At 38.0% G+C, this 256,328-nt stretch overlaps 1 protein-coding gene across 3 annotated transcripts; it reads right to left on the bottom strand.

Annotated features, from left to right (window-relative positions):
* Positions 1 to 30,039: 30,039 nt before the first annotated feature.
* Positions 30,040 to 238,294, bottom strand: CSRNP3 (cysteine and serine rich nuclear protein 3). Of its 3 annotated transcripts, XM_046019869.1 has the most exons (7): positions 238,236 to 238,294; positions 212,363 to 212,533; positions 186,861 to 186,949; positions 110,887 to 111,057; positions 57,776 to 58,035; positions 42,816 to 43,112; positions 30,040 to 40,759 (listed from the first exon to the last, which is right to left on the bottom strand). In XM_046019869.1, the coding sequence occupies exons 3-7, from the start codon at positions 186,871 to 186,873 to the stop codon at positions 39,644 to 39,646; spliced, it is 1,857 nt and encodes a 618-aa protein (XP_045875825.1). In that variant the 5' UTR covers positions 186,874 to 186,949; positions 212,363 to 212,533; positions 238,236 to 238,294; the 3' UTR covers positions 30,040 to 39,643. The 3 variants fall into 3 exon arrangements, with proteins under 3 accessions (XP_045875825.1, XP_045875826.1, XP_045875827.1); XM_046019870.1 differs by lacking the exons at positions 186,861 to 186,949; positions 212,363 to 212,533; positions 238,236 to 238,294 and adding an exon at positions 129,104 to 129,187; XM_046019871.1 differs by lacking the exons at positions 186,861 to 186,949; positions 212,363 to 212,533; positions 238,236 to 238,294 and adding an exon at positions 127,235 to 127,352.
* Positions 238,295 to 256,328: the final 18,034 nt, after the last annotated feature.

The following is a 256,328-nucleotide window of genomic DNA, read 5'->3' as shown; positions in this document are numbered from 1 at the left end:
AGTTGCTATCTACCTGAGAGATCTGAATACACGCAAGTGTGAAATTGTGGAGCTCTTGCTCAATTTCAAGGGACCATAGCAAATGGTCTAATTGCTTCACAAGACCTGACATGTTGCCTTCATTCCAGAGGACTCAATCTGAGAACTCTAGATTGGTAAATTACGCTGCCAAACCTGCTAGGGTTAACCTGATGGGTGGGCTCGCTTAGAACTGGATGTGACTAGCCACAAGAGAAAATAAGCAATATACTAAAATGGCCTATTCTTACAACCAATAATGACGAACTATTAAGTCCCTATATTGCCAGGTAATCGGCCTTCCTGTTAGACAATTTAATTAAATACTACGTAAGCCATCAAAATATAAATGCAAAATTACAAGGAGTTGTTATTTCTGAGAAAACAGGTTGGATGCTTTGGGACAACAACAGATGTCAAATTATTTTTTAAAAAATGCTAAGTTATGTGTGGATGAGAACTTTAAAAGAAAAAAAGAAAAATATCTCAGAAGATTCTGCACTCAAATTGCTTCCAGTTTACTTTTTAAAAAAGCAAAACAGGGGCACCTGGGTGGCTCAGTGGGTTAAGCCGTTGCCTTCGGCTCAGGTCATGATCTCAGGGTCTTGGAATCGAGTCCCGCATCGGGCTCTCTGCTCGGCGGGGAGCCTGCTTCCCTCTCTCTGTCTGTCTGCCTCTCTATCTACTTGTGATCTCTCTCTGTCAAATAAATACATAAAATCTTAAAAAAAAACAAAGGAAAACAAAGGATCTTCAGACAACGCATTTTTTTTTTAAGATTTTATGTATTTATTTGACAGAGAGAGATCATAAGTAGGCAGAGAGGCAGGCAGAGAGAGTGAGAGGGAAGCAGGCTCCCCGCCGAGCAGAGAGCCCGATGTGGGACTCGATCCCAGGACCCTGAGATCATGACCTGAGCCCAAGGCAGTGGCTTAAACCACTGAGCCACCCAGGCGCCCAGACAACGCATTTTTACTGTGGTTTGTGGAGGAAAGAAGTTGCATAATTCTCATAAACTGATTCATACTCAAAAGGTCTTGGCCTTTCAATAGAATGTTTGTGAAGAAATCAATATACATACAAGTGTAGGAATGAATGTGTGTGCTTTAAGTTGAAAGTATTTGGTACATATCTTCTTATGGCTTTCTATTTTAACTATATTTTTCAAATTACTAGTCATTTATCAGTCTGACTGCATTGGAGGGGAGCTTTTTCTGCACACGTGTAGTCACAATTGCTGTTCAATATTGGGAAATATCATTGGTGTTTTTGTGACTGTAGTAGGCATCAGAGACTAATGATACACAAAATGGTCCTTATCTTTAAGAAGTTTGCAGTCTAGTAATGATTGACATCATATTTGGAAAGAAACACCTTCAGCCTACAGTGAGTCCATTGCCAGGAATGAGAAGAGAAAAAACAGTGCCTTGTATTTTAGAGGTAAATAGCTAGAGAAATGCTTCTCAAACTTTATTGTGCACACTGGTCTTATTAAAATGCAGATTCTGATTCATTACATCTGGGTAGAACCTAGGATTCTGTACTTCTTTCTTCTCTTTCTTTTTTTAAAATTCTGTGTTTCTAATAAGCTCTTAGATGAGGCAGAGGCTGCTGGTCGTGAAACCACACTTTGAGTAGAAAGACTGCTCAGAGAACCAGCCTGGGATCTTTGAGACTACCACAGTGACTTCCGTTATGCTTTACATCCTGTTTATTTCAGGCATCACCGTAAAACAGTGCTCTCTGTTGTCCTCTGTTGCCATTATGGTTCTCTGGCAATTCCCACATCTTGTGTATTTCCCTAGCTTGGTCAACTCCCCACCTTGTCTATTGCCTTTACTCTGCCAGCTTCTACTGGGGCTTTTTTGATCAGAAAACGCCCTAGTGTAAACAGCCTCATCTCTGAAAGTTCTATTCTTTGTCTTGCCTTAACTTAAGCTGGACATCTATGGATACTTCTTCTTATTCCTATCTAAGGGCTGTTGTTTTTTGTTTTCTAACGTTCCTCTTGGGCTTTAAACTGAGGATTTGAAGTAGGTGTGTCCTTTCTACAAAAATGCCCTGTGAAGACCATGTCGCGTGGATATATTATCCTCCGTCTTTTCTAGCTATTGTCAGTTGTAAATCTATAGGTTATTTCTTTATTCTACCCTCATATTTAATAGGGTGCCAGAGGATAGATTTCTTGATTGGAAATCATTAATTGATAGTTTGAAAGTATTGTTCCATTTTTTTCTAAATTCCCGTACTGAAAAACCCAATGCATTTTTGACGTTTGATCCTTTGTTAGTAATCTTATTTTTTTCTCTCTGAAAACCCATAGGTCTTCTATTTGCCTCAATGTTTTGAAACTTCAGAGTGAGTGTTACATTGATTTAAATATTGCTGTGTTCCTTACATACTTATGCCTTTCAATTCTGAGAAATTTTCTAAATGTTTCTTAATTTTATCTTTTTCTATTTCTTAGTTTCTGGAAATCTTATTATATCAGACCTCTAATATATATTGATCTTCTAATATATTTGGAAGGGCACTTTGCTCACTTCATCCCATGTCTTTGCCTATTCTATTTTCTAGGAGCTATTCTTGATGTATTATTCTAAGCCTTCTCCTAAGTTTTTAAATTTCTACCATTTATAATTCTCATGAGCACGTTCTAACTCTCTGAAGGCGTCTTGCATAAGATTTTGTTATACTACATGAATGCAACTTTTTTCCTTCATCTTTGTAGGAATATTAATGATAAATTTTTTAAAATTTTATCTATTTGCATCTAATTTATCATCTATTTGCATGGACTGTTCCCTCTGACCTGTTTTACTCTCTGCGTTTCCCAATAGGTACTTTCCTCAAATGTCTGGTGATTCTTGCCTGCCTAACAGAGGAGTATTGAATGCTTATCAGAAATTTCTGTAGTGTGGGGAAGACTTGTTGACTGTGGTCTGTCTTTTAGGGTGACCTGATGCACCCCTTATACTGGGAAACAAAACAACTTGTTAAATCCACAGAGAAGAATCTTCCAGTCACTTTTCTGGAGGATATAAACCTAACTGCCTTTGGGAAAGGCTTTCAATATAAGACTCCTGTCCTCAACTGTGCTAGATATTCCCTGTTCTAGAGACCCTCTTGTTTTATACTCTCCAGTGAATGACTCTCTAGGTTTCTTCTTGGGTATCAGACTGGTAGAATGGTAACTAGTCCTCCTCTCCCAACTCCATTTTCTCCTTCACTTCCAGAGGCACCTGTTTCCACCAGTTCTTGATCTTTTTAATGGTCTTGCAGTGCAAAATGGATTGATTACTGCCCTGCTTGCTCCACTACTAGCTTCGGATAAACCTTTCTTCATTCTGTTGACATTCACTACTGAGTTTGTTTCTCAAACTCCAAACTCCAAAATGTTATTGAACTGCTCCTGTCCTTTCTCCCTATGAATTTGTAAATTTTTGTTTTATTTCTATTATCATTTTCATGGAATTTTGGAAGAGACCAGAAGAAAATGAGTGTTGAATCTGGCATTCTGAATAAAAACAAAAACAAAAACAAAAACAGAGCCCTCCATTCATTCTTCAATGACCTCTAATCTATCTTCTGTCACTAACAACTTCCAAGTTGTCAAATCCAATATTCCTTTTTCTGTCCTCAAATATCTAAGCTCTGCAGCATTTCAAATGATTGACTGCAATCTCATTTTTGAAGTTTTTGAAACTCTCTCCTCCCTGGGCTTCTGTGGCACCACAAGCTCCTATCTCCAGTCAGGCTCTTCTCCAAACCATCATATCTCACATGGACCAAGATGGTCTCTTAACTAATTTCCCCTGCCTTTTTTTTTTCCATTTCATTAGCTGATTTTTTGCCCCCACAGAAACTGAAGTTTGCTCTTTAAATAAAAGACACAATGCCTCCTTGCCATTGTAATCTTCCAAGAGCTTCCTTGGAAGATCGTTCTTAGATCTTCCTAGGAAGCTCTTCCTTGGAAGACCGTGTTCCTGGCTTTCAGCTGCAAAACCCTGGATGACCCATTCCTTGCCTATTTCTCCTGCCTCATCTATGATAACTTTTTCTCTGGCTCACTGTGCTCCAGACATAGCATTTATCTCTTCTATTCATCTCATATGTCAAGTTTGTTCTTGCTTCAGAGTCTATGTCTTCTTTGGATGCTCTTCCTCCCAGTATTTTTATGTTTCGGGTTTCAGCTCAATGACATTCTCAAAAGGGACCACTCTTTACAATGAAACTGAATCATTACTGCACTACCCCATGCATTTCCTTTATTAAATTTACCATACCTAAAATGATTGTCTTATTTTATGTGTGAACTTGTCTTTTGTCTCCACTAAAATGGAAGCAGCGATATTCATGTCACATTAAAATTTAGGTAATTCAGTATACTTGTACATGAAACAACTCTGTATTTTTCAAGAATGCTTGAATGCAGAATGTGTAGCAGTGGGGAAAGTCTATGAGCACAGGAATGGAAGGTGAACAGGGAAAATGGGGGACAAAAGAGAGAACAACATAAAAATGGGATTTTGCTTTGACTGATGAAGAGAGATCCAAGTTAAAAAATATTAATGGAATAAATTCTCTGAGTTTATGTATTATTTCTTCAAAAGCGTTTTACAGAGTCGCAGATTTATTTACAAAATTCTGTAGTATAAGAGTAATAAAACCAAAACATAGAAGTACTGATTCACATAGCAAAGAGTGACTCCACAAAACTCTTTACCTAGAGAGTTATGTAGGTGGAAATTTTGAGTAGATATGAAGTATACTCAGTAAATTGATGGCTGATAAATTCACAATTAATAAGGAAAGGAAGGATGCTTAGCATGTCTCAAAGCTCTTAGAGTGACACAGAGGACAACAGGATCCTCCCAAACATATCTCTTGAGTACTACAGCACAGACAGAATACTCCCTTGAATGTTAGCTACGTGAGTATTTGTTTTTACTTAACAACTTTTTTTAACTTTAAGGTTTTGTTTTAGAATCTCAGTCATCCACTATGTAAATTATTGTGGGAATAGTCTAGTTTTTGCCAGGGATATTTTGAAAATGTCTCCTCTTTTAAAGCATAACATTAACTGTGAAAAATACTTTGGAAGCATGAATTGAACTCAGGATGTTAAATTGTTGAAATAACTTAAAAAATTGTTTTTAAAGACCAAACAACTTCTACTTATTTGTAAAATCTCTGGTAACTGGAAGGAGCATGATTTCTGTTGTTATTCTATATTAGAGTGTTTTTATTATTTTTCCAACAGAGTCCTATCGCCAGCAATAAAAATTAACTCTGAATGATTTCGGTGAAAAGGGAATTTTTTGAAAGGGTATTGAATAGATTATAGAATCATCTGGAACACTGGATAAAAGGCTAGAAAAATGGCCAGGAGGAAGCAGAGCACACAGTTCTGAAGTGATCCTTAAGCAGTAGAACTCATCTGGTGAGAACTCTGCTCCTGCCTTCACCAAACACCAGATGAATGGTTTGCACCTAATTTCCTCTGACGGTGGCATTGCCCACTGCCGACATTGGCTACAGGATGCCCCTCCTGCTGCTGGAGCTATGAGCGTACCCTCCAAGCTGCTGCCCCTGCCACTGCCAGAATGAATTCCCACAGCCCGCTTCTCTTCTCAACAGCTCCCAAATCAATCTCCAGCTGGGTGCAGACAGACTGAGCCTCTTCATTTGCCCTCTCCTCCAAGCACCAGAGCCTCTGAAGGCCAGGAGCCAGCTTTGGGGCTCTGCAGTAGAGGATAGACATTTCACAGACTTAGGAGAAGAGTTCAGATGCCAGGAAGCTTAAAAAAATGCAAATGACTTTAGTACAAATCCTAGGATTTGTAAACTATAACATGATTTGCATTCTTTCCTTACTATCTTTTGCTTTAAAGTGTAAAACACATTTAAATGGCTATGCATAGAGTATATATGAACATGCTTCCACTTAATCCATTATATTGTGAATGTTCTCACTGTTTTTTGCCTCTCAATTAGGTCGAAGTATTTTAAATTTCTGTACTGCAGAGTTAGATATCATATTCATGTTTTCTTGCAGCAATAGGTTTTAATTTGTTTTAGAAAATTAACTTTATCAAGATGTAATTAATAGACAATACATGACACAAATCTTAAGGGTTTGGTTTGATGAGTTTTGGCTTACAGACGTACTTGTAACCACCACCCAAAAGTAGATATGAAATATTTCCATCACACCAGAAAGTGCCCTTGTGTCTCCTTCCACTCAAACTTTCAACCCAGGAAACGACCACTTTCTGATTTCTAGCTGCATTAATTCATTTTGATTTTTTCCACTTTATATAAATGAGATCATACATTATATATCCTTTTGTATCCGTTTCTTGTTCATCACACTATTTTTGAGGTCCATCCATGAAGTTTTGTGTATCTATTCATTGCTGTGTAATATTCCATGTATGGATATACCACAATTTGTTCATCTTTCACTGATGGACATTTGAGTTCCAAGTTTTGAGCTCCTTTGAATAAGAGTGCTATAACATTTAAGTTAAGTCTTTTGGGGGGAGTGGGGTTTACCTATTTATTTATCAGAGAGAAAGAGGCAGTGAACACTCAGGGCGAGCAGCAGACAGAGGGAGAAGCAGGCTCCCCTCTGGGCAGGGAACCCGATGTGGGACTCGATCCCAGTACCCTGAGATCAGGACATGAGCCGAAGACAGCTGCTTACCTGACTGAGCCACCCAGGCATCCCAAGTATAAGTCTTTCTGTAAAGGTATTGTTTTACTTCTCTTAAATTGAAACCTAGGAATGGGTTTATAGAATTGATGAGTGTTTGAAATACACTGCCCAATGTGTTGCTGTTTTTTTTAAATTGTTGTAGTAGTTTATATTTCCACCAGCAGCCCATGAGAGTTCCCAGTGGCTCTGCAGCCTTACCATTTGCTATTTTCAGTCTCTGATTTTAGGCATTCTAGTGAGTATAGAATGGTATCTTATGGTGGTTTTTGTTCTTCTTTCTCTGATGAGTAATGAACATCTTTTCATGTCCCTATTGGACAGTCACATGTCTTTTTTATAAAGCGCTTTAAGTTTCTGAGCATTTTATTGGGTAGATTTCTGTATTACTGATTTGTAGAAGATCTTTATATATTATGAATACAAGCCCTTTGTTAGACATATGTAACTATTTTCTTCCAGTCTGAAGTATGACTGTTTATTTTCTCAATGATGTATTTTAATGTGTAGAACTCCTAATTTTTAACGAAGTGTAATTTGTCACATTTTATTTTATGTTTAGTGATTTTTACATACTGAGAAATCTTTGCCTGCTCTAAGGATGTGAAGCTATATTTCTATATGTCTTCCAAATGCTCTTCTAGATTTTATTTTGGGTGAATCTTGAAATAATTCTTATCTTGCAGTAATGTTTGGAGTGACATGGAGGTCGAGACTTATTTAATTTTCCATAAAGATATTTAGTTGTTCTGATACCATTTGTGATCTTTCTTTCCCAAAAGAACTGCACTGGTGTCCTTGTTGAAAATGAATGGATGCTGTATGTGTGTCTCTTTCTAGACTCTATTTTATTGGTCTACGTGCCTTTCTTGGTAATACAACACTGTGCTGATTATTGTAGTTTTGTAGCACATTTGGAAATCCTGTGGAATAAGTTGCTCAACTTCATTATTTTTTTCAAGAGTGTTTTGACTATCCTAGTTTCTTTGCATTTGCTTTTGTATCTTGTATTTGCATTTGTATTACCTTGTATCCTACATACTTGCTGGACTTGTTTATTAGTTCTATTTTGAAAGATTAAACTGGCCAATACTTTGTTGGGGATTTTGTTTCTGTGTTCAGGAAAGATATTGGTTCGGAATTTTCTTGTAATGGCTTTATCTGGGCGTTATTTCATGCTAATCTCATGAAACTGGGAGGTTATTTTCTCCTCCTTTATTTTGTGAAAGACATATTAAGGACTAATCCCAGATCATTCATTGCATTTAGTTCTCATATTTCTTTAGTCTCCTTTAAAACTGGAGCGTCTCCATGGTCTTTCCCTGACTTTCATGTAGTTCCAGTTTTAGAGTATAAAGAATCTCAATCAACATAAGGCCTTGTGATATTTCCAAATGGCCAGGCTCAGTCCATTCATTCTTAACAGGAAGAGCACAGAGATGATTTTGTCCTTACAGTACTATATCAAGAGTCCTTCCATGTAGATCCTTCCTACCACTGGAGATTTTAACCTTGATAACCCATTCGAGTTGGCAACTTCCAGATTCCTAAGCCATAAGGTCATGATTTTCCCCTTTGTGGGTGGGCTTTGTTAAGAGAAACTCGAAGACTATGCAAAGGTATAATTTTTCATGAAGCTACTACCAATTGGCCTTAGCATTCCCTGATGACTCCACTGTGGCAAGTGTCATCATTCCTTCTCCACACATTGGCTGGCATTATACTAAAAGAAAAAGCCCTCCTTTCTAACCCATTCTTTCCTTCTGGCCTAATGGATTTTTGCTTTATTCAATGGATTATAATCTAATGACTAGCATTATTTATTCTGATGCTCTGATTGTCCCAAATTTGGCTATTGAAGCCTCTTCAAGCTAACTCCTGTGATGTCTTTTAGCATGTTCCTGTCATTGTTTGAGAATTTCTGTGCTGTCTGACTCATTTTGTATTTTCTCTGTCCTAGCCTTGGAATTGACCATTTCTCCATGAAACTTGGTTCCTTTTTTGTTGAGCCATGTAGAAATCAGTATCTGAGCACTCAGTGTGTTCATTACTGGTAGGGTATTATTACTTCTTGCTCTCTTGGCAGACAGAGGTATGTTTATATATCTATGTTATTTAATTGTGTATCTGTACATATTTTTTTATTTATTACCATATATGTATCTCTCAGCTGCAGTCCAATACCTTAGCCTTCCCCATTTCCATTTTTATAAATCCCTTCTATGACCATGAGAAACCTGGCTCCCATTATCTTCAATGTATTTACTTATTAGCTCAATCTCCCTGCAGGTGGGCAGCCTCCTGACTATGCCATGACCCTTCTTGGTTGCCATTCCCACCATCATCTCCTCAGCCCCTAGCAATGCCATTTCCTCCTTGCCCTTCTAACTTCCTCAGCCCCCAGCCACCTCCATAAGAAGGGAAAGGAAAAAGAGAGGATAAACACTTCTCAAAACAGAAAAAATATATATATTTATATATTTATATATTAATATATATCAGTATATATTATATTTATAAATATATAAATTTATATATTTATAAATATTAATATATTTATATATATAAATATATATTTGAGGCCAAACTAGACCACTTGCATTTTTTATCAGATTTTATTGTTTCACTGTAATTGAGAATAGAAGGAACATAGTGAAGACATTTTTAAAAACACAGTTTGACAGCTTTGTAAAGAGTCTGTGTATAAAAAATTGGGAAAACATTTGCAACGTGTGTATCCGTTTCCTATTGCTGCTGTAACAAATTACCAGACACTTGGTGATTTAAAACAACACAGATTTATTACCTTGCAGTTCAAGAGATCAGAAATCTGAAATGGGTCTCACCCGGCCAAAAATAAGCTGCTGCTTGGGCTATGTTTCTTCTGGAAGCTCTGGGAAAGAATCTAGTTCCTTGCCTTTTCCAGCCTCTAGAGGCCACCCACATTCTTTGTTTCTGGCTCATCAAAGGCAACAATGTAGCATCTTTAAATCTCTCAGACTCTGTTCCTGCCTTTGTCACTCTCTTCCACTTCCACAACCCCTTGTGATTACATTATGGTTCACTGGATAATCCAGGATAATCTCCCTGTTTTAAGGTCAGTTGATTAGCAAATGTAGTTCCACCAACAACTTTAATTCCTTTTTTGACATATAACACAACATATTCAGAGGTTCAAGGATACTAGGAGGTGAAGATTTGGGGGAGGCTATTATTCTGCCTACCACAGTGTAAGATGGACAAAAGGTTGACATCTTTATATAAGTAAATCTTAGAAATCAATAAGAATAATGTTCTATCAGAAAAATTAGCAAAAAATATTCACAAGTAGTTAATAAAGGAAAAAAGTAGAAATGACTCAAAACTCAAAACAAAACTTATGTTTGATTACACCAGTAATTAGTGAGGAGAGAGAGAGAAGGACACTCATGCATTCCTGGTGAGCATTCAAATTGGCAAAACCTTCTGGATGGCAGTTCAGCAATATATATAAATGACCTTATAATTATGCAAACCATTTGACTCAACAATTTCATTTCTAGAAATAAATAAATCTAGGATAACTATAAAAGTATTTGTAATATGGTTTACTGTAAGAATATTCATCAGTTTTGTTTAGTGAAAGATTGGAAAAATATAAATGCTTACTGGAAGGAGGTTGCTTGAATGAATTTGGATGTATTCTATATTATAAAATAAATAATATAGATGGTAAAATTCATGTCTTTAAAATTGTGGCTAGAATCTTCTCAAGTCCGATCCCCTTTCAATAAAACACCCAATTTGGGGGCACCTGGGTGGCTCAGTGGGTTAACGCCTGTGCCTTCGGCTCAGGTCATGATCCCAGGGTCCTGGGATTGAGCCCTGTGTCCTGCTCTCTGCTCAGCAGGGAGCCTGCTTCCTCCTCTCTCTGCCTGCCTCTCTGCCTACTTGTGATCTCTGTCAAATAAATAAATAAAATCTTTAAAAAAAGTTTTAAAAAAACCACCCAATTTTCTGAATTTTGTGTTCATTTTCCCTTGTCTTTTATTATTTTATATATACATGTATAGATTCATATACAGACATTAAATATTACTGCTTTAGAAGTACATTTATTGAGATGAGAAGAAACCGAGGGTATACTGAATGAAAAAAATCAGGTTGAAAAACAGCATAATCAGGATTATCTAAATTTTTTTGTGGAAAAAAGATATATTAAATCCGGAAAGACATATGGCAATGTAACATGGTTAATTCTGGGTGATAGGCAGTATCTGATAATCTGGATGTTTTCTTTTTACTAATTTTTTAAGGCTTAGTTAATAAAGATACTTCATCATTGAAAGCTATAGTTAGAAAAGCTTATTTAAAAGGTAGTAGCATTCTTAATATTTTGTTCATCTACTGTTCAACCTCTAAATTATGAAAGTAAAACAACTTCTAGCTGTGGTATTAAAAAGTAGGAGGAGATGAGAAAATCAAATTTTAATTTATTTAGTACTTAATTACACATGTGTTTGGTTTTAGGGATACATCAAGGTGAAAAATATTTTTTTTAAGATTTTTTATTTATTTATTTGACAGACAGATATCACGAGTAGGCAGAGAAGCAGGCAGAGAGACAGGGAAGTGGGCTCCCTGCTGAGCAGAGAGCCCGATATGGGGCTCGATCCCAGGACTCTGGGATCATGACCTGAGCTGAAGGCAGAGGCTTTAACCCACTGAGCCACCCAGGCACCCCTGAAAAATATTTTTTAACACCTTTATTTCACATGTATCACTGTGGAAAGGTCTCATTACCTGTCCAAGTGACCCAGTCACGGGAGTATCTTGCCTGAGATGTGACATGCCCGAAGCCAAGAGAAGGCAAGGAGAAATCACCATGGGGACTTCAGGGAAACTTTAGTGGAAGACATGACTGTGAGCTGTACTTGGAAGGACAACTTAGACATGGTCAGACTGACTGCCTTTCAGCTTCCCAACGGTGATCTGGAGTTTATTCTTTGGATGGGACAAAAGAGGGTGATCTTTCACTTCCTCTTGAGGGCAGGGAGTGGGCCATGGTGAACAAAGAAGCAGAGAAAACAGCTGCCCTCTTGTCCCGGCCTATCACCACCAGACCTCCAACTCCAGACTCACCCCTAGATGCCCTAACCTTGGCAGTCCCACTTTGCCAGTCTATTTCCTTCTGCTTCCGTATCAATGACTCCCAGGGAAACAGAAGCCATGCTAGGATGGAGAGCCCTTTGTCACCATATTTTCTGCCAGGAGACGTCTTCTATCAGTGGCAATATTGATTTCTTTTTTCTAACACAGATGGGCCTGTGACTGTTACTGTTTTAACACTAAATGATGTATTGTTAGAGAGAAAGAATAGCAAAAGTCCAAACTGATGCAAAAGTCAGTGGTTAACACAAAAGCTGGGATTGTGGTTACCCTGGAATGTGGAAGGGCCGGGATGTGGTTGGGAAGAGACCCGCAAGGAATGTCTTAGGCACATTCCGTTTCTTAAGGTGGGTGCACAGGTGCTCATCTTACTATTATTCTTGGAAATGAAGATTTATATTTTATATGGTCTTAGGTGTACACGAAGCATTTCATAATTAAAAGAAAAAAGGTGGGGCGTCTGGGTGGCTCAGTGGGTTAAAGCCTCTGCTTTCCGCTCAGGTCATGATCCCAGAGTCCTGGGATCGAGCCCCATATCGGGCTCTCTGCTGAGCGGGGAGCCTGCTTCCCTCTCTCTCTCTGCCTACCTCTCTGCCTACTTGTGATCCCTGTTTGTCAAATAAATAAATAAAATCTTAAAAAAAATAAAAATAAAAGTAAATAAATAAATAAATAAAAGTAAAAAGGTTAGGTGAAAAAAGCTGGGGCTTGAAGATGGTGAGGGGGGAAAGGGGGTATGTGGAGGAGGTATACCCATCACTCACCAGGATGGTTTGCTTTGCTGACCATTATTTGATCCTTATTCTCTCTAAAATGGCCTCGTCTCTAATTTATCACGGAGTATTAATTATAAATATTCGTTTATCTGTAGAAGAGCTTTTGCTAAGGAAAATGCTTTATGAATTAGATCTGGAACTTACAGTACTTTAGAAGAGCTCCCCGAATTCGACGGCTGAAAAGCCAAAGCAATGAGCATTGAACAAATGCAGCATAAAAGGATTTGCATCGTGTTGCCAGCAGAGAGCAAGTGCATTTACTGGGGTTATAAGGCAGTCATGGGAATTGTGTGTTTAGATAGCGTTCAAAGCGAGCTCTCACCGGGTCAGGGAAGAAAGGTTCTGTTGCGGGGGCGGGATGGCTGGAGCCAGCTGATAGAAGCAGGAGAGTTTGAACTGGAGGGAAGAAAATGTTTCAGGCTTTGAATTATTTGTGGTCCTGTTGCTCTTTGGACTCATACGGAGCGGGAGCCGCCGGCCTGGTGATCACCCGGGCCTGGCGCGGATTGTCCAGGAATGCTCCGCGGCGGCCGCCCCCTCTTCTCTGGCAGCCCTTTTCCCAAACCACAAAACCCAAATGAATGTGTTTTTCTTCTAAACGGGCATGGCTTTGAATGTGAAACCAAAATTTCTGGTTTGAGAAGAGTCAACATTTTGATGGCATTTATATTTCTGGTCTCTATTTTTCAAGCCTCGCAGCAAAGATAAACTGTCCTCCCCCATCTGTGCTTAACATCTTTTTATAGTTCACTGCAAAGTGGACCCCACAGTGCTCATCGTGGTCGTCACTTGTTCGTGTCTGCTCGTTACTTATTTTTAGATCCGTTTCTCTCAACAATAGAAGCCTGCCTGCCCCTCGGCATTGCTATTCACTTTGTGATAGGAGAAGAGAAAAAGTTAGGGAAGGCCTGATGAGTCAGGGTCCAGGAAAAATGACTTCAGCCTCATGTCCCCAGCTCTGCTTCCTGCTTCCTCATCTATGCTCTTGTCCTTTTTCATTGTCCTTCCTCTCCCCCACCCCCACCCTGCCACGTCCCAAGCTCCTCTTGTTCTTCCTCCCTCCCTCTAGCCAAAGGTTCCACATTTGGAAAGGCTCTGAGAAGTTCCTCACTCCCACCCTGTTGCTTATTACAGAACAGTTTTGCCTGCACCATCCACAGCATGAAGGATGTAATTAGAAAGAAAAGTTTAAACCATTGTTTAAAATTGGCTGCAATAAAGGAGTCATTCATATTTTATTTTTATTTTTTAAGATTTTATTTATTTATTTTATCAGAGAGAGAGAGAGAAAGAAAGCACAAGCAGGGGGAACAAGCAGAGAGAGAAGGAGAAGCACAGCTCCTGCTGAGCTGGGAGCCCACTGTGGGACTCCATCCCGGGACCCTGAGATCATGACCTGAGCCAAAGACAGATGCTTAACTGACTGAGCCACCCAAGTGTTGCTCAACTTATTTATTTTTTATAGAAATTTTATCTAATCATGGTAGAATTAAGAGGGAATTATCATTTTTTAAAATTTTATTTATTTATTTATTTGAGAGAGGCTGTGTGGGGTGGGGGAGGGCAGAAAGAAGGGGAAAGAATGTCAAGCAGACTCCCCACTGAGCACTCAGCCCCATGCAGGGCTCCACCTCCCAGTGAGATCGTGACTTGAGCCAAAACCAAGAGTCAGTCACCTAACCGACTGAGCCACCCAGGTGCCCCAAGAGGGAATTATTTTTGTATTCTCTATGTAGAAAATGACATTACAAAATCATATGAAGAGAGCATGCAGCCAAAAAAATGCAGGAGAAATATCATAACAGCATGTTAATTAATAAATCTAATCTGTTATTTCTATTGATTTTGTGATATTTCTGCTATTTGTCGGCCCTTCAAAATCTGCTTATTTGTTGAGGTTTAAATTGTCTCTGTAGAGGGGCACTTGGGTGGCTCAGTGGGTTAAAGCCTCTGCCTTCGGCTCAGGTCATGATCTCAGGGTCCTGGGATCGAGCCCCACGTCAGGCTCTCTGCTCGGCAGGAAGCCTGCTTCCCCCTTTCTCTCTGCCTGACTCCCTGCCTACTTGTGATCTCTGTCTGTGAAATAAATAAAATCTTAAAAAAAGATTCTCTCTACAGATATATTTACCTTGGGACTCTATGTGCATAATCTTATGTTTATTTTCATAATAAGAAACCCCTGAACTGTATAAAAACATCAGCAGCCACAACACTTAGCTCTGCCCTTGGTGCTCAAGAGAATGAGCAATTGCCAATATGAAAGGCCCACAATCAATGAAGGAAGATTCTTTCCACATCAACACAGGAAGATACGCAGCTTCTCTGATGCTATCCTTCTGATGTTTCTGGTTCTGATTTATAACGTATCTTTTTCTACTTCCAGCCATTGTGTCGAACCGTTTTTCCAAACAGTCAAGAACCTGTTACACACTTACTCTTCCCAGAGCATCAGTTCCCAATTCAGAACTGTGCTTTTTGATTTACTGGAAACCTGCCCAGTGGGCATTGCCCTTGTGTACCCATTTGATATAGTGCTTCCACGAACTGATGTTTAGTAAATATTTAATAGGTTGTGTTCAGCTGAATTAGGTCAGCAGCTAAGGTGGGAGGGGAACAGTATTTTTTTTTTTAATACTGGAATAGCTTTGGAGGTCGAAAAGCATTAGAAAGCAGAGGGCCTGACAGGAAAGACAATAGTTACTGCCCTCTTTTTCTCAAGAGGCTCCAGAAGCTGCTCCAAATTTCCCGAGAGGATGTTCCAGTCAATAGATGCTTGGGTCTAATGTTGATCTGAAAGTCTTGGGAGAAAGGCATTCTAACACTCCTTTCTGTGTGCCTCAGAGGGTATGGAGATTCACTGGGCAAGCACAGAGGGTCCAAATCACTGTAGAACACTGAAGGATTTAGCGGTGAAAGGACATCATTTCTGCAACGAAACGCCAAACTTTTGGGAGGTGCAGGGTGGGGAGTGTCTGAGAGATAGAGCAAAGACAGTAAAATTTAACATCTGGGTACAAGGAATATGGAAGTTTTTGGTCACACTCTTGAAACTTTTCTATAATGTGGAATTATGTAACAATTAAAAATTAAAAGAAAACTGCTACAACATCCTAAAAAGAGGACACAATGAAAAAAGAACAGTGAATCTCCATTTTGACTCTACTTTTCTGCTTAGCATGATGAAAACATTGTGACACAAAAAATTTAAGTCAAAGATCATCTCCATGTCTCTTTACCTGGTGTATTATGAAAAGCTGGGTGGGACACCTGCGTGGTGCATGAGTTAAGGGTTAAGGGTCTGATTCGTGGTTTCTGCTTAGGCTGTGATCTCTGGGTTGTGATGTTGGGATTCTGGAATGGAGCCCCGCATGGGCTCTGCCCTCAATGGTGGTTCTGCTTGAGATTCCCTCCCTCTGCCCTTCTCCCTCTGGCTCGTGCACTCTCTCTTAAATAAATAAATTATATACATATGAAGAAAAGCTGAGTGTTACTGAGATTTTGGTAACTTAATTATATTAAGTGCCACCTGTTTTTAAAGAAAATTGGGTCTATCCGTGAATGAAAGAAATTTGAGCCTTTTAAGACTCCATAGACAATTTCACATTTCGAACAGCACAGATACTACAAGCGGTGGTACCCCTCAAGTTTTTTTGAAAACTGGGTTAACACTAGGGGCCCTTGCACTCCTGCCAATGGCCTAACTTTGGTGCTGTTATTGCTGTTGTTCTTCACTCTTTTGTGCCACCTACCGTTCCCTGAGTTATGTATATTATATCTGTCTTGGACGACAGCCTCCATAAAACGTGGTAGGTTCCACGGCAATGGTGAAAGGATAATGTATGAGATCAAGATTTTCCTGCTGAGCTGAACTGGGACTTCTGCATGTGCTGGAGGTCCAGGGTGTGTGTTTGCTAAGTAGAGGGGAACCTTGACTGGGTTAGGGTTGGCCTTCTTGCGGTAGAACTCTGAGGACACTGCAGACCAGCGGGGAGTGGGGGAGAACATCAGTGAAAGAGGAAAACACATTGTTATGGCAAACCCCACATTCAGATAAAAAGAGGAAACACACTTTGCCTTTGTTTCCCCTTTTCTCACCTCTTTGTGTTTGCTACATTCTCTCCGTGGCCTTCTATTTCCAGAACTTAAGATAGGTCTATTTGAACTGTTCTGCTATGTTATTTCAAATAGATATTTAATATGCTACAGAAATCTAAAAGTATATTAGCCATTTGCACCAATTACTATAGCTCTTAAAAGATATTTATGTAGTTCTAAGCAACTAGTCTAGAGCTAACTTTGGGAACAAAGATGTAAACTAAGAAATGTGTTATGCATTTTTACTTTTGAATTAAAATAACTTTCTGTTTTGCACAAACTCATTTAGGTACAGCTACAGAAGAGGAAAACCGATCTTGGCTGGGCATTGGGAGGCTTGAATTTCATGTCCCATAGGCAATAGCATTTGATTGTGTCCCCAGCAAATCTTTGCCTTCCCCGTGCTTGATACAATAGGTCATTAGCAGCCCATTCTTACAGTCCTGACAAAAGTCTCTGTTAAATTATTTAGCATCATTACTATCACAGTACTTAAGCCAACTGCAATCTGGCTATTTTTAATGTTCAACTTTGAGCTTTGTTAGCTTTTCTGGGAAAGAAATAAAAGATATAGCATCAGTTTTCTTTTATTTTTTAAAGGTTTATTATTCGAGAGAGACAGGTACAGGAGCAGGAGACGTGGGAAAGGAAGAGAATCTCAAGCAGACTCCACACTGAGCACGGAGCCAGACTTGGGGCTCGATCTCAGGACCCTCAGATCACATCCTGAGCTGAAAGCAAGAGTTGGATGCTTAACTGACTGAGCCACCTAGGTGACACAGTTGGCTATCTTAGCCAATCACTAGGATCCTTGGGGAGCTTGTTAACACAGAGATCATTGGGTTCCTACCTGAAGGTCTGGAGTGGACCTTCATTAACTGGTATCCAAATCCATGATGAACCTTACTTGGTTTTGCCCTAATGTCCTTTCTTTTTAATCTTTTACCTGATTTCTCTCTCTCCCACCCACCATAACAAAGCTGTAGATGAAACAAACATTTAAAGAGAGGAAAGCAGCTAACATTTACTGATCACCTATTGTAAGAAATGCAGTATTAGATACAATACTCTTTTCAATCCTAAAACTCTTCAATAAGATTGTATTTTTTTTTAAAGATTTATTTATTTATTTATTTGACAGACAGAGATCACAAGTAGGCAGAGAGGCAGGCAGAGAGAGAGAGGAGGAAGCAGGCTCCCCGCTGAGCAGAGAGCCCCACGTGGGGCTCAATCCCAGGATCCTGGGATCATGACCTGAGCCGAAGGCAGAGGCTTTAACATACTGAACCACCCAGGTGCCCCAATAAGATTGTATTATTATCCCCATTTTCCCAAAGATGGGAGAGGGACTAAGGTAAGTTTATCATTTTGCCGAGGTTCTACTGAGATGAGTGGCAGAGCTTGGATTTGAATTTAGATGTATGAGACTACTGATAAATGCTGCTAAAATGCTGTTTTCTGGGGAGCAATGTACATTCAGACCCTCTTTTCTCTCTGTTGTAGCAATAAAATAAGCACATATGACAAACTTGAAATTACGCAAGAACTGAGCATGGAATATTCACTATGCTCTTTTACCAGGACAGGAAGAATGAAGGCACTTAATTTTTTTTTTTTTTTTCTGATTTAACCTTAAGCTAGCTTACCACATTCATTGAGTTAGTTTCTAGAATGTGAATTACTTCTGATCATTTCTATTGAATATGAGTACATTTGTGGTTTGCCAGATTTTCTTAAAAACAGGAAACAGAATCAAGAGGCTATCCAGGGGTTCTGATACTAGACAATCTAACAATCCCTCTGGAAAGTTCTTAGGTAGTTTTTTTTCATATTTCACAAAAAATGTGAAACAAAGTAATGTAAGTAGAAAGTGAATGGTGTGGATTGGAGGGTCAAACAAAGACTCTCAGAGATCTGAGTGGCAAGAAGAAGGCCACCATTCAACCATCCTCCAAACTACTTTGAAGCTGTGGTTTCTCCACTCATTTCTTGGTCCTAAGCTTGGTTGCTATGAGGGAGGAGACACTGTAGTGGGACTGATGACCTAAAGTACACAAATGAATCTATGAAAAGGAGAAAAATGCTGGTTAATGCCTGGGAGGTGTACTCCAAATTCTGGACCCTTACATTAATCTAAGAGACTGTTCTCTACAATAAAAAAGACAACCCAACTAAAAAACAGGCAAAAATTTGAATAGACATTTCTTTAAAGATGAACAAATTGTCAATAAAGCGCAAGAAGAGGCTCAGCATCATTGTCTACTAGGGAAATGCAAATCTAAACCATAATGAGACACCACTGCATACCCACTAGAAAGGCTATAATTAAAATAAAAAAGGAAAATAACAAGTGTTGACAAAGATATGGAGAAATTGAAATCCGTGTATATTTCTGGTGGGAATGTAAAATGACATAGTCACCAAAATAATGAAAAACAGTTTGATCATACCTCAAAAAGCTATGTATAGGTTTTTGTAAGCTCCAACAATTTCACTCCTAGGTATATACCAAACAGAATTGCAAACATATTTTCACACACCCAAAAAAACTGGTGCACAAATGTTTATAGCAGCATTATTCATATTACCTAATAAGTGGAAACTACCCAAATAATTGTCACCTGATGAGTGGATTAAAAAAATGTGGTATATCCATTTAGGAGTATATTATTCAATCATAACAAAAAATGAGATTCTGATACATTTATGGATGAACTTTAAAAACATTAAGCTTAGTAAAACAAGACAGCCACAAAGACCTCTTACTGAATGACTTAATTTACAGGGAACAGACAAGTCCATAGAGAGATAAATTTGATTAGTGGTTGTCAGGGGCTGGGGTGGGGCTGGGAAGCAGGGAGAATAGGGAGGGTCTGTTAATGGTTCAAGGATTTTTTGGGAGGTAATGAAAATGTCCTGGAAAGAGTGGTGATGGTTGCACAACTCTGTAAATGTATTAAAAACAACTTTAACATGGTGAATTTTATGGTTTGTGGATTATGTCTCAACAGAGAATATGTGTCAAAAAGTCTGTTACTCCACTGAGATGGAAATATCAAGGTTACCATCTATAAATCAAGTAACTGTGTTTTTGCTGTTGTTGTTGTTTTGTTTTTAGAGAGAGGAAGATGGAGCGTGGAGGGGCAGAGGGAGAAGAGAGAGAATCCCAAGCAAGCTCTGTGCCCAGGGCAGAGGCCAACAAGGGGCTCGATCTTACAACCCTGAGATCATGACCTGAGCTGAAACCAGGAGTCTAATGCTTAACCAACTGAGGCCCCCAGGTACCCCAAGAATTTCATTGTTGAACAAGAAAGATATCTATTTATACTAACAACAAAAGTAATTCAAATTTATTATTTAAAAGTTGTTAAAATAAGTCAAAGATAATTCATAAAGATGTAGAACTTAAAAATCGAGGCACTTGACTTGGATTCAAGTTCTTTAGTCATCCATTCCTGCCTCACTGTTACTTTAGGGAAAACCGGCAAGCCCAGAGTCAACCAGATTATCACACTGAGGAATTAATAGATTTGCTGGGGATTCAACCTGATCTCTAAAAAGCAGTTGCACCAACACCCAAGAGGTCAGAAGTCAGTGTTCCTCTGATGCAGAATAGCTTGGGGAGAGGCAGGACTGACCCTGAAGTAACCTCATCGCTCAAGAATGCAAGGACTTGAGGAGTGGAAGTATGTATACCAAGGTAGTGAAATGCATATTACGTGGCTTATTCAGGGGGGGAAATGTATCTACTAGTTGGCTTTGTCCATAGGAACAAGGCTAGAGGAAGAAGAGGAACTTGCAGGAGAGGCTGGGCTAGATCCAAAAGGACAACTTGAATGCCATGATAGAGTAGAACCACAAGAACCACTTTTATCCTGGACTTTCTCCAAGTCTGAGTGAAGCTGGATAATTTCCTTCACCCTTCCTGTTCTAGGTTCCTGTTCATTATAGAAAAAGAGGCATTGAACTTGATTTTTATAACAAGTGCCTTATCTGGGTTAATGTTGTATTTCCTGGATCACTGTATAAGTTTCCTATTACTGCTGTAACAAATGATTACAAATTTAGGAGCTTAAAACAATATAAATTTATTATTTTTACAGTTCTAGAGCTCAGAAGTCTAAAATCAAGAAATGCTAGCAAAACAACATTTCTTCTAGAGGCTTCAGGAGACGATCTGAGAATCTGTCTCCTTGCCTTTTTCAGCTTCTAGAGACTATCTATATTCTTTGGCTCATGGCTCCTTCCTCCACCATCAGAGTATAGCACTGCCTCCACTGGTCCCGATGTGACATTGCCTTTTTTTGACTTTGACCCTCCTGTTCCCTTGGGATCACTGGGTCACAGAGATAACCAGGATAATCTTCCCATCTCAAAATCCTTAATTTCATGACGTCTGCAAAGATCCATTTGCCATTTAAGCCAATTTATTCACATGTTCTGAAGGTTAGAGTAGGGATATCTTTAGAGGACCACTATTGAGCCTGCCACAAGCACCTATCAGAGTTTACTGGAATCCCTAAAATACAGATTTCAAATGAGTCCCTTTCTAGACCTCCAGGAGTGGGATCCAGGAATATGCATTTTAGTATTTTTAAAATTTAATTTAATTTAATTTATTTGTCAGAGAGAGAGAACACACAAGCACAAGCAAGGAGAGAGGCAGGCAGAGAGAGATGCACGATTCCTGCTGAGCAAGGAGCCAGATGAGGGACTCGATCCCAAGACCCTGGGATCAGGACGTGAGCTGAAGGCAGATGCTGAACAGACTGAGCCACTCAGGCATCTCAGGAATGCACATTTTATTTATTATTTACTTATTTATAAATAAAGATTTTATTTATTTATTTGACAGAGAGAGAGATCACAAGTAGGGAGAGAGACAGGCAGAGAGAAAGGGAGAAGCAGGCTCCCCACTGAGCAGAGAGCCCGATGCGGGACTCTATCCCAGGACCCTGAGATGATGACCTGAGCTGAAGGCAGAGGCTTAACCCACTGAGCCACCTGGGGACCCCAGGAATGCGCATTTTCAACAAGACCCTCCAACTTTGTGAATTGCTGCTGTTGAGAAAGGCATTGTCACTTAAGATTTTTGAGGATGAGTAGAGGAGTGAAATTAGTAAAACAGTATATTCACATAAACTTTGAGCTCTTTAAAATCATGTGAGAGTTAAGCTGTGTTGAGGGCTACTGAATACTTGATGTATCATTGCTTTTTTTTTTTGGTAAGAACTTTGCTTAGAACTTGGATCAAAGAAAAACAAAAGGCAGTTGGTTTAGGTATGAGAGTATGGGCAAGCCTGCTTTTCTAGTCTACGAACCACCTTACTTATGAAATTCCTTTGCTCTTTGGGAGAATCCTGCTTCAGAATACCGGCATTCCTATGGCATTACCTGCCAGCTGGGAAGCCTTTTAAACCCTGAAGCGATGGGAACGTAGACATGCATCACTACAGCACCCATGCACATGGAGAGGAATTAAGAACCAAGCTGGCATGTCCTTCCTTCTCCCATCAGATAATTACGCTCTTTGCACTACTTTCCTTCTGGTTTTGCATTTGACAAAAGCTTCTGAGCCTAGAGGCTTCAAATGGAAAATTCCTCTGGCTCCATGATTAGTCAGTAGTCAGAAGAAGCTTGTGTGAGATAGCTTTCCCATCTTAACTTGAGAGTTTCTTCCAGCATGTGTCCACAAATGAAACACACTAAGATACCAAAGGACTAGGGCACCTGGGCAGCTCAGTTAAGGTTAAGTGTCTACCTTCGTCTCAAGTCATGATCCCGTGTCCTGGGATCGAGCCCCACATCAGGGTGCCTGCTCAGTGGGATACCTGCTTCTCCCCCTCCTTTCTGCTCCTGCTCTTTCTCACTATCTCTGTCTCTCTCAAATAATTGAATAAAATATTTTAAAAAAATAAACCACAGATTTGCTCACTTTAAAAAAAAAAAAAAGATACCAAAGGGCTTTCTCCTGGAAGCAGGCCCACGAAGATCTAGTAGGTGGCTCAGAAGAGCCAGGTTTCTGCCACTAGGTTTCCATAACATGAGTGTACACTGGAATCACTTGAGGGCCTTTTAGAAAAAAAAAAAAAAAAAAAAAAAAGATTTTATTTATTTATTTCAGACAGCAAGCATGAGTGCAAGCATGAGCAGGGGTGGTGGGGGCAGAGCAAGGGGAGAAGTAGACTGTCCACCAAGCAGGGCGCCCCATGTGGGACTCAGTCCCAAGACCCTATGATTATGACCTGAGCTGAAGGCAGGTGCTTAACCGACTGAGCCACCCAGGGGCCCCTTACTTGAGGGTTTTAAAACAGATTATCCTTGGGACGTATTCCTCCTGGAAATTCTGATTTTATTGGTTTCGAGAAGGATCCCTGGCATTAGAATTTTTAAAAACTCTCCAAATAATTTTAATGTGAAGCCAGGGTTCAATATCCCCGAATTAGGGCACCACAGATGGTGCAGGTTAAGAAGTTGCCGAGAGTTACAGTCATTATTATGTTTTTAAAAATGGAGTACAGTCAAGAATTGTACAGTTAGATGTTTGCAAAGTTCATTCAATATGTTAAATTTGGCCCTCACTTCAGGGATGAGAATTCTGAGTGATGTCAGACCTGGTCTAATGAGATTCTGTAGGCACAGCTTGGCCTTTGGAGACAGACTCAGGGTTGAATGACTTTTGGTTCTTCCAGTTACTACTGGGAAGTGTTGACCCCTCACCCCTCCTAAACTTCAGTTTCCACCTCTGTGGAATGTACATTACAATCCCTACTTTACGAATTTGTTAAAAGGAATAAATGAGACTTCAAGTCTCTGTCTGTCATATTAGTAAACACATGGTGAATATTATTGTCTCCCTTTGCACACAGAAAACAATTTTTAGCCCCAAAAAACCCCTCTGCTGTGTGTCTTTTCTAAGTAACACCGTGAACTAGCATAAAATCCGGGACTAGAACTGATGAGTTCTGGTTAGGGTCTGGTTCTTTTGCAGAATCGCAGCAATGTTGCTAATATATTATTTAGAAACAGTAACATCTTACCCCTTAAGGGTTGCTTCTAGGTGATTATTACCTGTAATGACCCAAATCATCACGTCTCCTTCTCCTCATCTTTCTTTAGCTGCATAATTAAATTTACAAGAGGCGGTTAGCACAGGCCAAGGCATACCTTATGTGGCAATAACAATAATATGCTTTAGAGCAGATAGTAAACACACTGCTTCAAGGGCGAGGACGCTGCTCAGGATGGTTCTTCCCTGACCAGCTGTAGGCGGCGCAACTCGCGGGGCTGAAATACGATTCTAGACCTGTGCTGTTCAGTTCGATAGTCCTAGTCTAACTAACATGCAGCTATTTCAATTAAAATTAAAAGGAATTAGGGGCGCCTGGGTGGCTCAGTGGGTTAAAGCCTCTGCCTTCAGCTCAGGTCATGATCCTAAGGTCCTGGGATGGAGCCCGCATCTGGCTCTCTGCTCAGCGGGGAGCCTGCTTCCTCCTCTCTCTCTGCCTGCTTCTGCCTACTTGTGATCTCTGTCTGTCAAATAAATAAAATCTTTAAAAGGAATTAAATGAAAGAAATTTAAAAATTTACTCAGTTGTACCATCTAGGCTGTAAGTGCTAAGTAGTCCTATGTGACCAGAGTCTGCTGCATTGAACAGCACGGACTTGGAACATTTCCATCATCACAGAAAGTTCTATGGGTCAGTGCCGTGTGACAGGCTCTATTTGTTTCTTTGGATTTTTCTATTGTATCTAAATCTGTGAATTGCTCTATTAATAACTGTTACTGACATAACAATAATGTGAGGGAAAAAAATGACGGGGTGTGATATGAAAATAAGCTGAGAGGAAGAGGACAGGAAGAAAGAGAAAATAGACTGTCTTTCTAAATTGACATCTGGGGAGTGACCGTTCAAACAAGAATAGACTGTCCCCTAGGTTAGTGAGCAGAAACACCCTGGCTGCTGAGTTCATTATGCTGATTCTGGAAGGCTGGGGGTAGTACCCTGTCTGATACAAAGGTCTGGCCGCCAGTGTGCCTGCTGGGCTCCCAGTGGGTTCCCGGGGCAGCTGTCACCATGGCAACGCTCAAGCTTGAGGTGGGAGCCGTGACAGCAGCCGCTCTCACGCAGCTCCGCTCTCCTCCCAGCCATCCAGAGCGGCCCTACCCACAGTCTCATTAATCACTGTGAAATCCCCAGAGAGCTCTAGTTAAGCGCAATTTATTGCAGTAAAAAGTAGGACCTGGAAAGAAATTCAGATGTTAAAACCTAATCAGCAAATGCAATGTTTGGCCTCTTGCTGTTAACAGAAAAGAAAATCAAAGTATACATTTTAAATCGTACTAGATTCTGTTGCTGTGTTTGATTCCCAGCTAAGAAGCACTGTCCCCTTTCTCTGCGTCGAGAGAAAGTTCTTCATTTCTTGAATGCTATTGGTGGTTGCGGGTGCCCGTCACCAGTTTCCGTTCTTCCAAGCACCTAGTAGGAGACATTACTCAGCCCCTCCCTTTTTTAACAATCCAAGTACCTTTGTTGGGAATCAGGTAAGACGATAGGAAGTAAAATGCAATTCTCTTTCTGTCCGTGTGATTTATTTTGAGCAATGCACGGGCAGGGAAGTGGTAGTATGTGTTACTTCTAGCTAGAAACCTTAAAGAAGCAGTGCACGATAAGCCACATTCCCTCCCGCAGGCGGCGACGATTCTAAGGGTGGAGCCTTCCCCAGATCTGAGACACCCTCAGGTCAGCTTCGCGCCAGTGCCTCACCCATTTAAGATAAACCGTGGAGATTTAAGAGGCTCCTTTGCCTCTAAACATAGCATATGTTAGAATCTTTTAACTAATACAGAGGTATGCTAAAATAAACGTAAATAAAAATAAAATCGAAAGAGTGGGAATGTGTTAATTTCAAGAATATCCTATCTATTGTAGGATCAGCCTAGATAAAATGATCAGTTAAAGGTTTGTTCCCCCCCATCCCAGCCGGTATCTTTTGTCTTGTAAGCAAGATTTGTTAATCTTGGCTTAGATCAAAGCAAAAAATTAGCCCTGTACTAGAGACCGTATTAGTCTTCTTAGATCTCTTGATGACAAAAGTACATAAAAAAATTTGATGATACCTATATATAAAATTGTTTTTAAAAATTTTAAGAGAATATACCAGTTTTTATATCCAAATAAATAGCCACATACAAAAACTATGGGAAAGTGGCTGACATACACTTAGTACAGTTATCTGACATTTTTAATATCATTTTGTGGGGGAATCCTGGGTGAAAATTTGGAAGATATGTATCTTGTTATTATTTTATTTTATTTCAGTAGGTTCCACACCCAGCACAGAGCCATTGTGGGGCTTGAACTCACAACCCTGAGATCAAGACATGACCTGAGATCAAGAGTCAGACGCTTAACTGGCTGAGCCACGAGGCACCCCTATTTTTATTATTTTAGATAAATGGTTTAACTTTACTAGTTCACCCGTAGTTCCACAAAATTGATTCTGAATGACATGGATATTTTAAAAAGCCAAATAAATTTCTGAAGTATTAAGAGTTGTCACAATTAAAGCTATATTCCAAGCAATTTTTAAAATGAAATTCAAGATAGCTTTGAACAATAGCAGCCTCCCTACTGTGTCTCCTTAAAAAAAAGGCAGCTTATTTAGATATAATCCTAATGTGTGTGTGTGTGTGTGTGTGTGTGTGTGTGTACCCCCTGTGTATCTCATCTACCACCTCAAACCCTTAGATATGCTATAAAAGTTTAAAAAATGGAAAGATTTAAAGCAGTCATTATTTTATAATCACAAATCCTTACACGGAGCCCTTTAAACATCCACTGAAGATAAAGAAACAGAGAAATCAGAAAATAATTCCGCTGGATTTTATAAATTCTATGACTGAGATTTCCCTTCGTTTACACTGATACTCAGAAAATAAAATCTACTTTAGCACTTTTTTTTTTTTTCTTTTTTAAGTGCAGAGAACTTAGAAGTTCCATAGGTGCCTCAGGGGGGATGTCCTCCCACGCATATTCAGGATCTAAGACGTTCTGCCAGTTGGCCAGCAAGGGGAGCCATCCCAAAGTAATTACAGACACATGCCGACCATTTCTCCAAGAATTCAAGTTTGTGAGGGGTTTTCTGATGCGTATCTTGCTCTTCAGTGATTTTTCTAGGTCATCGCTGACCGTGTGGTGGAAACGGCAGGCCATCAGATAGTCAATGCTGCGGAGACCTCAGACGCAGTGCTGTTTCTTTGGAATCTCTCTTCCCCGCGTCCCACGCTGCTAGAGAAAGCTTCTATTCCACAGGAGCCAGGCCAAAGGCTGTGATCTGAGTCCTGCTGTTGCTCTAATGTCTGCCCCTACTCAGGTCTCTTTATGAATTCTTATCACCCCTCCAATAATAAATGGAAATTACATGTTCCTTTCAAGTCCACCTACCCACTCCTTTCAGGAAAGGCCATTTGTTCAAATGCACCTGGAGCTAATTCTCACTTCCTGAATCTTAGCCACCGGGCCTGCCCCCTGCCCTGCCGCCTCCTCCCAGACCCCCCTAGATGCCATTTTACTTCTTCTGGAGGTCTGAGCTGGTGTGTTTTGGGGCTGGCCCCAAATGAAAGACTCCAAGCGTTGAGTATTTCCAGGTATGGTATTACTGTGTGTTGTTTCATGAGGGCGAGCGTTTGTGTGGCACCTAGCCAAGCATAGTTGTTTCAAGAAAAGTCAATAATGCATATTACAAACATGTTTTGGTGACCAAACACAGCCTCCCAGCTATAGGTCTCCCCTAGAAAAGTGAGGCAATTATCTCAATCAGTCAAGTGAAAAGGTCTATTTATGCTTCAATTCTCTGGCTAATTCAGGCAAAAGTAAAATTTTCATCTGAATGATCTCAGTAATTGGCTTGCTGCTTTGCTTTACCAGTGAAAACTTGACAAAGAAGCGGAGGCTGTTCCATCCTGACAGGGTGGTGGTAATCATAGGGGGCTTGTGCATGGAAATCATCTAGGAGATGATTTAGCGGAGACTTTGTTGAGAGATTCCAACGAAGAGAATTCCTAACCATAGTACTGGTAAATATATGTATTCATTTCCCCCCCCCCCTCAATCTAAGTTCAAAACTTTACGTTGATCTCTTAACTGTTACATGTCTTTATTTCTTCTTTTGATGTGATTGACGTGGAGCTGTACCACCCAAGTTCATCTCATTCACCTCTCCTTTGGGGATGGCCTCAGCTGCAGAGAGATGTCTTGCTCAAAAGCATGACCTACGTGGGATATTCACACCCAGTGACTCATCACGGTGGGGACCTAACGATCTGACATTTTTGGCTCACTAGGGGACAACTCCAGTGGGCCATATTGGCTCTGGGGCTCCCTGTGAGTTGGCCTGAGGCCTTGTCAGATCTGCATCACAGTTCAAAGGCGCCCCTCTTGTAGTTACCGTTAATCTCTCACGCCTCAGTAGAGCTTCCAATAACTGACATTTTCTTTGCCATAATCACCCAGACCCCTATCCTGGCTGGTTTGGGGGGGACCGGCCCATCTTGTGCACCACTGCCCTCTCATTGTCTAGTACAGTGTTCTAAACAGTAGGCTCTCTGCAATTATTCCTTTATTATTATTTTTTATTATTATTTTGAAAGAATAGTGATTGCAATAGCTACAGTGAAGATTTTTACTGTGGCATTCTCGTCTTGCCAAACCATCTGTATACTGCAACTACTCTGATTCATGATGTCTTTGGGATTTCCCTATTTCCCTAAGGGTACAAGTCAGATTCTTTGGACTAGTTCTCAGAGCTTTGCAGTATCTGAATTGATTCTCGGCTGACTGCTCATTTGTTCCAAAGGTAAATCATCCGCTCTTATCAACGTCCCTCTGCCCTGCGCGGAATGGGGTGACTTGGTTCTGACTCAGACTCCTCGAGCTCATCCATAAAGTGGAATATGGAATTGTCCCCTACCAGGTGAAATTCTCTCTCCCCTTGAATCTGACTCCTTCTCCTCCTTTTCAGCCAGCCATCTTTCCCTCATCTGGACTCCTGTAAATGTACCCTTCCTTCTTGTACCACAAATATATCAGCCAACATTTTGTGTGTGTGCTCTGTTCCAGGCACTAAATGGATGGATGCCAAGAATACGGAGAGTAGAGACACATTTTCTGTTCTCAGGGAGTCCTGTAGAGGGAGTAAGTATCTAAATAAGTGCATGCAGCGGAAAGTGAAGGGAAATGTCCTGACTGGGTATAGAATAGCAGGTAATCCAGTTTTAGGAGAATCAGAAAGGCAACATAAAGGAAGACACATTTGAGTTTTCTCTTGAAAAACGAGCAGACGGTCCTTAGAGTTGTGCCGCTAGAACAGGGTTGTGAGGTGTGTGTTCTGAATGGGGCATGCCGAACAGAGGCCGTGAAAAATGGAATAGCGGGCAAGGTCTAAGCAGTCTGTCTTGAGGGCAAAGGAGGACGTGCGAAACAAAGACACAGCTTGATGAGCACAAAGGCTGGAAATGTTTGCTGTGCCCAGATCGTGGGCCATCTCGTGGGGCATCTCAGAGTTTGGATTTTATCTTGTTGTCAGTGAGGAAGGACTATCAGAGGAGAGAGCAACATGATCAAACTGGAGTTGTAGGGTGTTCACACAATCACGTATTATGACTGCACTGACAAAGATAGAAATCTAGCGTTCCAAGAGTAGGAAAACAAGTTGTTTGAGGACAGTGACTTGTATATAATAGGAGATGAGGAAGGATCCATTTTCTCTTTGTTCTATCGCCAATAAAAGGTTACCTTAATTCAGCATTACCAGACAGGTAAGCTTTTATCTGTGCTCTGTGTACGCACGTATTCTAAGCACCAAATCACACAGAGTCTGTGTTAAGCAGAGCAAACCAAAAATACTACTAGTCAGGTGTATTACAGGATACCATTCACAAGAGATTGGATCTGTCTTTTTCAAAATATCCTCCCAAATTCATTTGAATAGGGAGTTCCTCTCCGGCCCTCATATTTGTTCACACATCATTACTTGGTGAAGGAGTTGAACAGTTGAGGAAGGGAAATGTTAACAGCGTCTCCACTCAGGGATCAATCATAATAAAGTTAACACGTCTTTGAGATGATAATGTAATAAGTCATTCACAGGAGCTGGTTTCACACACTGTTTCAAGACTCTATCTGTTACACAGAGGGAGGGAGGTATTCCCGCCTGTTTTGTGACAGCTCGGTATGTGAGAACAAAAGAGTCATACAAAATACAAAAGAAGGCAACAGTAGATACAACTTAGAAACCGGTTTTACTCTGCTGCAAACAAATGGACAAGATATCGTACAATATATAATAAAAAGTACAGCATAATACAAGTGCCACTAATAAAAGAAACTTAAGGATAAGACTTAAAAATGCTTATTTGTGATTTATATATATACACACTGCAATAAAAAGCCACAATAAATACACGAATTTCCATGTCATTCATAATAAATACTGAAAATATAAATACAGAAGACTACATCTAATATGAATAAATTATTACAACATAAGATCCAGGTTAAGTTCTGTTGAATATTATTGTAGCTTATTTTATATACCCTTTGGCATCTTCGATGTCATAACTTATACACAAGAGAAATCAATCTAGAAACTGTGTGACATACAATAAGACGTTTTAGTGTAAAGCGATCGTATGTATGAACTGTTGCTTTTCTTCCCTTTCCACTCTTTCCGAGTGATTATATTGAACATAACTGTAAGAAAATGTCTACTGAAATACTGTTGAAATTGAGTAAAAAGTAGTAACAGAAATCAACTAAGAGATAAAACCAAGCACAGTGTCAAAAAAATGTTACAGTGAGTTCATCTCACTGGGTTTTTAAATTACCTTTTTTGTCAGCAAAAAACAAACCACAAAATCCAACCGAAACAAAACAAAAGAACACTCTCAAAAGACTTCCCTTGTGTAAAGACCATTCCCAGTGTCCGAATGGTTCAACATAGACTGAAGGATAACACTCAAGTCCTTTGGATTCTTTGATCTACCATTACATTCAGCTCACTTGATTTCACCAGAATTTGCAAATGTTCCGAATTTTATGGCAGCTGGAGAGTGGAGACACAGTTGACATCTAAGACTATGATCAAGATAAAGATACTGCAAAAGGTGCCATTTGTCTATGCAACCAATTATACATACATATTTTAAATGGGGAAAATGCATTTTTGACCAGTGTCAAATGACCTTTTCCTATCAAATTGATATACCCTGTGACATTGAGGGAAACACATTGAAATAACAAAGTGCCATTTTCTGCATTAACAGGCATTAACCAGTACATATGTATTAATAGTTCTATCTTAAGAGGCTATTACACCAGAAATGCAATAAACTAAAATGAAAGCAGATCAACTTTACTAAGACACAATAAAGGCTGAGGTTCTTAGGAACAGAGTTGTAATCTACAGGTTTTTAATTTTTTTAACTATGTCTGTACTGTAAATGTCTAGCATTTATTTTACATCAAACACTTTTGAAACATGTTTCACAAACTACGCCTCAGACTTATTTCCATAGAGGTGTCTAGAGTCAATTAAAACATGGGCCAAATTATTCAACATTCTTTACATAAACATTCTATAGCTTTTTTTTTTTTTTTAAAGCAAAAAGGGTTATTTCCCCCAGTGTTATTTGTGGGGAACAACCACACTGATGTGGTGTCGTTTCACCAAGAGCATCTGAGTTGGGGAGATAAGCAGCTGTATCTAGATTGGGAAAAACTCCCATGGAGAAAGGAAACCTTGATTTTAGGAGGGCTCCTCATCTTCCGGTTAGTTCTGACTCAGAGCTGGAAGCAACTCTGAGCAAACAGAAAATGCTGTGAAAGCTGCAGGGGGTGCTTAGGTCAAGTGATGGAATGGGGGGGGGGCGGTCACCATCCTCCCAGACTCCTCCCTTCGATTTCAGGCCTTGTCAAGATGACAAATTTTTAAATCATTCTGCTGATCCCTGAGAAGGCAGGCAGCCATTGTTTAAATAACATGGGGACAAAGGCTGGGAAGGAATGGCGGCTGACTAATTCTCTGGAGTTGTTTTATTCCACAGCAGACGCTCCAAAACTAGTCACATCTTCCCCAGAAGGAGTGGAAAAGCTTGAGATTCTCATTTGTCATTTTAGGGTAAAGAAAGATTAACGAGAAGGTACTTATTTAGAAGCAAGAAGTTAGAAAATGCTCACTTTATGTCATTGTCACTTCTCAGAAAATTGAGCAAGTCAAGTCACTTGATCCTAACTCTGATGCCTGTCACTGGGGATCTGAAAGAGTCACCTTTCTTGACATGACCTCTTGATATTACAGCATTGGTGAACACACACGAAAAAATAAAAATTTTTAAAAAACTACCTTCATAGTTGTTGAAAGCAGGTTGTGTTATTGAACATGGTCTCAACACTCACATCTTTATTTTTTAAGAATCTAATTTCTTAGGAGACCTATGGAGTCATCAAATACAATAATCATCAAAGTAAGAGGGAACCCAGTGTCTTTTGAGTCTGCCAGGACAATGGCCCAAATCACCACAACTGTTGCCAGGTGCCTAGCCCACAAAGCCTGGCCAAGATATTTTCTTATTGGGAGAAAAACCCAAGAGAACTGGATTGTGTTGCCAAGGAAACCACATTCCCTAGAGATGTTAAGAATAGATGGGTATCTCTCCTGTTGGGCATCCCTGAATGACAGTCCTCCCTGGAGATAGATGGATGAGGCCGATGACCTCTGGAGATCTCTTCTAGTCTCAGGACTATAAAATTTGAAGAATACACAAGAATCTCAAACTTTTCATTATTCACACACAGTTGGCCATTCTGAGAATCCGTGAAAAGATTAAACTAGTCTAAGATACACGTTTGGGATGACTAGCGCCTAATGAATCAAGATTCAGAGCGTAACCTTTGGCAGGGGACCCTATTTAATTATGGTACAAAGGAAATGACTGTGCCAGCTACTAAAATTTACAGTCTATCAAGTTCAGATATTATTTGGATATCATTAAAGCATCCAAGGAACAACACTTAATTAAAAAAAAAACAATAACCTCAGGCAATTTATTTCTTAGGCTTAGATATTTAGGTTTTTCCTCTTTGGGAGAATTCAGATTTTGATTTTATTTCCTTCCTTCCTTTTTTAAAAAAATATTGAAATAGAATTTCTAAAAATAAATAAGTAAAATTTCAAATTCCTTTGAATTTGTTTTTAAGATGGGTGGCTTTCTTTATGGCTAAGGGAAAAAACTTGCTGACCAAGATAAAAAAGGAGAAGTAAACCAAAATTGGATAAATTAAGTTACAAAGTTTAAAATTCACATCTAATTTTGAATAGGCTTCCTATGTAGAGACAACAGCAAAACCATATTGGGAGGGCACATTCCTGACGTAGGGTTTCTGGTCTTATATAGCATGGCAGTAAGACCTGCTAAAGTTCTCTGGTGATAGAGGAGCTTAGTTAAGTTTTAAAGAGATATTTTCTAAATCAATGTCTTCCCAAATACTCACAAGTACGTAACTTTTAAGATACCCCCAAGCAAGATAAAAATATTAGGGAAAAGCCAAAATAGAAAGAAAGGCATACCTAGCAAAACAGTTATTTCAAAATCGCCACTAAAACCATTCAATCAGGCCACATAAATTCACTTAGACCAAGGCAAGGCTAATTTCTACCATTAATTTGTCTTTTCCTAAATCCTTTGAATCAATATACATCATCTTAAAATACTGAAATGGCCTCATACAAGTCACTAACATGAGAGTTACCGAACTGATTTGATGATCACCATGGTAATAAGTAATGCGAAGAAAGGAATGTCATCATTAGCACATTAAATGCAAATGTTGTCCAAAATAAATTCTATCATATTCTCTTGAAACTTGAGTTCTGCCAGCAACTTATGAGATGAAATAAAATGACACACTAGAGCTGACTTTACTTGAATTGTAAGCAGGTATAAAGTAGCAACTAAGAAACAATTACCCTGTAGAGTGATATATTTATCACGAGTGAAAGAAAGTAGTCAACAATATGACTTAAATCTTTGAAATTACTTCATTTTCCACAAATGTAACATGTACCTGTATTTACTAAAATTCCAGGCTATCTGTTAATTAGATTACAGTAGCTGCATATAAAGAATGAGCTGGTTTAGGCTTTGAATCTGGTTATATTCACCTTCCTGCTTCTAATTATTCTGTCTGAATTACTACTGTCAAAGATCAAAAACCCAAGGCGTTCTGTCTATTCTCCAGACAGCCCAAAGTTAGACCAACTGCAGGACCACTGACCAGGTAAAACCCAGGTCGTATCAAGCTTTGAGTCTGAATTTCTGATAGGAAAGAAAATAAACAAAAACCCCACCAGCACTGGTTGGTTGGAAGGGGGTCTCATGGTCTAGCTGAAAAGCTGAAAGGAGTTGAAGTAAAACTTAGAAGTGACTATTTTCAAAAGTCACATTAAATATGCAGATTTGACAGGTAAAATATTAAAGAGCTCTTTTATTCCCATATTCATCACTTTTGACAATAGTCTGTCAGTCACTTTAATATGAAATGTGTCTAAATCTTAAAAATAGTCTCTTTAATGTGTTGGAGCTCGGTGTTTTTTTTTATTTTTCAAAGCAAGCATCAGATGATTTTTAGAGAGTAAGACGTAATTGATGTGGACGGTGGGCAGCACATGGGAACACCGAAGTGGCTCTGGGCTTCAGCTTTGTCACTGCCCCTTCTGGTTTCGGGCCGCCCCTTGTAGATCTAGTTTTTCCGGTGAGCATTCTAGCTGTTCAGCTCTGCCGAGACGTTCCGGTTCCCCAGGAGACACTACCACTTATTACGCTTAGATTCTGTCCTCGACCCACCCTGACACCTCCGTAATTTTAGTGGGTTTTTCAATTGCGGATATTCAGTTAAATTAAGTCAATTAAATTCCTTAATGCGACAGAAAACATCTGTTGAGCTGTGCTATTTGTGCGAAGCTGTGGCAAGTGGCTTCGACATTTAAGTTACTTGAGCACGAATTAGCAGATCTCAGAATAATATCATCAGAAGTTGCGAATTTGTGTTAGAACGGAGAGGGATTAAGGCTTTAAGCTTTCCATGTTAGTTGTGGTAAAGATACACAGAGAGTTCTGGTTTCAAATTACACCCAAGTCTTGTCTTTGAAAGAAAGAAGGTACTTCCACTTAAGGGTGGTATTTTATACACTGGTTAGGGTAATGATGCTCTAAACTCTGTGAGAGAATAAGGAGCAGATGCCATTTTTAAAGAGGAAGGTGAAGTCATGTTTGGAGAGGTGGAAGGCTTCTTGGCACCTTAAAAAAAAGTCTCTGTCTAACTTCTGAGAATGTCCATTTTCCACCTGCTCATTTGATGGTTTTGTAACACCAGGGAAAAGTGAGGTGGCCTGAAGGACCTGTTTTCTACAGGCTACAGGGCAATAATGCCTTTGGAACTTGGAATTATGGTTTCGCTAATTTTTTATGCTGTTTGTTTATAAATAGAAGTAAGAGGGATTATGTTCCATATCATTGTTTCAAAGTTTTCCTGAAATGTTTCCTGGTTTATACATGAGGCAACCAGCTTTGGAAACTCTCTGGTAGGAGTTTGCTAGTATAAATTTAGCATTACTTATATAGATCTAACACTGAAGAAGCAATTAGCTGAAAATCTCTTCATTCGATTCAGTTCCTCTAGCTGAGTCTAGATTTAATTCAGAAATTTTGATAGGAGAGAGGAGAAAAAGAGCATCCAGTGAATTTCATTAATTTAGAGAAAAGAAATATCCTTTTCATTACAGTTTGCATGTAATTAGACAAGGATTGATGTCACTTTTTCTAATTCATGGTATAAAATCACCAGTTAGAATTACAGTGAGGCTTGACTATTTCACGCCACTCTTCATCATCACAATCCCTTAGAATGCATAGTGTTTACCTCCTCTTTTTATTACTTAGAACACTTCCTTGAAAAGAGTAGGTGTTCTATAAATAGTTGTTGATAGAGTTGATATTTAGCAAATTCTAAATATCAAGACCAAAGAATTAAAAACTTATACAGTATCAGAAGTTTAATCAGAGAAGCAGTGACATGTCATTTTATAGCAAATAAATCATATCTATTTCCCTGTTTAATGATAACCAAACCAGAATTTTGCCGAGACATCATCTGTTAGAGTGTGAAAATTTAAAGAACATAATCACTTATAATCTCTTTTTTTTCTTGATTATTTTGTGGCCAGTGTTTCTGTAATTCACAGCCCCCCCCCGGCCCCCCAGGGGGCGGGGACGTGGGAGTGGCTATTGCTGGGCCATAGATGATTATTAAGATTTTATGACTCAATATTATTTTCACATTTTACATGTGGCTGGGACACTGGGGAAAACATAGTTTTATCACCAATAAAAGGTTGACTTTTTAAAGTAACTATTATTCAGCTAACAAAAGACATGAGTGGAACAAGTTTTCCTTATGTCTTAATAATTGGTGATTAAACGATGGGGGGGGGTACTTAAGTAAATCTCTTTCGTTGACTTCTTTCTCCCAAAGGAAACCTAGAATGACAAAGGAAATGCAAGCTGCTTCAGCCACTTGACTTGCAAATCAAATCTGGTGTGGATTCTAACTGGGAATTAACGTCCCAGTAAAAAGTATAGGGCCGGTGTTAAAACAACAGGGACCAAAGCACGAAGCTCTGCCACAGGCAGTGAATGACTACAAAGCTGTGTGTCAGAAAAAACAAACAAACAGTAATTTGGTTAGATATACCATGGGGGCAACACTGCAGCTGCAGGTTGGGTGTCGCTGTGTCTCAGCATAAAGATTTTAACTACCCCAACAGACTGCATCCAGCTTGATCCCCATTTTAAAAAGCTTAGATAAACTGTGGAGCTCTCCTGGTATGTGGACAGTTTTTGTTGAATAGAAGGGCTATTAAGGGGGGAAAAATTGTCAGATGGAACACTGTGCTCTCTTCAGCGTTTCTGGGAAAGGAAGTAACACAGAAATGAATCCATCATTAATATTATTTGCAACTTTGACCCAACATTTTCAGACTATAGCTTTACAAATTATCCTCTTTTCTAGACCTTATTATTATTTTTTTATCATAAAACCCAATCAAATTCTAGGGTGGGGAAAAATACAGTATTTATTATTGGCCGTTGCCGAAAATCTGTCATTCTCCAGGGTGTGGTATACATCGTGTGTGTGTGTGTGTGTGTGTGTGTGTGTGTGTGTGTGTGTGTGTGTCTGTGTCTGTGTGTGTGTGTATTATGGGAGTATTTTAATAGGTAATTTGTGTATGTAGTTTGTGGGAGATGTTTAGGGGTTAGGTTATATATATGAAAATTTGGAATGGAAATCATGTTTGGAAGGTTAATCCTTCTGTGCACAGCGACTTTCAACCCCAATCGGACAGATAGGGGAAAGAGCTCTGGTTTTTTTGTTTGCCTGTTTCTAGGTTAAGCATCCTTTTGGAAATGAAACTACAAAATAGAGACCTAGCCAAACAAACAAGCAGGCATCAACCTTCTTGAGAATACAAAGCTGAACCAAATTAAGTATCTATCCTTGCAGAAACTGGACTGACATTCTACCCTTCAACTTTGCCCCAGCCAGGGTCACTTCTCCCCCTGCCCTACCACTGCCACAGTCTGTGTTCCAAGAATATGCTGACTGCTTCACGAGTAAATACTTCAAGGGCTTGCAACAGTTCCGCAAATAGGGCACGTGTGATTTTTTCCATGCCTAAATGAAGGAACAGTAGCCTCTTGTCATTTTTCTTTGGGCCTGTGCTCTTTAGATTGTATTGATAAGGGAAGCAATTTTGGAAATCAAGCACTAAAATGTGTAACTTTGTAGACAACATGAAATATACTACGGAGATTTGAGCAAAACCCTAATCTGATTAACCCGAAGGGCTTATCATTCAAAAGTCACATCCCTGCCCTCATTACTGCTACTTCCATAAGGACAAACCCAAAGCTCCTTTAATGTTAACACTAATGGTTATAAATTTGGCCCCCTGGAGGGGTAGAGACAGGGCAGGAACCAAATGCACAGTGGAAGAGCTGCCGAGGAAACATGTTTTCCCCAAATCAAGTTTTAGTAGAAACGTTTCCATTGGAGGACTTTCTCGAGATCATTTTTAAGTTCAATGAAATAAAATAGTATTTTTTAAGGAATTGAGATCTACAATATATTTATATTCATATTTCTAAACACCTAAGTCTAAAAGACATAAAAATTAGCGATGCAGTCACTGAATAGCAAGGCATGTCCACATTTCAAAGAGGCATAAAATGTGAAATGATAGAACAACAGAAGGTCGAAAATAGGAAACAGACTTAGCATAGTCATATTGCGTTGGGGGGAAAAAAAGGTTGAACACACTACTTAGGTAAATTAATGTACAGGAAAACGGGATCTTAGAAGTCCTCCGACGAACCAAGTGCAGATAATCTAAAGGTGGGGAGTGCATGTTTTTCATTTCTATCTGTCCCCTCTAATAAGAGAACATGAGGTAATTAGAAAGTATTCAATGCATTCTGGACTGTTCTGCTAATTGTCCCAGGCAAGAGAAATCAAAACGCTTCAGAAAAGTAAGGCCTAGTTGAATATTTGGGTAGAGGCCCCCCCTTCAATCAGCTAGTCACTACAAGGAAATCTCCTTATATATTCATTTTGTAGAGATGGATTGATCACGCTGTAGAAAAGGCTGGTCGCTGAGGATGTGTCTCTTCGAGGTTTCCTCTGCCTCCTCTGCTTTTACCGAGTTAGGTCTTCAGAGTGGCGAAGGAAAATAGGTCATTTTTCCTTCATAAAGTATCATTGGATGATTCCTCTATATTAATTATATGAACCTTATACTAGTTACAGATTTAAAAAAAAATTTTTTTTTAAATTTTTTCATCTCAAAGGGTTCTCAGTCCCCACCCCTCACAAGGTACCATGAAGGGGCACTAAAGTGCATTTGGATGTAGGGGAGTAGAGTTTAAAGGTGCTGTCCAAGCTAAGAACCAAGATGATGCCGTTTAAAAAAGAAAGGCAATTCCTTCTACCTCCATCTCTGGAGTCAGCGGAGGGAGGGCAATGACTGGACCCTCACCAGAGGATTGTCCTAACTCTTAACTTTAGAGAAAACTGTGTAAGGACCTGCACATATAGACTCATTTATTTGTCCAAAATAGCAAAAATAGGCCTATTTCACCCTTAAGAAAGTATTTGCAAATCTGATCAGTCATGATCATAAAAACGTGAATGGATTCCAGAGGCAATCCATGTGGGCATGCTCGGTGGTACTATGTGTCTTCAGCTTAAAAGAACATGCTGCTGTTCATTTTCATCAAAACGTGACTTCTAACTACCATAAATAAAATACACATGGAATGGTTAAATCTTTTTCTTACAATAATTACTTTTACATTAAAAAGTCACCGTCATCTTCAGATTTATCGAAAATTAGGACTCTAAATCTTACTCTTTCCCAGTCTTAGTTAACAATCTTGCACAGGCCCGATAATCCAAAACTTGGAGCTCTGATCTACACAGCTTGACAGGTTTCACACAGTTTGACAGGTAGGCAACTGCGAGATAGGCTTTTTTTAAAATTAGCATTTTTCTATCAAAACAGTCGGAAATCTTTTAAAATCCTCATAGAGACTGTATTTGTGCAATGCCACAGTCACGCAGCTAGAAAGGAGAAAACAAAATACAGTCAGGAAGATTCACCACTGTCCGGGATTTTCTTGGTCCTCAGTTTAAACCACCACAGGGCCCAGGAAATCCAATGAAATACAGGGCTTTCCATGAGAGAAGAGGCGGTCCGAGAAGCATTTAGGCTACTACACAGGGACCGTCTCAACCACGGGTGATTTGATGCACTCTTCGTGCAATCTGCTCTTTTCTGCCAGACTCAAAGAATTTTCCGCAGGGTGCTCTGAAATGCGACTGTCACCATTCAACGTGGAGACAAACCCTTCCTGGGAGGGGCCTTTCAAGTAGGAGTGGAATTCCACTTGAGGGTGGTTGGACCTGTGCTCGGGGTATAAGCTACTGCAGGGGACGCCGCTGTCGCTTTCTGCCGAGGAGCAGCAGACGATGACAGAGGGGTTGGCAGCCGGGTAGTGGGAGGCGCCGTAGGCCTCCTCAGCTTGGCGGGCGTAGTCCACGAACTGCTCCGGGGTCATGGTGTAAGGCACCAGCGAGAGGGTACCGCTCTTCACAGGATCTCTCTCGGAGTAGCTCTCGGAGATCTGGCTAGGCGTTCCCGGAAGGTGGCTATCGATTTGGTAATACAGAGTCGAAGAGTTGGCGTAAAAAGAAGCATTCTTCGCGTGGCTCTCGTGGACGGCCGTGCCGTCGGAATAACAGAGGACGGAAGGCAGAGGGACGACCTCCGCATGGGGACCCAAACCTTCCACGAAGCTGTCCCCCTTCTCGTCGTCCTCGTCGTCGTCCTCCTCCTCCTCCTCTTCCTCCTCCTCCTCTTCCTCCTCCTCGTCTGACTCGCTGGGCGCCAGGCTCTGCGTGCTGGAATCCGTGACCCCGCTGCAGAAGCTGCTGCCGTCCTCCTCCTCCTCCTCCTCCTCCTCCTCCTCCTCCTCCTCCTCCTCCTCCTCCTCCTCCTCCTCCTCCTCCTCCTCTCCTTGGCAATCTAACTCCTCGGCCGACTGCAGGTGCAGCACCGCCGCCTGGGGCTCCGTTTCGATCTCGAAATTGTCTGCGATGGAGTATTCCACGGAGTGCGCCACGGGGCCCATGGAGCTGCTGTGAGCGCTTATCTCACCGTGGCAGCCGTTCAGCGTGGGGATCTGCTGCTCCCGGTTTTTCTCCAGTTCAAGTTTCATTATTGTGTGCAAAAAGTGAGTCCGGACACGGATCGGATTAAATTCAATTCTACCTGCTGTGTTACTACATCCTTCTTTAGTGCAGCCGCAAGGGAAAGACATTCGATCCACCTTGGAAGGAAGAACACAGATTAGCGCCGTGGAACTCTCACCGACCACGGAAAACGCCAGTACCTCTCCGCAACCCCTCTGAATCCGGGATGACTTAATCCCACTTGCGCCAGAGCAAATGACAAGCAGGTTGCAGAGAAACCAAGAGGGGAAATGAAGACTTCAACCGGGGTTTAAAACCTGTATTCAAATTAAAAATGAGTTCCGGCTCTAAGTGTGGAGTTTTAGTTCACTGACCCCCTTCCTGTGCTTTCTTCTTTCTCCTTTCTACCCTCCCCGCTGTCTTTGGCTCCCATCATTTCAAAGTCTCTCCTTTCCCCAGGCTCCCTTCACTTCCACTGCAGAGGGCTCACACGACCAATTTTAAACGACACCAACTTACTGCCCCCATCCCTCTGCCTGCTATGTTTGAGCTAAATTAGATGACATTTTCCATACTGGTCAACCTCCTCTTCTTGGCTTATTATAAAATGAACCTTTTGCCTGACATGGCCAGATTGACACCCCTTGGTCTCATGAAGCCTAGTAGTTTGTCCACATGTTGGTTTTCCTTCCATTTGTTTGGATGCCTGGTCCACGGTGCATGTATGTGTCCTGCAGGGCTGGAACAGCTGTGCCCATTTATGACTCTGCTTGGTGGACCCATGCATTTATGTCCTGGCTCTCCCCTTTCTCCTCCTCACTCCAGAAGACTACAAGCTTTTTGAGGGAAAGGGATGTTCATGTCACCATACCCCAGAATTAGAGCAACTGGGCTCCGTCAGCAGAGTGTTTGGGTTCACCATGTGTCACGGGACTGAACTCGTCACTCAGGTGGTAATAGGTGTAATTCTCAGCAATCCAAGAGCCCTCCGAAGACATTTGCTAATTGCTCCCAATTCAGCTGTATGCAGACCAGAGCACGGGCACCCAGAAAGAACTGGCTCTGCTTGCCGCCTTATCCAGGTGCAGGGACTTTCCTCTGCCACAAAGGAGAAGGCACACTCCAGCCCCGTCTTCTGGTTTCAGTAAAAAGTACAGGCAGAGGGCAGAGCCAGAATCTACAGCTGCTTTCTGACTCATTAATCCCTTTTCTATTAATCCACTTTAAGCAACTGTTTAACAGATGAGAACTATCCTCTTTTTTGGCCTGCCTGAGTGGCTGTCTTTGTAAAAAAGGGCAAGTTTCCTCATAAAATAATGACACTTCACTAATCTTAGAGCATAAATCATATAGATGAATGGGGACTTGAAGATCATCTAGTCCAAGAGTTGGTAAACTCTTCCTTGCCTTCTTTTTCCTGTTTTGTTTTGTTTTGTTTTATTTCGGGTAAAGGGCCAGAAAAGAAATATTTTAGTCTTTGTTGGCCCTACAGTGTCCCTGGCAACTACTCATTGCTGCCGTAACATCATGACAGCAGCCACGGATGACACCAAAGCAGACAAAGAGACGCAAAATGACTGAGCTTCACTAAACTGTTATTTACAGGGACAGGTGGCAGGCCAGATTTGTCCTGTGAACCACAGTTTGCCAACCGCCGATCCAGCCCAGCCCTTTCATTTCTGAGATAAGGAAACTGAGCCCAGAAAGCTTACCTGACTTGCCAATTTCCCACAGCTGGCAGAAAGCAGAGCCAGGAGTAGAATTCCATTTTCTTAAGGCCCAGTCCTGTCATTTTCACACCCGTGTGTGCCACCTCTAACCTGTCATTTCATACCCCAAAGATGGATCAGAAAACACGAACTCCCATGTCAGAGATGTGACGATCTCTCTGAGTGCTTGTAAAAATCCACAACAAGCTGGTACAATACATGAATCCAAGAGGACGTGATTCTGACGGACTAAGCTACAGCTAGGGCTTCCTCTCCCACGTATCATACATGTGTCAGCGTATTATGTACGCCCAGAAGTGTCCCTGACTTAGTATCTCTCTCTTCTTGAACCATAGGTCTTGTCTTGCTGCAAAGCTTCTTCCTGTAGGAGAGAAACTTCATTCTCTGCCGCATGGAGGGGTGGGGGGCGCAGGGAGTGTGTATGAGGTCTCCTCTTTGGAGTCCTTGAAACCCAGATCCTTACCTGACACTTAATGCCTGCCAGGCTGCAGGTACATGTTTCTGGATCACAGAACACTCGGCAGTCACAGCCACAGTCCTCTCTCGACAGGCGGATGGCGCGTAGCTCATGCTTTTCTTCCACATCAATCTTTTTCACCCCTGAGGCCCGCAGCAGTGCTCTCCTTTTCTTCGTCGGCAGGGGTTGTAGAAAGAAGTACTCGTCTACCTCCGTGTTGTCTAAATCAATATCGTCATCCGAAATGTCATCCACGGTAAGAGTGCTAGCTTCTTCAGATTCCACTGTGCCGTTCTTGGTCATCTAGAAACACAAAGCAGCAAACAGACTTAGCATCGGCAGGGTCTCGAATCCCCACTTTGACACTTAAAACTATTATAAAACATCATGTCCCATAATCCGGAGTGTTTGTGGGTCCTATTATTTCCGTTTATTTTTCTCTTTGGAGAAGTCGCAGGAAAGAAAAAGGAAGGCATCAAAATGATACGCTTTTACATGCACTGGTAACTGAAGACTTAATTGGAACTCTTAACCCCCTAATGTAAGGAGTTAGAGTTTTTCTCCAGTGCGATGCGAAAAAGGCCAAAGGTGACACATGCCCTTCATTGAAAGCTGTCTTTAGACTCAGCTCGTGATGGGCAGCTCTGATGCTGGAATAAATGTGTCCTTGTTCAGAGGTGACAGCATCTTAGCAGAAGCCACTGCCGCGTAAATCAGCAAACATGTCCTTGAAATAACCACTCCGTCTTTTGGGACGCCGGCAAAACCATGAACTAGGAAATAACATCGTGCTGCACTGTGCTGTTGGGACTGCAAACATGGTTACCCTACAGAACATTCCAAGAATGAGGGCTGGATATGAAGTAATCAGTCAGGTCAGTGTGCTGTCAGAAAGACGGGGAGCAGAGGGCAGCGCCCGCAGGCTCTCGCCAACGGGCAGCCAAACAATAAACCCAGCCCTCAGAGGACTTCACCTGAACCTGTGCCCCAAGCAATAGCACCTGCGTCATAGCTCCCGTGGACAGCTACGTCTCATCTCCTTACGACTATGTGCTTCTATTTATATTTCTTTCTAAATTAATTTCATCCATCAGTAAACCCTGAGTCAGTAGCTCACTTCTTACTGTCACACCAGCACATGTTATGTTTCCTTCATAAAAAAGCAGTGAGAGGCGTTTTCTCTGAGTATGAGCGAGGAACCCATCCTGAGGAAGCAGCACAGGAATAAGTGTAGAACCTCCGCAAGGGCTTGCTCTAAATATAGATGCCGTTTTGATTCTTTAATTTGTAAAGTTGTTACTTCATAAACTTCATTAATTGTAATTATTACCAGGCTATTTTAAAAAAATTATTTACTTGATAGAAGAGAGCCGGGTGGGGGGAAAGTGGGGGGGGTGGCGGCAAAGGGAGAAGCAGACTCTACACTGAGCAGGGAGCCCAATGTGGGGCTCGATCCCAGGACCCGGAGATAAGACCTGAGCTGAAGGCAGATGCTTAACCAGTGGAGCCACCCAGGCACCCCCGTGCTATTTTTTCATCTTAATAACAGTTCAGTTACTACACAATTAAAATACTCAGACATCAGACTTCATTCTTTGATCTTCATAGAAGAAAGTCCAACATTTAGATAAAAGTATTTATTACTGACCAAAAACCTCAAATGGAAAACTCTGAATACATTGGAAAACAAATAGAAGACTGGTCTTCACTCTCAAGAAAAGGAAACAATACAGTAGGAAGTGTACGTTAAAATGTATTACAGAGGGCCTCTGAACTGCATTTTCAAGAGCCACTAAATTATATTTTTTTAATAATTCAGAGTGTTAAGTCTGTGCTCTTGCAACAATGGGCCTTCCCCTTTATGAGGTTTTGCTTCTCAGTGGGATCTGCAATGCATTTCCTTTGTTGGCATTTCTTTATGCCGTATTGGCTAACCTGTTTCCATGTTTCTGTGATGTCCATTACTAGGCTGTTATTTTGATTGATTGTTGTTATCATTTTTGTTAATTCTCATTTGCTCATGTGAAGATCTGATTTTCTAAGAAATTCAGGTGTGTAATTACCTAGCACATACTCAATCCTCTGTGATAGATAAAGCTGCATTAACAAATAGGAAGCATTACCTTTCCCACCTTGTCACCTTTGTGGCGTTTAGATTTGTTTTCATTAATTCTTGGCCTGTCTATGTGAGCTGTGTCAAGGTCTGACTCCACAGCTCACACAGAACAGCCAGGACTTGGAGAGCATGGTTCATTTTTATATTTCTTTCCTACATAATCTCTGTGTTCTATATTTACACTCCCTTGAGCAACTGGCAATATCACAAAACAAAGAAAAACCCTCCATTTTATATCAACAGGGCTTGATTTAAAAAATAAATAAATAAAAGGCTACTCACATATTAGTGAAAATTGTTAGGGGAATATGAATTACCAATTGGCATCTAAAAACTTAAAAAAAAAGCTACCTCAAATAAATTAGAGATGATGCTTATTCCAAATATAAGTGCTCTTAGAAATACAATCTGTGCCTCTTATTCCCACATATTTAAATTACGATAAACAATTTCATTTCAAGATAAAAATTCAATGAAGAATCTAAAAACTCTTCACACAGAGCTCCAAACTGTTTTCATTCTTGTTTTAGGAATCCGCCGGGAGCCTAATCTAGATTGCAAAATCTCACATTAACATTGAGGTGATCTGGCAAGGTTTCCTCCTCACCTCCCCACTAACATTTTTACAATCTTTTTTTAAGTTTTATTTATTTATTTTATTTGAGGAAGAGTGCAAGCAGAGGGAGGGGCAGAGGGAGAGAGAGAATCCCAAGCAGACTCCCTGCTGAGGGCCGTGTCCCATGTGGGGCTCGATCTCAGAACCCTGAGATCATGACCTGAGCCAAAATCAAGAGTCAGATGCTTAACTGACAAGCCACTCAGGCACCCCTCATCTCTGCCATTTCTTTCTTTCTTTCTTTCTTTCTTAAAGGATTTTATTTATTTATTTGACAGAGATCACAGGTAGGCAGAGAGGCAGGCAGAGAGAGAGAGAGGAGGAAGCAGGCTCCCTGCTAAGCAGAGAGCCTGATGCGGGGCTAGATCCCAGGACCCTGGGATCATGACCCGAGCCGAAGGCAGAGGCTTTAACCCACTGAGCCACCCAAGCGCCCCATCTCTGCCATTTCTAATGAAGACTGGAAATATCTGAGTTCATCCTAGTCAGTTGCCTTTTCTCCCCTTCCTCACAGTTTCTGGTGTGGGAGCCATTGAGAGAGATTCTTTACCTCCCCAACCCCCCCTGTGGTCTGTGCCCATTTGTTCCTTTAAAACCCAGGCCAAACCTACTAACTTTAAATGCTATTTAAAATTGGGGCATTACATAGATTATTTTCAAAAGCATCTTCTCATATTAGGGCAATAGGGAAAAAAGTCAGTGAGCTCCCTATTTGGGGGCATAAATCCTGTCCATCATGCTCCCGAGATCTGGTGCAAAGAAGCCAGAAAGTCTTCAAGACTGCCTCACCTACTTCTACTGACTTCTTTACTCTACTACCCATTTTCACAAGAAATCCATTTTCTACATTTCTTTCTCTCCCCCCCCCAATTTTATTGAAACTTAATTGACATATGACATTGTGTAAGCTTAAGTTGTATGTGTCGCTTTAATACACTTACATACTGGATAATGATTACCACTGTAGCATTAGCTGTTCTTGCCATCGTATCACATAATGACCACTTCTTTTTTGTGACGGCACCATTTCAGATGCACTCTCTTGACAACTTTCCAGTGTGTAACATAGTATTGTTAGCCACAATCACCATGCTGTACATGAGCTCTCCAGAACGTGTTCATCTTGTAACTGGAAGTTTATAGCCTTTGACCAACATCTCCCCATTTCCCTTACTTTCCAGCTCCTGGCAACCACTATTCTACTCTCTATTTCTAGGAGTTCTGCTTTTTTAGGTTCCACATATCAGTGCTATTAGACTACATTTGTCTTTCTCTGTCTGAGTTACTTCACCTAGCACAATGCCTTCAAGGTCCATCCGTTTTTCGCAAATGGCAGGCTATCTCATGGCTGGATAAGATTCCATAAGATCCATATATAACATTTATCTCTCCATCAACATGAATGCTACCTTTAAATGTCTTTTCTTTATCTCAAAATAGATCCATTGAATTTTCAGGCTTTAGTTCATCAGATGCACCGTCCTTATTTTATACAGTAATGAGGCCCAGATTAATTGTGTGATCTCTCCAAAACACGCTTTAGTACCTGATTCCCTGACCCCTATTTAATATGTTTTTCCCTGTACTTCTAGATTCCTGGTTTCTGATGGTAGACAAGGCTGTGCTAGAACTCATACATGGAATTAAACACAATATATCCAAAAACCTATCCTCTTATATAAAAAAAATGCATACAGATTAACAAGCACATTCAAAGGAATGCTCTTTTTTGAGATAGATACCTTAGAAGACAGTCTGGGATGTGGACCATTTCTAGTTCAGTAACTCTTTCCCCAAAGTAATGTTGGGAACAAGAGCTAAAAAAAACCTTGCCAAAGTGTGGTTTAATTACACTGTGGTTAACTACCAAATAATGCTGGTCCTCAAACCTGCTTTTGTTTCTGTGTGCATGTGTGTGTAAAAGGACAGAGAGAGAGCTTGAGCTGAGGATGAAAGGGAGGTGGGAGAGAGATGGGATGAGAGCAACAATATTAATAAGAGCAGTTTTTGACTCGGAGTGCCTGGTGTTGCTCTAAGCACTTTACCTGCACGAACTCATTTAGCATCACAAAAATCTCATTAGGTAGATATTATTGTACTCATTTAGCTGATGAGGAAACTGAGGCACAGGGTGCTAAATAACTTGTTCAAGGTTACAAGAAATAGGGTGGGCAGCAAGTCACAAACTTAGATATTTGACTCCACAGCTTGCGCTCTTAATTGCCACGATATTACATATATACACTTACATATAATATACACTATATATATACTTTTATATATTAAAGTATATTGAATAGTCTTTGTGCTTACTTAATGTATAAGCATTAGCTATGTCAGAGCACAAAATGCAGGTGTTGATCTCAATGGGTTGGAGGAAAGAGATGAGGAATCTGGTAATTTTAATCCAGTTCATAGGAATTTTCTAGCTGAGAGTGAACACAGAGCACCTAGTGAGGGGCTGGCGGCGGGGTGAGAAGGGAAGACTTCCACCTCTAAGCTTAACTCTGAAGATGGAGTAGTAGTGAGATGACCAACTGGAGACAGAAGGCATTCCACACTCAGCAAGAATATAGTTTCAAAGGTCTAAGATGGAACAAAGCATGGTGTTTTTAATGGCCTACTAATTATTCAGATGACTGGATTTGCACAGGACCACTTCCTGTCTTGGTCCATAAGCAAAGAACAAAAAGTAAATAAATTATAGCCCTCTAGAGAGTAGCTCCTCTGTACCCCTGCTTTAGTCACGTTAGAGGTGATAAGTAATGACCTAACTCATGATTTGAATTTTGATCTTTAGATTTATCCTATATGTGTGTGCATTTATTTATATATATTAGAACGATATCAAGGTCAAAGACTCTAGAGTGTGTGTGTGTGTGTACTTGCTTTGTTCCAGAATGATAATTAAGATAAGACTTAATTCTTGAGTCACTTTATAAACTTGCCCAGACTCATTCTATAATTGAAAGGACTATAACTTTCTTTATAGAATTCAAACATCTTAATTTTGTAAATCTATTTGATTTGTACCAAAAAGTATGAACAAATATTTCATAAGCCCAATAGAGTAAAACCTTTGCCCAGCTAAATACACTTGAAGGATGGGATATATTACTGTCAGGAGCAGTGGAATGATTCTCAGACTGCTTTAGGTCAAGTACAAAGCAAGAGGGGCTCAAATTTGAAAGTCAGCATTCACTCACCTGCCTCTTTTTTTTTTTTTCCATGTCATGTAGAAATGAATTCCACCATAAATTCCAAAGAAATGAAAATTTGGATGAATTAATTACTTGAAAGACCTATTTCATTGCAAAATGATTATGGAGAGGGAAACACTACTGAAAATGTGGATTGACTAAAACGCTAAAAACAAGAAAATAAAACCCACAAAAATAAAAACACTCCCTTTCAGCAGTTAAAAGGTATTCTTAGTAATAAAGTCTCCTGGTTATTAAAGAGTTATTAGCACATGTAAAAATGACAGTGGAAAGAAATAAGAATGTGAAAATAGTTCAATTCCACAAACACAGATTACTGCCTATTACAGTGATGATAATGATGTTGAGAATGACCCAAGCTACCATATATTGAAAACCAGTAACTAGGCTCTATGATTTATATAAATTATCTCATCTAATTTGTACAACAACCTTATGAAAAAAATTTTTTAATAGTTGAGAAAACAGGAGCCTGGAGAAGATAATTTGCCAAAGTCTCGCTAGTGATTGTACGGAGAATCAAACTCAGGTCTATTTGAACTCAGAGCTAAAGTCAGGCTCTTGAGAGGAGTTTAGAGTAAGAATTCTTAGGGGAACAGTAGAACTCTATACAGGAGGAAAAAAGGTTATGGCTGCAGCCACATTCCAAGCATTGATCCCAGCGCTATGGTGTAGCAGACAAAAGAGCAGTATAAGCGTTCTTGGACTTAGCTCATTCGGAAATGAAAAATATGATGCAGACACAGAGGAATAGAGCTCAGAACAGAAGATGAGAGGAAGCAAGCTGAAGATTAATGACATTTCTCTGGGCACCCATTTTGTGAGCATGTGATGGAGGACTTTTTAATGGAGATGGGAGCAGAAGAAGCTGGTCCAAGTGATAGCTACTACTGTTGAACTTTCCCGGCCAACTTCCAACTCATGTTCCCTGGCCTGCAATTAATTAGCCCAGTATGCTGTCTAATTTTGTAATAATATAATATTTTTGGTGATTAGCTTCACGTATATTTCCCTCAACATAATGTGCATGCATTGAGAACAGAGACTAAGTCTGATACTGTGTCCCCAGCACTTTGTTAACTGCAGGCCGACAGTAATTGATTAATACATATTTTTGAACAAATGAGTGAGTGGATGAATGAATGCATGCTTAATCAACATACTGCCGCCATTGTACCAAGTGTCAGAATTTACAAATCTATGACAGTTCTGGCATCTAAAGGGCTTCCAGCCTGGTGGAGAGATAACCACGCAATAAATGTGATATAGTGTGGGAAGAGCAACGAAACATGTATGCAAGTTATAGAGGCAGCAGGGAGGAGGAAATGATAGACAAGTGAAATGGAAGGCTAGAGACAAAGACAGGAAGAAGAGTTATTTAGTTCCTCTTCTGTTTCCACAGGCTCTCTCAAGGAGAAAACCTTCAAACCAGAAACAGGAGAAAAGATATGTTAGTAAGGATTTAACATATAAAAAAGAGGTGGGGAGACAGTGAGATTGTTCTCAGCTGCTTTCTGTAAGAATCCCCAGGTCCAGGCCATTCATGCTCTCGAGCAATGAAAAAGCTTGAAGCTATGGTTGGTCAGTCTAATATGTATGAAGTGCTAAGGGGAAAGGAATCAAAAGATGATCAAAATGGGAGTGAATGGGACACCTGTGTGGCTTCGTCGGTTGGGCGTCTGCCTTCAGCTTGGGTCATGATCCCAGAGTACTGGGATCGGGCCCCATGTCGGTCTCCCTGCTCAGCAGGAAGCCTGCTTCTCCCTCTCCCACTCACTCTGCTTGTGTTCCCTCTCTCATTCTTTGTCAAATAAATAAATAAAATCTTAAAAAAAAAAGTTTCAAAAAATGGGAGTGAATTGTTTGAAAAGAAAAACTAATTCTAGGTAATACTCTAGAACTATTTAAACAGATGGTCTCTGTACATTTGAAGAAAGAGAGCAGTGACTACTGGAGTTATGTCTGAGTTCACTAAAGCGAAAATGTCCATTTGTCAAATTAAGCTCCACGCAGAACCTCAAACTATACAATAGATGAAAGCAGGAATAAGGTATAGAGCCCTGACCTCATGGAACGTAACTAGAAAACCACTGGTCTAATCCTGTGATTCTCAGGCAAAATTTTTCATGCTCTTTACATAAAAGGGGAAAATGCAAACTGATTAATAAGTATGATTGGATACTTGAATGTTTAGTTATTTGAAGAGTTGAAAATATCTCTAATAATCTCCAGGGAATAACAGGAATGCTCAGTTCTTTTTCACCACTGGTGAGACTGGGAAGTAGGGTGTGGCACATAGACCAACAAGTCTCACGGGAGGTCATGCATGGTGGGATGATGAAGGGGAGAGTCCTCTTTTCCTCTTGAGGATCACTGCTCTGAGAAGATACCCTGAACTTGACCTCGTCTTGTTAAATATAATTTTTAATCTTGGATGAAGACTAAGGGGTGGGCTTATCATATCTGAGGATGACAAGATCAGGTTTATTCAAATTAAAGAACAGATTTAATTGATCACTCTCCATGGGTCCTGTCTAGCACTAAACAGGATTCTTGCCTGGAGATGTATAAAGATTTAACATGTATGTTGATGCTGACCCGATTCACCTGGACTTTGTTTGTGTTTTTTTTTTTTTTTTTTTTTTTTAAGATTTTATTTATTTATTTGGCATAGAGAGAGATTACAAGTAAGCAGAGAGGCAGGCAGACAGAGAGGGAAGCAGGCTCCCTGCCAAGCAGAGAGCCCGACATGGGGCTCAGTCCCAGGACTCTGGGATCACGACCTGAGCGGAAGGCAGAGTCTTAATCCACTGAGCCACCCAGGTGCCCCCGTTTGCTTGCTCTTTGTTGTTGCACTTCTACTTACTTTTACTTAGTTAATATGAACACACAAAATGATCAAGGTCCAAAAAGCTACTATATCATTAGTGTATAGTCAGGGAAAGAGCATCCACAACCTGGGAGGGGATAATGTAACACATACCTATATACCGGAAAGGTCCCATCTGGAGTACAATGTCCAGATCAAGTACCACATTTTGAGGTAGACATCAACAAACAGCACTATATCCAGGGGAATGTAACGGGAGTGAAAAATGTCAGAAAACCAGGCCTTAGGAGGATTAATGGGAAGAACTGAGGATGTACAATCCTGCAGAAAGAAACATATGAGCCCACATAACCCACTTGTCAAATATTGGCATAGCCATCACCATTGCTTTCAAACACTTGGGAGTTTGGAGAACAGGGGCCGGTTTTATTCTGTGTGCCTAGAGGGCAGAATTAGGGTTAAAAGAGAGAAATAGATGGCAACATTCTGGTCAATGTAAAGAAGAAATTTCTAACAATTAGACCTGGCTAAATAGAATTGGCTCTCTCAAAAAAGCAATGTGCTCTGGGTCATCAAAGATGTGCAGTAAATGGCTTTGTACTGGACATGGTTTTGTGCTATGAGTTGGATAGACAATCTAGTCACTAATTCTCTGGCAAAATCAAGAAAAATATTCATATTCTTTTGCTATTCTGTCAAATCTTATGGTATCACTTTCTCTTCATTAGCTGTTAATTGCAGATGGCAAATTGGAACCAGTTTAATTATACCCTCCAAGAACCAGGCAGATTTGCTTGTTTTGTCAACCTATAAGAATTTTAACAACCTGAATTTATAATGTGTCTGTGGCTTGCATACCACCACCAAAGTCACCAGAAAGGATGAGAATATCAATATATAAGACATAAACTTTCATATATTCTGTTATCCTCCCTCTGGTTTAGACCAGCACTGCTTCTTTTATTGGTGGTTGTTAAGCCAAATGAATCCAACAATGTGCTGGTAAATATTTAACAATGGTGTCTCTGAAAAAAAAAAAAAAGGGAAGTTCTAATCTGTTGTGTTTGTCAAGTTCCATGGTGTAAATAGTTTCATCACGGCTGATTTCAAGCTACCATTGAGAAGATACACGTGCAATATACCTTAGTGAGCAACTTTTGTAAGTTGATTCACTCTCTAGTTTAATCAGGAGAATCAGTTCAATCAACTTCTCTGAAACCAGAGGATCAAAGTATATTGCATAGGGAGAATGTAAATATTTGGTTACACATGTTTAATTGGTCCATTACAATTAAAATACCAGCAGTATTTTGAAAGAACATATTCTTAACTGTATTGCATTTGCCCTAGGGCTAAAGCACGGTCTCTTAGTCTCCATCACTACAGTTAGGTGTCTTTTTTCTATGCTTGTCAAAATGGGTCGTGCAGATGTCATCACAAGTATTTGGCAAATATCAAAATTTTTCATTTGGCTTTGGAGCAGGATTCCATTTAGGGATACTTTCCAGAAGCACTTGCACTCACCATGCTTTTGAGCAATCTCTCCAGAGTCTAACAGAAAAGTTCTGTAGGGATAAATGGGGTTAAAAAAAATACCATGACTCCCAGACTCTGACCCATCTAATAAAGAACTATAGTGTGACAAAATAGTTAAAAGACACATTCCAAAATTTTCGAAACCATAGATTTGAGATAACAGCCTGTGTCAACCATCTCTCACAAACCCTCAATCTTGTATATCTTCTAGAGCATTTGCGATAGTCACCTAGAGGTTAGTAAATCACAAGACTGTTGGAGGGATATAAGGAGATATAAGGAACAGGGCGGGAGGTGAAGGTGGAGACTTACGTCACATGGGTGAGTCACTAAGTGAATAAAGCATGACCATAAACATAAGATTTCAGGCGAAGAAAATTTAGATAGAGATTTTTTAAAAGGTTGATCATTAAAGGAAGAGTTACCACCTGGCAACTCTTGTTTTATGAGGACAGAGAGCAAACAACCAAGCATCACTCAAGAAACACAGTCATGACTGAAAAATTGGGAAAACTATATAAGTCTGGGAAGTAATTGTAAATAGTGCCAGAGTGGAGACAGACCCTTGATCTCAGAAAGAAGAAAAAGAACAATCAAGGTTGAAAAAACGTTGAGATGGAGAGCCAGTCAAAGCTGTGAAAGCTAAATTCAATTTCCTAGAACAAGGTAGGAGAAGCCAGTGAGATATAACCCAGAGGCAACTGAAATGCCAAGGCTCTTTCGAACATAAATGGCTGCCTAATGCGTTTTACAGATATATGTGAAATGGGAATAAGGGCTAATGTAATTGTTCAACAATGTGGTGCAGATGATGAAATCTAAGCACTTAATTTGGAAAAGAGTATAGTATTAAGATGACTGCCTTGATTACTGTGAAGAGTATGACATGTTTGAATGGGCTTGACAGGGAAAACGGACTATTCTCTGTAATTCAGAAATCTAAAGCTAGTTATTTCTTCTAGGAACAGACATTTTGTTCATTTAGCTTTCTCTATTGATTTTTTTTTTGACAAAGTCTGGAACACCAACACCACCAACAAAAAAGACACCTGAACCCCCAAATAGAATTGGACTTCTTCTACACATCTAATTGCATATATTGCTTTCCAATGTGTCTAACTCATAATTCGATTAAGAGGCAGATTACTCAATAAGAAGCAATTTTACAATGAGAAACTAAATTCCTATTCTTTTTTGTTTCCAAAATATTTATCGTAAGGGAACATCAAGAAGAGCGTAGTGTATGTTTGTTTACTAATCTTTCACTAGGAAGGCCCCATCAGAAAGGGTGCCATTGCGTAAGCGAGTTCTCTATTTGGAACCTAGAGAAACACCCTGGAACGACTTGGAGATGCAGTGGAAATAGAAACTTCTAGGCTACTTGTTCTCAAATAAGGAAAAAGGAAACTACTAAGTTCCCTGTCCAATGACTTTCCTGTGGTGTTGTACATGATATCCATGGGGAGGGCTTTGGAAAGTGTCTTGACAGATGCTACCTTCTCTCTTCTTACTCAGTCGATAGTTCACTGCCACTCACAGAGGACCTCCTCCAGTCAAAGCCAAAATGAAGTTTGTAACACTCCTTGTTTTCCTCTTTTGACCCCTCTCTGTGCCAGAGACCCTCCTATGGCCCCAGTCAAAATAATGGAATCAATTTAACTACATTTATTTTATTACTTACTCCAGAGATATTAATATTTCAAGACAAATATTACATTAAAAGTGAAATTTCAAGTATGCGAGTGATTATTTTTGGATAGCTAATGTTTCTGGATAGCTAATTTCAGATTTTTGGATAGCTAAACCTTAGACAAGTATAGCCAATGATATTTTAAAAATCAAAAAAGTTAATATACTAGAGGAATTATAATTAAAATATATAACTGTTTCTTCATTCGGTCTTCTCAGATTTTTTTTAGCAAACTGGTCCACATTGCTATGATTCTTTAATTAGGTCCGTGTGACATATTTCTGAGTTTCTAAATATTTTCAGTACAGAGAGGCTAAGATCAGATCACCTTAGAATCCCATTATGTTTTTGCTTGGTATTCATTTGAAAGGAGCAATGATATCCAAATGTCTTCTGTTTATATCTTCACCAAAAGGGAAAGTTGCATGTTTTCACTTATCAATGACAAACCAAGCCATGACACCCACTCGAATGACTGCCTCTCCAACTTCCAACACTAAGCACAATAAAAAAAAAAAAAAAAGGATGAATCAATAGGAGAATGCTTTCTTTTTTTTTTTTTGCTTCTTCTTTTCTTCTTCAGCTTATTAAAGAAAAAACGTAAAAGTAGCCGAATAAAAATTACAGTATCAGAATATATTACGGCCTCATATAGAAGGTTCCTGTAGGTGTGCGGCTGTTCCTAACATTCATCACATATATAATGTGTCTCAAAGTTCACCACAATAAATCTTCTGGTTCTCAGATAGAATTATAGTCTCCCAGCTGTTAAAAACCATTGCACACAGTACCAAACCCCAGAAAGGTACGACTCCCTATAGGTACAGAGATTGTCTTTCCCAGTGCCTAGGAGGGATAATCAATTAATTTTAGAATAGGAAGTAACAGGATAATATAATCAGTTTTCTATTGAGGGAGTCAGTGTTTAACATCACTGTGCTTCTTTTTCTTCAGCACACATGGTCTCATAATTTACCTATCCCACTGGGTCTTTGTTAAGAATAAATTGAATAAAGTTTACAGAATGCCTGGTAAATAAAAATCACTTAATGAATGGCAGCCCTTACTATTGTTTTGCCAATATTGAGTTTGGTGTGTGACTTTGTTCTTGGAGTGGGCATAGAATTGTTTTACAGTGGGTTAGAAAGGCAGAGGGTGGATTTCAGAAGCAAATCTAAGAATTATTATTAAATCAAGCGACAGGCAAAGCAATCATGAAACACAACAATAATAGTGGATTGCTACCAAAAAAATCTTAGGAGACTTCCAATGAAATTTGCCAAAAATATCACCAAAGGAAATATGAGACATGTTCTAGGCTAGGTTGTTCCCAGCTTAATTTAAGCAACTGCCTTCTTACATAGTCGGGAAAAAGGCAGATACGTAAATTGCAAAATACATAAAAACAAGGTGCTTTAAGACACACAGCACACCTCCGCTGCCTGACTTTGTACTGGGAACTGAAGTTACAGGTAACACAAGCTTATTGGTGCTTCAGCTATTTAATAAGAGGCTCCTCATGTTCAGTATCCTGGACAACCTAAAAAACATTTCCTTTGTCATTAGCTAATGAGAGAGCGTTTCCTATATACGGAGAGGTCGATGGATCAGTACATATTTAAAGATCTCTTTGCTGGATAAAAGACATTCTGAGCTGTGTTTCTCTCCACTTAATCTCTAATGTGGCCTGGACACCTCCTCCGCATCTCTTTAGTAAGTCAAAATCCTCTCCCAATCAGTGATGTCCAAAAATAATCTCATTAGCTATCCCTTCCCTTCCAGTCCCAGCCCTAACCCACTCCTCTTCCTGGATTCCTTGCCATATCCTCCTCATAGAGAAACTATGAGGACTATTACCCACATATTACCCACTATTACCCACAACCTGTTCAGTTTTGTAAACCAGAAATTTAGGGCTCATTCTTAACCAGACCCTTCCTTTCCTTCCAAATCCAGCCTGTCATCAGGAACTATTTAATTTTACCTCCCACACTTCTCCCTCTGTCCATTTCTCTTCATCTCCCCTACCACAGGTCTGTCTAACTTCCCATCATCTCTCTCCTGGACTCCTGTGATAGCTTCTTAACTGGTCTGACCTTGTATGTCTCCCACCAGCATGGCAGCCCTTACCCCCAAATTATCCTCACATCATAGCATGAACCCGATCATGTTATTCTACCACCCTGACCCCATGCTCAAAACTCTTGGATGACTTTTGATGCTCTGAGGATGAAGAGGGAAAAAAACGCCTTAACATGATCTATAAAGCCCCATCCTGCCTCCTTCATGTATAATCTATTTTATGAGTAGCCTATTCTTTCTGTCCCTGTTCCAGCCCCCCTAGACTTTGTGTGCTCACTGTGCTTCCTACAGCACAAAGCAGTCTGGCTCTTGCTGCTGCCCGAGCCCCTCTGGCCAACCCTTTGGCCTAGTTAGTTGTTCAGATTTCAGTTCAGTTGTCTCTTCCTTAAGGAAACCCGCCTTGACCTCTGGACCATACCAATTCTTGGTTACATACTTTCATAACCCCTTGCAACTCTCCTTTATAGCACTTAATGAAGCTATGATTTGATTTTGTCTACATGACTGATATTTTTCTTCCCTACCACTAAGAAAGTTCCAGGAGAGAAGGGACCGCACCTATTTTTGATTCCAGTTAGCTTAGCCCAAGCATAGGGTCTACAATGTGATAGTACTTAATAACAAATATTAATGGAATGAATAAATAAATGGTGTCGGGTTTTCCACATTGCTTTCAGTGAAGACACTTTGCTATCTTTGCTTAAAAGAAAAAAAAAAAAAGAAAGCCTCAGCAGGTGGTCTGTTGTGTAAAATGTCCAGTTTGGTCTATGAATACAAGTATGAAAATGGTTAATTCAACCAAATCAAGGTAAGGATACGAGGTTTTGAAAACAAAACAAAACAAAACAAAAACAAAAACAAAAACTTTTTTTTACCTTTAGTTTTAAAGAGTTCAGCTTTTCCTCCCTGAGGTGTTCTCTCAGCATCTCCCGGTGGAGCCTCTCTTGTTCTCTTGCAAATTCACCAAGAGTGTACTGGCGCACGCTGTTATGGCGGCTGGACATGCCCAAGGTGCTGCCCCCCTGACTGGGCACGCTCGTGAAGCCTTGCCTCCTGGTGAAGTAGTACACGGTGACACAACTAAAATGCACATTCTTAGTCCTTAGCCGCTTCTCTCTTTTGAGGATGGAGGAAGCTGAAAGGGAAAGGAACAATTCAGTGAACACCCATGGCAGCATTTTTCAGATGAGGTGGAGAATTAGAAAGTACCATTTGATGATATTGAATCTATGGTCAACCCTTTTTGGCTAGCAGACACTAAAAATGTTATCTCTGAGAGCAGGAGCCGATTTCTATTTCCTTTCTTAAATTTCCTTCTAGCTGTAGTGGAGCAGACTTCTAAGTCTTCTATAATGGTTATCTAAGCAAACTTTCAGGAAAGTTGCCAGTAGTCTATGAATCAGTGGCAGAATTTAATTTTATTTCCCTTAACATCTTAAGGTTTGGTTTTACGGTTTTCACATGAGTTGCATCACACTCTAGTCAAAAAAGACGCACTACAGACCCTTACGTTCTGGATCTTATTTTTATATTGAGGGCACTTGGCATAGAAAAGTGTCTATTTACAAATTTTAGAAAATTTCAAAAAAGCAATACAAACTTACAAAAAAGGCTCAGTGGCCCTATTAAGATATTTTTACAACCTAAATCTAACAAAGCTTTCATTTGATAAGAACCACACTTAAATAGCATTACAGACAGCGAGATTTTATTATGACTATACACTGAGACAATTGAAGATGATCATGAAATATATCAGAAACTTTATTAGTTACAGGGACACTAAGATGCATTGAACATTATGGAAGTCTGATATATACACTGTAGTTGAGGAAAAGAGAGACACACATTATAAACATGACCTTTTTGGAGTTGGAAGGCATGCTAGACATCATCTAATGCCGTCCTTCTATTTTATGAAGTAGGCCAGACTTGCAGAATTTGAGCGAGTTTTTGCAACGCAGATACTGAGTGACAAAGTTCAACTTAATCCTAAAAGCCCACAATGTGGTGCCCTATTATATGATGCTTCTCCACTGGGGAAGGAAAAGTTCACTGAATTGAGGAGTAAAATACAGAACTATGCTCTTATATATGTCATTCCCCCCCTGCTCCCCACTCCACCAATATGTTGAAGTTCTAACCTTCAATACCGCAGGATGTAACCTTATTAGGGAATGAGGTCCTTATATAAGTGATCATTAGGGTGGGTGTTAGTCCAGTACAACTGGTGTCCATATAAAAAGGGAAAATGTAAACACACATGCATGGAGGGATGATATAAAGAGACAAAGGGAGAAGTCCATGTGAAGACAGACACAGAGATTGGGAGTGTGCTGCCAAAAGTTAAGGGATGCCTGGGGCTGGAAATGCCAGGAAAGCTACAGCTTTCTGAGAGAGCATGTTTCTGCTAACATGTTGATCTCAATCTAGTCTCTAGAACAGTGGGACAAGAAATTTCTGTTGTGCTAAGCCACTGAGTTATTGTTACTTTGTTTCTAAACTAATATGCATGTTCAAGTAGAAAATTAGACAGAAACAATAAATTGAGGAAAAATCCTTGGACAGCAACAAGTAATTATAAGCTAACATTTATGGAGTGCTTCCCAAGTGCTATACCATGCAAAGAATTTTACATGAATTATCTCATTTTATCCTTACATCTCCTTGGGTTGGTATTACCCATGTCTCCATTTGAGGAAACCAAGTCACTAAAGGTTAAATGACATTGTTAAAGTCATGAAACCAGTAGTGAAGCTAGGATTCATCATTCCAGGGTCCAGGTTCTTAACCACCATGTCACACAGACAGCTGAAGCCACCCTAAGGGAGTTGAACGAGGCTGAGACTTGGTGTCATACTGCTTCTGGTAGATGTCAGCTGCTGCTGCCTTCAAAGAGGATTTTGATTTAGAAGGCTGTATATGGCTGTATGAGCATTGAGAGTAGAGGGACTACAGCATCACTTTGAATTTATATAAGACTCTTCTTCCAAAGAGGTTCAAGTTCCTTTGTCTCATATGCCACCTGCCCCACCTCACAAAGCCTTTCAACCAAAAACAGAGAGGCTGTTATGATTCATCTCATTGCATGAACTGGTTAATTCAATAACTATAAACCAAGGGCCTACCATGTGCCAAGCACCTCCCAGATGATTGGATATATCGGTGAAAAAAGCAGACGGGGATTCCTGCCCCCATGGAGCCTCCATTTCCAGTAATGAGAAATGCAGGCAGAATGAACAGACTCAGAAGTTTACAGAGTTAAGCGAAATATGACATTTGGGCAAGAATTTCATTTTCCCAACTTCTTCTCTTCTCTACTGTTTCACTTCTCCAGAGGAGATTGCCAGAAAGCAAAGGCTTTCAAACGCGTACACAATTTTCCCATTTTATTTATGTATATGTTCACTGCACATACTTGTACTCCTGGCAGCAGAGACAATTTTCAACTTTGATTTAAAAGCTCTGAACTGCTTCATAATGGTATGTTTAAATCATCTCAAAACAGGAAGAATTTGTCAAAATGTAAAAGATTACCGTCGAAGGAAAAATTCAACAACCTGCCTAGTAATCTGCCATCCTATCTGACAGTCTCATCGGCCACCACCTTACGGCAGGCGAGAGTCTCTGGTTTTGGGGTGATAACCTTCAACCTTTTCCACTGTTGATATCATAGAATGGAGCCCTTAAGACACTACCTTTCAAGGCCATGACTTTACAGATGAAAAAAAAAAAGATTTTAATGAACTCATTTAAAATAATTATTATAAAAATCTCTCATGAATGACCTTATTACTTATTTTTTAGGTAATTCATGGTAGTCTAGACAAATTTTCTCTTTAACATTTACTTAGATTTGTACTCGTACTTTCAGATTACAAGAACTCTTCAATCTTCTGGTTGAATCTATTGTGATATGAATCTACCACTTCCCAAAAAGCCAGATTACCTTTTCCCAAAAAGACAGAGTTTAGAGACAGTTTTCTAAGACTTTGAGGATAACGATAGTGGCAGACTGTCGAGTCCCTTCCCCTGGGCTCTTGGCATTGCTAACATGGTCAAAGTGTGTTAGGGTTGGATTGATGTCAGCTCCTATCCACCAAGGTTTATACTTTGTGCTTATCCTTGTCCTAGAATTTGCATATTATAAATAGCGCCGTAAAAACAATGACCGAAATGCCTATGGAATATATTTAAAAGGAAAGCTTTGAAATACTATAAGATCAGCCTTGTGGGAGATATTTTAAATGTGGCTTTTCTGAATATAGGAGCCACCCACGACTCTCTTCTGATGATTGAATTGGAGAACTAGAATGGGCCTTTATGGGCCATCTCCTGCCTCCAGGCCACAATTTGACTAACATCACAAAATGAAGTCATAAAAAAGAGTCTGTGTTCCTCAAGCCTGGGAAAAACGGGCCAGATTCACTCAGCACATCTGCCTCAGGGAATCTGAAACCTCCCTCGTATGCCTACGTTGTAATTTGTGCCATTTGCAGAGGGATTGAACTCTACTTTGTGTCTCTACAGAGTTCAGAAGTTACTTTACCACTGTGAGGTCAAGAGCAAGTAGAAAAGGGGTGAAGGTGTCTTTCACTACTTCTTTGAAAAATAATTAGTCTGTTTTCATACATGATACTGGATTTTTTTTCGTGTCTTTCATCCCAATTTCTTTTATGCCATTCACAGTTACCACTCCGAAGCAGAAGTGTCTAAATGCCACGGCACTACGTATACTGCCCAGGACACAGCTCCTGAGAACACCATTCTGGTTCCCACCAGGGTACCCTGGTGCTACTGTAAAACGATCACATATTATGGTGACAAAATTGATCTTGGTAAACTAAAGGAATAAAGAGCACGGAGTGACTGATGTTAGTTATCTGCAGAATATAGCCTTCCTAAAATAATGCTTTAGAAGTGAATGGGGAAGAGAACTGAGAAATTGCCTAATTCACAATGCCAGGATAAGAACGTAAGTGGATAAAATAAAATAATCTGTGCCATAAATTACATCAAGAGTTCACAAACAGAGTGGATTAGAAATGGAAGCCAAAACTCAAAGTTGGGCACATGTTTCCAAGACCATCCTGGGAAGCCAATGCTTTGATGGGACAATCAAATTAAGCTCTAAGAAAATTCATCTGACTCTGCTCCACTTCCACACTCATCAACCAACCTGTTCATACAAAACTGGAATATATCCTCAGATCAGCAAGACTATTCAGTTGACTCATTAATTTTATCTCTTGCTGAAAATAATCAGATTTGCTTCAGATGTATAAGTCAGTCATTTCTGAATGTGGTTAGTATGTGTAGCTCCATCTGAGACTGCCTACTCTGCAGGCAAGAGACCATCCTGTCTCTGGGCCCGTAAAATTGAAGACCAGATCTTAGACCATTGATGCCACCATAGTGCAGCACTCGGAGCTAATAATGCTTGAGTAGCAAGCCAGTGACCCTCTCAAGGCACTTGTTCTTTTTAGTGTCAACAACTATCAGCAAAGCACTGGCATAGCCTGACAGGCAGAAAGCAGTAAACAGAGCTATATTTTTGGGCACTAAATTTGGTACATGGTGGTTGAGATTTTGTGGTCCAGTCTGATGTCAAACAGGGGGCAAATTATGGACAGTATTAATTCTACCATGGGGTCTCAAGTCAATAATAAACTTCTCTCTCCTATGTACTGTGCTCAAAAGGAAGATGCCAGATGATTTGTAAGTCCAAATTTTGAGTTTATTTGTCATTTATTTGGGGGAGATTTGGTCTAAGCAAAATGAAATTACTGAAATTAACCTGTTTATCTGGTAAATCCTGGGCAATAAAAACTCTTGTTTTTTTAGAACAGACACACCAAATTAATCAGGGACTCTGGAAGTGTGCATGCTGTTTCTTACCTTGTGAAGAACAAATAAAGATCAAATCAGTTATGAAGTCATGAAGCCTAGCTTACAAACAGAAAATCCAGTTTTACCAGAAAATATTTTGTATAAAAATAAGCCTCATAGCTCAAGTATCACATCAATTTCTAATGGTTAAAGTTACTAGGATTAATACAAAATATGCCCTAGTCTTTGCAAATGGCCTGTGGTCATAGTCTCATGTCCTTTCCAGCTTGCTATGATTGTCCAGGTTGGCCCCTCTTGATCAGGGGTCAACAACAGGTCTCAAATCTTAACCACAGGAGTGAAAAATGGATCCAGCATCCAAGAAATACAGGAGGAGTTTCCTTGAAAATGAAGCTTATTAAAAGCAATCCTTCCTCGTTCTAATTCTCCCCTTTTATTCTTTTAAGTTACATCCTCAGGTTTCCTGAACATACTGGCTGCAGTCACGTCTTTCATTATTTTGCTCAAGTAAGGTATTTAGGGCAGCAGTAAATCATTCAAGTGGGACAAACTCCACAAGATTGATAATAAGGAACTATCTTGGGGCATAAGTGAATGAGAGGCAAGACAAAAGTAAAGGCTAATTGGGGATATTTTCTTTCTGACCACGAACAAAATCCAAATTACCTTAAGTGTCGAATGTAAAGCCATCTATTATCTATGACTAAATCGATGTTACATTATTGTGTACTCAGTATGTTATTTTACACTCAATTATGAAGGGTATAAAATGCATACATACAGTCACAAACAAAAGGAAGAGGATCTCTCCCAAGTGACTAGGCAGGCAATACTAGGGTCTACCCAATATTTTAGAATCAGAGTGCTTTGCATTTCCAAAAAAGTAATCAGAATTGAGACAGAACCAATAAATGCAAGAAAATGTTAGAATCCTCCAAATAGATGGCAAATGAGGGTTTTTTTTCCCCTCCCCTTGTATTACTGCCCTTTTACTCTGAAATAGCACTCAAAAACAAAAACCAAGGAAAAATAGCTCCCATTTACAGGGATGTTCGTGATGGTAAATCCAAGTTTGTATTTGGCTCCCTACAGTGTGAATGATAGCTCCAAATGCTTTTAAAATTGTAGCACATCTCTCTCCCAAGGCTTTAAATGTCACTCTTCCCCCGTCTTCAACCAACCAAACAACTCGTGTGCTGGTGAAGGGGCAAACAGACTTGCACCATATAAAATATGATAAACATACATAAGAACCAGCCATCCTTCTGATTTCAGTCCTTCTGTAGAGGAAGCATAGTTTTATAATTTTTAGGCAAGATTAGGTCCTTTAATCATTTAGCTACACGTATTTTCCATTCTAATATTAAGTTGAAAATATTCACAACGGATTGCCCTCAAGACTAATCAACGTCTTTTGTGAACTGCAGCTTCTAAGTGAAAAAAATTCAAGATGACACCCTTTTGTTTAAATCACCAGTTTGCAAAACCAAACCAAAACAAAACAAAAACCTTCTCATCTAAGACTGTGCGCAGTAAGTATTCTATCAAGATACGTCCAAATACTGCACATGCAATTAAACAAAACAAAAAAAAAATCAGCAAAAATAGAAATAGTATAAAAAGATGACCCTTGAGGCTGGATGACTAGAGCTTTGTTTTGGATCATGAACATGCATGTCACGTCGTCATCCATTCAGTCTGTCGGCTTCGTCCACACAAGCAAGCGAGAGAAATGCACAGAGGGGACGAGCTCTCTCCTGAGCCTCTCCAGACAGCTCCAGCCCATGCTGTTCCAATACTGCAAGCTGGATTCGACAGTATAGGGGTGCCTTATTGGCATAATCATCTATTTGCAATTCTCAGCTTAAAACAAAAATAAGATTTACCACCCAAGATTTTAATGTGAATTCAGAAAGTTGCATACAAAAATTAAGTCTAGGTATAAACTTTGACCTCCCAGCTTCGATGTCATAAATAATTAAAATGATTAATTCACAAAGAATGATCATTTTTTAGAACTAGCTATTTTTCATGTACACATTTCTATGTTATTATAGATGTTCCCTGCACTTTCCCTTAATTCTTTGTAATAAAAAAAGGGGGGATAGGGAGGAATCATTTGTTCTCATATGTATTGGGATAGAAGAAATAAATACTATATTTTAAATTCATCAAATTGAAATTGAAAAATTGAAGGGTCAAAATTTTAAAAAGAAATCTTGTTCTCTTTTATGTAGAAAATCTTAATATAAAATTGACTTAACATCGACCCTCATCCCTCTTGCATTAATTTGACGTTATACTGCAAATGTGCTATGACCGCAGAGTGCACTAGCCATCACCAGTAAATGTGACTCATATTGGGAATGGTGAACTGCCAAACTAAAACAGATTTAGATCAGATGATACATGGAATATACCACTAACTGAATGATCTACTGATTTTCATTCTAATTTTCCTTTTCTATCAATTCACCCATAAATTTACAGTGACTAGTATCATGAATTTTGTTGTTTGGTGTGCAGTCTTCCTTCTGGTTCCATTTTGTCTTTACGTAAGACATCACTTAAATAAAATTTATAAGTTCAAACTCCTTGCTAAAATATTTGAAACACAATGTTCCAGGATAGCGTTTTGCTAAATCTAGGTCCCATATTCCGCTCACTTTTGCCGAGAGCAGACTGGAAATGGGGAACTTTTCTCCCCTGATCCATATGCTCATTTAGGCATTTGACATTGTTACCAGTAAGAGCTATTTTTACAGAATTTGGACCAGATCATCTCTTCTCTCTTTTCACACTACATACATTTCTTTAGATAATATTAACATTTTTCAAGGGATCTTGAAGATCTCTACAGTCGATGTTAACATTTACACATGGAATATATGGACCATCGTTAGGGAGGTCTTTGTCTTCACATTTTTAAGGATATTTCTTGAGGGCAAGCATGTCCTATTACTAATGAGTTAGAGAAAACATTATCCTGTCCTGGGACGTGGAAAATAATAAATTGTTAAATAATATAATCAATTAAAAATATGAATTCTAATAATCGCTAAGATCCATTGTATAGATTACATCCGTGAGCATCTGCATGTCTCAGTTCTTCCATTAATATTTTCAGAATTATGTTTATCTACCTCCAAGGAATATTACCAGGAATAATTACCTTTGTTAAAAGCCTTAAGAATCACAGATGGAAAGCATTATATATGCAAAGTACTATCTTGGTGATGCTGTTAAACCAAATAAAAAGAGTATCCCTTTATTATCAGTGAGAAAATAAGGACCACCTACTCCCCAGTTTGTTTCCTTAATTTCTCATCTGTGCAATTAAACCTTAAAACGTCGTACTTAGGAAACACATTTCACTACTACTAGAGTAACAGCCATTTCCAAAATATATAAACTTATACTCTCATTTTATTAAAATCTCAACACGGATACCATCTTAAGACCATACTGTTTCTTACTGGGGAAAAGGTAGTCATTACTCCACATAAATAACCATAGCTCTGGCTGCAGTCCAAGATGTGAGCACTTTCCTTTGCTGTCTCAGCAATTCTCCTGATGTCAAAGACACATTAAAATAAATGGGAACCATATGGCTCCGCAGCAGAATACCCGTACTCTTACAACCGAGAGGGCAATGCAATTCATTACCACCATCGGAGAAATATTTGGGGGACATGGAATATCTCAATGCAGAATAAAGCTGCATGAGGCAGGCCATTTGATTATAAAATTTGCACACAATGACAGAGGAGACGTTCGCTGTTCTCCGGCTCTTTGCGAACCTGTTTTGCTGCTTTTTACATTTTCTCAGTACCACCACGAGCCTTTCCTGTTGGAAAAATTAAACAGCACTTTCCACCTGCTCAATGACTTTCCCACACAGTATCTCATCTGTTCCAACAATACAGCCCCATCAAGCCTAATATATCATGATAATACAGGTCAGAACATCACTGAACAATAATGAAAACCAAAATAAAACCAAACCTTCAGACACAAGACGACAAAACTTTTCTAAGATCCAGTCATTCAGGAAAGCAACACTGGATGAAAGATTATATGCTGAACTTTGACCTTTGCCAGGAAGGATGAAATCTGGAAACATTTTTTTTTAATATGTTAGACTAAACAGACTTTACTATATTTAGCCCAAATAGAAATCCAAACCACTGAGAAACACAGAAGGAAGAAACTCATCAATGCTGTATTCCTGGTTGCATATGTCAGAAATCTAGGTTTAAAAAAGAGATGCAGGGCTGCAAAGTTGGAAGGAAAGATGAGGCTGCGGTTATTGAGCTGCTATTTCCTGGCTGTCAATGAGTGACTGGAGAGGACTGTAAACATTAAAAAAAAAAAAAGAAAAAAGAAAAAAGGGGGAAACTTTTAACTTGATTTTTTTTTCTATAAATGTACATATAAATGTACATATTGAGCATATGCTTCAGGTTTTTAATATTGCCCTTGTTGTCTGCTTTAAATATTTTTTAAAGCTATGAATTGCTTCAGCATAATGTCTGGCATAGAATTATCATCCAGTATCTACTAGAAAAATAAAATTAAGACTCATCTCAAATGTCAACTCCAGAAAGCCTTTCATGGACCCCCCTAAGAAAGAGGTGAGTGCTCTTTCTACACATTTTCAGGTCATTTCTGCCTTGATACTGATAATATGAGTGTTTCTACTCTACTACCAGCTTTGGACGAGGCGTACAAGGACCATACCTCACTTCCTGGGGACCTCTCAGGATACAACACACCAACACACTGCTGGGCACCTAGGACTTCCTTGATTAGTGTTTGTTTAACTAAATTAGATGAATGAATAACTGAACTCTGGGCCAAGCACATATTTACATTTCCTAAATATGTTTTCCTTAATTTTAAATGGTAAGGTGACATTTAACAGCTTTCCCCTGAAGCTCCAGCCAGGGTCAACCTGCCTGCCTGCCTGCCAGCCTTCCTTCCTTCTTTCTAGTCACTTTATATTTTTTCGGTGCAAAAATGTATATTGGAGAGAGGACACATCACCCTCATGACTCGAGGGTACACATAACTTTTGTATTAGAAACCATTTGAAATACACTACATTTTACATATCAGAAGATCTAACATAATAAACCAACTCTGGCATCATAATAAACCTCTAAACAATCCATCAATAATGAGCTTGTAAATCTGACTCTACAAAGCAAAAAGTTGGTAGGGAGAAGAGTTACCTGAGTATTGTAATATGATTTTGAAAGAGAAATCCTGCTGATAAAATATCGACTAATTAACATTGACCTCCAGCAAAAACATGACCGAAATTCCTGCCTTTAGCAGTCCCTTAGCGGTAGATCTACAAAATGATTCTCTTAGAATTTAAATTGCCATCTCTGCCTCAGAGCAGTACTGTCCTGTAAAAATAAAATCATCTTGCTCAAAATTTATTAATTTCCTATGAAATTTTATAATATATGCCATGTTGTAAGACAGATCATTTTTCCCTTTTTGGTGGGAGTGGCAATGAGACATAAGTGAAAGGCCCAGATGGCTTCCTGAGACAAGGAGCAGAAATAAGCAAGCAGAATTCTAAATTTTTATTAAAATAATAGAAACAAGGGAGAACCAAAACAATATAGGCTAGAATAGAAGCGGAATGAGGGCAGAAATCTGTCATGTGTGGGACTGATTTTTACCCTAAAGCTAAAGAGCTATCCTGTTGATTTTCATGGATGGGAGTAAAGACAGGAGACTCCTGGGTCCAAAACAAACTTTACTGTTCATAGCACAGTAGATAGCACGAGCATCATGTCTCTATTGGTATTTCCTTGTCCTCAGATTGTCCACAGAGGCAATATGGAGGGACCAGAGAAATGCTATACATAGTAGGTGTGCACTGTACCAAAGGCCTAACGAGCTTGAGAACTCACTGGTTTTTAGCCTGCAATAAGCAGTCCTTTTCTTTGTCCCAGGAGGAGACGTAACGTCATCCCTCAAGTTTGCTTCCTACAAACCCAACAATGAGAAATGGCCCTAGGAAAGGGGGGTCAAGGCAGCACATCCTTGACATCTTCAGAAAGACACAAAGGAATGCAAAAACCTATGGAGGAGTGTTTCCCAACACAATTTTTGTTGATTTTGTTCATTCATATATCCCAAGCACCTGGAAAAGGGCCTGGCATACAGTAGATACTCAGTACCTAGCTGTTTAATGGATGAATTGGATTTATTGATAGGCTTCTACTCTTATTAAACACTGTAATTCTTGTGAAATGATCATTTCACAGGCATGCATATTGTTACTACCACTTAGTATGCAAAAGCAATGTTCATAACACACAAAGAAACAATCTTTCCTGCAAAGTGTCTATGAACTAAACAGTTTCTTGAAGAAGGCTTAGGGAGGTGTTTTTATTCCTATTAAGTAGAGCATTTTTTCCCTAGGTCCCTTCATAGCTCAGGTTTACTTCCCTTCGTGAATATCTTGCCGAAGGAGAAAATCAGTCCAAATATCTTTAGAACTATCTATATCTATATCTATATCTATCTATCTATCTATCTATCTATATTCTTAGGTATCTCCTACGTGCATAGCAATCCCAAAGGATCCATGTTTGCCCTTTTTTATTCTACTCTTATGACATGTGGTTATTTGTTACAAGAAATATATTTTGTTTTTCCAAAGCCAAATGCAATCTCAGGTTTGGACTATATAAGGAAGGAGGGAAAGAAAAATGAGGTTTGTTTTCCTTCTACATTTTAAGAGTTTATATCTCTAGGGATGGAAGTAAAAACTCTGCAGAGTACTGAGTATACTGCATTTTACAAAAGCAGGTTCGACCTCTTCTACCTTTAAAGAGCATCACTTCTCAATGACTTCAGTTTTGTCGTCTGGACAAAACTCAAATTCCAAAACCTTGTTCTCAGCATTCTCCACCGACCAGTTCCTCTGACTTCGTTCTCACATAGATATGGTCTTCAGTGTCTCTGAGTTCAGTTTTTAAGTGATTTACACCACCGAAATATTTATCATTGACCTCGCCAGAGGCCATGGCAAAAACCAAAGGGGCTCTTGGAATTTTGAGTTGGAGAACGAAAAGTGAGAAGCAGAATCAGTTTAAGGGCGACCCTGTCTTGGCCCCCAGACTTCTGGTCTTTGGTGAAGGATTCAGTAAGGATAACACGGGATGTTTTTTGAGTGTGTGACTAATCTTGGGAGGGTCGAGGGACTACTACTATTCCCAGATGACAATGGATATAATTACTTTCCTTCAAGAGCTACTCCTTTTCTCTTTAGTAAGTGGGAACTGAGAAAGACTGGAGGAGGCTGGAGGTAGCTTTGAACAAAGAATTCTTTGGGGAAGGGAGGAGCAACAATCCAAGGGTGCCCCAGGGCAGCTTGCGGATACTGGGGAAAGATGAAAGAACGTGTGGTCTAGTTTAAAATGGCAGGAAATCCATTACTACAGCAATAAAATTTCCATAACTTATACATAAAATAAGGATGTTGGTATACATGCCAATTGTACTGACGGAGGTGTGACCACAAAAATTTGGGAAACTACCAGTACACAAGACACTAAACTGTCTAAAAGGCAAAACTGGACACTTTGAAGGTATTGCATCCATCAGTGAAATTTTATTTGTATGTTTAGCATGTGCCAAAGACTTTTCTCATTGCTTTATAGGTATTCATTCACTGAATCCCCAAATCAATGCATTCATGGTTTGAATGGGTAGAACTCTATCACTTTTATAAATGAAGGTGAGGTCCAGACAGGTGAAGGAATTGACGGAAACTTCACAGCTAGTAGCAGAGCAGCCTGATTTGAATGCAAACAGTGTCTTGATTAAGCTGTTAATCTTGACAATACACTGCCTCCCTTTCTTAGTTCTAGAATAGGCTAATACTCTTTCTTACATTCCATGAACACCTGCTCCCAGGACCTCAAAAATCCAGAATTATGGCAATGATAATCTAACTGTGTTATTAAGAAAAGAGAAAGATGGGGCACCTGGGTGGCTCAGTGGGTTAAACCCCTGCCTTCGGTTCAGGTCATGATCTCAGGGTGCTGGGATGAAGCCTACACCGGGCTCTCTGCTCATCGGGGAGCCTGCTTCCCCCTCTTTCTCTCTGCCTGCCTCTCTGCCTACTTGTGATCTCTCTCTCTGTCAAATAAATAAATAAAATCTTTTTAAAAATTTTTGAAAAATAAAAGAAAAGAGAAAGAGAGAAAGCAAGTTGCCTGGGCCTTAGAAGCAGTTAGAAGCAGCATTAGTAGGAAACCATTGTGAACCTCTGGTGTTTTATTGCCAGACAGCTAGTGGCCTGGAGCCATAAATCCTAGGCAGAGGCTTTGGAATCAGACACACCAGTAGGTTCATTGCCACCTTGGGTCAGTGGCTTAACCCGTTTCCTTGTCTGGAATATCCTAGGGCTATGGCGAAGAAGTAGAGGTTATAAACATGAACTCTGCAGCCAAAGCACTTAGTTCAAATCCAGGGACTGCCATTTACTTGCTGTATGACCTTGGGCAAGCTACTTACTCTTTCTACACCTCATGTCACAAAATGGTTATAATAATAATGCCTACTGCATAGTGTTGTTACAAGGACTGTAAATTAATATTTATGAAGTGTTAAACAATGCTTGGTGCACAGTGCTATATAAGTGTTTGTTAAATAAAAATAAAGAAATCAATAAATCATTCATATAATTTGGATTCACATAAATCATTTATATAAGGCAGTAGAGTGTCTGAAACAGAATGATCAATGTGTGTAAACTATTTATTGACAGGGACTGGTCCCACATGACTAGGGCTTTACAACACAAGTGTTTTATTCAGTATTTTATTTATTTTTTTATAAAGTCTTTTAAAAAAAAAAAAAAAGATTTATTTATTTATTTATTTGGCCGAGAGAGATCACAACTAGGCAGAGTGGCAGGCAGAGAGAGAGGATGCACGCTCTCCGCGGAGCAGAGAGCCCGATGCGGGGCTCGATCCCAGGACCCTGGGATCATGACCAGAGCCGAAGGCAGAGGCTTTAACCCACGGACCCACTCAGGTGCCCCTTATTCAGTATTTTAAATCTACAACATTCTGTACTTTAAAAACTTTTTTAGGGAGGCTTTTGCATTCATTTGGGTACATTTTGGCATTGAGTATCTGACAGATACACCTGACAGATAATTAATGTGTGTGTATACTGCAAGTGTGTGTGTGTGTGTGTGTGTGTGTGTGTGTGTGTGTGTAATTTTGCAAAATCCTAGGGTTGTAGCTGTGAAAAAGAGATAAAATATACCCTTAGGAGACATTTAATCTAAGGAGGATATATTAATATTGATTTTGTGGAGAAGAAAATGGAGGCTCAGAGTGGGTTCTCACCAAGGTCCAAACCTCACATTCCGACACTGCCTTCAGGTGGGAGCCTTTTGCATTTCCCTGTGGGCTGTTTCTCTCCAGGTGTCAGCATGTTGACTTTGCCAGTCTCAGTTTCGCACTTTCCCTGCTGTGGGTATGGCAATTCCTGTCTATATTTCAAAATGATGGGACTTGAAGGACACTTATTTTTACTCATTCCCTTTAAAATGAACTGATTTGCACTCATCTGTCCATTCATTCATTTCTTTACTTGTCCATATTCTTCACCATTCACCTGTAGCCAGACTGCTAAGATAGGGAGATACAGTCAATCCTCATTATTCATGGATTCTGTGTTTATAAATTTGCCTACTTGCTAAAACTTATCTGTAACCCCCAAATCAATATTCGCAGCACTTTCATGGTCATTCACGGACAGGCCCAGAGCACTGAAAAACTCAACTAGCCTCACATTCCCAGCTGAGGTCAAACAAGGTGACTGCCTGCCTTCTTGTTTCAGCTCTTCTAGTGTAAAACGCATCCTGTAGGTGGTATGGTTAGTGCCACATTATTTGCACTTTTGGGCTTTCTCTTGGTCATTTTGCTGTTTAAAATGGCCCCACAGTGTAGTGTTAAAATGCTGCCTTGTGTTCCCAAGCGTGAGAAGACTGTGATGTGTCTTCTTGAGAAAATGGATGTGTTAGATAAGCTTTGTTCAAGCGTGAGTCACAATGCTGTTGGCCACGAGTACAACATTAATCAATCAACAATATGTTTTAAATAAGGTGTCTTCAAGACAGAAATACACTCAACAAGGTATGTATTGATCAGTGGATGAAAACATGACCAGAAGCTCCCAGAAACCTAACTCTGTATTTCCCCTAAGATAGCAGTGGTTCAGTACTTGCTAATTTAGTGTTCACTGTAACCTTAAAGAACATAACCACCATGAGAATGAGAATCAACTGTATGTACTCTTCCTCTCTGTGGGTCATTTTTCTAACAATTGATTGAAAGTGAAGTTAATAGAAAGGTGACATAAAATGATATTCAAATGTTTAAAACATATAAAGTGTTCAACCTCACTAATAAATAAATAAAAATCAAGACAATAATAAAGTTCAAGATTCTCCCATCTACTTAGTAAATAATAAGGAATTAGAACAATTTTAAATTGTGGCAACAGTACAAAGAAACGAGTACTTTTCTATACGACTAAACAACATTTTCAGAAAGCAATTTCTCAGTTTTGCCAAGAACCTAAGAAAATCTTCATCTTTTTTGAATTAAAACAATTTTGAATCTAGGAATAAGACTTAAGGATATAATCAGAGCTTTAGAAAATTATTTATCTCCAAGCATGTCCATCGTTAACTTATGCATAATACTTACAAATCTAAAACCACCTAAATGCTCGAGACTATAGAAATGGTTGAGTAAGATGAGGTTCTATCTATATGAAGAGATATTATTGTAGCCAATAAAATTAAGAGTTTTGCAGATTTTTAACAAAATACTAGATATTGCCTGCTATAGCATCCAGTGGAAAAAATAGCAGATTAGAAAAAAATTGCTGAACAACATTTAGCAACTATCTAATACACAAAGAAAATATTACGACAGTACACTAAAATGCTAATATTGGTTGTTTCAGAGTGATAGGGTTATATATGTATTTTTAAATCTGCTTCTTTACACTGTTATGAATTTTCCAACTTTTATACAATTATCATCACAAAGAGTTGAAAGTTTTCAGACTTTAAGCTCTCCATTTTAAAGATTTTATTTTATTTATTTGACAGATAGAGATCACAAGTAGGGAGAGAGGCAGGCAGAGAGAGAGGGAGGAGGAAGCAGGCTCCCTGCCAAGCAGAGTAAGCTCTCCATTTTATATTTTAAGAAACACTTCTATAGCTTTCTGAACATAAGACAATAAAATTGTTTAATACATTCATGAAGTGGCATTACTATAAGTAGGTCATCTTATACCCTGGCACTTATAGCCATATGTTTCCCATTTTCAAAATTCCATTAAATATGGGTACAAGCACTGATATATAGAATTCTATAAGTATGTTCAAGAGCCTAAACCAGCCCGTAATGGCTATGAATGTGTCATTCCTTGCCTGTCCTATCATGACCAACAGTAAGTACTAATGTGAGCCAATGAGAAAGAGCCTGGAAATATATTAATACTCCATCTCCATTACTAAGCCAGGTAGACAGCCCATTCTTTTTCTCAGGGCACACTCACATCCACTGCATAGTAGTATTTCTGCTTACTCTGTATATAAAAACCCAGACAGTTTGAAGAAGGTAAGTGTGCTAGTCTCTTTTACTCCTTTCATCCTACTTAGGACTTGGTCTTGTTCCTCTAATTCCAAGCTAATATATGAGTTCCTGCTATTGCTTTGTCAAATCATCCTAAAATCACAGCTTTGTGGCCTGCCTATTTCTTTCACCAAGCCATACTTTCTGCCATACTTCTCTCCACCACGTAAGACATTTTACCTAAACAAACAAACAAACAAACAAACCCCCCCCCAAAACAAACAAACCCTAGAAAATTGTCTTAGATCAGAACCCAGTGTGCCATAACACCTGCAGCATTGTGAGTAGGATTGCTTGCTGTCTTCCATGGGGGTAAATCCTACTGCCCAGTAATTGCCCTCAGTCCCAATTCACCCAAATCTGTGTGCTCTGTTCCAGCATAGATAAAAGCCCCCCCGAAGCATTTTAGGCTAATGAGTAGCTAATGCTTAATACCCTAATCTTTAAAAAACTAGGAAAAAAAATGTAGCACTATTAGCATGACGGGATTTTGGAAAGGGTGGGAGACTATCCATAAAATCTAAGTTTTCTAAAATTTAAATATACATGTGACTTACATATAGAGATATCACATATTTATATTATACAGTCATATGCCCATTTATAATAAGTATAACTGGTTGATTTTCTAATTTGGTTCTCTTGAAGCCAAAGTTATACATGGTGAAAGCACATCAATGCTATTAGTTATGAGAACTTGATGGGAGAGAGGTATCTGAATAACATAAAAACATCAATGTTCCTGGGAAAACATCATAAGACACGTCTTATCGATGGAATTAGAAAAATTGTCCTCATACACAGATCCTAAAAACACACAGATTATCTTCCTATGCTACTCACTCTTTCAAAGAGCTCTTCACCTACACACTCCTAATTTATGCATCTGATTATGAATGTATGATTCATATTTATTCACTCACTGAGTAAATATCTATTAAGCATCTATAACCCAGCAATTTCTAGGTGGCTTCTGCATAAACTGTCAATCTGCTTACATATGAGTTTGTCACTGGCCACAGCTGATAAGAACAAGTAAGTTCATTTGACCCAACAGAAGACACTATTGTTCTTAATGCTAATAGGAATACTATTAAAGCAATGTCATGTGTTTACATAGATTCAGGAAACAGAGTTACAGTGAAAAATCAGGGGTTTTTTTTGTTTGTTTGTTTATTTGTTTGGTTTTTTTTACCCCGAGTCTGCTATTCCCCATGTTGTGTCTGGGTATGTGAGTTTGGGAGCAGAAGCTAGAGGGAGCAAAAGGGCTCTGCATAATGGAAGGAAGTGACTTGCAGCTCTCAGGGCAGCAGTTCGGGAGGGAAGAGAGCAGCTGTAAGTGAGGAAGAGGAGAGTCACGGAGCGGGAGGAAGGTTGTATGTTTTACTATGGAATGATTACCCATGACTCTGAAATCAATTTTCAGTCCTACAGAATCGTGTAATTCTGGTTTGCAATCCTGGTGAGCTGCACTGGGCCATGGCCACAACACTTAGATGACTACTATCGTCTAACACAAAATGTAGACCAGCCTAGATCATCATACCATTCAGTAAGAGACTGTGTGTAAACAAGACAGTATTGTCTCCTATGTCAATCATATATGAATAAGATTAGGGATGTAAAATAGGCCTTTGTCCTGTGTGTACGAATATTCTATGATGCCATGCTCTTACCTGAGCACAAATTACTCATTGCCCTTCCTCACTTGCTCTCTTTCTTTCTGCCTCACCCAATACCAGTCCCCTTATTAAAGCAGCTGATTATCCCTGAGAGTCAAGTCTCAAAATGTGTCTCTGAGAATGAGTTTCTGAAGACTTTGGAATTTACAATTGCCACTCAAAATTCCCTCTTTCCTTGGGAGGAAAACAGAGGCAGGCTTTTGTTAACCAAGATGAATTAAAATGTCCTGGGTGGCGCTGGGGTCCATGTTTGACATACACGGAGAGAAGAGAATGAGTTTCCGCAGGGTCTGCCCACTCATCTCCACTATGATCACAGCAAGCTTTTCAAGCAGAAGAGGATGACCTCACGGGCACCCCAGGGGCCCGGGCCAGCAGCACTGCTTTGGCAACTCTCCCACTGATTAGCTGTGCCGCCACCGGGCTTCTCAGTGTGTACAGTGATTCACAGGGGGGGAACCATTCAGCTCCCTCTGTTGAGAACACCAAGACAGGAGGGCCAGGCCGCCCCTCCCCCAGGGCCAGCTTAAGTGCTGGGATGGCTCTCCTCAGGATGCAGGGGCTGAATCCAACAGCCTGCTGGGCCTAGCACACAGGGGGACTGTAAGCATCCTGGGACATATCACGACAAGCAGCACAAGGCTTTGGATGAGATTACAATAAAGAACACAGAAGCACATAAAATAGCAAGACCATCATAACAGCGTTAGAATGGCTTTCCTTCCCAGGCTGGTTAGTGTTCTTTCCACATCCTAGAATGCAATCATTTTCACCTAACAAGTAGGTCTCTTCACGACGTTGTGACCAAGGAAAAGGTGTCACTGGTCACTATATCTTTGGCCCCTAGCACAAGACCTAGCTACTTCCTCACGCAATCAATGTTTTTACTCACAGAGGCCATCGCCAACTTCCCTGCGGGGGGAAGCCACCTGCCCATCCTTTCCCTCTTCTATTTTTTGTCAGAGTCCCTATCCCTGCCTGATATTATGTATCAGTCTATTATCCACCTTGACCATCAGTATATAGGCTTTGTGAGAACGGGGCCTTTCTCAATCTGACTCACCACTGTACCATTGGTGGGTGCTTGCCAAGAACAGTCTGTTTCACTTCACTTACTAGTTCAATTAACAGATATTTACTGAGCACCTCCTATGCGTCAGGCACTATTCTCAGCACTGAGGAAATGAACAAGGGCATAAGACACAAGACCTGGTATTCAAGAGGAAATGGGTAAACAGGCTAGTACAGATCTAAGTTTAAATCTTGCAATCGGGAGGCTGGATTTTATTCTGTACCCTGTGGGGAGTCTCAGGAAGCTAGTGAGTTGGGGGATTGGAGTTATTACGTGGAAAACAAAGAAAGGCATTAGAATGTTGAATAAAGCAAGACCCAGGAAGCTGCAAATCTCCGAAGGGATTGCTTTCTTTTTTTTTTTTTTTCCCTTTTTATTAATTTTTTCAGCGTAACAGTATTCATTCTTTTTGCACAACACCCAGTGCTCCATGCAAAACGTGCCCTCCCCATCACCCACCACCTGTTCCCCCAACCTCCCACCCCTGACCCTTCAAAACCCTCAGGTTGTTTTTCAGAGTCCATAGTCTCTTATGGTTCGCCTCCCCTCCCCAATGTCCATAGCCCGCTCCCCTCTCCCAATCCCACCTCCCCCCAGCAACCCCCAGTTTGTTTTGTGAGATTAAGAGTCATTTATGGTTTGTCTCCCTCCCAATCCCATCTTGTTTCATTTATTCTTTTTTTAATTAAAAAAGTATCTGAACATTTCCCATGCAGGTTCATAGGAAATTCTGGAAAAAATAACAAGATCAAAATATTATTAATGGCAGAGTTTGAGGCTTCGTGATAAGCCGGTACATTCCTTCTTGAAGACAGAGACTCAAAACCTGGCTGGCGGGAGGTTAATGCTCCTAGTCCAACAGTTGTGGGTGATTTAAATGATAGAAAGAAACAGTGAAGGACAATCCTGACTGCCTTCCTTTGCACAATATTATTGCATTATCAGTCCTCTGGAGTAGGCCATCGCTAAGTTTAAATCACTTGATGGTATTACCTGGTAATGACTAGGATGAATGCTTTAAGGGACATTAAATAAGCTTAACCCTGTAATCAATGTCTGGTTCACTCAGGTGGTCCTTCTCCTAAGTTTAAGGTGACAGGAACATTTGTGTTAAATATGACATAAAGTTGTTCAAATATTACAGAATACATCAGAAAAGGGAAGGGAGCTAACATTTTCACATGTCTACGAGAATGCAAAGCATTTTTCAAGTTTGTTTCATTAATTCTTGGCACAACCCTACAAATAAGATCAAGGATTTGTCTTTTGCAGAAGCTGGTAAGCTGCTTAGTTTAGTTGTTGTTCAACCAATCTTGAGAGTGCAAAGTTCTGATAAAAACAGGAGCAAAATAAAGATGTGGGTGAACCATGGGGTAGACCATAAGTATACTTGTTGGAAGTATCCCATGAAAGAATATTCATTTAATCCAAGATTTTTCTTTATGCATCAAAACGAGAGAGTCTGGTGAAAAACTTACTAAAATATAAAAGATGTATATTTATTGATTTCTAGATATAGATTTAAGAAGTGTAGATCTTAGAGTAGGCTCTAAGATCCCAATGCAGGGATAGACTATTAATGAAGAGAGAGGCAACAACATTTGATTTATCTCACTTTTTTTTTCTTAAAAAGATGACAGCTTTGCGACATTGATAAGAAAATAAAGAGTATTTCCTTACTAAATTCAGAATCAATACCCAGGTTGTATTCTAAGCACTCATGAGCTGTTTAATGGTTTCCTATGATCATTAGTATATGAGGGTCATATTTCATTTTGTTTCTAGGCCTGGCCTCGCAGCACAGAAACTGTGGAAGCACTACAAGCAAGTCCTGAGGGGATGTTTTAAATGCCAGCAGTATTTGAACCCAGCCCTTTGAAACAGGTTCATACATATTTGATTGCAGAGGTCAACCCACTTTGTCTCTAAAGGGCCAGATGGTAAGCATTTTGGTTTTGTGGGTCCTTCCGTCTCTCCCAGCGCTTGGGCCCCGCCATTCTAGTGTAAGGGCAGCCACGGTCCGTATGAGCAATACGCCAACGAATGAGAGCAGTTGCATTCTAATAAAACTTTACTTACAAAACAGGATGTCAGGACGGGTTTGGCCTGCGAGGGCTGGAGTTTTGCTGAAAGCTCTAAAACAGATTGTTGCTATAAAAATAGAATCCAAACACCGGGACATATTCTGGTTGTCTAATTACTGATTTGCGTAATTTATACCTTTCCTTGTCTGCTCGTCTGAGGTCTTTTGGGGCAGGGAGTGCATCTTGCTTTTCTTTTCTCTCTCTAATCCATTAGGTGCAGGCTCACTGGGCAGTGGTAAAGGGCGTCTATACCGGGCATCCTTCATAGGTTACGGAAATATCACCGGAATAAATAAAAGATACGTGCCAGTAAACCTGGATTTCCCCAGAAAACTGGCAACGTATAAATTGGTCTTGTTGCCACCAAAGTTAACAGCTCCCAGGAGTGAGAATATAAAAAGCCTTCACTGGCATCACTCATCTCTGTTGCGGATGCACATGGCGGGCACCGCTCGCCCCTCCCTGCAGCGACAGCAGGAACCACCGCGTTTCCACACGCAGGCTGTCCCTGGCCTGAGTCCGCCACCTCAGGTCGCCATCCCTGGCAGCTGAAATTCTCACAGGGCACGACGCAGGGCGTAACTGCTGCTTACGGGGAGCGTGTGATTTATTTCATCATTTCAATTTAAAACCCTCTTCTATGCCTCCTCAGAAGTTATCTGGTTCAGAAAATTGCAATAGCGAGGCAATTACAATTAAGTCATAATGTTACATAATGTTTAGTGTAGGTGATAAATCTCTCATTTTGAACATAATGAAAAAGGTACACAAATAATTGAAAACCCTGGCCCTAATAAGAAAACGTTGAACAAATAATTAGCCTCCCTGGGGCATTCACATGTCCTGGGTAGGCTTTTAATAAATGTGTGTTGAGTGAATGAGGGCAATGGGCCTTGGCTCCACCAGCTCGGAAGAATTGGAGGGCTGACTTGGAACATGTGGAATATAAGCAATTTTATGATATGAGAAATGAAAGAATGTCTGATAAAATTCCCACGAGGAGAGCTAAACAAGCTCAATATTTCCTCAAGTGGTGTTAAAGTTTACTATGGTGAGAGACAGATTCGTGTACAGAGTAAACATAAAGTGTCTATTTTATGTCTGGGAGAGAAGGAGATACAATGAGAGACCCTGGAGCCCCAGGCCAGAGAGCTGTTGGCATCCAGCTGAAGGGGCAGAGCTTCGAGACAGGCTCCCATGGGTACCCAAAAGATACCCACGGCTCACTGGAGTTAACGCCCTTTAGGCACCAGAAGGGTGGGGGAACAGAGAGCAGGAAATATGGTGTACGTCATTACGGAGAAAGCAGGATGAATAAACCATTGGAGGAAGGCAGTCAGATTATGTGTAGAAGAAATAAAAATCACAATTATAAATGCTGTCTTAGAAAAATGAAAAGACCAATTCAAAATGCATATGCATGCTTTTAGGATTAATACATTGTTCACTAAGAATACTAGAATTTAATTTTTCAGGCAAAAGAGGAGACAAAAAGGAGCTTTTTTTTATTTCTTCAAAAATCAAAGAACAGGCACCCTTGGGTGGTGTGCCCTAGGTCTTATTTTAGTCTATGTACAGAAATGATGATTAAGCTTTTGTAGAGTCTTTTGAGACTCTTTGAAAGCAAGCTTGTTTTAAACAATCAAATTCACCTGACTACAAAAGGAAAAGCTGCAACCTTTCTTTTAAGTGGTTGAGAACTGAACCGCAGGAAATCAGCGTGGGGTCCTCTAGACCTGAGAGAAGGAATGGTGTACTGAATGCTGCAGGCAGGGCATCCAGGGATAAAAGAGGAAATCAATGAAAGGTAGAATGCAAAATGAAGATAAATAAAGACGAGAACATTTAAAGGGGAGAGAAGAGGGTGATCGAATAGGATTAAGGCTGGGCCACTGCTTCGGGTTTTCACAAACAGTAATTTGATGGTACTGGAGTTTCATATTTACTGATCAGAAACGAACACATCTAGACATATCTTTATTTGTCACTTGGCTGGATATTTCATGAGCGATGCTGAAGGGAGAAGCTGACCCTCCGCCTCAGATTACGCCTTCTCACCTGACTTGACGAGTCACCAAAAGACCTTGGACAAGTCACCTATCTGTGGTGTTTCAGCAGCTTCATGGAGATAGAGCATACGAGCCCTCCAGAATTCAAAGTGTTTTGAAAATCCTGGGAGCTTTCGTTTTCTGTGTGAATGAGGGGCAAGAACAGAAAGTAATTGATAAGTGGTGGCACATTGAGAAGCCAAGAGGGCAAGAGAAGTAGAATAGGGGTAAAGGGCCGAATGCGGTGTCTTGAGAATAAAGTAGACCAGAAAGAAGACTGTTTGTGGTTAGGGGTAGGGACATGTCTGGAGCACATCCCCCAGGGCTGAATGGTAATGGGAGTCAACTAAACAAGAAGAGGGGTAATCCCACCCCCCCGGAAATTGAAGGGTAAGGCTTACAAATAAAATGATACCAGAGTAGAGCAGCAGGAAACATTTTGAAGTAATTGCATGGAATAGGTTGAGGCTTAGAACTACCAAGCTCTTTAGGTATCCAACAACCGCCCCAAGAGAACCTGTTGGTTTGCTAGTTGATTTCAGTAAGCATTGTAAGGCATCGACAGTTCCGGTGCAATTTGCTGGGACATGTGTCATGGTGTGCTGGAGAGGGAGGTCTACAGAAGGCAGGGTCCAAGTGGCAGCTGTTTATTGGCTGTGTACTTGGGGGACGCTGTGGAATTGCACAACCACTCAGATCATAGTTTTTTATCCATGGAAGAACAAGTGTCATACCCTGACCATGTCCCTGGGTGATGAGGATAAAATAAAGGTATTTATTCGATTGTATTTACTCATGGGTGGGGCAATATGTATGAAAATTAAGCCAGGTCATATGACAAGAGCAAAAAAAGTGTTACTTACTGGAATGTTTTCTTTTAGATAGAAAGTGCTTATAACTAATAAAGGAGGGCACCAAAAATATCGTTTGGTGTGGTTCAAGTAAACATTGCAATGTGAAGGGAAAAGTGGGGTTTCACAGGAGAGAGACTATCAGTGCATTCTTTTTTAAAAGAGATAGAGAGAGCTATTTCAAACAGACTGGCACAAATCACTTCTCAGTAAATCTAGGCTATGCCTACTTCAAGGGTCCAGAGTGAAAAAGGACAGAGCTCAGAAGAGCTACTTGTGGCCATAAGGGAAAAGGCAGCTAGTGCAAAAGGGCTTGCAGGGAAAACGGCAAAGGATTTCAGGTAGTAGAAATCCAAACAAACCAGCTCAGTAGACACAATGGGGAAATCAAGACAATGAAAGGAAAATTATTACATCCGCTGAAGACAGGCAATTGGTAGACTTGTGTCACAGGTAAAGGTCTTCTCAGCCTTGGAGTGGAAGGAGAATATCGAGGGGGAACATCAAGCCCAGTTCAATGGTTCCCACAATATCTCGGGTGGTCAAATACTGGGCAGGAAGAAGAATCATTAAGAGAAGAGCCGGGGTAACCAGCAGGGGCTGGAAGAGAACAGTGACATGGAGGTGAAGGAGTTCAAAGCACGCCCTGAAGAAATAACCTTCTCTAAAGCATAAAGCCACAAAACACCCCTGTATCACATGGGGAAGAAGGAGGCGGGCGACAGGCCTGCACGTTGGTGAAGGAAGTGTGGCTAGAAAAGGGAAAAAACATCTGTTCATTGTGTTTGTGGGGGAAATGGGATGTAATTGAGGGCGTGGAGCAGGCATTTTCTCAGGCGTGAGACTAATAGAAGTAACTCTATGTTAAAAAGCCTGGAAGCAGCAAACATTTTCACCTGCGGGAGAGATTGCTCCACACTGCGGTGAAGCCACTTGGTCACTGGGTACAAAGAGGAGAGCCCAGCAGGATGGAAGGCAGCAGAATGCAAGCGGCAGCAGCAGCCCCTCTGGGCTGACTTGTTTGGGGGCTGGTGACTGTTCCTGCATGTCAGAGCAATGAGGCAAAACAGTAGGTTTTTAGGTGTGTTCAGTGCTCAAATATGCTTTGGATAAGGAAATACTAAGCGTTAGCAATACATGGAAACTTTGAAGGGAGAAAGAAGACATTAATGCACCTGAAATATATCAATTTATAGATACTGTAAAGATTAACTTAATTGTCAACAAGCTTTTGAGTTAGTTACTATTAAATTCGGCCCTGAGGTTTTTGCACTATTCCTATTGCCTAGAATATTCTTATCCCTATTTCATGTGGTTCCCCCCTAAGTTTACTTACCTCACATCCCTTCCTAAGTTTCCCCTTCGTGGAAAAGCCTTTCCTTACCCTTTCTTTCCTTGTCTTATTTTTCTTTAGAGCCCTTACAACTATATGATATGTGTACTTACTCTATGTCTTCCCACTAACACCTTGGTTTTTTGAGAATAGAAGCGTTAGTCTTACCCACTACCATCCTCTAAATGCCCAGAACAGCGGCTGGCACAAAAGAGGTGCTCAGTAAATATTTATTGGACAAAAGAATGGATTACTAGTCCCATTTTGCAAGTGAGGAAATGAACTCAGATGTGTAGTGATTTGCCTAGGATACAATCAAATGATGGAATCGGGATTTGAAATCGGATCTTTTGGACGGTCCCATTGTTTCAATTATGCTGCATGACCTCTCTGAAAACATGACGTGACAAATATGTCCGAAGGGCAGGGTGACATAGTGTTGGCTCCAGGGTCACAGTGGGATTTCCATCCTGGCTCAGCCACTATTTAGTTTCCCACCTTCTTGAGACTTTGTAACCTCTCGATGCCTGTTTCCTCTTTGTAACATGAGAATATCTCCCCCACGGGGTTGTGGAGATTAACAAGTATAACATCTGGCACCTAAGTGAATCCTAGTGAATGGCAGGTGACACCCCCGGAGTGGACAGAATAAATAAAGGAATAAGGTGTTAGGAAAAAGGAGGAAATATGGAGAGGCAGGGGAAGGAAAGGTGAGAACGTTGGCTTTCCAAAATATATTTGGCTTTCCTCGAGGGCTGTGGGATGAACAGAAGGCTTCTTAGTTAAGAGAACAAAACCCAGGCAGCTTTTGTGAAGGGAAAGGAGCTCGAAGGGGAAATTTATGAGGCGCCAGTTTAATAATGGACGAGAGCAACTGGCCAGCAAGGGACTCTGCAGGGACCATGGTACCTCAAAATGGATGAACCCTTAAAAGTTGTAGTTATGTAGGATGAAAAAGTCTAGGGAGATAATGTGCAGCATGACAACTCTTGTCATACTGTAATACTACTAATAATATTGTGCCATAAACTGGAAATTTACTAAGAAGACTAGATTTCAGGTGCTCTCACCACCACCCTTCAACTCACATACACAACACACACACACAAATGGTAATGATGTGGAGATGGGTGTTTGGATTGACTGTAGTAATCATTACATGCCTTAAATGTGTACATTTTTGTTAAAAAATAATAATGAAACATGTGTCTTGACATAATAAATGAAGAAAATCAAGGTTAATTTAAAAAATATATTCTTTGAAATATATATATGTAATTACACATTTCAATGTTAATTTTATGTGAATTTCACCTCAAAGAAAAAAATTCAAGGAGAAAAAAATGGTTGAAACTACAGAACATTGGTAGTAATTTAAATCCCTGAAAGTGAGGAAATTGTAAGCTTACATCAAAGGAAAAAAAAAAAAAAAAAAGACTGACTTTGGAGGAGGTTTTAGGAAGAAAAAAGGACCAGCCTGATGGAAGCTCTCTGTGGCGATTCTATAGAACAGGCCCTGGAGCTTTTGTTCCTTCCCCCAGGAGGCCCCAAGGAACCAGGGTAGGGCGTACATATTCAGAGTCCAAACCTGGACCTGTGTTTTGATAAGGATTATTTTACCCTTTAGCTTCCAATATATACGGAAAAGCTTAAAAAATAAAAAATAATAAAATTCCTTTATTAAAAATTCAAAGTCATGTAAATTAAGGGCTAATTTCCTTCTTTCCCCCCAACATTCCAGGATAGTTTTCCTGAATCTTGTTTATCATCCAGAATGAAAGAAAACAACAAGGTAACTGAGCAGGACTGAGTGCACAGGGTAGCTGGGACTCTTGTTGGTGTATGTAGGGATTGGGATGGCAAGAGGAAAATCCAGAGAAGAATGGAAAAATGAAGGTGACAGACCTCCCATGCCGCTGGGAGAAGAGGAGCCAGAGGAAGCCAGACAAGGAGACAGCTGTCTTTGTGGAGAGAAGGAAACATGCAAGAGTCACCCAGCTTGAGGGTCCTAGAAAAGGGAAGAGAAGAGCATTAGAAAAATAGTGGCAAAAAGATAAACTCGAAATGAATAAAAGACCTCAACGTGAGGCAGGAATCCATCAGAATCCTAGAGGAGAACACAGGCAGTAACCTCTTCGACGTCAGCCACAGCAACTTCTTTTAAGACATGTCTCTAAAGACAAAGGAAACAAAAGCGAAAATGAACTTTTGGGACTTCATCAAGATCAAAAGCTTCTGCACAGCAAAGGAAACAGTCAACAAAACAAAGAGGTAACCCACGGAATGGGAGAAGATACTCGCAAATGACACTACAGACAAAGGGCTGATATCCAAGATCTATAAAGAACTCCTTAAACTCAACACACACAAAAGAGATAATCACGTCAAAAAATGGGCAGAAGACATGAACAGACACCTCTCCAAAGAAGACATCCAAATGGCTAACAGACATATGAAAAATGTTCGTCATCATTAGCAATCAGAGAGATTCTAATCGTAACCACATTGAGATACCACCTTACACCAGTTACAATGGCCAAAATTAACAAGACAGTAAACAAATGTTGGAGAGGATGTGGAGAAAGGGGAACCCTCTTATTACACTGTTGGTGGGAATGCAAGTTGGTGCGGCCACTTCAGAGAACAGTGTGGAGATTCCTTAAGAAATTTAAAATAGAGCTACCCTATGACCCTGCAATTGTATTACTGGGTATTTACCCCAAAGATACAAATGTAGTGGAAAAAAGGGCCATATGTACCCCAATGTTCATAGCAGCAATGGCCACAGTCGCCAAACTGGGGAAAGAGCTGAGATGCCCTTCGACAGATGAATGGATAAAGAAGATATGGTCCATATATACAATGGAATATTATGCCTCCACCAGAAAGGATGAATACCACTTTTGTATCAACATGGACAGGACTGGAGGAGATTATGCTGAGTGAAATAAGTCAAGTAGAGAGAGTCAAGTATCATATGGTTTCACTTACTTGTGGAGCATAAGGAATAACACAGAAGACATTGGGAGATGGAGCAGAGAAGTGAGTTGGGTGAAATCGGAGGGGGAGACAAACCGTCAGAGACTGTGGACTCTGAGAAACAGAGGGTTTTGGAGGGATGGGAGGATGGGTGAGCCTGGTGGTGGGTATTAAGGAGGGCATGTACTGCATGGAGCACTGGGTGTGGTGCATAAACAATGAATCTTGGAACACTGAAAAAATAAAATTAAATAAAGGAAAGAAAAAGTAGTGGCGGGGGACAATAAGCTTAGACAACAGCCAGAGAGAAGTAGAATCCAAGTCTCAGAAGGGGGAATTCAGGAGGAAGGGTAAGAGCCCATTTGTGACTGCACACCCAGAAAATATTGGAGGGCTGAAGACATTGCTGTATAGGGACATCCAAGAACCAATAAATGTAAATGTAGCACAAGAGCCTATTGTATCAAAAGGCACAAAGACTCTTCAGAAAGGCTGAGTACCAACGGATTTAAAGACTCAAGGTTTGAGTTGGAAAGGAAGGTAAAATGTACGAGTGTACATTGGCATAGAGACTGGTAGTTTCTTTTCCCCCAACATCTTGACTTCTTCTCTAGTCATACCATTTTAAGCTAGTTAAGTGGGGTCATGAAGTGACAAGATTCTGACTAATATGTATGAGTAAAAAACAGTGTGTGCAACTTCTGGATCTTATTTTTAAAGGAAGTGTCTCCCCCCACACCCCCGCCTTTTTTTTTTTTCCTTATTCTCTCTTCACTGGCCAGAATGTGAATATGGTGGTGGGGGACCAAACAGCAATCTTAAATATAACACGGAAACTGCATTAAGCATGGTAGATCAAGAAGATGGAAGAAACCTGAGTTCCTAAAACCAGGAAGCTGCCATATGGCAGTGGGCTGTTTATGAGTAGACCCTTGTGCTTAGAAAGAAGTAAAGCCTCCATTTTGTTAAACTACATAATACACTTGAGTATAAGCTATATCCTACAATGTAACTAAAACTACTATTATTTTGTTACAGCAGCCAAACTAATACACAGATACCAAAGAAAAAGTGATTTAAATATATGCCTCTCTTTACTACATTATTTCTTTAAAGTACTTATTTTTACTCTTACAAAAAAGTACAGATCCAGACCTAATCTGTCAAGAGATCTATAAGTCCAAATGAGAATTAGGGAGGCTTTGCTGGATAGTAATACGGTGGGAAAATACACATATGAAAGAAGGGAAATGGGCTGCTAGACTTTAAAATACTTATTTGCAAGGAAGAAGAACTTTTCAAATTCAGTTCGAGAATTTTTTTTAAAATTCAGTTCGAGAATTTCTGACTGCTACCGTAACTCAAAAAACATTTTTTCATGTGGAAAATACAGCAGAAATAGAGCAAGAGTTGAATTAGAAAAGAGACATTTCAAAGTAGAATTGAAAGACCAGCACAAGGAGGAAAGTTCTGCCTGGTTTTGAGAGTTGTAAGAGTGGGGAGACATGTTAAATGAGCCGAAGAAAATCCTGCAAGTAGTAAAACTGAAGGTTCTGAAGGACAAACGAAGCATTCTTATCTGTAGAAACATTCAATATCACACATAGGTAGAAATATCAAGTGGGAAGGCAAAATGTAAAGTAGGAAGGCGAGGAAAAATGAGGCCAAAAGAGGGGAGGCAAGACCAAGTGTGTGTGAGGTGTCTGTGAGATGCATACACAGATAAGAAGACAAAATGTGGAGAGACTTTTTAAAGTAGGTTGATTTCTTTTTCAATGATATAAACTGTATTAGGACCAAGAAAAGATAGAGAAGAGCAATGACGAGACCTTCACTCTAAATTCACTTTAACACAGAAATGATATGATTTGCCATTAAAGAACACAAAAAGGTTCAAATATCCCCTCATCTGTAAGACTTCTTCCATCCATCACCCTCTTAAATAGTAACACACTCTGTTTCTGTGCTGTTTCACAGATTTTCCCTTGTTTTTACCGACTCATTTTCTGCTCTGCTGAAAACTGTTTGCATCTTCTTTTCCCGTCAGTGAAACTGGGAGTTCTGCAAGGGCTTGGCCACATTTTATTTCTTTGTGTCTTCCATTCTTAGTATATCAAATGGAAGAATACTTGAGGAAAATTGTGCCTGCTGGAAGGAAAGTGAGATGAAAATCCAGAAAAGAGAGCTGGAGTTGGCGTCAATGGTATTTCAAAAAAAGGACTGAAGGGGGTGCCTGGGTGGCTCAGTGGGTTAAGGCCTCTGCTTTCGGCTCAGGTCATGATCCCAGGGTCCTGGGATCAAGCCCCGCATCAGGCTCTCTGCTCTGCCTGCCTCTCTGCCTACTCGTGATCTTTGTCTGTTGAATTAATAAATAAGATCTTTAAAAAAAAAAAAAAAAAGGACTGAAGGAGGCAAGCAGAACACAAATAATAATATTTTGGTAGGGTGCTGGCAGTGAAAGCTGCCAAGAACAGCTGTGGTCAGACAAGACTCAGCATAACACCCAGGACTACAATGGTCCAAGACTGCTTACCAAGAACTGCTATTTCTTTAGTTTGCCTTCTGGTTTCCAGCTTAAAGTGTATCATACTGTGACTGTACCTTTATGTTCTTTTACAGTGAGGACAGAAATTACAATAATGGTAAGAAAGTGAGGTTACTATGTGCTGGTCATTTCTCTTAAGTGTAAATATGAAGAAAAGCAGAGTAGGAAGTGGTCAGTTAAAGAACTGATCATTTTATATATCTAATATATATACATATATATGATGTTTATTATATTATGTATATTTATCATAATGAATTTTATGCATTTAATATTATCTGTAATCATATCTCACATACACACACATGAAAGGATGAAATTAGGGGATGGTAAACAAAATTTGAGGCCATTTAATCCATAGGCAACATTGACATTTTGGTTGTAGAGAAGAATTATAGTGTAATATCCTTCAGATAAGCTCCTTCTATGAGTCTATGTGAGCAGCCATTGAATAAGGAGGCACCTTATAAAAACCAAGTTTAAGATTTCAGCCACTGCAATTACGGGATACCAATACTAACAGTATCCACTGTGGGCTAACATTACAGAATATAATAGGAAGGCAGTCATAAATTATGAAGGGCATGTTTACAATACTTCACAAATTCTATGGTAATATTTAAAAACTTTTCTGCTTTATTAGCCTACACAATTCTTAAATATTTATGTAGTGTTAATTTAGACAAAGTAATCTTCAGGAAGTGATAGAGATATCTATGAGAAACTACTAAGTGTTGAATGGTCTACCTTATGAACCCCCCTTGGACATATCCTTATTTCTGATTAAATCCTATTTTAATATATACAGCAATGGTTTTTCCAAAGTTTTCAAGACTGAGCTCCCTTTTACTATCACAATTACCATTTCCCAGTATTATCTTTTATTTTTATTTTTTAAAGATTCTATTATTTATTTATCATTTATTCCTTTCATTTATATATTTATTATATATTTATGTATTATTATATTATATATTTATTATTTATCATTTATTATTAAGTAATAAATATTTATTATTTATTTATTTATCAGAGAGAGAGAACACAAGCAGAGGGAGTGGCAGGTAGATGGAGAAGCAGGCTCCCTAATGAGCGGAGAAACTAATGCAGGACCCGATCTCAGGACCCTGGGATCATGACCTGAGCTGAAGGCAGAGGTTTAACCCACTAAGCCACCCAGGCATCTCCCACATTACTTAAAAAAAAACAAAAAACAAAACACAATATTTTATTTATTTATTTGAGAGAGAGAGAGAGAGAGTGAGTGAGAGCATGAGAGGGGAGAAGGTCAGCGGGAGAAGCAGACTCTCCATGGAGCTGGGAGCCTGATGTGAGACTTGATCCCAGAGCTTCGGGATCATGATCTGAGCCAAAGGCAGTCACTTAACCAACTGAACCACCCAGGCATCCACCCCACATTACCTTTGAATTGAAAAATATATGAAAAGAAAAGCTAATTTGGACTTGTAATTACTTTAACTGAATATGTTTTATTTAACTACATATAATAGCATTTGCATAGATTTTCCCCCAAATTAGAAAATTACAAATATTTATTCACTTTGCAGATAATTTTTTTTTTCCTTTTTTTGAACAGTAGATGATCAGATACCTTATATAATTTTTGGAAGGTTTATACAGGCATAAACTCTGGCTGGATCAAATTGATCAAAAGGAAAAACTGTAAAACTTTAAATTGCTTATATGGTTTATCTGGTAACATTTACAGAAAACCATATTACCAGTAATTATTAACTTCAGAGTTGCCTATAATTCAACTTTTTAAAAAGTTTTGAAATAAAATATTTCTGTTCATGTGATTTATAGTTGACCTTTAAACAACACAGTTTTGAACTGCACACATCATGGGTTTTTCTTATAAATACAGTACAGTTCTGCAAATATATCTCCTCTTCCTTCTTTTCTCTAGTTTATTATAATAATACAGTATGTAATACATATGACATACAAAATATGTGCTAATCAACTGTATGTTATCAGTAAAGCTTCTGGTCAATGGTAGGCTATTAGTAATTAAGTTTTTGGGGAGTCAACAGTCATATGTGGAATTTCAACTGACAGAGGGTCAGTACCCTAACCTTCACACTGTTCAAGGGTCCACTGTATAAAATCCCAAGAAATAAGAGAAGAAAAAAGGTGTATTTCCTTTGGGTGCCCACTTCAGATATATGTCCTTCATTTGAGAATTTCTTTGATTTCCAGTCCTTACCCTTAGGAAGAGGCTATTCTTCCAACCGAAGTAAAAAGCTTAGCTTAATTGGTAATTAAATGAATGACTTCACTGTTAAATTTTAAAGAACTCTTTAAACTCGTTATCCTTGAATTTCTAAGTCTCCTTGACTTCCATGGCTGTATAGCAATTCAGTAACTTTCTCAGATTGATCTAGCAGGGAAATACCCTAGATCAAAATGACCTAGAGGGGTGCTGGGTGGCTCAGTCAGTTAAGAGCCTGCCTTCGGTTCAGGTCATGATCCCAGGGTCCTGGGATGGAGCCCACATTGGGCTCCCTGATCAGTGGAGAACCTGCTTCTCATTCTTCCTCTGCCTGCTGCTCTGCCTACTCTCTCTCTCTCTCAAATAAATAAATTAAGGGGCGCCTGGGTGGTTCAGTGGGTTAAGCCGCTGCCTTTGGCTCGGGTCATGATCTCAGGGTCCTGGGATCGAGTCCCGCATCGGGCTCTCTGCTCGGCAGGGAGCCTGCTTCCCTCTCTCTCTCTCTGCCTGCCTCTCTGCCTACTTGTGATCTCTCTCTCTCTCTCTCTCTCTCTCGCTGTCAAATAAATAAATAAAATCTTTAACAAAAAAAAAAATAAATAAATAAATTAAATCTTTAAAAACAAAACAAAACAAACAAACAAACAAAAATGACCTAGAGTAGGATCTGTCAGCAAATAAATTCTAGGATACAAGGCAAGAATTTCTGAGCTTCCAACTCTTCTTTTTGATAATGCTCTACACATTGTATTTGCAGAACTTAATAATTCATTTAAAAAGACATGTTCTCTCTCTCTCTGACATGTTCTCTCTTGATATTTCTGTCACTTTCTTGATTTTGCCATCAGCTATGATATACAATATGGGTGTGTAGATGGGGGTGATTGCATGTGGCTATCAACAACTCAACTCACCACAAAGCACTGGTTGCTCCCTAGGCTCATTACTAATGTAATGAAATTATTGGGGTAGCCAAGAGTCAATGGGATCTGCAGATTACAATTTGAGTCAAAAAAACCCTTAGATCAGAAGAAAAAAATACCATGTGATTTTTAAAAAATATTTTATTTATTTGACAGACAGAGATCCAAGTAGGCAGAGAGTAAGGCAGAGAGAGAGAGAGAGAGAGGGGAGGAAGCAGGTTCCCTCTGAGCAGAGAGCTGGATGCGGGGCTCAATCCCAGGACCCTGAGATCATGACCTGAGCCAAAGGCAGAGGCTTTAACCCACTGAGCCACCCAGGGGCCCCGTACCATGTAATTTTTAATTTCACAATCCAACAAACAGTAAATTAAGATATAAAAGAGGAGATTTTCCTATAATAAATCTCTCATCTACTCTGTATTCTACTAGGAACAATTTTAAGTAAAATTATAAAGTAGAGGAGATTTGGCTTTAGTTCTCTTTTCTTACTCTTTTTCTTGATTTTTACTGTAGTTCTTCTGTTATTCAGATACACAGAACACTGCTGGGACCCCATATACCTTCTATTAGAAATGAAGTCACTCACACTTACCTTGGGTATGCCTGAACAGTTTGTAACATTAAGCACTAATATTAACTATCCCCCCAAAAAGAATGAAAAAGGAGGATCTAAATAAAAAGGAATGTGTTCCTAACATGTTACACAGCATTTTTGAATAGCCTCCCAAACTCACACCATATAAATAACAGCATTCATAAGGATAATCTCACTCAACTTTGCTATATACTTCTTTTTCTAACTTCTAATACATTACACATCATTCTTTAAGTTCAACTCAAAATTTGATTCTTCTAATAAACCCTGTATTAAAACAAAAACGAAAACAAAACAAAACAAAAAACCTCAGAGGATTTCCCAGCCCTGTGACAGCTGTTATTCTAGCACTTTATAATCCTTCCGCATATATAATTTGCTCTGTATGGGCTGTGGACAGGGGAAAGGGGGAAATGCATAGTGAAGATTTCCTAATCCGGGGTACACAATTATATAAATGGTATAATTTGTGTAAATGGCAATTGGTTTAGTTCTTGGTTCATACTGTCTTCTTGCTACAATTGCTCTTAAATAGCAAGGGTGTCTAACTTTGTGAATTTCATAGAGTCCAATTAAATGACAGTACCATTTGGGTGTTAATGTTAACTAATGTTGATGGCAATGGCAGTGTTAATAAGATGATACACTTCAATTTCCAAGAGGGAGGAAAAAGACTCATGGCTTTTCAAGCAACTGCTTGAAGACAGCACAGTAAAAAGACCTGCCACAACTGTGTTGAAAAGTCAGAGATGGATATTTTTGTTGACTTTTAGGACTATGGTCTGTATACGAAATCTTCTAGCACACACATTTTGAATGTGTTTTCTGTTACTGTGATAGGTTTTCCTTTCCTTTACTTATCTTCTAGCTAGTTTCTTCAGTACTGAAAAACAGACATTGTAGCTATCTGATCAGAATTAAGGTTAACCTGTGTCAGTGGAGGAGAATGAAGCTGACCCAGCAGTCAGTCTGGGACTGAGCTTGATTTTAACATTCAAATTCTAACTGAGTGACCACAAATCAGATGAAACCCTGTTACAAAAGAGGACTAGAAACAGCTGAGAAACAGAAAAGGAAAGCTGGGGTTTTTTAAATACTTAAATGAAAAATATCTACAAATTATCACCCAAATAATTTTTTTCATTTCATTGTAATGACTGGCATGTAATTCTCCACCCCACAACCCCCCCCGCCCCGCAAATTCTTATAGTTTTAAGAATTTGTAATGAGGGGCGCCTGGGTGGCTCAGTGGGGTAAAGCCTCTGCTTTAGGCTTGGGTCGTGGTCCCAGAGTCCTGGGATTGAGCCCCACATCAGGCTCTCTGCTCAGCGGGGAGCTTGCTTCCCTTCCTCTCTCTCTGCTTACCTCTCTGCCTACTTGTGATCTCTGTCTGTCAAATAAAAAATAAAATCTTAAAAAAAATAATTTGTAATGAGTTAATATTTATGAGAGTTCATAAAATATTTTGTGGGTTAAAAAACACTAAAATTTTATACCCAGAGCATTCAAAGGAACAAAAGTACAGAAAAATTTAAAAACACAAAAAACTGGTGAGTTTAAATATAATCATAGCATGAACCCAGTGGTGTTCTGGAATATGATTAACAATTGGCTCCCCACAAAAACACATACATTTATTATAAATTTTACTTATATAAAGAATGCATAGTCTAAGATTTACAAATAATAATAAAATATAAATACTCTATTGTAATTCCATTTAGTCAACTGGTTCTCACGGAATCAACTGTCAATTGATTTTTCTTAACTTATGTATCTATCACCAAACTCTGGTTGCAATTGATAGAAAAGTATGGTTTAGATACAAATATTGGTTGACATTTTCATTTAAGTAAGTGAGTAAAAGAAAAATGAAGCATTGAAGGCATGTTGAGACAGGTCATTCACCCATGACATAATGACTTCTTTGGTAGGTAGGATAACTTTTGACTATTAGAAGAGTATTTTTTTTTTCATCTTTTTATGCTATGTACCATGCAAAAGCTACAGAAATGACATAAGTTTAATTTGTGTTCACATTTTATCTCATCGCTTTCTTAAATCTACACAATCTACAAAACAATAAATTGATCATTCTGATGTGTAGTTTGCCAATTTCCCTGGTGCAAATATCCACAACATGGCTGAAAAATTAAGTTAATATAATTTTATGCTACATAATTTTATGGGAGTGACTCAAAGTACAAAATAAGCATGAAAACCAAACAAAAAAAGAGCTGTTGATATATGTGAAACAAACTTTTTGGAATTTCACAGTTTTGATGGTTAAAACTGATACTTTCACCCACATATCCTTAATAATACTGTGAAAAAATGAACGGAAGTCATATAGTACTCTCACTCTCTTTCACATATGCACAGTTTTATTGTTCAGCAATTCTAAGGTAATTAATTTTGCTACTCTATACAAAATACAACTTTAAAGATTGGAGAACAAATTGATTACCAAGAAAAACAATGTTTTTAAGGAATGCAAATAGCATTTAACACTTTGGTAAGCATCTTGGGTTTTATAAATATTTCCTAGACAGTATGAACATGATCGTTATAAAAGAGTTAATGGCAAGAGCAAATACGTTAAATTATAGATGTTTTTACTTTGTAGGCAATATAAATCAAAGCTGTACAATGAAGACGTTTAAAATGAGATCATTTGACAATGGTTTTATTTTCTGCTTAGAAAATTAAATCACACCCCCATAGATTTCTACAAAGCCTAGATTAAGCCTGGATTAGAACTGAAGTTTTCACTGAGCAGGTCCTTTGAGGTTTCTGTAAGAAGCTGTGTGTTTAAAGGGTCAAACACCAGAGTGAGGCTGGCCAAGGTTGGAATCTTGTTCTACCCCTTATGAACAGGAGGACCCTGGAAAAGTCACTAAACTCTGGACTCCCATTTTATTATCTGTATAACTAGGATTAAAAGTAATACGCATTGCCTAGGATTGCTATAATGCTTACATGCACTAATGCATGTAAAGTGTAGTAGTAAATATTTTATTAAAACCTCACATTTCTTTCACCATTTCAGAAGAAGCCCACCCTTTTTAGGAGGCAGCAGCAGATTTCTGTCTCTTACCTGAAAACTTGGAGAGATGCTAACTGGAAGAGTAATGACGAGGGTTATAATGCGTATGTTTATTTACCACCCATGAGCTTGCTATCTGTGCTGAGTGCTTGAGCGAGCACACAGCCCTCTGTCCTGCAATGGTTTTCCTGCTCACTACCCCTTGCCTTCCCTAATTCCATATTCTGAGCATATATGTATAAGTCTTCAGTCTAACCCACTGCATTATCTTCTCTCTTTCCTCCTCCCTCCTTTCTTCACTCTGCTTGACTTTAGAGTCTCAAGTTACTATCCATTTCTTCTAGTAAATTGTCCTTGATAACTGTTATAGAAAAATTTCCAGAAATACTTGTGTCAACACTTATTTCTCTGTCCTAACATGTACACAGAAGTCATGCTTTATTGATGTACTGATGGTGCCTAGAGTTTAGGAGATTAAGTCCAAAAGACATCGAACATTGCTGTGACTATTTCCCATAAATCCTATCTTGGAGTACACTCATAAAAGCTCTCACACATTTCCATTAAGATGGTCAAGAGAAGAGCTCCGCAAATGGCTGATGCTAATGAACCCATAGATGTTTTTAAAGCCTGATGTGGTCAATCAAAGGGGAGGCAGCTGCCAGGATGCCCCCCACCCCCTTCCCTGCAGCTCTGAAGCACTCCCTGCAGGGAAGAGGGCCTGGCTGGGAGGTGCCCCAATGCCCAGTCTTACCCCCTCAGTCATAACAATGTCAGCACCTCTTCTTCCCCACTCCTTTTACTTGGAAAAGAAAACACTCAAAAGAGACTGAGTGATTCATCTTCAGAAAAATCTAAGCGGGTGAAGTCCTATGGATCATGGCATTTGGATACAAAGGTTTATGATACCAGCACAAAAAGCTGTATGCATGCAAGACTTAGGAAGTAAATCGAGTTTATCGTCCTTGAACTCAACCCATGCACTATACTGAGCTTCTCTCATTTAAAATGGAATCTACAGGCTACTCAAGTAATCAGCAGACATTACTATATTTTCAGAATGGGATGCCAACTGTCAGGAGATGTTTTCAGAAGTCTGAAAAGTGATGCTAGCAGGAGAAAGATTGGTGATGCTGGCTTCAACATTAATTACAGGAAACAGTGTATAAAGCATGGGATTGAGAGTCAGAATGATGCAAAGATCACAAGCTTATTAGCTTTGTAATTCTAGGCCCCTACTAAAAATCAGCATCAGATGCTTCATAGGTTGTGCTAATTAAGCAAGAGAATGCACATAAAATGTGAGTGCAGTTCTTAGTGTCAAATGTTTAATGAAAGTTTAATAAATGCCAGTTATTATTGCTAGGATTATTATTCTGAATCCTTACAACTTTTTAGGACTAATGCAGGCAAGAATGTTGAGAGTACACTGGAAATTATTCCTTCTGCAGCAGCTAGTGATTGAATCTCACGATGTCCTCTGAATAATGTTCCACTGCCTAAACCAGGATTAGCAAACAAGATGGTAAACTGATAATAGCTTGAACAAGAATTTCACTGGATTAGATAGCTTTATTCTTCTTCTTATTATTATTAAATATAAAGCCTTTTAGGAAGCTACATTCTAGGTCCACCATTCCCTCTTGTCATACACCTGGCTTCTTTCTCACAGTTACATGACTTGCCTAGATCTGAAGATCCAGGATTTACATCTGTAAACTAGAGATTTCCAGGCATTTCTCCCACTCCACCAAAAACATAGCCAAAGAATTTCTCTTACCTCTGGAGACCTAATGTCTATATAGGTAGTGTTCCCGAATAACTATTAATAAAATTTGTGTTGGGGCACCTGGGTGGCTCAGTCAGTTAAGCATCTTCCTTGGTTCAGAGGTCCTGGGATTGAGTCCCACACCTGGCTCTCTGCTCTGTGGAGAGTCTGCTTCTCCCTTCCCCTCTGCCTGCTGCTCTGCCTGCTTGTGCTCTCTCCCAAATAAATAAATAAAATATTTAAAAATTAAAAAAAAATTTGTGTTGTCCATCATTGGAATCATCATTAGCATAGCTAATACCGTTTGGGCATTCACTAAATATCAAGTATAGTAGAAAGCAATATTCATTCATTTAAGCCACCATCAAACTTACAATGTAACTAGTATTGTTTTCTCTGGGTATTATAGACGAGGGAGATAAATATCAGAGATATTATATTATCTGCCTCTAAGTAGAGAATCTTGAATGAGAATCTAGGAAATTTCAGTCCAGACATCACATTTTAAACTACTAGATAGGCTGCGTATATGTAGATTTTAATATAGTCATCCCAAAGAGATTACATTCATGATGAAATTTTCAGTCACATGGTAGAAAATATTTTAGGACAGAAATGCCTCTTAATATATACTGCCTAGGGGCGCCTGGGTGGCCCAGTGGATTGAGCCGCTGCCTTCGGCTCAGGTCATGATCTCAGGGTCCTGGGATCGAGTCCCGCATGGGGCTCTCTGCTAGGCAGGGAGCCTGCTTTCCTCTCTCTCTCTCTCTCTCTGCCTGCTTCTCTGCCTACTTGTGATCTTTCTCTGTCAAATAAATAAATAAAATCTTTAAAAAAATATATATATATATACTGCCTAAATGCCCACGCAGTCTGTTCACAAGCAGGGTTGACCTCCCCAATATTAAAACACAATTGGCACATAAATGAGACAAATGTGGATATGCAGTTATAAATACTGTTTCATGATACCAAATCACTATGCATTTTAAAAATATTCCAGATAAATCATTTCTGCTAATCCTTCATCCTTTTGTGACTTTCTTTAGAAATTTTCAGTTAGAATATTCCTTTGTGGTAATGAAATAGTGCAGAGTGTTCACTTACACATTTCAGCTAAGGACAGCTTTGAAAATAATTTTTAAAAATCATTAAGCACATGAATATTCTATTTATTATATCTCTCTGCCAATAGACCAACATGTAAAACCCCTAACTCTAAATATCATCATTTATTTTTACTCAATCCTATATTACTAAACTGTTCTTTTTTTTTATTGTTCTAATACACTCTGCTTTGAGTACATTATCTATTTAATCAAGACATCCCAAAACAAATCAATTAAAATAATTCACATGATTTTCACTTCTTTATATGGAAATTACAAGCTAAATTCACCAACTGGAATATTCTATTGGACTTGTATATAAGTATTGCAATGGTGCACAGCGTAAACTTTGAAAACACAAAGATACCCTCAAATACGATATAACTAACCCAAGCGTAAAGGATTATCGGTAGCATATTATATTCAGAGGGAAGGAGGATTACCTGAAACTTATGCAAATTTCCATACTTTGGAAATCAATCTATTCTCACATTTTCCAAATGAATAAACAGGTTAAATGATTTAACTACAGTCAGAGCTACTTGTAACAGAACTGAAACTAGATTGAGGATCTCATGGCTCCTTGATTGTGGATTTTCCAATTATAACAAACTGAAGGAATTTCTAAGAGTTCCATTTCCACAAATTTAACTGATGCACTAGGGAAAGAAAAGTCATAGCAAACCTAAATATTTTTCTCTCTCAATGGTTCCCAAACACAGCAAATACTTCACTGATGATCAACTAAAGAAACAATATTCTACCTTAACACCACAGGGGGGGAAAAAGTCATGTGGGACTTACTGTATATATAATGCAAGAATGAATAGTGTATTTTATAAGCACAAGAAGCAATTTCCAATGGGAATTTTTCTAAATGTCACTGTGCATCGTAGAGCCCAACACCTGGGGAAGATATGGCTCCCTACATTTTAGGACTTAGGCAATGAATTGTATGAAGGGATTTCAGGGAAACATTTGGCAATATCACTTGGCTATCACTGTGGCAAGATGAAGACTCTCAATGAATATATTAAATTTAGTTCTATTTAATGACCTAATTTGTCCTGGAAGTTTCTAATGTGCTACAGGGCTCTTCTGCCTTTTCCTAATAGGAATACAATGCTAAACAAAATAGCTGCGCAAATATAAACAAATATAAAAATACACAAGTATAAACAAATATGATGGAAAACCTGGACGCTTCAGCTGGTTAAGCTCTAAGCTCTGACCCTTGATTTTGGCTCAGGTCATGATCTCAGGATGGCAAGACTGAGGTTCATGCTGGGCATGGAGCTGCTTGGGATTCTTTCTCTTCCTCTGCCCTTCCCCCCACTCACGCTTGTGCACACATGCTCTCTCTCCCTCTCTCTTCCACACCCCCATCAAAAACCAAACCAAAACAAATATACTACAAAATAGTTGCAAATTTTCTGTGAAGGGGAAAAAAAGGGTGCTGGGAAAGAAAATGGTGGGATAATCCACAGACTTTAATCTCTAGTGAAAGGTATATAGAACTTATTAAAAATTATAAAATATTCCAAACTTCCAGAAATAATAGGTACTTACTATCCATATTTAATGGATGTTAATATTTTACTATTTTTACTTAAGATTACTACTTTTAAAATATAAACGAAAGTGTGAAAGTACAGGTAAGCACCTACCCCCTATTTTTATACTCTTCATCTCTATGAGTACCAATCCCCATGCTGCTGTTTATCGTTCCTTCCTATGCATATCTTTACTTCTATAAAATATAGTGTTGAGGCACCTGGGTGGCTCAGTGGGTTAAGGCCTCTGCTTGTGACTCAGGTCGTGATCCCAGGATCCTGGGATTGAGCCCTGCATCAGGCTCTCTGCTCAGCGGGGAGCCTGTTTCCTCCTCTCTCTCTGCCTGCCTGTCTGCCTGCTTGTGATCTCTGTCTATCAAATAAATAAATTAAAAAAAATAAATAAATAAAATAAAATATAGTGTTGCTCTTCTCATTTTCCTTATGTAAGTGTATCATACAGAGTTCTGAGGTTTGCCTATGTCACTCAACAATACATACATGGAAACTTGACTATCTGGTTCAGAGTTATCCAATTTATCATTATATGAGCAAACTATAATTGTCCAATCCTATGCTGATGCACAGCTAATGTTTCTTTTACCTTTCACTACGGGATTTTCTAGGTGATTGAACCATCTGATGCTCACACTGGTATTATGAGAGTTCCTGCTTCAGCACACACTTGTCAATACATGATATTGTCAAATTTTAAAATTTTGCCCATCTGAGATATAATACATGTGATATGGATCTTCTTTCAATTTTAATTTCCCTAATTATTAACAGAATTGAACTTCTGTTCATGATTGTATTAACCTTTTTCTCCGTGTATTATCTGTTCATATTCTATAACTATTTTTTATTGCATTGGCTCTTCTTTGTTTTTATAGGACTTCCTTTTGAATTCAAATACTAATTCCTTGTCAGTTAATGAATTGCAAATATTTTTTCCCGGTCTGTAGCTCACTTTTTCACTTTCTTGATGCATAACTGTTGATATAAACAAGTTTAATATATTCAAGTATGTTTTCTTACGCTTTGTCTTCTTTGCATCATATCCAACATAAAGATACTTTCCTATTTTTTCTACAAGTTTTATAGTTTTCATTTGTTTTTTACATTGAGGTATTTAGTCCACTGGGAATTAATTTTCATGTATGGTATGAGGTAAGGATCTAATTTTATCTTGTTTTTTTGTTTTTATTTTTGTTTTTTTACAGAGAGAGAGAGAACACATGTGCACTTGAGCTGGGGGGAAGGGACAGAGGGAGAGGCAGAGAGAAAATCTTTAAATAAGCTGAGCATGGAGCCTGAAGAGGCTTCTGAGATCATGACCTAGGTCAAAATCAACAGTTGATGCTCAACCCACTGAGCCACCCAGGCACCCCACTAATTTTATCTTTTTTAATGTGAGACCAGTTGTTAAAAGGTCATTTATTAGAGCAGTCTCTCCTTTCCCAACTCATCTGCAGTATCCTCTGTCACATACCAAGTTGCCATTTAAATGTGGGTCTGTTTCTAAGCTCTCTATTTCTTCCATGTGCACTCTGTCTGAGCTAATTTTATGTGTTTTAACTATTTTAGCATTTGAAGAATTAAAATCTGTAAGGGTCAGTATGCTTTCCCTTTTCCTTATTCTTTTTCAAAATTTTACTTGGTCATTTTTTTAGCCATTGGCCCTTTCGCAGTAATTTTAGGATAAGTTGGATCTACTTATTTTTAAAATATATAAAGTGTTAATTATATAAAAAATAGAGTAATATAGACATTTTTTAATCTCATACTCTCCCTCTCTCTCTCTTTCTCTCTTTTCCCATGGGTTATTTGAAAGTAACTCCAAGATACCGATCATGTTTCCTGTAAAACTTCTGCATACATCTCTAAAAGATGAGGACTTGGGACCTATCTACTTTGGATGGGTGATCAGGGACAGCTCCGGGAAAGAACTGATATTTAAGCTGAACCTAAAATATAAAGGATCTCAGTGATGCAAAGAATATGCCAGGCAGGATCCTAGAGCAAGAAAGGTTTGTTATGTTATACCTGGGATGAATATTACACTGTATGTTTGCTAACTGGAATTTAAATAAAAACATAAAATTAAAAAAAAAAACTGAGTCAAGATCAGTGTGACCATATTTTGGAGACAGAGGGAGGTGGGAGGCTGGAGAGGAGAGCAAAGGCTCAGTCATGGGGCTGCACAGCATTTCAGAGGCCACAGTAATGAAGAACTTAAGCAGGATTTAAGCAGGAAAGTGGTGACAGCCAATGGACTCCCACATAGAGATAAGACTGAGGCTCTGGCATGAGAGGAAGCAGAAAACAGCTGGAAGGCTCCTGCAGGAGTCCAGGAGAGAGGAAAGTCAGACGTGCTTGGGTGGCAATGCGAACGGAGGGACGTGGACAGATTTGAGACATATTTATATAACATACGACTGGGGGAGGAAGAGCAAATAAGGAAACAATAACAGAATTTCTGATCAACTAGAATAAAGAGGTAAATCTAATGTTACCATTTATTAAGGCTAGATCTGAGGTCCTGCTGATGAATTTAAACCAAATCAAACAACAACTAAATGAACTGTATTTATATAATGTTAGTGATCTGACTTGGTAATGCCTTTATCCCCCCCCACCCCCACCCCCGGAGCTGATTCAAAGCATGGTGAAGGGGAAAGCAACTTGGATTCCCTCAAGTGTGTTATACAGCGACTGCATAAAGAGCTGCACAGCATCCAATTAAACAGTGATGTTTCTGCCTGGAAAATCTATATATAAGCAAATGGAGCCAGCAAGGTACATGTTGGGAATACGTAATTACAGCAGGGCCCTATTTAAAACACAGTTCACCATTACATGCATTTGGATATAATAACTGTTAAATCAGGATCCTGGTCTATCACAATGACACCCATCAAAATCATAAATTACAGAGTTAGCTTGTAAATTGGTATTTATTCCCACTGATGTCCATGCCCTTATAAAGTCCTACAATAAAAGCATTCTTTTTATTTCTTTGTATGGTTTAGTTGTACTAAAAAAAGACCACTCTTTACAAAGCTAACCGTTATTTATCAAGTACTTAACAGTAATTGAACTTGCACCAGTCTAAGTACTGAGAAGAACACAAGTCTGAGCTCTGTAAATCTCCAGAAAAGATAAGGTGGGTGCACCAGTAACCATAATGGAAAGCAGAATTTGGCAGTGCTGGAGACGGGCTGCCGTGCTTTTAGACTGTGAGGTTCTACAGAAGCTGAATCATGTCTCAGGTACTTTTATAGTTCTAGCTCCTCCTACTTGAGCAGTGAATGGCAAACAGCACGTGCTTAATAAGCATCCATTCCTTCACTCATTTATGCAAATATTCTTTAAGGGCTTCCTAAAAGCTGGGCATACAAAGACCTAGTTCCTGCCTTTGATGAGCTTACACTTATTCCTTTGAAACTCATTTTGAGTGCCCTACATAAAGGGAGAAGGACAAATATTGAAGGCAATGTCCACCTGAGAAGGAAAGGTCTGCTGTGTATGAGGTAGGAGGTGGAGTGACAGGAGTCTGACATGCTCCATGCTGTGAGATGGGAGACAAAGCTGGTCCCAGGGCACCTAGCAGGATGGCAGCGTGACAGCCATGAGTGTTAAGTCTTAAAATACAGTTTTTGCTGTTTTCTTTAATCTTCTTTCAAGTTTTCAGATATCTGAGTAAAAAGGGACTATGGAGTGAAGAATACAAGAGGAAAACAGTGAAGAGTCCTGGCTTCCAAATTAAAAAACAAAAAACAAAAAACAAAAAAATCCCAGAAATAATGGGTCAAATGGTAATGGGTAGAAAGATATGTAAAAACAAGAGATGCATGCTATATTGGGGAGAACAAGAGGATGAGGTAAAAAAGTGGTCAGGGAGGAAGGCCATGGAAAGATAAGTGGTTGTGGTCTGAGTTTGGAACACTGAAATTTGATTTTTGGGGGGTAGGGCTGTTCTAGTTTGTAACAATATTCTAGGTGAGGCTGTGGATGTAAGTAGCTGAATGGATTGGAGGGAAAGGACAGAAATGGGATAGAAATAAAGACTTCAGAATACAGGTAGTCAAGGAAATAGAAGGCCAAGTGTTCAATGAGCCCTCACATGGCTACTGACATCATGGTTTTGGGAGGACATCCTGGGATAGAAAGAAGACACAAAACCACTGTCAAAGTTTTTGAATGTTGGCAAAATACCAGAAGATTCAGGTAAAGAGCAGAGTAAAGTGAGAGACTTGGTAAAGTTTTCATGGAGAAAGAAATATTTGATGTGAACCTTAAAGCAGGTAATGAACTTCACTGAGACCAGGGGGCAGAGAAGACATTTCAGCCTGAAGGATGGTCTAAGGCCAGAAGAGGCAGTAATAGAGGCATCATCTCCGACTCATCACACTAGATCTCTCACCTCTCTCAGAGGAGATGATCTGAAAACAATTCCACTGCACTGGAATTGAACTTTACAGTGGGTTCAAATGAGTATTTTCTAAATGGACCACTAACTCATATCTTCCTCCACTCTAAATTACATCCCCTATCCTCAACCAACGAAATACCTGATGATTAACCTGGTCCTTGTCTGGTGTTCAGATAGGGACACTAGCCTAGTGTGAGTACATCTGCAGCTGGTTCCGGGCCTGACCTGGCAAGGGGCATGCTAACTGTCCTTCTTCAACATAAGGGAATGCAGAAGGTCTGGAGATCTCTTAATTTTAATAGTAACTTTTCTTGACTTAACGCTGCTTACCTTTTCTTACTTGGTCTGAGCTCTAATCTAAGACGTTATTTTGATCCCTGTTCTTAGAATCATATTATCACAAAGAAAGGAGATTTTGAGGGTCATGTGATCCCACCTCCTGCTTAATCAAAGACTTCCTTTAAAACTCTTGTGTTAGGTTTTTGCCCGAACACTCCTCCATGGTTTGAAACATCAAAGTCTCAAAGGTAGCTTGCTACATTTATCTTTGGCATAGTAAATTTTCAAAGTAAACCACAGTGCTGGATAAACATGATCTGCCTCTGTATTTTTAAGTTCTATTTACTACTTGTAATCTATCATTTTGTCATGTCTGAAAGCACCTACCCAGAGCCTGGAACATAAGATAAACACTCTATTTGTTGGAACTGAATCTAAATCTTCAGTGCATTTTAACTGCTTGGGTAAAAGAATAGGTATGTTTTGGGCATACTTTCAGTACAAAGTTTCATGGCAAAATCTGTTTTCTGTGAATTCTTTATCTCTAATCCCATTAAGAAATGTGCAGTCCATGGGAGGGAAATGACATTGGAGAAACAGTCTATTTGGGTGTGCATGGTAGCATACTTATGCCCTGTGTGGGTTCAGAGAGAAAAGGGAGGGACATGAGAAAGAAAAGAAAGAGGGAGAGAGGGAAACATTATAATCTTATCCCTTGAGTAAATTAGGAATACATCTCTGAATGGTAATTTCTTTTATATAATGAATGGTAATTTCTTTTATATAATGGTTAAAATAATAGCTTCTAATCACACAACAATTCTGGGATATCAAATGAACTCAAGAATGTGGAAGTGTTTTATCAATTAGAAAATAGTATCTCTATGTGAGACACTGACTACCTGCTTTCACGCACAGTTTAGATCTATCATCCTACCTCTTGATACTTTCACTTCCTAAACACTGTACATTTATTTGTAGAAACGCTCTGTTTCAGGAATAATAATGTGTTCTTTTGGGGAGGATGTTTCATCACACAGCTTCTCATTACCGGTGTGAAGTGCCAAGAACCTTGGAGAGGGCAGGAAAAAAAATCCTTCCTCTCTAGCTTCTTGCAGCTTTCCTTTCAACAGCGCTCCAGTACAGGCTGACTGGCTGTGGAACCACAGGGATGTGATGAAACAAAGAGTTCCACAGCAATACAGAATCCAGATGCTTCACTCTCAAGGGAAGTACAAGACATGACCTTGGTTGATCACTGGTAAGCATGCGAATTGCCTAGCAAAGCTCAGAAGTCCATGAAAAAGGCATAATTCCCTTATTGATTTATATTTTGAAGCTTTTGTTATCATAACGTGATGTGTGGCAAATTGTATATCTTTAGAGAAAGCTTAGAATAGCATGGAATTTTTTACTACCATAGCTGCTGACAAGTACCAAACAATCTTATCAATGCCTCTATCTGTAATGACAACAAAATGTTATGTTACACAATATGGTAAATCCTATAAAGCACTGAGTACATGGGATATTTTTAATTTGAAAGATGAGCTCATGATGGGTGAGATTTAAATAACCGCATTTTAAAAACTCTCAATGTGAAACTAAATTTGGTTTCCTAATGCTACACAAATTTGATAGTCATCAAAAGTCCTTCTTTACTCTAAGACAGGTTTTTTTTTGGAAAGGAGAGATACATATTAAAGAAAGAGGATTCATCAATGATAACATTCCTAAAAGTTTATATCTGTAGATTCACATGCAGGTAAGACCACTTCCGCTAAGTACATACTTTAATGGGTATTTTTTTTTTTTTAAACCATTTTCTTGAAACAAGGTGAGATAGGGAGGGAGACAAACCATAAGAGACTCTTAATGTCACAAAATAAACTGAGGGGGTTCAGAGGGTGTGGGGTAGGGAGAGGGTGGTGGGGTTATGGACATTGGGGAGGGTATGTGCTTTGGTGAGTGCTGTTAAGTGTGTAAACCTGGCGATTCACAGACCTGTACCCCTGGGGCTAATAATACATTATATGTTTATAAAAAAATAAAAAATTTAAAAAATAACTTTTTCTAAAAACGTAGGAAGTTTTGGGGCAGGTGAAAATCTGAAATATATTTCAGAAACAAGAAAGCCTTTCAACTACCCCTCTCACATTAATTAACATGCTCAGGCCTTTCATACAATAAATATTCTAGGTAGAATTTTTATCTCTTGATTCTGTGCTTTTTCCTCCCACTTTTTCTCTCTTCTCCATAATATAAATATGGTGAACTATGCAGACTATTATTCAATGTAAAGGGCACTTTTTAATTAAATTAATAATCTAACTACCTTTAAAAATTATGAAAAATCTGTCAGATTTCACTTCATATAGTTAAATCAGCAATTTAGTAAATTAACATATTGCCAACTATCACAGATAATAAACGATGAGTTGAAACATTCTGATAACTTCTTTTTTATATTATGTATTTTAATTTTTTTAAGATTTTATTTTTAAGTAATTTCTACACCCAATGTGGAGCTCAAACTCACAACCCCGAGATCAAGCATTGCATGCTCTACTGAGTGAGCCAGCCAGGAACTCCCATTTTGATGACTTATTGGACATCATAAAATAGGTCTATTTTCTTTAATGGGAAAAATCATTTCTCTAACTTGTAAAAGCTTTTCCTAGTTAGCTACAGTATTGCATGATTTTGCTGATCATGCCATTTCAATCTGCTATCCACATACATAAACACACTTATTTGTTTTAGATTAATAAATATGAAAATTCATCCATCTTTTTAAAACCTCAAAAAATCAAATCATTTTCAGTGCTTAGGGAGCCATACCATTCCTTGCCTTAATGAATACTAGGTTTTCCCTGACAGCGTAAGAAAGATTTGGTGTTTGATTTTTCTTAACATTATCTCATGAGCATTTTACGTAATTGTCATAAGGTCCTCATAACCATCATAAAAATAAATTGTACAAGTCACCATAACTTAAAGGAGCATTTTCCTGCTCTGAGCCATGTTATCGTTCTCTTCTCTATCTCTACCCCCATTTTTTTTAAACCCCCATTCTTTGGTACTACCGTTAACCACCAACATTTTCACTTATGCAGTTTTCCCTTGTTTTTGATGTTTCCTCCTTCAGGTAAATTATCTGAAGTACAGACAAATAGATATGAATATTACTATGACTCTTGTATTAACTCAGGGCTTTCTAAATTTCACTGCCATCAGTTACAATGTGTGTACCTACAATTTATACTGTGACTTTCACCAGCACTTAGGTATCAGTAGTTTCAACTGGAGAGAGGGGTATTAATTTCACAGAGATGAAATTTCTGTAATTTCATACTAACGGAATCTCGGTAGTATTATTTTAATCTGCATTGCTATTATTATTGTTAAATGCTTTCCAATGTTTGCTAATCATATTTCCTATAGTGTTGATTGCCTTTGGGGGTTTCAAAAAATTTACATGTATTTTTTATTAAATTAAATATAATAAATAATATATTTATTGTAAGTATTTTGCAATGTGACTTTTTTTTTTTTTACTGCAAAGCTCAGGTAATGATCCTACTAAATGTCTGATAAATAAGCAATATCCCTATAATTGGATTTTTAAAAAATTTTCTATTTAATTCATCTGGAATGTATTTTGGCATATGTTGTGGATGAGTATCTAAATTACTTTTTGTTTCAAACTCTAACACCCCAACAATTTATTAAATACTTCTTCCCTTTGCCATTGCTCCATAATGCTCTATTCTTATACATTAAACTCATATATAACATGCTGAGATTTTTCTATACTTTCCTAGATCTAGCAGAGTATCAAAAAAGATAAATTATATAATTTTATATTATGACTTGAGATCTGTAATGGCTTTTCAACATTTAGAGTTTCTTTTTAAACATATACCTTTATTCTCATTATTTTCCCAAACAGATTTTTATCATTCTATCGCCTTTTAAGAAAATGCATTTGAGGATTTTATTAACATTATACTCATATGTATAAATTAATGTGGAAGGCTTTGATAACTTTATTTATCTTTAAATCCAGAAACATAACTTACCTCTTTACTAATTCACCTAATTCTTTTATAATTCTCAATGAACATTTTAAAGATATGTCCAATATTATACAATTAAGAGGCAGCATGAGGTAATGGAAAAAGCAAGGACTATGGGGTGAGATACACACATACACATACGTACTAGGCTCCAATCATGTGTGATCTTGGGCAAGATGCTTGGTCTCTGAGCCTCAGATATTTCCTCTTAAACTGAAGGTAGTAGTATTTTCAGAATTGACACAGAGTAGGGATAATGTATATAAAGCTATTGGAGCATTTATGTATCCAAGAAATGTTAGCTATGATCATAATTTCCAATATAACATATGCTTAGTACTTACTGTTTTACCAAGTTCTTTCATGTATATTATCTCACTTGTTCTGTTGATCTTCACAAAACTCCACCAGATGATCATGTTGTTGCTATTATCACTATTAATACTAAGATCAAATACGTATACATGTATCTCCTTTTAAATAAAAAACACAAACTCATCTCATATCATCATGACATATGTAAATGTATTTGTAGATCTCCAACATTACACAATAACCTTGTCCCTGAATATCTTAGGGTTTTTTAATCTGCTATGATCATTGTAATTGCCCTTTCATTTTATTTTATATTAGTTTTGCCTGTTTATTATTATTTTTTTAATTTTATTTATTTATTTGACAGAGAGATACACAGTGAGAGAGGGAACACAAGCAGGGGGAATGGGAAAGGAAGAAGCAGGCTTCCCGCAGAGGAGGGAGCCTGATGCGGAGCTCAATCCCAGGACCCTGGGATAATGACCTGAGCCGAAGGCAGAGGCTTAACAACTGAGCCACCCAGGTGCCCCTAGTTTTGCCTGTTTAAAGCAATGCTTTTGATTTTAGTGTTTGGTTCATACTCAACAGTTTTATTGAGCTCCTTAACACCCTCTTAAAACTACTGTTAATTCTTTCGATTTTCCAAGTTGTCACATTTCCGAAATAAATTCTATGTTCTAGAATCATATATTAATAAAATAAAGCCTACTGAATTGAAAAGTGGAAAAATTAAGACTAGTTATCTACCGTGGTATCATGATATGTAAAATCTTCCTGTTGGAAACATAAATTTAAGATTTTTTAGCTATTACCAGTCAGTTTCTTTTAGCTTATAGATTGCATCACTTTAAGAATTCTTTCTCATCAGTCTTGCAATCTTCACAATACCTTTCATGACAGGGAGCGCTAATGCTACAGTGGGGCAGAAAAAGGAATCCAGGAAAAGGCATACATCTCTTTATCTTTGTGGGCTTTACATATTTTCCTTAGGGATGGGATAAAAGAATGTGTGGAAAGAAGTATAAACTGCAATACACTTGCACATCTGGGAGAGTTTTGCAGCTTTCTCATCTCTTCATGCATGGCTGGTGAGCTCTTTCTCATCATATCCTAGACCTTCCACTCCCAAATACATCCATTTTCTCCCCCACCAACCCAGAATACCATTTCAGCTATGGGAGGATGCATTTTTGTGTCTGTACTTGTCTTCCCCCCATCTACTCTCAGTAGGGTGCTTCCTTAAAATTAATAATAATAAAATACTCTTGTTTTCACTGAGTCCGTTGATTAACACTACCAAATAATCCACTGCCGAAAGCAATCCAAATACAAGAATCTACTGCTACCTCAAAGAGACTTAATTTTAATTAATCGTGTTTTGTTTTCAGATCAATTACAAAAACAAAACAAAACTAATAATAAGGGTTTAAAAAAAAGGGCCCAAGATGATACAATTATTTTCACTGCAGAATCAGACAAGCAGCTTCAGGTATGGTTTCTGTACTCACGGGGAAAATGATTAGAAGTGGACGGATTGACACTGTCCCCACTGTCAGCACTTTCACTGCTGGAAACGTCATCGTCTGATTCCCGCACAGAGGAGCAGGGTGAGGAGCCGTCAACTTCTTCAAACTTCCTCTTTAAAATTCCACTCATAGCTGCAACACTGTAACATGTACCTGTAACAGGAATGAGAGCAACGAAGCATTCAAATATTTGACCGAGAGATGTGTAGCCAAGGTCTCCAGAGTTATTTTTCTGTGGTTTTTTAAAAACATGAGCTGAGCTTTTCCTTGAAAGGATCACTAAGCAGTTTTATTTTTTTTAATATTTTCTAATTAACAAAAATTAAATTAAGTATGAGCAATTGCCCATTTGGTTACCAAATTCTATCATTTTGTTAAACACACAGTTCATTTTAATGTACTATCTCTATTCTTTTTGTTGGCAAATTGAGAAAATCCACCTGAGTCCATGAAGTTCTGTAATGAAAAAAATGCCAGCGTCCCCCAGAGTCCTAAATGATTCCTGCCTTATACAAAATTCATCTGGAAGAAACACAGATAAGTATGCAAAAACTTCAGAGTCGAGTTTTAAAATGCAAGAACCTAATTAGCTGAATACAACAAAGCCTATGAAATCAGTTCTAAATTTTAGGTAGTTTCCATTTCAATACTGCAATAAGATGAGATGTGTTCCCAGGACGCTGGGTTACTGAAGCCCTTACCACTGTTGCAGGAACTTCCTAAGGCTATTTACCTGAGAGACACTGCTGAGTGGGAAGGGGGGAGGATGGGATTGGTTTCTCCTAAATGCTTTCTCTAGGATGAATGGGCTTTCCTCTCTCCTTGGGCTGCCCTTTCTTCACCTTCCCCATTTACCTTGATGTATGCACAGTCAGCTAAAGAGCATAAACTTTCCTTGCAGTGTAAGGATATTTTATATAGGGAAAAACCTATATAAAAATTAGCTTAGATATACATGTACATGGTCTTACATTGCCAAATTAGGTTAACTTCCCTGAAAGTATTACTAAGTTGATTCCACATATCCCTTCTTCCATCTTATTTATGTTTGCTGATTTTAACTCTCATTTGAGTTCGTGAAAACTTCTCTCCTTTTCCTGCCAGAGGGTAGCCACCAGTCCTATCGACTGAGAGGAAGCAAGACTTAAAACTATTCTAGATACCGCCCTGAGACACGTCTGAAATCACCGCCCCCTTACCCCCCCCATTCAGATCACACAGCAAGCAGCCTGTCCAGGTCCCTTCAGCTGAGCCAGCTCTCCAAGATCTAATTGTGTAGTTTCTTAAGTGGGCTACTTGGATAGCAGCATCAGCATCACCTGGGAGGGAAATGGTGAGAAACGCAAATTCTTGGGCCCCACTTCAGATCTGTTGGATCAGAAATCCCAGAAGGCCATGTCTTGGTCTCTATGTACTCGAATTGGAGGACCATTTGTCTGATTTCTAGTCTGTTCTCCAGCAGCTCCCTTCCTGGGTTTTTCCTTCATTGGGGGTGTCCGCATACCCACCCTAAAGGGATATAACCCAGTACTCAAAACCTAGTCAAAACCTCTTCTTTCCCCATCCCTTGTGTGATTTCTAGTAAAATTAAGTATAGTACTAGATGCCTCGTAAGTATTTATCATTTATTTCCATTTGCACATCTAACTTCATGTTGAGTAACTGGTATGTATATGCTTGACTCCTTCGGTGGAATAGGTGATAGAAAGGGAGTAGGACACGTTACCTGCTCTGGAGGAGCAAACATTCACGGTGCTGCCTCCATCCAACTGAGAGGACTCCCACATTCATCTTCTACGGCCTTGTTTTACTAATTCACGTACATGACTTATATTAACGATGAAGATAACTGATAGTCATAAGAAGGTATTGCACTGTCCACTCTGCGAATAAAATCTCTGACTCTGATTTTACCACTATGCAAATTAGCATATTATTTTCTCTATCTTAAAGAGTGTGAAATGCATAAAATGTTCATGCATATCTGAGCAGGGCAAGAGAAAAAAAGATATTTTAAGTAAAGTTCTTGAAATAAAAGTAGGACAGGATATAAATTTTAAAATGGTTCACTTCAAACAAGATGCAAAGTAATTCATGAGGGAGAGACTCCAAGACACAAAGTAATACAAGATGGAAACCCATGTTTAAAAATTACATTTTTATAATAAGGTACTGCAGAGGGACCAGTTAAAGACAATATCCTTCAGCTGCATTTCTCCATCCCATCTCTCCCAGCTTCCTTAGGAAAGGCAGATTTCTCAAGAACCAAGGTCATTCAATTGGACCACAGGGAACCATGTTCTAGTATGGTAAAAAGTGGGACTTGGTATTCTTCTCAGGAATGAGAGGGGAAATTGTTGGAGGGATGATAAGGAAATTGAGAAGTCTCTCTTTCTTTTTGCTGTTATATTTGGGACTGGTAAGCACGGGAGTTGAAGGCTGGATACAATTTCTGTCTACATATTTGATACTTTAAGAGCCTGAGCTAGATGCAAAGGAATGAAGAAATGTCTGACCATTTAGTCTGGAATTAGTGTATGAGCTGGAAATAAATGAAATAATTATGAAGGGGCATAACTTTCACATACACCCATGTTGCTGGTTCAGTGCTGAACCAGTATTGTTACGTGCAGCAAGCAAGCATAGTGGTTACTTAGTTTCATTGTCTTTAAAAAATACTACGTGTGTGTAACAAGATGTCACAACAAATTATGAGGGTCAAATGACCCATTGCTTATAGGAAGGTAACCCCCATCTAAACCCAATGGTGGGTGGTAAATAGAACATGTGGTTTTCTCCTACATAATCTACACTATCTCACTGAGGTGGAAAAGAATATGAGAATTTAGGGGGAAGGCCCTTTTAATAAAGGAGATTAATAGACCTGGTTTACTTCTATCCTGTACTGGTTCTCTCAGAATTCGAGAATGACGATACGTGGCTAGTTAGGTACAGATGCAAGGGAGTAGAATGAGTGCCTGTCTTATGGCTGCCACAGATCCTTAAATATCCACTTATCATATTTTTGTTCCTAAAGATGAGGCATAATTAAACTTCATGGATATGAAGCCAATGAAAAAGTGGTCAACATTTCAGTTTGGCTTTATATAGCATCAAAGCCCAGCGAACAGAAGATAAATCTGGACAGGCATTAATTTGTTCTAAATATGAGAAGCGGAAAGTCTAAGCCTCCATAACAGCCATTTTAACACAGCTACTGTTTTCCAATTCATGAAACATATGCTAGTCAAAAGCATCACCATTTCTCATTTGGACTAGGACAAGAGCTTCCTAATTATTCTCTCCCATCCACTACTGTTTGCTTTCGATGTGTTTTCCAGGTTGCAGGCAGAATGATAAATCTAAAATGCAAATCTGATCATGTTAGTCTATAGCTTAAAACTCTTAAGTGGCTTTGGATTGTCTTAGGATGAGTCCAAAATCCTCAAAATGGCTTATAACGTCCTTAACAACTGACTTTGGCTAACCTCTTCATCGTCATTTTGAGCCACTGCCTTGTTGTCACTATTTTAGCTCTAATAATCTCCATTTCTCCAACCTGCCATTTGTCTGTGGCCTCCCGGCCTTTTGATATACCATTCCTTCCAATTTCCTTTCTAATGTCTTTTCCCATAGCACTTACCATCTTCGAAATCCATGTTATTTATTTATATATTTTGATGTTTACTGCTTTATCGTGCTCATCCCCTGCTAAGAGATGCAAGGGAAGGGTTTTTGTCTTCTTTACCAATGTACCAACAGTCTAGAACAGTGCCTTAAATATTATAGGTGCTTAGTAAATAGGTGCTTAACAAATGTCTGTTGATGGATAAATAAAACCCTTCCATTTCTATACTTTAATTCCTTTATCAGTGTCTGTTTTCTCTGCTACACTGAAAGCTTCATGAAATAAAACTCATGTTCATCTTATTCACCACTCTATGTCTCTTACTAACAAAATATCTGGCATTTTTGATTGAATGAGAATCAAAATGAAGATGAAATTGACCTCAAAACGTCATACAATTTTTTTCCCTTTTTTGCTTGCAAGCAACCCAAAAGCAAATTCTAGCTAACTTAAGCACATAGACATCTGTTGGAAAAGTACTGAACTAGTTCATGCAATCTAAGATCGAGCTGAAATCCAAAATTAAAGGAAGGCAGGAATAAGGACATCTTCCAGGATTATGACTGCAGAAATTCCTTGATCTTCCCTCTAGAACACCACAGTTACCAGGTTTAAGCCCAGCAACTTCTCTCTGTCTTGCAGTTCAAGTTTAACGTTCTAAGGAGTAAGTAATGTTTTAGCCCATCTTGGGTCAGAAGTCAGCCCTTTGATCACTCAGCTGCACAGCCAGAAAGCAAACAGCCACTCAATTAGGTACTACTCCAGAGAATCTCACTCAGAGACCTCAATAAGTTAAACTTCATTTCAAAGCCAATGTTTTCTCCTTGTCTAACACTGATTTATCTTAATTTTTTTTTCATTTATTAACATAGTCTGTGAATTCACCACTTGGACAGCTTCCCCTCTCCCTGCCCCCTCATGTCCTTTCTATTGCCAAGTTTAACTAATAACCACTTTGTTATAAAATTCTAATAATCATCCTGTGGTCTTAGAATATCCACTATTCTTGACTAACATATACCACTGCTCCCAAATTTTTATTAGATGTAACCATTGCTCAGAAGCCTCCGAGCACATTTAATGAAAAAGTAGTAAAGAAATATAAATGTTTTCAAACTTCTCCACCAAAAAAAAAAAAAAGAATGCCAAGGAGCTACACTTGGATGTTCTATGGTTATAAGTGCAATTCTTTTGTTTAATGTATTTCTGGGAAAAAATATCAGAAGCCAGAAGGATGCAGACTGAAGTAAGTGGGAGAGCTTCGTTAAGAATGCCAAATCAAGAAGCTGGATAGAAATGTACATTTTAATGCATTTGGGAAAATGACTGAAGCTAACTTTGAGTATTTGTTGGAATCTGGTTCATATCACTCTCTTCTGACAGTGTAAAAATTTCATAGCTTTCATAGGTAGCTCATTGAGTTCTTACTATCCCACTTATATTCATCTAATGTTTAGTCCTGTTTTCTCCTTTCATTCTGTCCTGATTTCATAATGCTTTGCTATGTATCATAAGGAAATGACCACAGACAATATGCCTTAAGAATATCACTGGTCCCGGGGCACCTGGGTGGCTCAGTGGGTTAAAGCCTCTGCCTTCGGCTCGGGTCATGATCCCAGGTCCTGGGATCAAGCCCCACATTGGGCTCTCTGCTCGGCGGGGAGCCTGCTTCCTCCTCTCTCTCTCTGCCTGCCTGTCTGCCTACTTGTGATCTGTCTGTCAAATAAATAAATAAAATCTTTAAAAAAAAAAAAAGAAAAAAGAATATCACTGGTCCCCAAATTCCAAGGAGTGAGTGATCTGATTTGCAGAACCACTTCAGGTTTGCCAAGGTTAGCAAATAAAAATACAGGACACCCAGTTACATTTGACTTTTAGATTAAAAAAAAAAATCACCTTGAAGATCTATTTATACTAATTATGGTGTTTATCTGTGTTTATTTGTGCTCTTAGCTCTTGAGGAGAAAGACAAATGACTATGAAATGAACCAAAAACATCTAAATAAATGCCCCCGCCCCCACCACCTGGAGTGGTCATACATGAGTATTTCTTTTACCCATCAGATGAAACTCAGTAAGACTTGAGAGGTCATTATGGTGAATCATGAGTTTATCAAACAACTAAAAAGTGGTGAGGAGGCTGGTAGTGGTGAGCAGGTTAAGGGCAGGCCTGGCCTATCACTGGCGCAGGAAGAAATGAATTTAAAAGGAAATAATTCTGGCAAGACAAGAATTTCCTTCTACAAGAATGAGGAGGTTTATTTTAGTAAGATGCTGTCTCTTCCCTCGCCTGGTGGGGAAAAAAAAAAAGAGTGGTAAGCTGTGGGACACCTGGGTGGTTCAGTTGGTTAAGCAGCTGCCTTCGGCTCAGGTCATGATCCCAGCGTCCTGGGATCGAGTCCCACATCGGGCTCCTTGCTTGGCGGGTAGCCTGCTTCTCCCTCTGCCTCTGTTGCCACTCTGCCTGCCTGTGCTCACTCACTCTCTCTCTCTCTCTCTCTCTCTCTGTCAAGTAAATAAATAAAATATTAAAAAAAAAAAAAAAAAAGAGTGGTAAGCTGTGAGCTCCCAGTTCATCTGACCCAATAGGTCCTTATTCCGTGGAGGCTGCTGAGACCAGAAGCCTCACATGGCACTCTTAGGAGAAAAGCGATACACATGGAACCCCTCTGTTCACTTTTTCCTGGGGGTCTGGGTTTATCCTTCACATTGCTTCCCTGCTAATTTTGTAGTTAGCCCAAGTGCAGCTCTTTTTTAAATGCAAGTGTCATTCACAAGGACACTTGGTGTCTTGGCATATATCAAGGGGCATGTTACCTTGCATTACAACACGACAGGGAGGACATCTCTTCGTGATTTATCAAAGAACAAAATCATTTTTTTATGATCTCATCGAATTCTTCCAACAAGTTTAAGAAGCTATGAAACTACGATAAAATTCTACTTCAATGACTTCGATAAGGGGAGGCTGTGGGCTTCAATCAGCGATAGGCCTGGGGCCCAGGAAACACCAGTGTGAGGATTAAGTTGGATAGAAAAAGAAGCTTCCTTTACTTTCTCTCAGAATGGAAAGCAGTTTTGATGTCTCTTCTGGTTGCTTCACCAAATTAATGATGAGCTGAGCAGCACTGCAAACAGGTTGACAAAAATGCTGGTGTGTGGTTCATCTGTGATGGCAGGTGGGAAAAGCCTAGCTGGCAAAAGCAAGATTATTCACAATGTCACACTTCATCAGCCAGATTGTTACTGGGCCAGATAGAGGATGAAGAGGACAGTTGCTCAATTAATGGTGAATAGGTTTTATTCCAATATTTAAGAAAGCAGAGCTTAGCTAAGAAAAATCATATTGTGTTATTTTGAATTCTTCGGTGGGATATCTTTAGTTATCTAGATGTGTCCTAACTATTGGGACACAGTTTTAATCAAGTTAGTTTGCATCAAATCCTTTTCATCCCCCATTTTTTCTTTTTAAACCATGACTTTGAGTAATCTGTAGTCTGTGATGTTCCATACTACAGCCCTGACCCTGTTGTGTTAATCAAATACTGATTATGGACTTAAGTCTCTGCTGAATAAGAAAATCATCATTTTAAAAAGTTGGCATCAGATGTTGTGCCTGCATTTCTCTTATTTAAAAAGAAAGAGAGAGAGAGAGAGGCTATCTTCTTCCACAAACTAGGACCATTTCTGCTTTAACCCATTTGGCAAGAAATGAACATATCTGCTGCCAAGAGGATAGGGATTTGGCAACAATTTCACAAGGTAAAATCCTGCAAGGTGTTTCCATGGGGCACCACCAATGTGAAAAATGCTGCTGGTGGTTTGCCAATGTGGGAAGCACAAGTTGGCCAAATACACCTCTCTTGCCCAGGTGCCTGCTTAAGCCAAGAACCCTGGGGTCACTCCTGTCTAATGAATATTTTTGTTGGAGAAATGATTGCAGGGTTCCCCAATTAGGTATGAATTCCTTGTTCCAGAGTTGCCTGTGACCTTGAGTTAAAGGTCTGAATTATTTTATGTGCTTTGGATCTCCAAATGTTTGCAGCTTGCTGATTTGCAGCTTGAGAATTTGATGAAAGAAATGAAAGCTTTCCCCAGGAAAAAAGTGCACATAAGCCCAAATGCATGCCATCTATCCATGGACTCTGGTTAAGGACCTTAGCTCTGGTGATTTATACCATTTCTCCAGCTTTGGTGGATATCCAGAACTCAGAGAAATGATTCATTGTGAACACATCAGTTCAAAGCTTCAAAGAAGTTTGAGAATCTGTTGCCTCCTGTTCCTTTTACCACCAGGGTCATCCACTGCCGAGGGCAAAGGTCCTTCCAGGTCTCTCTGGTCCTTCTGCCATCTGTGCTAAGGGGAACCACTGAATCTCAAGGGGACATTCCATACCAACTTTAGGGGTTCCTTTCTTCACTGTTCTCTTGGCTGCTACCTACTACTCTAAAACAACTACCAGAAACGAAACTGACCTCCTCTGGAACTTTGCAGTTTGGTGAATGGTTCTGGGTTGCAGGACAACATCCCCCAAACAGCGTCTGTCTTTCCTAAAAGGTAATTAGATTGCCTGGTTCCATTTATAATACCAGTCAGAGCTTTTAGTGAACACCTACTATGGGCTAGACCCTTTGCACCAATTCTCTCTATGCAATTGTTTTCCCAATCCTGCAAGGTAATTTGAAAAAAGGAAACTGAGATTTCAGAAATCTAGATCATTTTCCCGAGAGGTCTGATCCAAACTTTCTCTGAAAAGTATTCCATGGCCAGCACTGCATTATAGGTTAAGTGACCTCTCTGCATTCACAGCCCGTGGTACATTTCAAACTGTATCATAATTGCTGGCTGACCTGTCATATTCTAACACTTCACTGTAAGGTTCCTCCTGGACTGAATATGGACTCTAGTGCTTGCTCAGTAAATGAATGGTCATCAAATTGAAGGCTAACCCTGGATCAGCTACTAACAATTGGCCTAATTTTAAGTAAGAGGATTATCTCCTTGGGTCTCAATTTCCACTTCTGTCAAAATAAGGGGGCAGACATAACGGGTAAAAACAGCCTCTGATGCAATGCATTACCCACTACCTGGCAGTTAAATGATAAGAACCATGGCCTCCATCAAAGATGGGTGCCTCTTAATTGTCCATACCCTCCTTCCTCACTATATGCAAATGCCAAAGGCTAAATTGACTTAGACTTTGCTGATAAAGGCCTTGCTGATGAATGGTCCTCCACCATTACTAAGGGTAAAAGTGTTCTTTATGACTCTATTTGGCTGGTGGGGAGGGACCCCAAGAAGTTTTCCACCTTACCTGCCATTAAGGTTAGTACCAATATAAGAAAGATGGAAATTGGTTTTTAATACCTCTTAACCCTAAACATTGATCACTAGTTGGTATTTGGCAAGATGGCATACTAGAATACATGTGAATTAGAAGCCCATGTCCTTCCCTAAAGTCAATTTCTAGGTTAACTCTTTTACTTAGCAAGAGCAGAAAAAACTAACCAAGAACATGATAAGGCTTTTAAAACTGTTGAGAACTGATCAAGTGTCCATTGTAAGCCTATTTTTCCTACTCTAAGAAAAGTGTCAATGAAAACTTTATTTTATGTTCTTGCCATTAAGACTACAGAACAGTACTTAGCCTAATTCCTTGGACGAACAGCAAGACTTACTGCATTAAGGAGGAAAAAAAAAGACTTCACAGAGTAGAAGAATTTAGAATTATAACTGCGACACTGAAAGACAACATTTTTTCCTCCTTAGCACTTAAGAAGTTTCTCGTCAGGCTTTTAGAAAGCTTCTGATTAAATAATAAAGTAGACTAGCCAGTGTAGATCAAAGGGTATTTAAGGGATATGATATCCTTTTCCTTCACAACAAGCATCAGAATAGTCCAAAGGGAAAGGAACCTTGAAAACATTTTCCGCATAAAGTACTCTGAAGTGGACATCAGGGTAATATATGGCCGCACTTTAAGACCATACCCATCCAAACACTGTGATCCTGCCAAGGATATTGTGTAAAAAATAAAGGAGATTTAAAAAATTGGAATAAGTAGAAAAAAGTACTTTGGACATTCTTTAAAATGAATCACCACCTTAGACAAGATCTAGATTTTTACTACCTAGGGCACAAAACAAGTTATTTTACTTTTAGCTAACATTACATTATGGAGCAATTAGTAAAAATAATATAGAGTGTAGGATTAAATACCTGGGTTTTCAGGTCTCAATGGAAGGTTCGACTGGCACAGATTAAAATTGGTTCACAACAGAAGTCACATCAAACTCATACAATCTCCTGGAAACTCATTATTTAGAGAAGTTCCACCATTCAAACAAGTTTTACAAAAGCAAGACCCATGATCCTCCTCCCCATCAATTTATCCAACATTTGTTACCCATGTGTGTTTATCAAAAAGCCCCTCTAGGAACACTACTAAATTTCTTTTGAAAAAATTTATGACTACATCAATTGATAGAATATTTCTAAACATCCTTCTGGTCTTGAGGAACTTTAAAACAGCAAATTTGTGACAGACTGTTTCATGATTCAGAGAAATTAGCCCTTTTAACTCATTAGCTAGGATCAGACTCTTCATGCTGCCTTATAACATTGGATCAGCAAACCTTTCTTGGGCATCTACTATGTGCCAGGAGCTCTCTATAATTGAGAAGTTCATAGTCTATGGATGAGACAGAAAATCTGGGTGGAGCAGACAGATGAATGACTAACACCTTAGTTGTAGTCAACATGGAAATGGAAAAAAAAAGTAGAGCAAAGACACGTAGATGAAGATTTTTAAAGCAATAAAGGATATAAAATGAGAGCTTATGGAAGTACATATTGCCACAACATATGTGAGGACTTTTGTGGAGACTATGCTTCCAGTTGGCAAGATTCAAGGTATCTATGAAGCCACGTATAGTCTGAACTTTGATCACTGTGGTACTGTCTTCTCTACTTGCTGCATCTGAATACAAGATGGTACCAGGGAGGTATGGCCGCCAATAAATTGCTCATGAGTTCCTATTTTTGGAAAACAGGTCTCTTCCTCATCTGCTGAAATCTAAGATGTTTCATTAAGAGTCTCTGTAACTAGGGGCACCTGGGTGGCTCAGTGGGTTGAGGCCTCTGCCTTCGGCTCAGGTCATGATCCCGGCATCCTGGGATCGAGCCCCGTGTCGGGCTCTCTGCTCAGTGGAGAGCCTGCTTCCCTTCCTCTATCTCTCTGCCTGCCTCTCTGCCTACTTGTGATCTCTGTCTGTCAAATAAATAATAAATAAAATCTTAAAAAAAAAAAGAGTCTCTGTAACTAGATGCTTAAGCAGAACTTGCCTTATCAGCATCAGGGAATCAACTCCTATGGGTTGAAAAATAGTAGTATTAGCTATCATTTACAAGGTTCTTATTATGTGCCAGGCATGCATCATGCCATTTCATTTTCATAAAAAACATCGAGATGATATATCCCACTGTGCAGATGAAGATGAGGCTTACAGATTTCAATATCATGTCCACGGTCACATGGATTCTGAGTGACAGACCATGTCTTAGAAGTGACACAGGGTTGGAATTCAAGCCTTAGCTCCTAACCACTCTCCTACTCAGCTTCTTCATACTCTTCATCATATTTTGAACTCACATACCCAAGAAACTACATCATAAAGGCATTTACCTATCAAGAAAACAACATAATATTTTTCCTGGTTGTTTGGTTGTTCATGAATTGCCCTAAATTTATAAGGCACTTCTGTATTAAACAAAATTACCCAGGTTTGTTGATGTTTGTTTAAAATGCTAATGGGCAAAGAAGACCAGAATAGGAAGCATTTTCCCCCCAATACTTTGGACTCGCTTTCATTCTTACAGAGTTATCTTTTGACACTAAGTTCATGGAACCAACATTCCTTCACATCTTCAAAGCACTTCAGAGTGTATGAGACCACCTATGGATCTAATGGAAATGGGAAGGATGACAGTAACTGCAAAGTGTCTGAGAACAGTTAGCATTAAGAAAAAAAAAAAAAAAAAAAAAAAAAACTTGCTTCACATGTACCAAAAGATGTACCATATAAAAATACAAAGCCTCTTGTCATCAACAGCTGTGATCACTTCAGAATGAACCAATACATTGTGTGCTAAAGCGACACCATCGATCAAGAAGTCAGTTTCTGGCAGAGCGCTATTTGTAGTTACCTTTGCTTTCTCTGAGAGACTGAAGAGGATATGTAAACACTAACACCTCGTGAATGCACTTTAACTTCCATTTAGCTATAGCTTTACTCAGCATGACTACAGATAAAGATGGCAGTAAACAATTATTGGAGCTTAATGAACATTTTAAAAAAAATAAGTACCGAGGCCTCCCCTCTACTTGTGGGTTTTGAAATAATTGCTTATTTTCAGGGATACCATTTGATTTAATTGTATGATTCTTCTGCACTCAGTTTATTTCCCTTCTCAAATCGCAGCCTCATGTTGTTCTTTGTTATGTCAGAACCTGGTGGGTTGTTTTGAATAGAACAGTTTTCCCCCTCCTGTAGGATGATGTTACTGCATACGAACGCTGCAGTGGTTTTTATAGAAAACTTGAGAACTAAGAACCCTGGCCTGCTTGCCTGGCATTAGCTACTTTGTATATCTTAACACATACATTGTATTAGTGAATATTCAAAGAAATGAAGATTGATGGCTTAGCTGTCTTACTTTTTCTGTACGTGATTAGAGAAAATGCACGTTCATACACACACACACACACACACACACACACACACACACACACACACCCCCATACAGTTCTGCATCAATATGTGGGTTCATAAACTTGTATGGAGATAAAAGATTGTTCAAGCAGTAACTCTTCCTAACTAGCATGGAGGTAGGAGGTAGTAAATCTCAGAGCCCCAGGATTTGAGAATGAAATAGACCACAGTCTCTAAAGTTGGTGAGAATAGGTTTGTGGCACCAATGTTTTGTCAAATGCCAGAAAAAAAAATTGGTCCGGATGTTTCCTTTGTTATACCTGTTAGAGATTCCTCATTTCACTCTTAGGCAAAGCAGTTTCAAGTTCCTGTAGATGATAGAATATGCCAGATTCTCACTGCAGTAATAAGAACTGGAGTTCAAACATGGTTTTCAATATCCTGAACATAAGAAAAACTAAGATAAATTTTATTTTTTATGTACCTGTGCTTACAATACTGTGTATACACACGAACCAGAAGTTCAGCACAAAGGAAAAGTAAGGAGGGATGTTTATCTCTTTTCCTTTGCCCTCCAAAGCCTAAAAGATTTAGAATTTAATGTAAGATAGAGCATATAAAATTGATTTTTAAATTGTTCTCAGATAAAGAGCAATGATTAACTGTATTAAAAAATAAAAAGTAATAACATGAGAAAAGAGTAAAATTATAAAAAGTATATAAAATATATAAAAAGCATATACAAGTGTATACCAAAAACATATAATAGCAACACCATTTGGTGTTGGGGAACAGTTGGGGAGCAGTTTTATCTCTTCCAGTAAGTCCAATGTAATGGTGGAAATAATGATCCTTATACTGTGAAGAAAAGCCTAAACTGATTTCTACTTGCTCAACAAGGCAGAATGATACGTTTGTGTTCCTGAAAGCGAGTAATATTTTAAAAAATTGGTTTATTTAGTGTAGATTATTTCCTAACTGTCCCAGACAAAGTATTACTATAGCATTGTCATGCGTTTAATAATATGGAATAAAAGTAAGTCTTTAAGATCACTTTATAATCTTATTATACTTTTCAATAGAATGAATATAATTCTATTTCAATTTCAGAATAGGTAACTAAAAAATGCAATCCTTTATTTTGCTTATTTCCTAAGAAATGTCAGGTTAAAAGAAATAAATGTGGTTGTTTTGAATACTCAATTATTTTGGACATTTTCCTTTTATATAAGTCATTTTGCTCTTATTTCTATTTTATAGGAACCAGAATTTCAGGAAAGGGGCATATACAGTGATAATACAACCTAAAACTTACACATGTGATTTTAAGATGACAACAGTTATTTGTAGATTTTAGACTACGTTCCATACTGCTAGACTGAGTAAAACATATTTGCCCTAAAATCTTTTCCAAGCTCACAATATGGTCTCTAGTTTTGAGTGATGACAAAGACAGACTGGTAATCAGAAAGCAGGAAATTAATTTTTGAAAAATCATTAAAGATTTCCTTGGAATGTGATATAACACCATTTCTTCAAGTCCACTAACTGCATAGCCTTCAATGATTTGTTCTATTTTACTCTATTTACTCTTCTACTTTACAATTTTGATTTGAATTGCATTGACACAAAGCACATTTTCCTATATATGTTTAAATATCCCGTCCATGAACCTACTCTGTCCGTGCTGCTGAGATTTGTATGGAAGTAGTATGCTCAAGCTAATGCAAAAAAGACTTCAAAGTTTTGACTGAATTTGCATAGAGACATAAATTATCCAGGATATTCAAAGCCATAAATTTGCTGCAGGACATGCATAGCTCTCTTGTGGCTTACGGAAGCACAATTCTCTTTATTTCACATTTGTCTGTTACCAGGTTTTCTCCAAGAACCTTTACAGGGTTTCTTCTTTGGCCCATACTGTTTTTATTTCTATATTCAGAATGTGCTACCTGATATTGGTTGCACTTAAAAGTTAACAGTATTGGACTGCCTCAATGAATTTATGCTGGGCTCTTCCCTTCTCACTGTGCTCTGCCTAGAACACACACAAGAGGTTAGTAGACAAACTATGAGCATGACCTGAGGTAAAAGTAAAATGAAAATTTTTGTACTTCAGAATTGTTCGATTAAATATGGTTAACCATAGAAAGATTTTATTTGGCTATGTATGTATATAATATATATGTATTATAATATACACTATAGACTATATAATATAGTATATATTATAATATACACTATAGACACTATAATATACACTATAATATATAATAGATAACATATACAAAATGCATCTACACATATTTATTCATGATATATAACTTTATACACACACAAACACACACACATTTATATATATGTAAAACAAAAGTCTACAAATATGTTGTTTGGGCCAGAGGACAGCATATTCCATTCAACATAAGAAAGAAATTATTTAAAATATACCCTTTTAGTTGCAGTCATTACTGAAAGTTTCAAAAGAGAAAGAGTTTAGAAGAAAATGGCAGTTTTTGCATTTTTAAAAAACTCACACAAAATATGAATTCCTTTTCCCAAATTAACCTCAGGATCCAGGATAAATGTCATAATGTCCCCACAAAGTGATAAAGGCCAAGAATCAGGCCCTAAGTGACTACCACAAAGGCATTTCATAAATATTTGAAATAACTGTCCTTCACTGTTTAAAACAGTTATCCTCCTGTTTTGGTCTACCCTCTATCCACCCCACCCCCCATTTTTAAATAAAAGATATTGCTGCCAAACTACGAAGCCTTAATCATTATAATAAAATTAACGCCCTCTTTTCAGTGCAAAGAAAGTAATTAAGTTTATCTAAATATGTATTAGCTCTTTGTATGTAAGCTTCATAGAATTCATTTTAAAAGCTTATGCAAATAAAAAAGCATAAAGCAGTAATTTCATGACTAAACATTATTTTGTCTCTTCATCTTTCCAACATAAATTTTCATACACATACAACCTGTAATATAGACAGATGCACGCTTGATGCAAATTAGGTAACATTTTTTCCCCCATCAACATTTTAACTGCTTAGTTGATATATTTAAAATTTTTAATGATATGGATAAACGTCTGATCATGCTGCTTTAATTAATTTATTTAAAAATATGTTTTGGAAATCAAAAAGCATTATGAACAATAAAATGAGTACACATTTGTTTGGTACAGGTCAGACTTTACTATGATGTAATCACACATTTTACCAAAGTGTGATATTTAGTGCATGGAAAAAGAGGACTTTTGTCCTGCCTGTGACATTTATGAGAATCACTTTATAATCCAGACTTAACTGAAAAGAAAAGTCATAGGAAGTTGAACACGTTGAGTTCAAAATAGCATTGTCTAAAAAGTCCCAAAGAAAATTAGTTACAACTAAAAAAATTACAGAAGCATTTAAAAAATATAACCCTCAAATAAAAAATTCTTTAGTAATAAAATGTAGAATGAACACCATCAAAACTGAAACCCTCTCTTAAAATGAAATGAAAATACAACTTATTAAAACTGTCCTTATGATATCTTGTGGGATAGGAACAAAAGAATTACATTATTTAATTGGAGCTACCTCACGAGAATCTTAGGCTATGAACCCAGGTCTAAATTAAAATACATTTTTTTTAAATGGGAAAATCCCTTAAAAGTTGTAAGTCTTGATATTTATTTATCTAGATGTCTCAATCCAGACTTCTCTCTGCCATCAAAAACTTTCCAAAAAATAAAATTATTTAGAAGCCCCAATTCAGTGTTTTCCTCACATGAAATTATCCCATTGGAACAAAACACCCATGTTTCCAATTGAAAAAAACAAACAAACAAACAAACATTAAGACGATTTAATAAACTACTTAAGGGAAGCTGAATACCGAGAACGCCTTGCCAATTTCCACAATGAATTAAAATAGCCAGTCCTCATCAGTGTCTTTTATAGAAATAAAATTAGGCGCATCATGAAATCTGTCACCGTACCTGCGTGCACTTTAAACGACTACGGCACACGCTGTAAAATCTTCCCTCTGAGAAATAAAGCACACTTCATTTAACTGCTGCAAAACACTGCTGCAGAGAAGCCCAGTGCATTTTTTTCGGGCAACTGATCCAGCCTTCCACCAGCCCTGTGACCTTTGAACTCCCTTCTGCACCCCCCCACTCCCCCACCCTCGCCTCTGCAGTCAAAGCCTCAGAGCTGGTCTCATTTGCATAAGGCTCAGGCAGCCCTCCAGCAGCTGAAACGGAATGCTGGGTAAGGAAGTGTGGAACCGCAGTTGTGCCTAATACCTGAATCATCAGAGGGATGGAACAGGCGATGGGGAGTGGGCACGGACTTCTCTGGGCTGCCAGCATCACAGACCCCATGTCTATTAATGGATAAGTGTTTTTAACTCTTTGTTTTAGAGTCCTGCTTTCCCCCCCTCCCCACCAAAAGAAGCTGTCAGCAGCAACTATGGTAACCAAGGAAACCCAAATAGTCAAATACTTCATTTAAATACATGTGGAAAACCAATTTAAAAATTTCATTAACTTCTCTCGTTTTTGAAACATAGCTATTTTTTTTTCCCATTGGCATACATATTGCCGGCATAATTAGGGACATGGGGTATTTTGTCTTGTGGAGGTGGTGGTGGTTTAAACAGTATTTTACAAGCATAAATATCTTTTAGTTACTGTACGCATACACGAAGTCACTATAGTAAATCTATAAAATGTTAAATGTGCCCTAGTGTCTTAAAGAAGATCACCCTAAATGGTGTCCGAGAAATTAATTGTTAAGAATTTAGCTCCCAAGATGCCTTTCAAACAATACAGCAGTAAAAATGTAGAGTAAAGTTAAACTAGGTATTGAAATTTAAAGATTCATGTAGCAGTAATGCTTGTCTGTCTTTGGCAAGGATGTTCAGTGTTGTGCTATTATTTGCTAGAGTTATTTCTTCCCTTGTCTTCCTACACACAGCAATCTTGCTATTTCAAACATAAACTTCTCTACTGCTCATAAACCCAAGAAGTGGTTATTTTCTAGATACAGAAGGTCATGTGTGTGCATATTTTTATAAATATACATGAAGGCACACATTCTTTTCTAAATGGTGAGTCAATGGAAATATGCATCATCACAAAATTAACTCATTCTTTTTTTGAAAATTAAGCTAATTTGTTTTTCTCCATTAGTGAGTAAATGATATGTATAAAATGAAAGGTTTTATGAAGTATTTTCCACCTATCAAAAGATACATAAAATGAAAAATAATAGGCATACAACCAACTAACATAGATATATATTACTGTAGTTAAATATAAAATGCATTGTTCTAACAGTAGCATTATTAACATTTTAAAATTCTCTTATTCAAAAATTTTTCATTTAAATAACTAAATATGCCAAACCTTCCTCTTGCAGTGTACAGAAAGGCATCAATAAAAATCTGAATGATACATCATCAATTTATAAGACATGTGAACTATTATGATACAGGATTTTTTAACACTGGAAAAATAAATGTGAAGCTTTTTATTTGAGCAATTTATTAATAGCATTCTGATTTATATTATTTCTGCATATATTGAAGATTAGAAATCATTGGATGCATTTTTTTCTTACCCATAAATATTTAAATAGGATAAATAACTTTTCGGTTTACTATAATCATATAAACATTTCTCTAACACATCTGACTACAGCAACAATTTAATCACATTGGGTCAATTCAAGTGCATCCTTCATATTACACACTGCAAATATCTTGCAAAGTTTTTGTTTAAGGGAAAACACACACTAGCCCATCCTAATTTAAATCCAGTCAAACACAAGGAAGTGTTGGAGTCATTTATAAAATCACTGACCTGTTCAAATAGCTGTAGTCTTAGTCCTTGCACTCTTTATTCATTAGAATCCAAAATAAATTGATTATCATTTTATAATACGTGTCAGCATCACCGAAGGCACTGTTCTTCCTGGTTCAGCGGATCTTCTTAAATTTGCCAGCCCTGTGTTTTATTGCTGGTACCGTATGCTTTATTGTTCAGCGACAAGAGCCTCACTCTGCACAAAGACTCATTACCTACTGCTCGCTGCACGGCATCAGCCTCTCTGAGGCTGCCTATATGTGATCACATGGGAGTTTTGTCTGAGAAAGCCAGGCATGCCACTGACTTCACTGTGTCTATGGATATTTTTATCAGCTGAGGTCTGCTAGGAGGAAGGAATAACAGATTATGAAGCTGCTCTAAGTCATTAATGCAGCCCGACTTATGGAAATCCTTTCACAAGATTTTTATTATTATTATTATTATGGAAAATGTTTGAGCAGGCATTCAAAAGAAGTTAACTAGATTTTATTTTAATAAGAGGCTGAATAATAATTTAAGGAAAGGGAACTAGCAAAAAGCGGTTTTCTGCCTTCTGCTTTCTGAAAGTACTTTTGTATAAATGTTAGTAAAGAGCCTTGCTCAACTGAATGATTTGACAGTGTGTTTTAACCTTTAGATTGCTGGGGTTTCTTTTTCTTGGAGGAGGTTATTTTCTAAAAAGATAAGTGGCTGTTTCCCTCAAAATCTCCTCAGTGGAAAATCTCAATCCCTGATAGATACTATATCTGAATAAAAATAGAGTTATTCTAATTACTTTTGATAAAGTAGATAAGAGGGTGAGTCTCTTATTGATGTATATAAATGAGGTAGGTGATTAATTTATCTTCTCAAAAGATGACACATTCCTAAAACAGCTGACTTAAAAGAACAATGAAGGTTTCAATTTAAAGATCTAAAGGACATGTGTTTCATATTAATTCTTAAAATGCAGTAACTTATTCTAGACAGCTAACCTCAATAAAGCATATGGTTTACCTTATCTGATTTCAGTGTTAACAAGTAGTTTCAGAGCTGACTATTTAACATTTACAGGAATTTTCTGCTCTATAGATATTAAGTTAATATCTATACCCACATGTGTGTATGTACATACGTGTCTACACATGTACATACATATATCATCAGATTAGCATTTTTTAAATGTTTCAATAATTAAAAAATTGCCCCAAATCATTTCTTCACATTCAAAAATGGATTGTGGATCTCCAAATGAAAAAGCTACTTAGTTATTGGAACTTGATGAAAGAATTGATTTCTTATTTCTTTAATAATCTGTCTATATTGAATTGGTAATTAAAAGCTTGTTGCTTGTTAATCTCAGTTGAAATTTTATGACAAATACATGTAAAGTGCAACAAAGAGCACAGACACAAAAGGCAGAAGCACCATAAATGAAGACCAGAAAATAAATTTTCTGTATAGCCATACAGTACATTTTAATAGTGTTTATAAATAATTCAGTAATCTTAAAAATAGTAAACATATATACCTGTTTAAGCCTTCCATTAATAAGAAATTATTTTCTGGAAACAATTACAACTTAAAATTTTTGGTGTCAATTGAAATTTTTTAAAAATAATTTTAAGCCAGACTAAGTAACTGTAACTAAATAGCCCAGTCCCTAAATACAATGACCTAACACCATTCTTTACAATATATTTTTGTTGGGCTAACATTGATTTAGAATGTCTTATGACTTAAATAAATGCCTTTTGGTGGACTTTTCCTAACATTGAAAACTATTCAGATATTTTTAAATGCCACCATTTTAATGCATTTGTTCCAAAATGCTCATGTTCATTTTTTTCCTCTGCACACAAGAGCTACGCTAAAGCTACAAAACCTTGGGGCATTAAAGGAAAAAGGGAAACAGAGTGCTCATGTATTATAGCGTGCCTCTAGGTTTTTAAAGATATGTACATTCTAGTTAATATCCTTGATGATGTCATCATGTTAATGTACAAGGAAATAAACAAAAGGCAGCCATTTTTCTTTTACTGCATCACTTCAAAAACAGTGAAATAAAATGGTTGCCAAATGGAAGGAAAGAATCAGCAGAAAACCAAATTACTTCCAAATTCTTGGAAGAGGGAGGGCAAGGGGTGTGAAATTGGAAATAAAAACTACATGTATGTAAAATTTGAATGAATGGATGTAAAGAAATAATTTATAATAAGGAAAATAAATAAATAAACACAAGGAATATAGAAATAGCTAGCAATTAAAACAAATACCAGTAAAATAAGGAGTGTCCCACAGAAAGACTATAGTCTATATAGTCTATAAACTTAATATATATTAAATGTAAAGGCCCATTAAGTCCATTATTTTTTTTTTAAAGGTATTTAAAGGCGGACGACAGAGCTAGAAAGATCTAGAAAAGGACAGAATGATCATGAAATCGTAATAACCTTTCCAGGTCTGCTATTGTCTTAAATGACCTTGGTCATTTGGTGAATCACTCTAGCATCTCCTGCTTCAGTTTTTAAGTCTGCAAAACAGGAACAGCAAAGTCTTTGGAAAGCATGTCATGGAAATACATAACAATATTTTTATAGTTTAGTTCTCTAAATTGGCTTTGACCAAGAATTGTCAACTAACATTAATAAAATAAGAAGATGAGGTAAAATCCTAATGATTGTTTAAAAGAATTTTTAAACATGTTATCCTAATAACAGAGACAAACAGGACTTTTGGAAGCAGGAAGTGATTTTTTTTTCTAATAAATGCAGAAAAAAATAGAAATAAATTTAGTAACTAATTTAAGACAACACTTGTAAAATTGTCTCAGGATTAAAACAAATGACAAAATATACCCATCTTTCCAACCAAAATTCTGGAACTCTGTCAGTGACATGATAAGGGAATTATAGCAGAGCATCTGATTCTCACATTACACAATGAACAATGGTGTCTCTGCTTATATAACAGTCTCATCAGCCAAGAATTCTTAAAATTTGAAATTAACAGAGAAACACAAGATCAGAACTTAAAGGAGCAAATCCCATCCAAGATTTAAAAATGTTTTAATTTACTTTGTTACACTAAAGACTGTGAATTGAAAAAAGATACGTGTTTCTTACTATTGACTCTTATCAGTTGGTTTTTCATTAATGGGAAAGACACATCCTAGAATCATTTCTTCTGCCCCCCTGCCCTTTTCTACAAAATAACCAAAGCTTATCGGAAGTAAATCAAAATGGGTGCTGTCCAGCTCATGCAGTAACTGGGGCAGAAACATACTAATTGGATGATCCTTTGAACATTCTACTACATAAAGGAAGACAGAGGAAAATTACTTATACCATCACCTGTGTTTCCTGTAACTGTATTAAGTGGCATATATATACCAGCACTTCCTGTTGGATCTACCCTTGATCAGGTGGGATTTTCTTGCTACATTTCACCTCCCTCATAACACATTCAAAGAAGTCAATAAGTCACCCATGTCAGCCTCAAAATCCAAGACTAATTCAATTCAATTCAACAAAACTTTATCGAGAGGTTACTATGAATGAAGCTCTGAAACAGTTGCTAGGGATATAAAGAATGAAATATACACTGTTCCTAAGAAGATTATAGCCTTTCTAGCTAATAAATAAATAAATAAATAAGAAGAAATAAATTGTTGACCATGTTATGGATGGGTAGTAAAGTATGGACATGTTTTTAAAAGTTTGAATATTTTATTGACTTAACATGCATTTTATGTATAATCAGTACAATTTCTACATTTTCAGTATTGTTTCCTAAAATCAGAAAATCATTATTGTAATTAAAAATCATCTATCAAATACACACACACACACCTGATGGCTGCAAATTCTATGCTATACTCGTCATCAGGAGATTGAATCTAATTTCACTCACCTTTATTATAAGCTAGTGTTAATGATTTGCTTAAAAAGAGAGACTGCAAAATTAATGTTTTGGAGATTCTGAGGCTAGGTTCTAAAAAATGTTGCCATTTCCACCTGAACCTCTTGGAACGCTCACTCCAGGAGCCTTGACTGCCACGTAAAATGACTGATTACCACAAGACTGCCAGGGTGAAGCCGCCTATAGTTTCTCGGGTCAACAGCCCCAACTGAGCCCAACATTTTAGCCATCCTGATGCCTGACACATGTATAAAGTGCTATCTTGGACCCTTGGAACCTACCCATCCACCAAATGGACACCAAAAAAAATGATCCTAGTTGTCACTATGTGGAAGAGAATCACTTAGCTGAGCTTTTCTCAAATTTTTGTCCTCCCGAATTCATAAGATATAGTAAAATGGTTGCTATTTTAAGTCACTAAGTGTTGTGGTAGTTACTTGGCAATTACTAACTAGAACATATTGACATGTATGGCAGGAACAATACAATAACCTAAAGTACATGAAACTGCAAGCTGATATACATATTCAATGAAAGCAAGGAATTTGAATTTCATTCAATAAAATGAATGCACTGAATGGGTTTATTAAAGGAAATACAACTTGGGAGAGTGAAAAAAGAGAAGCAAAAACATTCAAGGAGTATTCAAAGCAAAGAAGGACTGAGTTATCTGAGAAGACTGTGCTGAAGGAAAGGGATTTCTGAACGAATAGGAGATCAACTGCATAACTAGCCCAGAGAAGAGGAATTCCCATTTGCAAGATGGCACTTGGGGAAAAACCCAGAAACAAAAGGAAGAGCTTAACTGTGAGAGGAATTTTGAGGAAATTTGGATGACAGGCAAGTGATGGGAGGTTGAAAGAGAAACAAGAAGTCTAATGATCCTTCTGGGAGTGCTCTGAAGCTTGAGATGAGGAGATTTTGCAACATGGATGCTTAGAAGTCTCCAAGACATAAGAAAAGACGTGTGGTCAACATGGCTAAGAAAGCGACTCTTACAATTGGAAAGTGGCTAGACCATGGGGCTCTGAGGCAGCAGCAGGGAGGCTGATGAAGAGGAGATGGGAAGAAATGATGAGCATCTGAACTAAAGGTACTGAGTGAGGAATGAGAAGAAAGGGATTCATCATGAAGAAAGACAGAATTTCAAATGGGTTGGATGAACCAGTCTCTGATCTTCTTACGTGAAAATCAATGGTCTACCAATCAATCTACATATGACAACTGGAGAACATTAAACTGGTTTTGTTAGACAGATTTACTAATTTCACAGGTATTTTCACTTGTATTGGGCTCAGTTTGTCAACCTTCAGATATTTTGAAAATTTGTTCCTATCAAACATTGTTAATGTTCTGTTTGGGAGGCTGCAAAAGACTGAATCAGCAGGACCTTCCCTAAATAAACTATGTAGAGGACAGCACTTAGGTTTCTTCCTGTTGTCTGATTCCTAAGACAGGAAAACACTGTAGGGAAAAGACAAATACACCCCAGTTCTGCAAAGATTATAAAAAAAAATGATTTTGGAGAATGGGAACTAAAACAACACACACACACACACACACACACACACACACACACACACACACCCAATACCTACCAAAGTAAACAAGCCTGTGGGGAGTTTTATCCTTTTGAATCATCATTCTATCTGGATATTAGGATACCAAAGGGGAAGTTAAGTGGCCAGTGAATGGCCACTCAGAATGAGGCAGGTAAAATGGCAGGAAGAGCTCTGTAATTGCTGCTACTGCACATACAATATGTACATAAATCATGGGAACATGGCTGGAAAGAAGTCTTTATGCAAAGTGACTCAGAGAAGAAAGTATCCAGATTTCCCCCCTGCCCTTCAATCTCTTTATCACCACAAAGGCATTAAAAAACAGCATTTATCAAGAGAAAAGAGTAAATGAAGCAAACCTCTTCCCTGAGAACACAAAGAATACATTTATTTCTTAGTAACCATCAAAATTAATTACAATGATTTCTTCTTATGCTGAATTAGATGTCTAACCTGGGACAAAAAATATGGAATCAAACAGCATACACAAAAACCAAACATGAACTGAGCAGGTAAAAAAAGAAAAAAGAATAATTTAATAGGACCGGCAGCTTTTCCTTTCCTTTTCTTTTTTTTTTAAGATTTATTTATTTATTTGACAGACAGAGATCACAAGCAGGCAGAGAGGCAGGCAGAGAGAGAGGAGGAAGCAGGCCTCCTGCTGAGCAGAGAGCCCGACGTGGGGCTCGATCCCAGGACCCTGGAGGCTTTAACCCACTGAGCCACCCAGGCGCCCCAGCTTTTCCTTTTCAACAGGAAGCTTGCACCGTAACTGAAAGGGCTGCATTTGGGGTAAGGTACACAAAAAGATTTCCTATATTTTATTTTGTCCAAAGAATCAGCTGATGGATGGAATCTACTACAACTTGTATAATAGAGTCATATAGAGACAGCTTTGGCATATTATTTATGAGTTTGTCCGTTCATTCAATCATTCATTCATTCATATCGTTTTTCTTTGCACACTCACTGAGTACTCTATGCTCAGAACCTGGTTCAGGGCTGTGATCGTTGAAAGAGATGAATGAGTCACAGTCTACAAACTAAGTGGCTCTCTGTCTAGAGACATAAAAAGTTATTGTCTAATGGGATAAGTTCTGTAATTGAATAGTAAGAACATCAAGGCAGGAGTGATTAATACTATATAAAAATAGCTAAAAGTTATCAAGCACTAACTAAGACCTAAGTGCTTTACTGTGTATGTATTAACTCATATGACCACTGCAAAAACCTATGAAATAGCTACTTTCACCATCTCTACTTCATGGAGGATACCACTGAGGCCCAGACTGGTCATTAAATGACTTGCCAATGTGACAATCAGTATCCAAACTCAGGAGTATGGCTTTAATGCAGTGCAGCTCTACTGGGAGCATATTTCCTAAGGCAATCAGGGTGGTCTTCACAGAAAGAGTGACATGGGAAATAAATCTTAAAGGATGTGCAGAAGTTCTTTTGTGGAAAAGGAGAACTGTATTCTAGGCAACAGGGCTGGAGTATATATATTCTGAGGCATGACTAATATACGTATGAAGGAAACTAAAAATTTCACCATGAGAATGACAAGGTTATTTGATCTTCATAGGATTATGCATTTGGGATGCTGGAATGTTTGGAACTCACCTTGGTGTCAGTTTGTACTCACAGGGATGTTTAAATGTCTTGCTTGTGATTTATTAGGTAACTCTGGAGAATGGATTGGCAAGAGGGGCTAGAAGAAGGGAGACCAAATGAGACTGCTGTAATATCCCAGAAAATAGTTACAAAGCTCTAAATGAAGACAGTGGCACCCCTGGGAATTGAGAGAAACATATTGAGAAAGTAAATCAACAGATATTTAAGCTGGAAGTGAGGAAGAACCCTGAATCCAGGAATTTCAATATGGGAGACAGCACAGATGAAGACACCACTAGCCATGGTTAGAAATAGCGAAAAAAGTTTAGATGTAAAGTCATTCTGTAGTAAACACAGAAAGCCTACCATACACCAGGCAAGAGAATTAAGTTTTAAGGATACAAAGATGCCATTTTGGCCCCTGAGTGCTCAATGCCTGTCAGAGGAGCTCACAGACAAAACCTGTTACCTAAATACACAACTCCCTTTATCACAGGTAACTTGTGAAGGTATAGCATTCCTCTCTGTGAACTGCTTAAAGGTGAAAAAAGAACAAAGAGTGACTTTTCCACAATAAAACTTTCAGTCTGGAATACCATCAATTGAACTTAATTGTGGTGGTCATACATTAAAACAAAACAAAACAAAACTATATAAAAGTGTTTTGTGCAGATTAAAATCACAATCCAGGTCATAAAATCCACTTCCATGCTTTCTAATAATCATACAACATGAAGAAATACAAGAAATAAATTAGATTTCTCCTTTAGGCAAATGTTTTAACGAGCTTAATCCCGTGGCTTGCTATTAATGCTAGTGACTGGCTTCTTTGAAATGAGGCATGCGTTTTCTTTCTTGTTCATATAGTCAGCTTCCTATTTAGTATTCATTATTCATGTCTATTTTTATCAAAGAGCACGATTACATGAAACCATGATCCAAGCATGTTTGGCTCTAATTTTTATCTGTGGAGGGAAGAAAATTAAACACCCTTACTATACTGAAATATGATTGTTATGGACATATGTGTTCATAGTATATACATGTCCCATCGTATTTGAAGGTGGTGCCACTTATTTGGGTGGTCAAGCTAAAGGACAGATATTCTTTTCATACCTGTTTTAGTTTAGAATAGCAACATGCCAGTGGGGGTGGGGAGCCATCAGTCTGGTATATAAACTGGGAAAGACAAGTTTTGATCATAGTCTTAAGAAACTCTATCTAGATATTCTAAGAATTTCTTATGTCACTAGCAAACCATGTGGGATTAAGAATAAAAAGAGGTGGGGCGCCTGGGTGGCTCAGTGGGTTGGGGCCTCTGCCTTCGGTTCAGGTCATGATCTCAGGGTTCTGGGATCGAGCCCTGCATCAGGCTCTTTGCTCAGCAGGGAGCCTGCTTCCCTCTCTCTCTTGGCCTGCCTCTCTGCCTACTTGTGATCTGTCTGTCAAATAAATAAATAGAATCTTAAAAAAAAAAAGAATAAAAAGAGGTATAGATATATTTTATTTGAATATTACAATCCCTGATAACTTTAGTTGACAACCATGGATACTGTAGCAATTGCTACTCTTCAGAGGCCATAGCATGACTGGGATCTTTGCCTCTTTAATTACTGATAGTTATCTACGGAACACGCAATTATGATGGCTGAGAAAAAGAATGGAGCGTCCTATTGCTCCTGTTTTCCAGCCAGTCACAGGGAGGTGACTCTAACCTTGTCTGTGTATGTTTGTTACATTGTATTTATATAGTGTGTCTCTGACCTAGAAAGCTGATGGGGACATTACTCCACTAGCAACTTAGTCTAATTTACTGTGTTCTGCGGCCACTACGGAGCCAGGTGGCAGCAATAAATTTATGGGTTCATGGATTACAGAAAGAATAAGGCTTTTAAAGACAAAGATATTTCAGGAGAGCATACTTAGAATAATTAAAACTTGCAATCATCTAAATGTACTAAATATAGATTAATGTGGTAGAGTTTGAGATAGCTCCTAAAATCAGTATCATTATGACTATAGAAATACAATAAAAATGTGTACAAAAATAGTGGAAAATTTTACCAAAAATACTACCGAATACTATTATGACTAAGATGTATGGAAAAAGACTAGAGGGGAACTAAAGGTCTTAAGGGAGTATGTGTGACTACAAAGCAATATACACACTTTAAGCTCAATATTTTAAATATTATGTAAGTATAAAATAATTGGAAAAATAGAATAAAAATCATAAAAGTAGTCATCTCTTGGATGTTAGGTAATAGGTGATTTTGATTTTTTATTTTGGCTATTTGAACATTTCATGAGTGTTCTTTTTTTCTGTTACTAGTAATACAACGTAAAATGTAATAATATTAGAATTGTTGTATTGAATTTAATTATGCTAGAATTAGTTCAATAATAAGAAAGCCATTTCAAAATCAGAATATTGTTCAAATGATGTCAACTGCTGTATGTTTAAGCGTTTAGATAGCGGGGAAATTGAACTCTGTCTCCATATTTTACCCTTAGGCTGGATTTGGCGCTTGATGCCATCCTGTCTATGAGGCTCCCTTAAGACATGATTACTTTTGATTGATGAACAGATAGCTTTCCAACACTTTCTTCGAGCAACCACACACTGCATTGTTTTTTTCTCAGTTCACTGTGGAGGAACTGCGAGGAGGTTCACATCTCTACTCCCACCCTCAGTCTAAGTGGCAACGGACCCCACTGCAGGTGGCACAATGAGGTGTCAGTGAGTAATCTTACTTCTGACCCAGCTGCGGAGCCCTACATTGGGATGAGTTACTTTACTTGCCTGGAGGAAAGAGATTATATTATAACAAAAAGAGTAAGGGCACTAGAGGAACCTGATACATGCTCAAAATGGAGAAAGAGCTTGAGAATTAAAAAAAAAAAGAATCTGTAGCAGGACGTTATGTAGCTCCAGGAGAAGTTTAACAACAGAAGACGTAGAAGGCCAGGAGTGAAACGCTGAATTGGGAAAATATTAGTGTCTTCATACTGAGTCTTCCTTAGGCTTGGTGAGTGCTTGCGAGGCGAAAGTCCAGCAACTGAATTCTTGCTTTCTTGATCTCCCAGAGAGATGCTCAGTGATGCTGAGACATCTGAACCTAGGCACATTGTCAGTGAATCTGGGTACAGTTATTAAGTGTATATTGGCAAGAACCAACCTTAAGGGGCGCCTGGGTGGCTCAGTGGGTTAAAGCCTCTGCCTTTCGCTCAGGTCATGATCCCGGGGTCCTGGGATCGAGCCCCGCATAGGGCTCTCTGCTTGGCAGGGGGCCTGCTTCCTCCTCTCTCTCTCTCTGCCTGCCTGCCTCTCTCCCTACTTGTGATCTCTGTCTGTCAAATAAATAAATAAAATCTTTAAAAAAAAAACAACCAAACTTAATAGAGTCTGAGAATGTTTACTAGGAAACAACGTGAGGGGCAACTTTTAATCTGCATGGACCAATGAATGTTTGGCTATAAATGGCAGAGTTTGGAATAGAAGCCCATTTATAGTCCACAGCACAGTATTAATTGTAGGATGGACTCTGATTTCTTATACTCTCTTCCTCCCTTCATCAGGTGAACTCTGAGCCTCTCTCTTCCATGTTTATTAGTCTACTATACGTTTTATAACATCATACTGTGTTAATGTGTTTGCATTCTAGAAAGATACCAATAAACTGGGCTCTCAAAGACAAAGGCTCTGTCATATTCATATTTATATCCTTAGAGCTTGCCGCAAGCCTTTCACATTAGAGATGCTCAGTGCTGTTGAATAAGTTCTTGTGAATGTGTTTTTAGAATATAAAGTGTACACAGCCCTTTAGAAAGCTGTCTTTAGAATGTCTGATAATGCTGATAACATGCAAGCTGTTACACAGAGGACAGGATTATTGTTTAACACTCATGTTTTTGGAGTTGCCTAAATTAAAAAAAAAAAAATGACAAAAAGCTGGAGATCTTGCACAACCTTCCTCTCCCACCCCCTACAACAGTTAGGAAAATTAGATCAGACAGGATAACTTGCCATTTGTCTCCTCTTATAGCCATTCCATAGGTGTTAACACATTTTCAACTTTGTTAAAAATTCCTCCTATTGATAAAACTTCTTGAGCCTTTTTCTCAAATACCAACCAACATTACTATTCCTTTTGCCAATAATTTTTTCCCTTCCTTTCTTTACCTTCAAATACAGAAAAAATGTGCTTTTGCCCTTCTATTTTGCACACACTTACTTACCTAACACAGTCTCTTTGAAGTCCTAGGTAGATTTCTTTTAGACTACTGACACATGCACAGCAAGAGGGATTAAGGCATTGCTAATGAGCCTTTGCAAACATTTTCATATTTTGGATCAACACATCTGCCAATGTGTAAGATATTTTAAGAATACTATTTCTGTCCATAGAGGGTTCTGTCAATTCATGACATGTGTTAAGTAAAACTATATAAGCTAAACTAAAATGTCCATGTGTTAATATTACATATAGAAGAACTTTTCATTTGTATTCACTCAGCATTAATTTCACTGGACCTCAATAGTCATTAACATAAGAAATACTTGTTCTGACATTGATTGATAATGAGCTGTCCCTCTCTGCCCTCAAACCTACAACAGATGGACCAGAAAGAAAAGGGTTTACAAAGTAGAAATTCTTTCCTAAGTTTCTGTCTATCACAACTGTCTATTCTTTCCTCTTCAGGCAAGGGACATCCTGTGCTGTGGAAAATAGTGAGATTTCAATTTAGTTACAGAGAATTTCACAGGACAAAAGAGGTTTTAATGTGGCCTATATTGCACCAATTTCATAAACATTGGCATTAAATTCATAGAAGAGAGAGTAAATGTAATTTTATATTTGCAGAGAAAATAAAATCCAAATGAACAGCCCCTTTTTGGATTCAGTGACTATATTGCCAAAATTGAAATGACTTTTTGTAGAATATCAAGAACACAGAACAAACAGAAGAATTATTACTGAATTGGAAAAGTAAGAAATTATTCTTGGAGAGGAAGAAAAAGATCTCAACCATTCTCTCTTTATAAGCCCAATTTCATATGGCCTTTTAGGGGGTTTGTGCTGCCTAACTTGAATTTGTTCAACCTTTGGAAGGACTTGAATTTTCTCCTGAGATGTTTTAAACAGTTTTTTTTTTTCAACATTAAGCTGCCACGCACAAGTAGAAAGATCACTTGTAACTTTATCCTTCTTTACCGACAGGAAAAGTAAGGTATAAATATTTCAAGTGGCCATTTTCTTAGCTTAGAGAAATGCTTTTTTCATTCAAGTACTCTGGCTTTTTATTATTAACTACAGGAATGTATTTGACAAGTGGTAGTCCTTAGTAACTAATATAAGGAATTAAGGTATTTCCTTTTATATGTTAGATGAATGGATAGTGTTTAAAGGGATGCTTCCTGGCTTTAATCACACTGTGCCAAAGTGGACAGTTAAATATAAAAATAATAGTGTTTTTTGGTCTCTTGAATGTTTAAGCTTTAGGGAACCAATCCACATCATGAACACTAGTGAAACAAATAGTTTAGAGATGAAACACAGATCACTGAAACACTAGATCTATAGGCCAAGTCCATAAAGGGACAACATCTGGTTCACCTATGGACCTGCATTTCATATCTGAATGAGTAGTTCACCAAATTATACATAAATCTTTTGATTTTGCTTTAGGATAGTACTTTATCGCCTGATTGCTATATTGCTTTCCTACTGTGAAAACATAATGACCGGAGTAACTCAAGCTCAGCCTGGTAGCAAATGCTACAATATGGCAGTCAGGCTTCTGGTGGTTTGGTGCCTGCTCAAGGAGATGAGAAAGTGTGGATCAGTCAGAATCATTCTTTAAGAACCCCAAGGGAAAAGATAGCATACAACTTGGGTTGACCCTAGAGTAACATGATAGAAGAAGATAGAGGAAAGGAGATAGGTAGGTAAGCATTGTTCGCAGAAGATTATGAAAAGTGTGGTCAAGGAGAGGGCTGCCAAGAGATCATAACTATCTGGTACTCTTACTACACAGTTCACAACCATGGGTCATTTTCAGAATGGATTTACAGAAGTCACTGAACAACATCCTCTGCCTCTAGAAGGTGTACAGATAAACTATTTAAATCTGATATTCCTTTTCAAAAAATATTTTTAGGAAAAAATTCCACTCCTCCATCATTTAACAAGGGGGATATTTCCCAAGTAAAATAATAAAAAGGGTTGTGAGCTTCTCAACTATAACTTTTAGTCCTTGGATTAAGGATAAATAAAAAATGGTCCATTTATTTTTTAAAAGTATGACATAGAGAGTAATTGCATAATACAGGACAAATACGACAGTATAAAGAGGACTTTAAAAATAGAAATTTAATATTTTTTCTATTAGTTCTTACAGATCTCTTAATTTAGTTATATTCCCTTAAATTCTAATGTGTCAAAGCTAAATGGTAGCAATAGAACCTGATTTTTCTCATTAGTACAACGATTAGTTCTATTTTATATCCCTTTTCTTTACTCGTGGATGACTCTGGGACACCTTCCAAAGAATAGTCTACTAATAAATTATGTTTAGTTCATTTTTTTTAAAAAAAGTCAGGTTTCCAACATTTATCTTGGTCCAGTGCATTTAAATGTTGCTCAGTTAGAAAGCCTAAAATAAGATATTTAGTAAAAAAAACATGCACAAGAGACGACCATACCCTGTTTTCCCTAGCCTTTATTTATGAGTTTAATACCATTTCGAACAAGTGATCTTAGTGGTACACCTCTATCAGTAGAAATCAACAGTTGACAGATTGTATTTTTATTGCTGTTTTCTCTCACCTTCACAGACCAAACACTGTTTTTTTGTTTGTTTGTTTGTTTTTCTGGTACCAGACTGATTTTTTTGAAGAAAGTGGCAAAGAAGCAAAATTTTGTATATGTTGAAAATAATGCAATTGGAAAGACGAAACTAACACTCCTTATATTCCAATTCCTGTATAAATTAACAGGGAACATATTTGCTTTCTTTTGCTCTACACATTTTTTTTTCATTCTCTGTCTCTTAACAGCTTCTGACACATAGCTTTCCTGTAAGTTGGTGCTATATTATAGATAAGTTAGTCTGTAGATCAGAGGCTATGTGGTATAGGAGTATGAAAAAGTGCCTGTTACTATTAGGTTGCACACATAGATACATTCTTGCTATCATCAGTCACTTTGGAGTATTCCTTTCAGCAATCTGTGCCTTACTAGAAGATTAATGACAAGGATGATCATGGCAAGATGAATAGCATTATAGGTCATCACATGTGTAACTCCCTTTGGAGATACAAAGATTTATGGAAGGGAAAAAAGAACATTAGATAACTGAGTGCTTGAAAAATTAATTTTTCCATTCATAATAGATGAATAGGAAAAAGCACTGAGAATTTCACATACATGTTATTTTTTTTATTTTGATGTTTATTAATTTGAGTTGTAATTGACATATATAATATTATATAAGCTTAAGGTGTACAACAGTGTTGGTTTGATATATTTATCTGTTGCTATATGATTACCATGGGCATGCTGTTATTTTTTTTTTTTTTACATTTTATTTATTTGACAGAGAGAGAGATCACAAGTAGGCATAGAGAGAGGGGGAAGCAGGCTCCCTGCTAAGCAGAGAGCCCGATGTGGGGCTCAATCCCGGGACCCTGAGATCATGACCGAGCCGAAGGCAGCGGCTTAATCCACTGAGCCACCCAGTCACCCCATGCTGTTACTTTTTAAGTGAACAGAAGTGATCTGGTGATTTGGGTGATTGGGGCAGATATATATATATATTGATATGAACAATATATGTACGTGTGTGTGCACATAATAGGTCATAATAAAACTAAACTCAAACTGGTCATCTGGAATGTTTTTATGTTTTCAGATAACTCTTCATTACCAAATTTGAGTACTTCTCAGCTCCAGGCTGGCAATATATTTGTATGAGCAGGTGTGAGACTGTGAATTCTGAATGAGTAGTGTATAGCCAAGGGTGTTAAAATTCAAACTCTTAAAACTCAGCATGCTGGCTAACAAAAATAACTAAGGGTTGCCATATATTGTACTCTGTAATAATCCCTCCCAACTTTTTCAAGTCTCCTACAGTTCCTTTTTTTTTTTTTTCATTATTAGTAGCTTAATAAATACTAGTTTTAGTCTCAAAGTCCCTTAGTGATATATGGAACTATTCAGGCTGAAAAAAAGGGGAAAATGGGCCAATTTGAATAAGAATATTAACTCTCTGACTATATTGCCTCCATTTAGCGAACTGGAAATTAACTAAATAAGAAGCCGGTTTCCATGCTCTTCACACCTCTAAACATAACATCAAACTTTAATAAATGTGGGCCCAGATAGTAAGAGAATTAAATGCAAGGCCCTAAGGGCAGAGGTTTCTAGGAATGCGCTTATAATAGAGTTTCACCTGGGATTCAATTAAATATTTAGTGAGAGTGACTGAAAGCGAACGCTGTGGGAGAGACAGATGAACACGACACAGTTTTTGTCCTCTGGAATGTCATGGCCGATGGCAGCCAACATCTTTCACTTAGAGTATGAGGTGGATGTGGTATGGGGCTCCCTCCTCTTTCTCCTCTAGCTACAAACCTGCTTGTATTTGCACAGTCCTCTCACCCTTTCCCCACTTCATAGGCTCAAGGATCCTTTTTCCCGTTCGAGGCCAATACCACTCTGTGTGCCTTGATCCCACCTTCCTTTCTCATTTTGGAAATTGTACTATAATTCAGTAGCCAACAAGTCTTCTCTGTAATAGACCAGATACTAAGTATTTTAGGCTTCTGTAAGACATATGGCGGGTGTCACAACTACTCAACTCTGTTACTGTAATGTGAAAGCAGCGGTAGACAATATGTAAACCTATGGATGTGTCCATGTTCCGATAAAACTTTATATATGGACACCACAATTTGAGTTTTATAAAATTGTTACGTGCTGTGAGATGTTCCTCTTAATTAGGTACTAAGAATAACTGACTTTCCTTCCAAATGTTTCTTTCTTCTGCCTCCTCAGCAGCATCCCTACTGCTGCTATCCTAGGCCAGAGCTTCTTTGCTGAACTGGACTACTGCACTGGTTTAGTTTCTGGTCTCCCCCCTTCACACTACCACCAGGTGGGCAATCTAAAACAAGTGCAATCAAGGAACTCCCCTAATGAACTCCTGAGTGACTCACTGTCGTGATACTTAGCATGGCAACAAGACTCTTCTCCACTTGGACTCTGCTTCCTGCTTTAGTCTTATCTTCTATCAAATCCTGTGTGTGTGTATGTGTGTGTGTGTGTGTGTGTGTTCTAATTATTATTATCCTCCAGGAATAGAAAACTGAACATAAAATACAACTATATACCTCATGTCTTTGCACCTGCTATTCTTATCATCAGACTATTTCTTTTCTTCATCTAGCTAATGCCTATTCATGTATTAAGATTCAGCCTCTGAATGTGTAAGAGCCTTTCTTCATTGTTTCCATTTGATTTACCAAACTGTATTGAAGATACAACTTCTTTCTTCTGTAACTGTCTCAGCTTCATCATTATTGAGTAAACAAGGTAGGGTTTGTCATTTGTCATTGCCACTCCAGCTCCTCCTCCAGTATCTGATAGGCCGAAATGAAGAACTTTCTCTATGGTCTTGAGCTTAGACATTCTAAGCCTCATCTTTAAACTGGAAACTAAATTCATTCTTGGAAAAAATACTTATTAAACCTATACTATGTTCCAGGCATTCCTCTAGACAAAAAATTTTTTTTTCACTTTCTAGGAACTTTCATTCTAGTGGAAGTAGGTGATGAAAGAGACAAAATAAGTAGGTAAAAAGAAAACAACTAAATAAAATACATAGTATGTTATAGAGTGGTAAGTGCACAAGGGATCGGGAATAAAGTGAAACATAGGAAGTGGCTGTCAAATTTTAAACAGAGTGAATAGAGAAGGTCCCACTCAAAGGTGATATTTGAACAAAGACCTGAAGGAAGCGAGGAAACAGGCCATGAGAATAGCTAGGGTGAAGAAAATTCCAGAAAGAAATAGTAATGGTGAAGTCTCTGGCATATTCCAGGAATAACATGGAAGCAAAATGTTGGAGAATACTAAGCAAGGGAGGGAGAAAGAGGAGATAAGACCAGAGATATTGGCAAGGTGGTCGGGGAGTAAGAAGAGCAGGAGACAGTGCTAGCATTTCTGGCCCATCTTAAGGCCTTTGATTTTTATTCTGTGTGGAAATAAAAAGTCACAGGAAGGTCTTGAACAGAGGAATGAATGATCTGATTAAGGTTCAAGATGATTCAGCCTGTGGTGTTGAAAACACACTGTAGCAGAGCAAGGGTTGAAAGAAGGACATGCTAGGAGGTCGTTACTATAATCTGGATGAAGGATGATGGTGGCTTGGATCAGTTGAAGATGGTCAAACATGGTTTATTCTGAATAATACTTTAGAGTAGAGTCAAAAGGATTTGCTGAATGTTGAGTGAGAAAAAAGAGAGGAGACAGCTTGACTCCAAGGATTCTCACTTGTGCAGTTTCAAGGAGGGTGTTAAAACTTTGTGCTGGGAAAGCCTGCAAAAGTTTTCCAAAGGATGGATAAGAACCGGAGTTCAGGTTCAGCCAAATTAACTTTGAGATGTCTATTATCTATTGAGGTAGAGAAATCAAATAGGTAGCTCTAGCTACCTATCTATCTAGATGAGCTGAAGTTTGTGGAAGGATTTTAAGCTAAAGATACAAATTTTCCATTGAACAAATATTTAAAGCCTCTAGACTGTAAACAGAGAAGAGAGACATTCTGAGGACTGAGCCCTGGGTACTCCAGTGGGTAGTGACTGGGGAAATGAGGAAGAACCAGTAAAGGAAACTGAGAAGAGGCAGCAAAACTGGTAGGAGGAAACCAGGAAAGTGTGGTTTTCCTGCCAGCAAAGAAGATTTAAAAAAAAAAAAAAAAGGTGTGGGGGGGGCAATGTGCCAAAGGGAATGATCATGTCTCTCAAAAATCTACCGATGGGTCAAGTAAGTGAAAGACTGAGGATCTGCAATTAGATTTAGAAACATTGAGGGCCATGTGACCTTGGCAACGGTTTTGATAAAGTGGTAGGGGCAATGCATGACGAGAGAGTGTAAACAGCTCCTTCAATGAGTTGTACTGAGTGAGTGGCTAGAAATGAGACAGTGGGTAGAAGGTAATGTGGGAGAAAATATATCATCACTTTTAAAGAAAAAAGTGTACTCAGATGCTGATAGAGATGATAGAGATCATAGTAGAGGGAGATATTGATTATACAGCCGAGAGGGGTGTCTACTGGAGAAATACTGTTGAGTAAGCAACGAAGAATGAGAGCTAGTACATGAGTTGATATCTGGTCTTGAATAGAAACATACATAGTTTATCCATAATGACAAATAGGAGATAGAGATATGGGTAGGCAGGGAGAAAACCTATGAAAGTTCTCTTCTGCTTCTATCTTTTTAGTGAAACTGAAAACAAGATCATAAGCTGATCTTGAAGATGAGGGGGGAAGGTGTTAAAATGTTATTATAAGAAGGGAGGTTGTGGATAGGAAGGAACTGGGTGGACCCAGAAAATAAGACAGGATTAGTGACTACCAACAAGGCTCAGCTGAAATTAGTAGTTACGAATTTAAATATTTTAATAAATAGTTGCATTTTTTTTCTAGCCATGTTCAGCTAGAAATAGGTATGAAATAGGCAGAGTGTGAACCTGGGCTGGGGTCATGCCAGCAAGAGAGGGAGACAAAGGGAGTTGAGGGTAAATTTAAGAAAGAAATTACAATGATGGACCAAGGAATCTAGATTTCAGGAAGAAAGGAAAGCACGAATGGAAAGTTGGTGAGATCAATGCATGGTAGGTCCTAATGGGGTTGAAGAATTATGAGAATCAGATTACTAGAGGGAAGGAGCTGGAAAGATAGGAATCAGTGGCTGGAGAATGGGCTCCCTGAGATCAAGATCATAGAAGGATTGCAGTTATAGGTTATAAAAAGTTGTATGGTTTGTACACAGAAGGGAAGGAAAAGATAACACTACTGGGGAAGGCAGTCGTGAAGTTACTACTGGATATCATCTCCACAGATTTTCATATGATCCAAGAATTACGAAGGCATGATATTAGGGAGAGTAACAGTGAGATAAGTGCTACAATCTTCAGGGAAGGAAGGAGTGATACTGGGCCTGTAGATAACTCTATAGGAAGAGAAAGATAGTTCGTACCTTTCAGGCTGCTGCAGATGAGAGGAGATATGACCATAAGGTGATAGAGTAACCAGTCCATGGTGAACTCAATAAATACTAATTTTTATTATCCAACCCTGTCTATAGCTGACAACTATGTTGCCAACACCAAAGCATGACTCACCTTAATACTGACTAAATGGATGAGCTTTGTGTTGCAAGCGATCTTTGGTTTGGTTCTATACAGATTACTGATCAAGAGGGTTTGCAGGGGTTTGTAGTAGGAGTGGGCTTAGGAGCACCAAGAAGGGGAATCCCTGTGATGAGACTATTTTAGTGTATAATCTTATATTAACAAGAAATTCCACATAATTAATGATTTACCCATTTATAGACAAACTAATGGCTTTTTCCTCTTTTAATTCAATTTTCTTTGAGTGACCCTGACCAACATGGTTATAAATGAAAGATGTGGGGTAAAGGGAGTGATCACAGATTCGACGTGAGGACACTGGCTTTCCCAGGAAAGTGAATTTTCCATACTTTGGAGGACAGTATTCTTTATAAATTCTTCATAAACCAAGGATGTAGGCTCTAATTGATTTATCGTCATGTCATGAGAATTAATAGGCTAGACTCTTCATTAGAAATAAACATGATTGCTTTTTCACATTTTTCATATTTGTTGAATTTCGGTGACTGTTCAAATACTCTTTAAGATTTCCCTCTATATATCTGGCTCATTTGAAGACAGGGTGACATTACAGCTTGTAGGGGGTTCTGAGCTATTCTTTTGGAATTATCCACATATTCTTTTTTTATTATTATTAACATATAATGTATTATTTGTCCCAGGAGTAAAGGTCTGTGAATCATCAGACTTACACATTTCACAGCACTCACCATAGCACATAACTTCCCCAGTGTCCATAACCCAGCCACCCTATCCCTACCCCCTCACCCCCCAGCAACCCTCAGTTTGTTTTGTGAGATTAAGAGTCTCTTATGGTTTGTTTCCCTCCTAAAGTTTTGCTACCAGATCCAGAGTGGTAACCCAGTATTTTACGATATAGTCATAGTTTATAAATTAGCATAATTTTTACTTTGTTACAAAGTGCTACCAGTTAGATTCCTCTGGAAATACAACTTTGTTCTGTTCCCAGCTTTCTATTTGAACAATGAACAGCTAGAATTAGAAAGAAATAGTTATTATCAAGATCTGCAGGGGCTTTTGAAACTGACTTCTGCCATTGCTGGGTACAGAAGAGAGTTTTTAATGTGTAATTTCTCCATCTCCTCTTGTGATTTAGTGCTTAGGGACAACAGAGAAAGAGAAAGATGAGGGGCAAACAGACAAACAGCAGGGCTTCCCACTATTCTCTTGGGTACTGGAGGAGACTGAAAGATTAGGGGAGAAATAGATAAGGCACTATGGAAATGAGGTGTGAAGGATACTTCATTTTCTCTTGGTAGGATCTTTCAAAATATCTGTTTCAATATTCTTTTATAGAGTTTGTGTCAGGTGGGGACAATACATAACAGTATGTCTTTCCTCGGGCTCTGAGTGGAGATGAACTGATAAGGGGTATTAGATTGATCTAGCAAGTGTGAAACAAGAACTTGAACACTCCGTGTGGAAATGACTAGGATTATGTTTCGAGCTCAGGCAGACCCGGAATCAGAGTGTTGTGGCACAAGAAGGAAGTATAAAAGCTATCTAGCTCTGAAAACAAATGATAGAGAATGTAAGAGAAGGTAGATCTGAAGAAGTGACTTCGGAGGTAAAGAGAAACAAGACTTCAGGAGGTGAGGTGGAAAAAGCAAGATTACATGATAAAAGGAAAATGCAGAAAAACTGCATTTGAGGAAAAGCTGACCTCTGCTGTTTTATCAAACAATTGTTCTTGCCAGAGCCTTGAACGCTATACAGAACTGACTGAAAAAACATTATTCACCTACAGAGTGATGGTGACCTCCCAAGACAGCCAGCCAGTGACAAGTGCTTGAGAAAGAAGGAGAAAGTAGGACAGGTAGGAATGGGGAAGATTCAGAATAGATTGGGCCAGATTTCTCCAGTGGAAATGTAGCTACATTAATCTAAATATAGCAACGTAAAAGAATTTGTGTCTTGACAATGATCTAGAAAATAAGGATGGATGAATCTTCATCTCTTCTCACCAAATGCAGCCTTTCTTGGTTTGTTCTGCTGTCAACAGGAACAATGTAAACACATTTTCGTCCACATTTATGTGAAACATAAAGCAAGTTAGAACAGCTAGAATTTATCTGTCCCAGGAAGACAATGACTCTTAGCTAATTCTAAACTGTTGGCACTTAATTGAGCTGTTAACACCATCCCTTCTCTACTCAAAATAAATCGTCCACTCTGTTCCCCTTGATCTTCTCTCTCCCCTAGGACCACATCAGAATTCATCATCAGGCTCACAGATAGATAAAGTTGCTCTCTAAGGTAAAGTCTTATTTTCAGGAACATTCTACAATATCAGACTAACATTTGCTTTCTTTCAGTTGGCTTGCATTTCTTTCTTTCTCTTTTCTGTTTTTGCTCATGCATTGCCAGTGACATTTGAAAATTTGGTGTTTTTTAAAATATTATTATTAATGTCCTCGTTTTTGTCCTCAAATCATTAACAAAGATCAGCATAGTCTGGGAAGAATGTTTATTACTTTACTACATGTTGAATTCCTTGCTGAGGCCAGGGTTATTTAGCCAGATCTTAGACTACTCATGGTTGTACACATGTATTAACAATTTTATTGCTAAAGATTTGATATGTTTCTCACTCTAAAATATTAGGATACTTCAGTGAGGAGCCACAGACTACAGGAAAACCATGGCTAGGCTGTTCTCTCCCCCCCCCCCCCTTTTCTTTTTCCTCTGCACATTTCCAAGGTCATTTTGATGATTATCTCTAGACGTCAATACAAATGTGAAAAGACACATCATCTGTACCATATGGACTACAGAAAAACTGATATCTCCTTCAGGCGGCCATAACAATGAATCTTCATTGTACTCTAAAGCCTGTGTGGCCTTGTAGGGGGTTTTAATGGGGAGGGAAAAATATGGTCTCTAGGTCCTTGTCATGCTAGATTGCCACATTCCCCACCCCTTCACTTCTTCCCAGTTTCAGTGCTAGTGAAGAAAAGCGTCTTCCATTTTTTTTTGCAATTTTGGAAAGATTTAAATGGAATAACATAGAAGAAAAATGTAATAGCTTTTCAAGAATAATAATGCTATAGGTGACTGAGAACTACCACATCTAAGCTTAAATTAAGGTTGGGTAAGTAACTAGGCTATATTTCTCAAGTAAAGAATTGATTGAACCCCAGCACTATCTACATTAAAGAGGCCAAATTCTTTATTAGCCTAGTTTCATAAGCAGACCAGCCATCCAAAGCATAGCCATTACTTTGGATCAGTAGACTACAGATGCAAAGTTTCAAATTGGTCACATTAGTTTAAATTTAACGCTGACTTTCAACCCTCCCAATTAAATGAATAGATTTTAGTTTTGGGTCTTGGAAACACTACCATATTTTTCACACTGAAAAAAATGACAATCATTTCTGGTCCTTACCAAATCTAATAGAGTTCCAAGATGGAGACTTCATAACAATGCAGAATCTATTAGAACAGATTATAAATAGAAACACCTTCACAAGAGCTACCTATCCTATGACCCAGCGATCACACTATTAGGTATTTACCCTAAAGATACAAATGCAGTGACCCAAAGGGGCATGTGCACCTGAATGTTTATAGCAGCAATGTCCACAATAGCCAAACTATGGAAAGAACCTAGATGTCCATCAACAGATGAATGGATAAAGAAGAGGTGGTATATATATACAATGGAATACTATGTAGCCATCAAAAGAAATGAAATCTTGCCATTTGCTACGATGTGAATGGAACTAGCGGGTATTATGCTAAGCGAAATAAGTCAATCAGAGAAAGACAATTATCATATGATCTCTCTGATATGAGAAATCTGAGAGGCAAGGTGGGAGGGTAATGGGGGGTAGGGAAGGAAAAAATGAAACAAGATGGGATCAGGAGAGAGACAAACCATAAGAGACTCTTAATATAACAAAACAAACTGAGGGTTGCTCGGGGAGGAGGGTATGGCGAGGGTGGCTGAGTTATGGACATTGGGGAGGGTATGTGATATGGTGAGTGCTGTGAAATGTGTAAACCTGACGATTCACAGACCTGTACCCCTGGGGTAAATAATGCATTATATATTAACAGAAACACCTTCACAATAGGAAGCACTAGCTCAAAATTATTCCTTCAAAGACTTTTCTGCAATTTCAGTATAACTAAGAGTAGATTAAGTAGCCAGATTCAAAAAATCAAGAATGCAAAAGTTGTTTCCCCTAAGTAAGCCATAAAAGTCTTTACTTAAAAAAAAAAATAGACATTACCTCAGTAAAACAATTTTTGAAAAGTTAAAAGAATAGGAAAGTAAGTAGTGGGAAAATATTTTTAAAAGCTAATTCCCCTTTTATTTAGACTGGAACAGAAATTCCTAAAGAAATAGTTCTGAAAAATGTTATGAATATGGATTAGATTAATTGTTGACATCACTCTGGCTAAACCTTTTATTTAGAGACTATCCTATCCACAATAGATGCTTCACAGAAATATTAAGATATCATGATTAAATACATCACTCTCATGTCAGTAAAAACAAGAACAACAACAAAACCAGAGGCTACTTGTAGGTTTTATGTGCTTGTTCATACTTGTGCATCTCTTAATTTTGAGGACATAAGTGATTTCAAAACCGTTTAGACTCCCTTTGCTTGAAACTTATAAATATTATAACCTGGTGAAGTCCTTAAGTTTTATGACACAATACTTAAAAAGAAATCTTTGCCATCTTTGTGATAAGACAGACTTTGGGTATGAATAAATGAGGTGAACATAACACCATTTCCTGTATAAATCTAGTTATAAGATAAATACAGTTAGATAGAATAGTTTGAATAATTCAAAATCAAATTTATTGGGCGTTCCCCATGTATCAGGCAGTATTGTCATTTAACTCAGAGTATCTTGGAGAGGTATGTGTTGCTAATCTCATTTACAACTGAGGAGGAAAGAAGCAGTTTTTAATGCTGTAAATGGCAGAAATGAGACTCCAATCATGTCTTCAAACTCCAAGACTAAATATCTGTGAAACTTCAGGAAATGCAAAATTATAGATTAGTTGTCAGTGCCTATTTTGAGGGAATTTCTACCTCACTCTTGTTTAAATAGGCTTTCTTTCTTTTTTTTTTTTTAAGATTTTATTTATTTATTTGATGACAGATATCACAAGTAGGCAGAGAGGCAGGCAGAGAAAGAGAGGAAGGGAAGCAGGCTCCCCGCTGAGCAGAGAGCCCGATGCGGGGCTTCATCCCAGGACCCTGGGATCATGACCTGAATCGAAGGCAGAGGCTTTAACCCACTGAGCCACCCAGGCGCCCCAAGTAGGCTTCCTATATGAGTCTGAATGCCCCTATAGTAAGGCAGGTTTTAAGGAAGTAATTTAGCAAACCAAAAAATTAGCAAGGCAGGGCACAGCAGAAACCTTTGTGTTCCATGTCATTTCTATGTATTTGCATACTTTATAATGTGTGCGCATTATTTTCACAACAAAATTAAAATTTAAAATAATCCTTCAGGTTTCAAAATGCTATGTGTAATCTTTTGTCATTCTTTAAAATGGTGTACTACAAAACCATGTTAAGCATAGATAGATATTAACCTAAATGCTAGTAGGGGCTAATCCTGTTGTTATTGTAAGTGGTTTTAACATTTTTCTTAATGGAGTTCTTAATACTTTTTAAAATAGTTTTCTGCACACCTGGATCTTTTCTTTCTTACCATTACTGTAATTTACTTTTAGAGTCAAGAAAAGATTCCGCCAAAAGAAATACTTTCTATTTTGAAAATTATGACCTGGACATACATATACTATTATTTTCTGGGTGAAATTCAGGTACTCTGGAATATTTCAGTAAAAATTAAAAGAAGATCCTTGAGAAGCTGGATATATTTTGAATTCTATTCAGGTACTTCATAGAGAAAAGATATACCAACTGCCAATACATATATGAAAGGATGATCAACCTCTCCCATAATCAGAAAAAATGCAAATTAAAACCCAGGCACCCCAAACAACAACAAACTTCAGACACCAATAACACACACACACACACACACACACACACCCCAGACTGGCAGATTTTAAGACTGACAATATCCACTGTTGGCAAAGGGCTATGATAGCAAGCTTCTGCCTACATTGTTGAGGACACAGTTTTTTGTTCAGGAATTTGGCATTATTTGTCAAAATTTTCAAATGTCCAAAACTTTCCATTAGTAATTTTACTAGGAACATATTCTTTGGAAATAATAGGTGATTGTTGTACCAATATTCATAATAGTGAAATTTTGGAAAGATTCTCCAATGTCCTTCCATATAGAAGTAGTTAATGAGTACTGACACATTCATAATATGATACACTCTGCAGGTGTTAACATGAATGTGGTTCATTGGTACATTCCAAAGAAGAGAACACTAAGAATATGGGTTGTTTTTTTTTAACTGTTCACAGAAAAAGGTGGGGTTTTTTCAGATTTTATTTATTTATTTATTTGTCAGAGAGAGAAAGAGAGAGAGAGAGCATGTGCACAAGCAGGCAGAGTGTCAGGCAGAGGTGGAGAGAGAAGCAGGCTTCCTGCTGAGCAAGGAGCCAGATGCAGGACTCGATCCCAGGACCCTGGGATCATGACCTGAGCCGGAGGCAGTGGCTTAACCAACTGAGCCACCCAGGTGTCCCTCACAGAAAAAGTTTTAAGAGAATGCATGGTCAGCATGGACTGGACTTATGAATTACAAGGGGAGTAAATCAGAGGCAGATACAGAGGAAACTGTCAGTTTTTGCTTAACATACTTAATGTTATTTGAAAGGATTTTTACAGTGCTTACGAATATACTCCAAATTTTTTAAAAATCAGAACATCGCTAAAATTGACTTAAGTTCTGTACTTCTCTCAGTCAGTTGGCATTCCACTTTTGGAAAAAAAAGCACAAGTAAGTCACTTTCTGCTTTATAGTTTTCCAGGGTCCCAAATTATGGGTGGATTTCAATACTATAAGCTGCTTCTCCTCCCCTTGCTCCCCTTGGGTAATAAAGATAGGTACCTACCATAAAACACAATCTGGCTACACATTATGTTATCTGAGGACAATGCTCTGAACTCCTTCAAATGTGCATTTACATCTCTAAAAAGGCCAATAATTTAAAATATCCCTTAAGCCAGGATAAAACAGCCAGTTCTGAATTTTTGTGGTGAAGAAACTGCTTAGAATGATTCTGATTCGAAGAAAACATCGCATGAGGCATTTGGGAAATATTTTTATGCAAGGTACCAGCATTGCAATAGACAGATTTGTGAAGTAGGGGATTGAGTGAAAAGAGCAGGGAGTCAGGCAGATCCAGAATGAATCTGGGTCTTCAATGAACATTGTGATGTCAGGCAAGTTACTTAACATCTGTTCCCTCATCTGTAAAACGGAGCTGATTATAATTTCTTACTACATAAATGTAAACCCCTACTACATTATTGGCATCCATGCATATTATTTAATTTTGGCTCACAATTATGCAGTATTTAACATTAATCACCCAAGATAGACTATTTTTCAAATGTTACACTTCGCTTGAAATTGGCAATCACAGATTCCTGGATCCATTGATCTCTTTAAGATTAATAATGTTCATTCTTTCATTTAAAAAGAAATAATTATAAGGTTAATTTTAAGAAATATGGCAAAAGAGAAGAAAAGAAAATATCCACCTCATCTAATCAATTGGAAAATGTTTATTAAGTACCTATTTAATGTGCCAGGACCCAGGGTAGGCGCCAGACATACAGCATAGATCAAGTAGATTTGGTCAGTACCCTCATGGCCACTGTTTAAAAGCTAAAAAAATTAATAACCTAGACAAAGAGTGATAACAACCCCAGATACCTACCACGTACCCCCAACCTCCACTCTGAATCTTGGACTCCTTGAACTATTTAGACCCCCTGACATTATACATTGTCAAAGTATATTAAAATCTCCCCAATATCTTCCTCTTCTCTATGCACTAGATCCATTCCATCTTATTTGCTTAAGGACACTGAAACAATAATTCTTTACTTCTCTAATGTTATTAATTTCTCACTTTCCTTTGGATCATTTTCATGTAAATATGATGTTATCTCTTTGATTAAAAAAATAACAACCTTCTCCTGACACCATCTGCCCTCGAGTTACTGTCCCGTTCTTTGCTCCCTTTTGTGGCACAACTCCTTGAAATAATTATCTATGCACACACTAAATCTTCTCTACCCATTCTCTCTTATTTATTTATTTATTTATTTATTTATTTATTTGACAGAGAGAACGTTAACAAGTAGGCAGAGAAGCAGGCAGAGAGGGGGGAAGCAGGCTCCCCGCTAAGCAGAGAGTCCGATGCGGGGCTCGATCCCAGGATCCTGAGATATTGACCCGAGCTGAAGGCAGAGGCTTAACCCACTGAGCCACTCAGGTGCCCCTTTACCCATTCTCTCTTAAACACTCCTAAATAGGGCTTTAATCCCACCAGCACACTAAAACTGCTCTCATCAAAGCCATCAGTAGTCTCCATGATGTTAAATGCACTGGCCAAGTCTTAATCTGCCTTTTACTTGACCCATCAGAAGCCATTAACAAAACCAATCACTTCCTTCTCATTGATGCACATTCTTCACTCATGACCCATGCATCCACATCTTTTTGGTTTCAATCCTACTTCACTGATTGGTCTTTCTCAGTTTCCTCTGGTCTGGCACTGGTCTTCTCTCCCACATCTTAATTAAACTGGAGAGGGTCAGATCTCAAATCTTGGCTCTTTTTTAAATTTATATTTACTGTCTTTGTGATTTCATGCTTCCTCAAGGTTTTATACATCATCTACAACCTGAAGATTCCCAAACCCATGTATTCAGTTATGAACTCCATGCCCTGGTACTTAGCTGCCCCTCTCAATAGCTCCACTTGAATATATAACATAGTTTTTATTTATTTGTTTCTTTGCTTATTTATTTATAGAGGCAGAGAGAGAGAGAGAGGGAGTGGGAGGGGCAGACGGAGAGATAGAGAATCCCAAGGAGACGCCACACCCAGTGCAGAGCCCGAGAGGAGCGCCATCTCATGACCTTGAGATTATGCCCAGAGCCAAAATCAAGATTCTGACATTTACCTGACTAAACCAACCAGGCACCCCTAACATATTTTAAATTTACTATGTCCTCACCTGAACTTCTGATTTTCTGCTCAGTCTTGCTACCTGTGATCTTCTCTATGTCTACTGATCATATTTTACTCCCAGTTGCTCTATTATCTTGGTCTCTTCTCTTTATCTAGCACATGCAAACTGCCAAAAATCCCACTGGGACTTCTTTCAAACATATCCAAAATTAGACCCCTTTTTTCACCTCCATTTCTGTCACCCAGTCTAAACTGCCTAATAGGTCTCCATGTTCTAATTTCCTTCTCTTGTACAAGAAATTTTTTAACATAGCAGCCTGGAGGATCCTTTTAAATCTCTAAGTCAGATGATGCCATCCTCTTCTCAAAACACTTCACGGGCTCCCATTTACTTGGAAGAATAAAGTCTTTCATGAACTAAAATCACCCAAATAAATAAGCCCCTTTACTGCCCTGACTCCACCACTGCCTACAATGTTTCCCTTTGTCAATCTTCATCACCTCAGCCACTCATTGCCTCCCTGTTGTACTGTGGTCAAGGGAGCTATCTCCCACCCAGAGCCTCCATTCTGGCTGGCTCCTCTGCCTGGAACATTAATACCCCAGGTGACCCTGGGCTACCTCCTCTACTTCTTTCCATTTTTTTCCCTTTCAGTAAAGCCTAAACTATCTACTTTATTTAATACTACAATCTGCTCCCTAGTCTGTATTTCAGTTCCCATTTCCCCAGGTCTATTTTTCTTTTGTCCATATCACTTTCTAATATACCATATATTTTCATAGAGAATGTATACATGATATTTTATGTAATATGTACACACAATATGTATATATAATACAGAAACATAACATAATATTATATTAGTTCCTAATCGTTTGTCTTCTTTCACTGGAAAATAAGCTCCTGGAAGGCAGGTATTTAAATCTTTTTTATTCATTGATGTGTTCAAGGCCTTAGAATACTTGCACACTGTAAGTAGAAGCTTCATCAATATTTAATCAATGAATGATTTAAAATTACTGATTTTTGCAAGTTTAAAATAGACTAAATTCTACTATTCTGATCAACTCTACCTTCATTAGAAGAATCATTAGAAGAATCAACACAATTCCTGAATAGAACGAAAACAATTGTATTTAAATGACTGAGATGTCTCTGTCCCTCCTCCAGGTAAATCAGCTTTTTAAAATATATATAAACAGAAAATCATATATTTGACCTTTTTAAGCTGTAACTAAATGATATTGAAAATGTGGTAATAATTGCACATGTAAGGGCGCCTGACTGGCTCAGTTCGTAGAGCATGTGACTCTTGATCTCAGGTCATGAGTTAAGGCCCATGTTGGGCATGGGGTTTACTTAAAAAAACAAAACAAAACAAACAAAAAAAAAAAAACCCTGCATTTCCAGTTTCAAATTCTGATTAAAATATAATTTAAATGTTCACAAGATCTTAGGTAAATCATTTCAACTAATTTTTATTTCTATATTTACTAGCTAAATATAATTTAAGTTGTATATGTTTTGCAACAAGCATTTTATTCTATTAATTTTAAAAAGCCAACCAATTAGATAAAAATTTCATTAATGAAAAAGTTAACAAATATAAGAAACTAGGAAGACCTTAGGGATAAGGGCAGCTGAAGCTCTGCAGTCCAGATAGATGTCTGATATAGTCAGGGAAGATGGATGGGACAGCCTGGTCTGGTTCAGGTAGAAGAAAATCCCAAGGCCTCAAATTAAAGGTGAGTCAGCTGATGTTTCAGGCATTCCAGGAAGCCCGGTAACTGCCACCCTCAGCCTATTCAAGGAGGACACAGCCACACAACATATCTCAACTGCCAATAAGAGCCAACCAGTTGTTCCATTTGATTCAGGGTAGTTTGAAAGTCTACTGCTACATATTAAAGCACAGATTCTTGATAAAATCAGAAAACTATCATTCAAATTTACTCCTGAATACTCCATAAAAACTTGTCATCAGAGATCTTAAACGATATAACCATTCTAAATATTCAGGTCTATTCCAACCCAACAATCTATTACTAAGAGAGAATACCACAGTCATTTGCAATTAGAATTATGTAAGATAAATGTCCGTTGATTTGGTGTTTTGCACAAATGTCTTAAAATTCATTTTTAGGATTTATGCACAGAAAAATCATATATGGATTTAAAGATTTAACTCTAAGGATCATTATGAATAGTAGGGAAATATAAACAACCTTGCTGTTTAGAACACAGTGCAATATGTATTAGATAGTATAATACGATATACCCATACAGTGTGATGTTACTCAACCATTAAAATTATGAGGTCATTGAATATTTGCTTATATGAAAAGAAGTTCAGAATATACTGAAAACTGAAAAAAGCAGCTAATGTTACATTATGAATTGTTTGAGTCTTTTGGTTTAAGTATTACATGTCTATATGCATAATGTCTTCTATACATACACATATCTATTGTGTATCAGTATATATATTTCACAATATGTATCAAATATATATTTTCACAAACGCTAACAAGATCAACACCAAGTGGTAATCATGAGCTTTAAGAGATGAGTCTTAGGAAATTATATACGAAAATTTGTGGGTATCGGTTTGCGTGTGTATGTGTGTATATGTGCTTAAAGGAAGCTCAACTAATTCTCAAAAGCCTGGTTCTCAATACTTCTAGTCTTTTCATGCCATTGACTCACACAGAACAGTCCCGTCAGGGATACTCTGAAATAGGTTGACTAATTTTTCCAAAAGAGGAACTAGAGTGTCAGAAGCGTTAGTGTGAAATATCAAAAGTTCTGGAAGGGAATGAGTAATTTGAAAAAAAATAGTCTTTGACAACTTTAATCACAGTTCCAAGGCTGTGATAGCTGTATTTCAAAACTGCCTGCGGGGCGCCTGGGTGGCTCAGTGGTTTAAGCCGCTGCCTTCGGCTCAGGTCATGATCTCAGGGTCCTGGGATCGAGTCCCACATTGGGCTCTCTGCTCGGCAGGGAGCCTGCTTCCCTCTCACTCTCTCTGCCTGCCTCTCTGCCTACTTATGATCTCTCTCTGTCAAATAAATAAATAAAATCTTAAAAAAAAACCAAAAACTGCCTGCAAGGACACTACAGTAGTAAACAGATTTCCAAGTCCTAGACCTTGCCAAGACTGGACAAATCACTTGATCACATATAGTCTCCGTTTCCTCAGCGGTAAGAAGGCAGTTTTGCCTTCTATCTACGTTGACCTTGATTTTCTGATACTATATAAACACCCTGAAAAAAAAATTTGTGGAAAACAATAATTGACTGTCTGCCCCACTATGTTGGTAAATGTGAGCATTTACCCTAAACCTGGGGCTTATGGAGACTTGTGCCTTCATGGAGTGCACAATGGAGGGATGGAAACAACGGCTGAGGTTATGTACTTAGAGTAGAAAGAGCTGCTGTGGGGCATGACATCTGTCATGACCACATGTGAGCTCAGCAGCTATTGTGTCAATATCCATAGTTTCTGTAGGCACAGATGACCTAATTCATCTTTGTATCTCACGGTGTGTGTCAGTTGGACTGGAGGCCCTGCAGTGCTCCAGATGTGCGAGAAGGATCTGTGCTATAAAATGGGCAGAAAACTTTGGCGGGAGGTACCACCCATTTTGTGGTAAGCAGACCATCAATTTTAAGGTCATCCTGAAGTAGCTGAAGACAAAGGAGAGAGGTCTTAGGACAATCTCTAAAATGCTCATGAGTCACTGAGAACCCAAAATCTAGAAGCTACTGGAAAAGTCATCGGGTAGAGAATAAGGCAAAAGGACTTTTCCTTTATAAACTATAATCTCCAATATGTGAGTTATGTAATAAGTAATAGAACCTGACACTCCTTCCTTACAGTCTGAAAAACTCCATGCGGTAGAAAGCATGTGATTACCTACCAGGCAATGAGGGAGAGAGAGGCCAGAAATTCCAGATACTGATTGAGCTAGAATTTGAACTCTGAACAGCAACTGACTCTTCAGATGGATATTCAAGCAAAAGAGGTTGATTGTTCGATGAAATATGAACAACTCCAAATTCAAGCAGTCAGGGCAATATATATGTTATTATTTGACATTTTCTTTGGACAGGTATACTTTTTAGAGAAAACCGTGCCATATAAAATTATTTGGCTTTTTAAAATATAGCAAAATGTTCCTGGGATGCTATTTCTAGATGCATAAATTACACTAATACCCAGAAACTACAAAAAAGATAATTACAGAAGGACTATCAAACTACCAAGCGTAGAAAATGGACTGTCTCTTCTAGGCAGGACCAGGCAGCTAAGTTCTCCCTCTGAGTTACAGAATCCAGAGTTCAGGTTTAGAGATTTAGACTAATTAGGTAACTCAGAATACAGCAAGAATCCTGTAGGGACAAGCCAGCAGGGATTCCTGTGAAAAACAAAGAACTGGTGTGATAAAACTGGAAAGATCAATGAGGTGTCTTGTGGAATAGAGGGGGAAGTCTGTATGTCTCCAGAGCTTAGTGAGCAAAAAATGGCAGGGAGAAACTGGCTTTGCCATTAAGTATTCAAATGAGATAAGTAAGAGAATGCTTTCCCTAGCAGCAGAGCAGAGGACAAGATTATAGGTATTAATTATGGTTCCCTTAAAATTAAAATACTTTCAAATGCAAAAAATAAAGACTTCCTAGGGATCAAGTAAAAGACGACCAAATAGAGGACCAGATAAAATGTATAAGCTTCTGTCTCAGAGAGAATATCAACTTATCCAATATTGTTTACACTGGTGGAAACGTTAAACACTAGGCTATAAACTAAAATTAAAACACTACCAGTACACTGAATTTAACAATAAAGACAGGGAGTAATTTGCCAAGGCAAGCCACTGAAGCAAATAATATAAACAAGTTCAACAGCCTATTCAATGCATTTTCGAGCAAAAAAGAGAGAGCGCTCTGGTTGCCTGCCGACAACTTGCATCCGTGAAACAATGCACTCTTCTTTCCAGGAATAGAAATAGGTAAGAGGTTTGGGCTGGAGAGGATTGTAATTTCATGTTGTTTTATTAGGGATGGGCTACAGGTCAATTACTTCTGGCATTTCATCCTTCCGGTATATTGGCATATTACCAGGAACTCTGGAAATCTCTCAAGTTCAAGGATTAGGCTACACCTGCAAATTTATTCTGATTTCTAGTACCTTTGGATTTAAGTCAAGAAAGATTTTTACAACTAGTCTCAACATAGTCACTAACAGACATCCTCAGTTAAGGACTAGTCTCAAATAAAAATTAAATTCTCTTACATATTAAATTAATTTTTAAAATTTGTGCCATTTTGATATCAACATTTACTGCTGTTAATGTCTACTTCTTTCTTATTGTTAACCATGTCTCTGGCAGGGAACCACTTGGAGTGCAACAGAAATACACATTAGTTCAGGCAAGGTTATATAAAGGAACCTGTGGAAAATAAATTTAAAAATCATCATCCCAATGCATTTACTAAACATCTTGTTATACATTAGCTGTGCAAGTCACACTGTAAGTTATAGAAAAGAACAAAGCATTTGTCCTCTTGGAGTTCTTAATCAAAGACATCTAGAAGGAGCTATGTAAAAATGCTTAAAATACATAAGCATCAGGAAAAATAATTATTATTGGACAAATAGGCAAAGCTTTTTTATAATGTCAGGTGAAATGTCAGCTTATTTAAGAGTAAGTGAAAAAGTGGGGGTGTACATGACTAGGAAGAAAATCAGGTAGGTTAGCTATAAAAATTCTATCCTAGTTGAGTAGGGTAAAAGAAAAAGCAAATTCTTGTCTTTTCCTGCCCGTCAGGGGAGGCAAGTTGGACTTAACATAAAACCACAGAGTAAAAACAGTGCATATTGATCTGATGGTTTTACTGCAAACACGTTGGAGAAAATGCTTTAAGTAATCAAAACATCCTATTGTTTTATAATCAATGTAAATATGTCATTGAGTTGACTGCAAAGAGTTGCATGAATTCTAAGGAAAAAGGACAAGACTCAAGGAAAACTTAAGCCTGTCATGGTTGCTTAAATAACATTTTACTTTCTCAGTCTCTAATCCTTGATAGCTCATGATTGCTCCAGACCATCATTAAGAAAAGTTCTTTTAACAAATGTGGGGAAAACCCCAAATATATTTAGGGTGATTTTAAAGTAAGAAGTGGCGGAAATGTTATACATAGCAGTTTTTGCTATTTGGGAATTTGCGAAGGCAGGTACCTGGCAATGGGAACAGATGCTAGATCCTTCATAAATGAGGAGTATGTCCCTAAAATAGTATTCACAAATGTATTGTCACATTCCAGAAAACATGTCAAGACTCGGTGTAAAGGGACGCCATTTCATTATTCTTTAATTAAGGGGAAGGGGACACTTCACCTGAAACAAAGAGATAGAACATCTGTTTCTATTCCTGGAGACTACTATGAAAAACATGGAAGAAATGTCAAGGCAAGATACTAAGGAGGAATGCCACTGAAAATGGCAACGATCCGTTTCAAAAGCAATTCCAGAAAATGGTTCTTAAAACTACATGGAAATAATCAAAGACTGGACATACTCCTCCTGCCTACAAGTTATAGAGGAATAGATAGAATGGAAGTGTGGGCAGTACGTAAGTCGTAGAGAACACAAGGATAATTACTTTATGAAGAATATGGGAATGTAGAGGCAGCTAATATGATCTTCGAAGAAGCAAGAATGCTAGTGAGAGAGATCAAAGCATCACTGGATATTAGAATCCCAGAGTCTCAAATGACTTGTCCCTCTTTTCTCCTGCTGGTTTGGGGGAAATGGCAAAATTAGAGGCAGAATGGTATAATGATAACAATAATAAAAGAAATTAAACAATGCACCATGGGAATCCCAAATAGGGAGAGCTTAATTAACTAGATTTCTCTCAGGGGTATTTGTATTTATAGACATTGCTATAAGCATCAAATGGAAGCTTTTGCCCCTTTAAGGAACTGTGGCCACAGCTGGACTACTGAGGTTACTGCTGGAGTAATGGTCCTTGCTAAGAGTTCTAACAATGAAGACTGACTCTGTCCTCTTCCTTTATCCTCAAACCTTCTCGCTTTGCTTTTCTTATCCCTCCTTAGAAGCTGAAGGGGAAAAAAAATCTCCCCATTTTCCTCAAGGTAGAAGCTATTTCTTCTTCACTCACAATGCTCAGTGCTTGCACACATGGTAGATAACAAATGGTTTTCTGAATTGAACAAATCAAAAAGAAAAATGGAAGGCAAGCACCAGTTCTAGGTCATACATGTAATTAAGGTCGAGGTAGAGGGCAGGAAACTCAAGGATCGATAAGAAGAGAAGAAACTGGAAAGGGGAAGGTGGGGAAAAGGAAAAGCAAGAGAATGAAGTAAGGAAACACCAAGAGGGCACAGAAAACAGAGTTTAAGGATGCTCCTTTGAGGTACCATAAATGAAATGTAAAAATTATGTATATATGTATGTTAAATAGATATGTATATATGTATATACATTATTTATATTTTAATATATTTATTATTTAATATATTTATTAATATATTTTTAATATATATTATTTATATATTATATATATGCTCATTGAGAGGAAGTGTTATATTCTGTGTAATTGCTAATAATTCATAAGAAATGAGTCTAAAGTTAGCAATAACTTTTCCCCATTTATACTTATAATACTGACAGAAACTATTAATTGGTGATGGTAAAATACTTCTTCCAGCTACTCATAATAAAACATTGATGTAATAGAGCAGATAAATATGATCCATTCTTTTTTTAGGATCCAGGTTTATTCTCTTTTGGAAAATTCAAGGTGAAATTTCTGGCATTAAGGGCCTTGGGTCCCCTGTTGTTCGGTGTCTGAATATCTTTACTGTATGGCCAACAGATCCCTAAAGCTCAGTCTTCACCAAGTCAATAAACCACTACCGCTCAGTAAATGGTTACTTTCCCCCTTGCTTTGTCCCTTTGCCACAAATAAGAAAAAGCAGCCTGGAGTTGAATGTTGTCAGTAGCAGTCAAGTTTGTTATCCACTGTCCTTCTTTCCTGACATTTGAAGATGTGGATTTATCTTTGGTCCTGGGCAGCAGAGACAATAGAGGTGTGTGAAAACAGCTGTCAGACCTACAGTGGTCCTACACTTCTTTTGGAGGGTCCACTGAGACAGAGAGGAAAGGGGAGACAGAGTTTCCCATCTGATTGTTCAATTTAAGTGTCCTGTTTTCAATTTCCCTTTGGGGACTACCACACATCTGACACAATATGGAAACAATAGCTGTACCCAGTACAACGACATATAGACTTGGAGCACATCTTAATTAATACATATTAATTAATACGAATGCATATTATCTATTCACCTGTTTAACTGAAAACATACTTTAAGATCTTGTTCTCCTAGGCTATAATATTGAATGCGTCCAATAATTATATATAGTGGTTCATGATTGAATATCACTTTTGGAAAGATGAGCAGATTCTGCCGGAATCTGTGTCTGTATCAGCATCCTTGTGGCAGAGCCAGAGCTCAAACAATTTTATATACATTTCTGTTCATGATATTGATTTGAAGGGCTTGACACATGTTTCACATTATGTACTCCAAAAATCCTAAGAGTAATTTCATAAAGGTGAGGACGATAAACACCTAGAAAAATATCTAAGTCTTGAAGACAGTTATTCTCTATTTGCCACCTGACAGAACCGATGCTTTCAATGAAAAAGTATAGTGTTCGTGTGGCCGTTGGATATGGCCACGTTCATTGATGGGTAGAATCATGTGAAAAGTATATTCAGCTTTAATTTATGGCAAATTTATGGCAACACCATAGAAACTTTAGTCATCGACTCTTAAGAAAGGAGTAAAAGGCATACCCTGATGCACTCTGAACCAACGTGTTTCCACATGATTAATAATAAATAGGTAAAGGTTATTTGAGGCCAAATGAATCTGCATTTTGAAACTTTGAGGCCACCTGAACTAACGACATTAACTCAACAACAACAAAAACAATACTACCATTTGACAAGCAACTAAAATATATGACATTTTCTGTTTAAACTGACAAATGCTCCAAAAGGCTGTGTTGACATATTTGGTTAATATTTAATTAAAATAAATTTTGGAAGCTTATTCTTGGCACACATATGTACATATACCCTGGTGTTCAAATCCAGATTGTCTTTTCCATCTCCAGTGTTAACCTAAGAACCTTATTTTAAAGTAAAACCAGGGATCTATGGAGGAATAAACTTTCGATTTTACCTACAAACTTTGGTGTGCATTTTTCTGAGAGGAGATGTGGTGTTAGGGGAGATGGAAATGTTCAAATGTTACCAATTCTGATGATGTCTAGAATAACTAAATACACTATTAAATCAACTGTGTAAGTATATATCATTCTGTCAGCTTCTCACGTGCGTTTTATCATATAAGACTCACCACACATAATTCAATACCCTTCATCTGGCAGGTTCTTGGTATATGTTTGCTATTGATAATGATGACAATAGTCCAAGCCATGGTCTCATTTTCCAGACTGTGGTCTCCTCTTTATTTTCAAGTCCCCCTCTAGGCCAACAAGGTTTTAATTCTCTCTCATCATGGCAATAAACCTGTCACTGAGATCAGGTCAGACATAAAATTTTCCAAGGCTAGCACACAAATTCCTTCTCCTGCATGCAAGCTTGCCTCATTCTTGATCCTATCCTTGATGACAGGAAGGTCATATTGTATATCATCTGTCCATTTGTAGATCAAATGGTTTACAAGGACAGGGCTTCTAAATTTTGCCCAGTTTATTTTGTAACTTACTGCCTAGTTCATGATTAAGTCAGAGATGACAAATTTTTCTTCTCAACAGTAGGAGGATTACACCTTTTCTTTCCTCCCAAAACAGGTTATTACAGAATTTTAAAGTGTGAGTCAGAAGAAGAGATATCTAAAACATTCAGTATAAACCTGGTCCCCAGCATAACACTTTTCTTGAAGCTCCAAACATGTTTCTCTTCTTATGTCTGTGAAAAATGTGTCCCTAAATATTTTAGAGTTTTTCTTCTTCCTAAGAATGAGTTAAAATTTAATAATTTTCTTATACCTCTAAAAATGCATTTTATTCATTTGAATAAGAAGACAAGAAGTAGCAAAAGCTTAGTAAACATAACCCAAGGATTGTTTACAATTTGAACCATATTATATGTCATTATTCTTACTGTATCAATAGCCAAAAGCTCTGACACAGGTTTAAATGTAAGAAAATGATTTTTTATAATTTTTTATAGAAAGTTTCAGTGTTTTGGATTCTATAGTTTAGATACTTATTATGTGTCATATATGCTTGTTCTACTATTTTAAATATTATAGTAGTATATTATATTCTCAATCCATTATATGGTTTGGTATGCCAGTTTGGTATATATTAGGAAATATACTAATGTATTACTGTTTTAATGACATAATTTTTCATAGAAACATGAATATATTTTGCCACTTTCTTCTTTTACTTAATATTTACTTAATACCTTTTCATGTCCATGTATATTAGAAATACTTCATTCTTTTACTAAAGAGCTATGTAATATTTGATTATATGGATTTACTAGAATTTATTAAACTAATACCTTATTGACAGGTACTTGGAAGGTTTCTAATTTTTAATTTCATCAATGTACCAGTGAACAACCTTTATGTACCTATATGAGTGTTTCTGTAGAATAACTTCAAGGAGATAGAAGAGTCAAAGGAATATGACGTTTTGGTAAATATTGCTAAATACCCTCAAAGGTGTTGTAAAGAATTTACATGTCTACCAATAATACATAAAAGAATCTGTTCTACATACTTATCAATGTTTTGGAAAACACTCAATAACTTTTTAAAGCTGGGGTTACAAATTCAGATGACTTCAGGGCTGTGTGAAATAGAACAGACTAAGAAAAGGGGAAATCGTGGAAATTCAGGAAATTTGACTGGCATGGGAAGAGGACTAAAATGGACAAACAAAATGCATCTTTAGCTCTCAGTCTGCCAGATTTTTCAGGCTTTCTCTTAGTGGAATACACCTCACTTTGATTCTTTAATTTTAAAGCAAGATCTTCCTTTACTAGAGAAAATAGCATAATCTGTGATGAGATAACTAATTTCACTATATACATCTTATTTTAACCTAATTTTCTTTCTTTATAGTTCTTCTTAAATTTCAGTTATGAGAAAAATTCATTCTCTCCTATATTTAGGATTTATTATATATTGTATCGATTTCTCAACACAAACCTTTTATGATACATTGAAAACCATAAAAATATTGTCTTATATTTTGCTTGTGCATAAACAAAATTTTCTAACTTATGTCAAATTGGCATAAAATCTTTAAATGTAAACGTAAGATCATTTTAATACTCCTATTATTCACATATCAGTAATAGAGGAAAAGAAATGGAAATACACTACCTGTCCCGAATATAAGCAATATCCTGCTAAGATTGATATTTAACCTCGTAAAACATCTTCGAGAAGAAAAAAGAAATCCCATTATTTTAGCTTGGCAAAAAAACAGAAGAGGAAAATTCTAGTTTCCTTTTGATAACAGTGGTTATCTTGTGGTCTGTGAGAGAGGGTGAAGGCCATGGAGAAAATTGGTTCTGTTCTCATTTTTCTAGTCCCACTGCATCAATAAACCTCTGGAAGTTTCACCACAGAGCACACAATGTGAACACGAGGCAGCTTGGCCTCTTTTAGCCCTTTGTTATGCCCTTTACCCTTATGAGACTGTCAAGCCGAGAGAGCCAAGTAAAAGATTCCCATTGCTACAGGATATATCAAAAAATGGATTTCAAAGCAGATATTTCCTCAGTCAGTCTGAGAAGAGGGTGATGATGATTAAGCAGAACTTGGGAATGAGTCAGTATGTAATTCTAATTGTACTTTTGTATTTGGGGCTGTTATTTATGCCATATTTCTTTCTTTAGACCTGAAAAATAAAATACTAAGAGATAAAATAAAGCATAAAATTATAGCTGTTTCTCAACACTCCTGATTTACATTTAAGAAAAGGGTAAAGTTGCCACCTCTGGTGGGTGTAAAAGAAATAGTTATGTGGTATTGACAACTGGAAATCAAACCTGTGTTGAAAACAATTCCTTAACTGAGTGTGCTCAAAATATAAAATATTATCCTGTTTTGAAAAAAGAAAAATCATTTTGGAAAATAAAAGAACTTTAGTACTAAGGGATTTCTTTAGGGGTTCTGAAATAGGTTCCATCTGTTACTTTTATTTTTTTCTATTATATGAGGCCATATGAAAACTATCTCATACAATGTATTCACTTCTTTTGATTCTTAAAGGTAATCATGAGTGTGATAAAAATAGCATTGTTTCAGAAAATGTATGCCTTAGAATAGAACAGAATTTTCAAAGAGTAATACAAAATTTTAGAGGCTTATTTTGGGCTTGATGTTAAAAACCTAAAAACAATTAAATTAGAATAAACTCTGCTTAAAATACAGAAAGGGGGCAGAAAAACAAAGAACTACAATATTGTATAGGGAAAAAAAATATGAGAGGGCCTCCAAATTCATGATGTTCATAAAATGTTTCTTAAAAACTAATTAGAGAGAAAAATTCCTTTCCAACATCTGATGTTATATTTAGATATATACTTTCAACTTTGCCCTGAAAACAACACTGAGCACAGCTTTTAAATATTTTATTCATTTGTTTGTATCCATTTGTTCTTATAAAAACCAAAAGTTGACTTTTCTTTACATTTTTCCTACACTCGTTGCCTGGAATTATACATAACTGGAACTACAATTTTATTAAAATTTAAAAAGGCATTCACCATAAGATAATCAAACTTATTTGAATGGAATTCAAATTCTTCTATCAGATTAGTTTTGGAATCTATCAGATTAGTATTGGAATTGGTTCTTCTATCAGGTTGGAATTGGAATTGATTCTTCTATCAGGTTGGAATTGGAATTGGTTGGCAGATATCCCCATGCACATGTACATACTGTCTACATTGGGCAGCTCCTTGAAAAGAATTTTAAAGGACTTGCATGTTCTGAGCTTGTAGAGTTGGGGTCAACAAATATACTCTACCCTCAAAATTTCATTTGCTTCAAAAATGTATACTTTTTAAAATAAATCCCCATCGATCTTCTGGTCTATAACATTGTTTTCTTTCAACTACTTTTGAAATACTCTAAGCATGCATCTATTAAAACTTTATATTGAAAAAAAAAAACCAAAACTTTATATTGCTCATAATTTAAAAACATTTGTAATCCTGAAAATTACTTTACTACGAACTTTTCCTCTATTGCTTTCTATTTTTCTCTTTTAAATTCTCTCTGTCATACACATCAGGTTAGTAAATGAGAGAATTTTCCACCTTAATTCAAATTTTTAATAACTTCACTACTAACTGCATAAATGTGGATAGGAGTTTGTTAACATTTTAATTTCAGGGAAGTTCACAGAGAGTCTGTATGTGCCAAACACTTTGCTGTATGCTCTGGATAAATAAAATGCATTCTTTGCTCTTGAGAAGGTTCAGAGCAACAATCTTCATGCATTTTATTTTTTTAAAGATTTCGAAAATGTATTTATTTGATGGAGAGAGACTGAGAGTGGGATAAGGTGCAGAGGGAGAAGCAGACTCCCTGAGCAGGGAGCCCATGCAGGGCTGGATCCCAGAATTCCAGGATCATGACCTGAGCTGAAGCCAGATACTTAACTGACTGAGCCATCCAGGCACCCAGCTTTCTTGCATTTTAAGTTATATCTCTCTACCAGTAAAAAAAAAAAAAAAAAAAAAAAAAAATTGCATATACTTCACATACACACACACACACACACACACACACACAATATATGCATATATGTAGTAAATGTATACATATATTACACATAAATACATATACATATTACTATAAATATATTATCTAAATTATATGAATATTTAGACATAGAAGTTAGAAATGATAAAGAATCATAAATATAGGTACTAATATTTTTTCAATCAATTTGGTTGATTATTTTCTTTTTCAACAATTTTTATTATAATATTCATGTGAAAAATAAAAATAATAGGAATCACAAAGTTAAATGTAACTCTTTTTTTCAAATTTTTAGTTAAATTCTAGATAGATACTAATATTTTTACTTTCTTCTCAAAAGATCTTGCTTACCCCATAGGAGGATATATGCAGACTTTGGAGCTCACTGGTCTTGAAGGGAGGATAACATGTAGATAGATAATTTGAATAAAGGGGACAATTATCTGATAGACATAAACACAAGGAGCTAGAACACAGAAAGGCTTCCTGGAAGAGTCTCTAGATCTAAGCATGTCTATATAAAGAGGAGATTGTGATGGGGCCCCTGGCTGGCTCAGTGGTAGAGCTTGGAGCCTATCAACATATGGGAAATCTTTGAAGAAGTTTAAGAAGGTAACTGAAGGTCATGGTCAGATATTTGTTTCAGATTGAGCCTCTGGGCAGCTGTATCGAGAATGGATGTGAAGAGGCACAAACAGAACGGGTGATACTCATCAGTAGGCTATCATTCTGCGGGTGAGAGAGGAAGAGCCACAGAATTAAAGTGGTGACAATGCAGCTCTCAGGAGGGGATGAAAAGCAGCATGAGGAAGAAACTCCATAGAAATCAGGCATGATTTTCTGCTAGTGGCTGTGAATAAGAAGTAATAATCTTAGTTACTTTTTAGCTTCCTGACTTAGATGTCTGACTACTTCTCTTTTTTTTTTAAGGTTTTACTTATTTATTTGAGAGACAGAAAGCGAGAGAGAGAGAGAGCGTGCAAGAGCAAGAGCGAGCATGCAAGCTGGGGGGGAGGGGAGGGAGGGAGTGGGAGAGAGATCTGAAGCAGACTGCGCTGAGCACAGAGCCCGACATGGAACATGATCTCAGGACCCTGAGTTCATGGCATGAGCCAGGACCAAGAATCAATCACTTAACCGACTGAGCCACCCACATGTCACAAAGACTGGCTACTTATAACTGAGATGGTGAACATAGTAGCAGGAAAAGATTTGGGCCAGGGAGGAGATAAGCAGGTTCTTTTTTAAATTAAGATTTACATAAAAATTGTGAAGATTTAGAAATGAATAAAAAAAGAACAAATTATTGTCATTCTACTTTGGAAAGGAAATTTTTGTATTTCAAACACTATAATATTTACATTATTATAATATATTGGTAAATCATTTGATTTAATTTCTCCTGTCCTTTATTTATTTTAATGGTCCTTTGTGTATATATTATTTATATTATCTCCATTCTTTATACCTATTTTTCTCATCTAACATATTCTAATAAATGTCATATTTAGTGACATTTCATGTCATTGAAATTTCCTGTAAATGAATTTTAGTAGCTGTATAATGTGATATCTTCTGGATGTACCACAATTTTTAAACCAATTCTCCTAATATAGAACATGTATGTTATTTTCAATATTTCAAACAATTATATATAATGCTATGATATATTTCCTTATGTCTGGAAATCTACTGCTTGTTTAAATTAAGAAAGCATAAGCATAAGGGTGCCTGGGTGGCTCAGTTGTTGAGTGTCTGCCTTTAGCTCAGGTCATGATCCCAGGATTATGGGATCAAGCTCCACATCAGGCTCTCTGCTCTGAGGGAGGCTGCTTCTCCATCTCCTACTTCCCCCTGCCTGTGTTCCCTCTCCTGCTGTGTCTCTCTCTGTCAGATAAATAAAACAAAAATCTTAAAAAAAAAAAAAAAAGAAAGAAAGAATAAGCATATGAAAGTTTCTTGATATATTTTGCCACTAACTTATTTCCATTAGGAGTACAGGACTGTGAAACAGATATGCAATTTAAAAAAACTTCCTCATTTGATAAGCATAAAATTACATTTTATTCCCATTTCTTTGAGTACTTTTGAAGATAAATGTCTTTATATGTTAATTAACTATATTTCTTTTTTATCCAAGTTGTTCTTTCATTTCTTTTACCCCATTTTTTAATGAAGTCTTATTGATGCTCTTATTAATTTATGAATTTCTCTTAAATAATAAGGGTAATCACCTTTCACTGTCACCTATGAAATAATGTTTTAAGTAGTTGGCTATTTATCTTTTTATAGTTTATAGTGGTAAATGATTTTCCATCCTTTCATATTTCATATTTAAGTTAACTTTTCTTATAATCATAAGATGCGTTTTGGGAAAATTTGGAAACAAATGAAAAACACCAGGAAGACAATAAATTAAATTTACACTTACCCACCCAGTTATAACCAGTTTTATTATGTGTGTGTGTGCATGTGCATACACATATCCACATATGCATTATATAATCATTCTCTCTTCCCTGAATTACACATCATTTGAGAGCATAAATGGCATCACACTGTGAGTGCTGTTTTATAGCCTCCTTTTCCATTTAGGTCTCCAATAATAAAATATAGTGTGGAAAACTTCAATTTTAACACCTCAGAATATTACTTTGAGTGGATATTTAATAGTTTATTTAATTCATTCATTATTTCCAGACACACAGAGGTTTCTCATGCTCATTAATTTAATTATCTCAGTGAACATTTTTTTTAAAGCTTTATTTTGTTTTATATTTTATTTATTTGACAGAGAGAAATCATAACTAGGCAGAGAGGCAGGCAGAGAGAGAGGAGGAAGCAGGCTCCCTGCGGAGCAGAGAGCCCGATGTGGGGCTCGATCCCAGGACCCTGGGATCATGACCTGAGCCGAAGGCCGAGGCTTTAACCACTGAGCCACCCAGGCGCCCCTCAGTGAACATTTTGTATACATAGCTCTGTGTTCACAATTGACTATTTCATCAAGGCTTTTAAAAATTTGGAATCCCAAGGTCAAAGAGTATATAGAGAATAAGGCCATTTATACAGATTAACAAATTGTTTTCTAGAAAAGTTGAATCGATTTACCTATCCCTATAGCGTGATATGGTTCATTTCCCCACATCTTCACCAATACTAGATTTATTTATGATAACAGTACCCATCTGTGTGCTTACAATATGCCAGTTTCTATATCTATTTTACTGACAAAATATCTAACATCAGAAAGGTTAAAGTTTGCGTAACTCCTGGAGCTCCTGGGTAGCTCAGTCAGTTAAGCTTCTGACTCTTGATTTCAGCTCAGGTCATGATTTCAAGGTTGTGGGATTGAGCCCTGCACCAGGCTCCACGGTCAGCATGGAATCTGCTTTGGATTTTCTCTCTCCCCTTCTTCTGCCCCTCCTCCTACTCATGCATGAGCTCGTTCGCTCTTTTTCTCTCTTTCTCAAATAAATAAAATCTTAAAAAAAAAGGTTTGCCTAAAACCTCACAGATAAGTGGAAAATGAACTCAAAGTTCAGTCTGACCTTAAAAATTATACTCTCTGTCAGTATATTACACGATTTCCCAGTTTTATATGTTTATGTGAACATTATTTATCAAATGTCTTTGATTACCAATTATGTTGAACACTTTCTTTTTCAAGTTTAGAGGTCACCAGAATTCCTTTTGTAAAAAGTTCCCTCAAGGCCTTGCCAATTATCCAAATGAAGTTTACATTTTCTCAGTGATATCTAACAGCCCTCAATATTTTAATAATATTGACCATTTGTACTTACATACGCTGTGAATATTTTTTCAAATGTCTTTTCTTATGTAAGTTGTATTTGGCGCATTCTCTAATATACATCAATGAGTTTTCCAATCAAAATCCCAGCAGGATTTTTTGCAGACATCAACAAGCTCATTCTAAAATTTATAGGTCATGGCAAAGAGTTAGAATACCAAAGCAATTTTGAAAAAGAAGAGGATATACACTATCTAATCTGAAGATTTACTATAAAGCTATAGTAATCAAGACAATGTGATAATGGGAAAACATATAAATACATACATCAGTGGGAAAGAATAGAGAGACCAGAAATAGACCTAAACAAATATGACTGATTTTTGACCAAGGGACAGAGGCAATTGGGGAAAAGATAATCTTTTTAAAAATGGTGATAGAACTGTTGGATGTCTATATGCAAAATATTGAACCTTAATTTTTTACATTATTCAAAAATTTATACAAAATTAGTCATATACCTAAAAGTAAAATGTGAAACTATAAAATATTTAGAAGAAGAATTGGAGAAGAATGGGAAATCCTTGTGACTTTAGGTTAGGCAAAGAATTTATTGATGCAAAACCAAAACCATAACCCATAAAACAAAAAATTTTATAGATAAGATTTCATAAAAGTCAAAAGCACTCTATGCAAAACAGTAAAGAATACAAAATACAAGACGTTAAAAGGAAAAAGTTTACAAATTTCACATTTCCCCAAAGATTTTTATACAAAACATTTATGAAGAGCTCTCAAAACTCAACAATAGAAAGCAACTCAACAAAAATAGAGCAAAATAAAATATACAAAGAATTCTTAAAACATAACAAAAAGAAGCAAAGCATTTAAAAAATGGCCGACCTGCACAAACACCTCACCAAAAAAGATACACAGATGAAAAATGAGCATATGAAAAGATGTTCCATATCATATGTCATCAGGGAAATGCAAATTAAAACCAGGTACTATTTCCTGGCCATAATCCAAAACACTACTAAATGCTAGAGAGGATGAAAAGCAAGGATTGTCATTCACTGTTGGGAGCGCAAAATGGTATAGGCACTTCAGATGACATTTTTGTGGACTTTTTTCTTTTTGAGAGAGAGAGAGGGAGAGAGTGGGTTAAGGGGAGGAGCAGAGGGAGAGGGGAAGAGAATCCCAAGTTGACTCCCTGCTGAGCACAGAACCCCACTTGGGTCTCAACCCTGAAGTCATAACCTGAGCCAAAATCAAAAGTCGAAGGTTAACTGACTGAGCCACGCAGGGGTCCTAGCTTGGTGGGTTCTTATAAAACCAAACCTACTCTTACCATATGACTTAGCAGTCGCGCCCTTTGGTATTTACCCAAAGGAGTTGAAAACTTAGGTCCAAGCAAAATTTCTGCACATGAATGTTTCTAGAAGATTCATTCCTAACTGCCAAAACTTAGACACAACCAAGATGTCCTTAGGTAGGTGAATGGATAAATATAGAATGTGATACATCCAGACCATGAAATGTTTTTTAGTGCTAAAAGGGAATGGATTAACAAGCCACAGAAAAGACATAGAGAAAACTTAAAAACATATTAGTAAGTGAAAAAAGTCAATCTGAGAAGTCTACATACTATATGATTCGAACTATATAACATTCTGAAAACGACAAAGCTATGGAGCCAGCAAAAACATTAGTTGTGAGGGGATTGTGGGGATAGAGAGAAAAGATGAATAGGTGGAGCACAAAAGGTTTTTGGGATAGTGAGAATACTCTACAAGGATGATACAATGAAAATACACTACAATGGCGGCATTATACATTTGCCAAGCCCGCTGAATATACAATACCATGAATGAAACCTAATGTGAACTCTGAACTTTGAGTGATTAGAATGTGTCAATGGAGGTTCATCCATTATGACAAATGTCTCACTCTGGTAGAGGCTGTTAATAATGGGGGAGACTGTACACATGTCAGGGCAGGGAATATTTGTAAAATTTCTATACCTTCTTCTCAATTTTGCTGTGAATCTAAATAAACTTCTTTAAAAAAACAGTCTTTTTGAGAAGTTGGACAAAATATTTGAACACGCACTTCATAAAGGCATAGGTGGTGAATAAGCACAAGAAAAATTGCTCAATATTATTATTCATTAAGGACCTGAAAATTAAAAACCACCATGACAATTACAATGGTTGAAATAAAATAAAAACTGATAACATCAAATGCTGGTGAAGGCATGGAGCAAAATGAATGTTCATACGCTGTTGGTGGAAATGCAAGGTGGTATAAGCCATTCCAGAGAACAGTTTTATGGTGTCTTAGAAAGTTAAACATACACTTAACATGTGATACACAATCTTACCAGCGTATATACTCCTGATAAATGTAAACATAGTTTCTCACAAAAATGTCTACATGGATGGTTACTACAGGTCTATTCAAAACATCAAGAACTAAACAACTAAGTATCCTTCAGTGGGTGAATGGATAAACAAACAGTGGTACATACAGACAAGAGAATACTAAGCAACAACGGGGAACAAACTATTGATACACATAACAGCATGAATGAATCTCAAATGCATTATGATAACTGAAAAAGGCCAGATGTGGAAGATTACATGCTGCATATTTCTATTGATCTGATACTCTGGAAATGCAAAACTATAGTGACACAGAGCAGATTAGTTGCCAGGGATTTCAGGGGGACAGTAGAGTTGGCAAGGAGCAGCTCAAGGTTACTTTGGTGATGATAGAACTGTTCTGTATCTTGATTGTGGTAAAGATTACAAGACTCGGTGTAATTATCAAATCTCATGAAACTATAAACAAAAAGAGTGAATTTTACTTCTTATAAATATAAAGCTAAATAAATGATTTCTCATTTTTCTTTGTTTTATAGTATTTAAATGCTTTCTTAAACCAAAGGTACATAAATATCTGAAAGCTATTGAATTAACATTAACACTGAACATTAAATATAATGTTTAAATGTTGAAAAATACATAATTTAAAATCTTTTAAAATAACATCTATATTTTCCTTTAATATGATATGATGTGTAGCCCACACCTTATTTTTCCCCAAGTAGTTAAATTATTCTAGTACCTTCTAATCAATAAGCCCCTGTCCTTCTCTATCGCATTCCCCCTCCCCTATCTGAAAAGCCCTCTTCAGCAGACACTAATTAATGTCTACTTGGGGTGTTAATAGCATTTCCTTGAAGGGACTCTCCACTGACTTATGATTATTTCTTTGTTGCATTTTATGATTGCATGTATACATTGTCTATTTTTGAACTTTCTACTCCATTTCATTGCTCTGATTTGTTTGTGTATGTGTCCTTGTTAGGCATTGATATCTTGTAGACATGTGTGGGTAATACGTAATTCTGTCACCTAATCAAATAAAAAGGTTGGAGTCATTGCCATCTCTGTAATTCATAAAATTGAAAGGGTGGTCTGGCTTGATCAGGGACAGTGGAGAGGATAGATGAACAATGAGCTCAGGGTGGATCTCTGGGGATCACGTGATTGGAACAAAAGTCAAATTTCAAGAATGTTTCTGAGTCTGTTATTTGGCCACTACATTGTTTATTGTTTTAAATCAGCTTGACTTCACTAATTTATATTACCTATGGTCACCTATCAGTATTTGAGTTTGTGATTCCGAGACTTTGTAAGAGAACGCAGAACACAGAACCTGTCAAAGCGGCCTTTACCAAAGGGTCTGTGAGGTGTGAGGCAAACCAGGAGAGAGGGCTGTCCCAACAGTCCAGGATGCGGAAGCAGAAAAATGAAGTTAACAGTATCAAATGCCCCTGAGAGAGACAGTCAAGATACGGGCTGCCAGGTCATCTGTGTCTTTAGAGAGAGTGTGCTCTGTTAAATGGGGTTAGAAATCAGATGGCCCTGTGCTGAGGAGTGACTGGATCTTAGAAAGCAGAGATAATGAATGTAGACTGCTGTATGGAGAGTCTGAATGAGTTGGAGAGGACAGAAATTGAAGAGTGGTGCCCATAAAATCTAGTGAAGAGAGAGGTCAGTTTGTTTTTGTTTGCTGACTTACTTTTTTGGATAGAAGTCTGAAGAATGTATACAGGTTGAAGGAAAAGAGTGAGCAAGGGAGAAAAAGTTGAAGATAAAGGACAAAAAGGAAATAACTAATGGCCAAAGCCTCAGCATTGGTGAGAGGGAATACAATCAAACACGGGCTTTGCCTTGAATAGGAAGGATTCCTGATCATTTAAGATTGGAGGAAAGAAAGTAAGAATGTTGATAGATGTAGCTGTTTGAAGCTAGAGGGAATTGCAAGGAGGCATAAATAGTTTCCACACAATGACCTCAATTTTCTTGTTAAAATACCAGGTGCACTGAGAATGAAGGGGAGAGACTGTATGGCTCGAGTGGGGTGATAAACTTTGAAATAGTGGCTGACCATGGTCAGAGTGAAGGATTAGTGGATTCTACTGAGGATTAGAAAATCATTAATCTGCAGAATGAATCATTTGTTCCTGGAGCACTCTTGGTGTAAGAGAAGAGAAGGTACACCCTACTTTGGATTGAAAGTTGCAGGTACTGTGTGAGAAAGGACGGGCTGTAGAAATGTAGACAGTAATCTGCTGGTGTCCAAGCTAAATTTCAAGAAAGACTCAGAGAACATGGAAAGATCCAAGTCTCAGTGAGTTCCAAGAAAATGAAAGGAAAAGAAAGGGCTTATGTCATTTGTTTTTAATAATTTTTTAAAGATTTTATTTATTTATTTGACAGAGAAAAACACAGCTAGAGAGGGAACACAAGCAGGGGCAGAGGGAGAGGAAGAAGGGAGCAGGGAGCCAGATGCTGGGCTCAATCCCCTATCCCAGGGATAATGACCTGAGCCAAAGGCGGACACTTAATGACTGAGCCACCCAAGTGCCCCAGGGCTTATGTCATTTGTAACATAGTATCACTCCTGACTTAACTTTGTTCTTACTATATTTTTCCCTTTCCCTGATTTTCCTCACTTGCTTTATATCCACTTGTTATTTTGTAATAACACAGGGTATTATTTTAGGTAAAAGTCCAGGCATAAGCAAATAAAAGGAAACTAAAACCACACAGATGATCAGACAGAGGTGAGTTTCACTTTGACAAGAGAAACTGTCAAGTGTCTTGGTTGAGGTTTAATTGAAAGATACTAAAGGTGGTTAAGAGGCTTTGTGGTTGATATGCAATGGATGTTTATTGAGGTTGTGGAAGTTCAGATTTGATCAGTGGTTCTCATCTTGGGATAATTTTATTTCAAGGGGATACTAGGCAATGTCTGGAGACTTTGGTTTTTCCAATATGGGGGAGGGTGGTGTACTCCTGGTGTCTTGTGCCAGAGATGCTACTGAACATCCCACAATGCACAAAATTGCCCACACAACAAAGAATTGTCTGATCAAAATGTCGATATTGATGAAGTTGAGAAACATGGATTAAACTATTTATAAGACTGATGGAAGAATGAGAATGATAGGAAATCATCTGGAGAACCATTGAAGAAAGGTGAAGGAAGACCCACCCAGGCATGAGCATGCCAGGTACCATGAGATTCAAAGATGTATATTTCTGGGTGGTGGTTTGAGAGAGGATGGTAGAGTCGGTCTATGGGGAACTGGACTTGTGGTACAAATTTGTAAATGATTTCTGGGTTTAATTTTTATAAAGCAAATATAGGGAGGATGGAAGGAAAGGAGTTTAAATTTTCCACTTGCTTTTGGAAAGTCATATTACAGTTACCCTTAAACAAAAGAGTTTCTAGCTCTTTCCTTTGAAGTTTCCAAATGAATGCAACAAAGGTTAATACTGGTTTGGAAAGAATTTATCTCTGACACAATGACATTACATGAGAAGTCCTTGTTATAAACAACTAATGAATCACTAAGTTCTACCCCTGAAACTAATAACACACTATACATTAACTAAATTGAATTTAAATAAAAAATTAAAAACCTGAAAAGATCTGAAAAATATCTTAGAAAAAAAAGAAGACATTGTCCTTATTTTCTCTATAACCTTCCACCAGTCCTCTGCATCTCTCATGTTTTCTTTTCTTTTGGTTTTCCCAAAGCTGATAGTATCAATTGCCTCTTTTGGTTAAACTCGTAGAGCTTACTGTTCTGTGCACAGTACATGTAATAAGTATTCTCTGCTTTGGCTTAATTATAACAGACTTCTAAACAATTGTGACCTTCACTGCATCATTCATGTAATACTCCAATACTGATTATTTATTTCCTTTAGATGATATGCTATTTACAATACCTGCCTTTTGGAATACTGAAGGAGATGCAATGATTATTAGGTTTTGAGACCTCCTGATCCAATTTTTATTTATTTGGATGGTTAGGAATTTCTTTTATACTGACTTTTTAACACTGAAAAGGAAGTTGGCTAAACATTTCAATTCTATCCAGCCAAATCAATAGTGAATAGCTTTTAAGATAATATCAACTTATGTGATGTGTTCATCTATAGTTCAGATGGGTTGCAAAAAATGCCCAGGTCATCTGGACCATACACACCTTCAGATTCCTGTGCTCTGTATTTTGTTTCTTAATGTTTCACAGAAAAATTCCAACCAGATCACCATCAAAAGAAACTTGCTGACTCATTTGCTGGTGATCACAAATAAATTAATTTAATTTCCAAATCTCCATGTATCTTCTATCAAATGTACAAAAGAAGACATGTGGTCTTTAAAAAATTAGTACTATGGGAATGAGATGGTACTTAAGTAACTCCCTTCTGTCTATAGTCCCAGTACTTAGAGCTCTCCTAAAATGATAATAAGACTGATAATGAAACAACAGAAAGATAATTATATAGAACTTTTTAACACTGTGTCATCTATATGTATTGTCATAGATACCTATAACTACTTTAACTTCATAATATTTATTCAATTCAAAAAATTTGATTAATTTTCTCCCATACACAGATAAATAGTTATAGTCTTCACCCCTTAAGTAAGTGATTGGACTAATGCCTGTTCAATTATACCTTTCTTTATTGCAAACATTTTGACCACATTTTATGTACATGTAGTAAGTGTATTATCATTTTAAAAATACATCTTTTCCTTCTGGTTAAATTAAGGAAGACACATGCTCATTATTTTATATACATTAACAACATTTACTTTAACAAATGGTGATTTGGAATACTTATTAGTAGGTGTCATATTTCATCATATTCATTCTCAGTTGGCACTATTTGGGCAAAGCTAGTATCTATCTCCTTTGTGTAAATTATGCAATACTAAATCACTGGGCTTATTTTAAATTGCTTCCCTCTCCATTATCTATTCCCTTTCCTGTTTTCTTTCTCTTCATAGCACTCGAACCACGTAACATAATATATAATTAATTTTTTTTTATAGCTTATATATTTTCACCCTCTAGAATATAATTTCCACAGAGGCAAGGATTTGGTATATTCTATTTTTTTTTCCCTACCAAAGTTTTTTTATTTTTTTAAATTAATATATAATGTATTATTTGTTTCAGGGGTACAGGTCTGTGAATCAACAGTCTCACACAATTCATAGCACTCACCATAGCACATACCCTCCCCAGTGTCCATCACCCACCCACACTATCCCCCCAAGCCCCTCCCCTCCATCAACCCTCAGTTTGTTTCCCAAGATTAAGAGTCTCTTATGGTTTGTCTCCCTCCCCAGTCCCATCTTCTTTCACTTTTCCCACCCTTCCCCTCAAGATCCCCCCCCCAAATTTCCTCATATCACAGATCATATGGTAATTGTCTTTCTCTGATTAACTTATTTTGCTTAGCATAATACCCTCTAGTTCCATCCACTTCATTGCAAATGGCAAGATTTCATTTCTTTTGATGGCTGCATAGTATTCCATTGTATACATATATATCATATCTTCTTTATCCATTCATCTATTGATGGACATCTAGATTCTTTCCATAGTTTGGCTATTGTGGACATTGCTGCTATAAACATTCGGGTGCATGTGCCCCTTCGGATTACTACATTTGTATCTTTAGGGTAAATACTCAGTAGTGCAATTGCTGGGTCATAGGATAGCTCTATTTTCAACTTTTTGAGGAACCTCTATACTGTTTTCTGGAGTGGCTGCACCAGCTTTTATTCCCACCAACAATGTAGGAGGATTCCCCTTTCTCTGCATCCTCACCAACACCTGTCATTTCCTGACTGATTTATTTTAGCCATTCTTCAGCTTCATTCAGCCTCACGGGTGTGAGGGGTTTTGATTAGTATTTCTCTGATGCTGAGTGATGTTGAGCACTTATTCATGTGTCTGTTGGCCATTTGGATGTCTTTGCAGAAATGTCTGTTCATGTCTTCTGCCCATTTCTTGATTGGATTATTTGTTCTTTGGGTTTTGAGTTGGATAAGTTCTTTACAGATTTTGGATACTAGCTCTTTATCTGATATGCCATTTGCAAATATCTTCTCTCACTCTGTTGGTTGTCTTTCGGTTTTGTTGAGTGTTTTCTTTGCTGTGCAAAAGCTTGTGATCTTGATGAAGTCCCAATAGTTCATTTTGCCCTTGCTTCCCTTGTCTTTGGCAATGTTTCTAGGAAGAAGTTGTTGCAGCTGAGGTCGAAGAGGTTGTTGTCTGTGTTCTCCTCAAGAATTTTGATGGATTCCTGTCTCACACTTATGTCTTTCATCCATTTGGGGTCTATTTTTGTGTGTTGTGTAAGGAAATGGTCCAGTTTCATTCTTGTGCATGTGGCTGTCCAATTTTCCCAACACCATTTGTTGAAAAGACTATCTTTTTTCCATGGGACATTTAGGTCTCAACTGGTACCAATAGACTGGGATCATTCCCTGCATATTTTCAAACCACAATACTTTGAAACTAGAACTCAACCACAAGAAGAAAGTTGGAAAGAACTCAAATACATAGAGGCTAAGGAGCATCCTACTGAAGAATGAATGGATCAACCAGGAAACTAAAGAAGAATTTAAAAACTTCATGGAAACAAATGAAAATGAAAACACAACTGTTCAAAATCTTTGGGAAACAGCAAAGGTGGTCCTAAGAGGAAAATATATAGCAATACAAACCTTTCTTAAGAAATAAGAGAGGTCTCAAATACACAGCTTAACCCTACATCTGAAGGAGCTGAAAAAGAACAGCAAATGAAGCCTAAACCCAGCAAGAGAAGAGAAGTAATAAAGATCAGAGCAGAAATCAATGAAATAAAAACCAAAAGAACAGAAGAACACATCAACGAAACTAGGAGCTGGTTCTTTGAAAGAATTAATAAGATTGATAAACCCCTGGCCAGACTAATCAAAAAGAAAAGGGAAAGGACCCAAATTAATAAAATCATGAATGGAAGAGGAGAGAGATCACATCCAATGCCAAAGAAATACAAACAATTATAAGAACATGTTATGAGCAACTATACACCAGCAAATTTGGTAATCTGGAAGAAATAGATGCATTCCTAGAGATGTAAAAACTACCAAAACTGAACCAGAAAAAAATAGAAAACCTGAACAGACCCATAACCAGTAAGAAGATTGAAGCTGTCATCAAAAATCTCCCAATAAACAAGAGCCCAGGGCCACACAGCCCCAGGGGAATTCTACCGAACATTTAAAGAAGAATTAACACCTATTGGTGTATTCCATTCACTGTTGCTGCTCACATGCACCTAGTAGGCACTTGATAGATAAATACTTGTTGAATAATTGTGGTTGTTATATAAATTAATCCAACCACTTGTCTAAGGGCATAATTAAGCAAGAGATGTCCTCACTGACTTTTCAAAACACAATTTTACTTTTTTAATGACTTAATCTGTTTTCATGTCTTCCCATATTACCTTCTTAAAAAGCTTTTCGTGAGGAGTACAGTGCTGCACAATGCCATTTCAAGCAGTCTGGACTCCCACACCTCTGCAAATTCTTTACTCATCCAACTACTATTTACATGTGGGTTTATAGGGTTCAATCCTTTTCAAACCTACATATATGCCTTTCTAGGTCATCGGGGAAATGATTTAATTCTCTGGTGAACTTAAAAGAAGTCAATGTACTATTGAACATTAAAGAAGTCAATATGAACAATAAAGAAGTCAAATGTACCGGAATAAAAAAGAAGAACACCAAGTAGGTAATGCTCACCTTTGTTCTTTTCATGGGTGTTTGCATAACGACTTTCTACAGCATTAAATTTGCAGCTGTGGCAAAAAAGAAGCTTCTTTTTTAAAGTCTCAAATTACTTGTGTTATACTTGAAGAGCATTTTTTAAAACGTCTATCCGGTGTGGGTTGGAATAGAGTAACAACATTCCCATTGGTATAAACTTGCACTATGCTAGGTTAGTAAAAGCCATAAAGTGAAAATATGAATAATCCCCAAATAATTCTCATTGCATTTTAGAATTCATTACATGCCTTTTAAAATCTGGTTTGTCTTTTTAATTATCTGTTGTTTGTGTTAATAATAAAATTAGTTTCTGAGTAACATATTGGTTGGGCAATTCTTGAGAACAGGAACCGTATCTTATTCATTTTGAAACAACCAAAGCACTTCCCCCATTGCAGTGCATATGGTAAGTCCTAAATAAATTTCGAACAAATATATCCTTGGATGAATGAGAAAAAGATATAGAAGATGTAGAAGAAAACAGTGACTAAGGCAATCATAATAAAAGATCATTAATACTTTTTCATTTTAAATTATGAATATTTGATATTGGGTCTTACAAAATAAAAAAGGCAGAAATTATCCACTTTCTCAAGCTATCCCATGAAATACTATTTCAACCTACATTGTAATTGAAACTTCCAAATGAATATTTTACATTAGGCTATTATTATAATAAGCTGTTTAATAAGCTGTTTTATTTTGTTTTGCTTTTCCAGACTTAGAACTTTACACAAGATAGAAAGGGTCCTCAAATATGTTTCTGCTTATTCATATGAATTGTCATTTTATTGAGACCACATTTTCCAACAAAAACATAATTTATTTGATTGTGCTTAGGAAAAGTCAGAGAGTGGGATTCAAAGGATTGTAGAAGGAATGATAATCAGCTATCCTTCTAAACTATTTGTGTATATACATATATGTTACAGCCAAAGATACAAAATAAATGAAAAATTTTCAAAGTAGGTGTACATTTCTTAACAAATCATAAATAAAATTTTATAAGGATGCCTAATATTTATTTGTTTGTATCTTAACTGTGCTATCCTTTGTAAAAAGCAAAGCAAATTTTAATAACCAATGGTTTTCTACTGAAACAATATTTTCTTTTTACCATCCCCAATTAAACTAAACACTATATTTCTGGTATAAATGAATGTTTTAAAAATTTTGAAGAGATCTTGTTAAAATATGTATTTTAAATAAGTGTGTGTCCTTAGAATCCAATTACACATTAGCAGGAACAACTTGGAACAGTTTATATCTCAGATTTGTAAAAGCATGAAAATAATAATATGTGAAGTGCTAACCTTGAGATCTCATGAACTCCAGTATCTTCCTGAAGACTCTATGCTTCTGAAAACATGTTTTCAGTCTGTTGATATCTCCTTATTTTTTCCTTAAAAAAGAAAACATGCCTCAATATGTCACATAAGGTTATATTTGCAAAAAGTAAAGCTAGCTACATGATATAAATATAACGTGACACAGGAAAATCAATGGGAATCCTAGAATACAAACAAGGCATTAAATATAGAACTCAATATTCACAGTGTATATAATTTAGCAGAAACAATATCCATCCTAGAAGAATGTAGCAAATTTCTAATCAATAAACTAATATTACTTTTTATAGTCATTGAGGGTTGTCAATTGAGAAAAGCAAAAGTATTTAAATTTACATACCTGCAATTACCCTCTAATTTAGAAAGAAGGCAAAGGACCCTTGGTAATGGAAAAAAGGAACCCAGAAGGGGCGCCTGGGTGGCTCAGTGGGTTAAAGCCTCTGCCTTCAGCTCAGGTCATGATCCCAGGGTCCTGGGATCAAGCCCCACATGGGGTTCTCTGCTCAGCAGGGAGCCTGCTTCCTCCTCTCTCTCTGCCTGCTTCTCTGCCTACTTGTGATCTCTGTCTGTCAAATAAATAAAATCTTTAAAAAAAAAAGAAAAGAAAAGAAAAAAGGAATCCAGAAGACATAAGAAGTTAAAGACATTCCATCTTGTTAATCACCATTACACTAGATTCAATAACTTTCTGGTTGCCAGGACATTCACATCTTCAAGACACATAAAAATCCAGGAAAATCAACCAGAATGTCATAGCTTTATAGTTAGTAGCAATTACAATGAATATTTATTATGTTTTTGATTTGTTTAAAGGAAACTATTTAATAATAAAATTAACTCAAACAGTTATATGTCCTGGTTTGAAGATACTTTAGGCTTTAAGAAAATAATTTAGACAAATTATTCTTTAAAATAAACATGCTTTAAGAGAAATCTTATTTTTAAAACTACAGTTTTATTCAAAAATTTTAGTGCCATAATTTTAAAAGATGATGAAATCCTCACAATAATTATACACTTGTATTTTTCTCAAACTAAAATGTACATAATCACTTTCTCTAAAGAATTAATGAACTTTCCCTTCTAACATGCTGAAGTAAATCATTATGTCATATACAAATGTAAAAGTTTTCCTTAAAGATGGGGTAGAGGAGAGAGCAGGGACTCACCCCAAACCTACCCCTCATTACACAGGGTGTCGTCCCATACCTCGGCACTTTCCTCACTGACCTGGTGATGTTGGATACTGCAATGGAGGACTACCTGGAGGGCAATGAGATCGACCACTGCAAAAAGAATAAGGAATACCGAGTCCTCACGGACATCATGCTGCTCCAGGCAGCAGCAGAGAATTACTGCCTAGAGCCCCAGCATCCATTCATGGTCTGGTTCTGATCTGTGGAGCGGCTCAGCGAGGATGAGAGCTACATTCTGTCCTGCCAGCTGGAGCCACGGTCCTAGTTACCCAGCAGAACACAAGCACCAGGACAACTGGCTACAGCCACCATCAGAGCTACCCGTGGCCACTGGCCGAACAAGGATTGCACCTTGGCCCCTGGGCTACTTATGGTGCGTGAGCCCCATCTGCTGCACAACACCCCTTCCTCTCACCTATAGACTTATATTTTGGGGGGGGCAATATTTACTATAATTAAAAGGTTTTTTATTTTACAAAAAAAAAAAGTAATATGTTTGTGAGAACCCTAGGGATTAAAGTTTGTGTTACAAAAAAAAAAAAAAAAGATGGGGTAGAGAAGTTTGTGAAGGGTGGTTCATTTAGTATTTCCACAACAGCCAGAAATGAACCATCACAGACCATGGCCAATGAAAATAGGTAGTATGGAAATACCATACATGAGTTACTTGAATGAAGAAATAGCCTGAGCAAACGACGTGGGCTGATATTTTTCAGACAAGCTTAAAACATAAAAATCTTTAAGGGAAAAAAAAAAAGATCACAGGAACACTGTGTCTCTGGGAGCCTCTTTCTTCCTTTAACTTTATGTACATCTGCGTGTGTCCATCGATTTAGAACAGACTAGAATATCCATGGTACTCACTCACAAGTGTTATCAAATTATGGTCAGAATTGCAGAGTTAAGCAGAGGTTATTGAGTACAGCTTGGTTCTGATGAAGTGCAGATTCAGCAGAAGAACTTGAGAAATTCTGGAGACACTGATTCAAAATTCAGTTTTAAGTATAATTTTAAATATCTTAAACTCTGTTGGGAACATTACACCCTCAAATGATGACATACTAAAGACCACTGAAACAATTACTTTTATCACCTGTTGCAGTCATTTTGAGGAATATTTCAGAGTACAACTTTTTCTATCTTCTGTTAATGATATATACATATTCTAAGATTGCAGGTCGAGTAATTTAAAAACAATAAGCAAGTATATTAACAGATCTACCAGCTTGTAGTATGTCCACTGAATAAAGACTTTAAAAATTATTTGCAATTAAAACAAAACACCAAAAATAAGTTAGATGCTGAGTTGAATATGTCCATAAATGTCATTCATAATCTCAACTCAAACTTTCTTGTTAATGAAAATGAATTCCATAGTATTTAAGTGTCTTTTTTATCTACTGAGGTATTGTTTAAGATTTTATCCTAAAAATAAAAAGGTTTTACTGTTCTTAAAAAAGTGGGGAAACTACTACCTGATTCAGTCTCCCTATTTTATAAGTATGAAGACTTATTGCTATGTATTTGACATGTAGATAGCTCTGAAGTAAGAGATGAAATATTTTTTGACCAATGATTGTTAAAACTAGAATTGAAAACATAATTGTATTTTACAACCAAATAAATAAAAGACTTTTTATAGTCATTGAGGGTTGTCAATTGAGAAAAGCAAAAGTATTTAAATTTACATACCTGCAATTACCTTATAATTTAGAAAGAGGACAAAGGACCCTTGGTAATGGAAAAAAGGAACCTAAACTTTGACCTGTTTGAAAGTCATATACATAAGAATATATTTGATGGACAGGACTGACCCAAATTGAGGGCAGTCGCGCCCCTGGGAGGAGTTCATCACAAAAGAAAAATAATTCTGGAAGAGCAAGTAATTTTCAATGCGAATTTCCAAGATTGCGCATCTGAGGATCAGTGCTAGTTCTGGACGCAACATGCAATAGTTACCGCTGGAAACCATTCCAACGCGGCACCTTGGTTCGCTGGATGTGACGTGGGGACATGGGCTGTATGAGACTGTGTAAGGAAGTATGTGTGCATTTATGTGAGAGAGAGAATTTGAAGAGTTGTGCTAAGATCCGTGGATCAATAGCACTCACCATGAGACCCAGGCAAATTTGTAAAGGAATAATCCCTAAGTGACGTATCTCAGAAAGATCCCGGGGCTGTTACTCTTCCTCTGCAAGCCCTCTGGTCACAACAGTGGTGATGTTCACAAGTTTGGTAGAGACTGCCATTTTCCTGAAATGCTATGTCTTTGAAGTAATCACAACCCAAGGCGAACACCCCTAGCATACTCTGTTAAAGTTGTACTAGGGTTGGATCCCAGTCTATGGATGGCCTTAGCAGTGTCAAGTGACACCTGGGACTGATTTGTGGATAAATATAACCATCCCATGCGGAGAAAGGGGAACCCTCCTCCACTGTTGGTGGGAATGCAAGCTGGTGCAACCACTCTGGAAAACAGCATGGAGGTTCCTCAAAATGTTGAAAATAGAACTACCCTATGACCCAGCAATTGCACTACTGGGTGTTTACCCTAAAGATACAAACGTAGTGATCCGAAGGGGCACGTGTACCCGAATGTTTATAGCAGCAATGTCTACAATAGCCAAACTATGGAAAGAACCTAGATGTCCATCAACAGATGAATGCATAAAGAAGAGGTGGTATATATACACAATGGAATACTATGCAGCCATCAAAAGAAATGAAATCTTGCCATTTGCGACGACGTGGATGGAACTAGAGCGTATCATGCTTAGTGAAATAAGTCAACCGGAGAAAGACAGCTATCATATGATCTCCCTGATATGAGGACATGGAGAAGCAACATGGGGGGTTAGGGGGATAGGAGAAGAATAAATGAAACAAGATGGGATTGGGAGGGAGACAAACCATAAATGACTCTTAATCTCACAAAACAAACTGGGGGTTGCTGGGGGGAGGTGGGATTGGGAGAGGGGGAGGGGGCTATGGACATTGGGGAGGGTATGTGCTATCGTGAGTGCTGTGAAGTGTGTAAACCTGGCGATTCACAGACCTGTACCCCTGGAGATAAAAATACATTATATGTTCATTAAAAAAAAAAAAAAATTGGAAGGGGAGGCGAACCATAAGAGACTATGGACTCTGAAAAACAACCTGAGGGTTTTGAAGGGTCAGGGGTGGGAGGTTGGGGGAACCAGGTGGTGGGTAATAGGGAGGGCACGTTTTGCATGGAGCACTGGGTGTTGTGCAAGAACAATGAATACTGTTACGCTGAAAAAATAAATAAAATGGAAAAAAAAATATAACCATCCCAGGCAATAAGTAAAATATTCAAGGAGAGTGAAGTTTATGGAAGACTAGGAACATGTACACTAAAGTAAATGCAACATGATTTGTCTTCATAAATGTTTGTGGTGGTCATCTAAAGAACCTCAGTTTATGATTATAAGTTCTATGAAAAATAATACTGACATAAACATATGTTATCTTTTAGGAATGTGTACCTAACATTCATGATTCATATCTGATCTTTTCTAATATCTGGGATTCAATTAAGAAATTTTCTGAGACCTATTTTTCACTTTTAGAAATTTCTGCAATCTCACGGAGCTAGAGGGAATGGTGAATACCACCTCTCCTTGTGTCAGGTTCCTTAGTTTTCTGGTTGCCCAAGGACATTACTGCAAACCATCCTAGCAGCCGTCTGTAGTGGCAAGGGTAAAGGCACTCTCCCGTGTTTGTCAACGTTTTCTCTAAAGGGCACCTTTAGTACGTCAGTGAGGCACAAAGCTCATGCTGGTGTGTTTCAATTGATAGTCATGGTAGACTTCACTGAGGTTACTGAAGGTCACATCTCAGTAGTAGCCTTGACTGAGCTATCAGATCAGCTTGTATTATTTTTAATGCATGATTCATTGATTAACTATAAGGAAATATAACTTGCTTAAGACACTCTTACCTTGTTCCTCTCTTTAAAAAAAAAAATCTCTTCCAAATGCCAAGTTTTTGAGAATAAACTTAACTCTCTCAGGATCACAGAATTTGAGACCCCCAAACCAACCATTTCCGCATGTCTGGAAGCCCGCTTCATGTCAGTTTCAGTATGTCAAAAGGAAATGTCACTTTGTGAACACAAGTGAAGAAATGCGAATTTGTTCTTCCCTACTTCTAAGGTGACAATAAGACTTATAAGTTCAGTGCAATAGTTTAATTGCATTTGAAACTGCATCTTAAAATATAGTATTGCATAATTAATATGCCGCAACCAGCAAAAGCATCATTCTCTCTGAAGGACTGCTTCTTGACACAAAGGGCCTAGGGCAGAAAAATCTAGCAGGAAAGACCAATCTGCCATGTAAAGTTTGAAGCTATCTTTATAAAAGAACAAAAAACCCCATGGAGAAACACATTGATTCTACTTAGAATTCTTTAAGTAACAAGATCACTCTAATTTCGTATCTTCACAAACACATGTTGAAGTACAGTTATCAAAACCCATGCAGCATCTACTCATTTACCGAACAACAAAAAGTGAATTTCTGTGTCTTTCTAACGTGTGTTGAACTATAATAAAGTAGTATCACGTGTCCAAAAAAGTTTTCTAAAATGATAACACTTAAGTCATTCCATTTCAGTAAAGGATAAGAGTTATCAAAACAAATTAAATCAGTCCTAATTGGGCTATTTATGTATCAGGTAGTCACCGTGGGAATCTTCCACTAGCTGTGCTCGGAAGTTTACACACATTTCTCTAGAACTGTTCCGATGGAGCACTGTTTAACACATGGGAAAAGATATAATGATAATTATGAGAAATTTGCAAAAATTGTAAGAAAATCTAGGTAAAAATTTTAAAACCTAAAGAATTACATAGTTTTCCAGAAAATTTCCAATTAGTGAAATTGACCCAAAAAGACATACAAATTTGGTAAAACAGATTAAAAGAGATTAAAAAAGGTGTTTCAGGCTCTATGATCACAGGGGCAGTTAGAGTCAACAGGTTACAGGGAAGCCTTAATGAACCTTTATAACAAAAGGTTGCAAGTTGCTTAGAGCATACACTTCACCACCAAAAGTATTTCTCAGCCTTTACATATTTTTCACTCTCCCTACTCATATTCACACTTGCCACTCACCCAGTTTAGGGTCTGTTATTCAACATGGTAGACTATCCTTGCATACAGACTCACCTCCAGGACTTTTCTCTCTCCTCTTCAGATCAGCATGATGAAAAAAAAAAATCACTTGGTTAAATTTAGCTCTCCTACTATGAAACTACCAGTAGCCACTGAACAGATTACTGTGATTAGAGAAAATGTAGGATACTGCATCCCTGGAAAGACTATTGATATAGGATCACAGACTTCAACCCAATGACACCACCAACAGAAGCACCTTTGCTTTTTTGCAACTCTCCAACATTTCTTCCCATCTCCCCCTCTCAGTTTATGATACTGCTTCTAATAAAACTGGAAGAATGATTTCATTTCCTCTTCTTATCTATATCCTATATACTCTTGATATTTATACCCATATAGTCAGCCTTCAATCCTCTTATAATGGAGAAACTTCTCTCTCACCCAAGATCAATCCTTTCTCTTGGATTCTATTTCCTCTCACCAATTTTAGGTCTTTGCTTCTTCAGTTATTCCCGCATGCTCCTGCATCACCATTCCCCCTTCCCTCCCATTTTACTGGATTGGTCCCATCTGTCTGCAAACTTAACCAAAGAGGTGAAAGACCTGTAATCTGAAAACTATAAAACACTGATGAAAGAAACTGAAGATGACACATAGAAATGGAAAGATACTCCATGCTCATGGTTGGAAGAACAAATACTGTTCAAGTGTATATGCTACTCAAAGCAATCTACACATTTTATGCAATCCCTATCAAAATACCTACAGCATTTTTCACAGAACTGGAACAAGCAATCCTAAATGAGTATGGAACCGCTAAGACCCCAAATAGGAAAAGCAACCTTGAAATAAAAAAACAGAACTGGAGATATCACAATTCTGGACTCCATATTATGTTACAAAGCTGTAGTAATAAAAACAATATAGTACTGGCACAAAAACAGACACAGGTCAATGGAATAGAATGGAAAATCCATGGGACACCTGGGTGGCTCAGTGGGTTAAGCCTCTGCCTTTGGCTCAGGTCATGATCTCAGGGTCCTGGGATCATGCCCCACATTGGGCTCTCTGCTCAGCAGGGAGCCTGTTTCCCCCTTTCTCTGCCTGCCTCTGCCTACCTGTGATCTACAAATAAATAAATAAATAAAATCTTTAAAAAAAGAAAATCCAGAAATAACCCCATAGTTATATGGTCAATTAATTTCAACAAAGGAGGAAAGGAATATACAATGGAAAAAAGAAGTCTCTTCAACAAATGGTGCCGGGAAAACTAGACAGCTACAGGCAAAAGAAGGAAACTGTACTACTTTTTTACAGTATACATACAAATAAACCCAAAATGGATTAAACCTTAACTGTGAGAACTGAAACTATAAAAATCCTAGAAGAGGGCACAGGCAGTAATTTCTCTGAGATCAGTTGCAGCACTATTTTTCTAAATACAAAGCAAAGAAAATTAAAAAACAAAAATAAAATGAGACTACATCAAAATAAAAAGCTCCTGTACAGCAAAGGAAACAATCAACAAAACTAAAAGTCACCCTACCAAATGAGAGGAGATATTTGCAAATAACATATCCAAAAAAGGATTAATATCCAAAATATATTTTTTAAAAAACTGATAAAATCAACACCCAAAAAACAATGCAATTAAAAAATGGACAGAAAACATGAACAGACATTTCTCCAAAGAAGACATCCAGAAGGTTGGCAGACACATGAAAAGATGCTCAACATAATTCATCATCAGGGAAATGCAAATGAAAACCACAATGAGATATGACCTCACACCTGTCAGAACGGCTAAAATCAAAAACAAGAAACAACAGGTGTTGGAAAGGATGAGGGGAAAAGGAACACTTATATACTGTTGGTGAGAAGGCAAAGTGTGTAGGTACCATGGAAAACAGTATGGAGATCCCTCAGCAAGTTAAAAACAGAACTATCCTACAAGCCAGTAATTGCACTACCCAAAAAAATACAAAAACACTAACTCAAAGGGATACATGCACCCCAATATTTATTGCAGCATTATTTACAATGACTAAATTATAGAAGCAATCAAAGTGTCCATCAAAAATGAATGGATAAAGAAAATGTGGTATATATACACAGTAGAATATGATTCAACCATAAAAAGGAATGAAATCTTGCCATTTACAACATGGATGGAATTAGAGAGTATTATGCTAAGTGAAATAAGTCAGTCAGAAAAAGACAAATACCACATGTTTCACTCATATGAGGAATTTAAGAAACAAAACAAACGAGCAAAGGAAAAGAGGGAGAGAAAAACCAGGAAACAGACTCTTGACTATGGAGAACAGATGGTTACCAGAGGAAAGGTGGGTGGGAGATGAGTGAAATAGGTGGAGGGGATTAAGAGTGCACTTATCTTGATGAGCACTGAGTAATGTATAGAATTGTGAAATCACTGTATTGTACATCTGAAACTAATATTACACTGTATGTTACCTATTCTGGAATTAAAATTAAAAACTTAATTTAAAAAATCCCTTTACATCCGTTCCCCATCTCATCACTTTATTTCTCAATTCCACTTTACAGCAACTTCCCCAGAGAGGTACTGAACTCCTCCAAATTAGGCTTCATTTTTATAACTCCACTGAAGCAGCACTTCCCATAGTCAGCAGTGAACTCAGTGACAAACCAAATGGTAAATTTTCTCTCAAGAGAGTTTGATTCAGATAATCATTCTTTTTTTTTTTTTAACTTGGCTTCTAGGATACCATACATGAAGTAGCCTTATCTCCTACCTCATCTGCTGCCCTTTCTTAACCTCTTTACCTAATTTCTTCTAATCTTCCTGATGTTGAAATCCTTTAGTAGATTGAGATGTGATATTTCTTCTCTATTTGACTCTTTCGTACAAAAGCAGATCCAGTCCTATGTCTTTAAATACCACCATTTATTTATGAATCCCCAATTTAGCTTTTAGCATGAACCTCTTCTCTGGGCTATAGATTATGATATCCACAGTCTACTCCACAGCTCTGTTTGAATGGCTAATATGCTTTTGAAAGTTAACATGTTAATATAATAACAACAACAACAACAATAAGAAGAAGAAGAAGAAAGGAAGGAAGAAATAAAGGAAAAGAACAAAGGATGGAAAGATGGAAGGAAGAGAAAGAAAGAAAATAACATACTCCAGGCTTCCTTCTCCTACTTCAGTCTTTCCCAGTGCAGTAAATGATATCCGTGTTTACCCTGTGACTTATAATAAAAACATAGCTTCTAGAGAAATGGCTGATTCTAGGACTCGGGCAAGGAAAACAAAAAAATGAACTTGAAGCATCTTGTGGTGATGGAAAAGAAGGAAGAGAAAGAAAAAACAGGCACAGGCATGTCAAAAGATACAAGAATAAACCTGAAAGAACTTTCAATGACCAAAGTTGGAATAGTTTAAGCAAATAATAATAACAGTAATCATAATAATGATAGTATTAGATTATAACTAAGAAATAAAATAAATATTTATGAGTCTATACTCATGTAAATAAATGACTAAATAAATAAGTAGGGGAGAAGGAACAAATCTTTCTTACAAGTATTCAAAAAAATATAAGTAGATCCTTTTTCAGGAAGTGGAGTTTGATCCCCACTCCCACCTTAAGTGTGAGCTGTATTTAAATAAGTTGCTACCAAAGAATAGAATATGGAAAAAGGAAAAAAAAACCACTAATGATAAATTGGAGAAACTTAGCAGATATCATCTTAACCAAATGACAAACATTAATACCACCAGTGACACAGCACGTTAGTATCATATAGTCCCTCATATATTTGGACAAGAAGAGCACTTCATTTTCCGTGACTTTCTTATTCCAGATCCACAACCCCCATGTAATGAGAAAACACCAGAGAAAACTAAAATTGAGGAACATTCTAACTATGCTCTTCAAAAAGTAATGGTCCTAAAAAAACAAGAGAAGACTGAAAAAAACAGAGGACAATAAGGAGACATTATAACTAAATTCAATATGATATCCTTGAGTAAATTTTATTAGAAAAAGGATATTCATGAATAAATCTGAAAAGAATCTTTAGTTTAGCTAATATAATAATAAGTAGTAACAATGTCAATTTCTTTGTCTGGACAAATGTACCATGGTTATGTAAGATGTTAACACTGGAGGAAGCTGAGCAAAGGGTTTAGGTAATTCTGTGCTATTTTTACAACTTTGCCGTGAATCTAAAATTATTCCAAAATATAAAGTTAGTTAAAAGCCTAAGAATTATTCATGTTTATCTGTTTTTCTTTTTTTTCCCCCATTTTATTTATTTTTTTCAGCATAACAGTATTCATTGTTTTTGCACAACACCCAGTGCTCCATGCAAAACGTGCCCTCCCTATTACCCACCACCTGTTCCCCCAACCTCCCACCCCTGACCCTTCAAAACCCTCAGGTTGTTTTTCAGAGTCCTCTTTTTTTTTTAAAGATTTTTTTTTTATTTATTTTGACAGAGAGAGATCACGAGTAAGCAGAGAGGCAGACAGAGAGAGAGGAGGAAGCAGGCTCCCCGCTGTGCAGAGAGCCCGATGTGGGGCTCGATCCCAGGACCCTGAGATCATGACCTGAGCTGAAGGCAGAGGCTTAACCCACTGAGCCACCCAGGTGCCCCAGAGTCCATAGTCTCTTATGGTTCGCCTCCCCTCCCCAATGTCCATAGCCCGCTCCCCCTCTCCCAATCCCACCTCCCCCCAGCAACCCCTCACAGTTTGTTTTGTGAGATTAAGAGTCATTTATGGTTTGTCTCCCTCCCAATCCCATCTTGTTTCATTTATTCTTCTCCTATCCCCCTAACCCCCCATGTTGCTTCTCCATGTCCTCATATCAGGGAGATCATATGATAGTTGTCTTTCTCCGATTGACTTATTTCACTAAGCATGATACGCTCTAGTTCCATCCACATCGTCGCAAATGGCAAGATTTCATTTCTTTTGATGGCTGCATAGTATTCCATTGTGTATATATACCACATCTTCTTGATCCATTCATCTGTTGATGGACATCTAGGTTCTTTCCATAGTTTGGCTATTGTAGATATTCCTGCTATAAACATTCGGGTACACGTGCCCCTTCGGATCACTACGTTTGTATCTTTAGGGTAAATACCCAGTAGTGCAATTGCTGGGTCATAGGGTAGTTCTATTTTCAACATTTTGAGGAACCTCCATGCTGTTTTCCAGAGTGGTTGCACCAGCTTGCATTCCCACCAACAGTGGAGGAGGGTTCCCCTTTCTCCGCATCCTCGCCAGCATCTGTCATTTCCTGACTTATTAATTTTAGCCATTCTGACTGGTGTGAGGTGATATCTCATTGTGGTTTTGATTTGTATTTCCCCGATGCCGAATGATGTGGAGCACTTTTTCATGTGTCTGTTGGCCATCTGGATGTCTTCTTTGCAGAAATGTCTGTTCATGTCCTCTGCCCATTTCTTGATTGGATTGTTTGTTCTTTGGGTGTTGAGTTTGCTAAGTTCCTTACAGATTTTGGATACTAGCCCTTTATCTGATATGTCATTTGCAAATATCTTCTCCCATTCTGTCAGTTGTCTTTTGGTTTTGTTAACTGTTTCCTTTGCTGTGCAAAAGCTTTTGATCTTGATGAAATCCCAATAGTTCATTTTTGCCCTTCCTTCCCTTGCCTTTGCCGTTGTTCCTAGGAAGATGTTGCTACGGCTGAGGTCGAAGAGGTTGCTGCCTGCATTCTCCTCAAGGATTTTGATGGATTCCTTTCTCACATTGAGGTCCTTCATCCATTTGGAGTCTATTTTCGTGTGTGGTGTAAGGAAGTGGTCCAATTTCATTTTTCTGCATGTGGCTGTCCAATTTTCCCAGCACCATTTATTGAAGAGGCTGTCTTTTTTCCATTGGACATTCTTTCCTGCTTTGTCGAAGATTAGTTGACCATAGAGTTGAGGGTCTATTTCTGGGCTCTCTTTTCTGTTCCATTGATCTATGTGTCTGTTTTTGTGCCAGTACCATGTTGTCTTGATGATGATGGCTTTGTAATAGAGCTTGAAGTCCAGAATTGTGATGCCACCAACTTTGGCTTTCTTTTTCAATATTCCTTTGGCTATTCGAGGTCTTTTCTGGTTCCATATAAATTTTAGGATTATTTGTTCCATTTCTTTGAAAAAAATGGATGGTATTTTCATAGAGATTTCATTAAATGTGTAGATTGCTTTAGGTAGCATGGACATTTTCACAATATTTATTCTTCCAATCCAGGAGCATGGAACATTTTTCCATTTCTTTGTGTCTTCCTCAATTTCTTTCATGAGTACTTTATAATTTTCTGTGTATAGATTCTTAGCCTCTTTGGTTAGGTTTATTCCTAGGTATCTTATAGTTTTGGGTACAATTGTAAATGGGATTGACTCCTTAATTTCTCTTTCTTCAGTCTTGTTGTTGGTGTACAGAAATGCAACTGATTTCTGTGCATTGATTTTATATCCTGACACTTTACTGAATTCCTGTACAAGTTCTATCAGTTTTGGAGTGGAGTCTTTTGGGTTTTCCACATATAGTATCATATCATCTGCGAAGAGTGATAGTTTGACTTCTTCTTTACCAATTTGGATGCCTTTAATTTCTTTTTGTTGTCTGATTGCTGAGGCTAGGACTTCTAGTACTATGTTGAATAGCAGTGGTGATAATGGACATCCCTGCCGTGTTCCTGACCTTAACGGAAAAGCTTTCAGTTTTTCTCCATTGAGAATGATATTTGCAGTGGGTTTTTCATAGATGGCTTTGATAATATTGAGGTATGTGCCCTCTATCCCTACACTTTGAAGAGTTTTGATCAGGAAGGGATGCTGTACTTTGTCAAATGCTTTTTCAGCATCTATTGAGAGTATCATATGGTTCTTGTTCTTTCTTTTATTAATGTGTTGTATCACATTGATTGATTTGCGGATGTTGAACCAACCCTGCAGCCCTGGAATAAATCCCACTTGATCGTGGTGAATAATCCTTTTAATGTACTGTTGAATCCTATTGGCTAGTATTTTGGCGAGAATTTTTGCGTCTGTGTTCATCAAGGATATTGGTCTGTAGTTCTCTTTTTTGGTGGGATCCTTGTCTGGTTTTGGGATCAAGGTGATGCTGGCCTCATAGAATGAGTTTGGAAGTTTTCTTTCCATTTCTATTTTTTGGAACAGTTTCAGGAGAATAGGAATGAGTTCTTCTTTAAATGTTTGGTAGAATCTGTTTTTCTTAAACCTCACATCTAAACATCAGCATCTCCCATCAGCTCTACCTTTAAGATTTATTGTGAATCTGAGCACTTCTCACCAAGTCCCACATCTCTCACTTCTCCACTCAGTGATGGTTTCCCACCTGGTCAATGCCTTCTCCATTGATTCCCCATTGCCCATGCACACAAGTGTCAAGCTCTTTGCCAATGGTCTGCATTTGCTCTTCGTTCTTTCTAGAAGTCCCCTCTCACTCCAGATATTACATGGCCTAACCCTAACCCTACTATTAAGAATCTATCCTCAAAAAAGTAAAGCACTGGTGCCTAGGTGGTGCAGTTGGTTGGACCTCTGACTCTTGGTTTCAGCTCAGATCTTGATCTTAGGGTGGTGTGATTGAGCCCCACCTTGGGCTCTATGCTTAGTATGGAGTTTGCTTGGGATTCTCTCCTTCTCCCCTCTACCATAAATAAATAAATAAATAAATAAATAAATAAGAGGGGGAAAAAAGAAGTAAAGCATTGGAGGAACTGGGAGGCTCAGTCAGTTAAGCAACCAACTCCTGATTTCAGCCCAGGTCATAATTTCAGGGTTGTGATATCGAGCCCCATGATAGCTCCATGCTGGGTGTAGAGCCTGCTTGGGATTCTCTCTCTCCCCCTCCCCCCCCTCTCTTTTCCTCCTCTAAAAAAGAGAAAAAAACAGTAAAGTACCAGTATATAAGGACTTTTTCAAAAGAATATGAATTATAGCCTTGCTCATAGCTGCATAAAAACTAAGCTGAAACAAATGAACACTCATAGGGGAAAGACTGAAACAAATAGAATATATCCAATATTTTGCAATCATCAAAAAGAATAAAATAGAGCTATGACAAGGACGTCGGGGAATTTTCATAAGGTATTCTTCAATGAAAAGAGTCAGGATGAAGAAAAATGTATATAAGATGATCCACTTTTGACAAAAAAAATCTTTTGTGACTATCTTTATAATTATTTGATATCAAAAAAAATGAAAGGATATAAACTAGGACAATAAGAGTTACCTACAGGAGTTAGAAATATAGATGAATATTGCAGAGGAAGAAAAAGGAAAAACCAGGGCGCCTGGATGGCTCAGTCAGTTAAGCGTCTGCTTTTGGCTTAGGTCATGATCCCAGGGTCCTGGGATCAAGTCTCCTGCATTACGCTCCCTGCTTAGTGGGAGCCTGCTTCTCCCTCTCCCACTCCACCTGCTTGTGTTCCCTCTCTCTCTGTGTGTGTCTCTCTCTGTCAAATAAATAAATAAAATCTTAAAAAAAAAGAAAGAAAAGGAAAAGGGAAAAACTAAGCAAAATAAAAAGAAAGAAAAGAGAGGGAGGGAAGGAGAGAGGGAAGGAAACAGGGGTAAGAAAAAGAGAGAGAGAGAGGGAGGGAGCTCAAAATAAGATTATATTTTAGTTAAATTATTTGTGGATTATCTTGGAACCAGAAAATATCATGAAAAGAATTCAACAGTAATTGATAGAACAATGTATAAAATTGAACATACACTATATACATGAATATTTAGAGCATCATAGGTTTTAATATAAAAAAAAGAGAACAACTTAAAAAACAACTGGCAGGAGAAGGGATGACTATATTGGGATAAACTTATGCTGTGGAATACTATGAAGAAAGAAAAAGATAGAGAGGAAGGGGGGGAGGAAAAGATAAGAAGGAGGGAGGGAGGGAGGAAATTAAGTAAATTTTGTGAAACAATATTTACGACCTCATATAAAAATGCATGTGTGTCTGTATAAAACACAATTATTCAGAGAATCCATTTTGAAGCACAGAATGGTTTTTGGGCATTGGGCCCCCAATTTTCTCAAGCAGAAACCAACTTTTAAATATAAAATTGATTTCAGGTCTCCTGAATCTCAGGGAGAAAATAGAGGGTTGCTGCTAGAATTGATCAGGTTCCCAGGAAATGCATAAATTCTTACAGATGGTCCCAGGAACACAGCTAAATTGCAGCCTATGTTAGTCAGTGTACTTTCAGTGTACGGCAGAAAATAGAAATCAAACCTAAGAAAAGAAAAAGCAATATCCACGGACAGGAAGAAAAGAGGAAGAACTTTGCAGAATGTGTTCACTCAACTTTTGTTGTCAAAGCAGCCTACGGCATCTACTTTAATTTTTATAGTGGGCATTGTCCCTCATAGAAACCACACAGTAACTGTCCCACAGGGGAGGAACACCCAAATAAAGTCTTGAATAGTTGCTGGGCTGCCCTGTCAATCGGCATTCCCTTGAAGAACAATGAGGAACAAATCAGAGACATTGTGTTATAAAGTACGTTCTCATCTTCTCTGCCACAGTAAGATATAAGAAGCCTCACAAATATGCCCCTGTTGGAAGTGTCCAGCACCTACTATTTCACAAATGCTGATGTACTTTCTTCAGATTTCAGAAATATTGCATGTTTTGGCAGGCAGAATTCGGGTATAAACGATCATGTAATTAACTTGGTCACAAACTGGTCTGTTTGTAACACCATGTTGCTACACATTGTGACAATGTTGAGTATGAAGTGTGGATAAATGAAAGAGGGATTCATTCTGGATATTATCTGAGGGGATTTGGTTATAGAAGTCTGTTATTGGACTTCTTGATAGATGACTATAATAAAGTGACTTTACCAGAAGGTGAGCATGAATGAAGATTTTTAAAAAAAAATACGAGTAGGGAAATGCTGATTCAACACAGTTGAAGGGAGAAATATGAGTGGCATAATAATGTAATATAAAGTGCTGAGGCTCTCCAGGATCAAAAACACAGACATTAACATCTCGCTGATGCTCTCATCTTTATGACTTTGGGCAATTTACTTAACATCAGTTTCTTCACCTGTTAAATGGGCATATAAACTAGGAAAGATAAATAAGGCATTTAAAACAACATGTGAGGGATGCCTACGTGGCTCATCATTAAGTGTCTGCCTTTGGCTCAGGTCATGATCACAGTGTCCTGGGATCAAGCCCCACATGGTACTCCCTGCTCAGCAGGAAGCCAGTTTCTCCTTCTCCTACTTTCCCTGCTGGTATTCATGCTCTCGCTATCTCTCTCTGCCAAACAAATAAATGAAATCTTTAAAAAATGATAATAATAATAATAAAACAACATGTGACTCATAGCAGATCTTTAACATATTAGTTCTCTTAATTAATCTTAAAAAGGGTAACCTAACATCATTCCTGACTCAATCTTGTTTGTACCTTGTTTTCCTTTCCCAGAATTTTCTCACTTATTTCATATTTATTCTTATTATTTTATAAGCAAAAAAGCAGAATTTTGATAGAGTATTTATAAATTTAAAAAACAACGGACGTATTTCCACTATTCACAATTTATTTGCATAGTGCTGATTAAACAAAAGCGATTTAGATCTTCATGTTTATTAACTATGGTATCAAAATGAATTACTAGTATGACAGCCATTATTATTGGTGGCCCAACATATTTTTCTTTATTCTATTTTTTTTCTCTCTTAACATACTCTACATCTCCTTTCTTATTACCACAAGAGTGGATAAATGAACAAGAGCTAGCCAAACGAAGAACCTCATTCCTTGGCCACAGTGATTGGTTCAGTGAAGGGCATGTGACCCAGGCTAGAGTTATCAGGCAGGGTCCAGTTCAAGAAAACAGAGGCAATGGTAGATGGGTCAATGGAAGGAATTTCATATGGTGAACTGGTTATAATAATTTTCTAAGAGATGAGATTCCAGACAAAACAGAAAACGAAGGAACTCAGAGAATAGTAATAGTAAGAAAAAGCTAAGACTCCTTCAGCTGGAGGCACAAAGGAAGAATGGACGTCACCAGAACTCAAAATCTGGTGCTACCTCGTGGGAGCTAGATATGGGGAAAGGCTGCTCCATGGAGTCTGTGACCACAAAAGCAGGGTCATTACAGCAAAGGCTGGAAATATGGTAGAGATGCAGTAGCCACTGGAAGTATCAGCTGAGGCATGGATGAGTGCAGGGAAATACGCTGGTTTATCCTTTCATCCTGCCCTCTATTGTCCCACCAGGGCATCTCCTCTGTTGAATCCATCTGGAAATCAATGGACAAGGTACAATTTTCAGAGGAAGGGCAGACTAGACCTGAGAACAAATGAGCACACAGTTGACACACCAAGATAATTCTCACAAAGAAAAGATATTTCATCATCTACGTTGCTGGAGCTAGGAAAAGAGATATTTTCCTTGCCTTCAAGAACATAGTGCTAGGAAGACATCTATGTCTATGTGCAAGCAGATATCTTCCACAGATTAGGGAAACCCATAGTCCCATATCGGTCACAGAAAATGAGGCCTTCTCATAATGAGAAGAGAACCAAGTCATGGGGGTGGGGAGAGCACTGATTTTGCCACGTGAGCCCCAGATCCACTTTGCCCGACGTGACCTCACCCCTGTCTTTCTTGATTACATGAACTAAGAGGTCTCTTTTTGGTTTAAACTAGGTTATGTAGGGCTTTTTTCCCTTGTAATAAAAAGTCTTGACTAACATAACCATGACCATTAACTGAATATCTTAAAGAGGTTTGAGGACAAATGCCAAATATTACTAGTAAAAAAAATGAAATCAAAGAATGGATATGTTACCAGTAAAAGAAATTAAATGAACATGGTGATGTTGACAGGTCTTGGTTGACATAATAGTGAATGAATTCTCTTTCTCTTTTATCTTAAATAAGGAATTTAAATACAGGGAAAAAAAGGAATCTAAAAAGGTAATTTCCCCCAGCCTCTTAAGACAGAGGAGCCGGTTGATTTCTTTGATTCATGCCTGGTAATCAGACTACAAAAGGAATCTAGATCAATGCCAGATGGGGGCTATCAAAACAAAAATTGGCCACAAAGAAACAAAAATGTATTTAAAGTTAATCTGCAGCTATAATATGTGGGATGTTAAACAGAGCGGTTTCATCCTCTTTTATCCTACTTCAACAATTCAAGAGAGAATTTTTTTAAAAATGTAAGTGAATGATTTATCCTTTAACCCATTTGCTAAAAAGGTAAAGGAGGGCCGGTCCACTACCGTATCTGTTTACTTGTGCTGAACTATCGTTTCTAGTGTTCAATAAAGCTTGTTGTGATTATTACCATTAAGTAATGTGGGGCGAATATGGTACGCAGCTCTTATCCTCAAGGAGTTTAAATAATTATAATGATTAATTTCAACCATTTTTCATATTCTGGCTAAAAGCTAGTGAATGTTAAAAGAAAAATGTTATTTGAAATATAACAGTATTTATTTAAGCTGCATTTTATCCTTTTTGGATTCCATTCATTTTTTAATTTTTCATCAAAACTTTTATTTACATCATATTAAGGTGGAATTTCTAAGTATATATGTTTCTTTATTAGTGCCCATAAATTACTTGTTAAGTTTACTTAGATGTTCTTTTGCAGCCTCTTTAGCTTTATGCATATTTTTTTAAAAATCTAGGACAAATGTAAGATATATATGTCCTAATGTAGCCATGATCTAATTAGCATAACATTTAATTTTAGTATTGGTTAATGACCATGATAACTGTCAGCCTAATGATCAATTATTTTGGTAAGTAAAAAATTCTTCTTTTTTTTAAAGATTTATTTATTTGACAGACAGAGATCACAAGTAGGCAGAGAGGCAGGCAGAGAGAGGAGGAAGCAAACTCCCTGCTGAGCAGAGAGCCCGATGTGGGGCTCAATCCCAACACCGTGATATCATGACCTGAGCCGAAGGCAGAGGCTTTAACCCACTGAGCCACCCAGGCGCCCCATGTTAAGTAAAAATTCTTAAAATGTGTGTATGTGTGTATGTATCTGAAAATATATATATAGATATTTAAAATAGGTACTACTCTCTCCAAGCTAAAATGGCGGTTGTCATAGAAACAGCAAACAGCAGAAAGTCAGATCTGACATAACAAGAAAACAGTGGACAAAATCTTTGGAGAAATTGTGAAATAGGACAGCTATATTAGAAAAATTAACCATATTTAAAATTAATGTCATCATTTCTTCCAAACCAAGTTTCTCAGGGATGGAATTAAGTATTGCACACCCTAGCATTGTTAAGATTTAAAGTATACATGTTTTTTCAAATGTAGACATTGTAATCATTAGAGGAATTTTAAGGTGAAATTTATTAAGTATTCTTTGTGAATATTTAAAAGCAATTTTATTAATAAGATGATTTAATACTAAATAGTTACATTTTTAATCTTAAAAGATATATCCATTACCATGATCATCCAATCATTGTGTAAAAATATGTTGCCTTACATGCAGTTCAGGTCTTCACAATATCACAACTAATGGGACTCACTATTGCATTTCAGCCAGAAATATCTAGTGCTTTTAGCAATCTCTCTAGCAATCTTCCCTAGCTTTCATGTTGCTTTGTAAATTGTTTTAATAGTTTGCTTTTTTGGTCACGCTAATTAAGACCACTGCAGCTATCCATTAAGGATCTTAAAGTGATTTAATAGTTCATTATGTAAATCAAGTTTCATAACATTTCATTCAAAGTCCTAGAATTCTAAATTACATAAATCAATCTTTATTACTCTTCTATTATTGTATTTGTGAGATAAGATAAAACCAAATACAACAAACTGAGCCTCCATTTCAATTTTAATTCACAATACTTTTCTACTTGAACATTAAGCATTTATTACTTTTAAAAATGCTTTTCTAGTGTTTTGTGTTGACCTTTGAAAATCAAATATTTGTCTTTTGCTATACTTATTATGATTGCTCATTCTTCATTACATGTAAAAACTATACTTTTAACCTTAATCCCACTGTCAAATGAATTCAGTAAACTTGAGATATATAACAATTCTATTTCATGCCAGATCACTGTAGCTGAACATATAAGACATATGCTACAACAATTCTATGGCCCTAAAACATTCCCAGTTTACTCCCAAATTCCTCAGACAAAAAAAAAAGGAACATTTTCAGAGTACAAACATGTACTTTCCAGAGTGAAATGGTTAAATATCACAGCCAATTCAGAAATAGCACCAACTGGCTCTTTTTTTTTTTTAAAGCAAGACCAGATTTAATTCTATTCTGCATTCACATGCACACAAATATACTTCCCTCGAGCTGTCAGAAAGCATCAGATTGCCTAATCTGCATGATGAATTTTAAAATCTTCTGAGAAACACAAGGACATTTGCTTCAGGCACTATGATTTCATCATCACCATCATAAACAAGTATAAAGCCAGTCAACCTTTGGTATTCAAACCAAAGCCAAAAGATTATGGGGCTTTGAAAATGGTTAGTAAAATTTGAATCACCTCAATTTCATTTGGATCCATTTTTGAAGTCATGATATTTTGCAGTTAGGCAATCGTCTATCTATTGCCTGTGAGTATTCCTAGGTTACCCCCAAAATAAGGATGTGATTCTTATCAAGAGGTTTATAAAACATGCAAATACTCTATGAAATATTTGTAAAGAAATTACATCATCAGATGAAAATATTCTGATCACTAATGTTAAGACAGTGTCTTTAAAATTTAATAGCAACTCTAATTCTTGTACTCTTATGAAATACAGCTACCCTATGAATTCTACCTATAGACATCCTGAGTAAATAATGGATGTGGAAAATTGGAAGATTTGCTATACTTTGGATCTTATCCTACTAAGGCTTTATCACTTCTATACTGTGAGAAATAGTACCATTAACCCCATGAGGAACAACCTTTACATTCTGTTTTTCATGGTTGCTAACTGAGAGTTAAAACCACAAGCAGTAAGCATTGTTTTTCTAGATTCACTATGACAGTGATATATAAAAACGTATTTGAAATTCAGACCAATTGTGCTTTTAAGTTTAAAGCCAAATTTAAGTTTTTCAGGGCTTAAAACAAACAAGCAAATATAAAAGCCAATTCTGTACCTAGGCAGCAAAATGGAATATAATTACTGCATTCAGCCAGAAGCTGTGACTAAGTGAGTCTAATCGAAATGCAAGGTAAGTGGGTTTCTGAAGTCTTGAATTATTGAACAAGTAATGTAGGGTCCTGGAGTTCAAGGGATGGAAAGATATCATTATCTTTTTTTTTTTTCCCTAGGGAGTCCAGGCTGCCCATTCACCCCTCTGGCAAAAGTGGAGTGTACAAAGGTTTTACTTTTAAGGTAAATGAAATAACCCTCTATTTGTTAGCAGCTGTTAAAGATGCACACTGCATACTTCATCTCATCTTCTTTTCATTGTTGCATTTTCATATTATCACAAGTAGCATTATGTTACCAAGACAAACCAATTTCCGTCACGGAAATGTAAAACAACATGTTTGCTGTAAGATAGTTCCATCAATGTCGGTGACATACAAGGGAAGTCTCAACAGTCTGCCCTGTCACTTACTTACAGAAAAAGGAAAGGGAAAGCGCTCATTCCCACTCAAATTGAATTCTCTGTCCACTATTTCTTTCGCTCATTGAATTTATTCATAAAACTCATCAATGACACTATATTACATCCAAGAGATACTAGCACTTTCACTAGAAACCAACTGAAAAGAAAAAAAAAAAAAAAGACAAGAGATGAAATGCCAATTGCCCTTTCACCAAAAGACTCATTCCATTTCTAACAGGAGCCGGCACAAAAGCTAAACCAATATCTCTCTGCTGGTGATTTGGGTCCGACTTAGTATTCAGTGATATAACAGACCCACCAGAGAGCAGCAGCGTCAGTCTCATAGAAAGGTAGACCCTAAGGTTCTACAATAAATTCCTCTGCCAATAGCTGACATGTGGATTCTTCTCTAGTTACTCTCACTGGGCCTCAGTCTCAACATCTGTAAAAATAAGAAACAGTCTAGATGTTCTCAAAGGTCCTACTAGACCTAACGTTCTTTGAATTCAAAATGACGTTGATTCCTTACTGCCGTTTTTGTCTTATTCCATTACATTGTGTTGGATCCTCTCAAAAGAAATTCAAACGGGTTTTCTTCCTTCACTTGCCCAACTTTATGAAATAATCAGTAAGCTTTATATTGATGATTAAGTTAATAATCTCACAATAACAGGAAATCATCCATAGGTCACATTTTCCACCCATTCTTTCTTACCCTCCTCCCCACTGTTCATCTCAAGTCATGGTTCTGATCATGCATTCAATTACAAGTTGTCCAGTGATGCACACCATCTCCTTACATCAGCAAACATTTCCCTCAAAACCCTTGAAGATTCACTAAGAGTACATTAGCAACAGGGCTAGAAGACAGATAATAAAACTTTTGAAGCTACTTTCTTCATCAGCCTGACTTCTCCTCTCTGTACCCTGGAGCCTCCTCCTCCACAGACTTTCACAATGGGGATGAATGAGAAAACTGGTGAACAGATGTCCAATTAGTTTATTTTATCCAAATAAAACCACTCTCCCCTCAAACTTTTCCCTTTCTGGGGTGCATACTTCATCTCATCTGCTTTTTCAGGTGCTCATAACAAGGGCCTGACCTATAATTTTTCAAACTCCTCAAAGCCACCAGAACATCACTTTCATCTGGAAAGCATCTTGAGCCACAACTGTAAGATCTGATGGTGTTTAAATGAACATTATAGGTACTTTGTGAACTCACAAGCTATAGAAATCAATAGATTTCTTGCATAGAGTGTCCTACAATTGATTTTTCCAGGAGAGTCAATTTGTAACTTTAGGAGAGACATAGACACCAGGGAGGTTGAAAGCATACTGGAGGTATAAAAACAACAACACAGGCATGTGGAAATGGCTGCCCTGGTGAGGTGGTATCTCAAAGAAAGAGAGTCTAGACTGATGATGTTTTTCAGGAGTGGCTACAGGGAAAAAGTCAAAAAATTCCAGGCAGCTCCTGCAGTGATCTGGGGCTTGGAGATGGAAAATTCTCCAAGGTACACATGCAAGGTATTCAATAGCATTCTTGAGGGTCTTGAATTTAAATATACAGTAAGGATAAGGACGGCCAGTAGATTTGTTCTCTCTGGCTTTTAAAAACTGCCTGAAATTGTAAAAATAATGTATTGTCTACTTGAAATTTGCTAAGACATTAGATCTCAAGTGTTCACCATTAACAACAAAAACTAACTACGTGAGGTAATGGAAATATTAATTAGCTTGATTGTGCTGATTATTTCACAATGCATAGATGTAACACAATGTCATATTATACACCTTAAATATGTACCATGTTTATTGTCGAAGAAGGTAACTATTACGATAAAGGAAAAAATTATCTAAATTTAATCTAATCACTCAATAAAGAAATCTAAGCATCATTCAATGCTTAGTACTCTTCAGCACTCTGGGTGACAGCAAGGTGTATGCCCTCCACAGGGCTACAGTCGCACAGAGGAAGGAGGTGAAAGGCTTATTCACAGATAAATCTCAAACAAACCTACCCCCAGACCCACTGACTCACAATAACCTTTCTGGGTAACTAGAGAATCCCATTCTCAAAAGAGCTCTTGCTTTCTCCCTTCTCCCAAGTGTTCCTTTGTCTCTTCCTCACTTTTTATACTTCCCACAAGTTCATAGAAGTATAAGTTTAGAGATAAACGATACAAAGTCTAAACAATTTTATAAAACTATACCTATTTTTATTCTAAATGCTTCTAACAAGGATGAGGGAGAATTCATGAATATCAAACAAACTTTCAAATTCTTGGAAGTGGAGGAAAGATTATTAAAGATGGAGTTTCAGGGGTCATAGAGCTCTGATGCATGAACATCAGTGTGAATTTGAAAAGGTTATTTTGGTAAGTTTGGTAAAAATCCCCAAACATAAATGCTTTAGAAGAATAATACCAAAAAAAAAAAAAAAACTATTATGAGGAAAAAAAAAAAAAAAAAACCTCCCTTTTCTGTTGGATAATTTCTACTTTTACTTCTGGAATGGAGCTTTAAAAGGAAGTTGATATCCATCATCTTCTGGGACTTTATTTGACCTTGTTTAGTTTTGCTTTAAATGATTAACTTCTAAAACTAATTTAGAGATCCCTCTTTCCTTAATGGACACAGCAATGTTAGAAATTTTCACCTATTCCAAAATCGGTTACATGTATATTAGTTACATGTATTAGTTGGAAGCCTAGAATTTTAAGTTAGAACCTACCATACTGAGGCAAATATTGTTGTTCATATTAATTGCTTAGGAAGGTATATATGTGCAGAAAACGGCACTTACTATAGGGCATGAACCTGGCCTCAAGTCTGAGGTTTACCAGTGATAGAAGCTAAGGGATTTCAAGGCTTTGATTTCGTAGCAGCATTCTTCTAAAAACAAACATCAGGGGCACGTAGGTGGCTCAGTGGGTTAAGCCTCTACCTTCAGCTCAGGTCATGGTCTCAGGGTCCTGGGATCCAGTCCCACATCAGGCTCTCTGCTCTTGGGGAGCCTGCTTCCTCCTCTCTCTCTGCCTGCCTCTCTGTCTATTTGTGATCTCTGTCTGTCAAATAAAATCTTTAAAAGAAAATAAAAAAATAAAAACAAACATCATTTTCTCACCTAGGAAATAAATGTTTTGTACTGAGTGCTGTTAATTCCATAACTCATTCTCTAGGATTATTAGAAGTTCAAAAAAGCTCAACTGATCAGATTTCAAAAAGATGGATTTCAGAAAGCTGAAGATGCAGAGGAAATAATTTTCAATTGCTTGCCTTAAATTGGACTCATTTCTGCCTCTCAGAATCACTCCATAGAGATGAACAGAAGAATGCTACTGAGATTTAATTAACTAAAATGATATCACGTTTTACAAATAAGTCTGATAGGACAAAAAACTTGGAGCAGATATAAGGCAGTGGATAAAGAGAGAAACTCCAGGAACCAACAGTCCAACATGGTTTAGAGTACAGCCTGAAATAGAGCTTCAGATACTCACCAGTGAAAAGATTACAAGTGGACGGATTGACACTATCAAAACTGTCAGCACCGTCACAGCTAAAAACGTCATCATCTGATTCCCGCACAGGGGAGCGGGGTGAGGAGCCGTCGATTTCTTCAAACTTCCCCTTTAAAATTCCTCTCATAGCTGCAATGCTGTCACATGTACCTGTAACAGGAATGGGAACAACAGAGCCCTGAGACGTCTGACCACGGCAGAGCCCAAGTCTTCAAATCGTTTTCTGAGGCTATAATTTTTTGAACTACATCCACCCCATTATCATATCTGTGCAGAAATTATTCCTCCCATAATGTTTGAGAGTGTTGAAAACAATCCTACCCTGATTCGTTGTTATTTGCATTCTCGTGTCTGACAATGGCATTTTATAAGAAAAAGTCCAAATTAAGAAGATAGAATCAGGGCACTGCACAAGGAAATAGGGTTCACTGTTTTGAAACGTCAAAACAGGAGTCCATTACACTTATTTGATTTGTTCTAGCAAATCGTGTACTGTCATTGACAGAGCTAGAGTTCAGGACAAAATAGATCACTCACTTGCATGCTGTCATACCCTGAGCATACTGATTAGGGCATGTCTATCTTGCTTGGGATTTCTTTTTTCTCGGGTACAAAGGCATCTACTTTCCTGGGGCTCTTTGTCCGTCAAAAATCAAATTGGTTGCTAGGAATGGCTGGCTATACCTGCAGAATTTAGATGCCTTATCATGTTTCTAGTCAATTCAGCAGAGCTGCAGGGAGTACCTGAGTCCTATGCCAAGGAGGTTTGGCTGAATAGATTTTAGGCAGGGTGAACCACAGTCCCTAAATCTTTTACTGGATAAAATATTAATTTGAGACTGCTCACTCTCCGAAACAGCATGGTCAGTGAAAGCCAGTCAGAGGTAGCCTGATGTATTTAAAAATTTTGTTAATGTCAATTTAGATGAGTCATTAAACCTCCAAGAGTAATAATTTCTTCATAGCTACAGAGTAACTGTTAAGATGATCAGTGGTTCCTCTGGTGACAGATAACCTCGATGAGTAAAGAGGGTAAGATGTAATAAAATCATGAAGTCATTTCAGTCTTCTTTTTTGTCTACTGTTACTTGTAACAAAGGTATCAAGAAATATTCCTCTACCCTACTGAGACAAGAAAATTAAAGGGAAACCATGAAAAACTGGGGGGTTTTTGCTCCTTTTCCTGTTTCTATTCTTATTAGGATCTAACCCTCCACGTTACACATGCCTCATAGAACAGATAGTGAACGTACTCCTTTACAAGGCCAAAGAGTTAATGTCAAAGAGTTAATGACTTCTGTGGAGTCTTCCAGCACAGTAGATAACATCTAAGGAGGGGCCGGGCAAGGTTCTCCAAGACCACTAACTCACCAAGATCCCTGGCTCCAGGTCATAAATGACTCTTGGAGTCACTTTTAAACCCTTTTCTTTGTTCCTGGATGCCTGAGAAGACATGTGCACCAGACCACCATTCCCAATAAAAACCCCAGGCCCCAAGCAAAGACGAGACTCATTCTTCTTTCTTTCCGAGTCTCCCAGATGCTCTGCCTGTATGCGCCCTCTCTCTCTGTAAACTCTGCTCTCCCTTCCTCTTGATGCACATTTGATCTCTATCCTGTAAGCCAAAGACTTTCTTGGCTAGTCCTACAGGACCCCTCTGGGTCCTCAGTCCCCACCAGCTCACATCACTCTGATAGCACAGGCACAATAACAAATGGTCTCCCAACCAAGGAGAGAGCGGGTAAAATAGCATGAATTGTGGTGAAGTCAGGATGCACAGCCAGGCCGAAGGGGGACACGCCTACTCAGGTCCAGTCACTTCAGCCCCACGCCTTCCCCGCTGAAGCTGTTCTAATACTTGGCCAGTGTCCCATTCACTTTCAGAAGTGATCCTTACTTTTTACGTTTTACATTCCCCATCTTCCTTTCCCTTACTAATCTTGTTTATAAAATTAGAAGAGCGATTTTTAGATTACATGGTAATTTAAAGCCCAACTTGGACTGGCTCAGGAAGAATGACAAAGAATGGTTCAGGTAGGTGATGCCAAAGGGCTCACAGACTAAGAAATCAAAATATTCCCTTCTCCAGTCACCCGGCACAATACCAGAAATGCCTTTGCTAGAAAATATCAGCTGGAGGAACAAACTGATTTTACAAAAGACATTCCACAATATATGCTACCAAGGGAAAGGCAATACCTGAAGCCATTATATCTCAGCATGGCAGGGCTATCTACGTCTTTTGGTAACACGGGACAAGTCTAACTAGAGTAACTTTGGTAAAAATGTAGTGACCTTGGGACTGGCTACCCTCCTAGGGCCTCCCACTGACCTCAGAGTCTCCTGTTGCAGTAGCAGCATCTCAGTAGATGCTTCTATAAGGAACTATCTTACCATTCAATGATAAAATACGAGCATAGGAAAAAAAATTCCTTTCTCCAATGGTGCTGATTTACTAGCTACAGATAACTAAAATAAATAATAATAAAAAGTCAAGCAAGTACTAACAAACAGATAAACAGATAATATGTCATATGGAGATCAAGGTTATGGAGAAAAATAAGCATTTAAGAGGTATAGTGACTACAAGTTTGGCTGATACAGAATATTCCATTTCTTTTAAAAGATTTTGTTTATTTATCTGACAGAGAGAGAGAGATACACAGTGAGAGAGGGAACACAAGCACGGGGAGTGGGAGAGGGAGAAACTAGCTTCCCGCTGAGCAGGGAACCTGACACAGGACTCCATCCTACGACCCTGGGATCATGACCTGAGCTGAAGGCAGACGCTTAATGTCTGAGCCACCCAGGTGCCCCAGAACATTCCATTTTTAGTTGATTGGAGAGCTAAGGGGGGCAGCAATTTTGACATCTGGGGGGAAAGAATTTCAAGTCAAAAAAAAATGGTATGTGCCAAGGTCTTAGGCTAGGCATAGTGGGCAATTAGGGTAGACAGGAATGGGGGCTAGGTTGTGTAGCATGTGGGAGGACTTCAGCCATCACTCTACATGACATGGAAGCCACCACAGGTCTTAAGTCATAGAGTGACAAGATCTGACTTATATTTTTAAAGATGTGCCCATTAGCCTATTATTTCACAAGAAAACACGGGGCCAGTGGTAAAGTGATGACAGATTTCATGGGAAACAGGAAAGACACTAGAATTAAGGAACATACTGAGGGAGGACTTAGTGACTCAGATCAGAGTTAGAGTCAGAAAACCTGAGTAGTCAGAGGAGAGGAGAGGTCATAATTTCTTTTGGGGTAGAACAATTTAGAAAGAGTTTAGAAGGGGAAGGGAACCAAAGTACTACCCAAAGCAATATGATTACTTAATTTTACCAAGGACCACCTCTGTCCCTAGATTACTGATTACTTCATGACAGTGAAGTCCACCTTATCTGCCAGGTTTCAAATAGGAATTCAGATTCATGGGTACCACTTTGTGATGTTGCTTTGGCGAATAAAATTAACTATAAAGGGGCGCCTGGGTGGTTCAGTGGTTTGGGCCTCTGCCTTTGGCTCAGGTCATGATCTCAGGGTCCTGGGATCGAGCCCCAAATCGGACTCTCTGCTTGGCAGGGAGCCTGCTTCCCCCTCACTCTCTTTGCCTGCCTCTCTGCCTACTTGTGATCTCTGTCAAATAAATAAATAAAATATAAAAAAAATTAACCATAAAAAGTAAGCTTTCCTTTATCACTCTACAGGAATATTTCTTTTAGTATGGCAGAAAAGAGAGAATAAATGGACAATGGTTACTATACATGGGAAAACAGAGACAAAGAGTTAATAACTATTTTATTCACCACCCTTTCTAAAGTTACTTTTTCAAGATTTTTAAAAAGTCAGATCTACAACCACCACCTGCTGCTGCAGGGATTATAAGACTCTGGATCTCTTTAAAAGTCAATCTCCAGGGGTGCCTGGGTGGCTCAGCAGATTAAAGCCTCTGCCTTCAGCTCAGGTCATGATCCCAGGGTCCTGGGATCAAGCCCCACATCGGAATCTCTGCTCAGCGGGGAGTCTGCTTCCTCCTCTCTCTCTCTGTCTGCATCTCTGCCTACTTGTGATTTCTGTCTGTCAAATAAATAAATAAAATCTTAAAAAAAAAAAAAATCTTAAACATGTATTGCATGGAGCACTGGGTGTTGTGCAAAAACAATGAATACTGTTACGCTGAAAAAAAAATAAATTAAATAATAAAAAAAAAAGTCAATCTCCAGGTTAAAAAGTCATGCAGTAGCCTAATACAACTGCTCATTATTTAGTTGAGTGACTATCTCATCTTCAGGTGACTTACAGAGGTTTTAGAAGAATTACAGAAAAGGTCCTAAAAACTCAAGGCTGTTGATAGATTTTTTTTTTTTTAAATGTTGATAAAACTTAAGTTTGTTAGTTCTAGGAAATTATTTGGAAATTTTTCCTTAGCTGATATGAAATCAATATGAATAATTTACGTGGATTTGCTCATATTTATGCTTTTAGGTCCTCGTGGCCCTGAAGAATCTTGGGCAAAGTCATTGAAGAGAGATGGGACTGTAGAACTCGACAGCAGAGGAAGCACAAAGAAATGAAGTGTAGAGGGAAAAAATGTCCTAAAGCATAACAAACACTTGTTGAAAGAGAGATTTCATCCTACAGATTGTGTCTGCCAATCTGATCCCACTGGAGTGTGCTTTGGTTGTAGGACTAAAACTGAAATACTACAATTATTTCCATGGCAACAGACATGAGATCAGCAGGAAAAGCTAAATTGTGACTTTAAGATGCTCCCCCATTCAGATTTCTGCAGGAAGAAGTGGGAAGGAAGACCAAAGAAAAGTTATGAATGTCCTTGGATGAGTTTTCCCCATCCATATAGTCAAGTGGAAGCAGTCCTAAATAATACTAAGTCACCCCTAGGACACAGACTACTGTTTTGAGAGTATGTGGCCAGAAGAAAATGTTAGCAAACAGCAAAGTTCAGATGGCTTAATTTAAATCTGCAAGCATCAAAAAGATCATGCTATTTTTTGTATATTTGTTAGTAGTCAAAGTTTTATAATTCTACTTCGGGATCCCCCAAAACGTATGCATTTCTGAGGTCAAAAAAAGTAGTTTTCTTAAGCTGGTTGGCTTTTTTCTTCCTTCCTTTCTTTTTTTTTCCTCTTCCTTCTTTCCTCCCTCTTTCTCTCTTTCCCTTCCTTCCTTCCTTCCTCTGGGTTTTCTTGGTCTACTTAATGGAAATACTATATTATTACTGATCCTCTACCCAATAATTCCTTTTTAGAAGCATATAAAACACAATTTTTTAATACTGCTTCTAATATGAAAATACTTACAATTTGTTTATCTGTCAAATAGAATAGTCAGATTTTGAATTAAAATATTTGAAACAGTTTAATACTTTACTACAAATCCAGACCCTGAAAAGGCAAGATATTATTAGTATTTAAGAGAAGAAAACTGTACGTTCTTAATTTTTATGTTCAATTGATGTTGTAATGAGAAGTAACTGAGTCAAGACTGCTTGCTAAGAGAATGTAAAGATAAAAATATATTGCATTTTGAGGTTAGAACTACTATGAATGTTGGGTACATTGACCTTTCTACAAATGGAATTTTTTTAAAATAATAGTTTAGAGTTTATATGGATCTCCCCTACAGACTTAAATATTTGTTGCTATTAGGCAAGCTTTACAGAACAAAATACCCAATGGTTGACTTTTTAATTGGATAACGAGTACCAGAGAGCACAAATATTTTAGTAGTAAAGCTCCACAATCAGAGAAATGTATTTTTATGTTCTTTTTATTTCCTCTGCAATAAGGACACTTCCTATAGAGCTAGAATACCACTGGAGGCTTGAGTTAATTACTGAGGTTAATTGACAAATACTAGAACAAGAGTGGGATAGGTTGCTGGGGCTAGAGATGGAGACATAATAAAGGTGAATAAAAATGAATGAAAGGTCCTGGAAATATGGAGGGAAAGTAGGGCAAAGGACAAGAGTCTGAGAAGGATAGAAGGCAATCCCCAAAAGAGAAATGGACAATTAAGTGACTTGAGAGAACCAGACATTGATTCTTATCAAGAATTTAACTGCAGAGAACAAGAGGTAGTAGAAACTACCATGGGCTGTAGAGTCTGAGAAATGCTAGTTCCAAAGATGATGGAGTCATTCACAGGGTTGATAGGGAACTGGGAAGAATTTCTTTAATCTGAGTTTGTGGTGATAATCTGGATCTCCAATTAAAAACACATCTGTTACTTTGAAATTGAAGATCTGAGAGGCCGGCACTGGAAAAAGCTTAGGAGAACAAAGCAATCTGTGCTGCTACTGTCACCACTAATTTGCCTTCAGGTACAGTAAAGCAGTGATCCTTACTGCAGAAGATTTAAACTAGGCTAATCGTTAACATTTCCAAAAGCTATCTTAAAAAATAGAGTCCCAGGAACCATTAGGAATCATGGATGATGAAAAGACGGAAGCTAATTGCTTAAAAATTTGGTTTCACCAACTTGTAAATAGGAGTTTTTCAGCAAGTCACTTAATTTCTCTGAGCCGACGCTGTCTCACCTGTGAGACAGGGCTAACAGCTGTGGTATAGTGGTAGAATGTGGTACAATGAGCACTACAGCGCTTTCCTCAAAACCGTTCACATCTACCTCCTCCATTGGTATGTGTTATTATGTATTGCAGAATCTTGCATTATAGCTGAAACAAAACAGAAACCATTCTCTAAAATCTTGACTGAGACCGTAATTTAGCCACTTTAATATAAAACAGGGCTATATATTAGGAATGAGCGACCAAAACACACTATTTGCATTTCGAGGCACTGAATGTCAATAGCACACCTAAAAAAAAAAAAAAGAGAGAGAGAGAGAGAGAGAGAGAGATGATGCAGTCTTTTTCTGAGGATGCCCATGTTGTTCTTTTTTTTTTTTTTTTTTTTTAAAAAACCCATGTTGTTCTGATTGATGGACACAGCCAAACAGACATCTGAGTACGTTCTCTTCCTTGTCAAGTGACCCTGTCCACCCAAAAACTTACCTCAAATTTTAGGAAGGATGCTGAGACTTCATAAGAAGTCTCTAGAAACCTAGTACATACAGCTGTCTGAGGAGGCATGACAGGGTCTGTTCCCTCCCTTGTCAAGTGAACTTGCTTTGCTAAAAGGCCACCTAACATTCTAGGGAAAAGCATGAGTTGATTAATATTGCTTATGCAATTTTAACCTATAATTTCTCTACTTCTGTCATGAGTTTCCTTCTCATTCAATATTTTTCAAAAACTATACATTTTTGTTTGATTTATACTTTCGTGCTTAAGGCTACATAACATTTCATTGAATGCTATGCTATAATATTTAACTACAACTCTAAAGGGAGATGTTTAGTTTCTCTTTAAGTGTTTATCAAGTATAATTAACTTTTCTTTTGCATACCTTTGTGTATACCTCTGATTATATCTCTAGAATAAAGCCCTAGAAGTGGAAATACTGAGCATTCAATATACATTGTCAAATTACCTGGCAGAAGGATTCTACCAATTTGTTTCTTTTATGGTGCATTGGTATATCATTTTACTATAACCTTGCCATGACTATGACAATACTATTTTTTAAAATATCTGTGAGTTTTGGGGTGCCTGAGTAGCTCAGTTGGTTAAGCATCTGACTCTTGGTTTCAGCTTGGGTCCTGATATCATGGGTCATGGAACTGAGCCCTGTGTCAGGCTCCAGCTCCATGTTAGGCTCCGCACTCAGTGGAAGTCTGCTTGGATATTCTCTCCCTCTGCCCCTTCCCCTGCTCATGCTCTCTCTCTCTCTCTAACAAATAAATGTTTAAAAAAATAAAAAAATATAATATCTGTGAGTACTTCAGATATTCCATAAAAACAAGGGCTATACACATATAGTATTTACTATATGCCAGCACTGTTCTAGCATCTCACATATATATTAGACTGGATTCTAAAATGGCATCCCTATCCCCTAGTGTGCATGCCTTGTATACCTCTAGGATTGCAAATATGGTGAGATACCAGTCCTGTAATTATGTTCCCATCACAAGGCAAAGGGAATTTGCATATATACTTAGAGTCCTGTATCAGACCTGATAAGAGGTGATATAGGTGGGCCTGACCTAATCACATGAACACTTTAAATCTAGAGGTAAGAAATTAAGGGTGAGATTGTGGATTTAAAGTAAGATTCTCTGTAGCTGACTTTGAAGAAGGAAGGGGTGCTATGACATGGCACGTGTGCAGCCTCTAGGAGCTCTAAGAGCAGCTCCAGCTGAGCAAGCAGGATACAGGGGCCCCAGGCTAAAACCATGAGGAGCTGAATTCTGGCAAAAAGGATGAGCTGGGAGGTAGATTTTTCCTCCCCAGAATTACCAGACAAGAACTCAGCCAAACAGACACCTTGGTTTCCACCTTGTGAGATCCTGACCAAAGAACTTACCCACACAGTGCAGGATTTCTGACCTATATGCTAATAAATGGGCATTAGTCTTTAGAGGAGGCATTTGAATTCCAAGCATTTTGGCACTTGGGATCATACCTTTAATCACCACTCTTTCTTGACTATTGATGGTATCCTACTGCTCAAAATTGGTTTTCTCTGCATATTTGTGAGTTAGAACTATTTGTACATGTGCATTCTTTCCATCCTTATTGGGTTTCTGCGTGTTTATTTCTGCGTGTATATTTATCTAAGTTACTTAACATATTTTTTCTCAATAAAGGATACATTAAGTTTGTGTTTAGAGACATTTTATTATAGCTATTAGGAGCACACTCTGGCTTGTGATTTTTGATATTTTTACATTACCTTTATAGAAGAAATAGGTCAAACACTTTTACATCCAAGTGCCTCTTTAGAATTTAAACTGAATTCATTGGGATTCCTTCATACTGTCCATAATGTTCTATTTTTTCTTAATTAATAAATTCCCTTTCTTCTAAATAAATAGATCATAATAATGTGGCTGAGTCCTTACTTGGTACCAGAAACTAAATTCTGTTAATGTGCTATCTCATTTGCACTTATAATTGACTCTGAAATGAGTATTATTGTTGCCTTATTATCACTGGGCAACATGAAGCTTAGAATATATGTTACTTATGTATTTTGGACATAAGGCTCCTTTGTGACAGCAAATATTTTGAAACATAAGTGCACATGCCACTTTGTAGAAATTTAAAAAACAAACCATGGGGGAAAAAAGAGAATTTATATTTGAATATATTACTCTTATGAAGAATATGCAATTCATGGAGTAATTTTGGAAATGTTTTTATTTTGGAAACATAGTAACTATTTTCATATTGAAAAAATTATTAAAACATGTTTCAACCTTGGAGTTAGAGATTCTTTGGGAGATTATAGGTATACATCTGTCTTAAAAACGATTAATGTAGGGGTGCCTGGGTGGCTCAGTAGGTTGAAGCCTCTGTCTTCAGCTCAGGTCATGGTCTCGGGGTCCTGGGATCAAGCCCCACATCAGGCTCCCTGCTCGGCGGGAAGCCTGCCTCTCCCTCTCCCTCTGTCTGCTGCTCTGCCTGCTTGTGATCTCTCTCTTTCAAATAAATAAATAAAATCTTTAAAAAAAAAAAGGATTAATGTAGCATATACAAAACTTGATCTATAAAATTCTAATGGATGAAGTTATGTGTTAGAAAGGGAGTCTATGATCAAATAATTCTTGAAAATTCTTAATACTCTATACCCTTTTTGAAGAATCTCACTGTGCATTAGCCTAATAAAGGCTATACAGAAGTTGGTATTGTTTAAATTTGGTCAAGATTCTTGCAAACTTATTTAAGCATAGAAATTTTTTTTAAAGATTTTATTTCCTTATTTGACAGAGAGAGAAAGTGAGAGAGGGAACACAAGAAGGGGGAGTGGGAGAGGGAGAAGCAAGCTTCTTGCTGAGCAGGGAGCCTGGTGCAGGGCTTGATTCCAGAACAATGGAATCATGACCTGAGCCAAAGGCAGATGCTTAACCAGTGAGCCACCCAGGCACCCCATAAGTATAGAATATTTTTTTCATGGAATATTCAATAACATTTCTCAGAACTTTGAAAAATCCTTTACCAGTTTAATATTTTGAAAGTCTTACCACTGTTATCCATTAATGATTCTAGGATTTGTTTTCACCATTATGAAAACATGGAAAAATACTATCTCGTACAATACTAACTTAATTAGCTGATGTCCAGTGATCTAATTGCTGTTAATGTGAAAGAATAGAAAAACTTGCCAATCAAGAATTTTATGGGAGGAGGAGCAAGATGGTGGAGAAGTAGGAGACGTAAATATCATTGGGTCCCAGGAGTTCAGCTAGTTATTTATCACACCATTCTGAGCACCTACAAGCTCAACAGGAGATCAAAGAACAGCAATTTTAGGAACAGAAAAGCAACCAATTTCTGGAAAGTAAGACATGTAGAGAAGTAAATCTGAAGTGATATATGGGAAGACAGACCACAGTGGGAGGGGCCGGCTCCTGTCAAGATGTACAGCAGCAGAGCACAAAATCCAAACTTTTAGAAGTCTGCTCCGCTGATGGATGTCACTCCAGAGGTTAAGCGGAGGGTGGAGCCCTTGTGGGGACAGTGTGGTCTCAGGTCCCACGGGGTCACAGAAAGACTGGGGGTGCCTGAGTGTGGCAGAGCTGCCAGGTATCAGAGCAGAGAAGCCGGTTACAGAGATGGAGCCAAGGAGTGGGCTCTCAGCTCGGGATTACCTTAAACTGTGATCTGCAGCACAGTTGGGCCAATGCTCTTTGAGCAGAGACACCACAAATTGTAGATACTGGGAGACCCCCCTCCTTCCTCCTCTGGGAGGAGCGGTGCTGGAGCATGCTACAGGAATCTGCTATGTTTGGAGACTCCAAACGGGGCCATGTGCCAGAGATAGAAACAATCAGTCACAGGCCAGGTGAGCTCAGAGTGCAGCGGGAAACCAGGGAGACAGGAGAGATTGACTGCTTTTCTCTAAGGGCACGCTGAGGAGTAGGGTCCCAAGTTCTCGGCTTCTCCTGGCCAGAGATTGGGAAGCCACCATTTTCTTTCCTGTCCTCCGAAGCTATACGAAAAGCATTCAGGAACAAAAGCTCCCAAGAGTGAAGCCGAACAGATTACTTAGTCCGGCCCCTGGCAAGGACAGTACATTCTGCCTCTGGCAAAGACATTTGAGAATCACTGCAACAGTCCCCTCCCACAGAATATCAGCAAGAACATCCAGCCAAGACCAAGTTCACTGATCTAGGAGAACTACAAAACTTCAGAGCTACAGGAATACAGCACATAGAATTCATGGCTTTTTTTCCCCATGATTCTTTAGTCTTTCAAAGTTAAATATTTTTAATTTTATTTTTTTTCTTATTCTAGTAATTTTTCTCTTTTTATTTAAGTGTTTTTTTAACTATTTTAGCTTATCAATACCATTTTAAAAATCTTTAAGTTTCATTGTTATACTCCTATTCTATCCCTTCATTGTATTTAGCCTTATTTTTTGTATACATATAGGTTTTTCTTTCTGTAAAACTTTGGGATACAGTTTCTTCTAACAGATCAAAATATACCCTAAATCTAGCACATGGCTTTGTTCTACTCTCCAGCATAATCACATTCTTTCCTCTTTTTTTACCCTTTTCAACCAACTTCTTATCTTATCAATTCTTTTTCTAGAATCTTTTTAATTGTCATTTTACAATCCTATTTCATCCCTTTGTCATGTTCACTGATATATATATATCTCCATATAAATGTTTTTCTTTCTTTAAAATTTTGGGAGGCAGTTTCTTCTAACAGACCAAAATATACCCAAAATCAAGTGTGTGGCTGTTCTTTTCACCAGTCAAATACATATATATAATTTTCCCCCCTCCTTTCTTTCTTCTGCAGCCCCCCACCCTGATTTTGGGTCTCTTCTGATTTGGTTAGTATATATTTTATCTGGAATTGTCCCTACCCTTTTAGTATTTTGTTCTCTCATTCATCTATTCTTATCTGGATAAAAATGACAAGGCAGAAAAACTCACCACACACACATAAAAAAGAACAAGAGGCACTACCGATAGCTAGGAGCCTAATCAATATGGACATTAGTAAGATGCAAGATCTAGAGTTCAGAATAATGATTACCAAGGTGCTACATGGACTCAAAAAAAGCATGGAGGATACTAGAGAATCCCTTTCTGGAGAGATAAAATCCCTTTCTGGAGAAATAAAAGAACTAAAATCTAACCAAGATGAAATTTTTAAAAAGCTATTAATGAGGTACAAAAAAAAATGAAAGCTCTTACTGCCTGGATAAAAGAGGCAGAAGAGAGAATTAGTGATATAGAAGATCAAATGATGGAGAATAAAGAAGCTTAGAACCTGAGATAAACAACTACTGGACCATGAGGGGAGAATTCAAGAGCTAAGTGATACCATAAGATGAAACATTAGAATAATTCGATCCCAGAGGAAGAAAAAAGAGAGAGAGAGGCAGAAGGCATATTGGAGCAAATTATAGTACAGAATTTCCCTAATTTGGTGAAGTGAACAAGCATCAAAATCCAGGAGACACAAAGAACCCCACTCAAAATGAATTAAAATAGGTCAACACTGTTATCTAATAGTAAAACTTACAGGTCTTGGTGATAAAGAGAAAATCCTGAAAGTAGCTCAGGACAAGAGCTCTGTAACATACGACGGTAGAAATATTAGTTCGGCAGCAGACCAATCCACAGAGACCTGGCAGGCCAGAAAGGACTGGCATGATATATTCAGAGTACTAAACGAGAAAAATGTGCATCCAAGAATATTATATCCAGCTAGGCTGTCATTGAAAATAGAAGGGGAGATAAAAAACTTCCAGGACAAACAAAAACTAAAATAATTTGCAAACACCAAACCAGCCCTACAGGAAATATTGAAAAGGGTCCTCTAAGCAAAGAGAGAGCCTAAAAGTAACAGACCAGAAAGGAACAGAGACATATACAATAATAGTCATCTTAAAGGCAATAAAATGGCACTAAATTCATAGCTTTCAATAGTTACCCTGAATGTAAATGAGCTAAAAGCCCCAATCAAAAGACACAGGGTATCAGAATGGAAAGAAAAAAAAAAAAAAACCATCAATATGCTGTCTGCAAGAAATTCATTTTAGACCCAAAAACACCTCCAGATCTAAAGTGAGGGGGTGGAAAACAATTTACCATGCTAACAGACATCAGAAGAAAGCTGGGGTGGCAATCCTTATATCAGATAAATTAGATTTTAAGAAAAAGACTATAATAAGAGATGAGGAAGGAAACTATATCAAACTTAAAGGGTCTGTCCAACAAGAAGATTTAACAATTTTAAATATCTATGCCCTAACATGGGAGCAGCCAATTATATAAACCAATTAATAACAAAATCAAAGAAATACATCAACAATAATATAATAATAAAGTAGGGAAATTTAACACCCCCCCTCACTAAAATGGACAGATTATCTAAGCAAAAGACCAACAAAGAAATAAAGGTTGTAAATGACACGCTGGACCAGATGGATATCACAGATATATTCAGAACACTCCATCACAAAGCAACAGAAGACACGTTCTTCTCTAGTGCACATGGAACATTCTCCAGAATAGATCACATCTTGGGTCAAAAGTCAGGTCTCAACTGGTACCAAAAGATTGGGATCATTCATTGCATATTTTCAGACCACAATGCTTTGAAACTAGAACTCAACCACAAGAAGAAAATTGGAAAGAACTCAAATACACGGAGGTCTACTAAAGAATGAGTGGTCAACCAGGAAATTAAAGAAGAGTTAAAAAAAATCCATGGATACAAATGAAAATGAAAACACAATGGTTCAAAATCTTTGGGACACAGCAAAGGCAGTCCTGAGAGGAAAGTACAGAGCAATACAAGCCTTTCTCAAGAAACAAGAAAGGTCTCAGGGTGCCTAGGTGTCAGTTAAGTGTCCAGCTCTTAGTTTTGGCTCAGGACATGTCTCAGGATCATGAGATCAAGCCCCGTGTCGGGCTTCACCCTCAGTGTGGGGTCTGCTTAAGATTTTCTCACCCAATCCCTCTACCTCTCCTCCCTGTGTTCTCTCTCTCTCTCTCTCCCTCTCTCTGAAATAAATGGATGACTCTTAGGGGGGAAAAAAAAAAAGGAAACAAGAAAGTTCTCAAGTATACAACCTAACCCTACAACTAAAAGAGCTGGAGCAAGAACAGCAAAGAAAGCCTAAACCCAGCAAGAGAAGAGAAATAATAAAGATCAGAGCAGAAATCAATGAGATAAAAACCAAAAGAACAGTAGAACACATCAATGAAATTAGGAGGTGGTTCTTTGAAAGAATTAAGATTGATAAACCCCTGGCCAGACTTATCAAAAAGAAAAGAGAAAGGATCACTATTAATAAAATCATGAATGAAAGAGGAGAAATCAAAACAACACCAAAGAAATACAATTATAAGAACATGTTATGAACAACTATACAGCAGCAAATTTGACAATGTGGAAGAAATGGATGCATTCCTAGAGACATATAAACAACCAAAACTGAACCGGAAAGAAATAGAAAACCTGAACAGACCCATAACCAGTAAGGAGATTAAAGCAGTCACCAAAAATCTCCCAACAAACAAGACCTCAGGGCAGTATTAATACCTAGAATTAATACCTAGTCTCCTAAAACTGTTCCAAAAAATAGAAATGGAAGGAAAACTTCCAAACTCCTTTTATGAGGCCAGCATTACCTTGATCCCAAAACCAGACAAAGACTTCATCAAGGATATTGGTCTGTAATTCTCCAGACCAATATCCTTGATGAACACGGATGCAAAAATTCTCACCAAAACACTAGCAAGTAGGATCCAACAGTACATTAAAAAGATTATTCACCACGACCAAGTGGGATTTATTTCTGAGCTGCAAGTTTGGTTCAACATCCACAAATCAATCAATGTGATACAATACATTAATAAAAGAAAGAACAAGAACCATATGATACATTCAATAGATGCTGAAAAAGCATCTGACAAAGTACACCACACTTTCTTAATCAAAACTCTTCACAGTGTAGAGATAGAGGGTACATACCCAATATCATTACAGCCATCTATGAAAACCCCACAGCGAATATCATTCTCAATGGAGAAAACTGAGAACTTTTCCCCTAAAGTCAGGAACACAGTAGGGCTGTCCACCATCACCACTGCTATTCAACATAGTACTAGAAGTCCTAGCCTCAACAATCAGACAACAAAAAGAAATAAAAGGCATCCAAATCAGCAAAGAAGTAGTCAATCTCTCACTCTTTGCAGATGATATATTGTATGTGGAAAACCCAAAAGTCCACTCCAAAACTACTAGAACTCATACAGGAATTCAATAAAGCATCGGGATATAAAATCAATGCACAGAAATCAGTTGCATTTCTATACACCAACAGCAAGATAGAAGAAAGAGAAATTAAGGAGTTGATCCCATCTACAATTCCACCCAAAACCAAAAGATACCTAGGAACATACCTAACCGAGGAAGCAAAGAATCTGTACTCAGAAAACTATGAAGTACTCATGAAAGAAATTGAGGAAGACACAAAAAAATGCAAAAACGTTCCGTGCTCATGGATTGAAGAACAAATATTGTGAAAATGTCTATGCTACCTAAAGCAATCTATACATTTAAAGCAACCCAATCAAAATATCATCAATGTTTTTCAAAGAAATGGATCAAATAATCCTAAAATTTACATAGAACCAGAAAAGACCCTGAATAGCCAGAGGAATGTTGAAGAAGAAAACCAAAGTTGGCAGCATCACAATTCCAGACCTTAGGCTCTATTACAAAGCTGCAATCATGAACAGTATGGTACTGGCCAAAAACAGACACATAGATCAATGGAACAGAACAGAGAGCCCAGAAATGGACCCTCAACTCTATGGTCAACTAATCTTTGACAAAGCGGGAAAGAATGTCCAACAGAACAAAGACAGTGTCTTCAACAAATGGTGTTGGGAAAATTGGACAGCCACATGTAGAAGAATGAAACTTGACCACTTCCTTACACACACACAAAAATAGACTCAAAATGATCAAAGACCCCAATGTGAGACGAGAATCCATCAAAATCCTTGAGGAGAACACAGGTAGCAACCTTTTCCACCTCAGCCACAGCAACTTCTTCCTAGAAACATCACCAAAGACAAGGGAAGCAAGGGCAAAAATGAACTATTGGGACTTCGTCAAGATCACAAGCTTTTGCACAGCAAAGGAAACCATCAACAAACCAAAAAACAACTGACACAATGGGAGAAGATATTTGCAAATGGTGTATCAGATAAAGGGCTAGTATCCAAAATCGGTAAAGAACTTATCAAACTCAAAACCCAAAGAACATATAATCCAATCAAGAAATGGGCAAAAGACATGAACAGATTATTTTTGCAAAGAAGACGTCCAAATGGCCAACAGATACATGAAAAGTGCTCCACATCACTCGGCATCGGGGAAATACAAATCAAAACCATGGTGAGACACCACCTCACACCATTCAAAATAGCTAAAATAAATCAGTCAGGAAACAACAGGTGTTGGTGAGGATGCAGAGAAAGGGAGACCCTCCTACACTGTTGGTGGGAATGCAAGCTGGTGCAGCCACTCTGGAAAACAGTATGAAGTTTCCTCAAAAAGTTGAAAATAGAGTTTCCCTACAACCCAGCAATTGCACTACTGGGTATTTACCCTAAAGATACAAATGTAGTAATCCGAAGGGGCACATGCACCCGAATGTTTATAGCAACAATGTCCACAATAGCCAAACTATAGAAAGAACCTAGATGTCCAATGGATAAAGAAGATGTGTGTATATATGGGGGAAAAAAAAAATATATATATATATATATATATACAACAATGTAATACTATGCAGCCATCAAAAAAAAAAAATCTTGCCACTTGCAATAACATGGATGGAACTAGAGGGTATTATGCTAAAGGAAATAAGTCAATGAGAGAAATACAATTATCATATGATCTCTCTGATATGAGGAATTTGAGAGGCAGGGTGTGGGGGCATGGGAGGTAGGAAGGGGAAAAAATGTAACAAGAAGGGACTGGGGAGGGAGAAAAACCATAAGAGAGTCTTGATCTCAGGAAACAAACTGAGGGTTGCTGGGGGGTGAGGGGGAAGGGATAGGCTGGCTGGGTTATGGACATTGGAGAGGGTATGTGCTATGGTGAGTGTTGTGAATTGTGTAAGACTGATGATTCACAGACCTATACCCCTGAAGCAAATAATACATTATATGTTAATAAATTTTTTTTAATTAAGAAGAATTTTTTTAAAGATTTTATTTATTTATTTGACAGGGAGATAGAGAGCACAAGTAGGTAGAGCAGCAGGTAGAGGGAGAGGGAGAAGCAGGCTCCCTGCTGAGAAGGGAGCCTGATGTGGGACTCGATTCCAGCACCCTGAGATCATGACCTGAGCTGAAGACAGCCACTTAACTAACTGAGCCACCCAGGCACCCCAAAATTAAGAAGAATTATATGGGTTTTTCAGATAATCACATCAAAAAATGGTCAGAAGACAAGAACAGACACTTCTCCAAAGAAGACATACAAATAGCTAACAGACACATGAAAAAATGTTCATAATCATTAGCAATCAGGGAGATTCAAATCAAAACCACATTAAGATACCACCTTACACCAGTTAGAATGGCCAAAATTAACAAGACAGTAAACAACATGCGTTGGAGAGGATACGGAGAAAGGGGAACCCTCTTACACTGTTGGTGGGAATGCAAGTTGATGCAACCACTTTGGAAAAGTGTGGAGATTGCTCAAAAAATTAAAAATAGAGCTACACTATGACCCTGCAATTGCACTACTAGGTATTTACCCCAAAGATACAGATGTAGTGAAAAGATGGGCCATCTGTATCCCAATGTTCATAGCAGCAATGGCCAGGGTCACCAAACTGTGGAAAGAACCAAGATGCCCTTCAGTGGACGAATGGATAAAGAAGATATGGTCCATATATACAATGGACCATTATGCCTCCATCAGAAAGGATGAATACCACTTTTGTATCAACATGGATGGGACTGAAGGAGATTATGCTGAGTGAAATAAGTCAAGCAGAGAGAATCAGTTATCATATGGCTTCACTTACTTGTGGAGCATAAGGAATAACACGGAGGACATTGGGAGATGGAGAGAAGAGAGATGGGGGAAATTGGAGGGGGAAACAAACCATGAGAGACCGTGGACTCTAAAAAACTAACTGGGGGTTTTGGAGGGAAGGGGGATGGGGGTTTGGGTGAGCCTGGTGCTGGGTCTTATGGAGGGAACATATTGCATGGAGCACTGGGTATGGTGCATAAACACCGAATTTTGGAACACTGAAAAGAAATAAAGTAAAACAAAATGGAAAAAAAGAATTTTATGGGTTTTTGATACATTAATGAAGAATAATACTTAGGAGTCATTAAAAGCCCTGGGTATTGTTTGGCTCCATTCTTCCATTCCTAGTTTCCAATTCTTAGCTTATAAACAGAGAAGGATGACAAACAATAACAATGAAAATTACACACAATTCCATATTATGTTCCACATTCTGTGGCGAAAAATGTTTAACATATATCTATCAGGCTTTACAGTATCACCCAAGTTGATAACCGAATTTTACAGAAAGGGCAGCAGAAGCTTGGATAACTTAAGTCACTTTCCCAAATTTACAGAGGCAGTAAGATGGCATGTCTAAGAGATGAAGGACAGTCAGCCTGATGGCAAAGTCCAATATGCATCCCATCAATTACTACACTATACTACCTAAAAATCTAATGGACCACCCGAAGTTAAAATACCCCGTTAGCTCAATGTATGCATTTCTAGAAGAAGGCATGCTGACTGGCTCACTAAATCATTCATTTAAGGGGTATATATGTATACCACAGTACAGTTCCCACATAAATGAGCACAGTGATGGTATATTAGGAATCAGTCTTTCTCTTGAAACTCCCAGACATCACATCAGGGCATAACATTCTTTTTTTTTTTTTCTTTTTGGTCAGGTCTACCTGGCTGTGGTAGACTGTGGGACTTCCCCTGGTATTATATTATCTGCTTACCTTTACCTTGAGACATATTAAACTCCAGCAAAATGGATATGTAAACTCTCAGCATGCAAACTTGATTTCTTTGAGGTTGATTCAGCATTGTCACTTGCCAAACTTTATGGCTTAGACTTGTTCACCAGAACATAATATAAATGACAGAGTGAGGGCCCAGAGCAGAAAAAAAAATACTGGTGAACAATTCTAATTTTAATCAGCTTGTTGCTGAACAACTTAATTCAAGAGAGTGAAGAATACCTGAATAAGAGTATACATATGAGAACAGTCAGAGATTGGTAAAATACATATTACTACATTTTCTTATACAAATATGATTTAATATTTATTACATGTTAATGCAAAAATTATAATTAACCATGTTAACTTACAAAGAATCCATTCACTTACTATATGATGATGGGGTGTGTGTGTGTGTGTGTGTGTGTGTGAAAACAGGGTAATAGATAATGAAGCAGCATAGAACAGGGAGTTATGAGATGCAGAACCATGCAGAGGAAATCCCTTGTGAGGACAGGTGAGCTCAAATGGAATTTGCACAATAAAATTTCTGCAATACATAATTTTGCATGGCTTAACATTTTTACATGACATGGACATTGTTAGATTGAAAAGCCTTCCCAGAGAAGCCCATGGAAGGAGGGTACTATCTCAGAATGGAAGGGAGGGTATAAGACAAGGGTAAGAGGACTGACACAATTATTCCCTTAGTCAGCAAAACAATTTGGCACATAGTACATGTATCAGGCATTATATTAGATGTTGTTGATAGAGATAAAGGACACCCTTGCCACCAAGAATTATAGTTAAGATAGCTGAATAAAAATGTATGAAGAAGTCAAAAAAGTGGCTGTCAAACCACATCAAGAAGCCATGGTAGAAAGTGCGGGACAAGCCTGAGGCAGTTCTAGGTTGTTTTCATTGACTCTGTCCAAAAGTAGTGTGGAGATCTCTGAATATAGAAACTGAAAAGGGGAGTGCCCAGGCTCAGTTTCCCATCTGACACTGAGCCCTAGAGGACTTCATTGTGTGCATGGGAGAGTCTATGTAGGACACTTACTGATTTAGGTATAACAGGAGGCAAAGAATCTCAAACTTTAAGGATTAGCTTTATGAGCTACCAGAAAGGAATTTCGAAAAAGCAAAAAAAAAAAAAAAAAAAAAAAAAAAAATTTAAGATAATGTTCGAAAACCTTTTCTAGAGTCTTTCTGGCTTAAGATGCTGACAGCATCACAACCAGTATTACCTGGGTAATGACTGATGACAGATATTGATTTTTCTGTGGCTAGCCCAACCTGGGAGAGAAAAGGAAATCTTTGTAAATGCATTCAGGAGTCCTGTTTGGGAAATTATTTGTTTCATTTATTAAATATATCGTGATACATCCACAACATGACAGCAGCTAACTGTATCAACCCTTACTAGAGAACAAAACTAAAATATATTTTTTACCATGACAGCAAGCTCACAAAAAGTCAAGGAGACTGTGACAGTAAGTCAAAGAGATCAGTAAAAGGATATGAGGGCAGGTCTAAAGTGGAGAGTTCCATGTAACTCTAAAATTCCTGTGCTGTTATGCTTTGTGGACCATCTGGCCACACCATGCTTTTTTGCCTTCTTCCAAAGTCCTCCTAAACTGAATGCTTTTCTTGCATCCAGTATTTAATGCATTATATCCAATATTTAATACAAACACATAGTGTTTGGCTGTTGTTATTTTGCATAAGCAAATGCTCAGTTTCTTACTAAAATATCACGGTGGGAATCCCTCTCTGTGCCTTCTTTCTTCATAGGCAAAACAAGCAATCCAGGAAGAAACCATCTCTACAGGCCAGTCCCATGTTTCTAGGGTAACAGAAAACTAAAATATTCAAAGGGAATACATGAAAATAAAATGAGTATTTGCCAAAGGGTTTCATAGTCAATATTCTTTAAAGATACAAAAATTCACAGAAGAACTACTTGTGTGTGGTGGCTGGTTTTTGTACAAAAGTGCAATGCCAGTCAGGAGAAATATTAAGATGTGTATACCACCACTTGTTGTTGAATTAGAAGTTAGTGTGTTAAGCTCTGTTTTTATAAAGATTTTGTTTTATTTATTTGAGAGAGAGAGCGTGCACATAAGCAGGGGGCACTGCAGGGCAAGAGGGAGAGGCAGGCTCCCCTCAGAGCTGAGAGCCCCATGTGGGGCTCGATCCCAGAATCTGGGATCATGGCCTGAACCTAAGGCAGACATTTAACCAACTGAGCCACTCAAGAGCCCTTGTGTTAGGCTCTTGATCTCACTAAAGTAGGAAGTCTTTGGAAATAAATCACATAGTTTCTATTCACCTCTTAGCCATAAGATTAAAAAGAATGGCAAAGTTGAGCTCCTTTCAAGTGGTTTTTTTTGCTAGAGTGTTATTCTTAGAATTACTATTGACATTTATCAAGGTCATCATAATCTTGAATTAAATGCTTGAAAAGTTATGTTGAGTCTGTATTCTCAGAGTATACACATTTAGCAATTTTCAGGTCAAACTATTTAGTCTATTGTAACAACTCAGATCTGAATAGTTGACTGACAAATCAAATGATCTGCCCAACTGATTGACTGAATATGTGAAAACATCCAAATGTGATCATTAGCTTGATAATCAAACCCAGTTCTTGCTTTCTGATGTACAAAGTGGTAATTAAAAAGTAATTATGCTGCTTTAGACCAACCCCCCTTCCATACCTAGATAAGCCCTATCTTATACTATCAAGTATTAAACATATACTAAAGCAAAACTGACTTCTGATCAATAATATTTTTGAGTTATGGCCTACCATCGTACAAACACTAAAGCAATTCTTCATCTGTTTGAGTTACCTGAGTACCTAGCACAATTTTTTTTTTAAGATTTTATGTATTTATTTGACAGAGATCACAAGTAGGCAGAGAGGCAGGCAGAGAGAGAGAGAGGGAAGCAGGCTCCCTGCTGAGCAGAGAGCCCGACGCAGGACTCGATCCCAGGACCCCGAGATCATGACCTGAGCCGAAGGCAGCGGCTTAACCCACTGAGCCACCCAGGCGCCCCACCTAGCACAATTTGAACATTGAGAAACCAGACCCAAGCTTTCTTACCTGGGTGTAACTTCCATTTCTTTTAAATTCCACCCTTCCATTCCCGGCAATGCAATGTTATTTGACAAACTAGCATACTTCCATGACAGATATAAAATTGTCTACCTGTATTATGAGCAACTATTAATATTTCATTTTCCTGAATATGTTTTGTGAGACTTAAGAGACCCATGTAAACTTATCTATGGATCTGGCAAGTCACTTGCAGCCAATAAAGAACCACGGAGCAGTCAAGAGCCACTACTAACAAGCTGTGTTTTAAAATCATCTGCAGGTGAGCATGAGCCTAGGTAATGCGTTATTTTCAGGAACTTCAAATGCGCTTGAAAACTTTGATCGTGCGGGCAATAGGGTTATCTGGAAAGCTTGCACGACCCATCTCCTCATCCATCTGCTTTGTTGTCAGTGTGCTTTTTAAGGTCATCTGTCTTTAGGCTGAACGTGTTGCCCCTGAAGGGCTTTGTTCATGTTAATAGATGAAAACTAAACACCTCCCATCACCCTAACTCTTTGTGAAAAATAATGTTCTGATGTGCCATATTAATTTAAGTAATGTAGTGGCTAGATATTAAATACATTAAAATATAGTTTAAGCATGTGGTATTTTATTTGCTGTATTACTAACAAATCTAATAGACTAAAGTTATTATTACAAAAATAAACAATATGTCAAAAATATTGAAGTGAGAGGTAAAAGTTAGGAATCTTATTTGAATTATGATAAAATATAACAGCTTTATGATGATTTTCCCGCTCAACAATTTGCTGAGAGAAAATATTTGTAATGAATATGTTTTAATTTAGGAAATTGCCTCAGGTAAAATACGATAACTGTGATTTTTTACTTCTGATTTTGAAAAGCCACATAGAGTGAAATTTTATTTCCAAATAAAGCAAAAGCCTTCCAATAAAACAAAGAAAGTGTATTTGTAATAATTCTTTTTAAAATTAGATCACATTGTTATTAATATTTACAGTTTTTAGGTTGTGTAATTTTTTATATATTAGATTACAAAGGACTGGCAGTATAGAAACAGTATGGACATTAAGTTTAAAGAAGTCTTCATCTGTCAAAATATGAATTTGATCTTTGCTATCCATAGCCTGAACATAGATCTCAAGCTTTCTTTTCTATGATTGAGATGATTGATGCACTAAAATATATTTCATAATTTTACTGTCTCATTCAATGTACTACTAACCACACAGAAAGAAAAAGGAAAGTATTATGCAAAAGGAACATATGTAACATATAAACACATAACATGTAAAAACCTATATTTGAGTCTTAAAAATGCCCTAAAGGAAAAAACAAATGATACCGCATTTGCCATCTCACAGAACAGCCTTACATGGTTTTCATTTGCCTTGTTTCATCCTTCACTTGGACAGGAAGCTCTTAACTGTTTTCTTTCATGCTTTTTTTTTCCTCTCTTGCCTCCACTCCAGCGCACATGCCTGCACCCCCCCCTTCAACACACACTCTTTTTTTCCTATAGTCTCTGTAGTAAAAGCTACCATAGTTATCTCATGGAGACGTCTCATGCAGACGCCTCATGCAGACGTCTGCCAGTGGATGATAGGAAACGCTGATTGAGAAAGGGTTTATCTACTTTTCATCCAAAATATGTGAACCATTAAGGAAATTATAAAAAGCAGCAACAATACACTCTGGTTTTATTCAGAACCTTTCCCTTAGCGATTATTAAAACGACGATATTTTTAGCCAAAGAAAGCAAAATGCATCTGCAGCAGCTGGTTTCCAAGGAAACAGAATAATTTAAAACCATGTGGAACTCTGCTCTCTAATTTTCATCAATTCCCCTTCATTCCTGGAGGTAGCTTTACTCAGAATTTATAATTTCCAAAAAACATAACTGCCCTGATTTATTTTTTTCTAACACATTTTAGGAGGTGAAAACTCTCTGGACTTATATATCACCTAAATTCCAATCTAGGGGTAGATTAATTTCTATCACCATTTTGTTTTAAAAACCAAGATCAGAAGATTCCATCAATAATTAGAAACATAGCAACATTGCAGTATCATGTAATGATTTCTGAAATCCAGAAATAGTTCAAAATAAACCATGCAAGTGTATTTGCTTGGGTCAATAAGACACAAGCATATAAACATATTATTAGCTATATTTAGTACGTTTAGGAAATTTAAGCTAGTTCTCCATTCATTTACATGACCTTTTCCAAATATTCAGTAGTTTTTCTCCCCTTCTCTTTTCATAATTTTTTCAAGAACTATTTTGCATTCGTCTCTCATTTAAAACCAAACCCCATTTCTCAAACAAAAACAAAAAGCAAAGACAAGATAAAAAAATTCATAGATATGATACATATTCATTCCTGTTAGTTTGTGGTTTATTCAAAAGAAGTATTTTTAAAATACTTGAATACACCATTTACATCAGAGAAATACTTTTATTATAATCGACAAGTCTTAATTGATTGCCAATGTCAGTAGATGCCAGATACCAATGCCAGGTCAGTAGAAATATTACTTAAAAGAAGCTTGATTTTAATTAGATTCCCTCATTCCTTAACTGCTCCCTGTTTATGAATTAAAATAACTAGAAAAGTAAATGACTTGTAGTAAAATTATTTTTCTTCTTTTTACTGTAAATGTGTCATTTAGTGTATATTTTTAGAACTCTCGCCTATTTTCCCTAAGGGGAAAAATCAAAGACAGTATTAAGAGATACAAGCAACTGGTGCAGTAAAATCTTAACTTCTGAGCTCTTAAACACACACACACACACACACACACACACACACACACACAAAACTATTGCCCTAGGGATATTACCAACAATATAAATGCTGCGAAGGAACCCTTATCTAGATATGTTTGATCGATAAATGAAACTGCCAATGAAACTTGCCTATTAAGATGCTGTTTTTTACAGCAATGTTTAATCCTTCACAAACAGGTTTCTGAGGTTTTAAAATGAAAACAGCCCTATGCATGTTGCTAAACGTAGAGTCGCTTTATCATCACCTAAGCTTACGATTTACGAAATAAAATGATACAATTACTCAGTAGCATGAGATTTATCAAGAGCAGAAAGTTAAATGAAAGAGCTTAAACGCACACGAAATCATTCATTCTAATGCAGCACTTAGAGTCTCCAACCTGCAAAAATTATTTTCCTAAACCATTCACTGTATTGTACATATTAAAAGACACCACATGAAATTTTATGTCTTATATTCAGAGAAAGCTCCATGTTCTCCGAACCTGTGGAATTTACCGGGCTTTCGTCATCTTTCCCTTCATTCCCAATCACACAAACTTGAATTGGAGGAACAACAACAACAACAAAAAGACACATGGTGATTCATTGTATCTATTAATTTTGCTTCAAGAACACTTCCTAGAAAGTTAAACAGGGCAGGACATGCCTCTGGTGTTATCAGCTAATGGTTTGGCAGGGAGGAAAAAACCGCTCACTGCAAAGCTTCCCTAAGCCACGAATGAGACACACTTTCGGGAAATGTCTTCAGAATAATTTTCGTATCATAAGATTGTCTCCATAGGCATTGAGAAGCATTCTGTTTTGAAGAAAAAGATTTTTTTTCTTTTTTGCTCTTACCTGTAAATATGGTTTCTGTACTTCAGCTCCGTCAGAACAGACTGAAGAGTTCACTCCTCCCTCGTCTATCCATCAGGCAGCCGCCGACCAATAACAAAGCCAGATCCGGGCGTTCTCCGGCTCACGCTCCCTGCTCTGCTGCCATCCCTTGTTTCCTCCCACCCCCACTCTCGTAGAGGGCAAGTCCTTGCAGCTGAGAGAGGGGAAGGGAGTGGAGAACATGAAGAGGAAAGGAATAAAGAGATGAAAGATGTTTCAAGGAATAGCTCCAAACTACCCCAAAAAACCCCACAAACAACAACAACAACAAATAAAAACCCTACAAAATATATATATCTGCAGGTGAACTCAGCTGAAGTAAAACGCCTCTCTTCGGATTTAGGAAAATAGGATTAATCAGTGTCTCAACCACCTGAAATTAAAGCCAAACACTCATGATAAAACCTACGTAAATTGCCTGTCTTTTCAGCTCCCACTGATTCTTCTCGTGGGGGGAGGGGGGGTTGGAGAGAAAGATCTCTCCGAGGTACGTTTTGATATGTAGATAGAGGAGGTTGAGACTGAACATCAAGATAACATTATGCATATGCCTTTTGCAAAGAGATAAAATTAAAATGAATCAAAACCCTTTCCGTCGATGTAAATGTGATGTATTTGCATTTGAACCTCTGTTTGGCACTGTTTCCATTTAAAACCAGTTTCAGAGTCTAATCAGTATGAAAAGGATATTTCTTCCAGAGAATTAGAATATTTAAATATTTCAAAGCTATGTGGTTTGCGTTACTTCAGATTCCTTAAAAGCTGGCATCAATTTGCCTTTGTGAATAATGGAGCTTGTTAAAGATTAAAAAGGGATCAGCCACTTAGTTGCTGTGTCTCAAAGTGACTAATTGAACTCCAATTTTATTCTAATAACCTTGGGCAACATCATTTCACTTTTGAACTAAGAGTGTAACATGTATAAAAGGACAACTGAGGAAAGCATCCAGTTAGAAGCCTTTAAGGCAACAAAACAGATTCATCCATAGCTTTAAGGAGGATAGGTTGGGACTAACAAAGAATTTAAACTATACACAGAATGTATTCTTAATTTTAAAAAATAGAATACAAACCATGGCTCTTTAAGATAAAAAGTGTTACTAATTGAGCTTCCGCTAGGGGAGGTGGTCTGAAAAAATTTCCTTGGGGAGCTATAAATTAAACAATAGATACTTTCTCCCCCTTAGTGCTATGCACTGTCTACCTGAGATATTATAGGTTTTGGTATTCAATTTCTTAAATCGGTAATGTATCCTCATGGAAATAAGACCACAGGGAAAAGAAAGAAATGGCAAGAAAGTATTCTTTATCTCCAAGAGTTACATGGGAGCAAATCATTGGTGGTGCAGAAACAACTATAAGGAAATGGTTTAGGGGTATCAATCTTGTTAGCAGGGTGCGGCTAGTAACTTGACCTGACACTGACTTTAGAGAGAAGTACACTGATTTCATTTAGTGTGTGCAGTTATTTGGAGTAGTTTTGGTAGACTCTACTAGAGATAAAGGGAAGGTTAGACTGTCCTTTATTCCCGCTCAGCCCCTCTACCATGGAAAATACTTTCAAATCATCTATGGTCTTAACTACTAGTACTTGCTAAAGGAATCCCTCGGACAGCATTTTTTAAAGTGGGACCTGGGGGCTTTCAGCATCAGAATCACTGCTGGAAACCTTGTTTAAAAGTCAGATGTGTGGGCCACGCTCCAGATGTAAGGAATCAGCATTTGAGGAGTTTGCAACTCAGCAATTTTAGCAAACTGCCCCAGGTGATTTTTTTTTTTTAAGATTTTATTTATTTATTTGACAGACAGAGATCACAAGTAGGCAGAGAGGCAAGCAGAGAGAAAGGAAGGGAAGCAGGCTCCCCGCTGAGCAGGGAGCCCGATGCGGGGCTTGATCTCAGGACCCTAGGATCATGACCTGAGCCTAAGGCAGAGGCTTTAGCCCACTGAGCCACCCAGGCACTCCGCCCCAGGTGATTTTTATGCCAACATGCTGTAGGTAACAATCCCCAGAGGACAAGTATTCCTTGGACACAAACTCTAACCAGATTTCATAATCATTTCAGAGAGACAAAAAGAGGTTGGGTGCCCCCTTACCCCGGGTGAAGCTCTTACCCTTGGAACAGAACTCTCTATATAAAGTATGCAAAACCTTCCTTGTACAGGGTCAGGAGCCACCTGCCAGCGAAGGAGGCACCCTGTCAGCACCACCCACCCTCGTTCAGAGCACACCGTGAGCTCCTGTTGGCGACTCTGTGGTGGATTCATATCACGATGGTTTATGGGGAAAAAAAAAAAAAGAGGTTGGGTGAGGGAGGGAGGTTAACAGTTTCAACTTAAGACAGTTTGAATTTTTCGAATATCCAAATTGAAATTATTAAGTAGTCAGCTGATCTGATGGATAAGTCCGGAGTGTAGGTGTGATTTGGAAATCGTCTGGAGCATGGTTAAAGCACTGAGAGTAGATGACTGCCCTTACGTCAGTGTTTCTCCGAAGTGTGGCCCAAGAAACTTCTTGAATTGAATTAAAAATGCCAACTAATGGACTCCACCCCAAAGCTCCTGAGTCAGAAACTCTGGAGTGAAGTTCAGAACACTCCATGTCTACTAAATTTCCTAGCCAACCCTCTTTGTACAATGAAGTTTGAGAACCACCACTCTCAAAAGAGAAGTAGACTGAGAATGAAGCTCTGGGGTATATTTACATTTCAGAACAAACAGAAGAAAGGGATGGAAGAAAAGATTATGGGAGGAACAATTAGCCAGGAGGAGGAGAACCAAGAGAGTGGTCTAGCAAAATCCAAAGGGGTAGAGAATTTTGGAAAGATGCCCTATCAAAGGCTCCGTCAGGGTCTAGCGCCTTGCTATACAAAGTGCAATTCTCTGAAGTTAGTTGAGGCCTCCCCTGGAGTTTGTTTAAATGCAGAATCACAGGCCCCATCCCAGTAAACTGAGTCACAATCTACATTTTAATAAGATCTTCAGATGAGTTGTAGGCACAACTTAGTTTTATTCTTTACTCATTTATTTTTTTTTCATTGAAATATATTTGACATATAAGGGTGTAAATTTAAGGTGTACAACATGTTAATTTGACACATTTATATACTGTAATATGATTGTCACTGTAGCGATAATTGTGCCTCTATCACGATACCTAATTATCCTTTCTTTTTAGTAGTTGGAATAATTAAGTTTTAGTCTCTTAGCAAGTGTGGTAATCATAATACATATTATTATCTACATTCACTGTACTATACATTATATCTCCGGGGCTTCTTTACTACTTGTAAATTTTGTATTGTAAATTTGTACCCTTAAACAACATCTGTACTGTCACCCAACCCTTGTGCCCTGGTAACCACCATTTTTTCTGTTTTCACAAGTTTGGTTTTTTAAAAAACTTCCACCTCTAAGGGATACTCTACAGTATTTGTCTTACTCTGACTTGAGTTTTAGAAACACTGTTGCTACCTGTTGAATTTGACTTAGTTCTCGGTGAAATAAAGTAAATTTCAGTGGAGCATTTGGGGCAAGAGGCAGATTAAAGCGTTTTTGCTTTAAAGATTTTATTTATTTGACAGAGAGAGAGATCACAAGTAGGCAGAGAGGCAGGTAGAGAGAGAGAGGGAAAACAGGCCCCCCGCTGAGCAGAGAGCCCGATGTAGGGGTCGATCCCAGGACCCCGAGACCACGACCGTGACCCGAGCCGAAGGTTAAGCAGAGGCTTAACCCACTGAGCCACCCAGGCACCCCGATTAAAGCGGTTTTAAGAGCAAATGGGAATGGGGCACCTGGGTGGCTCAGTGGATTGAGCCGCTGCCTTCGGCTCAGGTCGTGATCTCAGGGTCCTGGGATCGAGCCCCGCATCGGGATCTCTGCTCCGCAGGGAGCTTGCTTCCTCCTCTCTCTCTGCCTGCCTCTCTACCTACTTGTGATCTCTCTCTCTGTCAAATAAATAAATGGAATCTTTAAAAAAAAAAAAAAAGAGCAAATGGGAAATAAAGAAATGAAGACTATGAGCTCAGTGTTTATATACCCAGAACAAGGATCATGTAGCACACTGATCACCAGGTTGTCTCAATTCAAAGGAGCTGAATATGAACAGAGGCATAAAGTGGTCTGGTTTGCTGATGTAGGTCTCTACTTTGTCCACTGCTCTGACAGAAGTGATAAGAATTAACAGAGGTTGATAGTGAGAGAGGAGACGCTTTCCTAAGGAATAACGACCCTTGATCATCACAGGAGCTCAGGCATGTATTGGCAAGAGCAAGGGTAACAGACCTTCTGAGAGTCGTCTGAGGATTTAAAAATCCTTTATGACGAGGCAATATAAGAAAAATCTCTATAAGTTAAATACCATTATTACATAATTTAAGAATTCTTAAAAACCTGGAAAATAAAGATAACCGAAAAGAATAAAAGAATTGCCAGTCCTTAAGGAAGTCTCGGAATTAGAACTGGTTGTCATAGGAAGGGACTTCAGTATTTTATGCATTAACTCGGTGAAGCTTCCTCCAGCTGAGCTGTAGAGGTAAGCTTTCAAGATAATACAAGTGACCACTAAGGAAACAGATGAGGCTTGGCCCTCCAAATGATTAAACAAAAATTATTCATGCTTAACTGGCTAAAGAGATTATCTTAATCAAACCTACATTTTTGAAAGTCAAGGACTTGCCAAGTGAATAGAATTGGGACCAGATGCATCCAAAATTATGCTGTTCAGAAGCAAGAACACCTTTACAAGGAACCAAACTGTCAAAGTTAAAAGACCTTCAAATATATTAATTCAAGCTGAAGGATCAATGAACTATTTCATGTCTTGGTCTCATAAGCATGTTGAGAGTTAAAAAATACAGAGAGTATTATTTTTTTATTCCAACTTCACTGAGGAAGTCATTAAAGGATTCTTAAATTGCCTTTTGGAAATTGGGATTCAGAACTATCAAATCAAAAGGTGTTAAAGAATACAGGACTCAGAAAAAAAAAAAAAAGTCCTAAGACTCTTCAGTAAACAGAGCAGTGCGACTTGTTGGCAACCACCCAAATGTTTGTAAGATTTCAAGGATAAATTTTGGTGCAACAGGCCAAAGTATTTTGCACGTTGCTGTAAGTTGCCTGGGTGCCACACAATTAGTGTGGCTTCTACCCACGTGAGAAGACCATGATAACCATCAGACAGTAAGAGATGCTCAATGATATTTAATAAAATCACTTAGGGTTCAGTGCAACTTAATAAGAATCTATTCATTATAGGTCATGAGGAAATTAACAATGTACTTCCAAAAGTATAAATTCACAAATATGTATTAAGCATTTTATGTGAAAGGTACTGTTCTTGGTATTAAAATACTACAGTAAACAAAAGCAAGTCTCTGATTTTATGGAGTTTCCATTCTAATGGAGGCAAACTATATCTTACTTATACGTATATGATCTATACTATGCTAGTGGAGTGCTGAATTAAGAAAAGAGATCCAAAATAAACAGCAGATGGGCTTCCCACCCTGGAGAGGCATCCCAGCAGAATGCATAACAAAAAGGATTTTGGACTGCAGCAATAACTGGAAAGACTATAGGAGTAGAGGTGACAACGTATTTTTGTAAGAAAAAAAAAGTGTGCCTATGATCCCTTGGTTAAAGAGGTTTAAGAGCATAAATTTTAATGTGGGCAAGAGTAATTTTTAAAAATTCCTTCCAATACTATCATAAAATATGACACTTCAGAAAGATGAATATTGTAGAAAATTGTATCAAAAGTAAAGAATTCTCTTAGTGATGAGATGCTCTGGATGAAAATAAAACTGGTAACATAGTTTCCGCAGGAATTCATACTAGAAACAGCTGCAAATAGGGTTGTTAATCTTGTAACAATTAGGCAGTGTTAACAAAATGTTCTTGAGGAACAGCAAAATAGCCAAGTGCTCTGATTCTACTTATATTTCCTGGAGAGTGCCATAAGAAATACATGAGAATAAGCTATAGAGAACTGTACAGGTCAGCATCAATGAACAATAAAAAAGTAGGAGATTTTAATTAGGGATAGATATAAAGTTATAACTTAAGGACAAGTAATTTAAACTTCAAAATGTGATGATGTTTGAACATCATTTGTAACTCAGGAAAAGATGATCATTTTGGTGCCTAAAGACATTATTTCTTACCACCTACATTTGAGACACCATAGTAGTTACCAGCAATGACATTTCAAGAAAGACACAGAATAACTAGAAAATATCTGGAGAAAGACAAGTCAAGGGATCATTGGAATTAAGGAATTTCAAATGAGTTTGCTCATGAGATTTGAGAAACTTGAAACTGGTACAAAAATGGAAAAAAGACATAATCCAAGTCTTCAAATTATTGATGAGTGTGTATAACGTAAACAGAAATTTCTTTACCAAACTATAGGCAGTGTGAGCACTTGGAAGGGAGATCATTTCATGATTAATAAAAACAAGTCATTGTTTCCACCTCCCATCCTCCCAAGTACCCCACATCCGAATTACCCAACATGCATGGGAAATGCAGTGATTTAGACTGGACTGCTTTCAAAATAATTTAAGGTTATATTTTACGATTTTTAAAGCATGGAAAACTGTATTAAATATTTAAATATGCAGCACATAGCCCAGGGAGTGGCAAATAATAAGTGTTCGATAAATGTGGAAAGATAAAAATCCACAGCAAGTATGAGAGTGGAGTTTGGAGAAAATGTAGAAGAAAAAAAAGGAAACAAAAAGGACTGAAAGAGAGAGAGAGAGAGAGTGAGCACGTACAAGCACAAATCAGAACCGTATGGATAAATTGATCTTGTCTTAACTTTGGCTACCCTTTAGAATTATATAGAAAAAGAATTTCAAACTCTCTGAGCAATGCCAACTTCTGGAACAAGGAGGTGAGATATAGATCCTAGAAATAAACAAGAAGTAACAGCCTTGTGAACCAGACTGAAACTGCTACTCTCTTTGGGTATTCATCTAACTAATGATTCTCTGTCCAGAATATTCTGAGATGAATAAAAGGAGAGGAAAGCAAAATAGTGCCAAACTCCTTAATAGGAAACAATTTGGCAGGTGACAGTGAGAGAGAGCCCAACTAACACGGAAACATGCAAAGCATCTCTAAGATGCCTGCTGATTTTTGGTTAGGCATCAGAGCCAAGAAGTTGAAAGGAAGCTTGCATTTACGGCTGGTGAAGACTACAGAGAAAGCCTTTACTAAAGTGTGAGTTGGCTTTCCCCCAAACATTACATTACCCTTGAATGGAAAATTGATCGGATGACATATGGTGATAACATCTGCCACCCATGGATACAGCCGTAGTGCCATGTGGGTGGTAATAGAAGCTGTAATAGTGAGGGTGGAGAATTTAATGACAGTATGTAACACCGAGGAAAGTAACAGCAATCTGAAAGAAAGGAACAATTTGTGTAAATCTTTACGATGGGTACTTCAGGACCATACATCCTGTTCTGTAGTCATCTCGGAGGGGCATGATAGAAATGAAAGATGCTTTGTCATTTTATTACCTCCAAGTTGTCCTCAGCCATAACCCCCAGGGAGACATTTCTCCCTTAGTGTTGTGCAGAGGCACTCTTTCCTTACCGTTAAATAGATATTTATTACAAATCTGGGATGATCACAGCAAGACATTGTAGCAATTCAGGGCTGTTTATGTTAAAGATAAAAATGGGGGTGGACGCGTCACTTCCTGGATTTTCTAAAAAATATTTAAATATGAATTTTCAGTAAGTAAAAGAAAACAAGTAGCAACATAAAAACATTTGATAAATGAAATACTTAAGTCCATTTGTTTTGTCCTGCTCATGTAGTAAGAAAAGAAATGGTATCCTCAGCTGCACACCGCAAACAGAAGAGCTTTATTTGCAAGACAGCAAAAAGAACATGGTCCGTCTTGCCATGACTATACAATAAGGTAAGGTTTAGCCAAAGTTTCCTGTGGAATTCAAAATTTTGGAATGGCAGCAGGCATCCGGATAGACACGGGCAATAAAAATATTCCAGGTGAATTTTCTTTTTCTCAAAATGCCCTTCAAAACTGAGACTCCTAATACAATTTTTTTTTAAAGATTTTATTCATTTATTTGACAGAGAGAGAGAGAGATCACAAGTAGGCAGAGAGAGAGGAGGAAGCAGGCTCCCTGCGGAGCAGAGAGCCCGATGCGGGGCTCGATCCCAGGACCCTGAGATCATGACCTGAGCCGAAGGCAGCGGCTTAATCCACTGAGCCACCCAGGCGCCCCTCCTAATACAATTTTTAAAAGTGTTCTTGATTAGTTCAAAGGTAGGTCTCAGTTTCTGCAAATTTCAAGGAATAGCTTTTGGTTTTCCTCTCTCCCAAAGTAAAAGAAAGCAGCAGCTGACCCACTCTGACACTCAGAAGACCCTAAACTGACTTCTTAAAGCAATCCATAGAGGGTAATTGGCCAGGGCCAATTTTCTCAACCAGTTTAAATTTTTTGATCTGGTTTAAACTAATCCAGTCTAAATCACTGCATTCCCTTGCCACTCACACACACACACACACACACACACGCACACACACACACACAATTCTGAAGTCTTTTCATCCTTCTTCTTATCTCCATTTGCAAGAACAAAAATGACATCAAGACTGATCTCAAAGCAGATGTTGTGAAGTGATTATTGTTATTATTATTGATAAATATCACTTTGCGTTGTGAACTTCTCTTTTTATTTATTTATGTATTTTCAAATGTATTTTTTTGTGAACTTCTTTAAAGCAAGGGATTAAGAATAAACTCATATGCTTACAAAAGGATAAGAATGAATAGGGTATGTTTTGTGATCTTTTTCTCACCTAAGTGTTTGTAGTGAATAGTGCTGACTGATGAGAAGCATACACAATAAAATGTCTCAGCAACCTACCTTTGTTTTGTGGGTTTCAGGAGAATTTCTTCCGGACTAAGGCATATACACTTTCTTCAACAGGAGTAAGCAGTTAGTATGTTTGAAGGTCTATTATATAAAGGAACTGTACTAGAGAAATAGCAGGAAAAGCAGGAATAAAGATTAACTGTTGTCTAGTTGTGAAGATAAAGCACACCTTAAAATCATAGCAGATCTACATGCCAAGTACTGTTTTCTGATTCAAGGGCTGCAGAGACACAAAAGTATCTATTTTTGATAACCTACATGATAAATATTTGGAACCTGAACTAGAAAACATATCTGTTTCTCATCTCAGATTTGCAGAATCAAAATCATGAAGTAAGTCTTGGCCCAAGAAATCTACATTTTCACAAGGTAATATACATTGTTCTTTAGCATCTTATTAAAGCAAATTTCACAAAGATACAAAATTAAAAAGAATAGGTGAAATAACTCCAATGTATCCATTACCCAGCTTCACCAATAATCAACTCATGACTGGAACAGCATCCGTCATGTTCCTATCCACTTTTGCAGAAAATACTCATGGTAGCAAGCTATAGGGGACAGGGCTGTTGAGAGCCTGGCTGGGCTGCATTTATGGGCAAGGAGTGCAAAGAGGGGAATGCCCAGCCAGAATCCAAGCAGGAAGTTCATTGGCTTGAAGCTTGGGAGGAGGTCTCGGTGGATGTTCATTGGACAGAAGGTAAGCCTTGGTCTTTCATGAATCCGGTGCTTGTGGGAAATCAGCTCTCTGCTTTTAAATTTGCTTCTTCTGAGGATACGTGCAGGAGATTCTCCATTACACATCCCCTGGTTCCACTTTAGATTTCAATCCTTCCACAATACTGTAGTGTACTGGAGGAGGAAAAATAATTTTTCATCTGCCTTCTGCATTCTTGGCTGAGAACCCTGTAACAACAGACAGATTAATGAAAGAAAAGCAAGCAGAAGTTTATCAACTTGTACACCTCATATACATGGGAGATACCTAGGTAAAAATGAGTAACACCCAAGATGGCCTAAAGACCACCTTCAGCTAAAGATGAAAGAAAGGTGTGGGAAGGCCTGTTATAGTGAGGTCCTCAGGAAAATCACAGTAAACAAGGGTATGGTTTCTTACACACATTGAAGCTGATGCCTTCTCCAAAGATGAGAGTTTCTTGTGGTTTAGTCATCTAATCTTCCTGATACAAAAAGAGAGAGACCCTGACACATGGAGATTTCCTTTTCAAGTTTCCTTAAAGAGAGTAACCTCTACTGTTTTCAGATTTTTTTCTGTGTCTCCTGGTTCTCAAAATAACCAGCCCAAGATAATCCTTGTGCCAAAGAGTCATATTTTGGGGTGGTGTCTTCTGCTTCCCTTCATTGTCTACATCTGAAACTTCCTCAAGAAATTTCAGTCTAGAAGCTGAGTTAGTACATGTCTCACTAAACCAGTCTCTTAGATCTGAGAAGACATCAGTTCAATTAAACGATTGTGTCTCATATCAGGAAATGGTGATACCAGATGGAATCCCAAAGTTGGGCTTATGTGGTGGGAGCAATCAGGTATTTCATAGGAGTCATTTACATGGAAGCAAAAGAAAAACAAAAGTTAATGATTGGAGTTGACTGTAAACCTAGTTGGAGTCTGGAAGGCAGTCTGTTGAGATGTCTGTCTGTCAAGCTTGAAGCATCTCGTGCAGTCTGAATGTCTCTGGTGATGTGATTAGGTATTCTGGTGAACTTTCTGAGTGGCCCACACAGCAACAGGCAGGAAGCTTGTCCATACATAAGCTGTTGTGGTGATTTCCTTATGTCTATAGTCAGTCATGCAACTTCAACTGGCAGGGCTTTGGGAAAATGATGGTTTTTGTTTTTAGTTATTCTGGGTCAGAAGAGTGGGAGATAATTGGAAATGTTAATTTGGAGAGTGGTAGCCAGATACTTGAGGAAGTGAAACAGTTCAGAATCCAGTCCAGCTTAGAGATGGGATAACAAACCCTTTTCAAAGACAATATACAGGACTAGGATCTGATATCCTCAGATATCAGATATTGTTTTCCATTGAAACATAATTTTTCTATTCACAGTCACCCCTGCTTCTATCAAAGATAATCACAGTAAGACTAATTTGTTTGCAAAATAAATCCAGTCTCATTAAACTTGGCCTGTTTGCTTACACAAGTGCAGCAAGATTAGTGATGACCATAACATGCCCTTCTGAAGTCTGCTTTGCTACCACTCTTCAAAATCAATCTCAGATTGGACTTTTAAAAATCTCTCATAGCAAGGGAGCCAAACCAAGGACTTACCATTAAGACTTTACGTGTAATATCTATAGATTTGGGTGAATTCCTCTCTTCTCAAGGTCCCCAAACATCCTGAAGTTCCTGAACCTGCCAGGAAGTGATCTTCCTCACTCATGTCAAAGATGCCAGAAACCCTGATGGCAAGAGACCAGCAGGTTTTTTAGAAGGGGGTTTATTGTCTTGACCTTGGTTTCTTAAAACCGGTCGTTTCTGATTCTATGCACATCACGTTCAAATGGGATTCTTGTCAAAATCTTGGTAACATAACTAACTTTTCCAGTTGTGTCTTGTTACAAAGAAAATAGAATCTTGTTGAACTTTTGCAAGCAACTGTATTGCCATGAAAACGAAGCTACTCAATTAGTTTCCAGTTTTGCTGATTATATCTCCAAAGTATTATATATATTCCTCTTGTATTTGGATCTAGAGTTTTGATCACCTTCAGGCTTTCACTTCAGGCTGCATATGTACTTCTATCAGTATAAGTATGACTTGGGTTTGTTTTGTTTGTTTTTGATATTAGGTATTCATAATTATAAGTTAGATCCATCATTTGATTGGAAGCTGAAAATTAATGACGAGGTAATGCTACCATTCCTTGTACACTGAATAACTTCAATTTTTATTCTGCCTTAAGAGTTCAGGGGCGCCTGGGTGGCTCAGTGGGTTAAAGCCTCTGCCTTCAGCTCAGGTCATGATCTCAAGTCCTGGGATCAAGCCCCGCATCGGGCTCTCTGCTTGGCAGAGCCTGCTTTCCCCTTTTTCTCTCTGCCTGCCTCTCTGCCTACTTGTGATCTCTCTCTGTCAAATAAATAAATAAAATCTTAAAAAAGAAAAAAAGAGTTCATATACACGGAACAAAGTAAATCTATTTTCCACTTCATTTATCATTCAAAATAAAAGGTTAAAGGTTATATATGTATGTAATTTTGCTATAATTTAACAAGTTCCTTTTTTAAAGGAGGTTCTTCCATTCTGCAAAACTGTCAGAGTCATGCAAAGTGTTATGTTTTGCCACAGCCTCACCAACAGGTATTTTGTGACGCTTTTGAGTTTCTGTCAATTGGATTAGCAATAAATGAAATGCAGGTTTTTGAATACAGAATTTACAATGCATGATTAGATCTCGTATAACATGGGTATTTTCCTGAAAGAGCTGAGATGTGTACTGGATTTTAAGTAGAACGGGGTGGAGGATGCCTTTGTTTCTGCAGTAGAATTTGGGAGATATGTTCAAAGGCAAAAATTAGAAGAAGCTAATTTTAAGAAATGACAAGAAATAGGCTTAGCAAACTCTAGAGATGGAAATCCATTTCCTTTTAAGCAAACTGGTTTTTTGTTTTTTTTTTCCTTTCTTTTTTCCTTAAAGGATATCATTCTCCTTAGAAAGAAGAAGTGGAAGGGAGTAGATCTTGGGTTTGGGGGTGGAAGAGAGTTTTTTCTAGGCTATAGAAAAATAAGGGAGCAGAAGTAAAGGGATTCAAGGGAGTTTATTTCTTTTTTAAAGATTTTGTTTATTTATTTGACAGGCAGAGATCACAAGTAGGCGGAGAGGCAGGCAGAGAGAGAGGGGGAAGCCTGTTTCCCCCTCTGAGGGAGAGCCCGACGCTCTCCTGAGCGTCTCTCAGAGACGCCCGACGCGGGGCTCGATCCCAGGACCCTGAGACCAGTACCTGAGCTGGAGGTAGAGGCTTTAACCCACTGAGCCACCCAGGTGCTCCATCAAGGGAGTTTGGAGTTAGCCACATGACTGGTGTTGCAACTGGCGCCTAGATATAAATAAACCAAGTTCCAGGTCAGTATCAAGCTCTTGGACCGCTATGTGATACAGATCTCAGACTAACCTCTTAATCCTCTTTGCTTTTGACCTACTCACCTGACTCAAATCGCAGCAAAGGAAACATTTACCCTGCTTCTAACATTTAGGCATCCCTTGAAGGTGACCCAAATGGTCATGTTGAGCACGGGCATTTTAGGAGATCCTTAGTTCTAGATCTCTTCCTTTTACCATTTCCTTCACTTCCACTAGGAGGGACTGGATACAACGAGTCAGCCTAGAGTTATATAAGAGACAACAGTTCTCATTTCTCTTTCTTAATGTTTCTATCCGCGTACTCTCTTCCAACCCAAACAGGATCTTGGATTGGAAATTCTGAGAGTTCCTCTGGAAAACCTGATTACAAAATCCTTTTTCTTCAGCCTGCCAAGGCACACATTTCTTGAGCTTTCTAGATAATTGGGCCTGAGAAATAACTTTCTGGCAAAGACTAAATTGGTCTTGCGCCAATACTGGGTCTCTAGGAAGGATTGCTTAAAAAGGAAATTTCAAGATAGTTATGATGTGGGAGTGGTCAGTGACCAAACAGGCATGTTTCCCTTTTAAATGCCATTACTAGCATAGAAAAATATGTATTTTTCCACAGATGAAAACACTGTTATGTCATGGTTCACTCCTGTTTTAAGGCTTGAGGCTCAGATTATGGAGGGAGGAAGAAAACCCCATTCCATTTTCATGAGATGTTGCCCAGTGTACTCCATCCTGTACTTTCAATTCTGGTGTGAGAAACAAACATTCCTAGCCAGATAGCTCCCTAGTTAGCACGCAGGTGCAGCTGCTGAACATAGCACTGTTGCAACTAGTTTCGACACCAGCCGTTTGTGCTTGAAGAAATGTCTAATTTTTTGCTTCCCTCAGATGGTTTCACACACCCGTAGCAAGCGGGGGCTTTTATTATAGCATTCGTTTTGGGTCAGACTACACCCATTTTTGGGAACCCACCAACACAAATGTTAATGATATGCAGATCTGGCCTTTCTTAAGATGGCATTACATCAACCAAATTCCATTTCCTGGGGAGGTTGCTAAGACAATTCATAAATCTTGCCAAATTTCATTAATGTGCTGAGTAGACCCGATGTTATCATATGGGTGTTTTATCAGGAGCCAAATCTCTGTACATACATATTGATCATCTCCTTTTTGTGTTTTTCCTGACTACTGATTTCCATAAAAAATAGGAGGTTTAAGGAGTCTCAACAATGTGCATTCCCCTTGAACAATATCTATCACAATATTTGTATGTAATTTCTCACATGAAAGTCAAAAAATTTACCATTCTCAAGAGACTGTCTCATGGTTGAACGCAGACCCTGGCTCCTCTGTTGGTCATCGGTCTTCCGTTGCTATAGGTCATGAAGTCTACCTCAGTGAAAAGTAGATTTGTTTTCAAAAGTCGACAAACTCAACACTTCCACCTGGATGCCTCACAGACTATATACCTGGCTTGTCTCATCACTTGCCACGGCCTCATTCACTTCCTGGAATTCTAAGATCATCATAATTTTGCAATTATGCAATACTCTCTCATTTCCATACGTTCATACATTTTCTTTCCTCTGCTCTCCTCTGCTAAAAAAAAACCAGCAAGTGCCAGTTAGCCATAGAGCCTCAGAACAGACACTGCCTGGCCCGAAGCCCTTTCTATTTCTTTCAGGAAGTCTTGCAGGGGTGACAGCGATGGTGTGGTGTTTCTTTTTTTTTTTTTTTTTTTTTTTTTAAAGATTTTATTTATTTATTCATTTGACAGAGAGAGAGAGATCACAAGTAGGCAGAGAGGCAGGCAGAGAGAGAGGAGGAAGCAGGCTCCCTGCGGAGCAGAGAGCCCGATGCGGGGCTCGATCCCAGGACCCTGAGATCATGACCTGAGCCGAAGGCAGTGGCTTTAATCCACTGAGCCACCCAGGCGCCCCGTGGTGTGGTGTTTCTTGGCCCTCTATCCCCACTGTTGTTTGTCCCCCTCTCCATACAGAAATGGTCTTATTGTGTGGTAACGGTTTGTTTCGTGGCTGGTTCATGCGATTTGGGCACATATGGCTCTCCAATAGGTTTTGAACTTGGCCCACTGAAAATAAAGATTTTTGGTAAAACATATTCTACTTATGCCCCAAAGCAGGGGAAAAAAAAAAAAACCTGAAAATGAAAACAATAGAGTGCCTGCTTATAAGAAAATTTTCAGAGTGAAATTTTGCAACCATTTTCTATAGAAATATGGATAATGATCATCATATTTGTCATGGACTGAAAATTTGTGCTCTACCCCCCAAATCTGTATGTTAAACTTCTGATTTCCAATGTGGCGGTACTAGGAAATGGGGCCTTTGGGAGGTAACTGGGGCATGAGTGTAGAGATCTCATGAATGGGATTAATTTCCTTATAATAGAGACCCCAGGGAGCTCTCCTGTGCTGTCTATCAGGTAAGGACACAGTGAGAAGATGGCCTTCTATGAACCAGGAAGCAGGCTGTCACCAGACTCTGAATCTCCTTCTGCCTTTATCTAAGATTTCTCAGCCCCCGTGAGACAGAAATTTCTTTTGTTAAAAAAAAAATTACTTTGTTTATAAGCCACCCAATCTATAGTATTCTGTTATAAGCTGACCTAATGGACCAAGACAATATTTACATTATAACATACATTAATCTTGAGGTAATATTTCAAAATAAACCAGGGACGCCTGGGTGACTCAGTCAGTTTAGCATCTGCCTTTAGATCAGATCATGATCCCAGGGTCCTGGGATCGAGTCCTGCATCAGGCTCCCTGCTCAGCTTGGAGCCTTCTCCCTCTGCCTGCTACTCCCCCTGCTTGTGCCCTGGCTCTCCACCATCCCCTTCTCCCTCACAATTAAAGAAATAAAATCTTAAAAAATTATAAACCAAAAATATTATTGATTCAAACACATTCCAGGTGGAGAGGGTTAGCCAAAAATTCTATAACCAACTAAGTAGGTAAGGAAGATAACCTAAAAGTAATCAAAAATTTAGAGTTATAAAAAACTTCAAATGAAGACCTCAGAAAACTCAAGACATACTTTCAACAAAATGTTCTTGTCAAAAATTGAAGAAATATAAGTCAAGCAGAGAGAGTCAAGTATCATATGGTTTCACTTATTTGTGGAGCATAACAAATGACATGGAGGACATTGGGAGATGGAGAGGAGAAGGAAGTTGAGGGAAATTGGAAGGGGAGACGAACCATAAGAGACTATGGACTCTGAAAAACAACCTGAGGGTTTTGAAAGGGCGGGGGTGGGAGGTTGGGGGAACCAGGTGGTGGGTAATAGGGAGGGCACGTATTGCATGGAGCACTGGGTGTTGTGCAAAAACAATGAATACTGTTATGCTGAAAAAATAAATTAATTAATTTAAAAAATTGAAGAAATATCAAATAGGTCTTTGTGTTTATGTTTTTGCAATAAGTTTGCAAAATTCCCAAGGGTTTTGAGGTAGCTAGAACTTCTAGAAGCTTAAAATCACTGAATGGATTTGCAAAGCTCTTAGGAAAGGCATTCCTACCATTGCCTGGATCGTCCCAGCACAGTCTGGCCTTGAAGGCTTCACCATGTTCATCCACTATCTCCTTATCTCTTTGAAGCTGTCTCAGCCACTTTGGATTTCCCTTAATTTTACCATACTCCTCTACTTCATGGCCTTGCCCTCTGTCTGTGGAGGCTTTATCTCACCTCTGTCCTCTCTCCTGTTATGTTCACCAGCTTAATGCTTGCTTACACTTCAGAAAGCAGCTCAAATCTAATTCTTTCAGGGATGTTTTCTCTTGCCCTGTCAGATTCTATCATGTTCCCTGTTACGGTTTTGTTCTAACATCCTGTATTTGCATTTCCAAGTACATGTTACTATTTGTGTTTATATATTTGGGTGATGGTTTAGTGAGTATCTGTTTCCTTAACTAGACTCTAAGCTACGAGGGGTGAGGTGTTTGATTTGCTCACCATTCAATCCCCAACATCTAGTAAAATGGAATTGAAAGCATGGGCCCAGATCTAGAGCCTTCATTCCACTCCAGGCTCTAGCATATAAATCTCTCTAAGGCTTGCTTTCTTCTGTGTAATTTGATTAGTAGTAATAACTTCTTTGTAGGGTGGTTTTTATGTGTAAGGAGACAATATTTATATTTATAACATATATATATATATTTAGTACAATGCATGTAAGAAGAAATATTTGCTGAAAGAATAAATAATAAAGTAGTAATATAGATTTTTCAGTACATATTAGTAGTGTACGGATTTTAGTAACTAATAAATACTAAATTTTAGGAACCTTTAATAACTCAGTGTTGAGTTTGTAATTTAACCTTTAGGTGTATATAAAAGGGAAAGCCCATGGAAGTTTCTATCACCCTTCCATCAGATGGAGTGAAACAGTTCACCCCATCACTTACCTTGAAGCCTCTGTAAGGGCACAGCTTTATTGATCAGTGAATCTCCACCGTCTCGCACTCTGCCAGATGTGTAAAAAGGTGTTACAAAATATAACTGAATAAATAACACTACTCCTTATCAATTTACAGGTGGGTTCAAGACCAAATACCTAGTTTGTTTGTTTGTTTTAAGATGTATTTATTTATTTGAGGGGGGAAGAGCAGAAGGAGAGAGAATCTCTAAGCAGACTCCATGCTGACCACAGAGCTTGACATGGGGCTTGGTCTCACGACCCTGAGATCACGACCTGAGCTGAAACCAGGAGTCAGATGCTTAACTGCCTGTGGCCCCCAGGAGCTCCCAAAATATCTAGTTTTATTCCTAGTGGTTGATCTGAATTTATAGAGACCGGGAAATTTGTTTAATGGGGATAGGTAGGTGACCCACTTATTCAATTGACTACTTCAATAAACTTAGGATAAATCCTTCCTAAACTTTGAAATGACAGAACGAATTCTAAATGTTTCCATTCTTTTCTGTCAAAATTCAAAAAAAAGTAGAAACTAGTAAACCTCATAAATCAGATGCAATCTGCCTCAAACTGAATTTTAGGCATATTTTGAAT

The sequence above is a fragment of the Meles meles genome, chromosome 9 (genome assembly GCF_922984935.1).
Source record: "Meles meles chromosome 9, mMelMel3.1 paternal haplotype, whole genome shotgun sequence".
NCBI classification, from domain to species: domain Eukaryota; kingdom Metazoa; phylum Chordata; class Mammalia; order Carnivora; family Mustelidae; genus Meles; species Meles meles.
The sequence above is the reverse complement of the archived record's forward strand: the minus strand, read 5'-3'. Positions and strand labels throughout refer to the sequence as shown.

What these genes read in the sequence shown, in the direction of transcription:
- CSRNP3 (XM_046019869.1), bottom strand. An exon ending in CACTTCTAATCATTTTCCCC is followed by an intron (nt 58,036 to 110,886) that starts GTGAGTACAGAA and finishes TTTCCCTTTCAG; the next exon opens with CTTCCTCCATCCTCAAAAGA. An exon ending in TGAACTCTTTAAAACTAAAG is followed by an intron (nt 43,113 to 57,775) that starts GTAAAAAAAAGT and finishes TTGTGTTTCTAG; the next exon opens with ATGACCAAGAACGGCACAGT.